The sequence below is a fragment of the Phyllostomus discolor genome, chromosome 7 (assembly GCF_004126475.2).
Source record: "Phyllostomus discolor isolate MPI-MPIP mPhyDis1 chromosome 7, mPhyDis1.pri.v3, whole genome shotgun sequence".
Taxonomy (NCBI): domain Eukaryota; kingdom Metazoa; phylum Chordata; class Mammalia; order Chiroptera; family Phyllostomidae; genus Phyllostomus; species Phyllostomus discolor.
In genome coordinates, this window is record NC_040909.2 from 27,405,790 (window position 1) to 27,694,147 (window position 288,358).

A 288,358-nucleotide genomic window follows, 5' to 3' on the forward strand; every position below is an offset into this window, starting at 1 on the left:
GGATAATCATGCTTATTCCTCCTCACTCCCTTGTGAAATAGGTATTATTTTATATCACAGAATTATGGAATGTGGGGCCCCCTGAGATATCATGGGAATCATATAATACATATCCAAATGTGGAAACTGAGGCCTGATGGGGTTAAGCGATTTACTCAAGCTCACAGCTAATTACTGTCAGGGCTGGAACTAGAACTCAGATCTTCTGACCCTTAGACCAGTGTTCTTTCTGCCTCACCACACTGCAGTGTTTGCCTCATTGTCTGGCTTTTAATGGGTTTACACATTATCTTGGAGTTATTTCATGCAATTCTTGAGGACAGTGATAATACTGTGTCTCTCCCACAGTGCTTAGTTGGTCATCTATAAATATGTTTATTAAATGAAGGAATAGTCTGCCATCAGTCCACAGCACCCACCACGCCTCCCTGTTGTAATCACCTCCAACTTTCCCATTACTTCCCCTCATTCACTGAAAGTTTCAGCACCTAGCTGACTTTCTTCCCATGACTCCAGTTATGCTTAGTGACTTCAACAAGCTCATCTGACACTCTTGCTACTCAGCTCCCTGAACTCACCTCCAGTGGTCTTTTTCTCAGTCTACCTTGGCTACCCATTCCCATGCTCAAATACCATAACTCTAAACTTCAATTTTAAGTATTTCATTATTTGACTACCACTTCCTGTCTTCTGATTCATTTACTCTAATAACCCAATCCAACCATTCTTCCACCACCAGGAACTCTGATCCTTTGGCCTCATCAATTTTTTCACTGCCCTGCCTCACCCACTCTTGTCTTCAACCAGATTCCCTGGTTGACCACCGTGAGCACTCCTTTGTGCACATCCACAACCCTCTTGCTACCTTCTTTCTCCATCACACTTGCCTGGAAAACTCCAATGTTGCTTAAAACCAACTAACTCTCTGCTTAGCTTGTCCTCACACTCAATAGTAGTGGAACAAATGTGGTTAAAACAGTACTAACAATGCTGACTGCCAAAACCTACAATTATAAATTATAGGAGTACTCTCAGCAGTACCCAGGAATTATTCATTTCCTTGGACAACTCCTGTTACTCTTCTAGATTTTGTATCTCTTTAAACTCCACTCTCAATGTCCAGTCCGCACTCTTACCTGATATTCTCACTTACTGATACACTGGGAGTAAATAAAATTAAGCAAAAAGAGCTACCAGCATCTTCTCCAAAAATTTTATCTTCCCTACTCCCCAATATTCATGCCTTAAAATAAATGGAGTGTCCCTTAATTAAGGCTAAACTGTCTGTTGAAAGACAATTCTCATGAGTCTCTCACATTTCCTTTGTTTCAGGCTATCTTATCAAAGATATTTGTAGAGTGAACAGCCTTGGAAGGCTCTATTTGTTGCAGATAAAACAGTGCTTACAGAGAAATGTATAACTTCAGATGCCTATATCATAAAAGAAGGTCTTAAATAAAAAACTTAAGCTTCTAGGCTTCTGGTCATGATGGTGGCATAGGTAAATACAGTACTCACCAAACCACATCAAAATTACAACTAAACTACAGAACAAGTATCACTGAGAGCTGCCAGAAAGTGAGCTAATGGAAGTCTAAAACTACAGAATTAAAGAAGAAACTACATCATGACTGGTAGGAAGGGTAGAGAGAGGGGCTGGTCCCATACTCATGAGTGGTGGATAAAAATCAGGAGGGATATTGCAGCTAAGGGGCAAGGGGTCCCAGTCCCACACCAGGGAGAGATGTCCCCATAACTTCTGGCTGTAAAAAAAACAGCAGGGATTCAGGTTGAGGACAATGGAAACTTCTGGAGTCCCTCTTAAAGGGCCTGTGCATGGACTTAGACTCGCTCCCTCTGAGCTTCAGTGCAGGTGCAGCAGCTTGGAAGACACCAGAGACATACAGGGAAGAACTGAATTGTTCAGCATCAAGGTGAGAGCTTGTGGGAGGTTTTCTCCTAGACAGAAGTGTTGGCAGAGGCCATTGTCCCTTTGATGTGTCCTCCCCCCACAGAGCCCGAAGGAGGGCACTATATCTGAGATTCCATCAACCTGGTTCACACTGTTTGCCCCACCCTGGTTATTCTGTCAGACTGTACCCCAACTTTTGGGTCCTATAAAGCTGTTTCCAGTGGCTTTTCCATAGTACGAATGACTTGTCTTGGCTCATACTTCAGATTTTCCTAAATTCCCTCAAACAAACAGTATTTGACCTCCATGAGCCCCATACCCCTTGCTAAGTGGCCCCAAGCCCGGCACTAGCAGCAGCCAGACTTAGTTCACAGCTTGGCTTTGTCTGGGCACCTCCAAGCCCAGCACAAGTAGCAGCTATCTTCAGAAAGCTTATGCCAGGTGACCCTAAGCGAACATAGGTAGTGGCTGACCTTGGACTGTACCTCCAGGGAGGCCCCAGAGCCAGCATACCCAGTGGATAGCTTCAGACAATATTGAAGCACCACCACCCAAGCACCTCCACAAGCGACACACTCAAGGTGCAGACTCAGTAGGCACCAGTCTTGATGAAGTAAGTCCTGTTCTGTGGAGTGGGCCCCTGCACAGCTGATCCCTGTGGTGGTCAGAGGTCAATGGTCAGTGGTCACTGCCAGTCCTTATAGTTAATTGGCCTGGGTAAATCCCTCCCATATACATGCTAACAGCAATCAAGTCTCAACTACAACAGGAGGGTGTACACAGCCCACACAGTGGATGCATCTCAAATACCCAGCTTGCGTAATAAGGAAGGCTGTACCACTGGACCCTGCAGGACACCTACTACATTAGGCTGCTCTACCAAGCTTGGGAGGCATAGCAGTTCTAGCTGATACATACAAACAAACACAGGGAGGATGCCAAAAAAAGAAGCATGACCCAAATGAAAGAACAGAACAAAACTCCAGAAAAAGAACGAAATGAAATGGAGACAAGCAATCTACTAATGCAGAGTTCAAAACACTGGTTATAAAGATGCTCAATAAACTTAGTGAGGATCTCAACAGCATAGAAAAGATCTAGTCAGGAATGAAGGATACACCGCTTCTTGGCCTTCTGGCTAAGATCAAGTGTAGAAATGAAGGATACACTAATTGAAATAAAGAATAACTTACAGGGAATCAATAGCAGAGTGGATAAAGCTGAGAATCAAATCACTGGTTTGGGATATAAGGAACCAAAACACCCAATAAGAACAGCAAGAAGAAAAAAGAATTAAAAAAAATGAGGATAGTGTAAAAAGCCTCTGGGACAACTTCAAGTGGAACATTTGCATGATGGGGGTGCCAGAAGAGGGAGAGAGAGAGAACAAGAAATTGAAGACCTATTTGAAAATATAAAGACACAAAATGTCCCTAACTTGGTGAAGGAAATAAATGTAAAAGTCCAGGAAGCACAGAGAGTCCCAAAGAAGATGAATCCAAAGAGGGCCACACCAAGACATATCATACTTAAAATGCCAAAGGTTAAAGACAAAGAGAGAATCTTAAAACCTTCAAGAGAAAAGAAGTTAGTTACCTACAAAGGGGCTCCCATAAGACTTCCAGCTGATTTCTCAAAAGAAACTTTGCAGGCCAGAAGGGATTGGCAAGAAATCTTGAAAGTGATGAAAAGCAAGAACCTACAACCAAGATTACTCTACCCAGCAAAGCTAACATTTAGATCCAAAGGACAGATAATGAGCTTCCCATACAAGAAAAAGCTAAAGTTCATCACCGCCAAACCAGTATTATATGGAATGTTAAAGAGACTTATTTAAGAAAAAGATTACAAATATGAATAAAATGGTAATAAGTACATACCTATGAACAATTGAATCTAAAAAACAAAATAAATGAACAAGCAGAATAGAACCAGAATCATAAAAAAAAAACCAAAACTTAAGCCTTTACCTTAAGAAACTAGAAAACAAAGAGCAAGCTAAACCCAAAGCAAGCAAAAGAGTGAAATAATAAATATTATAGCAGGAAAACAATAGATTTTTTTAAAGTTGGTTCTTTGAAAGGAACAAAATTGACAAACCCTTAACTAAATTGATGAAAAAAACAGAGAAATGTACTTATTATCAAAACCAGGAAAGAAAGGATACCATCCCTACAGAAATCAAAGGGATTATAAAGGAATATTATCATACCAACAAATTAAACAATTTAGATGAAATGGACAAATTTCCAGAAGTACACACATGATCAAAACTGACTCAAGAAGAAATATTTAAAGAATAAAGGATACCAATCTTGCATAAATTCTTTCAGAAAACAAAGAATAGCACACTTGCTGTGACAGAATCTAGTCTTGCTATTTTACTCATTTTGACATTTGCTTTTTGAGTAGGGTATTTAATCAAATTTAGCGTACTTATTGATACAGAATTTTTTGGCCATTTTGATGGTTTTCTATATGTCTCATGTGTTTATTCTAATGAAGTAATAGAAGCATAAAGCACAAATGTATCTGTAAACTACTTAACGGTTTCTCAGTAAATAAAATAGGCAAAATATCAAAAAAGGAAAAATGACCTATGCTTCTCTCATTTGAACATAACTTTATTTAATATTGTGGTATGTCTCCTTGCAGTCTTTAAGTTTTTTTTCTATTCAGGTGTTTGCCTTTTTCTTTACAGGTTATATCATATTATGCATACTATTGTTGTAGTCAATTTTTTTACTTTATTGATTTTAGAGAGAGGAAGGGAGAAACAGACATATCAACTTCTCATTCCATTTATTTATGCATTCATTGGTTGATTCTTGTATGTGTCTTGACTGGGGACTGAACCCACAACCCTGGCATATTGGACAATGCTCAAACAACTGAGCTACCCAGCCTGGGCAATTGTTGTATATTTTTATATTATGCAGATTATATGCATTTTTCATGTATTTCCACTACAGAAGAGCCGTCACCAGCAGAAAGATTCTAGAAGCATTAGGCAGATACCCTCTTTGAAAAGCTTCTAACTAAATGAAATGGGTATGAATGGCTGTTGTTGAAATACATGCACTTGTCAAAAAACGGGGTATGTTGGAGGGTTGGGTTGGAAGACAAGGTGTCTGAAAAGCACCTTGTGCATCAGGAACATTGCTCATACACTTTTTTAGCTTCATAGTTTGTGTTAACAATAGGCATGTTTTCTCTTCTATGTTGGGTGAGACTCACCTGTGAAACAGCTGCACTTGGTGTGTTGGAGGAGTCATGTGGACTATTTTATACTGTTGGTTATGTTTGAATGTGTGTGTACATATATATTATCTCACATATCAAGATTATTAATTTTAGGGTATTCTAACCTTCTATCTGCTTGTCTACTAGTTTTTGATGTTGCATTTGCCAATTTCTTTATGGAGTTCCTTCAAATTTTGCTTTACATGGTTAAATGTACACAAGTACATGATTGTATCATGACTGTTTATCTTCTTGGTGAATATTTCTTTTTATAATTACTATATATCACCTATTTATCTCCATCAATCCTTCTTGCCTTAAAATCTTAGCTGTCATATTCAAGATCTTTTTCACTATTTCATTTATTGGGGTGACATTGCTTAATAACATTATATAATTTTCAGGTATACATTATGACACCTGTGTACTCTATTTCACGCTCACCACCCAAAGTCTAGTTTCCTTCCTTTACCATACATTTGACCCCTTTACCCACTTCGCCTCCTCCTCCCCATTCCCCTCTGGTAACTACCATTCTGTTGTACTTACGAGTTTGTTTTCGTTTTGTTCATTTGTTACTCTTTGTTTTATGTTCCACATGAGTGAAATCATAAGGTTTTTGTCCTTTTTTATTTGACTTATTTCACTTAATGTAATGCCCTCAAGATCTATCCATGTTGTCACAAATAGCAATATTTCATCTTTTTTATGTCATAATGTTTTAAATAGCCTTTATATTTGGGATAATTCCCTAGTTACAGATCCCTCATCTCCAATATAAAATTGAATTCAGAACTCAAATTATCTGCCTCCCTTGCAGCTAGGATGCAGGCCTATGACATAGGCTCTGCTAGCAAGAACCACCTGTGGATACATGAGGCTGTAAGCTCTGCACACAATTTCTGCCAATTTCCTGGTACAGGTAGAGGCAAAGGCATTCAGTTTGTGGAGGTGGCAGCGGTTGAAAGGTCAAGTTTCTGACAGAATTGGCATTGATGTTGACAGCAGGAGCAGATGAGGAAAAGTTGAGCTCCTGGCATTTGGTGCTTGATGGGAGCAGCAGCAGTTTATCATGCTAGTTCCACTGCATGGTTTAGGGCATTTTTTCTAGAAGCTTAGCCCAAGCTGGGTTTTTTTTTTTCCAGCTCTCCCAATAAGTCTGGGAGCTATTGAGTATCAATTTAAGAAATTCTTGCTTGAATTCTGTTGTTTGCAACAAACCTTAACCAATAAAATAACTTGTCAGGGTCTAAAGTTAAAGAATATCTCACTTCTGAATAAAAGCAGTCTAGTCATTCAGCTTTTTTCTTAAGAGTATATTCTTCGGTATTTCTTTCTCTGAGCACTTGTAAGTTCTAACTTTTGAAAATGTGTCTATTTTGTCCTTCTTCTGGAAAGATGGTTTAGCTAGGTATAGAATTTTAGTTTCTCAGTTATGGACTCCCAATACTTTGAAGATATTTCCATTGTTTTCTATAAACTATTGTTGCTGATATATTTGCTGACAGGATGACTGTCATTTCTTTTAGGATAATTTGACTTTTCTTAGTGGTCACTTTTAACATTTCCTTATGGTGTTTGGTATTCTGCATGTCACTACTATGTACAGGTCTCAATTTTAAAAAATTATTCTGCTTGAGCCTTAGCATCTTCCTTTCATCTGATAACTCATATTCTTTTTCAAGTTCAAAAAATTCTCACATATCATCTTTATGGATATTGCTTTTGCTTCACACTCAATTTTCTCTCCTCCGGGAACTCTTTTGCATGTACATTGGGTCTTCTAATTCTCTCCTCTAGGTTTCTGAACTTATCTTTGCTGCTTTGGCAGTTTAGTATATGCATATCTATGTATTTCAGGCTCTTCATAAAAATAATTTTTATAATATAGGGATTATCTTACTCGAAAGTCATCAATAGTTGTATATTTCCCACCACACAAGCTACTCTTCAGGCTTTCAAGGCCCTCATGCCTCCAGATTCTGCTATTGTTTAGTTGGGTAACTATAAGCCCACAACTTCTTTGGCCCCGGTTTCCATATACAAAGAGCTTACTGAGATTATTGAATAAACTTAGAGGTAAAGTATATGAGGTGCTGACAAGTACACAGCACAGTAGCACAGTAACCGAGATTTGGAATGCTGCCCTTGTTCACAGCAACTTCCCTGGTGGTCATCTGTGAGACGTCTTTCCTCCCACCATTTAGACATTAATTCTGAATGGCAGCTATCATCAGTTCCTGGGTGACTGTGACTGACTAAGGCATGAGCACATGAGCCTAGTCCAACTGATCAGTCCTTGAGACTTTTAGAATTTGACATTTCCTTTATGACTGCAGAGTACTAACAATGTGAGTAGAGCTGCTGGCTATAGTAAGGGAGAATGAAAGCAACATTTAGAAAAGGGGGAGGGTAAATAAGGATGAAAAAGAGATTACTAACACCATTCAAGTTCCTGGCCTCATTGGCTTTGATGATAGGAGACTTTTCAATACTACAGATTCCTTTAATATTTGAATATTTTATAATAGGCAGAAATACTTATAATAAAGATTTTAAAATATCAGAATTTGAAAATGAATCTTATTTCATTTTATTGCTTAATTATACAGAATCCTTATTCCTATATTTCAAAATGGTTGTTACCCTTTCTCCAGCTATGGAAAAGTAGCTGTTTAAATAATATCATCACATTTGAAAGATCCTGCAGAGTTCACACAGCCTTTCAGATTTGTCTTATTTGCTTTGGTGAGATGAGCCATCCAGGTAATGTTAAGCTTAGTTTTTATACATGGTGAATTTAAGATGCAAGTTAAATGGTATTTAGAGTAGAGAGGTGTGAGAACCAGGCTAAGTATTAAGCATTCTCTATCAGGAGACCTCAGGGACTACTACTGGCAAGGTTTTCAGAGATGGTGCATTATAAAACATTTTCATTGATTATTATTAGCTAGAAAATTTCAGAAGAGCTCTAAAAAGTTTCATTAGCTCATCATAAAACCTGTTAAAATGCATACTCCACAATTTAAAGTCATACTCTCAAATGCACTTGTTTTCCCAAAAGTTAATTTTCACTATGTACCTAATCAAGTTTCTGTTGTGCTTTAACATTCTAGAACATTACTCTAAGAAGAGAGATTACTGGGGGTGGGACAGGAGAGAGAGGGATGTATTAATTCCTGCCTAGGCATCCACAGTGCTTACCAGGCTCACGTATGAATGAGAGTACATTCTTAAACTCCTTGACTAAGAGAACTCTGTATTGGCTCTAGCACATGACAAATTTTTACAAAGGAAACTTGCAAACACAAAGTGCTATAGTATTATCATAACACCTTTGTTTTGGAGAACTGAAATGCTCTCACATTAACTCAGTTACCCTCACTAAATTGTTACACAAAGGCCAAGTGACAAATAGTATCCCTATTTTGTCTGCTGCGATTGATGAAATAAAGAGAAAGTGATGTACCAAAAATGTGAAACGAGAGCAGTTGGACTTCTTTTTAAATACCATCCTGATTGTTACCTCCCAGTTATGATAATCCCTCCATTTTAAGTCAAAAACATAATTTAGGATGAGGAATGTAATTTTTAGATAAGAAATTGTTTCTATATGTTTCATTATGCACTTTAATATTTTCATTTTTTGTAGGGCTAAAAGATAAGCTTTTTGTTGTAAGTACAGCGTTCAATATACTGACAGTCCTGGCACAGGTCCCCCTTTCTCATGACTGCCATTAGACGCAAATCGATCCTCTGAATAGTCTATCCCAAGAGACACAATCGATGTAGGGAACAGGGGACTTTTTAAAACCAAGCCTGACGTCACACATTTGTGTCCTCACCATCTGTACCTTTTATTAACCAGGGCTGGAGCCGCCCAGGCGGACAGACACAGGCGCACAACAGTCTTCTCCCACACGAGCCTGGAATGGTAACAGTGTGCGGCTGCCTAAGAAAGAAAAGCCGTTTCAGAGCTGCGGGGTGGCGTGGGGTGTATGTAGCAGGGTGAGGGAGTCATTCCTCTTCTACATCCAAAAATGCTATTTATTGGAAACCCAGCACATTTTTTTTTAATTGATTTCTCTCCCGTGGGAGGCAAAACCTTTCAGATCCGAAAGGGAAAAAAAAAAATCAAGCCTAGCATGGGTACATTGAAGAGAACCACAGCCTTGCTTCAGACTGGGACAGCGGGTAGAAAAAGGCTCAGGGAGTCCACAGCAACGATGCCGCTTTCCGCCGGAGTTCCAACGTCGGCCACCTACCCCCGGCTGCTGCCCCCGAGAGGGGAACAACCTCCTGGTGTCACCTCTCACCTTCCCGCACATCCTCCAACCTCCCCAGTTCGAGGAGTGTGGCGGTGAAGGAACTCGTTTTTCGACGTGCAAGATCCGGCTACTTCATCCTTCCCTTCCCCCGCTCCTTTTGGCCCTGCCCGCTGCCCCCGGCAGGGCAGCAGCCTCTCGGTGACCACCTCTCAGCCCACTCTTGGGCTCTTTCATCTTCTCCCAACCCAGGGGCGCATTTTCACTCTCTCCCTGGAGAGCCCGGTTTGCCCCACTCTTCTAGCCGGTTCCAGAAAGGCTGCAGTCTCCAGGTGCCCATCGCTCGCACCCCTTCCGGCCTTTCACCCCGTTCCTTCAACCTTCCCAGGCTTTGGTGAGGTTCTGCACTCTACCTCCACGTGCAAACCCGGAGCTACCCCCCCCCCTTCCGGGTAACCCGCACCTTCAGCCCCGGGCTCCGCCCACCGCGCCTGGGGCGCGCGCCTAGGAGCACCTGGCCGCCCCTCCCCCGGCTCCGCTCCCCGCCCCACTCCACCGCCCGCTAGCGCCCCTGCTCCGCGCCCACCCCTCGCGGCTTCCTCCTCCCCGCCTCCTCCCCCTCCCCCTCCAGAGGCAGATGGGGGTGGCACTCAGCGAGCGCGATGGCGTGGCCAATGGGCGCTCCGCTTACTCTGGCCTCTCCCCCGCGCGGCCGCCAATCGCGGCGGGCGGTGGTGGTAATATTGTGGAGTGGAGTTTGGATGCCGCCGCTGCCGCGGGCTGGAACGGCGGGGCGCGGGGGCTGCTAGGGTATTTCGGGAAGGGGGCGTGAAGAGGCGGCGGCTGCGTGGGCAGGCAGCTGAGGGAAAGAGAAAGAAAGGAAGGAAGAGGGCGGGGAGTCCTCAAAGGAGGAGGCGGGACCGTCCGGGCTTCTCACCTCCTGGTGGCGGCGGCGGGTGGCTCGGGAGGCGGTGCCGCCCCCTGCCCGCGGACCCGAGAGTGCAGCCGGCCGCCGACCCGCCGGCCCCGGGTAGCGGCTGAGGCTACTGGGGCGGGAACGGTGGGCCGGGGCGGCGGCGGAGGCGACCGCCATGGCGTTCCTCAAACTCCGTGACCAGGTAGGTGAGGGGCGGCGAGGCGGGATCGCGCCGACCGGGGAGGAAGGAAGGGGGGGTGGCGGGCGGGCCAGCGGTGTGGGCCGCCGGGGCGCCCTCTCGGCGGAGTGGCTGCGAGGGAGGCTGGGTGCCTTCGCGGCGACTGCGTGGAGCAGCTGGGCAGGGGGCCGCAAGCGACCCGCCTGTCAGTGAAACCTAGTCGGGTAGGAGCCCACGTGCCGCTGGGGGGCTCGCCGCCGCGGTGGACGCGAGAGGGGCGGGTCCCACGCTCGCAGCTTAGGCGTCCGCGTCCGGTGCGCTGCCGGTTTTGCGCCTTTCTGTCCGGCCAGGTGAGGCTCGGGCCTAACAGGTGGCTTCCTGCTGGCGGGCGGGAGCGGTGCTGGCGGCTGTGACCTAGGGTCACGACCTTACTCTCCTGTTTGCTTCATCGGGTAGTTCAATGCTCACTCTCTCCGGGTTAAAGGCGGTTGATTTTGCCTAGGGTCTAGCTATTCAACGTGCAAGTTCCCAGACTTATTTTCTTTTGACATCTGTGCACCATCTTGGTTACTTTCTTGATTTGGGAAGAGCTGGTCAAAGAATACCTGAAGTGCGGAAAAGAGTAGTGACTGTCATGGACAAAAAATACTTTGTGTCTAGCAACGAAATCGTGCCTATTTAAGATCGATTTGTACACCTGAAAATATGGAAAGATGGGTAACAGGGCTTTCAGGCGATGCAGAGGTTTCCAAACATTTGTATTTCTCCATTAAGGAAAAGGGAAATTAACATGTGCTTTAAGGAGTCGCGATGGACTTACTAGTGCTGAAGATTTATTCCTACCGCTTGTTTTTCTAAACAGAAGATTTTGAATAAATTCTAGGGGTATGTAACTTGCATACATTGGGAAACTATTCTGAAAGTTTTTATCCCTTTTGCAAAAACAATGGGGAAAAGTTGAGATGTATTTTTAATAGTCTCTGTGAATATTGTACTTTAAATTCTGAATGTAAGTAGTATTGTGAATTCTCATTTAACAAGCGAATGTTATTTTATATTTAGGCTGTCATAAGTGAATTTTTTTATGTTTAGGCTGATGACTGAATTATTTGGTATCAGGAAGGTTTTACTGGTGGTGTTAACATCGTCAGGAAATGATACTTCGGTAAACTCAACTGTTTAGCCAAGTTTATACATTGTATTTCAAATTATGCAACTGTATTGTTCAATATGATAACCACTAACCACATGTGGCAACTTAAATTTAAATGTATTAAAATAAAATAAAATAAAAACGGAGTCCCTTGGTTCTGCTAGTAGCATTTCAAGTGCTCAATTAGCCACATATGAGGAATGGCTATGGTATTGGACTGAATGGATACAGAATTTCTGATTTACATCGTTAGAAAGTTCTATGGGACAGCACTGTTAAAGAATAACAGGTGAAGCACAGTTAAAGCATAAGCCCATTCCTGCTAATTCCTGTACAGTTGACTCACATTATACTCTGAATGGTGTGAAACTCAAGATCTCGGTTCTCCAGTAATCTTTAGCAATCTTAATGGCACTCTGTGCTTCCATAAATTATAGTTGAAATAGTGAAAAAGGTTGCATGAGAAATTTGGTAAACTCTTAGGAGAGCATCCCATTTTATTCACCATCAGTTTTAAACCGAAACAGGATTGTGTTTTCAGTCGGAAATAAAATCAAATTGCACCATTGCATTTGTGTATTTAGAAATTGCAATTATGAAGCAATTTTGATGCTATTTCAGGTTTATGTAATAGTTGTACATGTTTAATACTTGCACATATCTATTAATACTCAGTGGTGATGATGGTGTATAAAATGTCACATATAAACTTGAGAATACTTGGACAAGCTAATGAAGTGGCACACAGCTCAGAGGGGAACAAACATTGAAGTTTACATCCACTAAGTAATTGGCTAGTCTGGTCTCTTTTGGGAGACTTTGAGAAATGAGTTTGTATTTTCCTAGTTTAAAGGGAATAGCCTTTAAAAGTCATCTTATGTATTGATATTTTATTAGCTGTTAGAAGTGATGGTAAAAGTAAAATGGAATACAAATACTTTTTTAAAAAGATTTTATATTTTTAGAGGGAAGGGAAGGAGAAAGAGAGGGAGAGAAACATCAGTGTGTAGTTGCCTCTCTCAGTGCCCCCTGCTGGGGACCTGGCAGGCAACCCAGGCATGTGCCCTGACTGGGAATAGAACTGGAGACCCTTTGGTTCGAAGGCCTGTGCTCAGTCCACTGAGCTATACCAGCCAGGGCACAAATACTATTCTAACATTTCACATCTACATGAATAGCAGTTCAGCTAGATGAATTATTTTATTTGGAGGAAAGGCGATCTGGATTAGTAGTACTCAGGATTGTAAAGCTGGAAAGTACTTGATACAGCATTTGGCTCAATCCTCATTTATACTTGAGTTAGAAAGTAGATCTTTTCTGTGTTGCAGTATTTCCATATTTACCTTGTATATTGTTTTCTTTTAACTTTACACATACAATTTAGTACATAGAAGCTATAAATTGGTAGGGGTAAGTTTTCTTTATGCACATAAGGAGCAGTGTTCTAGATGACTTAAGCATAAAATTTGTGAGTAAATAAAGCAGTTTGTTTTTATAGCCAGTCAAGGATCTGATTGAGATAATATCATTCATTTTGTGCCAATACCTAATATAGGGATAAAAAGTTACTGCTGTACTATATATTCTCTTAGTAAATAAAATAACTTTTAATTGTAAGTGAAATGAAATAATTTGTTTTCTTTTTGTAGTAGGAACATAAAGTTCTTCCCTTGATTTCTTTTTTCTTATTAAAGAGTTTATATAGCATGACTTGGTAACACTTGCAGAGTTTTATTCAGTAGGTGTCACTTCCAAGATTTTTATCTTATGCATCTAATAAAAATGTAATCATGTATGACTACATTTAGAAAATGTTTTAATTTTAATGTTTTCCAGCCACATTGAGATATTATTGGCATGTATGTTTGTGACATAACAAGTTTAAGGTATACAACATGATCGTTTGATACTTGTACATATTGTGAAATGGTTAACACAATAGTAGTTAACACCTGTGTTCCCTCACAAAATTACCACTTTTTTATGTGTGGAGATAACATTTAGGTATTGTTATTTATGGTCACAGTGCTATACATTAGATCTCCAGAACTTACTTATCTTATAGCTGGAAATTTGTACCCTTTGACTAGTTTCATGATTATATTTTATCAGTAGTAATTCATAGTATAACCTATTAAGAAAGGTAGGTGGTCTTTGTTTAGATCAGGGATAACATACAACTGGAAAGCTAAATGCCAACTGACTTGGGACATCAGTATCTGGAAAACAATAAGGAATGATGGAGGTCATGGCAAATAGGAGCAGGTATGTTAGTTGCTGCTCAGCTCTGGGCCATTGTTACTGTATAGGTGTGCCTAGTATTTTAGGAATCCTGTTTTGTTTTGGAAGCCAGAGTTCAAGATCCTTATGAAAAATCTATTTATAAATGTTGACAAGTTGGTAGTTTCCATTGACAAAAATTTAAAGCTGTGGTTTTCAAAAGGGGTAGTAGAACAACAGTTTGTAACAGCTAGTTTAGATCAGCTTGAGGAAAAAACCTACAAAGTAAGATTCCTGTTAAAAAATAGTTTTCTTTGAGCCCTGGCTGGTGTGGCTCAGTGGATTGAGCACCAGCCTTTGAACCAACGGGTTGCCTCTTTGATTCCTAGTGAGGGCACATGCCTGGGTTGTGGGCCAGGCCCTCAGTGAGGGGCATATGAGTAGAACCACACATTGATGTTTCTTTCCCTCTCTTCCTCCCTCCCTTCCTTTCTCTCTAAAAGTAAATGTTTTTTTAAAAAATTTAAAAATAGTTTTCTTTGAGATACAATAGCCCAAATTGTCATAAACTTCTAAAAATTGAGATAATTTACATACCATACAATTTACTCTTTTAAAAAGTGTGCAATTCAGCTTTTAGTATATTCACAAACTTGTGCAACCATTACCACTATCTAATTCCAGAACATTTTAATCACTGTAAAAGGCCATAACAGCCACTCCTTATTTTCTTTTCCCCCTCTCCCCTGGAAGCTACTAATCTACTTTCGGTATCTGTGAATTTGCCTATTTTGGATATTTCATATATATAGAATTACACAATATTTGGTCTTCAGTGGATGAAGACTTATTTCACTTAGCATAGTATTTTTAAGGGTCACCATGTTGTAACAGGAATTACTTGGTCATATAAACTTGTATCATGTTTCTAAAAACCACTTTTATGTTGTGTTACTGCTGCCTATAGTGTGCATATATATAATCTGGGACATTTGTTTTTATTTTCTGAGTTTGTTTTATAACTGGAATTAAACTTTGCAGTAGTGCTAAAGGATAATAGCTTTTATAGTTGGATTGTTTTTGTGCTCCCTTCTGGGTTAATGGTCAGTAGGTAAGGATTCTTGATATTTTTTAAACAGGGTTGGCATATGTCAGTTAGTAGATGCTGGGTGGATAAGAATAACTTAACCACTATCTTCGATAGTTAGCAAGTTCTCACCTGATTAAATATTCACTAAGGGCAGAACATTATTTGACTTTGAGTAGGAAAAAAAGGTGATCCTTGAAAAATCTTGTGACTGGGGATGCAGAATATATGAAATGCCTAAGAAGAACCTGATGCCCAGGTATTCAGATATTCTTTATTGAGTGTCCCCTTGCTCTGTGTTGGAGACTGTAGGAGACGCAAGAGTACAGTAGTTAACTATCTCTGTCTGCCCTTAAGAATCTTACTGTCTAGAAAAGGAGAAAAGACTCACACAAATGCACAGAGACTGAGACACTTCACATGAAAATGTTTATAGAGGTTGAAGAAAAACATTGGGAGCATGTTATTTGGAAATGTAAAATAGTTCAAAAATATGTGTCCTATGTTTCCTGATACATATATTTTTTGAGACCTTGTACAGTACAGTGTAGAATGTGGAGAGCTCCTTGAGCTACAGATAACATGCTTCAGTATTCACAGAGGTTCGCAGATCTGCGAAACCCTTCATAGCAAGGGAGGTAGTTTATGTTCACAGGAAAGATTTGTTGAAAACAACAGTTGTGCAGAAAAGCAGCAAGGGGGAACTCTGAAGGCAGGCCAGAAAAAGAGGATGATGTATCTGTGGTGGGATAGTGGACCTGATTAGTGTGTGTAGTTGGAAAGGACAGAAGATAAATTAACTAAATTAACAGTGACTACATTATGAAGAACTTTAAATGCAGAGCTAAGAACTTTGGCCTTGATTGGTAGGTGATGGGAAGTCATAGCTGGGCTTTCTTAACCTAGGTTCTTTGAAAGGCTTCAGGAAGAATGTACATATATGTATTTTTCTCAAAAGGGTTTATAACTTTTACTAGATTTTTCAGAGGGCTCTGTATCACCCAAAAGTTAAATAACTATATAGGTTTTAGAAGAACAGATTCTAAAACAGGGACAACCAAGATCAGTTAGGTGGCTACTGTTGTAATTCAGAACATATGTAAAACATTTTAGTACAAACTGAGTACATTAAATACAAAGCAAAAGTTTGGATGGAAATTAATAAATACATCTTTAAAGGATCCTTCTAGTTATATTAATGGTTCACTTTTTGTACAATTGAGAGTGTCTTATATTCACATGACAGTTGACAGTTTTTTGTTTTATAGTTCCACTAGGGTAAATTAAACATGAAATTCAGTCAAACATTGGTTATGGTAGTGAAAAAAAAAAGAGCAGGTAATCAAGGTAGTTAGATTTGGGCCACATTAGATTTCCCAGGATTTTATATTATTTCACTTTAATTTTTTTAGTCTAATGTAAAATTTATATTCAGTGAATGCAGTCTACCTGGGCTGGAGTGAGATGTTCCTGGAAAGGTTCTTTGCCTGGTAGTTTAGAATTTAGTCTTTTGTTCTGGGTAGTGCATCTCGTGGACAGTTCATATCAAACCAATCGCTTGGTAATACTTCTGATTTAAAGCAGAATAAATGAAATCTCCAGTTATTTAAACCAATAATGTTTTAATGTGTTATAGTATATTGTATACAATGATTAAAGTTCTTAAGTACTTTAGATTTAATTTCTATTCTTACTCCCCAACTCCAGTTCTTATACTATTAGATGATGATTCATCCACCTGCCTTGTATGATACTGATTTTTTAAAAAAGTTACCAGCATTCTCTGTGTGTATACTGATTGACATACAAACCAAAGTCTAGATAGGATTGTTGCCTCTACAACTTTAGTGAAAAGTTCATTTTTGCCTAGTAAATTTAAGTTCAGATTCTTAGTTAGTGATGGTTTACCATTTAAATTTATTTACTTTAAACCTAAAGATGTATCTTTTCTACTCTTAAGGTTATAAGGCCACAGATAATATGCAGCAAGGGACAATTAATATATTTAAAAAGAAAAATCAGGAAGCAGTTACTTCTGAAATAAATATCTGTTCCAGAAACTTAAATGAGTTATTACCGTTGAGTAGTACTACTTTTATCTTTATTTTCTGTTATCTGAGGTACCCAAACCCCCTCTCCCCCCACAAACTTTCTATCTTATAATAGAAAGTATAAATTAGTCTGGAGAGGCAGCTTTTTCTCTTGCATCAGTTTGGTAGCTTTTTCTTTCTAAAACAGCATTACTGAGATATAATCCTCATGCCAATTTAAATTGTACAGTTCAGTGGTTTTTTAGTATATATACAGAGCTATATAAGTATCACCACAATCAATTTTGGAATATGTTAACATTCCAAAAAAGAAACCTCTTAACCCTAAACCTGTCACTTCCTCTTTAGCCCTAGACAACTACTAATTTGCCTTCTGTCTCTATATATTTGCCTAGTTCACTTAGCATGTTTTGAAGGCTCATTATATTGTAGCATGTATCACTATTTTTATTGCTGATATGATTTCATATTTTATCATTCCACATTTTATTTTTTCACTCAACAGTTGTATATTTGGGATATCTCCACTTTGGGGCTAGTATGAATAATGCTATGAACATTTGTGTCAAAGTTGTGTGGCAATAAGTTCTCATTTTTATTGGATATATACTTAGAAGTGGTCTAGGTGGGTTATATGGTAATTCGGTATTTAGCCTTTCAAGGGACTGCTAGTTTGTTTTTCACAGCAACTGCACCATTTTGCATTTCCACCAGCAGTGTATGAGAGTTCCCACATCCCCATGTTCTCAATAACACTTATTATTACGTGTCTTTGTAAAACATTTTATTATAGTCATCCTAGTGTGTATGAAGTGATATCACCTTGTGGTTTTGATTGCATTTTCCTGATGGCTAATGATGTCGAATATCTTTTTAGCAGATCCTTTGTCCATTTTTTAATTGGGCTACTTGTCCTTTTATTACTGAATTGTAGGAGTTCTTTATATATTTTAGGTGCAAGTCCCTTCTCAAATATATGATATGCAAACATTTTCTGCCATTCTATAGATTGTCTTTCTACTTTCTTAGTGTTTTTTGAAGCACAAAGCTTTTAGTTACCAGTGACTCCTAGGGTTTTAACTAGGGGGCCTTGGTGGATAGGGCATGCAAAAAGAGGAGTTGGTTTAAGGGTAAGATGAGTTCAGTTCTGGCAATATTAAGATCTTAGTGGGACATTTAAGTGGAGAAGTGTTGTTAACAGTGAGCAGTTAAATGTAGGCTGGGCTCAGGGAAAGGTGTTCTTAGTGGTAATTGAAGTGAATGAGGTCACTCAGGGAATGAGAATAGCTCATGGCCAAGGAAAATACAATGAAGAATATGAAATGAGTGGAGGAAAAGAAGCCTAAGAAGCTACCAGAATTAGGAAGAGAACCATGAGAGACTATCACAGGCCAAGGAGGAAGGAGTTTCCTAAATTACACCTGTGTTGTCTTAGGTACAAAGGCTCAATTTTTTCATCACTTTTCAGTTTTCTTTTATCCACCCACATTGTTTTAAACTTTTCCATGGAAATATTTTTTTCTGTCTGCTCCAAGCTCTTTACTTCCTAAGCCAGTAATTCCTAATTTGGGCATGTGTCAGAATCACTGGCTAGCTTAAATATAAATTTTGGGGGTCCTGTTAGAGCTGAATGAGGATCACCTGGGGTAATGCCCCAGAATCTGTATTTTAAAACTTCTGGTAAAAACTGCCTTGCTCTTCACCAAGCTTGTTTCCTTTTCTCTCAGATCCCAACTCACTTAGATATTTATTTACCAGCCCCTGTTGCATTTGGGGATGGCCATAAGATTGAGATTTGACCATAAGAAATTAAGCAGTGAAGTGTTGAGTGTTTCTTTAGCCCTGACCAGTACAAACTTCTCTTGAACAATGTTCTCTTTCCTTCACCTGCTGATTGGGTATTGTCTGCCAGAGCAACTTTGGAAATGGTGGTCCAAGAAAGCTGAATGTCTGTCAGCCTGGGTCATCTCCAGCTTCCTCATTCCCCTAGATGATCATTAACATGGATTTTTAGACTTCATGTAAGCATGAAATAAAAATAAACTATTATGTCATGTCACAATTTGGGGATTTATCTTTTAGAACATCCACTGTCTTTCATCAATATAACTCCTTAGATTGTTATGCAAATTCTATTTTGGGACCCACTGGCTTTGGTTTGTAGGTTAGTCTTCAACTGTTGATTCTAGATCTTATATATAAAGTGTTTTCTTTGTATAATTTTCCTGGAAATGGTTATAATTAACATCATATTTATCTTTTTAAGCAACAAACATCTGTATGTTTACTACCTATTGGTTCTTGATGCTGGTATGCATCTTTATATAAAACAGGGTCTCTGCCTTTTAGTATGGGATAAATGGAATTAGATAAGGGCAATTATCTTACCTGTGCTTTGAGATCCATCAGTGTATAAATGGCTAATTGAACCCAGTGGTAGAGTTGGGGCCCTTGTTTTAATGGGATTTTGTTTACGTTCCTCCTGTAATACTGTTTTCTCTCATCCTTAGTGGGCAAAAGCCATACATAGTCTGTTTAAAATCCTTTAGAGCATTGGCCCCCAGACTTTTTGGCACCAGGGACCAGTTTCACGGAAGGTAATTTTTCCACAGACTGGGGTGAGAGGAATGGTTTCCGGATGATTCAAGCACATTACATTCAAGCTCACCTCCTGCTGTGTGGCCCGGTTCCTAACAGGCCACAGACTGATACTGGTCCATAACCCAGGGGTTGGAGATCCCTGCTTTAGAGGACTAAAAACTACATTTTTGGTAGGTTTGTGTTACATGAGGGTATGTGCTTAAGCCTGTGTTTTTCTTAATCTCTACCACCAAGAAAAAACATCGAATACTATAGGAGAACTGCAGTTTTTAGCCTTGATGGAGATTATAGTATTAAACTTTCCCTGCAGTTAACTAAAGGGGTTTTGTTTTGTTTTGTTTTGTTTTGTTTTAAGGAATATCTTATTGATTGCATTTTTCTCTTCCCCTTTTCCTTTTGAGGGAACTTTTGGATTATAAATGGTGAAAGTAGGAAAGGACTTATTACCTTTAGTGTTATATTCTTTTTTTAATATATTTTATTGATTATGTTATTACAGTTGTCCCATTTTCCCCCTTCACTCCCCTCCACCCTGCACACCCTCTCCCACCCACATTCCTTCCCTTTAGTTCATGTCCATGTGTCATAAGTTCTTTAGCTTCTACATTTCCCATACTATTCTTACCCTCCCCCTGTCTATTTTCTACCTACCATCTATGCTGCTAATTTTCTGTACCTTTCTGCCTCTCTCCTCCTCCCACTCCCCTGTTGCTAACCCTCCATTGTGATCTCCATTTCTATGGTTCTGTTCCTGTTCTAGTTGATTGTTTAGTTTGTTTTTGTTTTTGTTTTAGTTTTAGGTGTGGTTAATAATTGTGAGTTTGCTGTCACTTTACTATACATGTTTTTTATCTTCTTTTTCTTAGATAAGTCCCTTTAACATTTCATAAAATAAGGGCTTGGTGATGATGAACTCCTTTAACTTGACCTTATCTGAGAAGCACTTTATCTGTCCTTCCATTCTAAATGAAAGCTTTGCTGGATGGAGCAGTCTTGGATGTTTAATGGATGTTGCCTTTCATGACTTGGAATACTTCTTTCCAGCCCCTTCTTGCCTACAAGGTCTCTTTTGAGAAATCAGCTGACAGTCTGATGGGAACTCCTTTGTAGGTGATTGTCCCCTTATCTCTTGCTACTTCTAGGATTCTCTCCTTCATTTTTACCTTGGGTAATGTAGTTATGATGTGCCTCGGTGTGTTCCTCCTTGGGTCCAACTTCTTTGGGACTGCCTGAGCTTCCTGGACTTCCTGGAAGTCTATTTCCTTTGCCAGAATGGGGAAGTTCTCCTTTATTATTTGTTCAAATAACTTTTCCACCCGTTGCTTTTACTCTTCTCCTTCTGGTATCCCTATAATTTGGATGTTGGAATGTTTAAAGATGTCCTGGAGGTTCCTAAGCATCCCCTCATTTTTTTGAATTCTTATTTCTCCATTTTTTCTGTTTGGTTGTTTCTTTCTTCCTTCTGGTCCACTCTATTGATTTGAGTCCCAGTTTCCTTCCCATCACTATTGGTTCCCTGTGCATTTTCCTTCATTTCTCTTACCGTAGCCTTCATTTTTTCATCTAATTTGCGATCAAATTCAACCAATTCTGTGAACATCCTCATCACCAGTGCTTTGAACTGTGCATCTGATAGGTTGACTATCTCTTGGTCACTTAAAAGTATTGGCTATGGGACTTTGATTTGTACTTCCATTTGAGCTTTTTTTTTTTTTGGTCCGCTTGTGCCTGTTGCATAGTGAGGGGCGGAGACTTAGGTGTTCTCCAGGGCAGGGCAACCTGGTTGCTGGGTTGTGACTTATATGGGGGCGGGGTCTGAGAGGAAACAATGGCACTTGCTCCTCTTTCGGTTTGATTTCAGTCCCTTCCACCGCTTCCCCCAAGCCAACTGTGCCTTTCTGGTGCTAATTCCTGTGTGGGTGGGCTTGTGTAGTTCTAGGAGACTGGGAATCTCTCCCTGTGCCTCAACCCCCACAGGTGTTTTCAGTCAGTGTCCCGAGGTTCTCTTTCCCGGGGCTGGGACCCTTGCGAGGTCTGTCTCACTGCCCAATTTTGCCTGGTTTATCTGCACACAAATGTGGCCGGGACAGCCAGGTGCCTTGCACTCAGTGCCTCGCTTCACAGTCATTGCCTTGCTGCGTCTGCCAGCCACCTGTGCGCCCAGGGTCTGCCTGCTGCCGTCTTACGCTCAGGGTGCTTTCCACACCCGGGATGCATTAGGCATTGGGTGCCACCGCTTTTTGTGCCGTCACCCCTCTCCGCCCAGCTGCCCAACTCCTCCCCTCCTACCAGTCAGGATGAATGTGCATGTTTTAACTTCTTGGTTGCCTGACTTCTATACAGTTCAATTTTCTGTCAGATCAGGTTGTTACCTTGTTTCTAAATTGTTGCTGGCCTTCTTTTTGTTGTGCGAGGAGGCACAGCGTGTCTACCTACACCTCCATCTTGGCTGAAGTCTGCTAGTGTTACAATCTTATTAGTATATGTTAATTAGGATGAAAATCAGATAATTCAAACAGGAATTTAAAATATTGGATGTAAATGGGCAAAGTTTATATATTGGATAGTTCTCTGCGTGGTGAGAGGTATTCCTCACTTTCTTTATTTTTAAGATTTTATTTATTTTTCAGAGAGAAGGAAAAGGAGGGGGAGGGAAACATTGATGTGTGATTGGTTGCCTCTTGCATACCTCAACTGGGGATCTAGCCTGCAACCCAGGCATGTGCCCTGACCAAGAATCGAACCAGTGACTTTTGCATTCACAGGCTGGTGCTTAATCCACTGAGCCACACCAGCCAGGGCTTCCTCACTTTTTGAAAGCTTATATGCTAGGCAGTGTGAGGTTACTGAGTGTCAGACTGGGTTATGCCAAGAGGGAGAAGAGTGTCCTGGGAGAAATATAAACAGCTAGGCAAACAACAGCCACATGCTAGAGAAGTGGAGTTAGTTGACCTTGAATGTTAACAACACCTGGCTTTTAAGGGATGTAAAAGCAAACTACAGCATCAAGGGTGAGCCCTGGAGTTGAAACCCAGTGAATAGTTTAGAATAGTAAGTGTAGTATATTAGTTGGATAGATCCAATAAGTAGCCAAATCCAACATACAGGCAGGTCGTTAGAAACTAGCATGTCTTCGAGAGCTTGAATCATACAAACAGAGAAGATACATGGACTCAAGAGACTTCAGTAGGTGAAGCTAAGGGGCTGTAACCTTTCAGACATCCTCATTTGTTACCGCAGCAAGGACAATGTGGAAACTGGGAGTTCGAAGTACAGTGGCTTTTCATTGGTTGAGTGTCTAAGGAAAAGCTCCTCCTTCCTGCTGGGGCAGTAGAATAGAAAAGCATCTTTCTGTTGGAGATGAAAAGTATGTCTTTTCCTGTTTGGGTAATTGACTCTGAGTGATATGGCCTTAGAGCTTCCCCTCCACGCCCTCCCAACCACAATTTAATGAGGTTTCAGTTCACCAGTCTTCATATTCTTAGTTTCAATATTACCCTTTCAGGTTATAGCTCCATTTTTACCCATGGCTTTATTAGACAAGAGAAGCAAATGACCTAAAGAAAATGTTAGGTAAATTACAGTGGCTGTCTTACATGGACGTGGGAAACAATTATGATACCCTTAATTGAATGCCTGAAATGGTAGAGCATGTGTTTTAATTCTGGCTCATTAATTTATCACCTTTGTGACTTTGGACAAGTTATTTCACTCGGGTTTTGAGTTTCCTCACCTAGAAAAAGGAAGTGATAGTGTCTGTGACCAAGAGTTGTTGAATTAAATGAGGGCATGCAGAACTTCTGGCATGCAGTTGACACTTGATAAATGGTAGCTGCTAATGCATTGGAAAGGACTTTGGGTTGAGAGATCTGGGCAGCTCTGCTGCTGTCTTATGGTATGATGTTGACCAAAGAAACTAAAATCTGAGCCTGAGTTGTTGTGTTTTTTTACCATCTTTATTGAGTATAATTTACATACCACAAAATCTATCCACTATGCAATTCAGTGTTGTTGTTATTTTTAGTAAATTCAGAGAGGTGTACAACCATCACTGCCATCTAACTTTGGAACATTTTTATCACCTTGAAAAGAAGCCCCCTCCTTCTCATTAGCAGTCACTCTCGTGCCTCTTAACCATCCCATTCCCCTCCAACCTTTCCCTCAGCCTTTGGCAGCTAACTACTAATCTACTTCCTATCTTTAAGTATTTGCTTGTTCTGGACACTTGTAAATTGAATCATATAATATGTGGTCTTTTATGGCTAGCTTATATCCCTGTCTAAAATTTAGATGTGTTATTTTTATTTTTCATCTTTTTGCACTTTTCTCTCCCTACTCCCACACATGGTTATATTTTGGTATCTGGAGGGACACTACCTATTAACCAAGATTGTAATACTCAGATTGGGCAAAACCAGGTAAGCAGCACCCACTACAGACAACCTTAACAAGGCTTATTTCTGTTTGGGTATGCCATATGTTACAATATAACTTTTAAAATATGCTTCAGTGTAAAGCAGTAAATCAAATTGTTTGAGTTAAATTTCTCTGATTGGAATAGTGAAAACATTTTCTTTTCCATTGTCATATGTTAAGGCTATGTAATATTCAAAAAGAAAAGGAAGATTTTTTCATGTATCTTTTTATTATGAATCCCGGAGACAAGTCTGACTTATCCTGTAGGTGGTCTTCTCTCTGAACCACATTGAATCTAAAATGTGCTGAGTTTGTATGGCTTTCATTGGTTCTATATTCCTATGCACCCCTTACTGGGGACCTGGCCTGCAACCCTGGCATGTGCTCTGACTAGGAATTGAACTGGCAACCCTTTGCTTCACAGGCTGGCACTCAGTACACTGAGCTACGCCAGCCAGGGCTATTTCAGTACATTTAAAGAGCTGTGCACCTATCACCCCAATCTGGTTTTGGAACAATTCCATCACCCAGAAAGATACCTATTTTGGAAAACTGCAGTTCTCCTGTTTCTTTTTTATTCTCACACTACTACCACACTTACCACACTTGACACTATCTACCTGGAGATAGCATCAGACCACACATATTAAGAATTTAGTCCTACAAGACTGCCCTACTCCCTTCAGAAGCCAACCACAAGTACAGGTGCTTATGACTGGATATAAATCAGAGGCTACTGATTAATTTACTGGAGTGGCTTACGGACTCAGAGAAACACTTTATTTACCAGATTACTGGATTACACTCAGGAACAGGGGAAGAGGACAAGGTATATGGGGGTAAAGGGTGCACGAAGCTTCCATGCTCTCAGGGCACACCACTCTCCCAAATGTCTGTGTGTTCAACAACATGGAAGCTCTCTAAATCCCATCCGTTTTTAAGTTTTTGTTGAGGCTCCATTACACAGGCATGATGTATTAAATCATTAGCCATTGGTACTTGAACTGATCTCCAGTCCCTCTCCCCTCCCTTGGAGGTAGGGGTGGGGTGGGACTGAAACTTCCAACCCTCTAATCACCTGGTTGGTTCTCTTGGTAACCATTCTCCATCCTTAGGTGTTTTTCAAAAGTAACCTTATTAAATATAACAAGACACATTTATTCTCATCACAGGAAATTCCAAGGGTTTTAGGAACTCTGTGCCAGAAAGAAGAATGAAGACCAAATATGTATTTATAATTAAAAATCACAATGTTATACAATACCTCATACCTATTTTGCACTCACTCCTGGTTCCACCTTCTGTACCAGGTGACCACTGGTTACAGATTTGTCTATAGATTTACTTTTGCTGGATATTTCATATAAATGGACTCATGGTACAGGGGTCCCCAACCCTCCAGCAGTAGATGGTACAGATCCCTGGCCTGTTAGGAACAGGGTTAGGAACGGGGCCACGAGGGAAGCTCACTTGAGCTCCGCCTCTTGCCCCCGCCTACTACCCCACCCCCATCCATCTGTAGAAAAACGGGTCTCTGGCACTAAAAATGTTGGGGACCGCTGAAATAATATGCAGTATATTTTGGTCTGGCATCTTTCTTTAGCATATGTGTTTCTGAGGTTTGTTCATGTTGTAGCATATATTAATTTTTTATTGCCCTACCACATTTGGTTTATCCATTCACCAGTTTATGGAAATTTTAATTATTTCTCCTTTTTGGCCATTATAAACAGTGCTGCCATGAATATTAATATATAAATCTTTCTGTAAACGTGTTTTAATCTTTTTTTGGAAAGATTCATAGGAGTGAAATTGCTGGGTTGTATGGTAAGCTTATGTTTAATGTTTCAAGAACAGCCAAACTGTAATCCCTGTTGTATGTTGCTGGATTTGGCTTGCTGATGTTACCATTGTAAATGGGGTCCTTTCAATGAATTGCAAGGAAAGCCAGGAGACCTACATATGGGAGGATAAGGCGTAATGGTAAGATTTATTGTAGAAGCAAAGTCAAAGATCTGTCCTGGGTTCAGCTCCATCCCTCTGTGAAAGAAGTCAAACTTGTCTTCATCAAGCCCAGAACAAAGGCCAAGGTCCAGAGATTCTCTGCCATTGGTTCAGTCCATGTCAAAGCTTATTCCAAGCTTTGTCCCCATCCCTCTAGCTTAGTCTGTTTCTGGCTGTGCTTCTGCTGGCACTGTGCCCAGGCTTGCACTTCATTCGAGTCCACACAGCCTCTTGTGGGCCCCAGGTGGCTGATAGGCCCCTTGACTGAGAAAATGCACTATTTTGTTGAGGATTTTTATATCTCCATTTTTGTGGTGTCCCTGTCTGGCTTTGGTATGAGGTTAATGTTGACCTCAGAATGAATTGGAAACTGTTCTCTTTTCTGGAAGAGTTTGTGAAGTATCCGTATGATTTCTTTGAATGCTTCATAGAATTCAGCAGTGTAGTTGTGTGGGTCAGGTGTTTTCTTTGTGTTTAGCTTTAATTATTAATTCAGTTTCCTCACTTTTTATAGGTCTGTTGAGATTTCTGTTTCCTCCTGAGTTAGTTTCCATAATGTGAGTTTTTAAATTTAATTTTTCAAAATTATTAATTTAATTTAATTTTAAATTTAATTTTCAAAATCATTTTTTAATTTATTTTTTCAAAATTATTTTTAACATTAATTTTTTTCAGTTACAGTTTACATTTGATATTATTTTATTTTCTGTAAGGCTAGTGGTAATGTACCCCTTTTCATCCCTAATTTTGGTAATTTGTCTTCATTCTTTTTCCCCCTAATCAATCTAGCTAAAGGTTTGCTAATTTTGTTGGCCTTTTTTGTTGTTGTTGTTGAATTTTTCTTTATATTAATCTCTTTTCTGTGTTGATGTCCTCTCTAATATTTATAATTCTTCTGCTTGCTTTGGGTTTAGTTCCCCCCTCCTCGAATTTCTTAAGATGGAAACTTATTTATTTAAGGTCTTTCTTTTCTGGTATTGATGTATACAGCTGTTTCTCTTTTAGTACTGCCTTAATCCATATGCTGTAAGTTTTATTTTTGTTTTCATTTGGCTCAAAATATATTCAGAGTTTCTTTGTGATCCATGGGTTATTTAGAAGTGTCTTGTTTAACATTCAAACATTTGTAGATTTCCCAAATTTCTTTTTGTATTCTAATTTAGTTCCATTGTAGTTGAGGAATATTCTTTGTATCATTTCAGTTCTTTTAAATTTGAGATTTATTTTATGGCCTAGCATATGGTCTCTCCTGGAGAATATTCCATGCATGCTTGAGGAAAATGTGAATCGTGCTGTTGTTGGGTGGCGTCTTCTATACGTGTTTGTTAGGTCAGATTGGATAATAGTGTTGTTTAAATTCAATATTACTGATTTTCTGTTTACTTGTTCTGTACATTATTGATGGTGGGGTATTGAAGTCTCTTGCTGTTTAATTGCCTGTTTCTCCATTTCTTTAATTTTTTGCTTCCTCTATTTTGGGGCTGTTTTGTTAGGTGGACGTGTTTATGTTCATTATGTCTTCTGGTTAAGTGTATACTTTTATAAAATGTCCCTCTTGGCTGCATAACATTAATTTTTTTACTTAAACTCTATTTTGTCAGATATTAGTGTACAGGGTGGGGCCAAAGTATGTTTACAGTTGTGAGCACACAAAACACAGAGTTTATTCTTCTATTACTATTTATTATTGTATTATCTTCTATACGAAGAACTGTAAACCTGCTTTATTCCAGGTCTCTGATGGTTATTGTTTGCATGATGTATCTTTTTCCATACTTTCAAACTTTTTGTATCTTGGAATCTAGAGTGTATCTTACAACATATAGTTGGGTATTCCTTTGTTAATCTAGTCTAACAGTCTGTCTTTTTTAATGGAGTGTTTAATCCTTTCCTACCTAATGTTATTTTGAAATGCTTGGATTTGCATCTCCCACTTGCTCTTTGTTTTCTGTAATACCTGGTGTCTTTTTTTTTTTTTTTTTTTGATCCTCAGTTCTTTTTTCAACTTCTGTATTTTCTTTCTATAGATTTATTTTTTTTAATTATATTTTTCATTGTGCTATTGGGATTACAATATGTATCTGAAAATATCATAAACTACTTCAGATTAATACTAATAATGTTCCAGTATAGCTCCATTTCCTCCTCTCTTCTTTGTACTCTTATTGTCATATATATTATGTTCGCTTATGTAGCAAACCCAGCAATACAATGTTTTAATTATTGTTTTAAATACTGTATGTCTTTTTTTTTAATATATTTCATTGACTATGCTATTACAGTTGTCCCAATTTTCCCCTTTGCCCCCCTCCACCCAGTACTGCCATTCCCTCTAGCATCCCCTCCTTAGTTCATATCCATGGATCATGCATATAAGTTCTTTGGTTTCACATTTTCTATACTGTTCTTAACCTCCCCCTGTCTGTTTTGTACCCCAAATTTGTACTTCTTAATCCCTGTACCTTCTCCCCCATTCTTCACTTTCCCCTCCCAACTGATAACCCTCCAAATGATGTCCATGGCTATGATTCTGTTCCTGTTCTGCTTGTTTACTTAGTTTGTTATTTAGATTCAGTTGTTGATAGTTGTGAATTTATTGCCATTCTAGTGTTCATAATTTTGATCTTCTTTTTCTTATATAATTCCTTTTAGCATTTCATATAACAATGGCTTGGTGATAATGAACTCCTTTGGTTTTACCTTGTCTGGGAAGCACTTTATCTGCCCTTCCATTCTAAATGATAGCTTTGCTAGATGGAGTTATCTAGGTTGTAGGTCCTTGCTTTTTATGACTTTGAATACTACTTCCATTCCCTTCTAACCTGCAAAGTTTCTTTTGAGATATCAGCTGACAGTCATATGGGAACTCCTTTGTAGGTAACTGTCTCCTTTTCTCTTGTTGCTTTTAAGATTCTCTCTTTATCTTTAACCTTTGGCATATTGATTATAATGTGTTTTGGTGTGGTTCTCTTGGGTCCCATTTGTTTGGGACTCTCTGTTCTTCTTGGACTTGTATATCTATTTCCTTCACCAAATTAAAGCAGTTTTCTTTCATTACTTTTTTCAAATAAATTTTCAATTTCTTGCTCTTCCTTTTCTCCTTCTGGGATGCCTGTGATTCAGATGTTGATATGTTTAAAGATGTCCCAGAAGCTCTTTAGCCTATCCTCATTTTTTTGAATTGTTTTTTCTTCTTGCTATTCTGATTAAATGTTCCGAATCATTGGTTTGATTCTCTTCTTCATCCCCTCTACTGTTGGTTCCCTGTAGTTATTTCTTTATTTCATTTGGTGTAACCTTTATTTCTGCTTGGGTCTTTTTTATGCTGTTGAAGTACCCAGTGAGTTCCTAGAGCATCCTGATAACCAGTGTTTTGAACTCTGCATCTGATAGGTTGCTTGTCTTTGTTTCGTTTAGTTCTTTTTCTGGAATTTTGTTCTTTCATTTAGGCCATATTTGTCTCCTCATTTTCACAGCCTCCCCGTGTTTGTTTCTGTGTATTAGGCAGAGCAGCTTTGACTCCCTCTCTTAGAAAAGGCACCTGTAAATTGTGTGGAGCAGAACCTTAGGTAATCGCCATGGTGGGGCAACCCTTGTCATCACTCTGGCTGTGTGTAGGAGAAGGCTCGGAGAGGGGACACTGCCACTGCCTGGCCTCTGGAGTTTTGCCTGGGAGGAAGCTATCTCCCAGCACCAGCCCTCTTGCCATTCACTTCATTTTCTCCCTGTATGCCACTGGTGCCCTTCTAGCTGTTGGTCTGGTGCTGTCCCAGAGGGTATGGGTCTGCATGAGTCCTAAGTTGGTTGAAGGTTCTTTAAGAGGAATCCACAGTTTCTCCCACCACCCCAATCCCCACTGGTTTTTACAGCCAGAAGTTATGGGGACTTATCTTCCTGATGTTGGAACCCTGGGCAGAGTAGTCTTGTCTGGGCTTGGTATCCCTAGTTCCTGAGGTATCCCTCCCAGTTTTTACCCCCACTACATGGATGTGGGCCGCCCATTCCTGCTCCTCTCCATCCTTTTCCACGTGTTTCTGCCCCTCCCACCCATCTGGATGTATGTGGCTTCTTTAAATTCTTGGTTGTCAGACTTCAATACAGCTCGATTTTCTGACAATTCGGGGTGAAATTTGGTTTGTAGTCTAGTCTGTAATTTTTGCTGTAGTTGTACATTGAGAGCAGGTGTGTTTATCTATGCCTCCATCTTGACTGGATGTTTAAACAATGTATGTCTTTTAAAAGGAGAGAAAGAAGAAAAATATAGTCTTTTATATTAATCAACATATTTACCACTTCTGATACTTTATTTCTTCTTGTGGATTTGGGTTATAATAGGCATCATTCCCTTCCTCTAGTGCAGCTTCATTCTCTCCTCCCTTTTTTTGCTATTACTTTTATGTATATTACATCTTTATATATCCCTAACAGCTTATTTTAGGCAGTTACCTTTTAAATCAAGAAAAAACACAAAATATATTTATACTGTCTTATATTGTCATTTTCCCTTTACCTGTAATTACCTTTGCCAGTATTCCTTTTTTCATGTAGACTTCAGTTATCTGGTGTCACTTCTTTTTTTCATCCTGAAGAACTTTCTTTCATCTCTTGCTCCTGAAGAATACATGTTAGAGTTAGTGAGTCCCTTCCCATCTTCTCAGTTAGGGATCATATATACCTTATAATTATATGCATGGTAATAGTTGAGTGAGGATTGAGAAGGAATGATAGGAGATGAGACTGGGGCAAAGTATGTAGAGGCCAGTTCCTAGAGTATCTTGGGTTCTGTGTTGTGGAATTTGAACCTCATAGCTGTGGGGAGCAACCATTGGAAAATTTTATGCAGAGCTCTGGCATCATGTTTGAGCCCTGAGGAGAAGACTTTGAAAGACTAGATTCTAAATGCTGTTTTAGCAATGGCAGGCTCTAAGAAGAAGGTGAATCTGCCTTTTTCTCTGAAATTCCTTCTTTATGCTTTTGGGCAGTTAAAAGATGTTTATATCCAAGTAGCTACTCCCTTGCAGGCATAAAATAGCTACAGGGTTATACAGTTTGTCAAATGGAACCATGGAGCTGGCTGAAGTTTGTGAAGCAGCAGTTTGAGAATCACTGTCATTGGATGAACACATTGTTTACTGTTTGTGTATGTGGGAATTGGTGTGTATTGAAACTTAAAGAAACCTCTTTTTGCATCTGACCTTTAAAAAATGTTTTTCATTCTTAAAGGCTGGTCGTACATAAGCAGTGCCTTTCAGTAGTTTTGATATGACAGAAGTGTTTGATTATTTTATTTGGCACTCACAACTCCTTTTTTTAAACCATAGAAAGAATATATATAAGAAGTTTTGTTTTGCTTCCTAGAAAAAAATTGAAGAGCAGAGACCGTATTTACTCCAGGTTTTTGTCACCTACTAGTTTTTCACAGAAGTATAAAAATCAAAGGAAAAATGTCCCCTCCCCCAGTCTTGCCAGATTTTGTTGTAAACAATCCTTGTGATTGGCAACTTGTCAATGGATGTTTTTTCCTTTGCATAACTTACTGCAGGAGATGACCTTGTTTCTGTACCACTCTCATAATTTATTGGCTACTCTTGCCTTTAGGAGTGCAGGAGCTCTTCTTTTCATTATTCATAAAAAATCATCAAACTCTATCATATTCAAGAGTTTAACACAGTGTTTTCATTGAACTGATGGATGTTAGAATTGAAACTGTAGGGGGACTTACCTGTATAGTCTAGAACTTTAAAGTTTTCAGAGAGTAAGGGCCACATTTTTGCCCAGCACCAAACAGATAACATACAATTATGTCTCATGCTTTCTAAACACTAGAATACAAAATAACATTTTACCTACCACACTTGATACTTTGATAATATCTTTGTGAACCAGCGTTTTCCAAATGACTGAGTATAATGTTATAAAATCATACATAGGTAAAAGATACATTAAAAGTGCTCAAATTTCAGTGTGAAAAATTATGAAAAGTTCATTGATTTAGTTTCACATTGTAACCAATGTTTAAGAAATACCACTTGTGAAGTTTTGATGCAGTGTCAAAGAAGAATATCCACAATTTTTTGGAAAGACTTTTTATAATATGGCACCATTTTCTGTTGTGAGTTACAGATTTTCTTCATAGAGTTGAAGCAGGAAAACTTAACAGACTGAATGCAGAAGTGGCTGTTACTCTCTACTGTCTTCTGTTTAGCCAGACGTTACAGAGATTTATAGAAATTAAAATAGTGCCAGTCTTTTCACTAATTTTTATTTTTTAAAAAGATTTTATTTATTTATTTTTAAGAGATGGGAAGGGAGGGAGGAAAAGAGGGAAGAAGCATCAATGCAAGAGAAACATCAATTGGTTGCTTCTTGTACGCACCTTATCCAGGGACCAAACCTGCAACCCAGGCATGTGCCCTCACTGGGAATAGAACTGGTGACCTTTTGCTTTGTGGGATGACATCCAACCAGGTGAGCCAAACTGGTCCAGGCCTACTAATTTTTTAAAAAATATTTATTTTTATAAAGTCATTTATATTGGTATGTAACATTAAGTAAATTGGAATTATTTAAATAATTATTCAGTTTTAATTTTAAATATAATAAACAGCAAAATAAGTAGCCGCCATAAATAAAACTCTAAATTTAGGGCCCTCAGTAATTTAAAAGTGTGAAGGGGTTTTGAGACCAAAAATTTTTTTGAACAGATAGCTTTCTGAGATTGGTCCCTCAAATATTGTTGAAGCCAAGTTTGTGTCTCTTGAGTTAGGCTACCATAGGCTAGAATATTTAAATTCTTTGGGTTCTTATTGAAATGCTGGCTTTTTATTTCAACCCAAGTGTATTTTTAATGTGTAAGATATATAGCAGAATTTATGATGGTTAATTTTGACTCCATATGGCTAAAACATGAGTGGAGAATTATATCTGGAAAAATGACAAAAAGAATTGCAGGAAATAGTAGAAAAATATTTTCTAGAAGTTACAGTAGGCAAATGATCATGGAAAAAAGGATCTTATGAAAAGGCATTATTTTATGAGAGTCTTAGAGAAATAAGATGGGGTTTAGCAAACATCATAAATGTAAGAGATTGCATACCCATTAAAGGGGTATTTTATTATAGGAGCATGTTAATTATTGACACACATTATAGCTTTATCTAACCATAAAGAAATCATAGGTTTTCTGTTTCTATAAACACTGAAATTAAAGCTGTAGGTTTGAGTGAATTGTTGATTGGTTACTATGGAAGTATTTCAGGCAAAATCTAGGAGAACTTTGCTAAAAGTGATTTAGAGGGAAAGAGACTTTCCACAGATGTTTTCTTATCTATATAAAATTAATCAGGAGTATCTTGATTTAGAGTCCTGGTCTTGATTAACCCTTTGTAAAGGGTAAGTTTGGCTTGTATTTAGGGCTTTGAGAAATACCTGTGAAGTCAAAGAATGAGTGCTGTGTGGTGTAAGAAGTTGTGGAAGATCCAGAAGAAAGCAGTGAGGAAGATTTGTCAGGGGTTGAGTTAAAAACTTAAAGGCAGTGATTTTCTCCTCTAGATATTAATATTTTTGTTTGCTGATTTTGTAAATATAATTTTTATGTGTATTACTTTAATCCATGGGAACTTTGTAGTTACTTTTTCCTATTTTTTGAGATCTTCCTGTCATGCTATGAATTTCCCTCTTAGGATTGCTTTCCCAGTGTCCCACAGGTTTTGGATTGTTGTGTCCTCATTTTCATTTGTTTCAAAGAACCTTTTGATTTCTTAATTGATTTCATTGTTTAATAACATGCTATTTAGCTTCCATGATTTTTTGTGATTTTTCAGTGTTCTTGTGATTGATGTTTACTTTCATAGCATTGTGGTCAGAGAAGATACTTGATATGATTTGAGTCGTCTTAAATTTATTGAGACTTGTTTTATGTCCTAACAGGTGGTTTATCCTAGAAAATGTTCCATATTCACTTAAAAAGTATGTATATTCTGCTGCTTTGGGGCGAAATGCTCTGAGGATAACAATTTAAAACCATTTGATCTATTGTGTCATTTAAGGCTGCTGTTTCCTTGTTGATTTTCTCTTTGGAATATTTATCCATTGAAGTCAGTGGGGTGTTAAAACCCCTGACTACGACTGTATTTCTGCTGATCTCTCACTTTATGCCCGTCAAGACTGGCTTCACATATTTAGGTTCTCCTATGTTGGGTGAGTAAATATTTACTAGGTTTATATCCTCTTGTTGGATAGTTCCCTTTATCATTATGTAGTGTCCTCCTTGGTCTCTTACTATAGCCTTGGTTTTAAGGTCTATTTTGTCAGGACAAAAAATTATGGCCCAAGTGAAAGAACAGATCAAAGCTCCAGAAAAATACAACTAAGCGATGAAGAGATAGCCAACTTATCAGATGCAGAGTTCAGAACACTGGTAGTCAGGATGCTCACAGACACGGTTGAGTATGGTCGCAAAATAAAGGAAGAAGTAAAGGCTGTGAAAAGTGAAATAAAGGAAAATGTACAGGGAACCAACAGTGAAGGGAAGGAGACTAGGACTCACATCAATGGGTTGGAGCAGAAGGAAGAAATAAACATTCAGTCAGAACAGAATGAAGAAACAATAATTCAAAAAAAATGAGGAGAGACTGAAGAACCTCCCGGAGAACTTTAAATGTTCCAACAGCTAATCATAGGAGTGCCAGAAGGTGAAGAGAAAGAGCAAGAAATTGAAAACTTATTTGAACAAATAATGAAGGACAACTTCCCCAACTTGGCAAAGGAAATAGACTTCCAGGAAGTCCAGGAAGCTCAGAGCCCCCCAAAAATGTGGGCCAAGGAAGCACACACCAAGGCACATCATAATTACATTACTCAAGATTGAAGATAAGGAGAGAATCTTAAAAGCAACAAGAGAAAAGGAGACAGTTACCTACAAAGGAATTCCCATAAAACTGGCAGCTGATATCTCAAAAGAAACTTTGCAGGTTAGAGGGGAATGGAAGAAGTATTCAAAGTCTTGAAAAGCAAGGACCTACAACCTAGATAACTCCATCTAGCAAAGCTATCATTTAGAATGGAAGGGCAGATAAAGTGCTTCTCAGATAAGGTCAAGTTAAGGGAGTTATCATCACCAAGCCCTTATTCTATGAAATGTTAAAGGGACTTAATCTAAGAAAAAGAAGATAAAAAATATGAACAGTAAAATGTGTAAAATGACAACGAACTCAACAACTGTCAATAACCAAACCTGAAAAAACAAGAACGAACTAAGCAAACCTCTAGAACAGGAACAGATTCACAGAAATAGAGATCTCATGGAGGGTTATCAGTGGGGAGCTGTGGGGAGTGCAGGAGAAAAGATACAGGGAATAAGAAGCATAAATGGTAGGCTCAAAATGGACAGGGAGGTTAAGAATAGTATGGGAAATAGAGAAGCCAAAGAATTTATATGTATGACCCATGGACATGAACTAAGGTGGGGGAATGATGGTGGGAGGGTGAGTACAGGGTGGAGGGCAATAAAGGGGAAGAAAAAAATGGGACAACTATAATAGAATGAAAAGGTCTATTTTGTCAGATATAAGTATTGCTATCCTAGCTTTTTTTTCCCATTTCATTTGTATGAAATATCTTTTTCCATCCCTTTACTTTTAGTCTGTGTGTATCTTTCAATCTCAGGTGGGTCTTGTTTTCTTACCCATTTAACTGTGCTGTGTCTTTTAGTTGGAGCATTTAGCCATTTAAGGTAATTATTGATAAATACATATGTAGTGCCATTTTATTGTCAGACTGTTTTCCTCTGTTGTTTTTTCTCCTTTCTTCTTTTCCTCCTCCTCCTTTCTTCCTCTTCTTTCTTCTTCCTCCTCTTCCTCCTCCTCCCTTTAATGTTTGTTGCAGTCCAGGTTTGGTGTTAACAAACTCCTTTAGCTTTCTCTTGTCTGGGAAGCTCCTTATTGCTCCTGTACTTTAAATGATAGCTTTGCTGGGTAAAGTAGCCTTGGTTGTAGATCCTTGCTTTCATCACTTTGAATATTTCACAACAGTACTCCCTTCTGGCCTGAAATGTTTCTGTTGAGTAATCAGATGCCTGTCTAATTGGTGCTCCCTTATATGTTACTACCTGCTTTTCTCTTGCGGTTTTTAGTATTCCCTCCTTGTCTTTAAGCCTATTTATTTTAATCATGATGTATCTCGGTGTAGGCCTCTTTGGGTCCAACTTGTTTGGACTCTCTGAGCTTCCTGGACCTGTGTAACTTTTTCCTTCACCAGATTAGGGAAGTTTTCAGTCATTATTTCTTCAAATAGGTTTTCGATCCCTTGCTGGCTCCCTTCGTTTTCTGGTATCCCCGTAATGCAGATGTCGTTATGCTTCATGTTGTCTAAAATGTTTCTCAAGCCATCTTCATATTTTTAAGAAGTTCTTTCTTTTTTTGCTGCTCTGCCAGGGTGTTTTTTCCACCTTATCTTTCAGAGGCACTGATTTGATCCTCTGCTTCATCTAACCTACAGCTTATTCCTTCCAGTGTATTATCTATTTCAGATACTGCATTCTTTATTTCAGACTGGTCATTTTATTGTTTCTATATCTTTTTTCATGCTGTTCAGTATCCTTATAATCATTATTCTAAACTCTCTCTCTGATAAATTGCTTGCCTTCATTGCATTTAGTTCTTCTTTTGAGAACTCTGTTCTTTCATTTGGGGTCTGTTTCTTTCTCTTCTTGTTTTGGCTGCTGCTTTGTTGTTTTTTTGTTTTATTTTTGTTTTGCCTTAGTTCTTAAACTAATCACTTATATAGCCTTAAGCTGCACCTAGCAGCCCAGCTTTAGCTCCACCAGATGGGGAGAGTAAGTCCTGAGAACGGGGCTATTACTTCCCCTCAAGTTGATGTCACTTGGAGAGGAGTGCTCTGCCTGAGAAAGATGCCCTCTACAGTATGGGGAATGACTGACTATAAGGATACTGGCAGCTGTTCCTTCGGTCCTCTTCCCAGAAACACCAGCCCCAGACTTCCCTCAAGTGTATTTAGTCCACTCTGCCCTCTCAGTGTCAGAGCCCAGGGTTAGTTGCTGCAAACGAAGTTTTGTGCATTGCCTTGTAAGAGGCTCTCTGTGTCTCTAGCCAGTTTCTCCCTGGCAGACAGAAACCCCATTGGTTTTCACAGCTGGATGTTATCTGGGTTCCTTTCTTGGTTCTGGTGCTGTAGGCTGGGGAGCCCAGCTTGGGGTTTAGACCCCACACTTCTCAGGGGGATCCCTCCCGGCTGCTAAAATATCCCCTCCAAAACTTAGGCTGCTAGTCCTGGGAACCCAACCAGTCCTCTCATGCCTCCTCTGTACTCCTTACCAGTCTCATTGTGGTGAAGTGGTTTCTTCTTTCTGTCCTTGCTTATAAGACTTCTCCAGCTAGTGTTCAGTTGGTCATTCAGGATGATTTCTCTATGACTTAGTTATAATTCCAGATGGTTTGTTCTTATAATAGCCAACCTATTGAGTATGAAGTGGTTTGTTGTATTTTTTATTTGCATTTTTTTCATGGGCTTAATGTCATTTGCTTATCTCCATAGAAATGTTTAAGTCCTTTGTCCATTTTTAAATCAGGTTTCTTTTGTTTTTGTTTTTGAGTTGTATGAGTTCTTTTTGTATCCTGGATATAAATCTTATCAGATATATGATTTGCAAATATTTTCTCACATTCTATAGGTTGCTTTTTCACTCCATTGGTAGTGTCCTTTCATGCAGAAAAGCCTTTTTTTTTTTTTGGTTGAACCTTTGTATTAGTTCTTTTTTTTAAGTATATTTTATTGATTATGCTATTACAGTTGTCCCATTTTTTTCTCTGCTTTATTCCCCTCCATCCTGTACCTCCCCTCTCACCAGCATTCACCCTCCCCCTTAGTTCATGTCCATGGGTCATACATATATGTTCTTTGGCTTCTCCATTTCCTATACTATTCTTAGCCTCTCCCTGTCTATTTTATACCTACCATTTATACTTATTCCCTGCACCTTTTCCCTCGTTCTCTCCCTTCCCCCTCCCCACTGATAATCTTCCATGTATAATTTTTGTATTCTACACCTTTGTTGGATTTATTCTAGTATTTTTTTGGTATGAGTGGAATCTTTAGTGTTTTCTACATGTAAGATTATTTTCCTTGTGAACAAAGATAATTTTACTTCCCTTCTGGTTCAGATGCCCTTTATTTTTCTCATTTGTTAGTTGTAACTGATGGAGAGATTAAATGGAAAATGGTATTAGATGATTTAGAAATTTGTTTATCCAGAGATTTACTATGGAAAGTATATCCTGGAAGTTGTTCATGTTGTTCTATAGAAAGCTCTGGGTTTATTATTTACAAAATGGTAAAGATAGTATACATTTCAAAGAAAATTTAACTCAGTTTCTACATTTGTAGCAGGGTTTTTTTGTTTTTGTTTTTGTTTTGCTACCTCAAAGAAAGCCTAATCACAGATGCAGTTTTCTTCCAGTCCTTGACATTTTGCATGCCTTTTATGTTTTATGCTTGCATCCAAAAGTAATTGTTAGCATTTAATTACTCCTTGGAGATTTTGTTTCTGTTGTTAAAGGTATTTGTATAAGAGATGCCTACAACAGACATACAGAGATAAAATGTGAAGTAATTAAAAAGAGATGTTGCATTGGAAATTAACTTTAATCATCTAGGTCAACTCTTAGATGACAGAACTGAGGCCTGGAGAGGACATTAACTTGTATAAGATTATACTGTTATTAGTAAGAGCCAGGACTAAACCCTTTGGTGATTTTTTTCTCATTCTTTCTATCTTAATCATTGATTCCTGCAGCAGCCTTTTAACTGTATTTCTGGACTTTAGATTAACCCTTTCTTTATTCCTTTGCTACTGAATCCAAATCATAATACTTGTAAAATATAAGTAATCATTAGCCATATCCGTGTGTCAATTTAAAAAAATTATTAACCATTATATTCAGGATAATATTAGTATTAAGTAGAGCTAAGTCCATTACTTGTGTTGTCTGATTTAATTATTCGAACACTCCTTTGCTGTTAATTATTCCACTTTATAGATGAGGAAGATGACACCAGCATCTCAACCCAGAACCATCTGATTTCAGAGCTTATATTTTTAAGCATCGTATTATGCTGCTTACTACATAGGGCATTCAAGATCCCTTCCGTTGTTGTTTTTACCCACTCCTCTGGTATTCATTTGACATTTTTAACTATAAATTCCTTGAGGACAGAGATCATGTCTCAGACCAAGCAGTTGTCTTATACATAGCATAGGTCCTTGGTAAATGTTGAATAAACCTTAAGCAGCAAATGAATAGCATAGGACACTGAGAATAGCTCTGTGTGGGAAGACAAATATTACATCTGAAGGAAAAGATTCCTGTGATGGTCCATGTTCATCAGAGCTCAGTCTTTGGGTTTAAGCAAAATAATGAGATTTAACAGAATGAAAATAAAGTCCAGAGATGAACAAGAATAGCAATTATTTGTTCTTGGCTTAAATGAATTATATTTTTGGGTTGTAGAAACTTGAAAATGAATTCTCTAAATAACTTTTTATGTTTTCAGGCCTTGTGGAGTTAAGGAGAGAGGTGCCTGAAGACTAGAGACAGGGAAAGGTTACTCCACTTTTCAGAAAGGGGAAGAAGGAAGATTATAGAGCTGGATGTGGCTCTCAGGTGAGATTCTAGAATAAATTACTTAAAGAGTTATTTGTTTCTAGGGGAAGTGAAGCACTAATCATGAAGAGTTAGTTTGTATTGGTGGTACGAGAAAAGGAATCTGATGAATTGCATATCAGGCCTCAAAGGCTTCTGTCACTTCGCTTCAACTCATGTTTAATTGATTAAAGCCAATTATATGACCCACCCCCAACTTAGGTGTTGGGTGAGTAGAGAAGTGTAATCGTGTTGTGAACTTGGAAGGAGGAGAACCACAAATATCACTGAACATCAGTTCAAGACTTTGGATGACAGATTAAGGAACTAAGATGATTGATATTGATAGGCTGATATGATCAGATGAGAGTCAGACAAAGGGAGATTGAATAGGGAGAAATGTAAGATCCTGTTCTTTTAAAAAACTAATTCTAGAGGCATATCATTGATGGAAGAGGGTGTTGTGCATCTTGCTGGCATATCAGCACATGTGACAAAAAGTAGTATAGTGATTGGTGCAAGGGAAATGACAAGGAGGCCTGAATTCTGACTATTCCACATCTGAATTACCACATTTCTGGCAATAAGTGCATGTTATATTGGAAAATTAAGGCAAATAGGAATGTGTAACTTGGAAAATTAACCTGAGTAGGGGAATGGGAGGCATCATGATTGCCTCAAATATTTGGAGGCCTGCCATGGGGAAGCAGGAATAGACTTTTATCATGCCAAATTAAGAACTAATGGGTGAAAACTAGGGGAAGTGATTTCAGCTTGATATCAGGAAGAACTTTTCTAGTTTAGAGGTAACATAAAAGACTTCTTCCTGTAGATAATGAAGTGTCGATTTGAGTCCTCTGAAATTCTGTAATTCTATATGATAGAAGAATGCCTGTTCTATGCCAGGAACTTTCATAAATACTTAATACAAAGAGTGTGTGAACATTGTTATTTTTAACTTTGCTGGTGAAAACAGTGAAATTTAGTGAGTTAATGACCTAATAAAACATTTCTTTATGCCTGTTATGTACTAGAATTATACTAGGAAATTTATGTGATTTTTTTCCTAAATCTTACTTTAGTCTAATTTTTTTAGGTGAGGAAACTAATTCAGATTATAACTTGCCCAAGGTTTATTACCAGCTGATTAAAGTTTTTAATCTAGATGTCTTTGATTCCCAAAACTGCTTTTTTAAAAAAATTGTCCCACAATAGTAGTTATGTTGTTTGGCTTACCTACCATGTTTGTATCTTATGGAACTAGTACTTTCTTACTTTTGGGTTCTTTCCTCCATCTAGTGGTTGCTTACCACGTGGTTTGAATAGGACTGACTAGAGTCCTTCACTACTTGGTCATCGCCCTCCGTCTCCTTTCACAGAGGCCAATCAGAATTCCCTGGGAGTTTTTAACTGAAACCAGAGAATAGAATCATTTCTCTGTGGTGTAGTAAGATAGAGTGCTTGAGACCTGTTCGTGTTCATGTTTGCCAGTTTTGGAGGACGCTGGTCGGCATTGAGAGAGAATGATGCCCGCTGCCTAACAAGAAAGTGTCTTGGCTGTTTGAATGCCTGGTTCCAGTTATTCCTGATGCTCATCTGCATTCCTTCCCTTGCCATGATTTAGTTATTCCACCCTTTTCCTATGTGAGACATCCCCAATAGCTTTCCAAACATTCCTCCTTTTGCAGAAGCACAAAGTATTGGGCCTTGAATAGTACTGGTCACTTTGGACAGATGAGATGTGGCTGTGCGGGCTGTGTCCTGGTCAAACCAACTGACAGGAGAAGTGAACCATTGAAGAAGATGGCTAGCTAGTGACTTTTGAGGGTGCAGTTTTTGTGTTACATGTATTTGTACTGGGGGAAGTTGGGATTGTCAACTCTGGTGATTTTCAGAGTTCATATTTCAAAAGCTGCCATATCCATTCTACCAAATGAAGCCTGTGGTTCATACCAATATCTTATGACAAAGGCAGAGCTCTTCTGGTTAATTAGTGCTTGGAGAACTGGCCTGTTCTTCATATCCCTTTTCTGCCCCCGTGGTTATTTCCTGAGGAATCTTGATGTGATCTAGAAAGATTTTTTCCCTCTAATCTACTAAATTCTGCTCTTCTGTCTTGATCTTTAAAGACAAAGGACCCAGCAGCTACTCTGGGACAGTTGGAGGGAAGGAGGAGAAGGATGGGGAAGGGGTTTATGTTTATTAAGTACTTCAGGAGTACTTAGTGCTTTATATGAATTTTTGAGGTGAGTGGCATTATTGTACAGAGGGATTAAGTGACTTTACCAAGGTAACAGAGCTAACCCTAGATCTTTTCTAACTCTAAAGCATAACCATTTCATGTTACCAGAGAGTGACTGATGACCTGTTTGGTAGTTCATAACTCAAAAATCACAGTTAGTTGTATCTGACTTCATCAAATAAAAGATAAATGTTAGGAGCAGAAACAAAAGACAAAAAATGGGCTAAAGGACTAAAAAGAAACAGAAATTATAATGGGTCAATATGAGGTCTGTCCAGAAAAAGTGTAGCCAATGTTAATTTAATGATAATAGTTTGCGTGGCATCTGTGTAACCTGGTAGCCTAGGAGGATGGACTGTAATAAACAATGACAACTTCACTGTTCTAGTCAGTGGGGGTGGTAGACACCATTGAGTCGTGGCAGTCACATTCATAATGACTAAGTAGAGCAATGAATATGCATCAGATTTTGCATTAAACTTGGAATGTTCCTCCATGGAAACTGTGCAGATAATGCAGAAGGTTTTTGGGGACGATGCAATGAGTGCAGCTCAAATTAAAATATGGCACAGATGCCTCAAAGATAGTCAAGAATCTGTTGAAAATGATTCATGTTCTGGGAGGCCTGCAACAAGCAGAACACTTGAGAATGTTGAATGTGTGCCAGCTACAGTCAACAAAGATCCTGCAAGAACTGGAAGCTGGTACAGGGATTCCAGAAACTACTCTGTCGAAACTAGTATCGTCTCTGCTACCAGAGCAGAAGGAACATCATGCTGCAGTTTTTAATGGCTTGATTCAAACTGCTGTCAATGAGCCACATCCTCAAGAAGATCGTAACCAGAGAGGAATCATGGGTCTGTGGTTACAATCCAGAAAAAAAGTCCCAGTCATATCTTGTATCTTCAATAAATGTCTCTATTTTGCATATTACATGGCTGGATACTTTCTGGACAGGTCTCATATTAATCACCAATTGAACTATATTCAGTGATACCAATACCCAGAGAGTGTTGTATCAACCAGATAGCCCAGATTATAATACCTACATTTTTGCCTCTAAACAATGAATGATTCTGAAAGATAATATTTTTCTTTACCTTGGAGTTACTGAGAAACTATTTTTCCTTTTACCAAATGTAATGAAAAGATGTGTGTGGAGTTTCTGAAGGACAGACTGAAAAGAAACTGCATAAGCACAAGTAGAACAGAGGGTAAAGTGGGTACATTTTTTTCCCCTTCCTTTCTTTTATATTCCTTTTTTTAAAAGTGGAGTCGCTCTTAGGCAGTTTATGTTGATAAGCAGACAACCCTGAAAGAAACTAGTATTCCATTTCAAAAGTTGTGTTACCTCAGTATTTAAACAAAAAAATTACACAGACAAATGACTGCCAGAGCTTAGCATATTTTTGGGAATTGACTAAGGGCAGTGCTTTCCAGATGGTGTTTCTCAGGGTCCTAAGGTCTTACTGCAGTGTTTGTGAAAGGAAGCACAGTGGTCACCTGGTGAACTTCTGGGCCTGCATTCCCTCCTTCATTGAGAGCTGGGTCTGTTTGGGTTGTCATTTGTCTGTAAGTTATCGTGAATATATATGTGTGCACACATAAGATGGAATCATCTGAAATACTAGCTTTGATGAAAGGATACTCTTAGATTTAAATTATACGTATGAGGACATTGTTTTTTGGTAGGGTTGACTCTTTAGTTGTTCATACATCTTCTTTTGGAATGTGCAGTGTTTTTGCCTATAATTCTGTTTGGATCCAGAGTTAATGACTGACTATTGAGGTCAATGTCTGTAGAATATTTTTTCTGGTGATGGTTAGAGATGATAAATTTTAGACTTTGTAAGCTGCCAGTTTATATGATACGCAATAGTGAAAGTGACAAGTTTTGGTTCAAGTTGACAAGCATGTGTCCTTGGTATATTGTGTAAGTAATTCAGACATACAGTACTATGAGTTAGAGTTTCTGGATAGAAGTTCCCAGGCTTTGATTTTTACTAAATAATTTTGTATAAATGTAGCCTACGTTCACTAACTAGAGGTGACGTAATTGAACTTGAATTTTGTAAGACAGGCTCCCAAATCAAACTGACATAGGGGACTTTTTTTTTTACTTTGGTTTAATGTATATGCAACAAGCATTTCAACAATATAGGAGATCTTAAAGAAAAGAAAATGCACCTAAGCATACCAGGCTTGCATAACTGTATGAAGAACTCTCTAGTCCTGATTCTCTGACCTTCCCACTTCCATGATCTTGGTTCATGCTGCTGTCCTTTTTCCCGTGGATTAATGTAGTTCTCTGACCAGTCTTCTTTTATCCGGTCTTTCCCCTATTTCCGTTCATCTTTTATAGTCAAGTCAAGGAGAAAAATCTTTCTAATTAGGTTGAAATTTGTAGACACATGGGATAAAATAAAATTCAGTAGAAACCTAAGTACCTATCACCAGGAATAAATAGATGTTAATACTTAGCCATATTTGCTTTGTGTCTCTTAAAGAATGAAGTAATTACATACAAAGCTAGAGCCTCACTCCCATCCTTTCCAGGTAAACCAATTTGAAAGTTAATATAGTATAAATTTTTTGTACTTATACTGTATTTACATACCCATAAAATATCATGGACTATATACTGCCATTTTTGGTGTTTCTAAACTTTTAGACAATACATGTGTCTTTTGTAGCATTGTTTGAAATTTATCCATGTCGATATATTTGTTACAATTGCTGTGGTTTGTACAAATAAACCATAGTTTATTTCCCTAACATACTGCAATTAAGTGGTTTCCCGTTTTCAGCTGTTATAGATGGTGCTTTAGTAGAAGTTCTTGTGTGTCTCCTTGTGTCCGTTTCAAAGTTCCCTGAAGTTGATGTGTGGAAGTAGACATGCTAGGCCGTAGGGTATGTACACATGTTCACATTTACTGTGTAATTTTTATTTTCTCCATAGTGGTTGTACCAGTTGTATTGCCTCTTTCATACTTGATAATTGTTTCAGTTTGACTTCAGTTTTTACAGTCTGATGGGTATGATGAAGCATCTTGTTTTAATTTGTACATCCAAGGTTCCTGGTGAAATTGACTATATTTTTATATTTTTGACCAATAAAATTTTTTTGTGTGGATTGCTAGTTTCTACCCCCAACCCTTATAACGCAGTGATTGTGTGCATATGCTATGAATTTTTTTGTTGGTTTTGGTGTATATACATGTTAATATGTTGCTAATCTTTTCATTTGGTTTATGGGGCCTTATTCAGAAATTTAAATTGTAATATAATCATATGTATCTTTTACTTTTCTTGTGTGAGAAATCCATCAAGTTCTTAAAAATACCTTGTTTCTTCTAAAAATTTGCGGTATCTTTACCCACTTAGTTTTTTACTCACCTGGAATTTTACTTTTGTATATGGTATGAAGTTCATTTTCTTTCAAGATTGACTCTTTTTATCCTTTGATATTCTATACACTTTTTTAAAAATTTCAAATTGCCATGTGAAACTGTTGACTTTAACTATTACTACTTTGAAAGTGTGGATTTACTTTGGAAAATTGACATTGTATTGTAAGTCCTTGCAGTGTTGTTGATAGGCTCTTGGAAATGGGGTGAAATGTTGTATAATGAAACCATTTTTACCATAGGCTAATTGATATCAACAGTTAAGTTCTTGTGGCATCTCATCAACATTATAACAAAGTGATATTGAATGAAATGACATTATTTGAGGGTCTGCTGTACAATATTGAGTCTGGAAAAAGCAGGCATGGTCACGCAGCAGCCACTTCAAACTTTGTGCCTGTTTGTTGTCTTCCTGTCTGTTTACTCACAGTTTCTATCAGACAATAATAGTTCTCATTTTCTTTACTAAATCTTGCATGAGTGCCCTTCATTGGCATGTGCTATCCTTGAATCATTTGGGAAAAGGGGTTCTGGGAAATGTAGTTCCAGACTTCTGCCCTGTGATGCAGAGGAGAGTATACAATTGGGTATTGGTCACACAGATTTTACAGAAGATAAGACAGGCATATACAAATCTGTTCTCATCCCTCTCATTAACACACATGACAGCATACTTGATTGTTGTATCCCTCCCTCCCCCGTTCATATATTTTGGAGATCTTTCTCAGTGGTATATACAGTCATAATTTTGCTAGCTGTTGTTACTTGCCCTCCACAGAGGCTATATTAATTTGTGTTTCAACCTGTAGTGTCTCTCTTTCTGTTGTTTTGCATCCTGGCCAGCTTTGCATCCTGTCCTCTTTATTACAAATGGCTTTTGCCTTTTTTTTTTGTCTGAATCCTTGTTTAAAGACGATCATCCTGACAGACGTGGCATCTGACAACATGAATGCACACTAACATGAGTTCACCCTGCTACACTAGAGTGGGCTAGTTGTGCTTCTCTGGCTGTATAATGTGTTTCATTAATTACGTATTTATAAACATTTCCTTTGTGCCTGTTTGTTTTAAGGCCTGCACTTTCCTAGTTATCATTGTACTATATCCTTTTATCATAAACTAGTTGTGTGTGTGCTTGTCTCCTTTACTAAAACTAGAACTCCTTTAGAATAATACTATGCTCTCTCTTTATTACTGGCACCTTTATTACTAACACATTGTAGCAACACAGTAACTCTTGGAATGAATGAGTATACATAATTCTAAACAGAGGGTATATGCAGTTTTATAACTTTTGCTTTTTTAGCAAAATACATTTTGCTAGATGCTTTACATGTATTAACATGACTCCTCATAATCACACCGGGTAGCTGTACATAAGGAAATGTACATATTTACATTTCTTAAAAAGATTGAATCTTTATTCACATATTTGAGATCTTGGATGGTTGTGAGGAGTTAATGTGGAAAATACATCTTGTCTGATTCTGGCTAGTGTCATGCTGCTTTACTCAAGTTGTTTTTGGAAGATTTTGAGGAATATACTGTTAAGTTCCTTTTGCTTTTTATAGTAAGCTCGCCATTATAAAAATTTACCAGTTTAGATCAGGAATAGATCAGGTTTGGTAATATCTGGACAGGTTTTTGGTTGTCACCACTTGAAGAGAGGCAATGCCTCAGACATCTAGTCGGTAGTTCCAGGGATGCTGCTAAATGTCCTGTGATGGATAAGACAGGACTCCACAACAAATAATTATTTGGCTTAAAATGTTTGTAGTGCTGGCTTTGAAGAACTCTGATTTAGAGCTATCAGATCTCCTAGATTCCATAAATTGGCTGGGATGTGTTTTGCTATAAAGTTTAGACCTAAGTTGGACCTAACCACTTTAACTTTTTTAAACTTCTGTTTTTAAAATAGTGTTCTGTGTGAGCAGAATCATAAGGGAATGTCAGTCTAAAATTGTACTCATTTTTGAAATATCACTATATAATTGATGTTCTTTAACATTTTTAAATATAATTTAATTCTTAAACTTTGTCACACAGATTATTAATGAAATCCTGTGAATTGGTTATCCAATTTCAGCAATTACCAACATTTTTACCATTCCTCAAATGTTTTTGGAGTATTTTGAAGCAAAGTCAATATTTACTACATTTTCTTTGTGTCAGATGTCTTTTTAAAGCTAACTAGAATAATTTTTAAAGTTTGAACATTACATATGATTGGTTTCTTACGTCTGTAACAGTATCTCCTTCCCTTTAAAAAAATCCATGTATTGTTAAGTTCATTTGTTTTATGGAATTTCCCACATGCTAACTAACTTGGCTAATTGTATCCTCTTGGTGGCCTTTAGCATGTTCCTCTATTTTCTCCTGTAAATTGGTAGATTTAGAAGTGGGATTAGAGTCCTTTTGGTTTTGAAATTTTTTTATCTACTGATTTTAGGGGGGACGGAGAGAGAGAGAGAGAGAGAGAGAGAGAGAGAGAGAGAGATTGATTGATTTGATGTTCCATTTATATATGTATTCATTGGATGTTTCTTATATATTTCCTAACTGGAGATCGGACCTGCAACTTCATCTTATTGGGACAATGCTCCCCACTCCTTTTTAAAGCAAGAATACATCAAGTATAATAAGCAGATGTCTACATACATAAGCCACCCATCAACTTACTCTGTGTCATACATATTATAGGTTGGTGTATTGATACATGCATATACACTTACATTTGAATATACAACACAAATTTATATTTTCTCACAGCAGGTGAGTACATGATGAGGGTTCATTCTTAGTGATGGTATTAATCTGTGCACATGGTGTCACCATGGTCCGTCTTGCTTCATCCTTTCACCTAATGATGATTGTTCTTAAATTATTTTCTCTGCAGTACTATGTGACTAAATTAATGTTCCCATTTGTGAAGTAGTATATCTTGATTATTTGCTTTGTACCTGTTAGGGTGGGGAATATTTTTATTGCATCAACTCATTTTGGCTGGCACAATGCTCTGTAAATTTAGTAACCCTTTCCTATCAGTGGTTCTACATCTTGGCTCTGAATGAGAATTACTATTTAAAAGTACAGATTTCTAGGCTCCTCCTCTGGAAATTTTTAATTTAATTGGTCTGTCAAACTTTGAGTTGGAGGAAAACAGGCTGACAGAGTAGAATTAGTCTGTCTTCATACACTTCAGTTATTTATTTTTTTGAGTGAATCACTGTTGTAATTCTCACCTTTGGTATGCATCTGATTCATCTGTGTAGATTTTTAAATTTAATTTTAACAGGTAATTATGGTTCACAATTTAAAAGAAATATAAAAGGCATAATGTAAAAATTGCCCCTTCCACCTCTAGCCACATCATCCCAAAGTCATCTGGTTTCCCTAACTATAGCTGACCATTATTTTCTTCTCTATCCCTAAAGATTTTATGATTCCGTAGTCAGATATCTCTTACTCCCCACCATTTACATAGTGGGGAGTGTACTAGTCCACTGTTCTACATTTTATTTGCCTTCTCTATCTCCAGTATCTTGAGTTTATTCTACTTTAGTACTTAAAGAGTACGGGTGCTTAGTATTTCATTGTTATGTAACCAGTTTCCTGTTGATATCTAAGTTGTTCTTTTGCTAACACAAACAACTCTGTCATGAGTAACCACCTACTATAGTGCAGTTCTGGAGACTTCACAAGTAGAGGATTGGTCCTCCCAGAGACTCCTCACTTTAGATACCAGCTGCAGCTCCAGTGTTCCTGGGCCACCCACACTTCTGACCAACTGGCTATAAATTTTGGGATTCCCACTGCTCCCTCAGGTTCCATAATTTGCTATAATGACTCCCAGAACTCAGGAAAGTGGTATACTTAGGATTACAGTTTTATTATAGCAAGAGAACAAAATTGAAACATCAAATAGAGACTCATGGTGAGGTCTGAGAGGGTCCCAGACTCGAAATTTTCATGCCCTCTGGACACATCACCCTCCCAGTATATCGATGCTCAACCAATTTCAGTGTCAAGATGATTTATTGGGGATTCAGTTTATAGGTATATTGGATTTAAGGATGTGTTGATTGTGGCCAAGAGATTTAACTCAGTCTTTAGCCCCACTACCCTCCCCAGAGGTCAGACGTTTAGCTGGTCAGGCTAACATCAACATGGCCCACAGCCCCAACCCTTTAATCACATGGTGGTTCTTTCCAGCATGGCCAGCCCCAATCTGGAACAGTCTAGGGACCTACTGTGAGTCACTTCAGTAGCATAAACACAGTTGTGGTTCTAAGGGTTCACTAGGAATGATAAAGACACTTGCCACTTAGGAAATTCCAAGGGTTTAGAAACTCACAGGCACTCAGGACAAAAACTAGTCAAATTCTTTATCATATAACCTTTGTAGGTCATGTACAAATATATTAGGGTAAATTCCTCTTCCTCCCTCTCCCTTGTTTTCTTCCACCTTCACATAATTCAATCAGATAAAGCTATAACCAAGAAGCCTTTCTCCCACTTTGTGCAACCCATTCCAAATAAATAGCTTTGTTTCCCATGTATCCTCAGTGTTTCTATATGCAAATAAAAGCAAATACTAATGTTTTCTTTCCCTTTCTTTGCTAAACAGAAGGTAGTATGTAGTATAGATTGTTAATTTAACTTGCTTTTTCTCTTAAAAATACATCCTGGAAATGTATTTGCATATCAGAAAAATATACATTAACAGTTTTGCTAGACATTAACAAATTGCTGACAGAGATTATATTCGTACTTCATTCACTCTAGGACCAATACAGTTTCAGACTTCTTGTTCTTTGCAGTTTAAGAGATGAATAATAGTATATCCTTATAATTTTAATTTGAATTTCTCACATTAGGTCGAATATCTTTTTATATACTTATACATAATATTATAGAAATGTTATATTAAACTATATTTATATATTGTGTTTCCATTTCTTTGAATTGTTTATGTTCTTTGCCTATTTTTCTAGTGGATTGTGTTTTTCCCTTATAATTGTCATTTGTTTCACTTTGTGGTTATATTTTTTCAATGTAGAAATTTAATATTTTTAAATGGTTAAGTTTATGAATTTTTTATGTCTTCTAAATTTTATGTCTTTTCAGTTTTTGTGTTTTATGAGATTATGTTTTAAAAATTCTCATATGGCTTCTTGTAATATGTTTATTATTTTTCTTTTTTAACTATGGTATAATTTAGATAGAGTAAAATGTACTCTTCGTAGTGCACAGTTTTGTGAGCTTGTACAACTGCATGCAAGTTGTAATGGCCACCACAATCAAGATACAGAACACTTGTATCACCCCTAAATGTTCTTTGTGCCCATTTGTATTTATACCATTTTCAGGTCCCCAGCTCCTAGCAGTTGTGTATTTCTTTGCTGTCCTTAATGTTTTGTCTTTTGCAGAAGGTCTTAGGAAATAGAATCATTCAGTATGTAGCCTTTCACTTAGCATAATGCTTTTAAGATTTGTGTCTGTTGTTGGTGTGTTTAGTCATTGGTTGGTTCCTTTTCTATTAACTGAATAGTATTTGTTACATGGATTTACCACAGTACATTTTTCCATTCTCTAGTTGAGGGATGTTTGGGTTACTTTCAGGTTTTGGAGATTATGAATAAGCCAGTATAAATGTTCATGGACAGATTTTTTGGTGAGTATGAGTTTTTATTTTATTGGGTTAATACCTAGGAGTAGAATTGTTAGGTGTTATACATTAGTTATATGAATAACTGTAAGCACCTGAAAATAATCTTTAAATGGATTTTACCATTTTGCATTCTTACCAGTAATGTATGAAAATTTTAATTGCTTTGCATTCTCTCCAGCATGCAGTATCATCAGTTTTTATAAAAAGTCATTCTAGTAGGTGTGTAATAACATCTCGTTGTACTTTGATTTGCATTTTTCTAATGATTAATGTCTCTATATCTTTATGTCAGTATATCTTTGGTTAAGTGTCAAACTGTTTACATCTTTTTAAAAAATTGGGCTTTCCTATTGAGTTATATGAATTCTTTATCATGCATATAAATGCTTTGTCAGGTATCTGATTGGCAAGTATTTTCTCTCAATCTGTGGCCTGTATTTTCAGATAAGATCGGGCGTGTACAGGGTGGTATGGCCGTAGACTGTGGCCTGTATTTTCATTCTCAATGATGTCTTTCAAAGAGCCGGAAATTCTTTATTTTGATGAATTTCAATAAATCGGTATTTTAATGTGTGGATTGTACTTCAATATTGTCTCTAAGAAATCTTTGTCTATCCAGTAACAGATTTTCTCCTATATGTTCTTTGAGAATTTTTTTAGTTTCAAGTTGTACATCTAATCTAGGTCTATGGCCCATTTTGAGTTCTTTATTGGGTATGATATTAGGTAGATTGTCTCAGTGGTTATTTTTTTTATTGTTGGTTTTGTTTTGTTTACAAACAATTATACAGTTGTTCCAGACTATTTTGTTAGAAAGAATCTTTTTTTCTCTGTTGAATTGTCTTTGCACCTTTGTAAAAAAATCAATTGACCATGTACGTGTGGCTCTATTTCTGGATTCTTTGTTCTATTCTATCAGATCTATCTGCCTTTTCTTCTTTCATCTTGTCATACTCTTGATTACTGTAACTTTCTAGGAGTCGGAAACCTGCAACTTGATTCTTTTTAAAAATTGTTTTAGCTCTTCTACTTCCTTTGTTTTTCCATATAAATTTTTGAATTACCTTATTCATTTCCACAAATACACTGAGACTGATTAGGTTTTCATTGAGTCTATAGATTAAAGGAAGAAAATTTTACATTGTAACAACATTGAGTCTTTCAGCTCATGAGTGTGGTATTTTTCTTCATTTCTTTAGGTTTTTGATTTCCTTTATCAACATCTTACAGTTTTTGGCATAGAGATTCCACACACATTTTGTTAAATTTGTATCAGTATTTCAGTTTTGAGAGTGTTACTACAAATATTACTGCTTTTAACTTTTTGGTTTCCAATTCTTGGTAGTATGTTGAAATATAAGTATCTTTTATGATTTTGCTAAATTTACTTATTAGTTCTGGGAACTTTTTTTGGAGATTCCATGGGATTTTATACATAGACAGTCAGCCGTGTCTGCTAACACTAGGACTTTGAGTAAGATACTGAATAGGAGAGTGGTGGGGGCAGAGCATCCCTGTCTTGTTTTTCATCTTAGGGAGAAATCAGTCATTAGTTTCCTAGAACTTTTATACTTCTTTGAACACATACATCTTGTTATATTGATCACCGAGCTAAGGAATTCTATTTAATTTTATTTTCCAGGTAACTTCCAGTTTTCCTGATATCGTTCATTATTGACTAGTATATCTGGTGATTTCTAATGCATTGTATGTGTGTGTGTCTGTGTCCTTCTCTTATGCATACACTATCAGAGCACTTACTGCACTGCTTGGCAGTTTACTTTGTAGTGACCTTTCTCCCTTACGAGAAGATGGGCGTTTTGAGGAGAATAAGAAAAGGTACCTGTCCTCAAGGAACTTGTCATGAATAATTGGTATTAGGTTAGACCATATGAAATGGCCAGTGTTAATTTTTAACCTGTAAAATCTTGTATCCTGTTGACAAAAACAGAAAAACAAGAAAATGAAAATTCTATTCTGCTGACAAGATCCAGTCATCAGTATGAGAAATGTTCATGCATGACATTGTTCATCACTGTTGTATGCTAATAAGCAAAGCCAGCTGGATATGCTGTAGTGAATAGGACACAAGCCCTTCTTGCTGTGGAAGACTGGGTTTTTTACAGTGTTCATATGTGCTTAACTGTGTGGTTAATCTGTCAGTATATAAACAAATTTAATCTCAGTTTGCATTCAATTATGATCCCAGCCCTTGCTTTTTTATGTCTTGGACTATGAGACACTTTAGCAATGCTTTTTATAAATAAGTAACTAAAAAGATTGACATACTTTGTTGTGTGATACTTCTGTGGGAAAAATACTCTGCATACTTTTTTAGTTTGATGTAATTCAGTTATTTTAGTCACTTAATATTTTGAGTAAGTGACTAAAATAACTGAATTAAAGGCACCATTCTTTCTTTTGAAATAATTTGATATTTCAATAAAAGAGAAAGATATTAAGGCAATTATAATACCAAAAAAATCCTCTTGTATTTCTTTCTCTAATTTTTTTGTGTATTTCTTATTGTAAATCATATGTGGAGGGTAACTATAATATTTTTGTACTATATATGTTTATATAATACTTTGGTTTTCAAGCAGGTCTTTTATTACCCCATATTCCAAGTCTGGAAAAAGGAATATATGGGAGATTTTTTGTGAGCTACAAATTATTTCTCTTGTTCACTGCTGTACTTAGCACATAAGTAGTTATTAACAAATGATTGTTTAGTAAATTACTTGAAGGGTTGGGAAGCTAAGCTAGCTGGATTTGGTTAGAGTAAGAAACTGTAATTTTTTTGTTTTTAATTTCACTGAGCACCCTGTATTTTTTTTTAAAGATTTTATTTATTTATTTATTCTTAGAGGGGGAAGGGAGGGAGGTAGAGAGAGAGAGAGAGAGAGAGAGAGAGAGAGAGAGGGAGAGAAACATCAGTGTGCGGTTGCTGGGGGTTATGGCCTGCAACCCAGGCATGTACCCTGGCTGGGAATCGAACCTGCAACACTTTGGTTCACAGCCTGCACCCAATCCACTGAGCTATGCCAGCCAGGGCAGAAACTGTAATTTTTCCATGAGACACACACAGGTGGGTAAAAGTAGGTTACAGTTGTGAATATGTGAAACTTTTTATTATTTATTTATTAATTGTTGTATTATTAACCTACTTTTTCCACTCATGTACATATATTAGTACAAATGAAAGCTGTCACAGTTACATTTTTTTATAAATATCAAGATCACATAGTTTTTGAGACATTGTAAATTTAATTGTAAATTATGTAGTAACACAGAGCTATTGTTTTCAGTTTATTAGGAATTTGTTCATGATATTGTTTTGAGCTTGACTAATTAACATAAGATTAAGCTATAACTGTTAAACCTATGAAGCATTATTTTTCATTTGAAACTCTTAGAGGAAGACTGACTTTGTATTGGTAATAAAACAATAAATAGAAGTGCTTGGCAAATTTGCTTTCTTTTGTATTTGCTGCCACCAAATGGCATATTAATAATATTACTATTTCTGTTACATCAGTATGGTAGTAATGGCCCTTTAATGTTTTTATGAGGTTAATTTGTTCATAAATAGTTTTGGTAGAGGAGAGTAACAAATTTAGTATGTTTAGAACTGTAGCTAGCCTTAACTACAGCTATCCACTAGAGTGGCCAGGGTGGTATCCATCTTTTAACATACTGGAAAGGTATGTTAGAACATAGCAGTGATTGACAAAGATAATAAAAGATTCTTTCAGACTAATAAGAAATGTGGTTGATAGCATACTTTTATACAGGGAACTTAATTCTGACATTTGTTCTTACTAGGCCATTACACCTGAGAATTAATGGTTCCAGAATATTTTAGGCATAGTTTTACTTATTTGAAGACAAGCCATTTTAGCATAAGATCCTGTAAAAATTATTAATGTAAGAATAAAAAAAAATAACCCTGGCAGGGTGGCTTAGTTGGTGTTGTGTCATCCTGTATACCAGAATGTTGTGGGTGGATTCAAATCCTGGTCAGGACACATACATAGGTTGTGGATGAATACAGGAGACAACCAATTGATGTTTCTCATATCTGATGTTTCTCTCTCTTGCTCACTTTCCTCCCCTCCTTTCTCTCTTTAAAATCATAAACATATCCTCAAGTAAAAACTTAAAAATAGAAGCAACCCAAATGTTTACTCTTAGGAAATTGGTTAAATACAATAACTTTTAAATGTAATGTCATATATGCAGTCATTGGAAGCGTTTTGGAGAAATATTTAAGGACATGGGTAAAAGTCTACATTGTTAAGTGGAGGAAGATGAGGAGAAGCAAGTTACTATACAGTTATTATACTATATATGTTATAAAATATTAAGTGTTTCTCTTTGGGAGATACTGTGATTTCTTAAATTTATATATTTCTAAAATGAATATGTTTTAAATATTCAGAAATTATACAGAGTGGATATTTTATACTTTATAGTTTTTATATTAAGACACCCCCATGAAATTATTTGATCATTAGGTAGTGAATATATTTAAATAATTTCCTTTTAAAAAATGAGAATGTCTTTTTGGTAGCAATTCTAAGACACACACTACTTTTGAAACACTTCTGAGAATACAGTAAGGATTGGTTCATGTGTAAAAACCTTTAATAACCTATCTTATTATACAGATTAATAATTTTTTTCTTGATAGAACAGTAAAACTAGTTCTGAATTAGTAAGATTTTTAATATTATCTAATAATTCAATGTTTTAAGGTGCTAGTTATTTTTATAACATAGCCCTTCATTGCTAGTGTTAGCGTATTCTTGCTTTTGATACCTGTTTTCTGCTACAGGCCTGAGAGTGGAATTGAAACAATACATCTACTGATTCCACCAGAGGAAAATAGTACGGAGATTCCTATTATGGTAGGTTATTTTCTGGTGGTCTCTCTGCAGTAATATAGGCAGCTCTTGTAATTCATTAGTTTGTTGCTATTTGTGCCTCATAACTTAAACTTAGCTTTTATACATGAGAGTATAGGTATGTGAAAAATACTTGGTATTAGCTGAAATCCTTTGTGGTAGACACTTTGTGTGGTAGGTCTTGTCTGTAATCCTGGAAAACTTATGTAGCAACTTACTTAATAATGAAAATAAGTTTTCAGTGGAGGGGGCTTAAAAATCTAATTTAGAAGTCTCTTGTGTTGTAGGTTAGAGAAGAGAATATTAAATAGCTGAAACTAATGGTACTGCAAATAATTTTATTTTATCCTGAGAAACTAATAAATTACTAGATGTTTTCATTTGCCTCTTGTCCAGCTGTATGTGTTACTTTGCTCATAGCTAATTATCTTACATGTTATATGTTTGTGGTACATACATTATGATTAGCCATTCAGTAATCATTGGGGAACCTTAATTATATGAGTGACTCCTGTGTTTTAGTGAAAGTAGTTAGAAAAGTCTCATAAGTTAGCGGTGGTAGACTCAAGGTAGTAGTGAAGATAATGTTCACTAGTTTAATATCATTGGCATCATTAGGCTTTTTTGAAAGTCAGGCGTATTGAAGGATTCTGTAAAAAAGAAGAAACTATAACCCAGTAAGTGGTTTCTTTACCATTACCAGGATGCAATTTTCTGTACTTCTTGTTAAATATTTTATTATCCAAATGATAATACCATTTGGTATTAAAGTAGTCTTGATGCAAAGCAGTTTCAAAGGAAAGAATCACCTTTATTGTTTTTTTGTTATAATTTGTTCTTAGTTACACATTTTTTAAAGAACAGGAGGTGATTAGAAAGTTGTTATTTGGAAAGCTGAAATATTTATGCATCTGTACAAGACTGGTAGGGGAGCAGATTATTGGGAAAACATTAGGCTTTGTTCTTCAAATTGGAATAATTTGATCATCAAAGATTAATATTCTCATTAGAAATTCTGAATTCCGTATGAATTAACCAATTGTGAATTTTTACCTGGCCTTTCAGGATAGTCTACCAAATTTAAAAAAGGGGAAAAAAATATGATGCCTCTAATTTGTTGTTACCTTGAATGGCTTTTACTGACTAGAATTCCATGGGAAATTCACCCCCACCTCACAATTTCTCTTCTTTTTATAAAGCTGTTTTTCTAACCTCTGGTACAGTTAAGGCTCTGGATGAATCCTGAAATACTCTTACCCTAATTCAGTCCAGCATTGGTTAATGAGTGGGCACAGCAGAAAAAGAACAGTTGAACTTGAGATTGAAAGAATAAGATTTAATTGGGAAAATGGTAACAAATAACAGACACTGTCAATATCATATTGCCTATTTATTTTTTTTCTTTCCTGGAAATGTATGTTGGAGACCAGGCAGTCCCCAATTCCACTCTTTTTGCTTCGTAATCACTGTATAAGTTGTAATTTTCATCTTTTACCACTGGATGGTGCTTTTGCACTGGTTTCTGCAAACTTTCTAAATTTACATAAGGAATCATTTAAAAATTCATCAAAAAGAACAGTGAAATAAAGATAGTGGTGTATAGTTGGTCATATTATGGTCAAGTTAAAATTAGTGAAGCATAACTATCATTTGGATATAAAATACAGTAATTAGTTACTTAAAGGTAAATCCTTTGATATGAAGCTGTTAAGAGTTATATACCTGACTGTATATTCTAACATAATCTTTAATCTACCACCTTAGAAATGTTTTAGATGTTTTTATTTTTTTAGGTGGTACTGTGATTTAAATTGCATCTAAATAAAACACATGTTCTTAATTGATAGTGTTAGGAAAAAAATACAGATAACTCAGACTTTTAAGGTTGTTCTTGATGACCATTCTCCTTCCTGTCCAGTAAGAGAAACTTCTTTGGTTGAACACTTTTATTTCACAAATATTCAAATTCTTTTTTGTTAGTTGCCAAGTGACTTTTTGACAGTTATCATGCTTAAATGAATTAAATACTTAGATCTATAGAGTTTATTTGGGATTGTATCAAGGTTGTAGAGATCCCAATTCAAGAAAATAATAATCTGCTGTAATAAATCATACACTTATATTTTAATGGGCAAAGTAAGTATCGACTCTGGAACATCAGTTTCTCTTAACACATTTTTCTGAGGCTTCTTTCTCCAGTCTAGTGTCATTTCCTTTTCTGTTCTTTGAAGGATTATTTATATAAAAACAAAGTTCTGCAAACATTTTAAATTACACCTTCTTAAAGTTTGCTCACTAGCTACTTGATAGTTTGTTTTTTAAAAAAGATTTTATTATTTAGTTTTAGAGAGAGAGGAAGGGAGGGAGAAAGAGAGAGAGAGAAACTTCAATGTGAGAGAAGCATCGATCAGTTGCCTCGTGTATGTGTCCCAGCCCAGGACTGAATTTGCAACCCAGGCCTGCGCTCTGACCAGGAATTGAACTGGCAACCTTTGGCTTTGAGGGACAATATCCAGCCAGCTGAGTGACACCGGTTAGGGCCTATTTGATAGTTTTCGAGGCATGAATTTAGAGGCTGTTGTGACCTAGCGAGTTTAAATTCCCAACAGGCTTGTTCTACATTAACTGCTCACCTACTATAGGTTCTCTTGAGCTGTGGGTTAAATAGCTTTGTCTTCGCAGGTTTGTTGCTTAACTGTGAGTCCTCACCTCTGCAGTGTTCAAGTTTTGGCCCTCTTATTACTTACTGGAATGTGAACTATTGTCACTTAACCTCTCTGGGACTTATTTTTCTTACCTGTAAAGTAGTGACTGAGTTTAGGACATCATGACTAAAGAGTGGTGTTACTCAGAGAAAAACAAATGTGTAGATTTACGAAGGAAAGAAGAAATTACCCATAATCTTGGCACTGATTTGACTAATCTGTTGTTGATGTTAAAAAAAATCTTTCTGATCGTTATTAACATCATTAGAATCATATTGTATATGTATTCTGTTTCACCTTAACATTTTCATGAGTATTGTCCTATGTTTTACCATTTGTTTTTAAATATTCTGTTTCTTTTTATGATATATACTATATTTTAAATCACTTTATTGGTCAACATTTAGTTGACCAATAGTTTTTAATGTTTTGTTATTAATGATGATTCAGTAAAATCTTGATAATGTAAGTTTTTGTAGACTTCACATTATTTCCTTATGTCTACATCCTTGTAAGAACAAATGCTAATGTAAAAGACTTTGAAAGACTTAACCAGTGCTGTTGATAGCGGTTGGCAATATTTTTTCCCCACAGCAGTCCCATTGTATTCCTTTCATTATCTGGCTCAGACTATTGCAGTAGCCTGCTGCTGTTTTCTCTGACTTTTGTATCACCTCATTTTAGGTCATCCCTTATGCTACATTCACAGTGAGGCCTATGAGATAAAAATCGGATTGTCATTTCTTGATTTAAAATTCAGTAGTGGTCTCGCCATCATTCAGCAGGTTAAAATGTACGCACTTCAAGTTGGCATTCAAGGGCCTTCATGATTTGACCCCTGTCTAATTTGTGCTCCGTTATTTTATACAGCCCTACTATATATTTTGTGGTTAAAAGGTAGGAAGGAGCATTTTAGGCATAGGGAACAGCATGTACGAAGACACAGCTGTATAGAATGACCTGGACTATTTCAATTGCAACAAGTGCATTTATATACTGGAAACTTAAAAGGCAAGATAGTGGTGGATGTCTTGAGTATACAGTGTACTTTAACAAAATGTAGTTGATTAAATAAAAGCAGGCACATAACATTTTGTCTATGACTTAGAAAAGTAATGGGTGGTATAGAGGATTGTTAATCAGGCCTCTTGGTTACAGATAACAGACATCACAAGTCAAAGTGGCTTAAACACAAGAGGAAATTTATTGGCTAGGTGATAGGAATGGTCAGGCAGAGCTAGATCCAGAACTTGGTGACAGTAGATTCTCCATCGCATCCTACCCTTTTTAAACTTTGCCCCTTCTTCCCTGCTATAGGCAGTTTAGCTTATATTGGCCTTGCTTAAAATCCCAAAAGAAAAGAGAGTGTCTTTTCTTTGGCAAGAAAGTAAAGTCCTTGGCAAGGAAGTAAAGTCCTGAGGAAGGTTTTGATCATATGTTCTTCCCTGAACTAGACATGTCGCTAGGAGTAGGTAGGTAGTACTCCAGCCAGTCCCAAGTCTCTTATATATGTCTGGATCAGGTGTACTCCATGAAGGAAGAGATTCTTGTAAAAAAACTATATCTGCTACAAGGATGGATGGATGGGTAGAGAAAGGAGAACCAAGAGTTGAGAGACCAGTTAGGAAGTGATTTTGATAACTCATGTGAGGACTGAAGTGGGTCTGAACTAGGTCACTGTGAGGGAAGAGAGTTTTCTGGAAGATTTTTGGTAAAATGCCTGGAACAGGGTGACTAAAAATTAAAAATGGGAGATGAAGTAAGGTAAGGCTTTCAGAAATAATTATTTTTATATTCTGGGTTACTGTGTATTGGTGGTGCCATTACTATTAACCAACCTAAGACTTTCAGAAAAACAACACTTTGAGGGAGGGACCTAAGGGTGATAAATTGAATTTTGATATGCTGAATCTGAGATAATGTGGAATATGCAGGTAAAATGGCCCACTGAGCATTTGGAAATTGAGTTGGGGAGTTAGGAGTAGAAATGAAGACTCATGTAGGTAATGGCTGGTATTACAGAAATAGATGAGATTGTCTAGGAAGAGGTGGTAGGCCAGGAGGAAAAAGCATGAGCTGAAAGAGCCAGCATTAAAGTACAGGTGGTGGAAGGAAAGCTAACTGAAAGGGGCCCCAAAAGGTTGGGAAAAATAGGTGAAATTTTTATGGAGGTAGCAAGAAGAGAGTTTAATAAAGACCATTGGTATCCAGCATTGTAGAGTAGTTGAGAAAAACAAAGATTTTGCAGTAGATAATTATTGGTGACCTTAGAGCAATTTCTTTTTTTTTTTTTTTTTTAAGATTTTATTTATTTATTTTTACAGAGGGAAAGGTGGGGGGAAGGGAGGGATAGAAACATCAATGTGCAGTTGCTGGGGGCTGTGGCCTGCAACCCAGGCATGTGCCCTGGCTGGGAATCGAACCTGCGATGCTTTGGTTCGCAACCTGCGCTCAAGCCACTGAGCTATGCCAGCCAGGGCACCTTAGAGTAATTTCAATTCGAGTGGTGAGTATGGAAGTCAGATTGCATGCAGGAAGGTGAAACATATACCAAATGGATTAGTAGCTTGTTAGGGAGGAAGAGAAGTTTTCTATAGCCAAGAAGAAGGAGCAGAGACAGCAGTGAGGGATAAATGAAAGTGATATGAGAAAGGAATTAGAATGTATAAAGTAAGATCTGTAAGAAGATAGAAATATTTCTAAATAAACTTTTTCCTCTATGACTACAGGCTCTTCTCATCAGACTGTAAGTCATTGAGATTTGGTAGCTGGCATGTTAAAACTTGCTTAATAAAATGAGCGCTGAATGAATGAAAGACCTGGGGAGTTGAAAATAAACAAATATGTTTGGAGATAAACCAGAAGGAAGTTGAAGAAATCCACCTTTGTTGTCCTCTTCCTCTCTGAGGTAGAATGCCAAGAGCTTATTTACCTTAAACCATTTTTGTGAGAATAGATATGAAAGCATTCTTAAAGTAGGAAGTGCTCCTACAAATGAAGGAAGTAGTACTTTTCATTTCTGGCATCTTAATTTTGAAAGGGACTTCAAATCAGATGATACTCAGTTTTCACCAACTCAGAAGTCCCATATGCTACTTTAACAACTGCTAATTTAACTTCTCTTAGGTGTGTGAAGTGTAGGAAGAGCCAGCTTTGGAGACAGATGGACTGGATTAGAATCCAGTTTTCTCCACTTCTTAGCCATGTGATTTTTATCTGTGAAATTGCAATTAAAAACTACATTGCAGGCATGTTGTTACAGCTGACTTCACATAAAGTGCACAGAACCAGCAGGTGTTCAGCTTAGCTGGGATGTTCATCCCTGCCCCATGTGAACAGCCACCTTGTCCATCTTCAGAAAAAATAATGCTAGATAAAAGTACTGCCTTACACTGAACCAGGTTTTATCTTCCTTGTTGTTATTGTTCATTGATCTGAATTCTTACCTCTAGAACTATGCAATTTGGCATCGCATCACAATAACAATACTTCAGATACTTTGAAGCTGTCATACATTACCTGGCTCATTTTCGGACAAAATGCTTTCAGCTTCTTTGACACTAGTGACATGGTTTTTAGATCAACCCTCATCCTGGCTACCCTGTTGGAATGTGTTCTCATCTCAGCACTGTTGATGTGATGTGACCTATGTCTACCAGGGGTGTCCAGCCCTTGGGCTGCATGTGGCCCAGGACGGTTATGAATGTGGATGGAGGTGGAAGAGGGTATGGGGGCGGATAAATGGTAATGGGAAAAAAACAATAAGATATTTAAAGCAAATAAAAATATGTCTCTAGAGTCCTCAGAGTATTGTTTAGTACTACCAAGTTGAGATTAATTCATAATGGTGGGAAAATTAAACTATTGAAATAAAATGCCAAGATTTAATTTTTCTGTATTGTAAATAACATGTTGGGTACCTATACACTGGCCATAACCTGCTTCCTTCCTTGCAGGCCCCCAGTTTTGTTTGGATGCCCACCTCTGTCCCTATATAGGGACTTTGAGAAGTCCCTAATTATATAAGCTAATCGTGGTAATCCTCCTCTGCCTAATAGTGATTTGTTTAGAAAGGGACATGTGTGCCAACTCTGGTCAATGTCAGGGGTGTCCCTCTTCTACTGCACAACAATATGTGCCTGATATCATGCCTTGATGTTTATCAGGTATTTTGTGACTATGAAGGGAATTATCCTAAGGGCCATGCGGAATCTGACAGAGAAAAGCTGGAAAGATCCTAGGTGTCTTGTGTGATAGCATTAAGCATCTTAGATCCACCTTACTTCACTTCTTGTTATTTTTAAGTCTCTCTATTGTTTAAATCAGTTGAATGTGACATACTATTTTATTTTAGTGTAGGATAGCTCTCGTAGTGAAGAACAAACATTTGATATTCTATAATGCAGAAAAGTAGTCACTTTGTGGAAGGCCAATTATGCTGTAATGATGAGCCTAATAATTTTTAAATCTCATTAAAATTATATTGGGGTCAAAAGTTTTGTAGGTATTCTGCCAATATTGAATGTTCTGATTGTGAACAAAACATACAAAAACATGATAATATAATAATGAATAACAGATTTAACTACTCAGTCAATAATGAGCTAGTTTTTATTCTGAGAGGGACCCTTTCTTTTCATTTAAGAACTTAAAAATTGACTACATCTAAAGGAATTGACATTGTTTTACTCTGAAGTAACATTAGGTTATAAGCATGGCTTTTTACAGGTTTATCACGGGCATTAAAATCTTTATGCAAACAAATTCCATAACTGAAATACATTAAAAACACCTTTTCCTTATTTCAAGACTAGAAGCCAATAAAATTTGATAATTTTAGATAGCATTCTTTAATAAAAGGAACAAAAATACGAAAAAATGTTCTGAGTCATCACTTGAATTTTGAAATTGTTACGTTCAGTATTTTTATCTCTGCTCTTCTACAGTTTAGAAAGATGTGCATCATTTTCTTTAGTATTTTCCAAATGAGAACTACTTTGAAATTGACTTGACACATGCAGTCTCAATTTGTGCGTGACATAACTAGCATATACTTCAGCTACTGATCTTACTGCACTTGTTGGAATTCCTGGGACATCTCATATAATTATTGGTTATAAAAGTAAACATTGGGTAACTGTAGCAACATATTTTTAAATAGAAAGTTTTCTCCCTTCAATCTTTAAGTGCTGTAACTTGAGACTGCATTTACTCCATTATGACCACATTGTAGAAACCTAAATGAATTGGAAATAACTTTTCCTCAATCTTTTTAAAAGACAGAAATTTAGCTTGTTTAAAATAAAAATTTTACCCTCTACTAATTTGTAATATTGAGCCTAAGTTGTCTTTGAGCCTAATTTGGGCCTAAGTTACTGAAAGATTGTTAATTATGCAATTAGTAATGTAATTATATCTCAGAAGTGTGTTTATCCTGGGCCTGGTAGCATATAAGTCACTTGGCGGAGGTGCGGGTAGTTAACATAAGTCCCAGCCGAAAATTATACTGGTAAGAGACAGATCAAAAGGGATATTTTGAAAGTAACACAACTTAAGTGTTTTAGTCCGGCCTTCAATCCAGTCTGAATGATGAATCCTTTGCTTAATTTCAGTTTCTTCTTGAAGTAATCAAAAATTTGAAGAAAATAATCTAACTTTCAAAAATTATTTTATTGCATAAATATAGTACTACATACTTGACAACTGAGTTTTTTTCCTCCCTTTCTCTCTGTTCTGGCATAATTGGTATATTTTAGAAAACTACCTGCATTATTACATTTGGCTTAACACTTTGCTTGCATACTTTTGAGAGGACATAATTGTTTCCAGACTCAAATCTGAAAACAGTCATTTGAATATTGATTTAGACCTTAAGTTCTCATATATAACTTGAATCTGCACTCTTCTTATTCCATCTACTGTGTTAACAGAAAGTCATTGTGTTCATAGGTACATCTTTCTCCAAAAGTCTTTTCAAGTGGCAACTGTTCCTTTACTCATAGCCAGGAAGTATTGATACAGCTTACAAATGCCTCTCTCATTCTCATTCGTTCTGTGTATATGTGTGTGCAGTGCACGAGTGTGTTGGGAGGAGGGAGGAGAGTATAATAAGTATTTTTCTAGTCCTCCATTTACTAGTCTACCTACCTGTAAAAACCTTCCTTTTGAGGCACATGACATCTATCTAGGTGAGCCTTCTATTTCTTGTTGCTGTTGTCTGTGAAATCACACTCCTGTTTTCTACATCTGTCTCAGTCATCTAGGTGATTTCATTTCTTTGTAGATGAGATTTTGGACATCATACTTTACAACCTCCACACCAATGTCCTGCCCATTTGTCTCTAACCACATAAGTCTAATAACCACACCCTCTTATCTTGTCTCATGTACTGAAACTACCTTCACTTCCGTAATTTTTGTTATTATCCAGCCTAGGTCCCATAACCCATTATTTTCAACTGCTAAATACTCCTCCTTTTCAACTTTATCTGTTCTCTTCCACCAACTAATTTACCTACATCAACCTCCAACCATTTCTGATGACAAAAGTCCTTTCTTTAACTCCAGATGATTTTTCCATCTTTCTAGATCCCCACATTTTTTCTTTGCATCTGTGTGATCTTCTTCATCCATTATTCCCCCGCCACCCCTATTTATTCTCCAGCCCTATATCTTCCCCCCCTTTTGAACAATATTATCTCTTTCAATCCATGAATACAGGACATCTTTCCATTTACTTATGTCATTTTTAAGTTTCTTTTATCTGTTTTTTAACTTTTAGTTTACACATCTTTTACCTCCTTAGTTTAAAAAGTTTTTTACTATTTTATTGTTTATGATACTATTGTAAATAAACTTTTCTAAATTTTCTTTCCAGATAGTTAATTCTTAGACTATTGAAACACAACTGATTTTTGTTGATTTTTGTATCCTGCACCTTTATTGAATTCATTAATTTATCCTAGTGTGTGTGTGTGTGTGTGTGTGTGTGTGTGGTGTTAAGGGTTTTTTACATAAGATCATGTCATCTGCAAAGAAAAATAGTTTTACTTCTTCCTTTCTGATTTGCGTCCATTTATTTCTTTTTCTTGTCTAAATGATCTGGCCAGAAATTCCAATACCACATTATAAAGAAGTAGTGAGAGTGAGCATACTTGCCATGTTCCTGATCTTAGAGGAAAAGCTTTTAGTCTTTCATTGTCGAATTTGTGGGCATTTTATAAATGACCTCTATTATGTTAAGGTAATGATCTTCTATTCCTAGTTTGCTGCAAGTTTTATCATGAAAGCTTGTTGAATTTTTTAAAAAAATATTTCTGTATCTACTGAGATGACCACGTGGTTTTTAAAATTTTATCCTTCCTTCTGTTAATGTCTTGTGTCACCTCCCTTATTTTTTTTAATCCTCACCCAAGGATATGCTTACTGATTTTAGAGAGAGGGGGACATACAAGGGGAGAAAGGGAGAGAGAGAAATATCAAAACGTCCATCAGTTGCTTCCCATATTCACCCTGACCAGGATAGAAACTGCAACCTATTGGTGCACAGGATGACACTCCAACTAACTGAGCCACCTGGCCAGGGCACATTACTTGATTTTTGTATGATGATTTAAGTCCCACTTGGTCATTGTGCATGATCCTTTTAATGTGCTATTGATTTTGCCAATATTTTGTTAAGGAGTTTTGCATCTATGTTCATTAGAAATATTCAATGTAGTATTCTTTTCTTGTAGTGTCTTTTTCCGGCTTTGGTTATCCGGGTTATGCTGGCTTTATAAATGACTTTGGAAGTGTTCCTTCTCAATTTCTTGGAAGAGTTTGAGAAGGATTGGCATTATCCTTTAAATGTTTGGTAGAATTTACCAAGAAAGCCATCCCTCTGGTCCTGGGCTTTTCTTTATTAGGAGGATTTTTATTACTAATTTAGTCTCCTTGTAAGTTATACATCTGCTTAGATTTCTGTCAGTGATTTAGTAGGTTGTATGTTTCTGGAATTGATTCATTTATTCGAAGTTGCCCGATTTGTTGGCATATGTAACAGTTCATGTAGTCTCTTTATGATCCTTTCCCCCCCTTTGGCCTCAATTATAATGTCTCCTCTTTCATTTTAGATGTTATTTGTGAGGTTTTTTTTCATAGTCTAGCTAAAGATTTGTCAGAAAAACCTTTATATTTTCATAAAACCAACTCTTAGTTTCATTGACTCTTTCCTATTATTTTTCTATTCTCTGTTTCATTCATTTCTGCTCTAATCTGTATTATTTTCTTCCTTTTGCTGACTTTGGGCTTAGTTTGTTCATTATCTAGCTCCTTGAGGTATTAGGTCACTTGAGATCTTTTTTAATGTAGTTGTTTATCATTGTAAAGTTTCCTCGTAGAACTAGTGCTTTTGATATATCCTATAATTTTTGACATGTTATAATTCTGTTATTTGTTCCAAAATACTATTTTCCCTTTTGATTTCTTCCTTGATCCATTGGTTGTTTAAGAGTGTGTTAGTTAACTTCCACGTGTTTACTAATTTTCTATATTTCCTCTGCAGTGGATTACTAATTTCATTCCCTTGTGGTCAAAGAAGATATTTGGTATGATTTAAACTTGAATTTGTTAAAATTTGTCTTGTGACCTAAGATGGTATCTATCCTGCAGAATGTTCTGTGCGTGCTTAAGAAGAATGTATATTCTGCTGCTCTTGAGTAGAATGTCTGGTATATATCTGTTAAGTCCATTTCATCTATAGTGTGCAAGCTTACTGTTCTGTTGATTTTTTGTCTAGGTGTTCTGTTCATTATTGAAAGTGGGATATTGAAGTCAGCTACTGTTACTGTATTATTTCTCCTTTTCTATTTCTCCTTTTAATTCTGTCTATATATATTATTATCTTCCTGATGAATTGACCCATTTGTCATTTTTATGATGTTCTTTTTTGTTTGTTGTGACAGTTTTTTTTAAGATGTTTATTTATTTTTAGAGAGGGGGGAAAGGGGAGAGAGGGAGAGAAACATCAATGTGCGAGAGATACATCGATTGGTTGCTTCTTGCATGCCACCAAATGGGGACCTGGTGTGAAACCTAGGCATGTGCTCCGATTGGGAATTGAACTGAGGACCTTTCAGTTTGCAGGCTGGCGTGGATTTCTTTGAGTTCATGCTTTTGGGGTCTGTTTGGCTTCCTGGACCTGGATGTCCATTCTCTTCCTTAAATTTAGGAAGTTTTTGGCCATTATTCCTTTGAATAAGCTTTCTGGACTTCTCTCAATCTTATACTATGTATAAGATTGTATTGACCCCTATAATGTATACATTGGTTTGCTTGATGGTGTCTCATAAGTCTCTTATACTTTTCTTCATGATTTTAATTCTTTTTTTTAATTCCTGTGACTGTTTAATTGAAATAATCTTATCTTTTATATTGATTTGCTTAATGGTCACTTGTAAGTCTCTTAAACTTTCTTCATAATTTTAATTCTTTTTTTTTTTTATCTGTGACTGGATAATTTGAAATAATCTGCCTTTGAGTTCACTGATTCTTTCTTGTATATGATCTACTCTGATGTTGAAGCCATTATTGAATTTTCTAGTGCCCTTATGTAGGCACTAGATTCTTCAGCTCAAGATTCCTGTTGGATTCTTTAAAAAGTTTTCTGTGTTGAAATTTTTACTCTGTTCATGTATTGTTCTCCTCTTAAGTGAGCACTTTTATTACTATTATTTTGAATTCTCTGCCAGGTAATTTATTTATCTCTCTTTTGCCTGTATCGGTTACTGGAACTGTATTGTCTTCTTTTGGGGGGGTAAAGTTTCTTAATTTCTTTGTTTCCTTCCTTAACTATTTGTGTTGGTATCTGTACATTAGAAAAACAGGCACGCCACCCAGTCATCATGCATTGGACTAATGTAGGGGAAGACTAACCAGTTAGCCTGACCATAGATCCTGAGAGCCATTCAAACCTTTGTACTAGTCCAATCCACTATCTTTGTTCTTAGTGACTTCAAGGCATCTGCACTATGTTGGCTCTCATCAGCACTCTGAGACAAGTGAGACAGAAGCCGGTCTCTCTGACAACCATTAGAAAAGTTGGAACATTGGACACTTAGTCCAACTATTTCCATTCCCAGGTTAAAGCTGGGATCTGGGCTTTGGCTGCTTCTTGTTCTGTGCTGCACTGGGGAGTAGGAGGCTCTGGTGAGTCCTTGTGTGCTAGTTCAAACTGCTGTCTTTGTTCTCAGTGGACCTCAAGGATCTAGGGTGTGTCAGGCCTCATCAGTGCCCTGAGACAGGTGAGATAGAAGCCATTCCTTTGGGCAACCCCCAGAAAAATTGGAATGTTGGATGCATGGTACAACTCTCTCCCTGCCAAGTGAAAAAACTGGGATCTGCTTGCTCTGCACTAAGTTGTGAGAAGGCGCTATGGTGAATACTTGCATGATAGACTGGATGGCCTTCTCTGTTGTCAGCAATCACCAAGCATCTAGAGTGTGTTGAATCCCGTACTCGGAGACAGGCAAGACAGAAGGCAGTTCCTCCACCCCCCCACCCCCCACCCAATTGGAATGTTAGGTGTATGGTCTGTTCCTTTACTTGCCTCCCTAAGGAGAAACTTGTTGCTGGGGATTTCTTACCAGTTGTGTGGCACTGTGCCATAGGTAGAGAATATAGCAAAAGGGCGTGTCATATTTTACCATAGCCTTCATATATGGTTGGTTTTACACTCTGGGTTGGTTCCCAGAGTGTAGAAGTCTCTTGGCTAGTTTCTGAATTTCTCACAAAGGAAATTGGTCTGTGTCCTATTGATGGATCAGTTTGTCTTTGGGCTTTCTATTCTGCTGTATTGCTGACATCACTTTACCTTTCTTAAAAGAAAAAGGATTTAATTTATTTTAGAGAGAGGGGAAGAGAGGGAGAAAAATAGAGGAAAAACATCGATCATTTGCCTTTCAAATGTGCTCCAACTGGAGACTGAACCTTGTGCAGTCCAGGCTTGTGCGGGTGCCCTGACTGCGAGTCAGCGGGAGTCAGCTGGTGACCCTTTGCTTCACGGGATGGCGCCCCACCAACTGAGCCACACTGGGCAGCATTCTTCCTTTTCTTTTTGAAAACCAAATTTCTTTAACTTTCAACATCTTAATCTTAAGCTTTTTTTCTTTAACCATTTTTGGGCTAAACATTGCCCAGTTTATTCTTTCCTCATAGCCAGACTTACTGAAAAACCTAATCTGTGGTCACTGCCATCACTTTTGTTACCTCTTTTCCATCAATTGACCTACTCTAATGAGAAAAGGGACATAAAGTGTTAGAACTGAAAACAACTATCAAAATTACTTAATCAGTTTTATTTTCAGCAATAAAATGAAGGGTCCTAAAGAAATTAAGTAACATGCTGACAGCTAGCCAACTTATGGAATCCTAATGTACGTGGAGAGTCTTCTGAATAGTGAGGAAAATGGCATCTGTGAAGTTCATGTCCTTTGTTTCATAAGAAAATACATTGTTGCCCTCAAGCCAGGGTTAATATTGTGATAAAATTATTAGAGGTCTGTATGTGTTTTGAGGGAAGAGACCAGTGAGCCATTCAGAAGTATAAAGTCAATTAATGCCATTAGCTTCTAATGTTATTTTACTATACAACAATCTAAATAGTGTCTATTGATATTATTGACTCTGGGCTACCATAAAAATCTAAACTGTTCTTTTTCTTAAGACAGTAACATAGATGGCATGTCAGGTTTCTGTCTAGAACAGCTAACCTCTTGAAAAGCTAGTCCTCACAGGTCTAAGCCAGTGTTGTACAGTATGATATTTTCTAAATATATATTTCCCATGCTCTGCTTTTTTTCTTTTTCTAAAGATTTTATTTGTTCATTTATTTAACATTTTTAAAAAGATTTTATTTTTATTTTTAGAGAGAGGGGAAAGAAGGGAGAAAGAGAGAAAGAAATATGGATGTGTGAGAGCAACATAGATCAGTTGTCTTTCACACGCCCCCAACTGGGGACCTGGCCCATAAACCAGGTGTGTGTCCTGACCAGGAATTGAACCAGCAACCATTTGGTTCGAAGACCGGCATTCAATCTACTGAGTGGCACCAGCCAGGGCTATTTATTTCTTTTGGGGGGCGGGGGGAACATCCATGTGCCAGAGAAACATCATTGGTTGGTTACCTCTTGCATGCACCCAACCAAGGACCTGACCTGCAAACCCAGGTGTGTGCCCTGACTGGGAATTGAACTGGTGACCTTATGCTTTGTGGTACAACACCCATCCCATTAAGCCACACTAGTCAGGGCTGCTTTAAAAAAAAACAACAAAAAAAAAACGATTTTATTTATCTATTTATTTATTTATTTTAGAGAGAGGAGAAAGGAAGAAAAAAGGGAGGGAGGGAAACACCAATGTGAGAGAGAAACATTGATTGGTTGCCTCTTGCACAACCCGACCAGGGGCCTGGCCCACAACCTAGGCATGTGCCTTGACTGGGGATCGAACTGGCAACCTTTGGTTTGTGGGATGATGTTCAACCCACTGAGCCACATCAGTCAAGACCAAAAATGGCATTTTCAGTCTGCAGTTGGGAGTTTGCGAATTCAAAGAGCTGACTGTATACTTTGTTCATGCCATTTTATATAGGGCACTTGAGCACCCAAGGATTTTGATATTCGTGGGGGATCCTGGAACCAGTCCCCTGCAGATACCAAGGGAGGACTAAACTTTTTGAGGACTCAAAGTTATACTCAGACTTCTGACTGCCTGGGGGTTTAGCACCCTTAATCCTGTGTTGTTTAAGCATCAACTTTTGATTTTTAAAATGTATTTCACCATTTTAAAATGAGTTTACTAGAAAATTTAAAAGTACATATGTGCCTCACTTTATATTTCTGTTAGATGACACTTTCTTACTCTTTGGGTAGCTAAGTTATTATTCTTGTATTATAAATAGTTATAGTGTTTCAATCATTTTCTCCAAAATATAATCATCAAGAGTAAGTTTTGATATTTTCTGTCTAGTAGACATTCAGTGTCTTTGAGAAAGCATTGTTCCAATACAGTAGAGGAGGAAAGAATGGCAATGATGAAGTTTATGAACAGCTTCATAAAAGCCCCTGGGTATCTTAGAAGATGGGCAATTAGAAGGTATCTTTACATACCAGTACCAATCAATATGTTCATATGTTGCATTCTTACCAGTGACCAAATCTCTGGCGAGTATAGTCAGGTTGATCCTGGAACAACACGGGTTTGAACTGTGTGGGTGTCCTTTTATGTTTGTTTTTTCCCAATAAATATAGTCAGCCCTTAATATCTGTTGGTTTCACATTCAAGGGTTCAGCCACCTGTGGTTCTAAACAGTAATTTTGCATTCCCGGCAACAGCTCGAAATATTGTTTGCCAGGGTTCCCCTGTCTTCATATCCCTATGAACACTTGTTATCTCATGTTTTTGATATTCGCCATCCTCACGTGTAGGAAGTAAAATCTCACTGTCAATTGGCTTTGCATTTCCTGAACGATTAGTGATGTTAAGCACCTTTTCATGTATGTATTGTCTGGCCATTTGTATGTCTTTAGAAAATACCTAGTTAGGTCCTTTGCCCATTTTTTAAATCATGTTGCAGTTGACCCTTGAATAACATGGGGGTTTGCTCCAGCAGTCCAAATTCCATGTATAATGTTTGACTCCACCCAAATTAATTACAGTCGTCCCTCAGTTATCCATAGGGGATTGGTTCCAGGTGCCCCCCACTGGTAGCAAAATCCTCAGATGCTGAAGTCCTTATGTAAAATGGCATGGAAGAAGTCCCCTTTGTGTCAGTGGACTCCCAACCACATATCAAATGTACTGTATAAGATCTGTGGTTGACTGATAAATCCATGGATGTGAACCACTAGGATATGGGAGGCCAGTGTACTTACTGAAAAAGAAAAAAAAAGACTGCATTTATGTGGATCTGCCCAGTTCAAGCCCATGTTGTTCAAGGATCAACTGTACATGTGTTTTTGTTGTTGAGTTGTATGAATTCCTTATATATTTTAGATAATAAACCTTAATCAGGTATATGGATTGTACATTTTGTTCCCATTTCATGGGTTGTCTTGTTATTTTGTTGATGGTTTTCTTTGCTGTGCAGAGCTTTTTAGCTCTATGTAGTCCTACTTGTTTATATTTGCTATTGTTGCCTGTGCTTTTGGATTTACTCAAAATATTAGGTTGCATAAGGTCTTAGAAAGGGACGAAGATATATGACATTGTATAATCTCTTGGAGTAATGTGTATAGGAGTATGTAAACATTAATATTAAATATATGTTGAGTCGGTTGCTATTGTAATTTTGGTGAATGTTTTGAAAATATTCTTGCCAAAAGGTTATAGATTATTTCAATGTACTAGAGTTTGAGGAAGATCAAACCAGATCTCGCTATCCTTTAGGAACTTTTTCACACCCACCTAGAATTAGGCAACTTGGGGATTGTTGACACTTTGTTTTCAAATCACGAGGGTAGATGCAAAGATAGGGATTTCGGATTAAGATTTAAAACCAATTTAGATATTGAAGGGACCTTAGATACTAAATAATAAACCATCTTCCTCGTTTTTTTAATTTGAAAACTGAAGAAGGCCCAAATTGCTTAACCTGTAGTAAGTACTAGTTGTTCAAGTCAAAACCTGGGAGTTGTTTATGAACACCTTCTTCTCCCTCAGTCCTGCATCCAGTCTCCATTGTTAATCATTTTCAGAAACTTAACTAAAAATACAAATTTTATAGCTTTGTGTACAAGGCCCTATATAATCTGAGTTTGCCTATTTTTCCAGCCACATTATTGTCCCTCACAAGTGTTTGTTTGCTCTGGCCATGTGGACCTTGCTTTGGTTCCTTCCCCTTCAATTTTTTTTCTTTTACAGTTTATCAGTTTGCAGTTATATAATATTTATTTGCATATAAGCTCTTATTAGAACAAGGATTGACTATTTAGTCATCATTTTAATTTCCTGAGCCTAGCAGAAATCCTGGCACATAGCTGATAAATAAATACAGGTAAGTGGATGAGTCACTGACTGACTAGATATTCCTGAGCTTCCACTTCCCATGTATAATTTGTATAATTGTACCTACCTATGGTGATAGAGAATTCAGTGAGAATATCTGTGATAAATGTTTGTTTCCTTTTTCCTCTCAATTTTCCTTCTTTTATTCGGAATAATATAGTGGATTGTTCGAGCTGTTTTCTGATCAGTTAATTGTTTCTATTACAGTTTGCATCTGGTGTTTGTAATTCAATTTGTTGAAAACTTAAGTAGCTGTACTGTACTAGAGGATGGAGGGTAGGAGGGCAGGGCTAGAACGATATATACATACTGATTAAATGAAGAGTAAGATAATCACATAGAGTTAGTTTCCTCTCCAAGTAAAAGAGACTCAAAATTGCACTGATTCAACAAGGCAGACTATTTCTCTCTAACGTAAAAGTTGGGAAGGACACAGTCCAGGGCTTTTATGGCAGTTCTGTCTCACAGTCCTCAAAGACCTAGATCCTGTTCAAGGAACTAGGATGGATATGCCATTTGTCCTTTAAGAAGTTTTCTGGAAGCCACGCAATACCTCTACTGAAAATGCTGGTTGGAATTTTGTCATGTGGCTCCAAGCTACAAGGGAGGCTGAGAGATCTAGTGTTTGTCATAAGGCTCTGTATTTACCTAAAAACTGAATATTTTAGTAGAATGGAAAATGGTAAGATTGGATGCTGAATATAGGTAGGTCTTTGCAAAGAACACATCAGACTAATAATATGTAATCCTAACAGTGTGTTAATAATATGCAGTATATAATGTTAATGATGGAAGGGTTAATAATTTATTATTTAACCATTGTAACATACCATTTGGGTCAAACCACTTGAGATCTTCAGGTAATATTGGTTGTCAGTCATTTCAAGTAAGTGGTCTAGCTTATAAATACATTATAGGCAGAGAATTAAATCTGATCTTTGTTTTTTTTAAATTTTTTTTAAAGATTTTATTTATTTACTTTTAGAGAGAGGGAAAGGGAGGGAGAATGAGAGGGAGAGAAACATCAAAGTGTGGTTGGCTCTCATGTGTCCCCAACTGGGGACCTGGCCCACAATCCAGGCATGTGCCCTGACTGGGAATTGAACCAGTGACACATTGGTTCTCAGGTTGGCACTCAATCCACTGATTGAGGAAGATCAAACTTCTTTAAAAGAAGTTTGAATTCATCATTTTTTTAAGCTGGTGTATTTATATACAGCTGACCCTTCAACAATACAGGATTGGGGTGCTGACCTTCCCTCTCCACTGAACAGTTGAAAATCTATGTATAAATTTTGACTTCTGTTAGTAGCTTAATTAATAATAGTTTATTGTTAACCAGGGGCCTTACTGATAACATAAACAGTCAATTAACACATATTTTGTATGTCACATTTATTTATATACTGTATTCTTGTACTAAAGTAAACTAGAGAAATTAGTAAGAAAATCACAAAGAATAGAAAATACACTTACAGTTTTTATTGAAAACCCCACATATAAGTAGACCTGTGCAATTCAAACCCATGTTGTTCAAGGGTCAACTGTATAAGTGACATTTTTTCAGTACTATACTAATCCCAAGAAATTCTGACCAACATCGTAGAAAGCAGCAATTTATTAAATTCCCCTCCTTTCTCTTTACCGTTTTCTTTTAAATCTGTCCATAAGACTTTTTCTAAAGTATGTGGACAGATGAAGTATAGTTCAGGATGATTGTTTAATATTCTTGAACTATGAGAAATATTTCTGAAACATGGTTTGAACTCACTTCCTTACCGTTGTTCAACACAAACTTTTTATTTTTTTAATACTCATAGACTCTCTTGACACAGAGTAGTCACTTATTCCTGAGGAAAATATTTTATTCTGTGGATTCACAGATTTGCAAGAGATAAATTGAGTTTTGGGTTGAATCTCTATACAGAAAGGAAAAATAATTTGTGACAAAAAAATTCCAGTGCATCAAAATTAGGAACCTAAGATAATCTTTCAGGACATTACATTTTATCAGTAAAAGGAAGATTTAAAGGTGCCTCACAACATTTCTTGATCTGTGAAGAGTAGGAGTAAGCTTTTTGATAGGATTAAAGAAGAGGAGGATTATGAAGTTGTTGGAGTTGAAAAATTGTTGGTTTACTAAACATGTCATCTAATTTGGCCTAAAAGAGTAAGCGCCTCAAGAAAAAAACACATTCCCTCAACTATTGTTCTTCTGAAAAACAACAGCAATAAGCAATGTTGAACTTAATTTGCACAATCTTTGACTATAACTTGTTATTTAAGTACTTGCTCCATTCCTAATTTCTTAAATACTTATTAACTCTTAAATACTCTTTTACAAGATGTGAGTTTCTTGAGGTTTGGGGCCTATCTTATTTAGAAGATATAAAACAGTGCTGTTAACTTAAAAAATATGAAAATACTTATCTTTTAGTATTTTTATCTAACTTTGATTATATAGTATATCATGGGCCAGAAGTTTTTACCCTTTCACTTTTTCTGAGACTATAAAATAGTGAATCTGGAATAATAGAAAAAACCCGTAGTCCTACTTCTTGCCTAACTTTACTGCTCGCTCCCCCCAATAACAAATAGTAAAGTCTTGTCTGGTTATTGAAGTGTAAGACTAGCTTCTTGAGTCAGTCTCTTAAGAGGCCTGAGAAGGATGGGGATTTAGTAACTAACAATGGGATCTCCAGCCACTAGTCTAAAACACCTCACCAATAAGGGGAGGTTGTTGATAGCCCACTCACTGATTTCACTGGGGCTATCATTCAAATACTGAACTGTCCATAATAATGATTGTCTTTTTCACTATGAATAACACTATAAAGTATATTCTGTTAATGTTACTTAATAGATGTTGTTGAAATTATTCACAGAGAGGTTAAGTAACCTTCTTGAGGTAACAGGGTTGTGTTTGTTAGTGGGAAACTAGATTACAGTACAAGCAGTTCAGCTATAAACCTGCATTCTCAGTCACTGCTACTACAGTATTTCTTCTAGATAAAAATCTCTGGAGGTTATTATTATTTTTAAGTGTTATTAATAGAAATTTAGGCTCCGGAATTTAAGTAGCCTTGTTCAAAGGCACAATTAAAAAATAATGGAATTAGAATTTGAACTTGAGGTAGGCTGATTCATGAGCCCTTAGTTTTAGCTGTCATCCAATGTCATTGTTTTATATCCGGTCAACTTCTACATTTAAGTTGCTCACCCACTATGAGTACAAAACTCATTTTGCAGGTAATGACTCTTGTGTTTGTTGATTGAACTCTATGTGTGTATGAATCCCCCCCCCCATTGTGTTTTATAATTTTTGCCACTGTCTTCAAAGTCTTGTGAATAAAATAGAATTCATTTCAGTGAAATTATTTACAGGTGGAAGAAAGTGGAAGGAAACATCATGTATATAACAGTCCCTGCCCTCAGGAAGCTCGTTTTCTGCTTGGGAAAGCCCTAAGTGGAAGTTGACATAGAACAAGAAGCAGGATATCACCTTCTTAAGTTTCATTAGGTGCATTTATACATTGTCTACTTTAGAACAAGCTAAAATTACCCGTAAAAAAAAAAAAGAATTATTTTGGGGGAGGGACCCAGAAGATAGAATATAGGATATTGTTACTATAGTGGTTTCATTTTCAGACATTTCAAATATCAGGATGATATTTTTGATTTAGCCACCTGGAGGTGGTTAACATCATTTTTGTATGTCAAAATATTTGCATGTCTTTAATTTGGCCTTAAACCACTTCATGTATTTAAAAATACAACTATGTAAATTGTTAGCATATTTTAGTATCTTGGTACAGTTATAATAGGGTTACAGTTTTTACATAGATTGATATTTAATAGCTTTTCTTAAAATCTTGCATTCCTGTCTATATCATGCTGGAATTTTTTTTCTCTATGTTTTCATAAGTAAACTGGCTTCAACTTATGAGGTAAGACTGGCCCTGAAGTGACCATTTAAAAATAACTTGTTTGTGAATCAATACACTCCCAATAAATTCAATTAAAAAGTTTAAAATAGATCAAATTAACTTGTTTGGGAATATTATTGCAATAAATAAAATATTCCTTCATTACCCAAACTTTTCACAACTGTTAAAGGTTACCTATCTTTTGAGATCGCTTTTACAGTCTGGTATTATAGGTTGCAAAGATCTTGAGTATGTGCATACATGCACTCAGTGAAAGAAGAATAGATGGGAAAGGACATGTGTTCGAAATTAGGCACAACTTTACTGATTTCCACGACTTTGGATAAAATACTTAATTTCTGAGTCTGTTTTTCCCTCTGTAAATAGAATGTAGGAAGGTTATTGTGAGTATTAAATGACAAAATATAGCACCCCAGCACATCACAAGTGTTCAAAATAAGTTTTATGTTTAGTAATAAAAATGCTAGTTGATAGAATCAAAAAAGAAAGATTGAAGGGGAACCATGGCACTTTTTTTTTTTTTTTTGGTAATTTTTCTGTTGGGAAATAACCACATCATTGAGTAAACAAAAAAATGGGGGGAGAAAGCCAACTATAAATTGGTAGGTTTTGCTACATATTTGTAGATTTGAGAATATTAATTTTATAGCTAAGGGAGATTCTTTGCTTTCTTTGTGTTAGCCTTTGCCTTTAACATAAATAATTCAGTAGTAAGGACTTCAAACAATTTATGTTTTAACAGATTTTAAGTCTTTATTCAATTTCCGGGTGGGAAGTATAATTATTTAATTTCTTTGATGAAAATTCAAATGGTCCATATAATTTTAGACTTAAGATTTCTGCATTATGAAATTATTTTTTTCCTTTAAAAATGACTTGATTAAATCCCACAACTTAGAAGTTGTTAGTAAATCTTAAATTTCTTTTGTTTAAACTTCTCTGCACCCTTGAAAATAACATATATCTGGTAGATTTTTAAATGGTCTTGGTAAGAGTAAAACCTTAGGTTCATGGTTTTTATATTCACATAAAATATTTCTTCATTTCTAATTCTCATATATGGATTCACTGCAGATTTTCTTAATGCAGCTGTCTTTATAGGGTTAAACATTTGCTATATTGTAACATACGAAAACAGTTAAGCTGTTTAGAATTGTTTACTTGCTAAAACCAGTGTTAGTCAGCAGAGGCAGTACACCAGATTTCCTTGTGGCTTTTAGTGGAAAATGTTAAAAGCACACTCATTTTTCAGTTAAAGAATTTTTCAGTTTGATCTGGATTAGTCACAGAACTGGCATGAGCCTTCTAATTGTAAAGGCAGTCCAAAAGCACTATTTTTTCTGCTTCTAGAGGAAGTTACATCCCAAGCAGTAGCTCAGACCTCTGGTAAGTGTAACATGTGAGCATTACTAGGCATTTCATCCTGCGGTTCTGCAGTCTTTGCTACTCAGATTGTTGCTCAGTTAGAATGCTTCCGTGGGGCCAGTCCTGAGGTTCTGTACATATTTTTAAGGACCTACTCATTTGGAGGTATCAGTGGCATTTTGCAAGATCATCTGAGTACCAGGAAGGCAATCTGAAATCTACTGAAAAGGATAACTGTAGCGGTTTTCACAGTGGAAGGAAACTGTATTGGCACAGAGGCAGATGATTGAATAAAGTATTTGGCTCAAAGAAGATGCATAGTCTGCTGTTTCTTCCTCTGAATGAAGACTATTTAATGGAAGCTGTATTCATGTGGAGATCAAAGGAAACACTGGAATGATAAACTACTGGAGTTTTCGCTCGCTCACTCTCTCTCTCTCTTTTTTTTTTTTTTTTTTAAATGAAAAGCCTGAAGCGGTAATTTGAGCTCAGATGCCTTCAGGATTCCCCGCTAACACCATTTCTGCCTGGTGCCTGTGCCCTTTTGCTGGAGCAGCCACAGACAACTGCCTGATGAAGAAAGAATGAAAGCTCTGCCTTGCTTATGCTATCGATGGGAATAAGGCTATCTGTGTTTCTTCTATTATATGGAATATCTGGATTAATCAAGCTGTATTCTAGTACCAAGAGTCCCATTGTCTCTTGTGGTCTGACTCATCGAATGTAAATGCACTGCAGCTTTGCTATTAATGCAGAGTGTTTTTTTTTTTTTCCTTTCCCAAACACAGAAAGAATTGTCAGCCTCTGAGCTGCATTTTAAGAATTTGTGCTGAGCTCTAGATGTTTTGTTTTGTTTTTCTGGATAGTACCTGCATGAAGCCAATGAAGCCGAAGAAATGAAGACAAATTAGAAGTGGAAACAGAATAGTGAGATTTTATTTTTTATTTTCAATTGTAAGCAAGCCAGCTACTGGTAACTATATGACCTTGCAGGCAAGAGTGGGTATAGCTGTAATTATCTCTGCCACCGCAGTTGTTTCTCATTTCATTCCGCATCGCGTGGTGTTGTTACCCAACACAATGATCTTTTTATGCAAGTAAATTTCTGTGAGACAGAAATTTTGGTAGGGAAAAGATACTTTTATGTGAGCTTGTACTGGACTCATTTTTAGTTAATTGACATATTGATGTGAAATTTCTTTTAAGTATTGCAATAACCCAACAGAAAATAACAGAATTCTGTTAGTTTTAGGAAGTTGTAAGTTATGTAGTCATAATTTTAAACTTCAGTCTTTCTGGTAGTACTTATTAACTTTAAAAAACCAGCTGAGCTGTACAGAGAATGGTTCTAAGTGTCATCAGAACAGGAGGAAAAACTACTTGGGCTCTTCCAACTGTGACTTTTATCACATAGCTTGGAATTTAGTATTTTAGAAGAGCGAATGAGTCGAGTGTGTATTGTTGTTTTGGAGGAGGTAGAAGATGAATCTCCTGCATTCATTTCTAAATTGCCACAGGAAAGTAAATCCCTACATGCTCCACCTTCTGGAAATGTATTGGTAAGATATGAGAGTTTATATGTTTACTGTATTCTACTGAAGTAGGGTAAATTTTATGTTTAAGAATAAGCATAAGTTTCCACTAGTTTCATTAAAAACCAGAGTCAAAGCAATATAGTTGTATAAATACGATGCAATATTATATATAAAATGTGTACATTTCTAATTTTTAATTTTTCAGATGTTTAGATAACACTTCAGATTTTAAATGCTCTCTCTTAATCTCTTAAAAACTTTAAAAATAATTTGAGAATAGTAGTTATGGCAACTACGTTTCTGTTTTCATTTTGTGGTTTTAAAAACTGATGTAACAAGAATGAGAAACTCTGTTTTAGGAAAGGTTGACTGCTGCCAGCAACACCGAGACACAGACTTTTTCTGTAATGAATTTTGTGTATTTACATGCAAGGCTTTCATAGGAAAAGAATCAGACTTTATTCTTAACCTTATTTTTAATGCTGTTGTTAATTGGCTTCTTGTTTGACTGGTATAATATGATACCTTATCAGAGAGGCCGTGTCGTTGATTAATTGTTATATTTAGACTTGCACGTGTTTGTCTCTTCATGTTATTCAGGTATACAGTATTTTTTGGTCTTTGAATAGTAGTAGTTTTCATAAATTGCCAGCTTTTCTTTCTTTATATTTATATCTTTATACATGTAATGCAGACCCATGCAAGTTACTTGATGCCACAAACAGAACTTTTCAAAGAAGCTTCTCTCCTGGGCCTCAGCGTTGACTGGAAGCTGCTTGTTTGACAAATTGTGTCCCACAAGTAGAGGCTGAGGTGTCACCCTCGTATTGTAATTGGCAGAAACTCTCTTTTTACTGTATATATAAACAAAAGACTTGCACTTGAATTATACCACCTAATTTTGGTCATTTTGAATTGATTTTTTAAAATTAGGCCTACCCCTCCCCACCTAAGGAGGAATCCTGTGTTTTGATGTGATTTGACTTCATGACACTTTTAGTTAATGTCGAAAACCAAATGATCATTGTTGCTATAGGGAAGAAAATTTTAGGCTTAAAAGTTACATGGAAATATCTTTAGAATCATCCATGTGCTGTGATTAATGTTTTTATTACTCTCTTATATTTTAGCCATCACTGGTGCAAGCTATATTTAATGGAGATCCTGATGAAGTTCGAGCACTAATATTTAAGAAAGAAGATGTTAACTTCCAGGTAAACAATTGATTCACTGATACCTGTCTTTAAGCCTCCTTTTAAAAACTCTTAAGAGTTATGATTTTGTTTAAAAGACATAACACAATTCTGTAACAGTTTTAAATGAGGTTAGAAGCTTCTTGAGGCAAAAAGGGAAGGAACTGGCCATGTTTTCAGGGTAATGACTAAAATACAAGAGAATTAGAAGCCGGTGAGGGGCCATTGTTCCCCTAGCTTTTTACTTTAAAAATTTTATCAGAAATGTTCAAAAATTACTCTGAATATATTTTGCCACATTTACTTTCTTATATTTACATAGATTATATATATATTTTTTACACACATACATATATATTCTTCTGAATGCCATTTGAAAGTAAGATGCAGACATTTTGACACTTCATTGTTCATTACTTGTATACATTTCAGGCTAGGGTTCTCTTTTGTGAACTCAAATATAAAAGACATTTTTATTAAGTTTATAATATATTTAACTTGATTATAAGATCAGTTTTTCCTCCTAAATAATCCTGGCAAGCATTATACACAAAGACTCATCTGTTTAAGTTTCTCAGTAAAGAAAGACATATTGTTTGAAAAGTCTGCAAATTTAAAGATATAGTGTTTAACATTCAGAACTGGAATGAGGGCAAGTTTTAGAGAGATTAGGTATACAAATAATTTCCTTTCTGTATATGTTTTCCTGTGGCTATTAGTTTCTTTCATTTACTAAATTGAGGCTGAAGATATATAATGTACTGTAATATCAAATTCGTCAATGTATATATATTTACTTTAAATACTTTTTCAGTACATTTTTCATAATTTAGTCCTCTGAATTATGGAGGGGTGGGGGAAGGTTGTGATTCATAAAGTCACTATAGCAACACTAAAACAGATGACCTAGAAAAGGATTGGTAATTCTAAGAAAACCCACCCTGAAAGGTCATCTTGAACTCTCATCTTTCTTCTATTCTTTCATACAACGTTAATGTGACCACTTAATGTTAAGTAGATATAAAAAGTATTTATCTTATTTTTAAAAGGTGGATTAATTTTCTTAGTTTAAATGAAGTTCTTGGTCACTTTACCTAATGGAGATATTGTGGAGAGTCTACTTTTCTTAGGATAGAAAATACAGACTTAAAGGAGGGAAATAGCTTACTGCTCTGTTTAACTCTGGTTGTGTGTGTGTGTGTGTGTGTGTGTGTGTGTGTGTGTTTTAAATAGTACTAACAGACCTTATCTTGGTGAGAAAGATTGAACTCGAATCCTACTTATGACGAGGATTAATTTGTCCATCATTACAAGTCTTGTTATAGCCAACACTGCTGTTCTCCCACGTTAATTAAATTATGCTAACTTTAAAAAATTTTATTCAGAATCCTTTTTGAGCATCAGTTATTATGCTGTGATGGCCTTGGAAGCTATTATTTATGTTATAGCTAGTGTGTTACTTCTCTGCTCCCTAACTTTTACGATTTTTAGCCTGTACTTACAGATTCCTTTCTTTACTTACTTTTAATCATCATTTCTTAACATCTTGTAGCTTGTTCCCTTGTTCTCAAACTTGGGTCAGAACTAAAAGGTCGGTTATATGGTATTTCAGATCAGTAGCCCTTCTTGAAGGTGACTTTGGTTGCCTTCAGTGATTCATGGGTTTTTGACAAAAATTTTTATGGTTGCTTTTAGGCCTTTACTCTTATGACTCAGTAGTTTAGAATATTGCCATAATTACAAGATTTGTTAACTCTTTGGCCATTCTTCTAATTAATGATGGTACATTTTTTTCTTTTTCTGTTTTTGTCCTCTGTGGTAAGGAATCAGATGGCGTTTTAAGAGATGTGTGTTTTAAATTTATACTGTTTTGTCATGTAATATCCACCGACTCTGACAGGTAATAGAATAATTTTAAGGTTTATGTAAGTGTGACAATGGTGTTTTTCTAAAATTTAAATACATATTTGAGAATAACATTTGACTTTTTGAAATTTAACATTGTTTATGAATTTTTAGAATAGGTTGAAGAGTTCAGATTTGTTTTATTCTGATTAATTTGTTGTTATTATGTTAGATTAGTTTTTTAGTCATATCCTAAAGGTTTGAATACTGTGAAGCATTAAATACCATTTTTTAGTAACATCCCTAATTGATTTTGAACAAAACTCTTAATTTAAAATTTCTGTTATGCCTTCATAATATTTGGTCTGAGAAGGAAGTCTGTTGTAGAAGTGAGGTAAGATGATTTCACTAGAAAATACTGGAGTCTTATATTTGTGGCTTTAAGTCACAAGTAGTTGACTCTTGATTACATCCAGATTTATTGATTATATGATTCTGTAATCCAAAGCAAGGTGATTTGGGGGTTGGTAAAGATGGTAAAGTCAGAGCTCTGGGTGAGCTTCTTGGTGAGACTTTCGGTTTTCTCCTCATGTTAAAGAGATGACTGTTGGACCCTGTACTCATGAGAAACCAAAAAACGTGGAAGGGGACTCTCCCTATACATTTCCTTTTCTTCAGAATCAAGCAAAAACATTTTTTTCAGAATCCCCACAAAACTTCCCCTGAGAGTCCATTAGTTACAAGCCCACTCTAAACTATTTCACTAGCAAAGGTAGAATGGAATTAGCTTTTGCTTAGATTAATCATAGTTCATCTGCTAGGGTGAGAATAGGGGCCTATCATCACTGATTATATTCCATATCTGGAGAAAAACATTTTCATAGAAAGGAATAAGGGAAAAGAGTTGTTTGGATAGGCAAACTAATAGAAGACTTTTGATTACCTCTAAATAGTTAAAATGGCAAACTTTTGGAAAAATAAAAGTCACTTGGATGTAGAAGAAGCATGGTAAACTAGAAAGGTGAAACAGTCAAAAAATGTTTAAAGGCAGAGTGGTGTATATATAGTGAAAACAATTGGGATATAACTTGAAAGACCTAAGTACTTGTATCAGCCTAACCTTATTAGCTATACTACTTGAGCAAATCCATTTAACTTCAGGGTTCACTTTTGTTTTATTTTAAAATTACATTTTGGCCTTGGGGTTACATTAATGGCCTTCGGGGTGTTTTCCCACCCCAAATTTAGGATACTGTAAAAATTCCAATGACCTTGAATGACCTACTTTTGCCCAGTTTTCGTTTGTATTTTTAGATTGATGTGACTAAAATAATAATTAAATGCCTTTTCCTAGGATTTATTAGAACTTAATGCCATGCTTTGGAGCTCAAATAATTTAAACTAATATACTAATAATGTTTCAGAGTAAAAGTCTAAATTCATAAGAAAATTATTTTCTATAAGTAGAGGTTTTTTCTCTATCCAGAGTGATATAAGTTGCTGTTAATTATAGAATTTTATTTCAGAGACAGTAAGATGCCTAAACCTTTTTATGTTACTTGATTTAACTCACAAAAGAATTTTGTAAAGCTAGTAGGTTAACATTTTCATTCTACTAGTAGGTGACAAAACTGAAACTCAGTAAAGTTAAAAGCATCTCCAGGATCAGTAAAGATAGCAGAACAGGTATTTGAACCCATGTCAGACTTGACAGTAACTGGGGAAATAAAAAAGTGAATTGAAGAGAGATATGCCAGATAGTGCCATAAAGCAATAATGATTCAAAAATAGATTTTTATTTCTAAAAGTTATGCTCATATTATGTGGACCTCTACTTTTTAAATTTTAATACACATGTGATTCTAATTTTCATATGCCACCTGGCATTAAATTTTAGCATTGCAAATGAATGAATACACAAGCCTCCCTAGTGCCATATAGTTTGGCTGGATAATAATGTCATTGAAAATAGTATCAAACTGGGGTTAATTATAATTCAGCCAATGCTGTTTTTTGTGTTTAAAACAAAGAAAGACTTAGATTATGAGTGACCCTTTTTAAGCCCAGAGAGAATTGATTTAAGAGCTAGTCAGCAGATCCTGCCTACAATAACTTAGCATTTTTGAAAATGCTTGTATATTTTACTTATTGGCTTCTGAATTTAGATGTACATTGCTGTTCAAAATATTTGGGATTGGTTTTGCCAAAGTAGTTTTCCAAATTGTTAACAGCTTCTGAACTTCCAAAAGTACTTCCCAGGATTGCCCTGGCTAGGTGGCTCCGTTGGTTGGAATATCATCCCATACACCAAAAGGATGTGGGTTCGATTCCCAGGCAGGGCACATAACCTAGATTCCAGGTTCAGTCCCTGGTTGGGATGTGTATGGGGGGCACCTACTCAGTGTTTCTCTGTGACATCAGTGTTTCTATCTCTGTCTGTCTGTCTGTCTGTCTCTTTCTCTTTTTCTCTCTTCCCCTTCCTCTCTTTCTAAAATCAATAAACATATTCTTGGGTGAGGATTAAAAAAAAAAAACTTTCCAAGATTATTGAAATAACATTGATTTTCCTTTTTAGATGAAGTACTCTGCAAATATAAACATACACGTGTTTACGTTTATATGTACATAACACAAGCAGATAATTTTTATGCTGAAGTTATTAAACAACTTCATAGGTAGGTCTCATTTGCTCTTAATTTCTCATCTGCTCTATGTCACTATAGAGTCATTTGTATTTTCTATTGTTTTAAAAAAATGTTAACTATACATTTTAATAATAATACATTATAATAATATTGTTGGCAGTTAACATTAAGTAGTGAGCCATAAGTTTACACACGTTGCCTGGATTCCACCCGCTTACATCCTTCCCAATGTTCTCTAATTTTTTATGGAAATTAGCAAGAAGTGCTCTAATCGATAACAAATCTTTCTTGTGTCTCCCCCCATGTCTCTTCTGTTAGCTGTCAATACACTAAGATTTGATGTTCCTAAGTTCTTAAAACCTCTTCACTCAGCTGAGCTTATGTGCAGTCTGCCCTGAAACTCTATGTGTCTACATGGTCTTCTGAGCTACCCATAAAGATTGGTATTGCAGCCCACAACTCTCCAGCCCCATCTCAAGTGTACCCACCCAGCTTCTGGCTGGCTTCCATGTAACATGGAGTAGAAAGGGCAGTAAAGAAGAGAGAACCAACTCAGCTTCCTCCCAAAAGAGAATTCCCCTATATTTTCTCCATGTCTAGGAATGGCACCTCTCCTTTATTCTTGCCAATGCTTCTAGATTTCAGCCTCACATTTAAAAAATTTTCTTCACCAATGTTCAGGTTTTCCCTAAGATCCATAAATGAAGGTATGTTCTGTCATTGTGACTAAATGGCTCTTGTGGTGGTCATGAAAAAAGAAGGTATTGTTTAATGAAACCAGCTGGGTTTTTTAAAAAATTGAATTTATTGGAGCAACATTGGTTAAGAACAAACACATAAATTTCAGTATACAACTTTATAGTATAGCATCTGTATACTCTATTGTGTGCTCCCCACCTGAAGTCTAGTCTCTTTTGGTCACCTTGTATTTGACCCCCTTTTCCCTCATTCTCCTCCGCCCGCGGCCCCCCTGCCCCCCGTTTCCCCTGTGATAACTACCATTCTGTTTGTACCTATGAGTTTGAAACAGCTGTTTTTGCAGCTAGAAACTGATGGTGACTCATTTTGTATTTCATTCATGTTTAGTTTCTTACTTAGCATATATGTGTTCTGCATCTTCTTTTTTCATCCCCAGGGTATTTTGGGAACTCATCCTCCATATTAATATATAGAGAGCTTCCTCATTCTTTATAGCTACACAATTTTAGATTATGTGTATATAACATAATTTATTCAACCAGGTCTCCTCTTAGCCCTGGTTAAGTAAATTAGTCTTGCTAATTGGTAATAAATGGGTTGTTTTCACCAAACAAAAATTCTGCTCCAGTGCATAAGTAGAAATTTTAGAATGTTTATATTTATTATGATTATTAAATATATTACCAACTTCCCAAATAGATTAAATGTCCTCTACATTTTTTGTTTGAAGCAACATTAGTGGACTTGTATATATAAATTAACATTGGCTATACAATGGAATTTTTCTAGGAATGGAGTATCTTGTATACTCAGAAATAATCCTGGCGACTTTATTGTACTTATGAATAAAAATGATAGTCATAAGAGTATAGCAGAAATTTCATAAATTATGTCCTAAATTTCAGACTGAGCTGAAGCTATTAAACAACCTCATAGGTAGGTCTCATTTGCTCTTAATAGCTCATGTGCTTTATGTCACTGTAGATTCATTTGTATTTTCTATAGTTTTAAAAAATGTAATTATATAATATGTCCTTCTTTTGTGTAGCTTTTTTCAAGTCATACTTATTTTGAGATTCATGTTGTGGCATGTGTTTATAGTTAATTCCTTTCTGTTGCACAGAGTGTACATAACCTCAGCAGTATTCCATTGTACCAGTATACACAATTTGTTTTTTCACTAGCTGACCAATTGATAGATATTTGAGTTGTTTCCTCTTTTCATCTATTACAAATAAAGCTACTGTGAGCATTTTTATACAAGTTTTTGTATGAAATATGTTTTTTTTTCTTGAGTAATTATGTAGTGGTGAAATAGTCTGACCATATGGTAGGTGTATGTTTAACTTTTTAAGACACTGCAACTGTTTCCAAAGTGGTTGTACCATTCATTATACATTCCCATGAAATATGAGAATTCCAGTTTCTCTACATCCTCACCAATATTTGGTATGATCAGTCTTTTCTCATCTTAAACACATTTAAGAGATGTGTATCTCACAGTGTATTTCATTGTAGTTTTCATTTGCATTTCTGTGATAACTAATGATATTGAGCATCTTTTCATGTGCTTCTTAGCAATCTGTATATCTTCTGTGGTGAAATGTCTTCTCAAGTGTTTTTGTTAGTTTCTTTTTCTTATCTTGAGTTTGAGAGTTCTTTGTGTATTCTGGATACAAGTCCTCAGTCTGTGGCTTTATTTTCCTCCTCTTAAGACTTGTTTTGAAAAGCAGAAGTTTTAAATTTTTATGAAGCCCAATGTATCACATTCCCTTATGGATCTCGGTTTGGTGTTGTATGTAAAAAAAAATCTATCTCAATGTCACATAGATTTTTCTTGTATCTGCTAGAAGTTTTATAGTTTTAAATATCACATTTAGATCTATAATCTTTTTTGAGTTAATATTTGTATATGGTGCAAGGTACATGTCAGAGTTCACTTTTATATGTATGATATATCCAGTTACTAAAATACTGATTTAAAAGGCTGTACTACTTTTCTTCATTGAATTGCCTTTGCATCTTTATCAACAGTCAGTTGTCCATATATGTAAGGATCTCTTTATGGACTTGGTTATGTTCCATTGATGCATTTGTCTAGCTTAATGCCAATACCAGACTGTTACGATACTCTAAGTTTTGAAATCACTAACCTTTTTTCTTTTTCAAAATTGTCCTGGCTATTCTCGGTATTTTTTGTTTACATGTGAGTTTGAGACTCAGCTTGTCAATTTCTAGGGAAAAAATGAAATTGGAATTGTGTTGACCTATAGATCATGTTGGCAAAAACTAATATCTAAACAATATCGAGTCTTCAGATCCATGAACAAGTTAATATCTCTCCATGTTTTTTGTAATTTTTAATTTCTCAACAAATTTTGTAATTTCACTGTGCATGGCCTTTTATATCTAAGATTTATTCATATTTTTAAAACTTTTGTTCCTACTGTAAATGTTATGTTATTTAATTTTAAAATAGGCCGATTATTCTCTACTACTGAGTTTTTCCATAGTACTCTACCTAGTGCTTTAGGAATGATGAGCTTTTCCAGCCTAGCTTGTGAGAATACAACCCTCTTCCCTCTAATCCATGCATTCTCATTGGGGGTGATATCACCTCCAATTTAGCAGAAAATTCCTTTTTTAAAGGTGTGTACGTGAAAAAATCTTACACATTACAGTGATCTGTGGTCTGCCAAAAGGCCAAAGTTATACACGTTAGGTTGGTAGTGGTATTAAAATTTCATTGAGGTAATTGGGGGGGAAATTTTTTTTAGAAAGGTCCTGGGTCAGGGTAATAAGGGGAAAAAGGTTCAGAAACAACTACTTTAATTATTTTGGATAGTTCTTTTCACCAGTCTCAGGTGTATGTGCCTTAGATATATCTGTGTTGCTCAATACTTAGCTGAGTGCACAAAGGGATATTCTGCAGTTCTTTGGGATTCTCTCCTTGTACCACCCTCCATCCTCTATTACTCTCTACTGAAAATTCAGTTTCCTATGTTCTCCCCAGACTGTCAGCTCTGTTGGAACTCAGGGAAATATACCTATTAAAAATATATGTACCTCTGTAAAAGCCATTGAGAAGCATTTTATTGATTGAAGCAGCTGAATGACATTCCACTGAATATTTTCAGACTTACACTTCACACCTTTTATGAAATGGCAATTTTCTATTATAGTTCAACAGTGTTTTCGAAATAGAAATTCTGTATATTTTCTAAACAATTGTATTGGGTCGATTATTAAAATTGCCCAATTACAGATGGCATCACCTTTATTTCCTCTTATTTGTAGGACCTGGTATTGGTGTGTAATTTTTGTGTTTTTTTAAATTGTGAAAAGCAAGTAAGCCATAACCCAGGAGCATCTGATTATTGCTAAATTTGTAAAAGAAAGTAAATTCAGTATTTAAAATAGGGTGCTCTGTGAATTTGTCTTTTTAATGTTACTACTGATGGAGCAATATCTAGATTACAACATGAATTAATATATAGATTCTATAAATAGAATTTGCTGCAGGATAAAAACCATGCCTTCCATTTTTTAGGATAGTTAGGATCTTGATCTTAGAGATCAAGAAGTTAAGTCATCTCTTTTATAGTTAAGGAAAAACTAAGGCCCTTAGAGCTTATTTTATTTGGTCACTTCCATTTAGCAGAGATAGCAGGAGAGCCCAGTTTTTAAATGCCCAGTTCAGTTTCCTGTCCATGTTACTTCCCCTGTTTTGTCACCCCTCAATTCTGCCTAATGGCTTAGTATTGTAAGAAACTTCCTACTTTTTCTCTTATTAGGTATAAGTATACAAGCCCTTAGTAAATACATACTAGCTAGCTTAATTTGGCATGATTTGGTGTCTTGGTTCATACTCTTGACAGGTATGTGCCAGTTACTTTGCTGAGTACTGGAGAGACCAGTCACACATACTTTTTTACCCTTGTTCTTCCATGTTCTTTTCCTGACTCAGCATATCAGTTGTGCCCACACTGTCTCCAACTCCCTTCTCCTCATCTTCATTTTCTGTTTATTCTTCAGGTTTCAGCTTATGGTAGGCAGGATTCTCACCCTTATATGTCCTATGTATCTGTACTATAATATAATCAGATGCATGCTTTGATTAGTTTATGACATCTGGCACAGCTGACTTGAGGAAAGTGAGATTAGCTGCATGGATCTGACCTAATTACATGCACTCTTTAAATCTCCATCTAGAGTCAAAAACAAAGAGAGTAAGGGATTCAATCTGAGGCAGATTCTCTGTTGCTGACTTTGAAGATGGGGGTTCTGTAGGAGCAGAGGGCAACTTCTGGTTGACAGTCAAGAAGGAAAACTGGAACCTCAGTCTCACAACGACAAATAACAGAATTTTGCCTGAATGAGCCTAGAAGTCCTCCTGATGAGTACACAGTCCACTGACACCTTGACTTCAGCTTTATGAAAGACCCTAAGCAGGGAACCCAACACCTTGCCTGGACTTCTGCCCTATAAAACTTTAAATTAGTAAATGACTTGTTTTAAGCTGCTAAACTTACAGTAATTTGTTATGCAGCAGTGGAAAACTAATAAAAGACTTAAATATTTCTTTTTGGGAAATACCTTTCCTAGCCCCCAGATAGTGTTAAGTAAGCCTCATAGATGCTCATAGTACCCTGAACTTGTCCTTTTTAACACTCATATTAATTGACTTGTGTCATTTTTAGTAATTTTAACTCTGGAGATAAAATTGAATTATTTTATCTAATAATGTGTTTGAATTATTCTCTGTATTCATACCCACTTTATGGTAAGTAGCAGCCATTTAAAAATATTAGAAGAATGAGCAAAAATAAGACATAGTCCTTGACTTTAGCAACTTTATAATCTACAAGTGTTTGGCTATATTGTGTGTGGATATCTTTGTTTTTGTTAATATGTGGGTATGTTTTTGTTTTTGTTTTGGTGGGTGGGAACTGTCAGTTGCCAAAGTGCAGTTAAGCTGAACTGGCTTCTTCTCAGAGCCATTTGCCTTGCTTCCTCATCAGTACTTGTTTTAGACAATTGAAGTCAGTTTGACATAGGAAGGGTGAATTCTTCCAAAAAAATTAAAAAATCAAGGGTGCTTGAAATGCTTGTGGACAAAGGCAGTGTTCTCTTGTGAAATAGCTTTCTTATTTGCAGCATTCTGTTGATGGTCTGTCAGAGCATTGGCTTTAAAGGGACATAATCTACCCTATTCTCTCCCAAGGGACCTGAATCCCATCTTGCCCTCAATGCTCAGGGACAGAAGTTGGTTCTACGAAAGGCATTTAATAATGTTTTTTTAAATATATTTTATTGATTATGCTATTACAGTTGTCCCATTTTCCCCCTTCACTCCCCTCCACCCTGTACCCCCTCTCCCACCCATATCCCCCCCTTTAGTCATGTCCATGTGTCATACTTATAAGTTCTTTAGCTTCTACATTTCCCATACTATTCTTACCCTCCCCCTGTCTGTTTTCAACCTACAAGCTATGCTACTTATTCTCTGTACCTTTTCCCCCTCTCTCCTCCTCCCACTCCCCTGTTACTAACCCTCCATGTGATCTCCATTTCTGTGGTTCTGTTCCTGTTCTAGTTGTTTGCTTAGTTTCTTTTGATTTTGCTTTAGGTGTGGTTGTTAATAATTGTGAGTTTGCTGTCCTTTTATTATACATGTTTTTCTTTATCTTCTTTTCTTAGATAAGTCCCTTTAACATTTCATAAAATAAGGTCTTGGTGATGATGAACTCCTTTAACTTGATCTTATCTGAGAAGCACTTTATCTGCCCTTCTATTGTAAATGAAAGCTTTGCTGGATAGAGTATTCTGGGATATAGGTACTTGTCTTTCATGACTTGGAATATTTCTTTCCAGCCCCTTCTTGCCTGTAAGGTCTCTTTTGAGAAATCAGCTGACAGTCTGATGGGAAGTCCTTTGTAGGTTACTGTCCCCTTATCTCTTGCTGCTTTTAGGATTCTCTCCTTCATTTTTACCTTGGCTAATGTAATTATGATTGCCTTGGTGTGTTTCTTCTTGGGTCCAACTTCTTTGGGACTGCCTGAGCTTCCTAGACTTCCTGGAAGTCTATTTCCTTTGCCAGAATGAGGAAGTTCTCTTTTATTATTTGTTCAAATACGTGTTCAATCTGTTGCTTTTCCTCTTCCCTTCTGGTACCCCTATAACTCGGATGTTGGAACCTTTAAAGATGTCCTGGAGGTTCCTAAGCTTCTCCTCGTTTTTTTGAATTCTTATTTCTTCATTCTTTCTTGTTTGGTTGTTTTTTTCTTCCTTCTGGTCCACTCTGTTGTTTTGAGTCCCAGTTTCCTTCCCATCCCTATTGGTTCTCCGTGCATCTTCCTTCATCTCTTTTATGGTAACCTGCATTTTTTTCATCTAATTTGCGCCCCAAATCAACCAATTCTGTGAGCTTCCTGATCACCAGTGTTTTGAACTGTGCATCTGATAGATTGGCTATCTCTTGGTCGCTCAAAAGGATGAGCCCTGGGGCATTGATCTGTTCTTCTGTTTGAGACCTCTCTCTCCCTCTCTCTCTCTCTCCCTCTCTCTCTCTCTCTCTTTTTTTTTTTTTTTTTTTTTTTTTTTTTTGGTCTGGTTGCTCCTGTTACGGTGAGGGGCAGAGCCTTAGGTGTTCACCAGGCTGGGCACCCCAGTCACTAGATTGTGATGTTGTATGCGGGGGAGGGAGGGAACAATGGCAGTAGCTCCGTTCTCCTGGGACCTCAGTCCCTTCCCTGGGATCCTGGGCTGCGTGCTCTGTCCCGGTCCACAATCACCACCTCACTGGGTCTGCCAGCTGCCACTCACGTACTCAGGGTCCACCCGCTGCGATCCTGTGCTCCCGGTTGCCTTATGCGCCCACTGCTCTCTGCTCTCCCCACCTTGACCCGTGCTGCGACCCGCACCTGGCTGCTCCTCTCCACCCTTCCTACCGGTCTGGATGAACGGTCTACTTCATCTTCTTGGCTGTCCAACTTCCATTCAGACAAATTCTGTCAGTTCTGGGTGTTATTCTGCCTCTAAATTGTTGTTGTCTTAATCATGGTTGTGCGTGGAGGTACGGTGTGTCCACCTATGCCTCCATCTTGCCGGAAGTCTCCGGCATTTAATAATGTTTTTAGCATTAGAATTTCCCTGACAAACTAGAAAGTGGCTTTAGTAAGTCTGAATCATTAACAGTGAATAAAAGTAAAGTATTCGAGGTTGCTGAACACATAGCATGAAACCAACGCAGGAAACAGTGAAAACCTGGCAAATGAAGAGGGAGTACTGGGAGCTGACAGTCGTTGTCAAGAACTGCCTAGAAAGCTGAGAGAATAGAGCTTGAAGACATGGGGTTCACTTTTCAGATTATGCTGCTTCACCAGTGTTACACACAAGCAAGTTGACCATATTTTGCCATGTATAATACACTTTTTGCCCAAATTTTTAAGGGAGAAATAAAGATGTGCATTATACATGGGTAGTACCTAAAATACCTTGCATCTGTTCTTGTGTTTTGTAATTATTTGTTACGTAAAATTTCTTGTACCATAATATGTTCAGAAATAAATGCTAAAATTCCTTTATGCAAGTATCAAAATATAAATAAATAATTGAATTAAAAAATTAAGACAAAAGATTTTTTTCCTGAAAGTTTGAGCCAAAAACATAGGTGCACATTATACAAAGAAAATATGGTAACTAGCTGGTACATTGGTAATTAATTGTGTTTGCCTGTAATAGCCAGAGTCAGATTTGGGACATTCCTTGTCCTTTCTGACCCCAAATCATATATTCCTAAAGAAAATATTTTCCAGCCCTGGCCAGGTAACTCAGTTAGTTAAAACGTTTTCCTGATACTCCAAGGTTGTGTGTTCAGTCCCCAGTCAAGGCATATATGAAAAGCAACCAATGAATGCATAACAAAGTGGAATGACAAATCAATCTCTCTCTCTCTCAAATCAATAAATAAAAATATAAAATATTTTCTATTTCATTTGAATTACATAATTTTAGATTACTATGAAAGTGAATGATGTAATTAACACATTAATTGCTAAGTAAATATACATTTTTTCATAAAATTACAGGGGCTTAACCTTGAGATATATTTTTTCATATCTTAATGTGATTACTTGTTGCATAAGATATAAATTACATAAGTATTATAAACTAATGTTATAATAATGTACCTTTTTGTTGTTGGTAGATTTTGTAGAGAAACAATGATTTAAATATTACTTACCAAAACATGTTGTCTGGTAGAAGCTCAAAAAACAATCAACTAATCATTTTAGAATACATTTATTTTTGTATATGAGAAAAAATGTCAGTTACAAAATGCTGTGTGTCAACTTTTATCATTGGTTTGGAAGATAAATAGGTACTGTGAGGATTTTGAGTTTTGTTTACATAAAAACTAAATTACATTAATGTTTTTGTTTGGGTTATTTTTTTTTTAAAGATTGCTTTGCATAGATTTCTGGTAGTAAACTTTCTACTTTTATTCTTAATTATTTTGTAGACCCAAATTGGTAGTTGGGGGGAGGGCATGGCTACAATGGTGAATAGCTTTTTTTGTTTCCTACCCAATTTCCAAGTTACATTTTCATTATCACTTTGAATATTAGTTTAGGAGAACAAAATTTGCCACACCAAGACAGGAAGCTACTGTTATTAAGCTGAAGTATTAGCATGTCAGAGCCTGTCTTCTGCCACTTTTTTGATATGCTTTCCAAAACTTTTAGTTCAGATGTATTTTAATTGATATTTTGGAGGATTAGTCTTTTTATGTCTGACTGTTTTTCTCCTTTTAATCTTTTTAAAAGTATGAAATATAGCACACTTAAAAAATGTAAAACAAATGTGGAATATAGCAAACTAGTTCAGTGTGTCCACTACCCAGAACAAGAAACAGAACATTGCTTCCACCTCAGAAATGAATGCCATTTGTGCTCACTTTGTGATTAGAATGATTTCCTCCCAGTCCACAAGATAATCGATAATCTGCTTTCATAAGTTGTTTTTCAGTTTTCTTTTATAGAAATCAAAAGACAGTCTTATCGGAGCTCATTTGTAGATAAACTGTCGGCTTTTCTCTTGTGGCTTTTAGGATTGTCTAGTCTTTAAGCTTTGCCATTTTAATTATGATGTGTCTTGGTGTAGGCCCCTTTGAATCCATCTTATTTGGTACCTTCTGCACTTCCTGGATTTGTGTGTTTTTCCTTCACCAGACTAGGGAAAGTAGCAGACATTATTTCTTTAAATGGGTTCTTGATCCCTTGCTCACTCTCCTCTCCTTAGAGTATTCCTGTGATGCAGATGTAGTTATGCTTCATGTTGTCCCAAAGGTTTCTTAAGTTCTCATTTTTTAATTCTTTTTTTCTTTCTCTGCTTTGCTTGTGTGTTCTTTCCTACCTTGTCTTCTCTTGATTTGATCCTCTGCTTCATCTAACCTACTGTTTATTCCTTCCAGTGTATTATTTATTTCAGATAATTGCATTCTTTATTTCCTTTTTAAAATATATTTTACTGATTATGCTATTACATTTGACCCATTTTTATCTCCCCTTTATTCCCCTCTGCCCTGTACCCCCTCCCCCCCACCTTAGTTCATGTCCATGGGTCATACATGTATGTTCTTTGACTTCTCCATTTCCTATACTATTCTTAACCTCCCCCTATTTTGTACCTACCATTTATGCTTCTCATTCCCTGCACCTTTTCCCCCATTCTCCCCTCTCACCCTCCCCACTGAACCCTCCATGTCATCTCTATTTCTGTTATTCTATTCCTGTTCTAGTTGTTTGCTTAGTTTGTTTTTTATTTTTATTTTTTAGGTCAGTTGTTGGTAGTTTTGAGTTTGTTGTCATTTTACTGTTCATAGTTTTGATCTTCTTTTTCTTAGATAAGAAATGTTTCATATAATAAGGATTTGGTGATGATGAACTCCTTTAACTTGACCTTACTGGGAAGCACTTTTAATTGCGCTTCCATTCTAAATGATAGCTTTGCTAGATAGAGTAATCTTGGATGTAGGTCCTTGCCTTTCATGACTTGGAATGCTTCTTTCCAGCCCCTCCTTGCCTACAAGATTTCTGTTGAGAAATCAACTGACAGCCTTATGGGAACTCCTTTGTAGGTAACTATCTCCTTTTCTCTTGCCGCTTCTAGGATTCTCTCCTTATCTTTCATCTTGAATAATGTAATTATGATGTGCCTTGGTGTGTTGCTCTTTGGGTCCAACTTCTTTGGGGCTCTCTGAGCTTCCTGGACTCCCTGGAAGTCTATTTCTTTCACCAGATTGGAGAAGTTCTCCTACATTATTTTTTCAAATAAATTTTCAATTTCTCGCCTCTTCCTCTTCTCCTTCCGACACCCCTATGATTCGGATGTTGGAACATTTAAAGTCGTCCTGGAGGTTCCTAAGCCTCTCCTCATTTTTGTTTAATCCTTGTTTCTTCATTCTGTTCTGGGTGAATGTTTATTTTTTCCTTCTGATCCAAATTGTTGGCTTGAATCCCATTTTTTTTCCTTTCACTGTTGATTCCCTGTATATTTTCCTTTATATCACTTTGTATATCCTTCACTTCTTCCATTGTTTTGCACCGGTACTCAATAATTTCTATGACCATCCTGATTACCAGTGTTTTGAAATCTGCACCTGATGAGGGCCTATTCCCTCATCTTTTAGTTGTTTTTCTGGGGTTTTGATCTATTCTTTCATTTGGGCCATATTTCTTTATCTTGGCACATCTGTTACATAGTGAGGGGCAGAGCCCTATGTATTCACCAGGGCAGGGCAACAGACTTTGCCATGTTATGGTGCTGTATGTGGAGGGGGGTGGTCAGAGAGGGAACAATGCTGTTTGCTGGGCTCTCACCCAGCTTTTAGTCACTTCCCTTGCTTCCCACAAGTGGATTGTGCCCTTTTGCATGGTGCCCTGGTACTGATTCCTGGGTGGGTGGGCTTATGTATGTTCTAGGATCCTGTGGGCCCCTCCAGCGGACTCTTTTCTGAGACTGAGAGTTTATCTTGCCATCGTAACCCCCACAGGTTTTTACAGCCAGAGGTTTTGAGGCTTTAGTTTCCAGAGCTGGAACCCTGGGTTGCACAGTCTGTCTAACTCCCCAGTTCTTCCTCCCAGCTTATCTACACACAAATGTGGGATCATCTGGTCTATCAGCTGCCACCTTGTCAGCATCCTGTCCTCCCGGGTGCCCGTCTCTGCCCCTCCTACCAGTCTCGGTGAATGTTTCTACTTTAACTCCTTGGTTGTTGCACTTCCATACAGTTCTATTTTCTGACAGTTCTGGTTGTTTTTTGTATTTAAATAGGTTGTTACTTTTTTTGGTTGTGCAAGAAGCCAGAGTATATCTACCTATGCCTCCATGTTAGCCAGAAGTTGTAATCTGACACTTACTTGATTTTTTAGTTCTTTTCTAAATGAAGGTTTAAAGTTACAAATGTGTAATTTGCTAGTGCTACATATACAGATTATCTTTATTAATTGAGAAATATACTTAATTTCAGTTAAATATCATGGCCGTATATGTGTATATATTTGTGACAATCTAGATTTCTTATTCTCAACTTGTTATTGTATATAATGTTATCTTGTGCTGAACATTAACATTTAAAGTTTAGTGAGGTCACTTGAGTAGCTTTGTATATGGTATATTTGTAAATGAAGTCAGTTCTTCTGCCACTCCAAGGTACTGATTTAGTCCCAAAATAAGCTCCATCAACTAGTGTGATTATGAAGTCATTTGTTAGATGTGTCTAGACATAAATGAAACTGTTGATTAATTCAAATGTGCAAATCTTTTGGTTGCATGCATAGCCTAGTAGGCAGTGTGATATTTTTGTTTAAGTGATTTATCATATGGTGGGTTCTTCTGTTTCTACTATTTTATGTGATTCTTTTCTAAGAAATGAAAGCTTCTCACTTTTGTTCCCAGACTTTGTACTATAAATATCACCTAAATACAGGGCAGTAAAACAAATAACCCATTAAAATTGTTACTTTGAGCCCTGGCCAGTATGGTTCAGTTGGTTAAGTGTTGTCCCTCAATGTGAAGGGTCACCATTTCATTTTTAGGTCAGGGTACATGCCTGCGTTGTGGGTTCAGTCCCCAGTCAGGGTGCCTATGAGAGGCAACCATCAATGTTTCTCTCTTTCCTCCCTTCCCCTCTCTCTAAATATAAATAAATAAAATCTTTAAGAAAAAAAAGATTGTTGTATTGTGGAAAAATTTTCTACAGTGGGACCATAGGTCTACAGTTATAGAAGATAATGAGTCCTTTCTTACTGCTATGATGTTTAAAAAATTATTTTCTAAAATGTAATATATAATATACATCCAGATATTTCTGTATAAACACATGTACATGAAGAATGATTGCTGTTAACTTGTTTAAACTGTGAGGAAGTGAAGAGGTCCAAAGTGAAATTGCAAGAGCAAACTAGACTCTAGTCTATGTGTCCTTCAGTGGTTCAGCTTCTCTGAGCCCTGCTTTTCTCATTTGTAAAATGAGATGATTGAACTAGATTATCTCTAAGGTTTTGTTCTTAATATATTACTTCGACAACTCTATTCTATTTGCTTCAACATATGTTCTTTCACAGCAGTTTGGGGAGGGAAGGAGTCCTTACCAATTCCTTAAATTTCAAAATCCTGTTAAATGATTTATCTTTCATTACATTTTTCATTTCATTGGGTAGTAACAAAATTGAGTTTTAATTTCTTCTCTAGGTAGGAGCCTCGCTTGTTCTGATACTTCCCTCATACCACGTTATCCAGATAACTCAAGTATTTAGAAAGAGAGAGAATATCAGAGGCTATGTAAAAGTCACAAAGTGGCAGAAACTTTGACTACTTATTCAGTGTTTGTTCATTTTCCCCTTTCTTCTAATGGACTGAGCACTGATTTTGTTTGGCTGTCTTGTCCCCCAAATCACTCACTGGAACATGACCCCATTCCTACCTGGAGGGGTAATAACCAAGTGGTTGATTTAGGTATAGAAAGTGAAACAAGACTGACAGTGGGAAGTGAAAGGAAGTTATGTGGGTGCTTTCAGGGCTAGGTTTCCTAACTGCTTAAAAGGAGGCAGGAAGGAAACTTTGGATTGTAGTTCCATATGTAAGGACCTTGGAAGTCACCACTTCCACCTCACACAAATAAAAAAGCTGAATAGACTAAAAAATCGCAGATCTATAGACCTTCTTGAGGGTCTGTAATAGGGGAGAGTACAGAGCAAAGTACTACCCCCAAGATCGAAGAGACATAGGTAGATATGGAGAGAACCACCCCTTAACCAGAACAGACTTGTGAGCAGAATCTTCGTCAGGAACCACTTCTGGGGTATGGAACCCTGAACTGTAATTGATGACTTGCTAGAGGTTCTCTCCAGGGAGCCTAGTTATAGGGAGGCCCCCACAATATGGTGAGATTTACCTTCTTCCAGGACCTTGACCAGACTCACAGTAAATATTAGAGGAAACTCACCTCAAGCTTCCAACAGGAATGAATGGAAAAGGAACCATTCTGAAATAAGGCAGAGCACTCTGTCTTAACAAGGCCTGCCTTCAGGGGAAGCTAGTTAACCAGAGTCTAATTTCCTGAGGTAGTATCAGAACCTGACTGTCCTGCGGGAAGGGAAATGCCCAACTCCAGCCCACTCTAGCCATCTTGTCCCACTGTGGAGGGTTAGAGGGCATGGGGAAAGTACTCAGAAACACCTGGGAGATTCACAGACCATAGGCATAGGCTTACAGAAAGGCAATCATTGAATGTGGTCTCTCTCCCTCAGAATATCTTATTGTACTGTACTCACCTTTTCAATTAAAATATCTTTGGCATATCTGAATTGTCAGCATCACTGTTCTTACACTTTCGGGCCATTATTAAGTAGAAAAGAGTTACATGAACACAAGCACCAAGGCAGTTGATCGGATAATGGACATAGCTACCAAGTGGCTAACAGGCTAGGAGCAGAACTACACTGCATAAAAGGATGATTCATTTCCCAGACGGGATAGTGCAAAATTTCATCACTCTACTTAGAATGGCGTGCAATTTAAAACTTGTGAGTTGTTTATTTCTAGAATTTTCTATTTAAGATTTTCAGACCAAGCTTGACCATGGGTAACTGAAACTGTGGAAAGCAAAATTATGGATAAAGGGGAACTGTTGTACAGGTAAAAGACCTGCTATTGGTATCTGAAGAGGGGGGTGGTAGTCTTGTAGGACTGAAACCTTAATCTGTGGGGTCTGATGCTAACTCCTGGAGGATAGTGTCAGAATTGAGTCCTGGGACACTCAGTTCATCTTGGAGCGTTGCTTGGTTGTATGGAGGCTAAACCCCCACACATTGGAATTGGATGCAGAATTCTTAATGGTATTTCATTATATGGTTCTTATCAAAGTCTGAGAGAAGGAATCATACCAAATGATCTTTAAGCATTTTACTGTAACAAGTGTATTAACCAGCCATTTTTTAAAAATTGGACCAACACCAGAGACATACGAAAGGATGCTCAGTATCACTAGCCATCAGAGAGATGCAAATTAAAACCACAATGAGATACCACTTCACACCCATCAGAATGGCCATCGTAAACAAAGCAACAAACAGCAAATGTTGGAGAGGGTGTGGAGAAAAGGGAACCCTAGTGCACTGTTGGTGGGACTGCAGACTTGTGCAACCACTATGGAAAACAGAATGGAATTTCCTCAGAAAACTAAAAATGGAAATGCCTTTTGACCCAGCAATTCCACTGCTAGGATTATATCCTAAGAACCCTGAAACACCAATCCAAAAGAACCTATGCACCTCCAATGTTCATAGCAGCACAATTTACAATAGCCAGGTACTGGAAGCAACCTAAGTGCCCACCAGTAAATGAATGGATCAAAAAACTGTGGTACATTTACACAGTGGAATTCTACACAGCAGAAAGAAAGAAGGAGCTCCTACCCTTTGTGACAGCATGGATGGAACTAGAAAGCATTATGCAAAGTAAAATAAGTCAGGCGATGAAAGACAAATACTATATGATCTCACCATTAACAAGAACCTAATCAACAAAACAAACAAGCAAGCAAAGTATAGCCAAAAACATTGAAATTGAGAACAGACTGACAGTGATCAGAAGGGAGAAGAGTTTACAGGAACAATTATAAAGGAAATATGGATGACAACAACAAGGGGGGTGTGGAAATGGGGGAGGAAAGTGGGGAGGGCTGGGGTGGTTGGGAGGTGTGGAGGGAAAGGCAAAAAACTGTACTTGAACAACAATTTAAAAAATTAAAAAAAAAATTGGACCAAGGCTTTTTTATTGACAGTATGAACTTTACTGACAGGATTTCAGTGTTGTCCTCCTTGCGTAGACCATACCCTTGATGCATTATCTGTAAATCCTATATTGGGTTTAAGCAATGTAAGAATTTAGACACTTAAGAATCAAACTCGAGCCAGAGCCTCTCTATAGGTTTAGTGTTTGTCTTAGTGTTTTAGTTGTCTTGGCCACACCCAGTTCAACCGCACTTTTATTTTTTTTTTTGGTGCTTGTTTGAATCTTTTTAAAGTATACAACGTAGTGATCATAGAAACAATTCACTTTTTAAATTCCTATTTCATTAGTTTAAGTGATAGTAATAAGTTGTGTAGTTATGATTGCTGGTACAATTGGCACAAACAGTTGTGGTGACAAACATCTTATTCTTGATAAACATACACCCAGTGGTGGGAACAAAAGTGCATGGTCTTATTAGTGGTACTCTAATAGTCAAAAATATATGGTGTGCCAAAGTCTCCATTAGTTTTACTCTGGAAGCAGAGAATATTGATTGACCATGTGAGTCCGTTAAATGAAGATTGGTGAAGAACTTGTGTTTTCATAAATTTAGATAACCATTTCCCTATTGGTGGTCATTTAAATTGTTTTCATCACTTTGCTTCCTATAATGATCAGTGAATATACTGTAATCTTTTGTTTGCACACAGATAGGAATACCTTTGCCTAAGAAAAGTTCCATGAAATGGAATTGGTGTATATAAGGGGATGGTCATTTTTTCATTTTAATAAACTTTACTAAAAGGAATCTTAAATATTTTGTTGTTTGAGTTTTAATATTTAACTGTATTAAATTTAAAGATGATAGGTTAAATTTTTAATGGACCAGTTTATTTCCTTTTTTCTTAAATTGCTTTTTAAAATGGGAAAACTATGTACATGAGTCATAAAATACATTAATAGTATTTAAGCCTTTGAGTCATAGAATTCCAGGCATCCCTCACACATAAATGACTCATTTTTGCTGTGTGCAGTGTGTATGATTTATCCTGTGTAATAGATATGTTTCTCAATTTGAGTAATATATTTCTCAATCTGATTATAGTTAAACACTCTGGGGAAGTTTGCTGTTTAATGATTAACACCGAAAACCTTAAACCAAGGATTCTTTTATTTTTTTATTTTTTTAAAAAGATTTTATTTATTTATTTTTTTAGAGAGAGGGGAAGGGAAGGAGAAAGAGAGGGAGAGAACCGTCAGTGTATGGTTGTTCCTTTTGTGTCCCCAACTGGGGGCCTGGCCTGTAACCTAGGCATGTGCCCTGACTGGGAATCAAACCGGCAACCCTTTGGTTTGCAGGCCCGCACTCAGTCCACTGAGCTATACCAGCCAGAGCAAGGATTCTTTTACTAAAACAACTGAATTAGGACTCAAACTTTCAATGAAGTCTTATATTTTAGTGGTTCTGTCTTAGCTTCTTAATGACTAATTGTTCAGTAATTTCTGTGCAGAGAAATCTGTTTGCTGGAGTATTGGAAATTTGTTGCTGGTTAGAGAGACCGAACTCTTAGCTTACTAAACAACATTAATAGCCACTTGACTAATCTCCCTTTACTGGAGCACCTGTTACTGTTACAAGGCCAAAAACAATGTCACAGATATATTAAAATTATATGAAGAAATGAATGAAGAGACAGTGATGATTTTTACATCTTTATAATGCTTTGATAAAGTACAGCTAAGCCTTTCTTGATTGCCTATGAATAACTTTTAACTTCGGTTTTGACTAGTGGTTTTTACTAATGTATTCTTGATAGTCTGACTATCCTTTCTTAGAGCAATCGAGGTATTGCCAAACTAGAAAATTATTACAATGTGAAATAAATTTTTTAGTTATTTTAAATCTTGAAAGCTGTAGTATTCTGATATGATAGGAGACCCCAAAATACAATAACCTAGTCAAAGATGTGTGACTAGTGTACACATGTATACTAGTCAAAGAAGTATAACTTCTAGGCTATTGAGAGAGATCATGGTCCAGTTTTGTGGGGTAACTCTGCTCTACAAGATTATTCAGATTTTGTTGCATGACACACTTCTAAAATACTGGCCTACCTCTGCATGGCCAAAGCTGGCTCAGTTTTGCATCTGTCTTCTAGTTTGTGGGACGTGGCAGAGGATTAGCCCATCTCTAAGGTGGTTCTTTTTTTTAGTTGAAGGTGACCTGAAAGTGTGCCTTTCACTTCCACTATCATACCGCTAGTCCACACTAAGTAACAGGTCTAGGAATACACTCCTAGACTTCAAGGTAGCTAAAACTCCATTTCTGTGGACATAGCGGGAAAGGGACAAGTGAAAACAATTAACGTCACAAAAGCCTTACAAAAAATGTGAATTTTTAAGTAATTATTTCTAAATGAATAGCTTTCTCAGATGCAACCAAATCAGCAACACTCTCATAACTTTAGATGCCTTGTAAATATGAATTAAAAATCCTGGAATGTGATTTTACCCTAAGATCTTGCTTCTCAAACTAGAAAACATTTGAGGGGAGTAGTACATGAAGCCATACATTAGATGCAGCTTCTCTTTCTGGAGGAAGATTTGGAAAACTGTATTTTTGGTATTTAGAAAGGTAGGAATATATATTTGGAACTAAAAATGAAACGGCAGGGACTCTAAGGAAAACCTTAAGAGCGTATTAAGGAATGATTTCAAATCCTCAAAGGAAATTTCTCTTTTTGCCACCACAGGCACTCCTGTAGTAAAATTTTCATAAGCAAAAATTTTGATTTTTTAAGGTTTGTTTTATTTAGTTAGGTCAACAACTCTAAACTATGTAAACTTATGGAAATATATATTGGTGGGGGTACAGTATGAAGTAAAGAAAATTTGCCTGTGTATGTCAGAAGCTTAGGTATCTTCATTCAAAGAAAGTCTAAGAAACTATTTTTTTGTTATCTTAGATTTTTTTCTTTTATTCTTCGATGTACTTTCTACCATTCTTTTAAAGCCTTTTTTTGTTTGTTGGTTGGTTTTTGGTTTTTGGTTTTTCTTCTAGCAAGGAAATGTTCTAGGACTTGCAGACTAGACTTGAGTTGTGGAAATAGTAAGCTGGTAGTTAAGTGGTTTTTCTTCATTTAAGGTACGTTAAAATTAAGTATATATTAAAACTTATGTGTCACTTTTCCTTCGTATCACAGGACAATGAAAAGAGAACTCCACTGCATGCCGCTTCATATCTTGGAGATGCAGAGATCATTGAACTGCTTATTTTATCTGGTATGGTAAGCTCTATAAAATGACAGCACATCGTGCATTTTTTTGTTGTAATTAATATTTATCAAGCCTAATTGACTATTTCTTACTATTTGGTTAATAAGCTGAAACTTTTTTGTTCATTCTGTAAATATTCATCTCATATCATGTGCCAGGTGTTGTTTCAGAGATTAGTGTACATTAAACAACAAAAGAAGATCAGTGACCTTGTCGAACATATATTCTAATAAAGAAAAACAGGCTGTACATGCCAGTAAATTTTACAGGCATTTGTTAGTTGTATGTTAGATGGTGATAAGTGCTATTGGAAAATGAAAAACCAGATGAGAATAATGGGATGGATGAGCATTATATAGGATAGGGTATTATATAGAGTATTCCTTGTGGACCTCATTGATCCCAGGATGTCTTGGAGATCATTACAGTTCTCCAAGGGGGAAGTGATGGTCGCTTAGTCCATTGGTGGTGGTAAGAAATGGTATGGTTGTAGATAAATTTTGAAAGTGATACCAGCATGATTTCCATCTTTAAATAGCTTTCATCTAATTGTACTTGAGGACCTATAAAACACATTTTAGGAAATTATATTTTATTTTAAATTCCTTCTAAACTGTTTAAGGGTTACAGTATGAAGTAATGGTACAACTACCTCTTAACAGAATAGCTACTATTGTGGTTAAACTGCCTATAGTCATAAAACAGAACTTAGGAATATTTTTGTTGCAGCCAGTTCATTATAAATGATATTTATTGAGAAAGGATGTGTGTATTTGAATTGTGCCTGTGTTGCCAGATCACACAGACATGTGTATAATGAATGTAATTAGAGCTATAGTAGTATCATTTCTTTGATATTTGGGAGGAGCACTGAGGGAAATTTTTAATGACAATCTATTAAATAGTAGCCTAAACATAATTTTGCCATTATAAGTTCATAAAATTTTTAAAATTTGGTTTAATAACAAATTTCATGATCATATGGAATTAAAAATCATTAAATATGGACCTAGCTAATATTCTTATATTAATTTCTCCATGAATAACTTCATCGTTGATGTACTTCCTTGAACGTGTCTGTTCTTTATGGTTACTAACTCACTGGTTTTCAGCTGAAATTTACTAGCCATAGAACTGAGGGATTTCAAGAGAAAAATCAGATGTTTTCATAATTGAGACATCTTCAGCTATAACGTGAATGAATGGGATACAGTTTAATATATTGTATTTTCTTTACAAACATTATCCAAGAAACAGTTTTATGTTAAGAAATAGCTAGGTTATAAAAAGTATAATTCCAGTTAGTTTAATGTTTAGGACTTAGGATGAGAACTCTACTGATGCATATTTTTCATTTTAACACAGAATTCTGTCCATTTACTTTCATTTTAACATAAGAACTTCATGACTCAATATAGAGAGATTCTTTCTGCTGCCCCCAAACCTCATTTAAAATTTTTATACCTAGGAGAAACTTTCCAAGTGTTCAAAGTTTGACTTAATTCTTCCCTTTAAAAGTAACTTTGCATCAAGGGTATTTAGTTACTTATAGAAAGTTGACTTACTGGTATTTATGATAGTCAGATGATCCTTATGAGTGTAATAGTATCAGATATCAGCATGAAATAAGCATTTTAGAGAAAGCTTAAAGTCTTTTGAATAATTTGAATAAAAATCATGTATAAATTAACTATTATACATGTATAAAAATTTATGTCAACCCTTCTTTGAAAAATATTTTTTAACATTGTATTTTATCAGTCTTATGAAATAATAACTCATGTAGCTATTTTTAAAAGGAAAAACAAAATTCTAAATTAATGTAGAGTTCTCAGAATAAAAAATTAAGTTTTTAGTTGTTTCCTGTCATTATCTCCCCTAAAAAAGCATAAAATCCCCAGAAGTCAAGGGTTTAAACTGCTTTGTTCCCTAAAATATTTACTCCCAATGCATATATCATGATGAATACATAATAGATTCTGAGTAAATACTTGCTGAATATATGTACGATTTTAGCAATATTCAATTTAGGCTGTCTCCTTTTTTGAAGTTTATTCACATTTTGGTTTCAATTTTCCAAGTCTTTAGTGGAAATCAGACTGGGAGAGGTGGAAGTAGGTTAGTAGCATGGAGTTAAAGGGGATGAGGTAAGGGGCAAGGAGGTAAAAGGGAAGGAAGGTAAATGATCTATTTCCTGTGGATGCAAATCAAGCTTTTCCTTAGGAGTTGATAGCTCTTCAGACTATCACCTAGGTTCTAATATAAGAAAAATAAAATAAATAAAAGCATAATTGGATTTGGAGTAAAATGAGCTGAAATGAAATCCAAGGCTAGATTTCTAAAATAGACCCTCAGTGTTTGCATTCAAATGAAAAAATAAGCCAGGCTGCGTGTTGCCATGAGTGGCACAGCAGATAGTATAAAGAGCTAATTTTTCATCCTTGACCTCCTCAGCAGATAAGTGGGAATAATAGAAATTTTACAGACTTATATGTAAAATAAGGTGATGATATAGTTAAGATAACCTAGAAAAGTACCTGATATATAATAGATAATTAAAATGTGGGTTATTATTTTTTAAGGAACCATTCTCTTTTCTTTAAAAATTCTCCCTTTCCTATTTTGAAATCTAGTGATATTCTATGAGATACTAAAGTGGAAGGATTGACTTAACTCTAGGGAAAAGTGGAAAAGAGCTTATTTCCATGATCTAGAAAAACAAAAAGACAAACTCTACTCTTTATAGTTGGAGCATATAAATTCTTATTCAGCAAATTATTGAATCAAAAAGCAGCTTTTAAAGCTGTACATAAGCATCTGACTGAACAGGGCTTCTAAGTAGCTGAATAAATAATGAGGGTTTGTATAATTTATAATTAACAGAGTTACAACAAGTTAAAAGCTAGGGAGTAATCAGGATATGTTCCTAACCTAAAATTGATGTTACATAGGATGACTGCCATGGCCTGCTATAAAAATCCACCTTTACCTGATTTAGGGAGATCAAAACCTGAATCAGAAGGAATTTTAGTTTGGTGGATTATGGTATTTGCTATAACTTTTGTGTATATGAAATGACTTATGCTAATTTTTATAAAAAATAACAATTCCAAAATGTTTCCTCTGTTTATATTCATGTTATATCAATTTAAAATTCCCATTAACTCTTTGAAAGTTGATTAGAATGGTTTTATAAAATATATAATACATGATTTAGAACACACTAAGTATAAGCCAACTGTTGAATTCTATGAAATAGATTTCAAAAAAACCAGCTAGTAAAAATAACCCATATTCAAATTTTATATTCAAATTCTAGTTAAGAATTTTCAACAATGGCTAGATCATCCAAACAGAAAATCAATAAGAAAACTTTGGACTTAAACTACAGATTAGAACACATGGACTTAATAGACATTTACAGAACATTTCATCTAACCACAGAATTCTCATTCTTCTCACATACACATGGAGTATTCTACAGGATAGATCATATGTTAGGTCACAAAATAAGTCTTCATAAATTTAAGATCAGAGTAGAGATAAATGAAATAAAAAGATCAATAAAACTAAGAGCTTGATTTTTAAAAAATAAAATACACAAACCTTTAGCTAGACTTACCAAGAAAAAGAACTCAAGTAAATAAAATCATAAATGAAAGAGGAGACATGACAGCTGATACAACAGAAATACAAAGGATTGATCATAAGAGAGAACTACGAACAAATTATATGTCAAATTGGACAACCTAGACAAAATGGATAAATTCCTAGAAAGATACAGTTGAATCATGTACAACATACAATCAAGACTGAATCATGTAGAAATAGGAAATCTGAACAGACCATTTACTAGTAAGAAGATTGAATCCATACTACAAAAAAACTTCCTAACAAAATAAAGTAAGTGCAGGACAGATGGCTTCAATGGTGAATCCCACCAACTTGTAAAAAAAACCAACAAAAACCAAAAAATTAATACTAGTTATTCTCAGACTTCCAAAAAATAGAAGAGGAAGGAACACTTCCAAACTTTCTTATAAGGATACCATTGCCCTCTTAACAAAACATTCAAAGACACTATAGAAAAAGAAAATTATAGGCCACTGATGAACATAGTTACAAAGACCCTCAACAAAATATTAGCAAACTGATTTCAACAATACATGAGATCATACAGCATGATCAAGTGGGATTTATTTCAGGGATGCAGGATAGGTTCAACATCTACAAATCAATCAGCGCATCACATTAACAAAGTGAAAACTCATATGATCATCTCAATAGATGCTCATATAGAAAACGTATTTGACATAATTCAATGTCTCTTCACAGTAAAAGTGCTCAACAAAGTGAGAATACAGAAAACATACATAAACATAATGAAGGCCATAAATGAGAGATCCACACCTAACGTCATACTCAAAGGTGAAAAGCTGAAAGCTTTTCTTCTAAAATCAATAACAAGACGAGAATGCCCACTCTCATCACTTTTATTCACTGTAGCCTGGAAGTCCTAGCCAGAAGAGTTAATTAAAAAGAAATTAAAGTTATTTAAATTGGAAAAGAGGAAGCAAAACTGCTTCTATTTGCACATCACATGATATTATGTACAGAAAACTAAAAAGACTCCACCAAAAACTGAACTAATGAATTCAGTAAAGTTGCAGGATACAAAACCATAGAAATTAAGAAAACAATCCCACTTAACAGTTGCATCAAAAAGAGTAAAATAGCTAGGAATAAATTTCACCAAGGAACTGCACACTGAAAACTGTAAGACATTGATGGAAAAAAATGAAGAGGATACAAATAAATGGAAAGACATTTTGTGCTCATGAATTGCAAGAATTAGCGTTGTTAAGAGTCTACCACCCAAAATTCACAGATTGAATTCAGTTCCTATCAAAACTCGAATGTCATCTTTCACAGAAATAGAAAAAAATTCTAAAATTTCTATGCAACTGCAATAACCAAAGCAGTCTTCAGAAAGAGCGAGAGAGTTGGGGGCATCATGCCTTCTGATTTCAGGTTGTATTACAAGGCTATAGTAATCAGAACAATATAATATTGACATAAACACTGAGATATAGGTCAGTGTAGCAGAAAGAGAGCCCAAAATAAACTCACACATATATAGTCAATTAATTTATAATAAAAAGAATATATAATACATTGGGGAAAGGACATCTCTTCAATAAATGTCCAGTTAGGGAAATTGGACTATCACATGCTAAAGATAAAACTGGACTGCTGTTTTATACCATATACAAAACATAAGGGGTAAACTCCTTGATGTCAATCTTGGCAACGATATTTTGGATTTGATACCAAAGGCAACAAAAGTAGAAATAACAAGCAAGGCTGCCTCAAACTAAAAAGCTTCTTCACATCAAAGGAAAGCAATAAAATGAAAAGACAACCAAAAGAATGGGGAAAAATATTTTTAAGCCATATATCTGATAAAGGGTTGATATCCAAAATACATAAAGAACTCATACAACTCAATAGCAAAACTTTTTAAAAATCTGATTAAGAATTAGGTCGAGGAGCTGAATAGACTCCCCCCCCCCCCAAAAAAAAGCCATAAATATGGCCAACAGGTACATGAAAAGTTGCTCAATATCACTAATCATCAGGGCAATGCAAAGCAAAGCCATAGTGAGATACCACTTCACAAAAAAGCTGTCATAAAAAAGGCAATAGATAACAAGTATTGGCATGAATGTGAAGAAAAGAGATCCTGGGGACTGATGTGCACTGTTGTTGGAAACGTAAATTGGTATAGCCATCATGGAAAACAATATGGAAATTCTTCAAAAAATTCAAAATGGAACTGTCATATGATCCAGCAATTTCACTTCTGGGTATCTATCCAAAGGAATGAAATTACCATCTCAAAAATATAAACACTCTCATGTTTATTGCAGTGTTACAATGGTGGAGACATGGAAACAACCTAAGTGTTTGTCAACAGATGAATAAAGAAGATGTGGTACACATATACACACATGGTGGAATAATATTCAGCCATAAAAAAGAAGGAAATTCTGCCATTTGCAACAACATGGATGAAACTTGAGGACATTGCACTAGAGAAATAAGCCAGACACAGAAAGATAATGCATGATCTCACTTGTATGTGGAATCTAAAGAAACTGAACTCACAGAAACAAAATAGATTGGTGGTTGCCAGAGATGGGCAATATGGTATGGGATAAATAGGTAAAGGTGGTCAAGAGGTATAGACTTCCAGTTATAACATAAGTAAGTTCTGAGGGTGTAATGTGCTACATGGTGACTATAGTTAACAATACTGTATTATGCCAGGTGGGGCAAAAGTAGGTTTACAGCTGTGGGTACATGAAACACAGAGTTTATTCTTGTATTATTTCTTCATTATTGTATTATTTTCTATATGAACAACTGTAAACTTACTTTTGCCTCATCCTGTATATTTGACAGTTAGTAAGTGAATAGATTAAAGCTTTCATCACAAGAAAATAAATCTTTAACTATATGAGATGATGGATGTTAAACTTGAATCATTTTGCAATATGTGCATGTCATATTAAGTTGTACACCTAAAACATACAAAGTTACATATCAATCTTATCCCTAGAACTTCAGGCGGGGATAAATATCACTCAGAAGAGTAGCCTTCAAGTATATGTGGACTCTTAAGGTTCTGTATTGGTCTGTATTGGTGCTTCGGGGGTTCTTCTTAGCTTTGATTTGAATGCCATGATTGTTGAAGCCCAGGTTAGACACTGATTTCCATACTCCTGATTTGAAAACTACCTTGTAATTGTATTGTAAGTTTAGTTATAATTTAGAATTGAAATTAGGTATTCATCCTGATTGATTTCTTTGATAAAGAAGATAAGTACATGGAGAAAAAAATAGGCAACAACTTAAACTACTTTTGTCAGAGTGATGAAAACAGTGTAGCAAAAGTTAGGGGGGATTGATTTTGCCCTTAATTACCAATAACATGTCACATTACGTTAACCTTAACTGGTATAGACTTAAGAAAATAAGCAATGTGAAATAATCCCCACATAGTTCTGGCATTATTGAAAAGTGATGACATGCTTCAGTAAGAGCACACAATAAAGTAAATTACTATAATTTTCTATTATAAAAACTACTTTGGTATCCCTGGCACGATTATTTGTTCCTAAAATATTTCTTTAAAATGAAAAACAAAGAATATAAAAAATTTGAAATTATTTTATAAAACCATGTTCTCCTATGGTCATGTTTCTGGTTTTGATTATTTTCTGACTTTTTATGTTGAGAAATTAGGAAATAGCTTTCTTTAATTTGTTTCACTCTTGTGTTTTTATTGTCAAGCATTATGACTTTATGTTATTTTGTCATCATAATTACTACTGTTTATATACACATACATACCTCTGTCTTTATCCATAGTTTCTTTCTCTATTCCTAAATTTAAAAAAAAAATTAGAAACATTCTATTTATTTTTAGAGAGAGGTGAAAGGAGGGAGAAAGAGAGGGAGAGAAACATCAATATGTGGTTGCTCCTCTTGTGCCCCCTACTGAGGATCTGGCCTGCAACTCAGGCATGTGCCCTGACTGGGAATCGAACCAGTGACACTTTGGTTCACAGGCTGGTGTTCAGTCCACTGAGCCACACCAGCCAGGGCCAAGTTTTTTATTTTGATATATCTCTTGGTTGAGTAGATACTATCATCAAGTGATTTTTGTTTTCATATTTTCAGTAAGAACTTGTGGATGTCTTATTTCCTGATATCTTATTTATTTGGGACTGTTGCTTTTTTATTTAATTGAAGGGTAGATTGGCTAGTAATAAAAGTTGGATCTCCATCTGTCTTTATCAGCCTTTCTGATTGTAATTTTTCTTTTCCTTTTAGTTTTAGGTTATTTCCTTATACCTGTCCTTCGTTCATTCAGCAGATATTTAAGGAGCATGTCTGTGTATCTAGGTACTCTGGGCAGAGATGTGAATAGAATAGATGAAGTCCCATTCTTCAATGTGTATATGTTTTAATGGGGAAGACAATAACAAGTTAATGTATATAGTGTGTCTTATAGTGATAATTGCTGTGACAAAATTAGAATAGTATGTTGGGTGAGGCCAGTTGCTATTTTATATTGTGGTATCAGGAAAGGATTCATGATAAAATGGCATTTAAAAAGGTAACTGAAGAAAATAAGGAAGCAACACTTGGATATTTGGAGGAAATTGAGAGACCAGCAAAAACAAATGCCATGAAATGGCAGCCATGTGTGGAGGCAGGTGAAAGGAACCAGTAGGAGATGAAGCAGAGAGGTTGGAAGGGTTCCAGATCATGTGTGACTTTGTAGACTGTGGTAAAGACTTGCTTTGGCCCTTAAAGTGGTAGTAAAAAACAATGGAGAGTTTGTATTGGAGTGACATGGTTTTTAAAGATTTACTCTGACTATGGTTTCAGATTCTTAGCTGTGTTTTAAGTTGTGTTTATTTTTTTCTATTATTTATAGACTTTTATCTGTAACTATTTTATTTTCCTTTTTCTTTCCTGACCTCTGCCAGTTCTCATCTCTTTATCTTATCTTACCCCTTGCTTGGAACTCTTCTTTGAGGTTTCTCTTCAGAGCTTAATATCTCTGAAGTTGTATATAGAGAGTAGTTTACAAGTTCATTCTCTCCTTTCCTGGAATAATTTCTTTTAAATATATCTATTAACTGTATTTGTTCAGTTTACTCTGCTCCCTTATATTTTTGTTCTAGTCCTGTGATAGATAACTCTCAAATTCTTACATGTCTTTGAGGAATATGCTTCTCTCCAAAACAGCTTTTTACTAAATAGAGTACGGAGAGGCAAAAAGTGAGCATCAGTTAGGTTTGCTTTCTTCAAATAGCTCTCAAACCAAATGTGTTTTCTCTCAACCCTAACAGTGGATTCTCTCTCTTTAGTTTTTGATGTACTTAGGGTAATACAGGTGACTTGACAGCTCCTTAGATCACAGGTTCTTAGGTAGTGATCTGGTGATTGACTTTTACCCTCCATCTTCAGCTGGTCAAAAATAATTGAGGTGTCTGACTGGTCCCTCCTCTAGCACTGCCCCACCTTGTTCTTCTGTGTTACAGAGTTGTGTAGGAAGCATCACCTATGGAAAACCCACACAGCTCATTTAAAAGATTGTTAGATTCTAGGACATAGCAGAGAAAAAGGGACAGATGGACATATACACAAATATGTCTTGTAGAAGACTCAGTAGTCTTTCCAGAATCTGAAGAAGCGTCACTTGACTTGAGATCCTTCCTCATTTTGATACAGATGTCACTGTGTTTGGTAGGAATTCTTTATAGTTTAGTTTGTGGTTGTAGCTGTTTTCTTGTATTGAAGATGGTATTTCTTCACATCCTCTTTTCTATTTTGGTTTTTCTTTTTTTTTTTTTTTTTTTTTTTAAGAGAAATACTCTCTTTAACCTAAAGTTCAGGACTAAATTTATTGGAAATCAAATATTCATACAGGATGCAACTCTGAGATTTGTATCTCAGAATTAAGGGGTATCATTTTTGAAAAGTTACATGTAGTCAAACCAGTGAATCCTTCCACAGATTTGAGTAACACTGAAGTCTAGTAGAATTAATTTCATGATTATTATTGAATGGAGTGAAATAAGAGGAAACAGTGATTGCTTTCTATATCTCAAATACTATGCTAAATTTAGCCTTTTCATTTCTCTCATTTTGTCCTCTTAACTGTAAGGAAACTAAAGCATTTAGAGATTTATGGCTGAAAGTTATACTCCTGATTAAAGCTAGGACCAGCATTCAGACTCAGACAATCTGTGCAGAGTCCATATTCTTTTCTTTTTTTTTTTTTTTGAGATATTATTTATTCATTTTTAGAGAGAGGGGAAGAGAAGGAGAAAGAAAGAGAGAAAATTAATTATCAATGTGTGGTTGCCTCTTGCACACCGCATACTGGGGACCTGGTCCACAACCCAGGCATGTGCCCTGATTGGGAATTGAACTGGTGACCCTTTGGTTCACAGTCCATGCTCAATCAACTGAGCTACACCAGCCAGGGCCAGAGTCCATATTCTTAACTCTTTCATAATCTGAACACTTCTTCCTCCCCTCTGCACTTTATACCACCCTCCATACACACTAATCATCCCCCCCACCCCTAGCATTTAGTGAGATTTCTGTAGGTTGTGACTTTTAATTGAAGAGCTCTGTTTTAAGGACTTAATTTTTTGGCTATCTAAATATAGATACTTTTATGGAAGCTGTTTACTTACTGCTTATATAGGTGTACCTCAGAGATAATACGGGTTGGGTTCCAGACCACAGTAAAGCAAGTATTGTAGTAAATCAAGTCATAACCTTTTTGCTGGTGGAAGATCTTTCTTCCTACTTGTAAAAAAAGACGCCTGTGAAGCGCAATAAATCAAGGCACAATAAAATGAGGTATGCCTGTCTTTAAAACCGTAGGTTTAGCAGTGCCTCAGACTGTTTACATTACATATTATTAGGTGTTTAAATAACTGTTGTTTAAGGCATTCATCACAAAGCCATTTGATTGGCCTTTTATAGGAAATACAGTCTTTGATAAGGAAATACAAATATATTTTAGGTATTAGGAATTAGACCTAAAGTATATGACCCTTGAAAGCCTACAAGGCTGGTGCATTAGTTCTCTAGGGCTGCTACAACAAAGTACAAGTTGAGTGCCTTAAACAACAAAAATTTATTTTCTCACAGTTTTGGAGCCTAGAAGTTCGAGATCAAGGTATTAACAGGGTTGCTTCCTTCTTAGGGCTGTGAGGGCAGCATCTGTTCTAGGCTTTTCTCCTTGGATTATAGGTGACCACCTTCTCCTTGTGCCTCCTTTGTGTGCAGATGTACAAGCCTGTTCAAATATCTTCTGCTTATAAGGATACCAGTCATATTGCATTAGGACTCATCTAATGACTTCATTTTAACTTAGTAACCTCTGTGTAGACCCTGTTTCCAAATAAGGTTACATTCTGAGGTGCTGGGGTTAGGACTTAAACATAGGAATTGGACCGTGATGGGTACAATTCAATTCACAATATCTAGTGTCCGTAACTCCCTCTTAAATGATAATGTGCAGCAGCTGTTGTTTTTTCCCCCCAACATTACAGGTTGAAAAACGGAAATGTACTTGTCTTTTGTTCATTCTACTTTCATCCTGAAAACAGAATCTGAAGCTTTTGCCACTGCTTTTGGTAGGCAGCCAAAGGAAAGCATTATTTCCAGTTTGGGAAGAGTAGTGAAAGTACTTGGCTTCTGGCCCCGTTTACTGGCCAGGAGACTGTCTCCTCTGTGGCTTAGAAGCAAAGAGAACTAGTGCCTGCAAATCGAAGCTTTAGAAATTATTAGTGGGACTATTTGTAATTATTACAAGCACATATGAAAAATAGAAATAACTAATAGTATCACTCTTAAGTACTTCGCCTAGATCAGAGGATGACAGACTTTTTATGTAAAGGACCTTACAGACGCATTAGTAACTACTCCGCATTAATGTGAAAGCTATGAATTTAACACTTAAATGAATAGGTGTGGTTCTTAGCAATAAAACCTTATTTACACAATAGGTAGCTAGCAGTCTGTGGACTGTAATTTGAGGACCCTTGGCATAGGTTATAAAGATACTACCTCATCTGTTTAATGTTAAAGTAGGGCGGGTATTTTTAATAAATATGAAATAAATTATTCTGAGTATTTCAAAATAGGATAGAATGTTATCAATGGAAATGAATCTTAGAGATCTGACCAGGGGTGTCCAACCTTTTGGTGTCTCTGGGCCACACTGGAAGAAGATGTCTTAATAATGTCTTGGGCCACACATTAAATACACGAACACTAATGAAAACAAAACAAAACAAAATCTCATAATCTTTTAAGTAAATTTACAATTTTGTGTTGGGCCACATCATAGCCACCCTGGACTCATGCAGCCCACAGGGGTCGGACACCCCTGGTTTTACTGAAAACTGAGGTTCCCAAAATTAAAGAATTGGCAGGTGTTGGTGACTGATTAGATTAGGGGGAAAGGAGGTGGATCAGTTTCTTGCAGAATGAGACCTAGCATCACGTGGGATACTCTGATTTGAGTAACTGACTCAGAACTCACTTTGCAAAAACAGGAGCTGCCTGTGTTGTTTCAGCCTGAGACCCACCCTCCTTCACCCCCTCTCCCTGCCCCATACACCACACACACACACACACACACACACACACACACACAGGAGGCAGAAGTTATGGTTAACCAAAGAAGCTCTAGGCTATAGGTAACAGTCCAGGTCATACAGCCTGTTGGTTACAGAGCCATTATTAGATCACAGGTCTTACTCCTGGGCTCCTTTCACTAACCCCTGGCTGTTTCCTCACATATCCAGACCTCTCTTGAACTGCATTGCTGTCTAAGAGCCCAGAATAGACTAATGTAAGTAAATCAGATTTTTTAGTTTTTAAAATTCTTTTCAAGTTATATCCACATGAGCTAGATGTTTATTTCTAATTCTGGAAATCTTAACTTTAAAAAACATTTTTCTCTAAAAATTGTCATTTCAGAATTTATTTTTAAGTGTATGAATTATTAGATTAAAAGATTGGGTGAGAGGAAGCCATTTGTCTGGATTTTTCTGTATATGCTAACTCAGGGGTCCCCAAGCCCCAGGCCATGGACCAACGTCAGTCTGTTGCCTGTTTTTGTTATGTTTTGTTTTCTTAAAGACACATTTATTCAGCGTCATGATCACACCATTACATTTAACAATCAACAGCATGGGCACAAAAGAATACGGCTATGATACTGGTCCGTGGCCTGTTAGGAACTGGGCCTCACAGGAGATGAGCAGCAGGCAAGCCAGCAAAGCTTCATCTGTATATACAGCCACTCCACATCACTGGCATGCTGCACATCGCTGGCATTACCGCCTGACCTCTGCCTACTGTGAACTGTGCATGCGAGGGATCTGGGTTGCACACTCCTTATGAGAATCTATTGTCTGATCTGGGATGGAGCTCAGTCTGTGATACTGGTGCTGGGGAGAGGGTGCAAATACAGATTATCATTAGCAGAGTGGTTGGACAGCATAGAAACCGTAATAAATCAATTGCTTGCAGACTCATATCAGAACCCTATCAGTGAGTGGCACATGACAGTTAAGCTGCATCTGGTGGCAGGATATAAGGCCATCCCCTCTCCCCCAGCCCCCATGCTCCCTGGACAAATTGTCTTCTACAAGCTAGTCAGTCCCTGGTGCCAAAAACGTTGGGGACCATTGCTCTAACTAGTATCATGGACACAGCTTGTTTGAGTGACCCTGCAGTAAATTTTTGCTTGTTTGTTTTCTTCTGCTTTCAGCATATCAGGAATCTAATCATATCTACTCTAGAAAAAATGAATCTAAATTCAGATGTTTGAGGTGGCATAGATTTTGGCTGCAAATCTTAAGGGAATGCTTAGTTGATATACATGGATTTGTTGGAGAAGGAGAGTCTAGTGTAGAAATTACTTGATTTTATACAATTGGGTATAACCATTTTGGATTAATGTGATGAACTTTTAGCATTTAAGAGACCTTCTGTAAATGTTGCTTTGCAGTAGTCATCAATGATGTCATCTTTAAATTGCTATCTTTATTGTCTCCAGTTTCTCAGCAGTGCTTTCTTCTTTCACAGGGCCTCCCACTAAAGTAACTTCAGTTCAGATGGGACTGCTGTTTTATACTTTTTCTGTTTTAATAACTAGAAATACTAAAGAAATTCATCTTGGTGACTTAAGGTTATCCTTATAAACCACAAATATGCTCTGCCATGTATATAGATCATGTGATGATACCACCAGAGCTGTTACATTTGGTTTTATTTCTCTCTATGAAGACAGTTTTGTGTTTTAAGTAGGTATGATTTCTTCTTCTTTTTTCTGTCTCTATCTTTAGTGTTAGCCTTTGTGGCTAGTTTTCAGTTGTTGGATTAATCTTACTCTGGAAACATCTTTTCCATTACTGGATAACTTTGCAGTTTATTTTTGTGTTGTAGTTTGTCTATTTGTATGTTGCTAACTTTGAAGCTCTCTTGTTACCTTTAAGAGAGTTCACAAGATGAACTCAGAGAGCCTGGACAGCTGAAGCGTGCTGCCATGTTTGTTGCTCTTCACCATTTTTCATTTTATAGCTAGCTGCTGCTCTTGTAGTATATATTTATAGTGTTTTGTTAACATGTAAAGCATACACTGATTACCATTGTGGGCAGGGGAGATAATTTGTTTTATTGGTACCCTTAGAGATAGCCCAACCATTTCTCATATACTTGACCTTTAATGTCCAAGGAATTAAAACATTTGATTAGTGCTATTAGAAGAAACCCATGATTTAAGGAAAGATGTGTCTCTTCTGAGAAAGATTATGATCATATCCCATTATGCTAATCTTCCTGCAGATAAGTATCTTTAGCATCTAAAAAAAACAGCCAATTTTTAAATCTAATTCTCTGTTAGTAGCAAGTAATGGTATCATTAGTGTATTCTTTGTTGTAGTCACTTGTGTTTTTTGATAAGTTAAATATTAAGAGAATGGAAAAACTAACTAATTTATTATTTTAACTTAAAATGTCAGGAGCCAGTGGGGATTTTTGCTTTGGGCTGTCAAATGTGCCATGAAAATAAGATTTTCTAACTTCAATTGTATATCTGATAACTCGTAACCAAAAGAGAGACTACCTTACCTTCACCCTTTTCCTAGTTGTTTTCTAGTTTTTTTCTTTGCACTTGAAGTCAAATTCTTGGAATTTTTATGACCACTCCTTTTATTCCCTCTGGAATAAATTTTATTTTTTGAATAGGTAGTATTTCAATTTTGTTTGAGAATTATATATATATTTATATAAATTACACAGTATAAAGTGAAGTTGCCTTTTTCCCCCAGCCCCCCACCATATCACCCAATTCTCATGACATCCCACCACCAACACAGTCACATAGGCAACCACTGTTGGGAATGTCTTGGCATTCCTGCGGGTTTCTTTATACATATAAAGCAAATATGAATATAGATATGATCTCTGCCTTTCTCTATGTAAAAGTAATGAATATTATTCATACAGTTCTCACTTACTGCTTTTTTTACTTTACTTTCACACATCTTTATCACCATACAGATCCTCCTCATTTTTTGTGACAACCACATTCTGTTTTGTTAATACCTTGAATCAAACTTAATGACCATTCCAATTTGTTGAAACTTCACTATCAGGCCTTATTCTTCCCTACCTTTGTCTATAGAGGGTACTTGTCTCTTCTCGGTGCCTGTGTCACTACCCTTTAGTCTCAATGCCAAGACTTGCCCTTTTACCGTGTACATACATGCAAAATTGTAGAAGGATGTATATCAGAGAACCATTGACTTTCCAAGCAGATAAATGGAGGACGAAGGAGACTGACTACTTTCTATATCACTTCTTCACTGTGTATAGAGCTCCAGCCTTCTAAACCATACACATGTCTAGTATTTGTACTGTCTACATTCTACTTCTTACCCAAAACAAATGCTTACCTTATTGTAGTCAGACAGCCTTATGTTTTAAACATCTTGTTCTCTGTGAAGAAGTAGATGGTTGTTTAAATGTTTATTACGTAAATACGTATACTGCTCTCTCTGGCTGCTTCTTTATTTTGCTGACTCTCTTTATCCCAAAGCCTAATTGAGCAATTTTGAAAGCTTTCATATTGGTTGTCAATTCTTTCAGTGTTCCCACTTTCATTGCCCACGGAATGTTCAGCTACACAGAATTTCAGCTGCTGCATCTGTGGACGATTTCCTACACCTGTATCATTTAATTTTTCTCATTCAAGACTTTTAAATCTACTTTTAGTATATCTGTGTTATGTATACTAGATACATTTATTAGATGGTAATCTTTGTAACAAAATATAGATTTGTTTCACAGACAAAAAAATGTAGGTTCAGAAGGATCAAACACCTAGTTAGGGACACATAGCTAGTAATTACTAGATCTATTACTTGAAATCACTGTGCTTGATTATTTCCTGAAACATCACAGTGAAAATAGAATGTAAACATTAGGAGGTCTCAATTCTAACCTTGGTTTTGCTATGGTTGACTCTGACATTGAGGTATTCAGTATATCCCTGATTCATCATCTAGAAAATACGGAGGTTGGACTGGATGTATAAAGCTAGTTATGATTTTGGATGTAAACCTGGGATTGCTGACAGTGCAGTGCATTTCCCCACCCCCTCAAATTATATAATGAACTAATAAAAATGAGCTAATACCTTATTGGATAATTGCATCAATTAAAAAGGACAGTTTTGTTTTGTAGTTTAAGGGTAATTTATTAGCATGAAGTATAAAAATGAAGTACTACTTTTTCAATTGTTACTTATCCAATTTGGACACTTTTTGTCTTATTAAAAGTATTTCCATTCCATTAAGGATAATTTTTGTCTCTAGATTAATTATTTTTAAATAACTATCCATAGTTGATTTTTTAAAATTATTACTTCTTTAGCCCTGGCTGGTGTAGCTCAGTGGATTGAGGGCGGGCTGGGAACCAAAGTGTCCCAGGTTCGATTCCCAGCCAGGGTACATTCCTGGGTTGCAGGCCGTAACCCCCAGCAACCGCACATTGATGTTTCTCTCCCTCTCTCTCTCTCTCTCTCTCTTTCTCTCTCTCTCTCTCTCTCTCTCTCTCTCTCTCTCTCTCTCTCTCTCTATCTCCCTCCCTTCCCTCTCTAAAAAAATAAATAAATAAAATCTTAAAAAAAATTATTACTTCTTTAAACCTTCAGATATAACCTGGGAAGACATGCGGGTTGGTTCATTGCTTTTTCAATTTTTTTCCCAAGTCTATAGCCATTGTATTTATTTTATACAATAGCTTTATAATACTAATGCATTTTAATTGTCACTAGAAAACTATTTCGATATTATATTGCTCTATAACATATATTCATTAGTAAAGAAATATAATGAAGACTTTCTAATAGTCTGCATTTTATCTCTGAGTATTCTTATTCATTTATTTAAATATTTGAGTTTTTAACACACATTCTAAAGTAGAGTCTGATTTTTTTACTTTGAATATGCTCTGTATAAAGGTGGCTTTTCCAGCCTACATGATCTTTTTAATAAAAATGAGCTAATACCTTATTGGATAATTGTATCAATTAAAAAGGATAGTTTTGTTTTGTAATTTAAGGGTAATTTATTAGTATAAAGTATAAAAATGAAGTAGTACTTTTTCAATTGTTACTTACCCAATTTGGACAATATAGAACTATTTCAGGAGATTTACTTAAAATATTTTATGCAAAATATTTCAATTTATTTTTTTCTTCTTGTTGCAGGAGCTAGAGTTAATGCCAAAGACAGCAAATGGTTGACACCTTTACACAGAGCAGTTGCATCTTGTAGTGAGGTATGAAATTTCTCTTAGTACATATGTTGTATATAAAAAACATTAAGTAGGCTTGCCTGTGAGCCCACATATAAATTTTGTGTTTTCAAAAGAAGGAAAAGCAACTGAAAATGGAGAGTCCAAAGTAGTGGAGAGTAGAAAACGTACTTCCTGTAAGATAAATTATTTTTCTATCTTATAAAATCCTCCTCAGAGCTTTTCTCTACTGGTTCATGATAGTGTAATAGAGGTGTTGCAAATGTTCTACTGACTGTGATCAGGTAGTCTCAGCAGTGAATAACGATGATTGAAATACTGCTCAGGGAAACACTGGGATTGGTTTCAGAGCATTACTTGATCTCCCATTTTAGTGATTCGAAATACATAACCTGAAAGTGTTTTGGTGTCTCATGAGGAAGACCAGTTCCTGCTCATTTACAACCTTGTATATTGTTTGCTCTTCCAGATAACTGACATTTTTGGAGAACATTCCTTTTATAGTTTTCATATCCTATAATGCTCATGAAATCCTTGTAGGATAAATATTTTGAGGAAACTGTAAATAATGATTTACCAGAAACCACTCAAATCTCGAGTAGCAGAAATGGGACAAGACTTCAACCCTCTTCTTTCCTGCCATTTTATTCCTCTCTAGAATGTATTGGGTGCTTTCAAAAAGTCATTGTGCCCAAAGCGCCCCTTTTAGCTATCTTATGATAGTTGATGCTTATTGAAATTAAAAAAAAAATTAAAATGTAAAAGTGTGTGATTATATAAATTAATGTTAACCCAGTGTTAACATTAGTGTTTTCTTTAGTTATTATCATTGTGAGAGATGAGGAAATGTTGCTACTGTTCCTTCTCCCCTTCATGGGACGAGGGAAGGAAACTACTACCTCAGGAGGATGTTTCTTGAAGAGAAACTGGGGGAGCTCCTGCCTCTTTGTTGTTCTTTGTATTCCTCATTGTGAACTACATCATGAACCCAGAACAAGAGGCTGGCAGGTGAAGAGAAGTCAGGGGAAAGTTCCGGGAATGATTACAAGCCCTGCAGCGAGCCTGACAGAGGCAGTCTGTTAGCCGTAGCCTTCTAGTTGGGAGCAAGAGGGAGGGAACAGTGCGTTCACTTGAGAACACACTGACACTGTAACTCAGATCTCGGCCCTCGGTGTGCTTGGGCTAATGAACTATGGAACTTGGGTTTGGAGAAACTGGCTTCAGATATACCTTGTCACTTTCTAGCTGTGTGATCTTGGGCAAATCTGAGGACTATCATGAAAACTAAGGTATATTAACTAAAATATTTCAAATTCTGAAATTTCATGATAATGTTGTTAAGTTTATGGTTAGCTCTCTTGTAAGGAAATTTCTTCAAATGCAGTTAAAGCCCTGGTCAGGTAGCTCATTGGTTGGAGCATTATCCTGTACACCAAAAGGTTGCAGGTTCATTTCTGGTCTGGACACATACCTAGGTTGCAGGTTTAATACCAGGTTGGGGTGTGTATAAGAGTCAACTGATCAATGTCCCCCTCCCCACCCCCTTCCCCCTTCCTCCCTCTCTAAAATCAACAAACGAATTCTTGGGTGAGGATTAAAAAAAATTAAAGGCAGTTAAGGAAAAAATAAACATTACCATCATTGCAGTTCATTAATAAGATAGTCATACCTATGTACTTCTTGGTATGACTCTTGGGAATATGACTGTTAAAAGTGGAGTTTTGCCCTGGCCTGGTGAACCAGTTGGAACATCGTCCCATGCACCAAAAGGTTGTGGATTCGATTCCTGATCTGGGCACATACCTAGGTTGTGGGTTCAGTTACTAGTCAGGGCGCATTCAGGAGGCAACTGGTTCATGTTTCTCTCTCAAATCAGTAAAAAAAAAAATCCTCAGGTGAGAATAAAATAAAATTAGTGGAGTTTTGCCAAATTAAATAATTAGAAAGAACACTTGGTTTCCAGTGATTGTAAAACAGACCTAAAAATTCTTAAAAGATTTTCTTTAATTATTTTAATGTTAGAGGAAGATTCAGATTCCACACAGAGACTTGACTGACTACTGATTTTCAAAAATTATGTATTGTATTCACAAAAAAATCCATTTAGTTTTTTTCTGTAAAATAAAAGACATCATTTTCAACAACTTAATTTTTTAAATATATTTTATTAATTATACCATTACAGTTGTCTGATTTTTTTTCCTTTTTATTCCCCTCCACCCCCCCCACCTCCACCTTAGTTCACGGTCATGGGTTGTACATATAAGATTTTTGGCTTCTCTAATTCCCATACTATTATTAACCTCCCCCTGTCTGTTGTGTACCTACCGTTTATGCTTTTCATTCCCTGCACCTTTCCCCCCATTCCCTCCCCTCACCCTCCCCACTGATAACCCTCCATATGATCTTCATTTCTGTGATTTTATTCCTATTCTAGTTGTTTGCTTAGTTTGTTTTTGTTTTAGATTTAGTTGTTCATAGTTGTGACTTTGTTGTCATTTTACTGTTCATAGTTTTAATCATCTTCTTTTTCTTAGATAATAAGGACTTGGTGATGATGAACTCCTTTAACTTGACCTTATCTAGGAAACACTTTATCTGCCATTCTAAGTTATAGCTTTGCTAGATAGAGTAATCTTGGATGTAGGTCCTTGCCTTTCATGACTTTGAATACTTCTTTCCAGCCCCTTCTTGCCTGCAAGGTTTCTTTTGAGAAATCAGCTGACAGTTTTATGGGAACTCCTTTGTAGGTAACTGTCTCCTTTTCTCTTGCTGAAGATTTTCTCCTTATTTTTAATCTTGAGTAATGTAATTAATGATGTGTCTTGGTGTGTGCTTCCTGGGGTCCAACTTTTGGGGGATTCTTTGAGCTTCCTGGACTTGCATGTCTGTTTCTTTCACCAGATTGGGGGAGTTTTCCTTCATTATTTTTTCAAATAAGTTTCAGTTTCTTGCTCTTCCACCTCTCTGGTACCCCTATGATGAGATGTTGGAACATTTAAAGTTGTCCCAGAGTTTCCTGAGCCTCTCCTCATTTTTTTGAATTCTTTCTTCATTCTCTTCTGATTGAATGCTTATTTTTTCCTTCTCTAAATCATTGATTTGAGTCCTGGTTTCCTTCCTGTCACCGTTGGTTCCCTGTACATTTTCCTTTATTTTACTTTGCGTAGCCTTCATTTATTCATCTGTTTTGTGAACATACTCTACCATTTCTGTGGGCATCCTGATTACCAGTGTTTTGAACTGTGCATTTGATAGGTTGGCTGTCTCTTTATAACTTGGTTCTGTTTTTGGAGCTTTGATCTGTTTTTTCATTTGGGCAATTTTTTTTGTCTCTCTGTACCTGTTACGTAATAAGGGGTGGAGCCTTAGGTGTTTGCCAAGGCAGGGCAGCTCATGTGCTGCATTATGGCGCTGTATATGGGGGGTGGGTCCAAGAGGGAACAGTGCCACTTACTTAGCTCTTGGCTGGCTTTCAGTCACTTCCTCCACTCCCCACAAGCAAATTGGGCCCTTCTAATGCTGATTTCAAGGTGGGTGGGTTTGTGTATGTCACAGGTGGCAAACACAAGGCCTGCAGGCTGAATCTGGCCCTCTATCTTGTTTTACTGGCCCAGCACCTTTTTTTCTACCTGGCGGCAGCTGAGGTCCTTGTCCCTAGTTGAGGAGTAGTTACACTTACACAGTCCTAAAATTACATTTGGCCCTTTGAAGGCAGCTGTGAGGCTGATGTGGCCCCTGGTGAAAATGAGTTTGACACCCCTGGTGTATATTCTAGGACCTTGTTTCTCCAGTGAACTCTTCTGTGAGGCTGGGAGTTTCTCCTGCCGCTGCAACCCCCACAGGTTTTTATAGTCAGAAGTTTTGAGGCTTTATTTCCCAGTGCTGGAACCCGGGGTTGCGCGGTCTGTTCGCTGTCCTCAATTATTCCTCCTGGTTTATCCGCACGCAAATAGGGTACCTCCTGCTCTGCTATCCACTGCCTTGCTGCAAGTTGTCTCCACCTCTTCTACCAGTCCGGATGAATGTTTCTTTAACTCCTTGGTTGGCAGACTTCCATACAGTTGACTTCCATATATTTTCTGGCAGTTCTGGTTATTTTTTTATTTTAAATTTGTTGTTGTCATTTTGGTTGTGCAAGGAGGCAAAGTATGTCTACCTATGCTTCCATCTTGGGCAAAAGTCCCCTCCACCAACAACTTTATTGATATGGATATTTTGAGTATGCTGGCTATCTCCTGTGTGGTATAATGTTGATTATTCTCAGTTAATGTCTCGATTTGATTGCTCAAATACAACTGGTCTATCTGACCATGAAGCATCGTTCAGCTTTTGGGAAAGAGCTATAAAATGTGACCATTTCATAAAAATAAAACTTTAAGAAAATCTCGTCCCAGAGGGGAGAGAAGAGGGAATTTCAGGGGGGAATGGGTAGGGTTTACAGGAGCAAATTTGGAGGACACATGGACAAAAACTAGGGGTGGGGGGTAATGGGGGGGGAGGGGAGGGTTGGGTGGGTGGGCTGGAATGGGAGTAGGGGGGAGAAAACTGTACTTGAACAATGATTAAAATAAAAAAAATTAAAAAAAAAAGAAAATCTCAAAATTAGCAAAACTGCTAGGAAACCTAGTCAAGATTATCAGTTTCACCAGTGTTCTTTCAATTATTCATATTTCATCCTGAGAGCAAAAGAGAGCTCGTACTTGTTTCATTTAATAGAAAATATCACCACAGAGGGATATGTAAAAGGAAAAATTTTAGGTAGCTTTTAGTTTATGCTTTTGAGGTACTATGAGAGAAGTAAGCCCTACAAAAGATGATTGGAGTAACTGTTTCCTTAATCTTCTTAAGGACCTGTATAGCTAACACCACTGTGGATGCATAGTAGAGGAGTTAGTTTATTGCATACCGTGAGTGCCTAGGGCTGAATGCCCTCACAGAACCTGTGTTGAGAAAGACTGCTTCAGGTTAAATATACCAAGCTCCTCCACTCTCCTTTAGTGACATAGTTGCCACACACCTGCTCTTATTGGCTGGTGGCCTCAGCGTGTCTGCACAACTGATTGTGACTGTCATTCTTCAAGTACAGCATACGATTCATCTCTATTTTAGTGTGGAGTATTCTTCTGAATAAATCGATTTCTGAGTACAAGGGCTTTTGTGTGTGTGGTTGGTTGGTTTTTTTGTTTGTTTTTTTATAAGAAGCCACATCACATTACTGGTTCCTCTGGAGGATGGATTTTTTTTTTGTTATCCTAACTTCAGGAATTACATATTAATTCTATCAAGATAACTGAGTTTATTATCATGTGAGACATTAGCAGTCCGTCCGAGCATTGTGTTCATTTGCAAATTTGCTTGCCCTTCTTTTTCGTATACCTGGCTTGATGACCCAGTATAGCAAATCAGTGGTAAAATTGCTTAAAAGGTAGAGCCAGAGACAGCCACTGCTATAGAGACTATTTTAGACTGACCCCCCAAGCCATGTATACATACTCTTTAGATATAATTATTCAACCTGTTGTCATCACCCCATATTTAAATTGATCTCATAGGATACTTACTTAGCTAGGTTTTTCTTTTCCTTTTTGTTTTTTAAAATCAAGGCACACTTTGACAACATCAGTGAAACCATGTATATACCCTTGATTATTCCTACATTACTTTCCAAATGTTTATACTGTGCTGATAATATGGTCCAGATTTTTCCTGGTGTATGACATCAGGCACATTGGCTTGTAATTTTTAGAAATTCAGCTGGTTTGTTTTGTATCTCCAGTCTTCAGAGATTTCTTTAGTTTTTTTTCTGAATTTTCAAAAGTCACTGCTATTGTGATCTGATACATATAATTCCAAGTAGTAAATGGTGGCTATATTAGTCAGCCTGGGCTTCCATAACAAAATACCATAGACTGAGTGGCTTAGACCACAGAAATGTATTTTCTCAGTCTGGAAGACTAGAAGTCCCAGGTCAAGATCCATTGGGGTCAGTTTCTGGTGGGGGCCCTCTTCCTGGCTTGCAGCCTGCCACCTTTTCGCTGTGTCTTCACATGGTGTAGAAAGATGAATCGGTCTCTCCCTCCCTCCCTCCCTCCCAGCTTCCAGTTCTGTCAGGTTCCTCACTTATGATCTCTGCAAGTATAGTCACATTGAACGTTAAGGTTTCAACATATAAACTGTGAGGTGACACAGCTTTGTTCAAAGGGTTCAAACTTTGATCTTTCTTGATTCTAGAGTCTTAGCCACTGTGTTTACAGCCTTCTTTAGGTGCCACCTCACCTACTCTCACCTACCATAAACTGGATTGATTCTTGCTTTTCAGTGAAAAAAAATATATAGTTGTGATTTTTTTGTTCTTGCTAATGGGACATAAATATTCTCTAGACTTTTCAGAAGCTTTAATGTATGCATTATGAATTCCAGAGTGGGAATGAATAAGGCAAGCCTGGCATCTGCAGTATGCTATATGTGCCCAATTTATCCTATTATAAATTCTTCATTTTGTTTTTTAAATTATTTTCTCACACATCTTCCCAGTATAGTGTTAGTTTTATCCCTTAAGGTATTGTACAATATACCCTTAAGGATGAGGGTGGAGAATCCTGATGCTGTTTGTACCTAGTTCTCCATAATTTTGAGAATACATACGGAATATATCTTCCTCTGTGTGTCCTTTTCCCCTTTCCTTTTTAAAATTGAAGTATAATTTACAGTGAAATACACAGATTTTAAGTGTGTTGTCTTGAATTTTGGCAAATGTATACACCCATGGCAAATGTATACACCCATGCGATCTTTCCCCCATTTAAGATAAAGATTTCTACCCTCCAACAAGTTTCCTCATGTCCCTTCCTGTTCAGAGGCAATCCATATTCTGCTTTCTCTCACCATAGAGTAGTTCTGCCTGTTCTAGAACTTTACAGAAATGGAATCATATAGTATGTGCTCTTATGTCTTGACTTATATTCAACATCACATTTTTGAGATTCATATTGTGTATATTAATAGTTCATTCCTTTTATTGCTGGGCAATATTTCATATGAATGTACAGGAATTTATTCATTTTGTTGTTGGACATTTGCATTTCTGGTTTTTGGCTCTTACAAATAAATCTGTAAACATTCTTACATGGATCTTTTGAAGTTTCTCTTGAGTAAATATGTAACTGGAGTGGAATTGTGAGATCAGAGGGTAGGTCTCAATATATATCTTTAAGCTGGCTGATTTCCTTAGCACATTGACTGATTACTGGACATCTATCCAGTCTTTGGCCATACCTATTAAGTATTTGTGCTGTTTCCCATATTTGAAATAGTTTTGATTACTTTTTATTTCAAAGACGTCAAAAACTACATGTGAATCACAGACAATAGTGTTTTGTTTAGCCTTCCTTGCTACTTTGCATATTTATACACTTTTGAACACTTAATGTACTCTTTTTTTTTTTTTTTGCTATATAGCAGACTTAAGACAAGTGGTGGGCAGGTGATATATCCCCTCTTTACAGCTAAGAAAATGGAGCATTAGTTTTACAAGACTTGAGATGATTCTATTCTGATTCTGGTCCATTCATATCTATAGTTTGTCATTCATCTTACAAAGATAGGATTATTACTCTAAGGAGAAAAATTTTTTTTTAGTTCTGATTATATTGTTTAATGTTGGTGACATACCAGATTTCTTATGGTCTTACTGTGAGATGTATTGTGAAATTTTCCTTGTACTTCTAGGAGGCAAATCCCTTTGAACAGTAAACTCTTAAATTGCTGTGTCAGTACCAACTCTACTGTCAGGCAGCATCACAGCAAAGACTGTGTGTGTGTGTGTGTGTGTGTGTGTGTGTGTCCCTTTCCCCCTCTGTCACTCTCTTAGAAACTAGATCCTGATGATCTTTTATTTGGTAGTATATTAGCATTGTATAGTACTTTAGGACATGGTATGTTTTAAAGTTTTAAATATTTAATGGCAAGCAATAAATCTCCTTAGAACTGTTGAAAGTACAAATTAATTTTATCTCACCATCAAGAAAAACAAGATGCAATGATTGTTTTTGAAGAATATTTGTTAATATTTCTTCTTGCACATTTTATTCTAGATTGTTTCTCGTTTAATCAGAGGATAGAAAAGGGAAATTTTTTTATCTTAATGTAGCTTATATGGCTCTAAGTACTGCTTTTAGTTAAAAATATTTGGGGCTTTTGGGGTAAATTTCTAATTTTTTATACCAGATTCTACCAGGACTGTTTTTACTTACTCAATAAAATTTATTTCCTTCATATAAATAAAACTCCTAAAACTGTTCATTCATTTGTCTTTTATAACTCTCTATGTATTTTAGGAAGCAGTTCAGGTACTTCTGAAGCATTCTGCAGATGTTAATGCTCGAGACAAAAATTGGCAAACCCCTTTACACGTAGCTGCTGCTAATAAAGCCGTGAAGTGCGCTGAAGCTTTGGTACCTCTTCTGAGTAATGTAAACGTGTCTGATCGAGCAGGGAGAACTGCATTACATCATGCAGCTTTCAGTGGACATGGGGAGGTAGGTGGTATTCAATTAGACCAGCGATTTCAACCTTTTTCATCTCATGACACAAATGAGCTAATTATATACTAAAGTTCTGTGGCACTCCAAAAAATTATATTTTTTGCCCATCTGACCAAAAATCCATAGGTATAATTTTGACTTATTCACACAGGACAGCTATTGTGTTGACTGTTGTCATTTTTTAATTTGACAAGCTGAGGGAAAAGAGATCAGTGCCTCTGACTAGTCAGTTGTTGCATGTTTTAAAAATTCTTGTCACACACCCATTGAAAATCACTGAGTTAGACAGTGATTCTCCCTGTGTCCTCCCACTCCCTCATCCCAATTATTAAGGAACTTTCCTTTTTTAGCCATTCATTAATTCATGGTAAAAACAAACAAAAATGTATATTTTGCTAATTTAGTCTAATTTTACTGTGCAAGCCCTTAAACTTCTTTCATAATTTATATAACTTTCTCAAATTTAGTAATTAACTTATCAGATACCAACCATGTACTACTTAGTCAACCTAGGAAGACAAAGAAGAACACTGTCAACTGTAACACAATGTGAAGACTGTGTTCTGTGTCATTGTACCAATAATTTAGAAAGACAGAGTAGTTATTGTCCTTTAAGGGAAGGTGGAGTTTAGAAGACATTTTCTTACAGTTTATTCTTTGGTGACAGACCATCAGAAAAAAACAATTTAAGAAAATAAGTATTTAATTATACAACAAGCATTATCTAATGTTAGGTGTTATAGCAAAGAGTAGGGTTTATTTTTACATGGAAGACTTAGAAAAGAATGAAACACAGAATTAGAAGGACCTTTGAAGCCAACTTGTCCAGTCCTTCATTTTTATTGTAGATGCAGAAACTAAAAGAGGTAAAGTGACATCCCCACGATTCTCTGGCTGAGAGCTAATGGCTGCAGTGTTATTTTCACTGTTCCTCTCTGCCTCTGCAACAAAGAATTCTTGCCTCCACTGCAGTTAAGATCAGAAGGTGCATCCCTTTTAGAAATCTGGAATGCCCTTTTTGTTGGGGAAACTATAGAAAATGTCATTAGGCATAATAGAAATACTGTTTTCAGCACATGATAAGGTAAGCAGACGGTGCAGTGATGTTCAGGACTAATCATGTTATGTACAGCACACTTGTGTTTGAATTAAATTTAAGGCATTTCTGGAATGAGAATGTGCTTTGCATATTAATAACACTTTGGACTATAAAAAAAGGAATAAAACCTGTTTTTAACTATTGCATCTTAAACTTTCTAGATTTGTACTTGGTTATTCATAAAACAGCAGAACACAAAGTAGCATCTTTAAAAGATACTTATGTCTAACTTCAGTAATGCCCACAGTGAGCCCTTTTCATATTTTACTCTGGGATTTATTGAAGTAAGTTAAAAGGTCTTCAGCATTTTATAGCTCCTTTATATAAATACAGAAATTTAGTACCGGGGGGATTGAGATGAATATTCATCACAAGTGATATTCATGAACAGTTGTACTTCTAAATTTTGATTGCTGTTTATTATAATTCCAGATGGTCAAACTACTCCTGTCTAGAGGTGCCAATATTAATGCTTTTGACAAGAAAGATAGACGTGCCATCCATTGGGCAGCTTATATGGGTATGTACTTTTTGAATTTTTTGTTGTTGTTTTTTACATTATGTATTCAGGAGAAGTTGTGCGTTTTAGTTCTTGCACTTGGTGTCACATCTGTCTTTTAGGGCAGTGAGAAGTTATACCGTATCTGAGTTTGTTACCCAAGTGGAACCAGCTTGGTAGTGGTGAGGTTTGTCAGAGCAGGAGGGCATGGGATCAGTTCTCCTGAGAGCTGTTTGAAATTAATTCTGTTTACCTTTAATGGGATAAACGTCCTAGATGCAAGCCTGAAATACATAATATAGATCAGTTTCCTAAAAGCCTATTCTCTTACCCATCCTTGTTTTTATGGGAATATTAAGGTAGCAAGTATAAAAATACATGAAGAAGAGTATTGTTTTGGGTCAAATATTGGGTTAAATAGGCACCAACAGTAATGTCACAGAAAGAGACTGAGGCTTACAGGATAGACTTTTCTACTGTAACATGATATATGTGTTTTGGGGGAAATCTCAGGATCTGTAAAATTGCATTCTAAAACTAACGGAGCTCATGGGAAAATAGTCATGGGGCAGACCACCCAAAACCTATGCAACTTTTGGTTCTTGAGGTAACTTGGACAGCCAGGGAGAAAGCAGATCACCTTACCTCAGGGTATTTTAAAATGCACAAAAAGAGCAGAGTAGAAATACTGTCTTATAGGTGAAAAGATCTGTAAGCATGGAGGAAGTACAGTCTGCCACAAAACCTTACAACTGCTGCAAGACGAGGGTTGTACCTCTGGGAGGAAGCCATGGGTACAGGCTTTCATTTTTCAAGTTTCTTAAAATAGAGCTGAGAGCATTCCTGTGTTTGCAGCCATGGAGTTCCAGGCTTTTTCTCTCCCCCCCAAATAGTGTCTCTCATTCTGCTTCTGCTATTCTGACTCCTCTAGCTCCGGAAAAATCATGTATGCACAGACACACCTTCTGTATATCACTGGTATTCCAGAGGTAACCTGATTACAAAGATAGCAAGCTGGCTACCTTTCTTATAGGCATATCTTATCCTCATTATTCCCTGCTCTAGGCTTGGTCTTTTTCAATATCTCATTTAAAAGTAAAAGATTAAAGGAAGAGTCTGTGAAAAATTACTAATTTTAAAAACTGTAAAATTTTAAAATAGAATAATATAATAAAACAAATTAACTTAAACCAGTTATTAAGCTCAAGGTGTAGAAAAATCCTCTGACTGTATTAAAATAACCAAAAGCAGTAGATCCGTCTTAAATTACAAAGCTGACCATTAGTGTGGATGTAAAGGAAGATAAAAAATGAAGGCTAATATTGTTGTCAGCTGGTCCCTATTTTGAAAACCGAAAGCCAAAAATCATGGTCTGTTGGTATTTTTCTCATACCAAAGATTTGTGCCTCTAGTTATGTAATGGGCGAATTTGTTCTGTTAATTGAAGGTATACATCCAGAAGGAGGTCTCCTATGGCATCCTAACGTTCCCTCCTCGTGGCCTGTAGATTTCCCTCAAAAATGGAGCTCCCAAAATAGCTTGGGCTGTGTATCTCATGTGCCTTCAAAGGGCTTTGTTTTCCTTGATCCACTAAGTATCACTTTTCAGGCCAATTGTGGATTGAAAAATAATCTGTGTTTCTTGGACTTCACTGTCCATTTAATTTTTGAGCATAAATATTAAGAAATTCATAATTCCCCTGGCTGGCATAGCTCAGTGGATTGAGCGTGGGCTGGGAACCAAAGTGTCCCAGGTTCGATTCCCAGCCAGGGTACATTCCTGGGTTGCAGGCCATAACCCCCAGCAACCGCACGTTGATGTCTCTCCCCCCCCCCTCTCTCTCTCTCCCTCCCTCTCTCTCCCTCTCTCCCTCTCCCCCCCCCACCCTCTCTCTCTCTCTCTCTCTCCCCCCCTTCCCTCCCTCCCTCCCTTCCCTCTCTAAAAATAAATAAAAATAAATAAAATCTTTAAAAAAGAAAAAGAAATTCATAATTCTCCTTTCCCTGTTTCTTCCTTCCTATAAGTGTGGAAAGAGAGGAATATTGAAGCCTAGCATCTAAAACTATTCAGCTGTTCTAGGCATTCAGGATTAAAGAGAGCTAAACATATATGAAAGTAAGAAGCTCTCCACTGGCCTAGTAGACAGGCCTTAAGTCCAGGTCATTGTCACCTCTAGGTTAACTTTCAGAGAATCTGTCAATATCAGTATGAGAGACATTAGGATTACATGTAGTGATTTTATAATTTATTTCTCACAGACTTCCTATTTGCCCTGGACTTCTTACCCTCTAGTCAACACTTCCCTTACTTTTCTGTTAGGCTCTACTCTCATCTTTATGCTGTTACTGAATTCTCTGTCAGTGTTCCCCAGTTCCCACCTCTGTCCTCAAAACAAATTGATCATTTCCTACTCCATACACCATGTTTGCTCCTACCATGAATCTTCATTTAAAATCCTTTTTACAGCCCTGGCTGGCGTAGCTCAGTGGATTGAGCGCAGACTGTGAACCAAAGTGTTGCAGGTTTGATTCCCAGTCAGGGTACATGCCTGGGTTGCAGGCCATGACCCCCAGCAACCACACATTGATGTTTCTCTCTCTCTCTATCTCTATCTCCCTCTCTTCCCTCTCTAAAAATAAATAAATAAAATCTTTTTAAAAATCCCGTTTACACATTTCATCTATTCTGTTGCTTTCATTACTTTTAGCAATATCCAACCAACTTCTACCTCAGGTCACCAAGATGACTTTGGCATAGAAGGTACTACTGAATAAGTATTAATTACCTTAATTACCAACTCATTACATTATTTCTTCTTGAAGAAATGCATAATTTGAGTGAATTTGAATTGGCATTTTTTTCTCCCTACTTTCCTTTCCATAAAAGCTTATAAATTATAAACATAGCAAATTTTACTTTTCTTATACATTCATGAACAAAAGACAAATGTAGGAAATTTTCAAAATTCCTGAAATATAGTGATTACATTTATCAAATACACATTGCAGAGATACAACTTTTTAAGCTTACCGTTTATTTATTTTTTTGAGAAAGGAAGGGAAGGAGAAAGGGAGAGAAACATGGATGTGTGAGGGAAACATTAATTGGTTGCCTCTCATGTGGCCACAAATGGGGACCTGGCCCAAAACCCAGACGTGTGCCCTGACAGGGAATTGAACAAGCGGCCTTTCAGTTTGCACGGCAGCAGAGATATAATTTTTTTAAAAAGATGTTGTTTAAAAAAAAAAAAGCCCTGGTTGATGTGGCTTAGTGGATTGAGCACCAGTCTGTGAGCCAAAGGGTCACTGGTTCAGTTCCCAGTTAGGACACATACCTAGGTTGCAGGCCAGGTCCCTAGTAAGGGGCATGTGAGAGGCAACCACACATTGGTGTTACTCTCCCTCTCTCCTTCCCTACCTCTCTCAAAAAATAAAATATTTTTTGGAAAAAATAAAAATAAAAGGATGTTGTTTTTGACTACAGAATTATATATACCATGCATGTCAAATGGATGCCATCTTCTAAAAATAAATCTAGCCCTGGCTGGTGTGGCTCAGTGGATCAAGTGCCAGCCTGTGAACCAAAGGTTCGCTGGTTCAATTTCCAGTCAAGGCACTTGCCTGGGTTGCTGGCCAGCTCCCCAGTAGGGGGCATGTGAGAGGCAACCACACATTGATATTTCCCTCTCTCCTTCCCTTCCCCTCTGTCTGAAAATAAATAAAATCTTTAAAAATAAATAAAATAAAAATACATCTAGATGAACTAAATGAATTTGTCTAATTCTATTGGTAGCATTCTATCAAATGACAAGAAAGACACATACCTGAAGGCACAGGGTTCACCAAGCTGGGACAATATCATTGATTTCACCCTAGAACTTTCTTTTTTCCTTTTAAATTAAGTCATCTCCCAACTGGCTATGGAAAGGCCTCTTGTTAATGATTTCGGTGGTCCACAAAAGGAATTCAACCATATTTCTGAAATAGGCTTAAATAAACATTGGGTTGGCCCAAAAGTTCATTTAGATTTTTCTGTACAATGGCTGTAGTAGTGCTTAGTTGTCTTTAACTTCATTTGAAACAATTTTGTTAGATTGTATTGTGACAGCTGTCATATCAGTGTGCATTTTTAAAAAACAAGAATACTGATGAATTTTTGTACAGCCATTTTAATATTGAAGGTGGAAGAAAATAAGCAACATTTTCGGTGTATTTTGCTTTGTTATTGCAGGGAAGGTAAAAATGCAACTGAAATGCAAAAAAAAAAAAAGATTTGTGAAGTGTATGGAGAAGGTGCTGTGACTGATCAAACATGTCAAAAGTGGTTTGAAAAGTTTCCTTGTACTACTGACATTTTGACCAAATAATTTGCTGTGGGTCTGTCTTATGAATGGAAGATGTTTGGCAGCACCCCTGGCCTCTACCCACTAGAAGCCAATAGTGGGAGATAGCTGATGTACTCAAATTATGAAATCAGTGAAGTTGTTCTGAAAATGAAAGATGTGTCATTTTACAGAAAAAAACAAAATGGACTTTTTGGCTAACCTAATACTTGTCAGTTTTAACATTGTAAATTTGCTTGTGCGTAAACCCCTTTTAAAATAGGGCTTAATGGGTGTTAGGACAGTTCATAGTTCCAGTAACCTACCAGTTCATGTGCACCATTAATATGATCTGTGTCATTTACTTAGAATGATGTGTTGATTTTAAACAGTTTTTCCAGTATATTGTATCTTGGGCCTTCTAGTCTTAACACATCAAAAGGACTTAATTTCTTTTTGGCATATTAGTAAATAATATGCATTTGCCCAGTTTTAAAAACTGTGCTGTGTTTGAGCCTACTGGGTGTTACAAGTCTTGGTTTTCAGTGCATTGCAGCAAACCCAAGCAGCTGTCTTTCTAGAGCTGTGGACCAGAAAGTAATGCGTAGTGAGGAATCTTTTCTTACAGTTAATCCTTTTATATGATAGTCATATTTCATTTGGCACGTATTGTTTTGATAGGTATTCTTTCTTTTCTAAAAATATAAATATTTCTTTTGCATATTGAGATGGGAAAAATAGGTGAAAGTATTCACTTTAATTGATAATTTATATATAAACAACTAAATCTACTTTACTTTTTGTGCAACTTGTAGTATCCTGGCCTAATTTTGTTAAGTGAAGAGGCCTGTGTCTGAAAGCTTCATTTTTATAGTTATTAACTTAATATACTCCCCTGTGAAGGGATATAAAACATGAGATTGTGAGCGGTTCGTTTAATGTAACAAATAATTAATGAGTGCCTATTTTGTATATAACCACACTGTTCTCAACCCCATGGAATATAGCAAGAAGTACAACATAAGAGCATGGGATATTTGCTTTTGAAGATATATGTTTGGGGAGCTAATACATAAAAGCAATTAAAGAGTTAGTTAAATAATGTCTCAAGTTTAAGAAACATCCCAGGATATTATATGCTTACTAGATAGTTGTAGATACATGGTGCTTTTGGATTATAAGACTTGTAAGGAAGAGAGATTGTTGGTCAAGGAAGATGGGAACTGACATGGGCCTTCATGGATTACTGATAGCAACGATTGAAAAGAGACATCCAAAAAGGGCTTCTGTCGTGAGTGGTACACCTAGGGCAGCTTGATTGCTCTATGTGTGGAATCGACATCAAGAGATTTCGGAAGCATAATTTTTTGGTACTTGGGCAGCTAGTGATCGTTGGTCCTGGAGCCCTTGATATACTAAAAAAAAAAAAAAGAAAAGAAACATCCAAGCAGAACATCCCACACAACAAAGGAATCCTGTGAACAAAGGCACAGAGGTGGGGAAAATAAAGGACAGAGAAGAAGGCACTATATAATCTAATCTGATAAAATTTGAAAAGTTACAAAGGAGAAGAGTGATTCTCTCACCTTCCAGATACATGTTCCCCTGCCTGGCCTCCATGTGTGGTTGTGTGGGGCTGAAACTAGTTCTGACTAATTAATTAAAAGCAGCATCACCTCTGAGACTCTGCGATCTATTGGCACCTTCTGACATAGTTACCATCCACATTCAAGATGTCATTTGAATAAACTTGGGCCCTTGAATGACTGAATGGAGCCCTCTTGCCAAGCCATTACAATGTTAATGAGAAATAAAATGCTAATTATTTACTAGAAATACTCAAAAAGCACACTAAGATCTGTTTTACTCACTGAGATGTAGGAGTTGATCATTAACCCACAGTACATATAACCTAGCCTATCCTGGTTGATATAAGAGTGATGAACAAACTAAGTTGGTTAAGGAAATTTGGTAGAAACACTGGAGGAAAAGAGATTTTTAGCTACCTGTTCAAAAGACCTAACATTCTTGCCCTGACTGGTGTGTGCCTCAGAGGATGGAGCACCAGCCTGGGAGCCTAAGGATTGCTGGTTCAATTCCTGATCAGGGCACATACCTGCATTAGGGGCCAGGTCCTCAGTTGAGGATGTGTGAGAGGCAGCCTATTGATGTTTCTCTTTCTCCCCCTTCCACTCTCTCTAAAAATAAATAAATAGATTGTTGTTTTTGTTGTTGTTGTTTAAAACCTAACATTGTTAAGATACAACTTCAGGTCACTCCCAGATTTCCAAATATAAGATTCCACTAAGGCAAAGAAAGATAAACTAATGTTTTACAGTTAGACATAGAAAGCTAACTTCAGAACTTGAAAAGGTATTAAAGTAACCTTGAAAAATAACAAGGTTTAGGCAAAAGGAGGATTATAGAGTGCAGGTTTATCACTAGATAAAATAATATATATATTTTTGCAGTTATACCTCTATCAACATTTATCAAAATTATCCTGAATTCTTATGTTTTTTCTTCCATCCTCTCTGGATATAATGCAATTTATTGGTCACCTGTCATGCATTATCTAATTAATTTGCATTTTGCCTTTCTTTAAAGATACTTAGGATTATATATGATACTTTTCCTATGCTTATCTGTGTTTTCCTTCATAAACACATTTTCAGGTCACATTGAAGTAGTGAAGTTACTTGTGGCACACGGAGCTGAAGTGACATGCAAGGATAAGAAGTCTTACACACCTCTTCATGCTGCATCCTCTAGTGGAATGATCAGTGTAGTCAAGTACCTTCTAGATCTGGGAGTTGATGTATGTATATAGACTGAGCGGTATAAAAGAGTGGAGCACTTCATGTTCTTGATTTCATTGTTGATGAAAGTTATTTCAGATTTAAAAGATAATTTCATATCATAATGTTTTTGTCTTTTAACCAGATATTTACAGTCTTTACATAATATAATGCACTGATACCTGATTAAGATGTAATTACTCAAAGTATATTAAGAGGTAAAATACATTTCAAAGGTGAATGATTGAGTGACAGAAGTTTTATTTCTCCATATTCCAGACCCTATACCTCCATTTCAGCTATGAAAACCAGCATATCAGACACACTTGGATTATTTTTCCTAGATGGCTAGGTTATGGTTAGTCTTACTTGCCCACTTAGTCTAATATTCCCTTAAATGACTGTAGCATTACAGGATATTGGCAAAAGCTAGGCAGGAAAACTAGAGGCACTTGCCTACCAACTGTAAGTGTTTGGTTACGTTAGGAAGGGTTGCTGCTTTATCTCAATATATGTGATTCCTGAATTGAGATAACTAAGTTATATCTGTAGGTTTCACAGGCCATTCTTTAAGCAAATGTACTTTTCACCCAAGAGTGTCTTTACTCTTATATTAAGTACAGTCCTGACAAACTCATCTGGTTCTTCAAAGCAGATTAAAAGCAGCAAATCAGAAGGAGAGAGGGTAAGGCTCTGCTAGAGAGAAGAGAGGTGCGGTGTAGATCAGACAGACAAGGGGTGGATGGTAGTCTGGTTGGACAAAGAATTCATGGCAGGACTGTAGAATAGTCTCTTAATTTAAGGACTATGTAAAGCACTTTGCCTAAAGCAAGCAGATAATTACTAAAAGTGTGGGGATCTTGAGAAGTTGCAAAAATCTAAACACACTGTTAGGCATCTTTTAGAATGCAAATAGATAAAAGTTTTATTTCAACTGAACAGTTCTTACAGCTCTGTATCTACAGTAACATATTACTTTAAAAGACCCCTGATCTAGATAGCTGAGGCCATCTTGATTCTAATCACTGTTTTAAATTCCTTTCTGGTACAATTTTAAAAAATTATTTTATTGCAGTAAAATAACATTTGTACACACTTTGGAATAAGTGGGCAGACTTAGAGCCACTTAGTGATGTGTGGCCTCCAGTTGCATGATTTGTTCGTTTCCTAGGTCTGCCATCATGAGTTACCATAGAATGAGTGACTTTAAGCAAATTTAATCTCTAAATTCTGGAGGTTCTGAGGGAGACTCTGTTCTTTTGGTGATGAAATCTAGGTACTTTGATTAAAGTTACGTGTTACTTTTTCACTTCCTCCAATTTCTGTTACCTACTATCTGAGAAAAGAAAATGGTAAATAAAGTGATAAGTTGGGGCCAACTACAAGGTTTGAGGGCACAGTCTCCATACAAGGCTACCTTTATTTCTGACCAAAAGTTTGGGGGATTTCCAAGAACCACCTTTGGGTTCCATAATTCAGTAGAATCACTCAACAAGCTTACTAAAAGCTGTTATACACATAGTTATGGTTCATTAGACAGCTAAGATACAAATTAAGATCAGCTGAAAGAAGAGACACATAGGGCAGGGTCTAGGAGTATTCTAAACACAAACCTTTTGTTGGCCTCTCCCCATGGAGACAGAGGAGTCTTACTGTGCCAGCATCAGTGTGTGACAATGTGCCAACCAGGAAGACTCACCTGAACTTCATTTCCAGTGTTTTTACTGGTGCCCCATTACACAGGCAGGATTGATTCATCAGTTGCCCACATGATTGATTTTAACCTCTATGTCCATTGATACCAAGGGAACCCAAGCCCGCACTCTAAATAAATCACAGAGTTGGTTTATATGGCGTGGCCATCCCTACTGTAAGATTTACCAGCTGTCGCCAGTCCTACTCTAAGATCCAGTATAGCCAGCTCCCTCCCTAAAAAATGACACTTCTATTAGGTATGCTGTATATTATTACCTCCCAGAAGACAAGGTCAAAGTCCAGACATTTCTTTGGACAAAAATCAAATTCTTTACTACACAAAAGTTAGGTAGACTTTTGCTCATTTTATGTATTAGAAAAGGAAGAAAACTTGAGTTACATGAATTTTTCATTATTAAGCATATTTTTTGAGCCCATTCATTTTGGTAAAATGTCAACAAGACTGGAAAATACCTAGAGCTCAACTTTGTTGCAAAAATGTATTAAAGAGAAAAAAACACCACTCATTTTTAAAATGCCTGATATCTACTACATTACCAACTTTAATCTTTTGTCACTACAAGCAAAAAGGCTAAGAATGTACGTTTTTCAATATACCTCAGATTTTCAGTTTGTGTTCATTTTTTCATGATTCTTTAGAGTTAATTCTCTAAATATGCCTAGGAGGCCTTTAGAAATACATTATTTTAGTTTACATTTTCCTAAAATATCGCTCTTGGAATTATTCAGTTTTGTCATTAAGTAGACATTGTACATGTAAATTATATTGTCTGAAAGTACAAAATCTACTTATTACCAAAATGCAATTGTTAATGTTCATTATTCTTAAATAACTTTAGAACTATAAGCCTGTGTGCTTATCCCTGTCTGTTTCTCACTTTAATAATTCAGTTGCAATTATAGTGTTGCTAAAATAACTCACAAAACTGATAATTAGCAAGACTACTTTAACACTGACATTTTTTTCTCCCAATAGATGAATGAACCAAATGCCTATGGAAATACACCTCTTCATGTAGCCTGCTATAATGGACAAGATGTTGTAGTAAATGAACTTATAGACAGTGGTGCTAATGTAAATCAAAAGAATGAAAAAGGATTTACTCCTTTGCACTTTGCTGCTGCATCAACACATGGAGCACTGTGTTTAGAGCTTCTAGTAGGCAATGGGGCCGATGTCAACGTGAAGGTATGAAATAAAAGAATCCATATTGTAGTAATTAGGTGTTCATTATTTAAACCAATATCAATAACAGTCCTGACCGGTGTGGCTCAATTGGTTGGGCATTGTTCTGCAAAGCCAAAAATTGCTGGTTCAATTCTGGTCAGGACACATACCTGAGTGGCAGATCTGGTCCCTGGTTGAAGTGTATGCGAGAGGCAACCAATTGACGTTTCTCTCTCACATTGATGTTTCTCTCCCCTCTTTCTCCCTCCCTTCCCCTTTCTCTAAAAATAAATTAATAAAATCTTTAAAAATTTTGTAATATATCAGTAATAAATATCATTTGGCAACAAAAAGTAACAGATTACTGACACAAGAACATACATGAATTTTTTAATATTATGCTGAATGAAGCCTTTCACAAGAATATATACACTATTTCCATTTCTAAGGTCTAGAACAGACAGAATTCCATTTATATGAGGTTCCAGATTCTGTAGCTGGAAAAAAAAAAAAACAAAACAAAACAGAACAGCTGTTGCCCCTGAGAGGAAGGATTGGTAAAAGGGGGCATAAGGAAGCATTCCATGGTAATGGATAACGGTGTATATTTTGACAGGCTACTGTTGCATAAACATTTGTGAAAATTCATGAAGTGGTCCATTTAAGATGGATGCTTCATGGCATGTAAGTTTTCCCTTAGAAGGTAGCAAACCAAACAATTGATGAGTCATAGTTAATGTTACATACACCAAAGTGCTTAGAGGTAATGTGTACTGATATCTGCAACTAACTTTGGGACTACATTTGTTTTTGGTTTTGTTTTTTAATTTTTCATACTTTTGTTTACATTGTCTTTATTTCCCTTTTAATTTTTTACATTGTATTTTTTCCCATTACCATTTAGTTCCCTTACCCCCCACAATCACCACCCTGTTGTCCATGTCCATGGGTCCTTTTTCCTTTTTGCTCAATCCTTCCACCACCTAAACTTCCCCCTCCTTATCTGTCATCCTGCTCTCCATCTATGAGTCTGTCTCTATTTTGCCTGTTAGTTCAGTTCGTTCATTAGATTCCACATATAAGTGAAATCATATGGTATTTGTCTTTCTCTGATTGGCTTATTTCACCTACCATAATATTCTCCAGGTCCGTCCATACCGTCAAAGGGTAAACTTTTCTTCTTTTTTATAGCCAAGTAGTATTCCATTGTGTAAATGTGCCATAGTTGTTTTTTCCATTCATCCGCCCATGGACACTCAAGCTGCTTCCATATCTAGTGATTGTAAATAATGCTGCAATGAGCATAGGGGTGCTTATGTTCTTTCAAATTGTCTCAGATTCCTTCAGGTATATTCCCAGAAGTGGGTTCGCCAGTCAAAAGGTAGATCCCTTTTTAATTTTTTGAGGTATCTCCACACTGCTTTCCACAGTGGCTGTACCTGTCTGCATTACCAACAGTGCAAAAGGGTTCTCCTTTCTCCACACCCTCACCAGCACTTGTTGTTTATTGATTTATTAATGATAGCCATTCTGACCGGTGTGAGATAATATCTCGTTTTAATTTGCATTTCTCTGATGATTAGTTACACTGAACATCTCTTCATAAGTCTGTTGGCCATCTATATGTCCTCTTTGGAGAAGTGTCTGTTCAGGTCTTTTGCCTATTTTTTAATTGTATTGTTTGATTTTTTGCTAATAAATTGCTTGCCTCCATTTCATTTAGTTCTTCTTTTGAGAACTCTGTTGTTCTTTCATTTGGGGTTGGTTTCTTTATCTTCTCAATTTGGCTGCTTCTTTATACTAGGTAGATCTTCAAAGACTCTGGTGTAGGCAGTTGTCAGACAATGCTCCTGATGAGCCTTTGTCAACCTCTTTGGAGCTATCAGCAACCCACAGCATGTGTCTCCCTCCGCTGGGCCTGGGTGTGTGCAGAACAGACCAGCCTGCAAACTAAGGCTGGATTTTACCTGATCCTGTCCCAGCAGAGGGTCAGCTTAGTTTCAGAGCTCCCACTAGTTGTTAAACTAATCACTGACATACTCTCACACTGCAGTCAGCAGCCTGATCCTGTTGCCTGTCCGTTCAGTTCTCTCTGCAGAGCCACCAACCCAAAAATTCTCCTTGCATGTCTTTAGTCCACTCTGCCTTCCCTTGCTAGAGCCCAGAGTAAGTGGCCGCCAATGAAATTTTGTGTGTGGGCCCTTTAAGAGGCTCTCTGAGTCTCCAGCCGTTTCTCCCTGGCAGATGGAATCCCTGCTGCTTTTCATAGCTGGAAGTTATCTGGTTTCCTTTCCTGGTTCTGGTGTTGTAGGCTGGGGAGCCCAGTGTCGTCGTGGTGTTTAGACCCCACACTTCTCAGGGGGATCCCCGCAGCCACTGAACTGTCCCTCCAGGACTGCAGCTGCTGCCGATGGGAGCCCAGCCAGCCCTGTAATGCCTCACTCCCTACCAGTCTCGCTGTGGTGATGTGGCTTCTTCTGTCTGTCCTTAGTTGTAAGACTTCTCTCCAGCTAGTGCTCAGGTGGTGATTCAGCATGATTTCTCTACAATTTAGTTGTAATTTCAGGTTGTTCTGGGTTGGAGAGTAGTGTAGCTTCCACTTACTCCTCCACCATCTTGGGTCCTCTGCAACTAACTTTAAAAAGCACCAAATAATTAGATAATGGATGGATAAATGGAGAGATTTCTGTGTGATAATGCACACACAGTGAAATGTTAGAGTAGAATTTCAGTGGTATGTATAATGGGTGTTCACTGTAATATTTTTTCAACTTTTCTGTTTTGAAATTTTTCACAATGTCATAAAAATTAGACCAATATCAATGAGTTACATGTAAGGGACGGTTGCTTTTTGGTTTTTTGGTTATAGTTACTCTCAGTGGTAAACATTAGAATTTGAAAAATTTGTGAAAATTCTGGAGCCAAGATAAATGTACTTTTACTGTATAAGCCTATGAAAAAGCATATATAACCATGGTTTTGAACATCACTGTTTTATAATGTATAATCATTACTTTAGATATGCTGAGATGCTTTCACTGGTGGCTTCTATATTTGAGCCCTTGCTAGACCATGTCTTGTGGCATGGGGGAAAAAACCCACAGACAAAATTGAACCATTTATGATAACTAAAAACATTTAAGCTTAAAATGTGATTTTTAGACCTTTAGTTTCATAAGATTTTTAGCTCCTTTTGTGTATATGATGAGCCAGTGTCTTTCAGACTGGTAGAGAAACAAGTCCATTTTTTTTTAACCTCTCTAACTTCAGAGAAGCCTTTAATGAAGCCACTGACCCAGTCTGACAGCTATAGTAGCAGTAAGTTTATCTCTAATTAGGTCATTGCTCTAAATTGCCCACTCCCAGCTAAGGGACAAAATTTATACGTATCACACTCAATGAAGGAAAAGGCATAGTTAAAATATCTTTTTTAAGAATACATATTTAAAGCTTTCAGCTGTCAATCAAATCACCTGCTGAAGTTTTGTTAATAGTTTAAATAATTACTAAAAGTGTATTCATAATATGTCCGTACACTGCTTGTTTTGATTTGTAGAATTCCTGCTGTTTGGATAATTAAAACTCAGAGAAATATCTTGGGGTGGAATGTGAATTTCTTACTTGTTTCTTCAAAGGTCTAATAATATTAATGAAAATTAGGCTATTACAAAAACAAAAATTGTGAGGTGATCTTAACATTTCTCAGAAGAAAAGAACACAATGAAATCATTTTAGTCTCTATGAGACCCATTTTTATAGTGCCTGTAGATAAAATCATCTTTGTGTATTAAATATTACATATCATAGAATAAGGGAGACTGATCTATATCATTAGCTACTGCACATTTTTTTTTGTTTATATGGTACTGTCCTACAAGGGTAAAAAATAGATTTCCTATTTATATAGTGCCATTTACATATGAATATCTATTATAATTTAATTACAACGAATCACTTGATTCATATGTCCATGCTTACCAGCTGACTGCTGTACTTGTTAATTGTTTTTAAGTCTATATTTTGAAATGCAGAAGTGAGAATCAGTCCTGCTACAAGAGCTCACTTAATAAAGCAATTCAGATATGATGGTTAAGTATATTTGAAGGCAACAGCCTATGATGTTGGTTTAAAAACAGATTTCATAAGTTTCTTTAATCTCACCTAAGGATGTATGACATTCATTTATATGCAGTTGTCCAATTTATCTTATTGCCAAATTCACTGGAACACATTTTCCATGTTTTAATGACTTCGAAAGTACCTCCCTACTCTGAAAGTATATAAAAATTGTTGATAACTGTAAGTTTTCAACCGATAAGATTGGACGGTACTAAACATCATTGATAGTTTCTGCAGCTAGGCAGAACAACAGGTAATGAAACTGGTTTTACCATAGGCCATTTGGTACAAACAAAGGTTCCTACAGCATCTCATCATTATAACAAAGCATTACTTGAGGACCTGCTGTTTAATATTCATTCAAGAATGTATCTTCATTCAATACTTGTGTTTCCTGTATTTGTCAAATCATTGCTTATCAAGTTGTTGATATCCCATTCTCCATTTTGATGTTTCTGTCCTTAAGTTGTGGATGACTAGAAATCAGAATGTGAATTTAGGTTTGTAATTATTGAGTTTATAAAAATTGATTGTCCTACAAAGTACTATTTAGAGGGAAAGTGAATGGAGTTTAAAGCAGTATAGGTCTGATTTTTATAACCTTGCTTAATATGAGCCCTACTGCATTCATTTATCATTTCTATACACACCTTTTCTACCCCACAGTTGTTCTTAGAGAAGAACTACTCAAATTTTGGTCAGATAACATCCCCAAATACTTGTTAAAATTTAAAACTAAAACATCCTGTGATATATGTGACTTTTGTTGTTGTTGCTGTTTATGGTCACCTGTGAAACCAAATCTTAGCATTTTGGTGAATCTTTTCTATGATTCTAAAATAAGTTAAGATGACTTAAGAAAAAAAGTCTACCAATTGTCTCTTCAATTCAGAGAGAAATAAATGTGTTTCCCGCCCTCCTAACATGTCTTAGGTGAACTTTTTACTTGGTAATATAAATCTTTTTCCTTTGCTGTATTTTTTATGATCAGTATGCAGAAAGCAAAAATGTTAATCCAATGCCACCAATATGCTTATAGTAAAGGACTTCACCGCTTATTACCTATGAGACCTGGTTACATTACTTAATCCCAGGGGCTATAAAACAAGATTAATGGTAGCTATTTTATACAGTTATGAAGAGTAAATGACTAATATATATATTTTTTAAAACTGTGGCTGGAACATAGTGCTTTATTATAGCTATAGATGTTAGCTGTAATTTTTCAAATTTCATCATTTTATGAACTCAAATTTTTATTACAGTTTAGGTTTGTTTTTGTCTTTTTTTTTTTTGAAAAAATGTTTGCAGGAACATTTTGAAGAGACACTACAAATGAGGTCCCTTTATTAAAATGCTGAGGTGCTACTTGTTTTTTTTTTTTTCTTGGTTGAGAGAATAACAACTGGTACATAAATAAAGATACCAAACAGAAATAAAAATTTATATTATAACAGACACTGGTATGTTATATGAGTGTTGTACAAAGATTAATATATTTATTCTATACAACAGACCTATAAGATATAGGTGGTATTATAGCTATTTTAATTGAGGAAGTGAAGGCTCAGGAATTTAGGCAACTTTTTCAAAAATCTTGCTGTGGAAAGTAACAGATGGGATTCGTGCTCAAATTTTTCTGATTCCAGAGCCTGAGCTTACTTGCTCGTTTGTTTGTTTTTCTCCCTCTTGTTGCACACACTGCCTTCAAAGGTGGAAAATTCTAAAAGAATTTGTTTGTTTGCTTGAAGAAATAAAAAATTATGGAGTCAAATACCTGTAGGTATTTATGAAATAGGCCTAATTACTCCATCATTATATGAATTGCATGAGGGTTTCTTAAGGAGATTTGCATTATACATTTTTGGTGTAAACTTAAGACACCACATTTCAATTATGAACATACACACAGAACATATGTTGAATATTGTTGAGGGATTAGGAATTGCAAAACAGTTTTCTTTTTGTTGGTCATGTGTATGTTTGTTTGTTTGTTTGTTTAAAAATAAAGTTCAAGAGAAATACCAGCAGGAAAGACAGAAGTGGATTTATAGATACAAGTGGAACAGGGAGGAGGGTAATCTTTTAAAAGGGAATAGTTTAACAACAGTATGTAGGAAATGGGCTTAAGATTTTAGTTGACTGAACACTCTATGTTTTAATTAACAAACAATTTTAGGGAAGAAAAAACTTTACCTAACTCAGCATAAAACAGGTCACCTAACTCAGGCATTGTTTTTGTTTTGTTTTGTTTTTTCATATTTGGAACTCCATTAGAATTGCATAACTTCCACATTAAATACACACATGCACAGCTAGTCTGATTTATTATTTTAAGTAATTTGAGAAAACTGCTAACAATAGTTATTATGTAAATAATTTTAAACAAAATAATATGTCAAGTCTTTTAAGTGAATTATAAGGTGAGGTTAATTATAATAATCAGTTTTCCTTGTTTGAGGAAGATTAAGCATTTCTTACAATGAACTATAGCAATGTGAAATTTTTGAAATGTAGGAAACATATCCTGGCTGTGTACCACTCCCCATTATGTGACTTGGTTGAATCATTTAATAGCTTTGTGCTTTAGTTTCCCCACCTGTGAAATAGGAGTAATTATATTATACTGTACCAGCCTGGGCCAGGTAGTGGGTTAGAACATCATTCCAATACACCACAATTGAGGGTTTAGTCTCGCCAGTCAGGGCACATACAGGAATCAGCCAGTGAATGCACAAATAAGTGGAACAACAAATTGATGTTTTTGTGTGTGTGTGTGTGTGTGTGTGTGTGTGTCTCTCTCTCTCTCTCTCTCTCCCTCCCCCCTTTCTTCTCTCTCCCTAAAAGAAAAATCAATTAAAAAATGATTACACTGTACCTACCATGCAGAACTTTTTATAAAGTGTAGGCATTGATTTTTTTATATTTGTGCTTTTATATTTGTGCATGCTAAGAAAATTAGTTCAAAATTTGGAACAACTGTTTTATCTCCACAGTCTTCAATTAAGCTTAATGCTTAAGTAATAATTTTACAAAATAAAAATATAAGAGGATATTCAAAATAAAACTAAGGATTCCATAATGTGGATGGAACAATCATTTTAAATTTCTTCTGTCTGATTATTTCAGAGCAAAGATGGGAAAACACCACTGCACATGACTGCCCTCCACGGTAGATTCTCCAGATCACAAACCATTATCCAGAGTGGTAAAAAGTATTTCTGTTTGTTTTTTTTCTTAAATGTAGTAAAAACATCTACAAAGTGAATGGTATTGAGGAATTGTCATAGTGTATATTTTTAACATTTGATATCAGATCTCAAGAAAATCAAACAATAAAGAATATAAAATGCCACATATATCTTTCATAATTTTTTTCATTTATTTTTGTTTTTTCCCCTGGATTATAAATATCATTTCTTTAGCAGTTAGTGTTGGCTTTCTTAAAACATTGCTGAAGAGAAAACTCTGCCTTTCCGCTGCAGTGTGTATTATATATAAGCAAAATTCTGTTACAAATACCTTTTTTCACCTTTTGAATATTTTGAACTATTTCTAGGATTTTCATTTATTTTCTGACCTTGTATAACTTTGCACTTGAATTAATACTAGGCAAGCTAACCTTAGGTGCATTATTTTAAAGCAGTGTTTCCCAAGCCATGTTCCAAGAAACTATTTGTTAGTGGTCCTCAAGATAATAGCTGTTAATGGTTTTGCAGGGGAAAAGTGGGAACAGGTTCATGCTCAAATACTTGGTGAGCAGACAAAGAGTGTGCACATTAAAGTTCTGAAAAGTCTTGTCATGAAGAAGTGTGTTTAATTTTGTTTTAATACAGTGGTTTCCAAACATTGGATCCCAGATCTCTTAAGTATAAAATCTATAACTCAAGTGCCTGGGCCAATGTGTACTTTGAATGAAATCTATGTATGAAATTACTATATCCATTAGTTGTGCTTGAATATAGCACTTTATCTTGCTTTCCCTGTAATAGATTTGTTTTGATCTTTATGTAGCCTAGTGTCTGATAGTATGTCCTTTATTGCAGGAGCTGTAATTGACTGTGAGGATAAGAATGGAAACACTCCTTTGCACATAGCAGCAAGGTACGGCCATGAGCTGCTAATCAACACTCTTATTACAAGTGGTGCTGACACTGCAAAGTAAGTACTCACCAAGGTGTCGATAGCTGTGACAGGAAAACACACAAGGAAGCGAACTGCAGTTGCCTAGATATTTCGAGTAGAATTGTGAATTTTTGTCCTCAACATTGTACTAATTGCTGGAGCTTTTTTTCTCCTTTTTGTGTATAGGATATGGTAGAATAGAATACTTGATACGATTTCATTTGGTAAGCCAGCATACAGTATTTGTATATATTTTTAACCCCAGTTCTTTCTAGATTATACAGTTTTGATCAGAGCTTCTAATTTTTGTGGTTTATTTATTTTTAATCTAAATAAAAGACAAAAAAAGTGCATGCATATACTGAATACTTGTTTCATCAAAGTAATACTGTCTCTGGATAGTAGTTTTCAGACTTGGTGCTACAGAGTTCAGGGATTCCTTGGTAGCTGCTACAAAGGATTTTGTGACCCCAGCTTTAGTCGGGACAGCCCACTTTTATCAACTTTACATGTTAAAATGTCCATGTAAGATTTTGTTCGAAAGATGGGTTTTCTTGCATGCTCTGCAGAAGGAAGCACCTACTTAACTTGAATTTCTGTGTATGTTTTTATAATTCTATTACACTTATGTATTAAGATATTTTAAACCTTCTTTTAAACTTTCTATAAGTGATAATGTTTCTGTACATTTTTTTGTACATGAAGTTGTTGACTTAGCCATGGAGATATAAATTTGGACCCTTTTTTTACATCTCTACAAGTGACTAGTTAATTCATTTTATAAGATTTAATTTCTGTATAAAGATATCACAGTTTGCTCACTTTGTTTACAAACATAAGTTGCTCCCAGCTTTTTACTATTACAAAAATTATTGTAGTGAACTGCCTTATAATGATCATCAATGGTGAGGAAGGGAGAATGGGTTTTGTACTCTAGGCAAATTTCCAGAAACATTTTTGATTGTCATAATTTAGGGAGGAGGATGTTACTGGCATATACTGTAGGTAGAGCCCAGGGGCACTGGTGAACACTCTACAAGCCCATGATCGTCCCCACCCCCACTCCCATACACAACAAATTTATGATGACAGCAGTGCAAACTACTATCTAGAGACAGTGGATTATAAATTATGCCTACCTTTAACCTTTTGCCAAATTGCTCTCCAAAAGTTAAGATTTTGACTCGTCTATCTTTTCCCTTTTAGTTTCTTTGTGATTTATTTAAATGATTGTGTTTTTCTTGTATTAATTAAGGATACTATCCTTTTTACTTCAGGCGTGGCATACATGGAATGTTCCCCCTCCACTTGGCAGCCTTAAGTGGGTTTTCAGATTGCTGCAGGAAGCTTCTCTCTTCTGGTAAGTGGGACCTTTGCAGACTGACTCTGTTGTCTTCCCGTCCCCTACCCCCTACTTTAATACAGTTTCTTTATTCTGTTCTTCCAAAATTACATATAGATATCTCCAAGTGTGAATCCTTTGTTAACTCCTCTTAGAAAATGTTGAGTCATTTAATTTTAAGATTCAATTTTCTCTCAGGGAAGGGTTTTATTTTTCCAGTGATTTCCTTCTGTCTGTTAGTTGAGGAATGGGATGTGGAATATTTCTAGAGCAGCTTCTGTTCACTGAATGGTAATCTTTTTGGGTGGTAGAAGCAAAATATCTTCATTTGCATGCTTCCCTTTTAAAGAGCTGATAGCCATCTTTCAGTATCTTCTAGGTTTGTGAAATTATTTATGTTATCTAATTACTATTTCAAAATAACATAATTATAGTCAGTTTGAAATAAAACTGAATCAGTAGCGGTCTATAAATATTACTATAAAACTATGGTCCTTATTCAACGCATAGGACTACTAAATATATAAGAATTAATTGATTTTAAATGATACTCTTTCTCAGAGTTTTAAGAAAGTTGGACAGATTTTATACATATTAATACTCATAACTGCTGAAAGAATTATGAGAAAGTTTCAGTGAAAATTGACATAATGTGAGACAGACACTTCTGAGTTTTTCTTAAATGATAATCCTTAGGTGAGTTAATTCCATTTTGAGTTTTAAAAGTGGGGGGGGGGGGCATAAGTATTCACACACACCCATTTATCTATGAAAGAGAACTCTGAACTCTCGTCTCAGTTTTTGTAATAAATATGACTTGTAAAAAATTTCATTAATATATAATTCACATATCACCCAATTCATCCAATTTAAAGTTTATTCGTGCTTTTTTAGTCTGTTCTCTAAGGTATGTAACCATCACTACAATCAGTTTTAGAATGTATTTATTTCCTCCTAAAAGAAAACCCCATTAGCAGCTGGTCCCCATTTCCTCCCTCCTCTAGCCCTAAGCAACTACTAATCTACTTTCTGTCTCTCTAAATGTGCCTATTCTGGACAGTTCATAGGCCTGGAATCACTCAGGATGTGGTCTTTTCTGATGGATTTCTTTCACGTAGCAAAATGTTCTCAACAGTTCTCCATGTTGTAACATTAACAGTGTTTTTCTTTATTGATCAATAATATTTCATTGTGTCCTATGGTTTTTATTCATTTTTATTTTAAAAACTTTTTCCACTTGCAGTTGGTATACAATAATATGTTAGTTTCAAGTGTCCGTAGTTTTTAAACAAGGTCACTAGCGCTTATCTAAAACCCTCAAGATTTTTAGTGGTAATTTTCTGTAATATTGTACATTATTAGTCTATTTTCAATAATTTTTAAACTATTTGTAATTCACAGTTTGAGAGTGGGGTGTGTATGACTCTTGACATTTCTTGACATAATACTGTAATATAAAATAACATCTATAATAATGATATTACATATAAAATGTATTCTTCTTGTAGGATTTGATATAGATACCCCAGATGATTTCGGTAGGACCTGTCTACATGCAGCTGCAGCTGGAGGGTATGTTAAAATATTTACTATTTTAAGAAACAGGTAATTGATCATGGCAGTTTTTCTCTTATCTTTGTTTCTCTTTATTGGTTCTGGGCTACCTCAAAATAGAAAACATGACAAGGGTGGTTTGGAAGAAGAAAGCCCAGAATAGTAGAAATTGCTTTTTTAATCTTTATCCACCTAAGTCATAAATTTTGAGGGGGAGAGATAGCACAAACCTACAAAAGGGAGTATTTCTTTTTACAAGAGAAAATGATTTAATGAAAAGTCTGGTTCCTCCAGTGAGAGCATTAAAACATCGGGAACATTCTAAGTAATACTAATATTCTTTGAGAAGGTGTTTGGGGTTTTTTAATCATAATTTGGGGGGGGGGGGCAGGAAGTGTTGATAGCCTGTTTCTGTCTTGCCTCTTCTACTCAGGGCTAATATATATGATATGGAAAATTTGACATTGAAAGATTTGGACTAAGTTTTAAATATTACTACTAGGGGAAACTAGGCAGTTGGTTTGAATGAACAAGAAAATTTCAACTAAAACTAAAGTCTCTGAAGCATGCTGCTAATCTAATGCTTCTGATAATTTAGATCCTAACTCTGTGATAAGCCATTTAACTCATATGATGACTTATCAAAATGGTATTTGCAAGAATTTTATTCCCAGTAATAATTCCTTAAAAATCAGTAGTGATTTCAGAGGACAAGTGTGCTGAACCAAGGCTACCACTAGCCCAGTCTCAGTTGTAGAGATGCATTGTGAACGTGAGACTCGGTCTGCTTGGTCTTCCAGTGACTCCAGAGAACCTGGCATCCACATTAGCTGCCTACAGAGAGAGGGACAACAGATAACATGAATTTCTGGTTGTTTGACAGTTACAGTTTTCATAGTGATATAGTAAGGTGATATTCAAGTTTATGAAAATTAGGTTGTAGAAATATTCATGCATGCAGTGTTTGCTCAAAATTTTAATGAAGGATACATTGAAGCAAGTAAGCATATATAGGAGAAGATAGAGGAAAGCTAATTTGGGACATTACCCTTATTTTCAGGGGTTTTTTAACCCATTTTAATTCAATTTAGTATTAAAAAACACTTAAATTTAAACCATTTAATTATCATTTAAAGGTTCCTAAAAACTCTTTAGGCACTCCTTTACAAATGTGAACTTCCTTTTAAATAGTGACAAAATGATTCATTTGTTATTTCCTATCAGTGTACAACATGTATGTATATAATTGTTTAAATTTTAGATAAAGTGAATTTTCATGTTTTTATTCTTCGTGAACTGAAAATTATGTCATTTTACTTACCGTCATTTGGAAACATTCTTTTATACATATTTAAACCTACCAATTACATTATAAAATTACTGACAATGAAGTCTTCTATTTTTCCCTGGGTAGGAATTTGGAATGCCTAAACCTTCTGCTGAATACTGGTGCGGACTTCAACAAAAAGGACAAATTTGGGAGGTAAGGTGGGATACATTTCTTCTGTAGAGCCGAATTAATATTACTTAATGACTTACTTGACCTTCTAACTGGCTTCTGAGAATTAACTGAACGATCCAGCAGCTTTTGCTTTGTGATCATGATTCACCGAGAAGCCCAGTTAAGTCAATAACTTTTAAATATTCATTCCTACCCACGGTCTTCCATCTGAGCACCTGCCACAGCTCGAGGCCATCAGCCACAGCTTTACCTTCTACGCACTTCTGTACTGATCGATACCATTCCTCCTCCTCCCGTAATTATAGCCATGGAAATATAAAACCAGGGAAATACGGTGCCTTCAAGAAACAAACTCAGGAGACCCAGAACTGAACGGTATAGTTCTCCTTTCCCTCAAGTCATTCCTTTGTCAGAGAAAGTATTGCCCATGATTGGACACAGAGTGCTGCAAAGAGGGAGGAAATGACAAATTATACGTGTAATTTTCCTTTTTCCTCTCCTGTAATTCCCCACATACCCATATACACATATCAGCATATCCACATACACTCCCTGAGTGTGATTTGCAGAAAAGCACCTGTGAAATGACAGAGTCCCTTTGTAGTCACTCAGCCAGTCCTTATTTTCAGTGTTCAAACCCAGGCCTCGTTGTTACTAGCATTTGTGGTAGCAGTACTTAAAGCCACCATTATCTACTAAGTTACTTAGAATAGAAATTGACCCAGACTGTGTTAGAACCATATTAGTAAGGATTGAAGGCAGTTTGAATGGGTTTGAAAAACAGAGGTAGCAATATGAGCAAAAGTGCATGTGTCAAGAGTTTGAGAATTGTATCAAAGTGTATATGACAAAAAGGGTGGGTGTAAAAAGGAAATGTGATTAGGCCAGTGCAGAGGTAAACAGAATTATGTATGGTAGGGAATCAAAAAAGCATATAAGAAAAGAAACTACTAACAGACTTCGCTCATAAGCATGCAGATGGAAGGAACTAATGACCTGCAAAATCAAAAATCACTTTATTTGGCCTTGGAATGCAATATTTTTCTAGTGAATTTGCTTTAATCCACCTTATATTAGTTAATTCATGGGACTTGAAGCATTCTATACTACAAATAGAACTTCTGAAGCACATTCTGAGTATGAAAGCTTGAAAGTAGTTCAGTTAATTGCATTTTTTAAAATACTGTTACTATACCATATTATTAACCAATAAAGTAAATAATGATTTGCTATCATTTCACTTGGTAAGTGTTTCGGGAAAATGCCATAAATAGTGGGCTAAATTTGACCTTCACTTTTCTGTTTTCTCTCTTCCCCCTCCTCTTCTTTCCCCTCCTTTTCTTTTCTTTTTCCTTCCCTCCCTCCTTTCCTCCTTTTCCCCTCCTCCTCCTCCTCCCCCCGCCCCCAGGGACAGAATCATAGCTTTGTAATCCAAAGACAGGGACTTCTAAATTTAGTAACACTCTGTTTCATTTCAGTAACTGGAAAAGAAATAGGCTATGAATATTCAGTCTTTAGAAATTAAAACAGTGCTCTAACTCTTCTGGAACAGTTTTCAAAATTATGCAGTTTTTACTTCAAAAATCTATGTTACTTTACAGTTCTATCAGATAGTGGATATAACTGAGCATTCTTTTTAATGTTCCTATATTTCCTCTTACCTTTTATTCCTCTACTGAAACATGAACAGAAGCTGCTACCTCTGTACTGTGAAACATTGTTTTCATCAATTTATATAATGTTTTACTGAATTATGTAACAACAATGGGAATAAACAATTTAAGATCAAATAGAGCTCTTAGTAAACAATGCCTAATTACTATTTGTTAGTATAGAGGAAGCTTTGTTAAAATAAAAGTTCCCAAGTTTCTGAACAGAATAGGGAGGGTGTCTGTATTTCACTCAAAAGATTGGAATTGTTACTATCTAGAGACTGTGTTTCTAATTTCCAGTTCTTAGAGGTCTTCTGCCACCTAACTTTTCTCCTTCAGCTTTCTGTTCAGCCCTCCAAAAAACTTGTTTCTGGCAGAAGTCAATCTCAGGCTCACTTATAAATACAGTATTTGTAACTGAGTGGAGTAAGAAAGAGTCCACTGTGCTCGTGTTTACTCCTCTGTATCCCTTTTATTTTTCTTATATTTACAAAAGATCTCCACTGCACTATGCTGCTGCCAACTGCAATTACCAGTGCCTGTTTGCTCTTGTGGGATCAGGAGCCAGTGTGAATGACCTTGATGAAAGAGGATGTACACCCCTGCATTATGCCGCAACGTCAGACACAGATGGCAAGTAAGTATCATGTGGTGAGAATGAAGGATTGTTGTTCCTATGAACCAGCGTCTTCCATATGGATGGACATTTTTATTGCAGATTTTTATTTCCTTTTTGTATTTTTGTTGTTGATTATCTTCCCTTAAGTCTCTAGTGTGAGAAATAAATTAGTTTCATAATTATTCATTAACCATAGTTATTTTTAGCTATTTCTATTCAATACCTTCTTGTTGACTAATCTGGTAGAAGAAAGATAAAGGTCTCTTCTCCTTGCCAAAAGCACATCTTAATCACACCTCCATGTTTTTTTCCATCCGACTTCTCAAAGGCAACAGTCTTGAGTATATAATAGGGAAAGGGAAAGGGAAAGAGAAGAGGTACATGGACCATGCTCTCAGAGGATGGGGCAGAGATTGGAATAGCACTACCCTGCAGATGTAGAGGGTTCATATGTGCAAGGGATCCTTGTAAAGTACCCATAAAAGGGAGTCGTTGAAGTGGCAAAGCCTGGCACATAGCTAGTATTAAATATTGCTTAAATAAGTAAGTGGGATAATGCAGTAAGTAAAAAATGGCCAAGAATGACTGAATGAAGCCTTGGTCTGGCAGCTCATTTGGTAAGAGCATTGTCCCAATGTGCCAAAGTTGCAGGTTCAATTCCCAGTCAGGGCACGTACAAGAATCAACCCATGAATACATAAATAAGTGGAACAACAGATCAATGTTTTTCTTTCTCCCTCTCTCTCTAAAATCAGTAAATTAAATAAATAGAATGAATAAGAACAAAAGAATGAGAGACACAAATTTTTTCATAATTAATATTCACTTAAAGTTGATTAGGCCCATTTTATAGTACTTTAATAATGAACTCTGTTTTGTATACTTATAACTGTAAACCTACTTTTGCCTACTACTGTTTATTGCCACCTTGAAAAAATAAACTCATTGGAGACAGAAAAGAGATCTTCAGTGTCTGTGGCATTCTCCAGGTGTCTGTGTCAGTGAAGAGTGAAAATATCCTTAGGAAAAACCTACCTTATAAAGTCTTCTGGAGAAAGACTTCATAAAATATACTTCAAGGAAATTGCCTTTAACATAGAACTGTTTCTCATTTTTAAAAAGCAGAACTTGATGGTATTACTCACAAATGTTAATTTATTATAAATTCTGTAATTAATTTTAAAGCTGTTTCTGTAACACTTTGTTATGTTGGGTTATAAAATTTTAATTTTGAAGGCACTAGGAAAATGTATTTTCTGTTTGTAGGAATATATCACTATATAATTTCATATGTACCAAAATAGTTACATACAGATAGATTTAGGCTAGTGATATTTATTATTTAAACCCTTAATTCTCAGTATCAACCCCAGGCAGCCTGATATGCTAGAAAGAACATGAGCTTTGGAATCCAAAAGACCCAATTTAAGTCTTGGGATCTCCATGTTACACATCTTTGAGCCGGTGCAAGTAACTGCTAAGCAAAACTTGCTGGAAAATTAGAGTGAAACCTACTTCTTAGAACTGTGAGGAAAATGAAATGAGATTGTATATATAAAGGAATCTAGCACTGTTTTCTTGGAGCCTCTTGTCTTACCTTTGAAGTCCTGGTATCCCAGAGGGCCCGTCTAATGCCATCATTCATTGACTCAGTGATTTGTTCCCAGGGAACCTTCGGGAAGCTATAAACCCCAGTAATTATTTTAGGATACCAGAACCATCCTTTCAATAAGTGATTGTTTTGGAAGCGTAAATGTTAGCATTAAAGTGTTGATTTATTTTTCTAAATTCCAAGGATTTAATTCCCAGGAATAGGTTGGATAATAAGATAATCTGACATAATTGATACTTTGCCAAAGAGTGAAGTATTTTCTAAAGGAAGAAACATGTTCTCCGTGGCTTCAAGTCGCTATTATTTAATAATGTGTGTCTGTTGGTTGGTTTTCTTCAGGATCGTTTGCTAATCCCCTGTCAGCATCCTGAGGAAAAGTTGTTTATATTTTGGAACATGTCTCTCACAGTCTAATCAAAGTTGAAGACCGCTATATATGTCTTTCTGTAGCTTCTCCTGTAGTTACATAATGGTATATAAATGTTTCTGATATTTCACTGAGATTACTTTTATGGTAATAGTTGGCATTTTTCACAAAAGTGAGATATTTTGACTTATAGCATTGTTTATTGTCCATTTTGAACCTTATATAAATGAAATCACATAGTTTTCTGATTAGAAGTTTTACAGTCCTTTCATTTGTTTCTAAATATTTGATATATTTATTGCCAAAATAAATTATCTTAAAATTAACATGTGTTGTAATACGGAGAGAGACGTTTGACTCTCGTATAGGACTTTATATTCAGCAGCCTTGTTAAACTGATTTCCTGTATGTGTGTAAGACAGCATTGGGTTTGAGCCTGCCTCTGCCACTTGTGGGACCTTGGGCAAGATGCTTAACCTCTCTCGGTTCATTTTTTCTGTGAAGTGGGGATAATAATCTGATCTAACTCATGGCCGAATGAGGTATAGAATATCTGAATTGCTTCAAATAGTACCTGTCCCATTATAATCTTCCGATAAGGGTTAACTTTGACTTTTTTTGGTTTTGTTTATTTTTTGATGGGAGCAGACACTATTGTGTTTCGTAATGGGGGCAGGCTGAATGAAGGAGGTCCTCTGGTGACAGTGCTACATCCCTGCCTTTGGCCGAGTAGTCCTTACGCATGGGACACACGGGTTTGAATCAGACTGAAGTTGTACCAGATCTCAGTGGTAGAAGTTCATGGGTGATAAGGGAAGAGTAAGAGAAATTTCAGTGTTTGAAATGTGCTGTAACCTAAATTATGTGCTTAATTGGAATGAGAATACTCACTTGTCTAACATTAAATGAAGGTGAATTTTAACAATAAATATAGTTTATCACTTAGCTATTTGGTCATAAATATTCCTCCATATTTTCATACATAATTTATTTTAGGAGGAGAGAGATTATAGAAAGTCTTCATTCCGTATTCTGAATTTTATAAAATAAGCATGCGTTAACTAACAGTCAGGAAAAATAAATTAGACTCTCTCTCTGCCTTATTATTGAATTAAAAGTAAGGTGCAGATTTTCAAGATCAAGTAATTTTGCAAGCACCCAGGTTAAAGTATCTATCACTCTAACTCATTAATCCTTGTGCCGAAACATTCGGTAGCATGGAGAGAACTCTAGATGAAGAGAATTGCTGAGGGTCTAGTCCTTGCTTCATCATATTCTAGCCAACAGATTTGGAACAAGTTTTTAATTTTTCTGTCAGCAGTTTTTCATTTGATACAAATAATGCTTATCTCACAAAATAGTTACAAAATTACTTAGCAGAGTCTGAAAGCCCTATCAATACAAGGGATTTTATCACTGTCAGTCAACCCTCAGTCTTTGTTTCATTACAGACCAGTCCTCTGAGTAGTTTGAATGTAAAAATTTAAAGAAATAATGTGATTTGATAGAAACTACTGTATGTATAACAGTTAAATTATTTCAAACCATTTAATGCTGTAACTTGAACTAGTTACTGTAAATAATGCTTTGAGACATGCCCCCTACTTTAGAAAGTGAACACGAACTTACCTACTTGTTTTGCTTTCCTTAAATAAATCTTTTTTTTTTAGCACTTGTGTATCAGCAAGTTATCTTAAAATAGTTCTTTTCTCTGATAGATAAGCCCGGAGTGACATGTTTGTGCCTGTAGAGCAGTGAGACTGCCCTCTAGCCCTGCAGGTCTTTCCCTCACCCCAGTGAGCTTGACTGTTGAGCTGGGCACCGGGAAGACTGTGCACAGGGTTACACTCTGCCAGAAGTGCTTCCTGGAGCGCCCTCAGAGCTCGTTTATGAACACCAAATAAACACTAGTCTTGTTACTTTACATTCTGTTTAAGTCCTCACCCGACGATACGATTTTACTGATTTTAGAGAGAGAAACGGGAGCGGGAGGGGATTCAAAATCATTTTTTTTTCCCCTAACCAGCAAAAAGATTACACCTCCCTTCATTACGGCTCACTTTTTTTTTAATTGTTGTTCAATTATAATTGTCTGAAGATTATTGAATTCTGACTGGTTTTGTGAAATTTTGTTTGCGTCCTCCTGTGAGTCTCCTAATGAGATAATATACTCTCTGTGTGTTCCAGATAGGTGAGCAAAATGTTTGCCAACTTCAGTTTAATCAAAGCAGACATTGTTTGGAGTAGGTAGTCCCATAGATGGTGACTGTGAAAAACAGCCCTTCGGTGCCCTACCCTTGCCGACAGACCTTGGAAGATTCCCTTGTGAACATTTTGTTTGTATTTTTATGATGCAGTCAATATTTTTTCAATGACCATTTATTATAATATAGGTATATTTATGATTTTACATTACTCAGATATAAGAAAAACGTCAGTTTTTGTCACTGGTGAAAATTCAGGATTTATAATTTTGGATATGTCGTTTCTACCAATAGGTGCCTGGAATACTTACTAAGAAATGATGCAAACCCAGGGATTCGGGATAAGCAAGGATACAATGCAGTGCATTATTCAGCTGCTTACGGTCACCGTCTATGTCTTCAACTGGTAAGGTTTCTGAATTCTGGTAGAAGGCCGAATGTGAGTTTATATTCTAATAATTTAATGAAAATGAGAGTAAATGGATCAATAAACAAGTTTCATTGCTTTTTTAACATTTGTAGAATCCATATACCTATTGAATTCATACTTGCCTCAGTAAGATATCTGTCATTCTCTTTTCCCTTTACAAAAGAAAGGATAAAATAAGGTTTCTGGACAGGACAACTTATGTCCCTCCCTTATATTACCCATATCTGTGTAGCATTTACACCTTCCACCCCTTTAAATAAATCTTTTCCAGGTGTTTCTGAAGAAATACAACCATGTCTTAAATAAATAAACATCCCTATGAGGGCAAGCTTCCCCCAATATATAGGAATTGTGAAAGGCCTGGTTTTTTGTTTGTTTGTTTGTTTTTTTAGCAATCCCTCCTAATAAGGAAGACTCTACTTCTTTAAAGAAACCTTTTATTTCAACTGTGCTCTCATTCTTGAATATACACACCATACAAACCACTTGGTTGGACAAGTTAAATGATTTCTTAGGTGTGTAACAGATGTTTCAAGTTAAAGGTGTCTTTATTTATACTTACCTTATAAATTGTATTAAACATTGCTTCCCTTCAAGTGGAAATAAAATTCAAGGAGAGTGGGTATAAAAAATGGAAAAAGGAAATTGACATTTAATATAGCATTTAAAATCATGCTACAGAAATAACAAACATTTTCTTAGGTTACTATGGTATCTTTAGACTAAAATTCTAGACTAATATATCTAAATTTGTGGGCTAATAGCTTATACTATTGCTTATTTAAAAAACTTAATTTTGGAGACAAGGGAAGTTCAGAATTGAATTTAACAAAGTCCTGTGTAAATAGAGAGCTGTAGTGAACATTTATCTCTCATACATACATGAATACTTTCTAAGCTAAATATTTTTTTTAAATTTCATTACAGATTGCAAGTGAAACTCCTTTAGATGTTGTAAGTATTAATCCTTTTTACCTACTGCTGTGTAGACTATTATAATTATTTATTTGTCTGCTCTCACTAAAGCTGTAACCTCTTTTACACATTCCTAGGAACAAAGATAGTGACAGAAATCGTGTAAGGGGGCAGGTGTTACTTGGTGGTAATTAAACAGCATTTCCCTCAAGCTCTTAGTATATAACCCTCCCTCAAAACTCTTAGGTTGTGATCCTCACCACACTTTCAGGATGATCTGTTCAATAAACTTGCTTAGTCGAGTTTTTATGATATAAGGGTCTGAGATTTTTTAATTCATATTCAAGTATCAGGGTCAACTCCAAAGTGGATTTTAACCTGGGGAGAAGGGAGTGGGAATAACTGCTATAGTATATCTGAAAGTATCATTTTTGACATTTACAATGCTTTTATTTCTCAGTTAATGGAAACCTCTGGAACAGACATGCTGAGTGATTCAGACAACAGAGCAACAATAAGCCCTTTGCACTTGGCTGTAAGTACTACTTTCACAGCCAACTCGATGGCTGGTTTACTGAAAATATGTGTCTGAGTTGACTCAAACTAGCACCCAGAACTTTTGGTCCATGTAATGATGATCATGGAATTAAAACTTTAAGAACTTCCTTAATCAGATAATTCTTGAATGCACTTTTTTGTTTTATTTTGTTTTAAATATTCTTTTGGCTTCCCCCAAAGCCTAACTAAGCCAAGGGAAAGAATATACTTGTAATGAGAATTTTAAAATGCACTCTCATTGTGGAGAGTGGAATGGCTTCTAACTTGCTAAGCAAGTGGTATAAGAACTATGATGTCTGTGGTATTTCTACAACTTTGTGTTTGGTTTGTGATCTTGGGATGCTAACTAGGTGTGTGTTCACTGGCCCTTCGATGGCGTCTGCTGTAAGATTTGGCCATGTGTTGTGCGGGGTTCCTTTTAGCTGAGGATGCCTCTGAATTTTTCCTCTCAATGTCAGTCACTAAGAGGAGGAAGCTGGGGGAGTGCGTGACAGTTCTTTAATTCAAATACGGGAAGAATTACCTTGGGAAATATCAGGCAGACCCCACTCTACTTCTTTCTGTCCTAAAGGAAGAATTTGGTTGTGAAACAAAGCATGTTACAGTTGAGGGAAGGGTGGGAACTTTGAGAATCAGGAGTCTTGGGTGCTGTCACTAGCTATTTGTGAAACCTCTGATTTTTAAGTATAGTAAAATGCTTTTAGAGCAGGGGTCCCCAGTCCCCCCACTGGCTGCAGACCAGTACCAATCTGTGGCCTGTTCGGAACCAGGCCACACAGCAGGAGCTGAGTTTCGGTGACGGAGCAAAGCTTTGCTCAATTACTGCCTGAATCCCAGCTCCTGCCCCCGACCATGGAAAAATGTCTTCCACAAAACCGGTCCCTGGTGCCGCAACAAAGGTGGGGGACCACTGTTACGGGGTGTTACTGAAGTTAGTGTGGATTACTCCCAAGTTCAATGATCCATTTAATTTTTTCTTCTCACATAGACTATTACTATCTTTATCTTAATATTCTCCTTGCATATTTTCTAGCGCTGACACATGCACATTGACTCTTCTGCTTTGTTTTTCTCACCACTTCCATGTCCTGAATAAGAAGGCATGCTGAAGTTTTCTGCTTTCTTGCTGTTTGAGTCTTTGGAAATACTGTCTACTCTCCAGAGTTGTGTAGTAAATAAGTCATGCAGAGGACAAAGCCAGCATGGAGAAAATAACCATTTTACTGTTGGTGGCAAGAAGTGACGTCTGAGCAGATGACTAGGCAGTTCTTCTTGTGAGCAACAAGATTAAATGTGATCCTAAGACCGCAGAGCTCAGTGATCTCCAGTCACATAAATCTTTGAGATAGCCAGAAACATCAGAGAGCTCAGTAAGGCCTAGAGCAACTTTACTTCTTGCTGGTACTTTCTGACATTTCCACTAGAAATGGCTTTACAGCCCTGGGATGCAGTGCAGAGCCATCTTCCAACTAGTATCTTTTAGCATCTTTTTTCATATCTAGTATTTTTTTTTCCCAGATTAGGAGCAAGTGAGATTTAGCTCAAGTATGGTAGAATTTTATGTTGTTGTTTTGTTTTGTTTTTAATTCCCAGTGAAAAAGTCACATTCACCTACCTGCTAATCTTTAGGTGCGAATAGTATCAAAAAATAACTTATGAAAATCCTTTAGCTACAAAGTGGCAGTATGAGTGAACTAGGGAGAACATTCCTTTCATGCCAGAACTGCCTTGTTACTGCTTTACGTCCTGCTCGGCGGCTAGTCCAATGAGAATAAATGTTCAGTTGCATGTTGGTTTTTTAAATGAATTATCTGTAAAGTCCTTTTATCAAACTGTGTAAAAAGCAGGACTTCGATCTGACAGATCTTTAAATATTCTTACTCTGTTGTACAGCTAGGACAATGCCTGGCATGTTGTAATTATTTAAGCAGGGTCTAAGTATTTTGCTAAAAGAAATGTTTACTTGGAGATTTGTCATATTATGCAGTAGAGGTAGTCATTTTAATTTGAGAAATCAGAAGACTCAAGTACTAGCTTAACTTCACTTGCTGACTGTTTCTACTTTGAGCATGGTGAGGTTTTATCAGGGAGTTAAGAGGAGCATTGAACTGTGATTGAAAACAGACTTTGGAATCATAGATTTAGGATGAAAGTTTTAATTGAATCCCTGTCACACATCCATTGAACGTCTGCCATGAACCAGACATCGTAGACTCATGAAAAGATCATATCATTTGAATTGTTATTTGCAGAATATTCCCTAACACTGTAGTCTATTACTTGATTGTTTAAAAATGTATAGTTAACATTTTGAATTCTCAGTACAGAAATTTTGGGTTATTTCAAATATAATGTGAAGACAAATTTGCTTACTTCTTTATGTTTTCCAGAATATCTGGGAAGTCAGTCTAAATATGTGTAGTTTTTTTATTAACTTATATTTTTATTTATCCTAGGCCTATCATGGTCACCATCAAGCATTGGAAGTATTGGTACAGTCTTTGTTAGATCTTGATGTGAGAAATAATAGTGGAAGAACACCCTTAGATCTTGCAGCATTTAAGGGCCATGTTGAATGTGTGGACGTACTCATCAATCAGGGAGCCTCAATCTTAGTAAAAGATTACATTTTGAAGAGAACGCCTATACATGCTGCAGGTATGCAAAACACCATGCATGATTTTATTTACCGCTTCCTGTCTAATACTCTTTTCTTTTTCAGTTGACTTTTTGCTTTGTCTTTCTGTTCCTTCCTCCCCACTAGACTTCCTATTTTTACTATATTACAAACGGTAAAATCATTGTCTACCTTAGAAATTGGATTTATGTAAGGCTAACTCTGAAGTACTTTATTAGCAAAACAATACAATAGTTTTTACTTTTTAATGGAAGTTATTTTAGGTTTGTTTGTGCTTTTGCTTTAATGGTTGATAAACATTTTGACTTACTATACCAGGATGCTGAATTAAACATTTATTTAGTTATAAAACACCTACCTTATGCAAGACCTACTCTGGTGTAATTTTGTGATGTTGCAGATGTTTGAAAACACAAAAGCATGTAACCATTATCATTGTGATGACTCGGTACCATCTGAGTATCATTACCAGATGCGGATTCTCTACAGAAATTACTACAAGGTGGTATTCATTTTAAATAACCAAGACTGGTACACTTAAACCTATTTCCAAGCATTCTTCTGTTCTTTTTAAAAAATATATTTTATTGATTATGTTATTACAGTTGTCCCATTTCTTTTCTCTCCGTTATTCCCCTCCACCTTGCACCTGCCCTCCCACCATCATTCCCCCACCTACTTTGTGTCCATGGGTCATACATATAAGTTCTTCGGCTTCTCCATTTCCCATACTATTCTTAACCTCCCCCTGTCTATTTCGTACCTATCATTTATGCTTCTTATTCCCTGTACCTTTCCCCTACTCTCCCCCCTCCACCTCCCTGCTGATAACCTTCCATGTGATCTCCATTTCTGTGATTCTGTTCCTGTTCTAGTTGTTTGCTTAGTTTGCTTTTGTTTTCTTGTTTTTTGTTTTTTTAGGTTCAGTTCATAGTTGTGAGTTTGTTGTCATTTTACTGTTCATATATTTGATCATCTTTTTCTTAGATAAGTCCCTTTAACATTTCATATAATAAGGGCTTGGTAATGATGAACTCCTTTAACTTCACCTTATCTGGGAAGCACTTTATCTGCCCTTTCATTGTAAATGATAGCTTTGCTGGTTAAAGTAATCTTGGATGTAGGTCCTTATCTTTCATGACTTTGAATACTTCTTTCCAGCCCCTTCTTGCCTTCAAGGTTTCTGTTGAGAAATCAGCTGACAGTCTTATGGGAACTCCTTTGTAGGTAACTGTGTCCTTTTCTCTTGCTGCTTCTAGGATTCTCTCCTTACCTTTAATCTTGAGTAATGTAATTATGATGTGTCTTGGTGTGTGCTTCCTTGGGTCCAACTTCACTGGAACTCGTTGAGCTTCCGGGATTTCTTGGAAGTCTTATTTTTTTCACCAGATTGGGGAAGGTCTCCTTCATTATTTGTTCAGATAAGTTTTCAATTTGTTGCTCTTCCTCTTCTTCTGGCACCCCTATGGTTCAAATTTTGGAACATTTAAAGTTGTCCTATAGGTTCCTAAGCCTCCTCATTTTTTTGAATTCGTGTTTCTTCATTCTGTTCTGGTTGAATGTTTATTTCTTCCTTCTGCTCCAAATCATTGATTTGAGTCCCTGTTTCCTTCCAGTCACTGTTGGTTCTCTGTAGGTTTTCCTTTATTTCATTTTTCATAGCTTTACTTCTACTTCTATTTCATGACCATACTCAACCATTTCTGTGAGCATCCTGATTACCAGTGTTTTGAACTCTGCATCTGATAGGTTGGCTATTTCTTCATTGCTTAGTCCTGTTTTTAGAGCTTTGATCTGTTCTTTCATTTGGGCCATATATTTTTGTCTTCACACCTAATACATAGTAAGCGGTAGAGACTCAGACATTCACCAGCCCAGAGCAACTCACGTCTCTGCGTTATGGCACAGTATGTGGGGGAGGAGTCCAAGAGGGAACAGTACTGCTTGCTTGGCTGTCAGCTGGCTTTCAGTCACTTCCCCTGCTTCCCATAAGCGAATTGGGCCCTCTGATGCTGATTCCTGGGTGGGTGGGTTTGTGTTTTTTCTAGGACCCTGTGGGTCTTCCCAGTGGACTGTCCTATGAGGCTGGGAGTTTCTCCTGCCACCTCACCCCCTACAGGTTTTTACAGTCAGAGGTTTTGAGGCTTTATTTCCCTGCACTGGAACCCTGGATTGCACAGTCTGTCTCACTCCCCAGTTGTTCCTACCAGTTTATCCACATGCGAATGTGGGACCACCTAGTCCGCCAGCTGTAGACTCACCCAGTCCATCAACCACTGCCTCGCCTGACCCAGTTCCACTGGCTACCTGTCTCTGCCCATCCTGCTGATCTGGATGAATGTTTCTTCATTAACTCCTCGGTTGTCGGACTTCCATACAGTTCCATTTTCTGGCAGTCCTGGTTATTTTTTGTTTTAAAATTTGTTGTTGTCCTCCTCCTGGTTGTGTGAGGAGGCAGAGTGTATCTACCTATTACTCCATCTTAGCTGGAAGTCCCAAGCATTTTTCTCATCCCCAGTTTAATTAGATTCATTTCACTTAGTTGATTTTTAAGGTGATCCTTAAGGACACATTTGAATGTTGGACTTTGCTTCTAGTTTTTTGGGAAACTTGAATTTTTAGAAGACTATCGGTAAAGCTACCTGTTATTCCAGAGCAACCTTTCAGAAATTTTCAGATATGCACACAGGGTTTAAAAACAGAAATTTTAATAATGGGTTAAAACTCTTAATTAATATATGAATATAAACTGCTGTACTATAAGAATAAAGGGTTAAAATGCTATCATTTTCTATTATTCCAAAAAATAAGGAGATTATATATCATCTGCAACTTGAAAAAGTACACCTTACTTGCAGAGTTAATTTAACGCTTTCAGTGGCATATTTTCACTCTTTAATATTTAAACACTGAACAAAGACATTAGCCAACCCCTCAGAAGTAACCAGTGTCTTATACTCTGTATGTCCTAGCCACCAAAAGAAAGAACTACAGGTTACTAGTAAATGCCTGTTTTTTCAGTAAATGCAAGCCTTAGTCCTGTAGATGCCTTTCAGATTTGGAGATCTGCTTGTGAGGGAGCATCTTACTAGTAAGTCATGAAAAGGATGCTGAGACTTTTTTTTTCTGGAAGTGAACTATAGTTCTTTTATAATGACCAACTAAAAGGTGGGTTAAGTGACAGAGTTTAGTCTCACCTAAAGTGTCCAGAGATAGAGTCAGTTCCAGGGTTAGTGTCTGCAGTGGTGTCAGAACCCTTGAGGATTCTCTGTTGTCCCCTTGCCTTTGCACTCCTGTCACAGAGTGGCTGCTGCTTCTCTGCAGGATCACATCTAAAATCAGGGATGAAGGAGGACTGTTCATTATCCAGAATAAAAATATTTCCCAGAAGCCCTCTAGACTTCTTCACATCTCCATGGTCAAAACTGGACCAGTACTCACCTTGAAACCAGTCACTGGCAAAAGAGGAGTTACTGTGATTAAGTTGGTCTCATCATGATTTCATCCCTTGGCTGGAGGCAGTCCACCTTCCCTGACCACATTGCCACCATAAGAAAGCTAAATAAAATGATCATACTCCTAGCAGGGCACATAATGGGGCGTGGGTATGGCCGTGATTTACTATAAGGAATTTATATCTATTCAGTTTAATCAGTGCAAGCAATGGAGACTTTCTTATATCCTATAGACATTTTTTCTTTCTTGTTTATTAAATTCAGTGAAACCATCCCAAAATTATATCTAGAAAGTATGCTCTAAGATGGACATTTTCTAGTTTATTATTACATATAATAAATGAAATTTTTAAATATTACTTTACAGCAACAAATGGTCACTCAGAATGCTTACGACTACTAATAGGAAATGCAGAACCACAGAATGCTGTAGATATTCAAGATGGAAATGGACAGTAAGTTTTAATAACATTTAAATTATTTTTAATATGTTTGTTAATACTTTTTGCCCCTGTTTTAGTAAGCCTGTCACAGTATGTAACTGAGTAACATCAAATACAGTTTTTTAATGAAGCATACTTTAAAATTGCATTACAGAAGGAATATTTAGGAAACAGGTGAATACACTTTGGTTTTCATAGAGTGGAGTCTTAAGTGGTTAACACTGAAGCTCTTCCTGTTGTTGCTCAGGACCCCTCTGATGCTGTCTGTTCTCAACGGGCACACAGACTGTGTTTACTCACTGCTGAACAAAGGAGCCAACGTAGATGCCAAAGATAAATGGGGGAGGACAGCATTGCACCGAGGGGTAAGCAGAAATAATCCCATTTCCTTTCAAAATGTTTCTGTGGCCTCATTTTGCCTAAAACTGAACTAGGCTGTGTTTGTTTGTTTTTAAATTAAATTTGTAGCAGTCTTTACTGTTTCTTTCAGTACCGTAGTTTTAGAATGCTAATTTTAAACAACTACAAAGCATAATTTAATCGAGAGAACAATAATGTTGGGGGAGATTTTACTTTATTTTTTATTAATTTTTAAAAAGATTTTATTTACCTATTTTTAGAGAGAGGGGAAGGGAGGGAGAAAGTGAGGGAGAGAAAAATCTATATGAGAGACATCAATCAGCCACCTCTTGTTTGCGCCCTTTCTGGGGACCAAATCCACACCTGCGACCCAGGCTTGTGCCCCAACCGGAATCAGACTGGTGACCCTTTGCCTAGCAGGCGATGCCTAATCAACCAGGCTACACCAGTCAGGGTATTGGGGTGGCGGGGACTTTGAATGCTAAAACCTTGAATAGATTTAATGTCAATTTTACATTTTTACATTATCACAACTATTTTCTTAAAGATTTTTTCTTGACTTTTTCACTTTAGAAATGTCTTTTTTATTGAATTATAAGTTTCTTCCTTTTTTCATACTACTAGTATTTTGATAAAATTACTGTTTTGTTTTGTTTTTTTTTCAAGTTACTGTTTTAACTTAATCTTTAAACCACATCCAATAAAAACACTGAATTATTAAAAAATGATAAATTCCTCGATTGGTAAAAAGATAGAGGCAATATGGATTTTAAAAATATTGAATTTAAAATATTTTAATTAGCTGTAATTGGCATGTATTACCCAACATAATATATTCAACTACATACAAACAATTTTTCTTTCAGGCAGTTACAGGCCATGAAGAATGTGTAGATGCATTACTTCAACATGGTGCTAAGTGCTTATTTCGGGATAGCAGGGGCCGGACACCTATACACTTGTCTGCTGCCTGTGGACACATTGGTGTTCTTGGAGCCCTTTTGCAGTCAGCAGCATCTGTGGATGCAAATCCAGCCATAGCAGACAATCATGGATATACAGCACTTCACTGGGCTTGCTACAATGGTTAAGTATACAGATACAAACTTACATTAAATGCCTATTTTGTACCAAGCAGGGACAACTATCTATAACATATTCTGAAATTCATAAGAGTGACATATTTATAAGGCAGACTTGAAGTTTAAGGTTCATAGGAAGCCTAGGAATAATGTACTGTGTAGTCGTAGCTTACTCCTTGTTGCTTGTCATGCTAAACCAAGACACTAGTTGTCAGAGATGTTTTGACATAAGCTGTCACTCAGTTTGAAATTTTTCTTAGACCTTTGGTTCAAGTATTTTGCATTTTAAGATACTTTTATGATATTTCCAATTCTTTCATATAGTATGCTTATATTTTGATTATGTTGTTTTACTTTCCTTAGTGGTAGTTTCTTTTTTTAAGATTTTATTTATTTTTAGAGAGAGGGGAAGGGAGGGAGAAAGAGAGGGAGACAAATACCAATGTGTGAGAAATACATCGATCGGTTGCCTTTTGCACACTCCCTACTGGGGACCTGGCCCACATCCCAGGCGTGTGCCCTGACTGGGAATCCAACCAGTGACCTTTCAGGTTGTAGGCCAGCACTCAGTCCAGTGAGCCACACCAGCCAGGGCTTCTTTAACTTTCTAAATGGACTTATTTTAGGAAAAAAAAACTGATGAAGGTAGGAGAAACAATGAAAATGCATCGCATTCTAAACTGAAATCTCTGTATGTTTTCTGTGCACATTACAAGATAAGATTCTATATCAACAGTAACACGTGTGCTCAAAATTTTAAGGAAATAAAATCCTAGGAGATCATAGAAATAGAAACTTAGAAATTTTCCTGGTTAACTTTGCTGCATAGTTAGAGGCTAATAGTCATAGTTAGTCTTTTTACAGGTAGGCTCATTAAAGGTGCTCAGAAAAGTAAAAAGCTTTTTTTTTAAGTTATAGATGTTTAAAATGGAGTTTGGCTTTTACAACTAATTAAAATAATTTAAGTAATGAAGCATGTTGAGAAGTCTTTTTTCCTTTGTAGGGACCATAGATTTCTCAAGCACATTGTGTACAGTGTAAACACCAGTCCCATGAAGTTCGGGCTCAGGGCTGTCGCAGAGAGGTGGCCGGGTGGGGGGTGCGCTGAGTGTCAGCCAGCATTTCGGCGAGGGTTCCTCGTGAGCGCACATCTACAAAACCAGGTCACGGCTCTAGCAGTTTTCCCTCAACAGGCAGAGAAAATACAAATTTTGTCTTTAAATAAATATCCACTTGCTTTAAAAAAATAAGTATAGTATCTGTTCTAAAATTCAGATGACTGCCTTACCAGATGTTGCGGTTTCCGTCTTTCTGTAATGGGTATTTTATTGTTCTTTCACTGGGAGCCATTTTGACAAGTAATTAAATTTGTGATGAAAAGGAGAATTATGGATCTTGCACAGTTCTAGTTTAATTGTTTCCCTAAGTATTTTCTAGGTATAATATTTTAATATTCATATTAATAGTTCTTGTGTGAGAGTTCTCTTTTGCTGTGAGAAAATTTTGCTCTCTTCTGAGGCTTATGCTGCGGTGTCCATTGGCCACCCTCCAGTCTGAGTGTTGGAGGCACCATGAAGAACACCGTTGAACAGTTGAATGGATCGGCAATTCAGAAGTTCAGTTCAGTCCATTTCATTTACCGCTACCTCAGATCCTTGCCTAGAATGGTCTTGAAAACTTTAAAACCTTTGGATTTCAGCTTCTCTTTTTTTTCCCCTTTTCAACTCACTAGGTTGGTATTAAGTGAGTGCAGTGGAGTGGCTAAAGAGAAGTCCTAAGTCAAAGAAGACACTGTATTTTACCATTGAAATTTGATTTGTTTTTATAATGTGTCTTGAAGACATTTTATAACTAAAGAAAACCAAAAACATGTAATGTAGTAGAAGAAAATCCGCAGATGTGAATTTTCTTTATTTAAGGACTCAGTGAGATAAAACTATTTTGAAGCAAACTTTTATTGCTTGAGTATTTTTTTAATGTGTCAGAATTAACCATTGGAAGAACCACACAATAAGGCATTTTCCTCAGAGAGAGAGCATTTAGTTGTAAGTAGACTGCTGCAACTGTCCTTCAGGGAATTGCTATCTAACATTTCTTATCAGGCCTTGATGCAGAACACTGTTTCCTAAAGTGAGTTTGTACTCTAGCACTACTGAATTTAGACTCCCTAATAAGCACATCATGTACAAGAGAGAAGCTTTTGCATGAATGTTTGCCATTTAAATATCAGAACAGATGTGTCTAATTTCCAGACTGTAGCAAAATTACGATGGTTCGGAATTGAGCTGGAAGAAATTAGATGTGTGTTGGCTATATGCAGTAAGAGACTGTACAGACAGTCTAAAATTAATACCATATTTATAGCCAAAAGCCTATTTTATAGTTTGGCATTCTGAGAATAAAATATGTAAGATGGTTTTGCTTTGACTGGTAATTACTGTACAGCTGAAAAGAAAATTGGGAGCACTCCGACAGAACAGAAAACAGTATTTCCCTCAAAGTTGAAATGGAATGATGGCCAAGGTTTAGGAAAGAACTAGTTATACATACTAAACTTTAAAGTTCAGATTTTCGTTTTATGTAATTTCAATCACAGAACTTAAGAGTACTTATATTACCTTGTTTCTTTTAAAAACTTACTAGTTTTTATGAAACTCTTAAGCATCCTCAATATCCCTCTGAAACATGAAGAGACCAATTCTATCACTTTTTCATAAATTAGGACATAAGCGATGAGTTTTTCAGCTTGATATGACCCAATACTCATGTATTTTAAAATAATTATCTACCAAAACAAAAAAGAAATTTAGTGAGAAGAGTGGAAAATTTCTTTAGTGTCTGATTTTAAAAAGTTTGCAATATCACCCCAGTCTTCCCCAGACTACACCTTGGAAGTTGGTATACTAGGAGAATAAGAAACTCTTAAATCAACACTGGACATGGTTAATTTTTAGTAATGAGTTAACATTTGGAGAGAGAGAATTAAATCAGGGTTTCTCAGCATCATTCCTGTTGACATTTTGGGTCAGGAATTCTTTGTCGTGAGAGATTATCATGTGCATTGCAAGATATTTAGCAGTATCCCTGGCTTCTGCCCACCTGGAAGCCAGTGGCATCCCCTACCCCATCCCTGATTGTGATGACAAAAAATACCTCCGGGCGTGGAGGCGCAGAATTGTTCCCGTTGAGAATCGCTGGATTAGAGAAAAGAACTGACAAGATGGAGTGCAATTAAAGGTTTCCTAAAACTTTCTTTTCCTGGTAAAAACGATTTTAGGATAAAGATAAATTGAGCTATTGTTCGAAAATGTTAGAGTAATTTAAAAAGAAAAGAAATCTAGACTTACTGTGTTAGCCAGATATTAAGCCATGGAAATAAAGAGGCTATGTAAGAATCTAATTTATTCCTAAATCACATACCAGATGACTAATGAAATAAAAGAAGCAACATTTCATTTGCAGTAATTAGTACAGCAGTTAGAATATTTTTATTAAAACCCTGGCTTTGAAAATGAGGTTAAGAAAATCTAAGGTTTGGGTTTTTCCCTGTTTTCAAAGTTGCTATTAACATCTGGGCCTAATATCTGTCAGGAAGCCATATATCTGTCCTTTAACTCAACATCATTTCTAGGAAACTGTTGCACAATAAAACTTGGGTGGTTTTTTTTTTAAAAGGTACTGGAATGTTTTGATAACGTCACACAGAGAACTGTGACATTATCACTGTAGTAAAGGAGCCAGCACCTCAAAAACCATAATTAGAGATTAAATCATTTTATGATACACTTAGATACTGTGAAGTTCTTCTAAACATTTAAGAATAGGGTTTTTATATATGCTACTATAAAAGGATATTTACAGCTAATAAAAATACTAAGTAAAAACAAGTTGCAGAACTGAACATCCCATTTGTGTAAAAATAAAAAATGAAATATGTGTTTGTGTGCATGCGGTTATATATATGCCTAGAAATTTTCCAGAACTGTTAAGGTACTAGTAGTTACAGTCTAGGGAGGAACTGGAAAAATGGGGGTGGGGACAGGGACATTTACTTCTGAACACTTCTGTAGTATTTGGTATTTTACCATTAGATCATTACTATAATCAGAAAATATTTAAATTTTGAAGTTAATCATGCTGTATAAATATATATTGTGAAAGTTATACTATACAAATTTGACTTTTAAAAATAATGATCAAATAACTAACTGGCTACCATGTAAAAGAATAATGAGACTAATTTTTTCCTCCCACAAAATAAATACTTACTGTGTCACTAATAAACTCCAGTAAAATTATCACAAGAGGTTATTGTACTCAAGGTTTTGAGGTTGTACTTTGGATTCCAAAGCCCCTAAAAGTGTGATGTTTAACAGGTTCAGTGGATTGGTTATTTTTAATTCAGTAAAGTGTCTTACTTGTATAAGGATATGTAGCTATGTGCGGACAATTCAGCATTTTGGGGAGATTTTAATACCTGATTCTTGTTGACTTATTTAGGTCACGAGACATGTGTAGAACTTCTTTTAGAGCAGGAAGTTTTTCAGAAAATGGAAGGAAATGCTTTCAGTCCATTGCATTGTGCTGTGTAAGTAAAGGCAGAGTGAATCAAATTTGATCTGACTCTTTAAGAAATGCACCATTGCTGTGAGAGTGATCGATCACCTTACTACCTCACACAGGATAAATGACAACGAAGGTGCCGCTGAGATGTTAATTGATACATTAGGTGCCAGCATTGTGAACTCCACAGACTCGAAAGGAAGGTAGGGGTTCGGCTGGGTAGAAAATTATTTTACTCTCCATAGGGAAAAAATTTTAGCTACTAGACAATGTGGAAGAATTTATAGATTACCCATTATTAATTAAAAGTTGATTTTTATATTTGTGAGTATAAAGCACTATGAAATCTTAATTATGTTCTCATTATAAAATAAGACATTTCTGTTATTTTTAGCCAGTTTTTCCTCTTTAAAACTTGTAAAATAGAAAGATTTCCCTTTTTTTAAAGAGGTATGTTTGTTACCAAACAACTCTTGTTAATAAAGTATTGTTGATAAGGTATTGTTAACATTTTTCTGTAAAGAAATAAAAGCTGGAAGAAAGTCCAACAGTTTTAATAGATGGCAGTATTTGGGTCCGGGTTTATTTATTTCAAAAGTTCCTTTAATGATATAACATTGTTTAGTAGTTTTATAAGTTATCCTTAATTATATTAGTTTAATTAAGGGTATTTTAAATTATCAGAAAAACAAATTTTAGTAAATTCCATTCTGTGTATATCTGGGCAGTGCTTTTATAGCCTGATCTGTAAACCCCTGAAAATTACTTGTCATAAGTTAAGGAATAATTTTGTTTAGAGTATATACAACATAGAGCTTCAGTCAAGTCTTTTCCTTTCTCTGCATTGCAGAACACCTCTCCATGCAGCCGCCTTCACAGATCACGTAGAGTGTTTACAGTTGCTGCTCAGCCATAATGCTCAAGTCAACTCTGTGGACTCTTCTGGGAAAACACCTCTCATGATGGCTGCGGAAAATGGACAAACGAACACAGTTGGTAAAGAAACTGGTTAAGGCTTTTATTATTCCAAGTCTGTATATTGCTTATGTAGAACTTAGATCTCAAGCCCGCTGACTCTAGTTCACCAACTTTTCCACTGCTGTTCCCACCACTCCTGAAATTTAACACCTTTTACGTGCTTAACACCCACATTTTTATTTAGGGCCACAATGTTTTCGTTTGCCCTTACTGATGGAGTAGTCTGCTTCAGCGAGGCAGTGTAAGGTAGCAGCTCAGAACGCTGGCGCTGGGCTCAGATGACTGAATTCGAGTCCTACATCTGCCAGCTGAGTAGCCTTATGCCTTGGCGTTTTATAAAGTGAGAAAAATAACAGTACCCACTTGGTAGTGTTGTTGTGAGAATTAAAAAAGTATTATTATTCCAGAGCACTTAAAACAGTTTTTGAAATTTAGCATTCACAATAGAAATGTTAGTTTCTGTTGTTTGTGTCTTTCTTTGACTTACACAGCAATAAGACTGAACATATATATGTATGTTTTATATTACAGTATTTTTCTTGCACTTAAGTGTTTGGTAGAGGTATATTTTTGCTTTGTATCTTTATTTTCTCTACACTGAATTAGTAGTAAATAACCATAAAAACTGATGCAATTTTTCCACCCAGAGATGCTGGTTAGCAGTGCTAGTGCAGATCTGACTTTACAAGACAACAGTAAAAACACCGCCCTCCATTTGGCTTGCAGCAAGGTATGTACGCATTGTAAGGATATGTTTTCATTGTTAATGTCAGCAGTGGCACTTAAAGTTTTTCCACCTCACTAAGCTGGACAGAGATAGGAACAAACCTCTCTAATGATCCCTCACAACAGATTTCTTTTAAAAAAGTACTGACAGCTTAGGCACCATGGTGTATAAAAGTCTCCAATAAGCCAAGTAAGTTTTAGAGCATCAGCCTAAACATGATTATGGTCTTTTGCGTAATTATTCTTTCTTCATTTCTCTGATTTTAAATATTCTTGTCCTCTCTCCCCAATCCCATTCCATACTTAGACAAGTATGTAAGGCCAAGAATATTCATGGTGTGTGTGTGGGTGTGGGTGTGTGTGTGTGTGGTGATAGACATATTATGTGCACTAGGGTTGGAGTATATTGAGTGTATAAATTTATCTTTAATGGTGCCCAGATTTTTTAAGAGTTATTTTCCATAACTTTAGGGTCATGAAACTAGTGCCTTGTTAATACTGGAAAAGATAACAGATAGAAACCTCATCAATGCAACCAATGCAGCCTTGCAAACGTAAGTACTCTGTCCAGTATAAACCTGGTGACCTGTGGTTATTAAAATGATCAGAGGGTGTTTCCCTATCATGGGACCATTGGAATCAGTCTCAATCACATTGTTCATAATCGACAAAACTCATTTCTATAATCATAACAAAAGGCATATTACTGAAAAAGCTTTTGAACTTGAAACTTTAATACTGAAAATAATGTGGTTTTCTCATTCAGTTTTATGGAGGAAAGTAATATTGTTCAGTGTGTTTTATGGAAGCACAAGAATAATGCATTCTTTTGACACTAGCAGTAAATGAGGTAAAAAGTTTTTTGTGTGTCTGTAAGCTAAAGAGATTTCAGAAAGAATCAAGCTCTTAATGTGAGCAGCCAGGCTGTAGGTGACCATTAGATCTTAAATTGACATCTCCCGTTGTCCTCTCCCAGTTTCCACTTGCTGTGACGCTCTTCCCGTTCATGTATTGACCAGATCCCTTGAGGATCGAAAAATTAGTCATGGAATCTATAAACTGTTTTCAAGGCCTGTTGGAATTGTGCTGTTGCAATTTGCAGTTTTTATTGTATGTTCCCTTCTACCTCTTTGCCAACCTCATTTCTTCAAACAATAATTTAGAATGCTGTTTAGTTGGTAAAATCGTTTTAAATCTTAGTCTTAGAAGGAAACTAACAAAAAGGTTTAATAAAGACAACATCTTGGTGATGTGGCCTGATGCTAAGCTTACGCACAGTGACAAGTGACAGTGCCCTGCATGTGGGTTCTGCTGTCCCTTGTGCCCATCATTATTGCTGTTGGGACTAGGCACGCACGCACGGGCACACACATATGTACATGTACTATTTCCCCCCCCCAGACCTCTGCATGTTGCTGCCCGGAATGGGCTCACAATGGTGGTTCAAGAACTTCTGGGAAAAGGAGCAAGTGTGCTTGCAGTTGATGAAAACGGTAAGTAGGTTCTGTATCTTCTTTACTTAACTGTGTCTCACTAGGAGCTTTTATCTTTTGATGGTCCATATTTGAAGCAAAGTAAACTTGGGTATTGTTTATTGGTCAAAGAGGAGAGCTGAAATTAACATTGAATGGCAAGGGAAACAAGGGCAAGAGAAACAAGAGAGGTTCATTTAAGAGATTAACTGAATTTCACATTATCTGTTAAACCAGAATTAGTGCTCATTGACTTTGGTTTGTTATAACTGCCAGGTTCTTACCTAAAGCTGATATTCCCACTCGTGCGCTAGATTGTGTCCCCTTCTGCCTACCTGAGATGATCACTGTAGCAGTTCTTCCCTTTTGTGTCCTATAATAAACACTTTTTGTGGGAATCTTCCTAGGTTATTCTCATCAGTATACAAACATTATTTTTCTGACCCTAAAAAAGTCTCATTAATCCCACTACTCCTACCAGCTACTGCCATATTTGTCTGTTCCTCTTTGCAGCAAAATTACTTAAGAGTTGACTCTCCTTCCCTTCCCAGTTCTTCTCTCATGTCATAACCCCCTAAGTCCCCTGCAGTCAGACTTCGCCGCAGCACGCAGCAGAACTGTTATCTCCGTGCTCACCGCTGACCTCTGCAGTGCTGGGGGTCGGTTCTTAGTTCTCGTTTTACTGGATGTGTCAGAACTTAGCACAAATGATTTCTTTTTTTTTTTTTTTTTTGAAAATAGGAATGAGGGTTTTAACATGAAATTTAAGTATATACATGAATGAGGGAGTAATTGGGGATGTGAAGGTTGCAATCTTCCATAGCAGTCTAATATTTCCCCCAAATAATCTTCATATTTTCTTATATGTTACTCACTGCTGCTTGGATAAATTGGTGCAGATCACTGTGGGGCAGGAAAAGAGGGAGAGTCATAGTAAGTATCTGTGACTGAGGTGAACCCAGTCTGCATTCACAGGTACCTGGTTCCTTGAGTTGATAACCAGGTGAGGGTGTGCAACTTGCTATTTGGACGGTCACATTAATTAACCAGGATTTCCTGGAACTGAAAACTTTTTTTATCCATTTTCTTTTATTAAGATATAACTCACATGTAACATGATATTAGTTTCAGGTATATTCTTTCTCTTTGGTAAACTTTCTTCACTTGGCTTTCAGGCCTCAAGACTTCCTTGGTTTTCCTCCTGTGTTGCTAATTATTCTCAATCTATTTCCTTCTGCTTTCCTATCTACATTCACTCCTTAGGGTCTCTCATCTAGGCCCTTGGTTCTAAATACTACCTGCACTGAGAAGTCCTAACTTTGTATCTCCAGCCGTTCTCATGATCTCCATATTCACAGATCAGCAGTATAACTGACAGTACCATGTGGCTCTCTGCTAAATAACTCAAACCTCATATGACCAGAACTGAACTGCTAATCCTTTCTAACCACCCCCTGCCACGCCTGTTGTCCCCACAGCCATCCCAATCCCAGGTGATGACAATTCCCACCCTTGTAGTTGCTCAGGGCTCAAACCCACAGTCACCATTAACTTCTGTGTCTTACACCCAGTGTATAATAATCATCCATCAACGTACACCATTGATCCACCTCCAAAATTTGTCCAAAATACGCTCACTCTTTTCTCCTCCATTCCTACTACCCTGGCCTGGATCCTTTTTTAAAAGCTGTGAAAAGATATCCGTCCTTTGAATCTCAGTTCCTTTTTAATCCTTATAATGGTCTACAAAGTCCTGCACAGTTGGTTTGCCACCCTGTACCTCTTTGATCTCACCTCCTACTCTGCTCTCTGCTCTGCCACACCGGCCCCTTCACACCATGGGTGGACATGCATCGTGATCTTTGTTCTGGCTGCTCCCTCTGCCCGGAACACTCTGTCCCTAAGAGTCTGTGACTAAATCCCTCACCTGTTTCCAGTCTTAGCTCAAATGTCATCTTCTCAATGAAGCTTATCCTAACTACCCTATTTATACTACAGCCTGCTGCATGCGCCTACCACCCCATTCTTGGTCCTTGTTAACCTGCTCTACTCTTTCCTTTTTCTTTTTCCATAGAGCTTATCTTCTAACACAGTGATTTTTCACCCAGTGTGCTGCAAGAATTTTTAAAACATAGTGCAGACCCTGACTACTTAGTCAGGGCCATTGACCACTTTTCCCTTAGATTGTCATATTAAAAAATAGCAACAGTCAACACAGCAATAGCCATCTGGTGTGAATGAATCAAAATTATACCTTTTTTTTTGTCAGATCAAAAAATATAACACTGTCTTTTTTGGTGTGCCATAGAATTTAGTAATTCGTGTATGTGTGCCATGGAAGAAAAAGGAAAAAGGCTGAAAATCACTACTGTAACCTGTTTGTGTACAGTTTACTTTTTCTGTGTCAATAGTGCATCTCCCCCGTCAGAGTGACTATAAACTCCACGAGAGCTGGGAATCTTTGTCAGAGGTGTTCACTGATGTGTTCTGAGCACTCAGAGGACCCACCCCAGGGGACACAGCGGGGACTCGGGATACTTGTGGGATGTGTGTGTGTGCCCAGCACAGTGCCAAGCTCTAGAAACGCAATGTCAAATGAGGCAGGCTGCTTCCTGGGACGGAGACAAGTGTCAGCAGCATCACAGTGCACTCTGAGTCTCGCAGGTGGCGTCCGTGTGGGACGCTGTCTGAGCACGGAGGGAGCGCTCAGACCCTTCTTTGTAGGATTAGGGAAGGCATCCCAAGATAGTGACACCTAAGCCAAAATCCAAAGGACAAGGGAAAAGTGGGGAGAGAATTTTCTAAGGAGAGAGAGTAGCATACTTAGAGATAAGGCACAGACCATTGTAAATACCAAGTTATACCAAGTTTCTTTAATCAGGTGGCATTAGAAAGATAGCAGTAACACTGAGGAGAGCAAGATGAGACTAAAAAAACAGGTTACCAGTTCTAGGGGAAGGAAGCCTGTAGCCAGAATTAAGGTAGAGGTTAGAGATGAAAACAGGTCAATGTTTCTAAAGGTCTTACGATGGGGCTCACTGGGATTGGTGAGAAAAGAAGTCTCACGCAGCCCAGCTTGGAGAGCTGTGTGGACGCAGATGCCATTGTCTAGGAAGGCAATGTAGGAGGAAGAGCTAGGTTCGTTTACGGACTTGAGAAAAATTTCAGTGGAAACCCCCAAGTCACTAATTAGATATCTGGAGCTCAAAAGTAAGAGCTAGGTTGGACATAGATATTTGGGACTCATTAGTATATGTAGTCAGGAGATCTGTAGACGTGGTTAATATCATCCACTAAGATAAGTTCAGACTCGCTTCTCTTTAAAAGAAACTCATTATCGCCCTGGCTGGCGTGGCTCAGTGGATTGAGCGTGGGCTGGGAACCAGGCATCACGGGTTCAATTCCTAGTCAGGGCACATGCATGGGTTGCAGGCTGTGGCCCCCAGCAACCGCACATTGATGTCTCTGTCTCTCTCTCTCTCTCTCTCTCTCTCCCCCCCCCCCTTCCCTCTCTAAAAATAAATAAATAAAATCTTAAAAAAAAAAAGACAGAAACTCATTACCAGCAAACTACATTTCTGGAAATACAGCAACTGTGTAGATTAAAATGAGCCTAAAATTAAAATGCTAGTCACCTATATAGGATATTTGACCACATTGTGAGGCTCTGAATCAACAACTGATAATGAAAGTTTTTATTGATCACTTTTAAGATTTTGTATACTAAATAATAGGGAAAACCGTGTCTAGGTGTGTGACAACAAATGAAGCCATAGACTCAAACTTGAAGACATTTGCTGCGGAAGTTCCATATGGGGTCACACAGTGTGCTCACCAGCTTCACCCCCGCTCCATCCTCAGAACTGGGTCTCGTACCAACCTTAGTACCAAATGTCTCCTTACTCAGTTACATTGATAACTTTGTGGTGCCTTAGGGCTAACTTTCTTCTACCAAAGAAAGGAATAATTACAAAGGAAACATTTGTTTTGACTTAGGAGTTTTAAAAATTCACCTGTTTAGTTGACCTGTTTTTTCTGCAGTGGACTGTGACCCTCAAAGAAAACTTGAAAACGACAGTGTCAGTTCATTCAGCACATCTCTTTTGAGCACCTGCTCGGAGCCTCATTCATGAATCTGCCTCATTTAGATTTCCCAGCATATCAGTACTTAACTCTTACAAAAGTAGATTTTGACTTTTCTCTTTTTCTACTTATTAGGATTTTCTGAATCATTTTAATTAACCAATTTATTATAAGGCAAGTAATTGAAAATATATGTAAAGATGAAAGTCTTTAGGCTTATTTCCTTACCTGAGTGAAATGAGTCTCAGGATGTTTAATTTTTTAACTTTATCTTTTAATTCCAGGTTATACCCCAGCTTTGGCCTGTGCTCCCAATAAGGATGTGGCTGACTGCCTAGCTCTCATTTTGGCCACCATGATGCCTGTCTCATCAAGTAGCCCTTTATCATCCCTGACATTCAATGCCATTAATCGTTACACTAACACCTCAAAAACGGTCAGCTTTGAAGCCTTGCCCATCATGCGGAATGAACCTAGCTCCTATTGCAGTTTCAACAACATTGGCGGGGAACAGGAGTACTTGTACACCGATGTGGATGACCTCAATGACTCCGATTCAGAGACCTACTGAGAGCCGAGCTGGAGGTCTTGAGGGAAGAGTTCTGACACTGATGCTTCAGACTGTGCTTTTTCAGGGAAAAGGCGCTTTTTTATTCACGTACAAATTCAACCTAAGAGGAAAGATCGCAGAGTGAGCGGATATAAGAAATGTGGTGACATTAGGAAGAAGAATTTTAAAGGCAAGTTTTGCAAAAGGAACTTCTAAAGTCTTAAAATAGACTTGACCAGAGGAAAACACTTTGCTGTTAGATTGCTTTGTGGAATTGTTTAATTTGGTTTTGCAGTGCCAGGAGTAATTCGGGACACTGTGCACCATGATCTGCTTACACGAGCAACACTATTATAAAAGAAGAGATGAGGACACTAGACTTAAATGTTATCAATAGAACTACAACTAAACGTAAGGGCAATACAGTGTGTGGTACAGTAGGCATTGTGTGCACAGCAAGCTGCCAAAGGACCAAATAATCTGAAGGTGTTTCAATGGGATGCCGTTTTGTGGGAACTGGAGTAGGTGAAATGAGACCTTATTATCTAAACCAAACTTTAATATTTCTGAAAATGAAGCTGAGATTTGGTTTTAAATGTTGATTTTTTTTAAAGAACACATCTGAAAGCCTTCAAATCCTGTATAAACATGAGAGAAAGCAGATGTATTTTTACATTTTTTCTTTTACATAAAAATTTTAAAATCCAAGTTTTATAATGTTAGAATTGAAAGCCAGCTGACTGAGTATAATCAGGGTGGAAATACTTAAGATGCAGACATGAGATAGGTTGGGGTCAGGCTGTTGCTCAGTTTTGAAAGTTTAGGTTTTAAATCGAACTATTTTTGTTTGAAAATGTAAAGAATTTCCTAGAAGAACATTGCAGAAAATAAAAAATCAGATTATTTTCGCCCCGTTGCAGTTAAGTGGTCCTGGGGAAGTTCTCGGTCAACCTCACTGCGGTGGGTGGTGCCCCTTCACCACCCAGCACTTCTGTGCCCCCGCCACGGATCGGGGGCTTCCTGTTGTTAGTGTTTTGTGAAGACTCAAACCCCGTTGCTGACAAATTAACGTGACCAGATCTCTTGGAGATTATTTGCATATTGGGCAAGATCTAAAATACTAAAATCTTTAGGTCCTATTCAGAGTTGGGGGAAAGAAGCAATTGCCTGCCAAACTGGAAAAGACTACCTTTTAAGATAACAGAGAGAGAGAGGGAGAAGGCTGACATTTAGGCTTTTAAATAACAATGTACATGGTTCTGCTTTTCCTGTAACTGTCACTTTCCCAGTGAGAATGATTTCACACACGTAGGGGGTCTTACAGGTCTGGGTAAAGTTCCATAGATTTTCACAAAATGAAACCCAATTTTATTTTATCCTTTTTGTATTGTAAAACTGGAAACTTTATGACATTGTAAATTATCAGCTGGTTTTTCTGAATATAAAGTGTGAAAACACAGAACAGTATTTTGATCTATTTGATAATTTTGTGGGTTTTTTGAAGAATTAATGAGCATGTACATAGAAATAGTGACTGCTTGAATACTGTATTTACTTGCACTCTTTCAGTACATCAAGATTCCTGTATATTTTAGAGTATAATAAAATACAGATGTGAGTTGTATTTAACGAATAATGTATTTGTATCTGTGCATATTCCCTAAAAATCTATAAAGTTTCTAGGGCATTGACTACTAGATTTTAAGCATTTTTTCTAAAATATTTACAGAAATTATAAATGTAATCCTCCATCTTTCCTTTATAATGTAAAAAAGTCATGAAAGATCCTTCCTAATTATTAGTGGTAGGAAGGCGAATATGCATTTTAAAGACAGCAGATTACATTTTCTACTGTACCTTTTGAAAAAAGAAAAAACTCAAGAGGATTCTAAAAGTATACATATGTGTGCTTTCTCTTTCCTTTTAGGAATTCTCTTCTGAATTCCCTGAGGGAATTTTCTAGAATCTCAGAATTGAAAGAGACCTGAGGTTCATCCAGTCTAACCTCTTAACAAATGCAGGAGTCCCTTCTACAAGGGTGATCTTTCCACCTTGAACACTTCCAGTGACTCTACCTCACCAAGCAGTCCATGCAGTTGTTGAGCAGCTCTAACTGTTAGAAAGGTCTTCCTTAGATGGAGTGAAGCCTCCCTCCTGGCGACTTCTGTCCTCGGGCCGGGTCTGTCCTCCAAGAGAACACTGAGAACGTTGAAAGGCCGAATCTCGTGCTCTCTGCCGTGTCTTCTCTTTTACAGGCTGTTTGACTCATCTGCGCTGATTTCCAGAAGGACTCATTAGACGCTCTGTTAGATTTTCCGCATCTATTGAAATCCAAGGTGTAGCTATAAAGTAACAAGCTGTTTTTAATTTATCCTCACACATATCAGAGCTGAGGTCTTGCATCACTTTGTGTAAGTGATGCAATTACTGAAAATATTTGTGAGGTGGTTCTTCGGATTGTTTGCCCACTCAGAAAATTACCTATGCCGTTGCTCTGGGATTGCATTTTGCAATAGTCTGTGTCCTGGCTTGACCAGCCACTTCCTTTGGTCTGTGCCTGCTGAGGGGAACCCGAACCCCAGTAGGGATTGGACAGCGTTGGTATTGTTGGGGTCAGTCCTTAGACTGCTTGGATGAATGAACACAGCACCACAGTAAGTTCCTTTATAGTTACACCTTCTATGTCAAAAAGCATTTGTGTCCTGCTCTGTAGTGGTTTTTAATCCTCAACAGACCAGAAAAGCCTATTTGCTTTTTTAACTTCTGCATGAAAGATGACATCTGAAATATCTGATGTGTATTTTCGTAAAACCAGCTTCTGCTCTAGAACTACTTTGGGGGAAGTGGTGGTTAAATAGCAAATGGCCTCCTTTAACAAGACATTCAGATCAAACAGTGCCATTTAGTTCAGGAGATCTCTAAGTGTAGCTGTCAATTTGGGGTTTAATTTGGCTTATATTGGAAACTTTTAAATAAAAGTTTTTTAATTCAATAAATCAAGTGTCTTTTTTACATGCAAACTTCTTTATCTTTTAATGTCTAATTAGTGTTCTAACTAATTCTTTAAAAACTTGAAGTTTCAATAAAGCTGTTTTGGAATTTAGATGAACCTATCTAAATGGGTTTTTCATATGTGTATATGTGTGTATATATATATATCTCCATTGAACATATATTTATTGCTTGCCTGCCATATGCTTGAGAGTGGGAATGGGCAGAAAGCGAGCCTAGAAATTGTGGTCCTGCCTTTTAGGAGCTCACACACTATGGAAAGTATAATGAAGTAATTTCTCCTTCCATATACCTGGAAGGAGAAAGTATGACTGAAGTAAAGATGAACTGCTAGGGAATTTCAGAGAACAACCAGATCCCTTTGGGAAGGAAGATCCGAACAGGCTTCATAGGAGAGGTGACATTTAGGCTTTGGCAAACATTGAAGCCTTTGGCAAACATTCCTTGAGTACATACTCTGCAGTAAGCACTTTTTTAAAAATACTGGAGCTATACCATGAATATGATAAAGCTTATAAAATCCCTGCCTTCAGGAACCTCATATTTTAGGGAGACAAGAAAAATTAGCTACCTGAGATTTAATGTAGCAGGGATGGGGACGTGGTTCAGGGTAAAAGAACACCTTGCCCATTTATGCACTAGGTGATTGCAGAAAATATTCGATAACAAGACACCATATAATTTTGCTGAAAAAGTGGGAGAATGTTGAAGTAACCATTAAAAGCAAGAAAGGATAGAGAGAGGTGTTGTGCTAATCCACAAAAACAAATCTGAGAGTTCTGTCGAGGTTAAGCCAAAAAAAAGCATTTATGCTTTTGTTTGTTATTTGTTGTTTTGTTGGATAAGTGAACCCAAGATAATCATTTGTCGTGAAGACAGAGGACCTGGGTTGATTGAATGTGTCTCTTGGACTCCTGCTGGCTCAGCCGTCCCCAGTCCATAGCATGTAACTTGCTTTACCTTCAGCCAAAATGGAAGATGGCACAATGCCTGGGGGTGGACAGGTGAGCACTAAGCTCTGAAGCTTGGTCTTTATGCTCATGTAATAGTCGGCCACCTCCCAGAGTGGGAAGTTGGTTCGTTGCCGGTGCCCAAAGTAACAGCAGGTGCTGCTGAGGAATGTTGCCTCAGACCTCGTAGAAACTGCATTTTTTTACATTGACCATAAATCTGTCACTTGATGTCCTACCCATGTAACCTGGTTTGGGCCCCCATGTCTGCCACTAAGGTGGCAGGACCCAGCAAGCCTGAGAGAAAAATTAATTGTAATATTTATGGTAAGAAATGCCAAAATCTAAGAGAATATGAATGAAGAGGATTCGAGGAAAAGGGGTTTCTGGAGAAGACCTTTGCCCCTCACGTGTACATTCCAGTGAATGTGTTGGGGGCCTGGGAAGAAAAGCCATCAGTTGCCTGCAGTAAGGTGACCACCGATAAGAATAGGACCCAAGACACTGCAAATGGTCAAATAGCTTTTGCCAAGTGATGTCAGTGAAAGTGGCAGAGCACGGACCTCTAAATCTTGGTAAGAACGGTGACCTTTGCGACATTTTAACTTGTTCTACTTGTGTTCTGCCAGCTCTGCAGTAGCCTTGACAACAAATAGCCAACATTCCTGGCGAGGCCTAGCAGCCAGCAGAGGGAATGAAGCAAAGCTAGAGATCTTTCAAAGCCTCGTTCTCAAAGAATTAGCATTATTATATCACCATCTGGAAACTATTATACACCATGAGTACCCCTTATGAATACAGATGCAGAAATCATGAAAAATACTATCAAACAATCTATCAACACACAATTATTTATACCAGGACTAAGTGGGATTTATCCCAGGAATACAAGATAAGTTTCAACAAACTGAATTGATGTAATACTCTGTCAACACAGTAGAAGGAAGGAAATGCTTGATTATTGATGGAGAAAAAGCATCAGATGAAACATCCTTTCACAGTGAAAACAGCACTAGGAATAGAAGAAAACTTGCAACCTGATAAAGAGCATCTGTGGAAAGCTCACAGCTAATGACATACTTAATGATGAACAACTGAAAGTTTTCCCTGTAAGATCAGGAACAAGGCTGCCCACTCTCACCACATCTACCCAACATTGTGCTGGATGAAGGGCCTACCCTGAATACTTATGGTAAAGAAGAAGTATATTGAAAAGAAGTTCAACACATTTGTAGATGACATACTCTTGTATATTGAAAATCCTGATGCAGGGGCATCAAACTCATTTTCACCGGGGGCCACATCAGCCTTGCATTTGCCTTCAAAGGGCCGAATGTAATTTTAGGAAAGTATAAACGTGACTACTCCTTAACAGTGAAGCAAGAGTTCAGCACTCCTGCTGGGTTGAAACAAGGTGGAGACCCAGATCAGGTCTGCGGGCCTTGTGTTTGCCACCTGTGTCCTAAAGGATCCACCAAAACGTGCTGGTAGGTTCAGCATGGTTGCTGGATGCAAGATCAATATATAAAATGAATTGTATTTTTATACACTTGTAGTGGACAATCTAAAAAATGAAATTAACAGAATCATTTATCATAGAATCCTCCAAAAAACCTTGGGAATAAATTTAACAAATCAAGTATAAAACTTGTACATGAAAACTACAAAATATGATTGAAAGAATGCCGAAATGAATTAGACTTTACCAAAATTAAAAACTTGTCTACCAAAAGATACTATCAAGAAAGTGAAAAGACAACAGAATGGAGAAAATGTTTACAAATCAAATGCCTATTAAGAGTCTATCTAATAGCCAGAGTATACAAAGAACTACAATAATGAAGAGACTAACAATTCTGTTTTTAAAATTAGTATAGGATTTCAATAATTTATTTAAAGAAGATACACAGATGGCCAGTAAGCGTTTGAAAAGATGTTCAATATAATTAGCCATCAAGGAAATGCAAATCCAAAGGATGATGAGAAGCCACAGCCACCAGGATGGCTATAATTAAAAAAATAAAATAGACCAATCAGCATTAGCAAGGGTGTGGAGAAGTGTAAACCCTCACACATTGCCAATAGTGACGTAAAAGGACACAGCTCCCGTGGAAAATAGTTGGCAGCTCCTCAAATAACTAAATAACTAAACCTAGATTTACCATGCGACCCAGCAATTGCAGTCCTGCATACATACCCATGGATTTACAAACACACACCTGTCAGCACACAGACTTTGCCTGAATATCCACAGAAGCATTCTTCATAATAGCAAAAAAGTGGAAACAACCCAACCTCCATCAACTGATGAATGGGTAACCAAAACCTGCTATATCCATAAAGGAGATGATATTCAACCATAAAAAGGAATGAAGTACATGCTACACGCAGATGAGCCTTGAAAATATTATGCTAAGTGAAAGGCAGCCGGAACAAAAGGCCACCTCTTGTACGATTCCGTTTATACAAAATGTTCAGCCCTGGCTGGTGCGGCTCAGCAGACTGAGCTCTGGCCTGTGAGCCAGAAGGTCACCGGGTTGACTCCCACCCAGTCGGGGCACACGCCTGTGTTGCAGGCCAGGTGCCCAGTTGGGGGCTGTGAGATGTTTCTCTTCCAGAAGCATGTTTCTCCACCTCTCTTCCTCCCTTCCCCTCTCTCTGAAAATAAATAAAGTCTTCTTTTAAAATAAAATGTTTAGTAGAGGTAAATCCATAGAGATAGAAAGTATATTAGCGGCTGGCTGCCAGAGGATGAGAGGAGGGGCAGGGAAGGTGGCTGCTCTTGGTTATGGGGTTTCTTCTGGGGACGATGACGTGCTCCCAAAGTAGATGGGGATGGTGGCTGCATGACTGTGAGTATACTCAAAACCATGGATTTGTACACTGCAAAGCGGTGAATTTTATGGTATTTAAATAGCAGTTATGACACTTGAGGGTACTGGAAACCCGAATACTGAGTAATTGGCCATGTTAAGGAAGTATTGTTCATTTCTTCTGGGTGTGATACTGATTATGTCATTAAGCTTTTTAAAGTAGTCCTTTTAGAGGTACTGAAATATTTACAAATGGAATGAGGATGATGTCTGAAATTCGCTTCAAATAACATGAGCCTTCACATCCCAAACTATCTGGTAAACTTCCACCTCGTGCTCAGGGCCGTGAAAGGTAACCTAGCTGCCCCTGAAATCAGACTTGTCTTGCACCTTGTTAATAGAACGGGCCCAACGTCGTACCTGGTTTGTGACATTTCATTCACCTACTACCCATCTCACAAACCCGATTTGGGGAATAAGAGGGTCCGAGCTAAAGAAATTACGGTGAAATTAAAGTATTTCATAAATATCTTGAATATAAATGAAACAGGTAAAATAAAATGTTTCCTAACATTGCTCCGTTGAGTCAAGCCCTGCCAGAACTATGGCACTTACCAATCAGTAGCTATGCAACACTGGTCCAGGAACTAACCTGAGTTCTTTGCAGTTTGTTTTTCAGACCTAAAGCCACACTGCAGACCAGAGACAAACTCAATACCTGGTTGGAAAAGCCCCTTCCTGCATCCCACACACTGGCGAGTGCTGCACAATCCCAGAACGCTACACTTCCTGACATGTACCCGGACATCAGTGTTCCAAAAAAAGGAGAAGACTGCTAACCTACACCCTGATTGGTTAACCCTAGCAACTTCTATGTTCTCAAGTAGGAAAAACTCATCAGCCCCACATCTGGGACCGCATCCCAGTGTTCTCACCCTCTGGGGAGCCTCAATAAATCTGCTTTTGCTTTGATCAGTTTCCTGGTCTAAATTCTTCTATGTCAGGAGATAACCCAAACTCGTTAGTGACATTTATGCTGTGCTGGGTGCTGGTCCTCTAGATGAGAGTGGATGTTTCTGTCAATTGTGGCTCTTAAAAAGTCAACAGCTGAAATAGTTTTCTAAAAACTGAAGTCCTTATATAGAACATTTTATACACATGCATTTTTAATTAGAAAAATAATGTCTCAGTCCTGGCTACGTAGCTCAATTGGTTAGAGCATCATCCTGATACACTGAGGCTGAGGGTGTGATCCCCAGCCAGGGCATGAATGCATAAATTGGAACAACAGATCAGTCTCTGTCTCTCTCTCTCTCTTTCTGTCTTAATCAATAAATAAAAATGTTTCAAAATGATGTTTCAATGTTCCAAAATGGTGTGGTTCAGTGGGTTGAGCACTGGCCTGAGAATCAGAAAATTGCTGGTTCAATTCCCAGTCAGGTCACATGCCTGGGTTGCAGGCCAGGTCCCTAGTTGGGAGTGTGTGAGGGGCAACTGATCAATGTATCTCTCACACATTGCTGTTTCTCTCCCTCGCTTTCTCCTTCCCTTCCCCTCTAAAAGTAAATTTAAAAAAAATCTTTAAAAATGGCAAATATTAATTGAATCTAACATTTTCAGCAATTCTTCCCATATGCCCATTCAACAGCCTTCCCTATCTGTACTACCTCTTTTGTGTTTCCTTCTCACACATGTTAAACAATCATTACTTTAGACTGCCTCCAAATTTCGATGGTCACAAAGAACAAGGAAATATAAAAGTAGATGTAAACCTATTACATACTTACCATTTCAGTGAAGGCCTATGGAAAAATTCAGTTTTGTTTAAGCGGCAATGTTTTGCTTATAAAACTGAATTTAGTAAGAGTTAACTATTGAGTAAGGAAAGCATGTGTCAGTTTCACATCAACTATATCTAGGGACACCTTTCTTACCACAAAGTAATACATTATAGTAAAAGAGTGATGCCCTGGCTGGCGTAGCTCAGTGGATTGAGTGCAGGCTGTGAACCAGGCATTGCAGGTTCGATTCCCAGTCAGGGCACATGCCTGGGTTGCAGGCCATGAACCCCAGCAACCACAACCACACATTGATGTTTCTCTCTCTCCCTTCCCTCTCTAAAAATAAATAAATAAGATGTTTCTTAAAAATGAGAAAGATGAGCACAAAGGACAAAACAAAACCATCCATCATCTCACCACTAAGAAATCATAAGAAACACTGAAAGTGATTTTATTTTTCTACCTATGAATATGAGCCATGTTGTCTAGATGGGGTTATATTATATATTATGTTTATAACTTGTTTTTTTACTTGCTATATTATAAATTTTTTCCATGTCAACATATTGTATATAAATACAAAATAATAAATATGTGTGGTGTTTAATAGCTTCCTAGTGTTGAAGCTATTCCTAGTATTGAAGGTGCCCTTTACCTTTATAACCTTGATTCAAGCATCTACTTACAAGAATAGATGCTGAGAAGCTTGCTCAGTCTCAGCCCCAGTGGAATTCACCACTGGGCGGCGAACTGCAGAAAGGGGCAAACACACAGAACCCCACTAGGCTCGTGGAAGGCAGCAGAGCTGTGTGGTCAAATTGATGGACTTCGGAGGCAGACAGGCCTGTCTCTGTGACTTTTGGCAAGTTACACAGCGTCTCTGAGGTCTCCTCAAGTCTGTCGAATGCAGGTGAAGCATTCCGTGGTCTCCGTGAAGATCAGATGAGTTGACGGCCTCCACGCGTTTCAAGGAAGGGGAGTGACACACAGTAGGCACTCTGAAAGCCATCCGCATGCACACTGCCTGGGTTCCACACCGCACTCACACACAGAGGACAGCCTCCGGCCCTCTGTTTAGCCTCTGTGCGTAAAATGGGAGCAATAAAGCTATCTCAGAACCATTGAAAAGGTCACATGTCACTATGCCCAGCAATGGGAAGCACTCAGTAAATAAAAACTGGCATCAATATAGCTGCCTTCTTTGAGCTAGAATTAAAATTAGATCACAGATTATTTTTTTTGCTTGTTTAGTCTTTTATTTTTTTTACCGTTGTTCAGTTACAGTTGTCCTTTTTCTCCATTTCTCTCCTACCCCATCCCCCTTCCTACATTCAATCCTCCCCATTGTCCATGCCTGTGAGTCTTCTGTTTGTTTGCTCTTCCCCTTCTTTCTTTAGCCTTTTGTTTCTTATTACTCAAAAAAGCATTTTTTACATTTAGATTCCCAACTGTGCGCATGCCTTCAACACTTTGCCGACAATTTTCTGCTCCTCACTCAGGGAAGCGCTGTAGCTTCTTGCTCCTGTCCGGGACGTGCTCAGCACACTTGGACCCCACGGCCCTGCGGACATGGGCGTTCGCTTTAGCCAACCTCACTCACTAGAACGTTAGGTCTCAGAGCACCAACTCCCTTAAGTCGGCCTGGGGACATGCGCAGATTTCCGTGCCTTCCCCACCTTCTTGGTAAAAAGGTAAACAGTTCTATTCCCAGGGGCTCAGGGCAACCTAGTTTCGTTAGAGGCTGTGCTGTAGCCTGTGGTGGGGTGGCACATGCTGGACCTCTGTGAACACCGCCTCCAGAAGAGCTGCCCACAGATTCTTTCACACCCCTCCCACCGGTGGGTGGGGCCTGTGTTTCCTCCCCTGGGCTGTAGGTGGGCTCTGTAGCAACTTTACCAATAGTAGTCACAGAAGTGCCACGTGCCGGCCCCAGCCAACCGGGGCTGGTAGCTTCCCCTTCCAGTCTCATTCTCTCAGGAAAGCCTGACGTACCCTGTTTGCAGTCTGACTCTTCTGAGACCATCGAGCTGCAGGAGCACGTGGAGAGGCCCAGCGGAGCCCGCCAGCTAACGCTGCCCGGTGCCGGCCTGATGCCTAACCCACAAACCCGGGAGCAGACTAAAACGGTTATTTCAAGTCATTGAGTTTCAGAGTAGTTCCCCCGTTACTTAGCAATAGATCATCACAACACTGATTCTGAAAATCGGAACGTTAAACAAAGAAGCTGAGAAGGGGTGGGGAGCCCCCAGCTGGGGGGAGAGATGATTCATGGCACACATTCTCTGTTTTACAGTGTTCTATAAAAAGAGCTTCCCTGTCTGTGTGGACACTGTTTACTTCCTTATTTACTGTTAGAAACAACCAAGGGGAAAGAATGAGCGTCTCCGAAGGCGTTTGAGCTAAAACCATCTTACGGAGACGGGACCACAGGCCTATGAACAGCAGGCGGGAGAGCTCAAGGTCTCACAGCGAGCGAGGAGGAGGCGAGGCCCTGGCCCACGGACTCTCAAGCTTGTGCTTTAAAATTGCTTCTTAACTTTTTGTTTTGTTTTGTTTGTTTGCTGTGCTGCTGCTTTGCAGGAACAAATCTGGTGGCATTTGTCCACGTTACACATTCAACATACATCGCCCCTCTTAGGAAAGGTTTGAAACAGAATTTGACAGGGGCCCAGAGATGGGGGTGGGGGAGCAAATTGTGGCACATTAATTACAACACAGTGAAATTCTTCATCCTTTTCAAATGCATTCATAATGCCAAAATAATGGCTCTTCTATCTTTGTCTCTGTACTCCTTCAACCCGTAAGTATCCTTCCGTGCATCACACCCAGCGTGTTAACACTCAGCAGTTTAAATGAAATGCACATTATGATCCCAAGATGTATTCTCTGCTCTTTGTTTTTGTTTTTTTGATGACCAGGAAACAATTTGGACTGCAACTGTTCTTTGAAGACATATTTTTATAAAAAACAAAAGGCTTTTCTGTAAGAGTTTCCCCCCTTTTTGTGATGTGTCTAATAGTCTTTTAAAAATGGATGTAAGGGGGTTGGGCAGGTGGAGGTAAGAGAGGTATGGGGGGATAAATGCTAATGGGAAAAGTAAATAAAGGTATTTAAAACATAAAATTTTTAAAAAGAATGCAAAACTACATTAGAAAATGTTAAGTTTAAAATGAATAGTCCCAAGGAATGACTTTTCACCCTTAAGCTGCTATTTACTTATTTTTGGATAAATTTTATAAATTATTTTTTCTTGAATTGCTGTTTATTGTGGTCCCTCCGTGAGTCCTCACGACTGGTCCTGAGGAAGGGGATACCGGAAGCCGGCCAGCAGCAGTGAGAGGAATCACTTTAATCCACAATGCCAACCCCCATTCCCCTGCTTAACACCCTCCCACCTCTTCCCCTGCAAACGCAACCTCCCACCGCAGCCCTCGAGGCGGGCACACCGAGGCCCCGCCTCCCATTCTGACGTCAGAGCTCCCTCACTTGTCAGTGTGGCTACGCTGGCCTTTTTCAGTTTTTAACAGTTTATTTCTTCAAATGACAAACTTCTGTGGTTGATAAAAATCAGTTCTGGCTATCATTTGCTGCATAAGAAATTACCTCAACACTTACTTAAAACAACAGTTATTTTGCTCACAAATCTGCAATTTGGGCCGTGCAAGGGAGGGGAGGGAGGCTCGTCCCTGCCCTGCAGGCCTCAGCTGGGGCAGTGAGTTCACCAGGGCTGTGGGACCTGCGTTAGCTGGGAGCCCCACTGGGGCTGAGGGTCAGGAGCCTCGATTTTTCTCCACGTGGGTTCCAAAGGTGAAAGCCTCAAGAGAGAGCCAACAGGAGCAGTATTGTCAACCATGACCTAGCTCTGGAAGTCACACCGTGTCACCTCTCTGCATTCTGGTCATTGAGGCAGCCACAAAGTCCTGTGCAAGGTCGAAGGAAGATGCACAGACCCCACCTCTTGATGGGGACTAGCAAAATTTTGGAACAGCAAGTGGAACTGGAAATGTCGTTGCAGCCATTTTTGGAAATACAGTCTGCCACAAACATCATCACTGGTGTGTGTGTGTGTGTGTGTATGGTGTCAGTCCTGTCTACATGCGCACGAGGGAATAAACTCTCTCTAAAGGTTACAATCTTTTCTTATGTGACTCTGCCTACTCCACGATTTCCCACAGAGGGCTTTACACAAAGCTAATGCTTAATTATAGCCTGGTTGTGTGTGAGTTGGAAGACATGCACGGTTGAATCAAAAATTTTTAAAAAAACTAGAACCCCTAGAAAATATCTTAAAACCACCTGCACATAATTTTCTCTGTCTTTGCTCATTCAGGTGTCCCTTGGAACCCTACGGTTTTCCAGACAGCGGTGTGAATTCCAACCGCCACGGCGCAGCACTCGGCGATCGCGCAGAGTGCGGATCACTTACACTTCCGGTAGGTATATTTAGAGTGTGAAAGTGGGAAAGGCGGCGTCTGTGCTTCAGCGAAGCGGTGTCTCCGGTTAACACGTCAGGGCCCTACGGCAATAGGCTCGGGAGTCAGAAGATACACTGCAAACCAAGTCCTGCCGCTGAAGGGCACGGCGACCCGGGTTTCATTCTGCCCCAGTCAGATGACAGTCTTTCAGAAGATGCGAACACTTCAAGTATTGAAAGGTGAGTCATCAGGCTTGCACCGAAGGTTCAGTGCAGTGGAAGCTTCAGGCAGACACCCAGTAAGCATGGAAACAAGCAGCAACCACTACATACGTTCGTCATTTAGGATGTCAAAGCACCAGATTAAAAGAGCATTCCTCTGCCAGCTTTCTCACACTGGAACTGAATAGAGGGATTATTCTCGAAATAATTGTAAATAAATTAATTCATCTAATAAGCCTTCTGCATTCACAGGAAGCCTCCCATGAACCTTCAAAATTATACAGAACCTGATAAAAGGCAGGTTAATTTAACTATAAATTATATTTTCTTACTAGTTTGGCCTTGGTTAAACAAAAGTAGAGCAATATATTTGGATGACAAAGAGTCACTCAGAAAGGGTAAAATGGGTTAACAACTAGTAGGACAGGAGGAGAGCTGAGAGTTCTGGACGGGTAATCTGGAAACTCTGACTGTGCATTGGTCTTGGGGTGGGGATTCCACATTCCAGCTTTGTTGCTGAGGTCCGCTTAGCTTTGGGCAGGGGGCACTTCCCTCCCAGGCCGCAGTGTCCTCTTCTATAAAATGGGCGGGCACCCTTGCCCATCTCACGACCTGGTGTGTGGGGCTGATGACTAGGGCCTGCACACCTGCTTTGGGAAACACACAGCACTAGAGCCAGGGCCTCACACTTGACCAGGATCAGGATCCCCTGGAGGATTTGTTAGACCATGGATTGCTGAGGCCCCCGCCGCTCCGAGTCTCTGATTCAGCAAGTCGGTGGGTGGAACCCAGGAAGTTGTATTCTAACCAGTTCCCACATGCTGCTGGCAGGGGGCCCTCCTTTGAGAACCACTGGTCTGCATCACTCCACACTGGCGGGTGACTCTCTGCTGGGGTGTGTCTGTGACTTCTTATAAGGACACTAGTCACACTGAATTAAGGGGCCACCCTACTCTAGTATGACCTCAACTTAACTTACATCTGAATCACATCTACAAAGACCCCATTTCCAAGTAAGGTCACATTCTGAGGTCCTGGGGGTTAAGACTTCACAATTTCTTGGGGGGAACACAATTACTAAAACACCCTCCAACTCCAGCAAAACCTTCAGCTCAGCACAGCCCCGGCTGGTGTCTTGGCTGCAGCCTCTTGAGAGGCCCTGGGCCAGAACCACCCAGCTAGTCCACACCCAGCTCCCTGACCACAGACACTGTGTGGATAAGTCACACCCAGGACCGTTTGAAGACGCTGAGGCTGCTGCCACGAGGAAGGGGACCAGGAAACGAAGACTCAGGCCCCCCCCCCCCCCCCCATCCTGCTCCCAGACCTTCCTGTCGCAGCAGCATCTGTTTTCAATCTGGGCTTTTTGCTCAGCACTTCACACGACTAAAACTTTGTTAAAAGTTTTGCAATACATAAATCCACTTTGTTGAGAAAACATTTGTTCGTGTATGTTGGAGGGTTGGAGTGTGGGTGTTGGAGCATTTCCGAATTTCAGGGCAAAGCAAAGTGGCTGACTCACCGCTGCCCTTCTCGGAGCCCTGCTTCTGGGCCTGGCCCCCAGCCTGGGCCCACAGCCGGCGCCCCGACTGGCTGCTCTTGGGTCAGGGGCCTACTCCCAGTCCAATGTGCGATGGACACAAGGCACTGAGCAGGGCCACCTGTGGGTGAGGGGTGGCCCAGGGGCTTTCCCGCAGGAGCAGCAGCAGGCAGGCTGTCCCCCTCCGCACTGCCTGGGCGCCAGAACTGGACCAGCCTCGAGCAAGTGGAGCATAGTTCACCTTCTCCAGGAACGGGCCCTTTTAAGTGCTGCAGAGCCCAGCTCATTTGGGTCTCACTTCCCCTGAGAGGAGAACCGCAGACTGGCCCAGCTGCGGCTGCACGAGAGACTGCGTGGGCCAAGCCGCTTCCCCCAAGGCTGATGGGGCCAAAAATACATTTGATTTCCTGCCTCGATGTTATTGTCAAGATTGCCACTTGCTTCCTGAATTTCAGGATCACAGTTGACAAAAGCATATCACAGTCATTAGTCATAGGTGTATTTTTTTTCCAGAAAATTATTTATTTTACCCATTTTTCCCCTCCTCTACTTTGTTCTGCCATCTGGCAGCTACTACTTTTTATTGTAAAAACCATTTTGTTAAAAAAAATCATTTTGTTTTACCGCCTTGGTTTCGTTCCTCCTCGTTTCTGTGTCATGACTTATTAGCTCTAAATTGTCAGTAGGAAGTCACTAAGGAAAGTTGTAGGTGTTCCGCTTGGAAGGGCAGAATGTGCATCCAGCAGGTGCTCTGTAAATGTTGACTGGGCCAAGTAGTAGTTCCACCACGTCTGTATTTAGGACTAGCCTCTTGGTCTCTTTCTCAGGCCGATTTGAATCATCTTCACATGAAGCAACAATATGCATTTTTAAGATGATTTCTGTTCCCTGGGGTTTGGGCAAGGAAGCTACATGGGTGGCAGCCGGCCACATCCGGAGCCACGTGGTCCTGCCAGCTCAGCCTGCCGCTGTGGTCTGCACCAGGGAGGGCAGGCCAGCCCCGTCAGCGGGTGGGAGAGGCCCCACTCCCACTCCAGGGCATTTCCCAGGGCTTCCTCAGGAATCCGAGGCGTTCCTGCTTACTCCCTGGAGATGTGACTCATCCCAGGCCTTTGTGGGTGAGCAGTGAGTCAGTGGGGACTTCGCCTCTTTCCCACGTGGATTATTCAGGGCACAGTCCACGGATGAGAAAACCGGGGCACAGTGAGGTGTCAACAAGTTGTCCCAGGCCTGTGTGGTGAAGGGTCAGCAGTGAGGCCAAGACAGTACACCTGGCCAGGCTGACTCTAGGACCTGCGTTCTTTCATAACCTGCCTAAAACTTCATTTTTTACTTCATATAATTACGTTCATGCATACATTGTTTCTGAAAACCCAATTTAAAAAGGAGACTATAACTAGCCCTGGCCGGGCGGCTCAGCTGGTTGGAGCATCGTCCTGTGCACCAGAAAGGTCAAAGGTTCCATCCCAGGTCAGGGCACGTAGCTAGGCTGCGGGTTCAGTCCCCGGTCTGGGCATGTATGGGAGCAACCAGTCGATGTTTCTCTTTCTTATCGATGTTTCTCCTTCTCTCAAATCAATGAACATATCCTCGGTTGAAGACTAAAAAGGGGCGGGGCTACAACTAAACAGTCACAACATTGAGGCAAACCACAGGTGGCTAATTATCCAACCTCTTGAAAAATTATCCATTTTCTACTTAAAAATGATTGGAAACAGTTACTAGGCATAGACTCAAAATGACTTTGAAATGTCGGCTATAAATAATGTAGAAATGAGTGGCCTACCAAAATCTTCACACACTGAATGTGATGATTCTGCATCTGAAACTAGTGTGTGGGAGGGCCTGGCTCTGTACCTGGTGGGCTCTCCAAAACACCTGTGGAGTGATTAAATAAATGAAGGATTAAAGTGGGCCACCCTCCACAGCAGTTGTGGCAACTTCTCTGCCAGAGGTACAGTGCCTCTCTGCAAACGGAAGGCCCTTCTTGGCTGGGGGTGGGGGGTGGGGTGGGATTGACTTCTACCAGCACCATTCCGTCCTGCCCAGGTGGGCAGCAGTGAGGCTCTTGCCGAAAGCCAGCATGATCATGATCGATGAAGGTCCCTGGAATCCTTGGGTGAGACTCGCTGGGTGAAGAGACTATTACTCACACCTTCCGGCCGCTGCCTGCCTCCAGCACCTTTTCCCAGCGGCCCTCTCCCTGGGGCACCGAGCTCTTTCCCCCGGGGCACGTGGGCCCCGCCACACACATTCCGTTCACTGGCAGAAAGGCAGAGGTGAGAAAAACTTCCCTTCTGTCTCCACAAGCTGCTTCCAAATCCACAATCCTGGTGTGGCTGGTGGCTCTGGTGCTACCATTTCCTCTGGATAGAATGCCAGTCGACCAGAGTGGGCAGAGGGCCCCACGGTAGCCATTTCCATGGCGGCGTTTGCTTTGCGAGTTTGTTATTGCCTTAGAAAAGGTTCGAGGTCCTGGGCGTTGCTGATCAACAAGAACCAGGAAAACACACACGCCGCTGCTCTGTGGGGCTGTGCAATAAAAACTGTCACTTATTTCATCCTAGTTGTTTTTTTTAAACCCTCACCTGAGGATACATTTATTGATCTGAGAGAGGAACACCGATATGAGAGAGAAACATCAGTTGGCTGCCTCCCACACATGCTCCAACCAGGGACCAAACCCTCAACCTAGGCATGTGCCCTGATTGGGAATTGAACCCACAACCTTTTGGTGTACAGGACAATGCTCCAACCAACAGACCCTCCCAGCCAAGGCTGTGTTAGCTCTGCAAGCAAACTGCGTAGTGAGAGATTTGCTAGAGAAAGATGTGGCTTGGCAAAGATAACTGTGGATAGAAAATACCAGAAAATGTCTCAATGATTTGCATGTAAGAGGAAGAGACACTGGGTGGAACCTGCCTCCCCTATTTCTTCCCAAAGCTCCCAGGATGGGCAGAGGTGGTCCCAGTGCTGTGAGCTGTGGCCTGTGTAAGTTTAGGGCTATCCACACGGTGGCCAGCACCCGGCCCCCACTCCCCCGAGTCCCTCTCATACAACCGCCCATATAGGGCTGCTGTCACCAGACCAGAGGACAGTCTGCTCTTTCTCAGGAAATAGTGGTCGTTCTCCCAGCCGAGCCGGTCAGGGGTCTCCAGGGTCATGCCTGAGGTCAGTAACAGAGGGAAGATATAGGGAGTGCTGAAGTTCCCCCACAGGTGGAAGTCAAACATCCCCGTGGCCTCTGTGATCTCCTGCCCGCAGGTGTCAAAGCCGAGACCCCCACACTTGACCAGGGCGCAGACTTGCACATAGTAAGTGCCGTGCACGGTGTGAAGGCCATCAAAGACCCCCAGGGCATACAGCTCTTCGGACAAAGTGGGCCTCTGGTACAGTAAGTAACAGCAGAGGCCGTTGGCACAGACTCGGAGAGAGCCTTCCTTTTCCCAGACGGGGACCAGGGTGAAATTGTCATACATCATCTCGGAGTGAAACGTGGGAGGAGCGTTCATGTTCCATCTGGTGGCTCCGTCACAGAGGACTTCCTGAGAATCCCTCTCGCAATATGGGTCGCCTGCCAAGATTTTTAAAAATTTACTATGGGATGGGTCCACTGTATCTGTGGCGTTCTCTGTCCCAACGAGACGCTGTGGGTTTCTGGCTACCTGGGCAATTATAAGGTGGCCCGTGACATGTTCCATGTCGTGGTGCCAAACGGACTTCAGGGGCGAGTGTATGCCACTTCCGGTCATGCCCAAGGACGGCTGGTGGATGTTGGCAGCCAGGAAGTTGACGCCAAAGGCCATGGCGAAAGCACTCTGAATCTGAATAGCCGCCAGCAGCGGGAGCTGGTTCATCCAGGCGGCCGGGAACACGATGTGCTTCACCTCGGGGTCTCTGAGCAGCGAGACGGCGGGCTGGAAGAACAGCACGTCAAAGCAGGTGAAGACGCCGAACTTGCCAGCAAAAGGGGTATCGAAGGTAACGTGATCCGCCTGGAAAGGGGTGTCAAAGGCCGCCTCGAAGTAGAGGTTGTACTTGCGGTAGCGGTCTACGAGGGTTCCATTGCTGCTGAACACGACGTCTGTGTTAAACTGGTATCTTCCATCCACGGGGCAGCGGGGGTCACTGCTCTGACATGGCTGCTTCGTCCCGAGATTGGCGACCAGGAACATGCGCCCCCTCGCGGCCATGCAGCTCAGGCGCTGGAGGACCTAGAGGGGAATAAGGAATAAATAAATGTGTTTAAGTAAATGGCTTTTTAAGATCCTGCGTTTTGCCTTATAATTTTAAGGTAGAAAAGGAGCTATACTGTGCCCATAATACATAAATAGCTATCGTAAATCCAGTAAAAAGCAACCACTGCTGAAAATGTTATAGGATATGAAGATCTCACAGAATAAATAAATACAAATGGCCAAGAAACATCTGAGAAGATGGTCAACCGTATTAGTTCTAAGGAAATGCAAATCAAAATAGTGATGAGCTATATTTTTCACCGTCATAATATTGGCAAAACTTCAAAAGATTATTCAACTTTTACACTGACCAAACGCAGGGAGTATATATATATACGCTGGGAGTATAAAGTGAACTCAAAATCTTTTAAAGGGAAAACTTGGTACTCTTTAAAATAATTTAGGAAGAGGCTGGGGGTGTGGAGGGTTTGAGCAGAAATGAAAGAGGCGCTCATGGATGCGGACAGAGGTCTTGAGCGCTGGGCTCATGAACAGATGATGTAGTATCTCTAGTCCCTTGGTTTTTAACCTTCACTGTGCATTTAAATCAGATGAGGGACTTCTGGGGGTCGGGGTGGGGGAGGTGGTGGTGGGTGAAGGGGGGATAAGTGGTGAAGGAAGGAGACTTGACTTGGGTGAACACACCACACAGGGTACAGGTAGTGTGTTGTGGAACTGTGCACCTGAAATCTGTATAATTTTGTTAACCAATGTCACCCCGCTAAATTCAATTAAAAAATTTTTAAATGTGCTTATCCTTCTGCTAAGAAATTCCATTTCTAGGAATCTCACCTGATAGAAAAACTTAGACATTTCACAAAACTATGTGCACAAGGATATTCATTGAGACACTGTTTATAACAGCGAGAGTCAAACAAAGAACAAGCGTCTAGCATGCTGACAGAGAGGGTGTCGACTATAACATGCACAGAAAAGGGGAGATGTACTTGGGGCACGTCAAATCGCTGACGGCAGTTTCTCTAGCAGGGAAGCAGTACGAGGGCTGGGGGTGGTGGCAGTGGCTTTCATTTCCTTTTTGTCTGTTCCACAAGCACGTATCCATGCACTTCTTGTGCAGCTAATGAACGGAACCACCCACAGGCGAGAACACGCCTCGTACATCAGACGTTCTTTAACGGGTGCACGTGGCACGCACAGCGCGGGTTTCATTTTTAGGACCTCAGGCCACCCTTTCAGTTTCACTTAACATGTCTTGGCTCTTGGGCCCTGGCTCGGTTCATCTCTGGTGCCTTCGGCCCACCGAGGAGGAAGTCTGGGGCGCTCACACACCTCCGTGTCGTCGAATCGACGGGGCTCCAGGCACGGGTTCCACCTGACCACCCGGGGAGACGGCATGAAGTCCAAAAAGGGGTAAATGGATGTTCTCGTAAAGTTGAATCCATGGATGCCGTCTTCCGGAAACACTATAATCTGTACACCCTGCAAGTGGAAAACATCAAAGTATGTTGTCAGAGAGTGGGAAGTACCACTTCATTCATGCATTCATTCATTCATTCATTCATCTGGGAGCCATCAAGCAACTCCTGTGTACCAGGACCAGAGGCTAAAAAACGGCAGCAGAACTCTCATCGGGGATCTTAACTGGGGGAGGCCGTCTCCCATGGCCTAATTCTGAGGGAACAAAGACAGGGATGACCATGTGCCTGGGGGCATGTCCAGGGAAGGAGGCTGAAGGGGGCAGGAGTTTGCCAAGCAAACGGTCAGGGGTATGGAGTTCTTGGTGGTGCAGTGGGAGACAGGGCCACTTGGAAGAGGTCTTGAGTGCCGGGCTCATGAACAGATGATGTAGTATCTCTAGTCCCTTGGTTTTTAACCTTCACTGTGCATTTAAATCAGATGAGGGACTTCTGAAAAAACAAACAAACAAACAAACAAACAAAAAAAACCACGCCTTGCGCAGGACCAATGCTGGGGCCACCCCTGGAAAGCTGCTTCAATGGACTGTGGGCGGAGCCCTGGCAGCAGCGTTTGTTTAAACATCCCCAGTGATTCTAATGTGCAGCTAAGGTTGGTGCCCACTGGGCTGATGCTGACAGCAGCACAGAAACAAGGGCCTGCTCTAACGTGCAATTCTCCACCTGGGAATTAGGAGGCTCCCTTCAGAATCCTGACCACACCACAGGCCTTACTCCGCACCTGGAGACACCTGGGCTCCCTGTGCTGTCCGCAGCAACCCAAGAAAACCCAAACAGGGCAGCCCTCGGCTTTCAGCGCCCGAGCCTCAAGCGCCTGCCATTCTCCACTTGCATGGCTTCAAGCGCGAGCCTGAGACATTGGCCCAAAGTGCAAGGGGAGGAGGAGGGCAGAGACGGCATGAGTAATCTAAAATAACGGGCAATGTGAGTCACTTATTTCTGGAATGCACGGAAAACTTTCTGTATAACTTTTTTTTCCGGTTATAAAAGCTTCAAAAATTTAACTGTAGAAAACCTGGAGACCAGAAAATATAAAGGAAGAATTCATAATCCTGAGACATAAGATACTTATTGCTAATATCCTATTTTCGCTCTCTTTCTCTATTATCTAAATATACATTTTTCCATCTTGACTTTCTTACTACATAAAACATCAAGATTACAAAGATACCTTCAAAAATGTACTCTGTGACGGCCATATTTAAGGGGACACCACACTTTCTTCCCTGTCACCAAACAGGTGAACAGTTACCCACTTGTTATAAAAAGAAAACCGCGGCGACCATCTGCATCAGGGTGTTCGGAGCACTCACTTCGTGATGAGTGCTGCGCACAGACCTTTGTTTGGCTCTCTGATTACGTCCTTGGAATAAAGTCTTAAGAGTGCAAGCACTGGGCCAAGGGTATAAGCTGCATGCTCTTAACATACACTGCCGAACGGCTTTCCAGAAAGACCACCCGCGGACGGCCCCTGCGGCAGAGGGGGAGAGTGCCGTCTGCAGCACCCTGTAAAGGAAACTTTTCGCAAACTTGGAAGTACAGCAAGACGAAGAGCGGACGCCTTTCCCAGGCAGACTCGGGTGCTAATGAACCTCGCTCAAAGACCACTCGTCTAGGGAACCTACCCCGGTGCGACTCTGCTGTTGAACAGAATGTTACCCTAGTGATTACAATCGTACTGCCCTGTAGCACACCTATTGACAGATTCATTTCAATGCTCATCTCCCTGATGGACACTCTCTATTTTCTATTGAACCTTTCTGGTTCCTTCATAAATCAACGGGTTAAAGAAAAGCTTGGACACATGTTCATTCCATCTTTGTATTTGGCAATTACACTTGGATAATTTCCTTTTGTAAAAACAAAACTCTGAGAGTGCTGAATGGTTTTTTTTTAATAGAAAATGACATTTAAGTTATATATAAACATTAGGTTAATATCACCATTGAACTGGATTTCCTGAACACATATCTGCCAGGAGTGAGCAGAGGAACCCAACCTGAGCTGGGGCAGAACTTCGGGTCTGAGGCGACTGCCAGTCCTTTCCAGGAAATTCCGGGAAGGACCCCTCCTGATAGAAGACGTGAGCAGTTTTCTGATAAACCCAGGGAGGGCGAGAGCTCCCGAGGAATCACGGCTGCCAGCCCAGGGGACTGAGCAGGGCAGTGTCTGTGAGTGGGACTCCTTTCTTCCCTGCAAAGCCGCTACCAAGAGAGAACTATTTCAATTGGCTTGTTCAGGGACCGCAACACTTATCACAAGTTTGATATAAAACTCTGACACATGCTTTACCTCAATTTGTCTTACAAGTTGCTTTAACATATATAACGACATAGGGCAGTGAGGTATCTATAAACAATAAATGCACTCAGATTTGCCCCGGCTAGTGTGGCTTATTTGGTTGGCTGTTGCCCCATAAATTGAAACATCACAGGTTCGACTCCTGGTCAGGGCACAAGGCTAGGTTGTGGGTTTGGTCCCTGGTCATGGTGCATATGAGAGGCAACCAATCAATGTTTCTCTCTCTCTCCCTCCCCTCCCCCTCTCTAAAGTCAATAAGCATGTCCTTCAGTGAGAATTTAAAAAAAATGGTCAAGAAGAAACTAGATGTCAGTTTGGGAACAGAAGAGAGGAGTGTTATCCATCCGGAGGAGCTGGAGCAGGTCTTTGCACCCTTATGCACCTTCCCACACCAGTTGTGTGTGCGTGTGCGTGTGTGTGTGCGCGCCTTCTAGGCTAGAATGTTTGAACGTAGCCACAGATAGCGGCTGTCCAGGCAATCCTGTCCACCCTGACCAGAGACATGGGCAGTTTGGGGCAGGACCTGTTAGCAGGACTGGTTCTGCCCTCGAAGCTCCTGGACACGGGGAGGTTCTGCTCATAAGGAGGCAGAGCAGAGCAGGGCTTCCTCCAACGGCTGGGCTCGCTCACCCGACCACCGGGGTTAGAGCCCAAACTTCCCTTTGGTTACAGGTTTCCCCAAAGGGCACTTTCTTACAGTAACATCTGGCAGCGACACTTCCTCCTCTGCCCCGCCCTTCCTGGCAGGAGCTGGAAACACGGCTGAGCAGGAAGCCTACACAAAGGCCTGCACCGACCTCCCTTTGTTCCTTCGGGCCCAGTCCTCTCTGAACTGAGTTCTCAAGACTGTTCGCCGTCTGGCACTGAGACCGGAAGCGAGCCCCAAATCATCTCAAGGCAGCAAACAGCAGTTCTGTGGGTGCCGCTGCTTCAGTCTGACGCAGGATGCCTCAGAGAGAATGACAGGCCGTCATGCCTGGTGGGTTTCAGACGTTCTGCACGTCAGAAGCCACTGGGAGGCCAGCGGTTGGAGTGCGGCCGCCAGAGGGTGATGTGGGCGGAGCAGGGACGGAGGACTGGGTGGGGTAGGCGCTCTGTACTGAGGGCCAGTGATGATGTTGTGATATTTATTTCCAGCTACTGAAATCTGAATCTGAGTGAATTGTCCCTATTTCTGATGATGTCAGTTTTGCAAAGAGACATACTCACAGTGACCAAAGCTTCCTTTCTTTCCATGTGTATCTCTAAGAGACAGACTCGACTGATTTTGTATATAAATACCAAGAACAATTTACCTGGTACCAAATGCATACCCCAGCGTGGCCCCTGTGACCCTCACCCCGCACCATTCCCAAATGTTCCGGAACTTGTCCCTGGTGTGTGATCCCTCCCTGGTCCTGGCTGTGCTCAGCAGACCCCAGTGAAGGGTTCTGTGTGTTTGGGCCTCATTCCTTTGTCTTTTTCCTACTCTGTTCCCGGCCTTCGCTGATTTCTAGCGTTTCCTCTGTAGTCTCAGTCTGAGTTTGATTCAATTCCCTGGAAATAAAAAGTATGTTGTATATACCAAAAAAATAAAATAAAATAAAACCCCAATGCCCAGCCCATAGCCCATCCCACTGTGCAGGAATGGAGCGTGGGGTGCAGGCACCCACATGTGTTTACAACTGGCCACGCGATTCCTCCACGCAGCCACATCGGAGAACCAGGGATCCAGCCCTGGCTCCTCAGACTCAAACTGAAAGGCATCACCGGGGATCTTACGAAAATGTAAGTCTGATTCGGCAGGCCTGGGGCTGGGCCCTCGTTCTGCATTTCTCCCCAGCTCGGACGGGCTGCTGAGGCTGCTGGGCCACGGACCCCTCCCTGAGCAGCGACACTCCGGCCAACTCGCTACTTCAGCTCGGCCTTGCCAACCGCACTGATGTTCCACTGGGGCTGCAGGAACCCCTGACCCGGGGCTAACGGGCGATCTCCCCCTTCTGCATGCAGGACAAGCCCGGGCTTTAACCCAGGAGCCCCAGGAGCGCGTCTTGCCTTTCGGGCGGCAGTCATCACTTGCTCTTCATAGATGTCGAGGTTCTGGTTCATCAGCTCCAAGGCCTGCCTGCGGCTGACGAGAGCTAGAGGGTCCGGACTCTGGATCAGCTGGTGCTCGTACACTGCGGCCACGTAATAGCCAGTGTTGCGGCTTTCAGCCACGCTGCGCTCCCCCGTGTGGACTCCCAGGGCCGCCGCATAACAGCCGCAGAGGAGAAGGGCGAGGGGCTGGCTGGCTCCAGACATCGCGCGGACCGTAAATCTGGAATGTAACAAGGCAGGGGAAACAGCTGAATAAAGACTCCTGCCAAGAATTTAACTTTTGCAACTGTGATTTATTAATTCCCAGCAATTAAACTCGGCCGCCGTGGTGCTGCTGCTCAAAGAGCTTGTTTCATGTTCCTAATAAAAGGGTATGTGTTTCTCTCCAAACACGTAGCTGTGTTTAAAACGGCTCACTGTGTTAATAGCCCAGTTTGAGAACATTTCCAAAACAGACCCAGTGTTTGCGTCACCAGTCTCTTCTCTAGCTGCACACTCACGTTCCGGGCAACACTGATTATTCCGATGGTTTTACATAATTCTGTGACCTATTCCGCCTCCCACGACCGGCCCTCTGTGCACGCACACACACTGCAGGTCACTCACACGCCCGAGCTGCCACTCCTGTGCCCCTAATGACACGGCCTGGCTTTCCTGGTCGTAGAAACTGGGTGGATTAAAGCTCTCCCTGCATTTCTTGGGTCAGTCACGAGCATACGGGGTAAGGCTCCCTTTACTCAAAGCAACATTCTTTATTTGGTGCCGAGAAACTGTCGGCTTCCACTTGAACGCCAGGATCGACTCTGTTATAAACAGATAAAAAGACGACTCCCAACCAAAGCACCCCTTGTTTTCCTCTTTGAACTTGACCATCACCACTGCCCATCACCACTTCTCAAACTCCGTCTCTGCGACTCCAAAACTCGTGCTAGAAAGCATACTCATTTGGAAAGAAAGTCCTTTAGCAGTGATAACATGGAATTTCCTAGAAATTAAACTAAAATTTTCTACCAAGTAAACCCAGCTTTGGAGCTCCCACCATGAGATTAGAAGTAAATTATGTCACTTACAAGGGCACTTCTGACTGCCTTCCCCCCTCCTGTGAACAGGAATTTTTATTTCTAATCGTGTGTGTTACTGAGTATTTCAGAGCGAAGAGTCCGATTCTGCCCCAGCACCAGCCTGGCCTCCCAGCTGAAGCCCCTCCTGGGGCCCAGATCAGCCTGGCGTGCGCCTTGTGCAGAGGCGCTGGGGCTGACCCACTGCCTGGGAACCGGGACTAAACACCCAGAGAACAAAGACAAGTCGAGGAATCACACTGCTGCTCCTTAAAAAGGAAAATGACACCCTGCCCAAGTCTGACTCATAACTCCTGGGTTTGCACTTCAAAACTAAATTTTCCTGGCTACGCATTTCTTTTTCTTGTTTCTTCTCAGAAGTTCCAGAAACGAAAGTAACCATCATTATTTTCAGCAACTTTCCCCAGGGGATAAATGTACTGTCCACACAGCAAACCCCAGGGTTGTTGCCATTCATCGGAGGAACTGTCAACAATGTTTCCAGATTAGAACAAGGGGCCTTTGACTGAGCAGTCATGAGTTTTTGAGTAGAAACAAAAGTATACTTGATAAGCTTTCTTATCTGAATTTTGCCTCCGAAGACCAACCAGCAAGGAATAATTTTAAAAGTCTCAAAGTCTATTTTCCGTTCCATCTCTGCTTTCCTAAAGATGACAATGGGGAGTGGCTTGGGGGGGGGCGGATCTTTCATTCTCAAAGTCACAGTCACAGTATTTCTACAGTATCAGGCATTGGCCTTACTAGGCAGTGGGGAAACTGAGGCTGGGGTTGGGGTGGTGCCGGGAAGGGCCAGGAGGTGTTCCAACCAACACCCAGTGGCAGCAGGTTAGGAGTCCCCAGGGCCCAGGCTGGCGATCACAGCAGCCCGCTTGTTCAACTGAGAGCCGCACAGCCCCGATCCGGGAGCACAGGCCATTTGTTTAACTCTCACAGACTTGCAAGCCAGCAAAACAAGGGAACGGTGGCAACAGCAAGATATCACATTGCTTTCTATCTTGAGAAAATAAAATTTAGCCTATTTACAAAAGGAGCTGGGGAGGAGAGCTGTGAGTGGCAATCATTTGTGCGTGAACAGGGGTGGGTTGATAATAAGAGGTTATGCAGCTTCCACCAGGTATTCATGCTTGAAAGAAGCGGGCTTAATGAGGAAGGTGAGAATGAGTAATCACATTAAAAATAGGAGTAACAGTTTGTCCTTCTGAAGAGTGGGGAAATGGCACCTATTTTAACCAAATTTGCAAATGCTTGCTTTCCCTCTGCATCTGGCGCTACACAACTGCCTGGGGGGTGGGGGGGACTAGGTCGAGACAAGGACTCTGAAGGGCACGGTAGGCAGAAGAGTAGGGGACAGTGTCCGGTGGTTACCAGGTGCTGGCCCCTGATGCCATGCACAGCCGGGTGTGGGGGTTTCCTGGGAACAAGGGGGTTCTGCAAAGTCATGAAGTTCTTGGAGATTTAGCAACTGACCCACCTTCAGAGCTGGCCAAGACCTGGACCATAAACAAAACGGTCACCAGAAGCGTGTGCTGGTGTCTAAAGGTAGCGAGGCCCCCTCTTGCACTGGAGGGCACTTGATGGGTGAGACGAAACCTCAGGACGGGCCCAGCACGAATGCAGCAGGGAGGTGACATGTGCTTCCACACCCTGCTTGACATGCTCTGCTCACTGCAGCCCTCGGGGAAGGGGGCACCAGCTGTGGGGCGCTCTGAATCCCACTGGCAGGAAACGGCAGGGCCAGGACGGCTCACTTCAGACATCCACGGATACCCAAGTGTGTGCTGGACACGGGTGTAGGCGTCAGGGAGACAGCGTGGGTACGCCCAGCCCTTGCTCAAGGAGCGCCCACTCCAGATGTAAGGAAAGGCGGATGACCACAGTCTAATAAATACGTAGTATGTCAAACAGTGATGAACGCAGAGGACAAATGAAGACGGGGGAGTGGGAGGGAGGGCCTGGCCTGAATGAGGGACAATTTTAAACAGTAGGGTTGGGGAAGGCCTCAAGGAGAAGGCGATGTCTGGGGAAGGCGAGAGAGGAAGCCGTCTGGGTGCCTGGGGAAGAGTGTCCCATGCAGAGGAAATGGCTCAGTCCACCTGCATGGACGCTTCCCAGGTGGGTTCAAGACACAGCAAGGAAAGTAGCTGACTGGAGCCCGGGGGCCAGGGGAAGGTGGCAGACAATGAAGTCAGACGGAGAAATCACAGGGGACCCCGCCCTGGCCTCCGCACACCTCCCTGCAGTTGCCACTATCCTCTTCCTTCTCATCTCGTTAGAGCCACCGGTGAAATCCAGTTAAAGCCTGCATCAATCACGACAACCTCGACACTCCTGTGCTCAGAATCTCCCAATGACTCCCGCTGCATATGGAGTAAAACCTGAGAAAAAGCCTGAGACCTTGTTGTGGGCCAAGAGGAAGAGCCAGTAGACAGGAACTCACAGCCGGGTGGGAAGAGAACGCCCGGAGCGGCATCCTTAGCAAGCATCCTGATCTTTTATGGCGCTACAGAAGCCTCTGTTTCTCATTTCAGAAGAAAAACATGTTCCCCCGACACTAATCCTATCAGGAAGCCTCTTGCGTTCTATGAGGAAAAGACATCAAAGTCTAAACTACATGGGAATCTGTTTTGCGGAAACTTGGTTAACATGTCAATCACCAGGTTATTTTTACGCCCAGGGAACTTTTTTCCCCACCTTGTTAAATGATTCATCTTGGCAATTAGCTGTGTTTCCTTCCTAGCCACGCTGGTACAATAGTGTCTTCTGCAGTGAAATGAAAGGATTATTATTAAGGTTTTCTTAAGAAGGTAATTTCAGGGGCAGGTATATACATTTAAAAATTTATATATAGACCTACTGATCTTGTGAACAAAAGAGCTTGTCACTCCCCCGTCAGGAGGATAGCGGCCCCGGGAGGGGGAGAGGCGGCCACGGACGTCACAGCCGTCGGAACGAAGCCTGAGTCAGCCATCGGGAGGCAGCTGAGTGTGTGTGTCTGCGTGTATCTGACGGGATGCCAAGAAGAACGCTGTGAATTAAAGTTCTGAATGGTTTTAAACTTCTTCTCATGGATTCTGTGATTTCCATGTGTAAATCCTTCCCTGTACGGGAGGAGGAATAACGTCCACCTTCATCGAATTTATAGAACCTGAATTTAAAGAAATCCCGAAAGAGACCTTTCTAGAGGCCTAGAAAGCCTCTCGTTTTCTGCTTCTCCCTCCGGCGATACTAGGAGTGAGCGCATCCATGACTGGCCTCCGGAACAAGGAGCCCCACGATGTTTTTTAAAGATTTCATTTATTTACTTTTAGACAGAGGGGAAGGAGGAAGAGAGGGAGAGAAACATCAATGTGTGCTTGCCTCTCACACACCCCCAACTGGGGACCTGGCCCGCAACCCAGGCCTGTGCCCTGACTGGGAATTGAACCGGCGACCCTTTGGTTCACAGGCCAGCACTCAATCCATTGCGCCACACCAGCCAGGGCCACCAACGCTTTTGATGTCTCAATGGGAGATATGTCAAGTGCAATCATTTGTGTGTGGCACCTGATGCTGAGGTCAGAATTCAAGGCTGGGCTCACAGGGAACAGTGAACAAGTTACCAAGTCCTCCGAGTTGAACTGGTAAGTTGTGCTTTCACCTTTTAAACAATTCCAGCTATTTCTATTTATCTTCCAAAGAGAGTGATATACAGACGTGTACCTTTGCACCAGGTCTCTGCTTAGGGCATATTTCTGCTCCATTGGCCAGAGTAATTTATCTTGGATCACTAAATGAGCAATTAAGGGATCGTGGCTCTTGAACCTAAATATGCCATCCTTCTTTCCTCAAATGGGAAATTACCTTCATAATTTAAGTCAAATAAAACTTCTCCCTGAAATGCCAGGTGTTTAATGAAAGAAGGTTCTTTTGTCATTTTGTGCAGAGAAAAAAAGCCCCAGCCGAGGCTGATTCTACAGGTTTGCTACTGCCATCCTGTGGACAAACTGAGTATCATTCACCCAAGTAACATGGAGAGATTCTTAAGCAAGTAAATGGATGGTTGCTTTTCCCCTCCTTTCCTTAATTTCGAATACTTCAGCTATCTCTTTTACAGTGGAAAAAAAACAAACAAAACAAAATGAAACAGGAAACGTTGGATTTTCTAAGATTCAGGTCTTACGAAAGCTGTTTATGTGCAATGCTCCTAGGACATATTGCATCTTCTGTATTCACAAGTCCTTACATTTGTTGTGATTTCTCATCTTACAGTCGTGCACTCCACAGATGTGACTGTAGTGCAGATGATGCAACCCCTCCACACCTCGACAGACCGCACAGTGCATGGGGAGACCTGGCTGAGACAAGGGATCTACAGGGACACATGTTTATACTGATGCCACACTGCATTTTACACGTTACACGTTATTGTTTTCAAGCCATTTGACATCTGTTATTTCATTGTATCTTGCTGTCACGTAAAGTAGTGAAAGCAGATGGTAAAACTCCACCTTCATGGTGAGAGAATACCCCAGGACTGATGAGTTAGTGGTGAGAATAGACTAAAAAAGGCTTCTGTCCCAGCCCTCCTGGCACATGTTGAAGAACAAGGGTAATTTATCAGTCAAACCTTCAAAAACCACTGTGGAGTCTTCAAGGCAGCTGCGGCAAAATTCACAGTGGCATTCCCACCCTCACCGGTATGGCTCTGCTGGTTGGGCATCATTCTGCAAAGTGAAGGGTTGCCAGTTCGATTCCTGGTCAGGGCACATGCCTGGGTTGTGGGTTCCTGGGTTCAGTGCCCAGTCAAGACACGTACGAGAGGCAACCAACCGATCAATGTCTCTCACATTGAGTTTTCTCTCCCTTTCTCCCTCCTTTACCTCTTCTCTAAAAATAAATAAATCTTTCACAGAGTGTCACTCCCAAGGAAAATTCTAGGTGGTCAGACCAGAGCAGGGGTTCTCAAATGTGGGTGTGACATTGAGTCCCCTCAGATCCCTGGATCCGCGTGCCCAGAAATTCTGACTCAGCAGGTCCGGGGTAGAGCCCGAGACTGCATTTTTGGATGAGTTCCCAGGTGAGGGTGATGCTGATGTTCCTGGGCTGGGCCACACTTGGAGGACTGCTGGGCTGGAGGAGAAAGGCATGTGGAACCTACGTTCTGACTCCGATCTTTCCCTCACAACAAGGAAAGACACGAGCCAAAACCATCACCTTTATTTCCCAGGTGCCTCTCCCATAGGGTTGATAGAATGTGGGCAGATTTCAAAGTGTTTCCACCATCTTCAGAGAAAATGAGCAGCGAAGTATTTAAACGCTAAAACTAAGGGGAAAAAACTGCCCCCACCCCAAGTGTGACCCAGGTCAATTAGAGAATTCAGTGCTTATCTTGGTCTAAACCGGAACATCACTATAGAACAAGGTTGTTACTGGTTTTCATTTGTTTAAATCAAGTGTCTGGTTTTTAAAAGAATAAAACAGGAGTAGTTCATAGATATTCTACTAGACACTTTCCCTCCTGCTGTCCTTGAAGAATCAAGCCACCAGGAGTTCTACAGCCGCAAGGAGATTCTTCCTCCTAGAAGCAGCTGGGCTCAGGAAGTGCTGGGCCTCGGGCGAGACTGTGGGCCCAGCTGACCTCTTCACTGAGGACGCGTGAGGTCCTGGGCGAAGGACCCAGTTAAGCCATGCTCAGACTCCTGACCCACAGACACTGTGAGATGATAAATGGGTCTTATTTTAAACCACTAAATGTGTGCTAATTTGTTATATAACAATAGATAATACATGGAACAGGGAGAGTATTTAAAGATGTAACTGAAGAAAACTCTCCTGAAATAAAAGCGGATTTGTGTGTATAGATTGAAAAGACACACCAAAATTCAGGAAAGAAACGAACCAAATGTCAATACCAGGACATAGCCTAGTATAATTCCTGACTTTCTAGTATAAAGGGAGAATCATTTGGGAAGCCAAATAAAAAGATCAAGAGCGTTTATCAGGGAAAAAATGCAGGCTGTCCTCAGACTATAACACCAGTGCTAGTATAAGTCTGTAGAGTCTCTCTGAAAATGAAAATATGAATCAGGAATTGCATACTGTGCCAGACTGTGGTTGAAGTGTAAAAATAAGAGAGGAGAGGTTTAATATGCAAGAACTCAGGAAATATTACTCTCATCAGCCTTTCCCGAGAAAACGCATAGGGGATAAAATTCTGCCCACCAAGAGGGGAACAGAAAACTATGGCAAAGGAATGGACAATGAGCCTTAAATACAAAATAAACATGAGGGTTATGTCTCTAGAACACAATGCAATGTCATAAACTCTGACAACACAGAAGTTATCAAACTAACCAAAGGTAGGTGGTGGGGACCGGGGAAAGAGTAGTGTAATAAACAGAAAAGCAAGAAGAACAAAATAAAAGTGGAAATTAATAAGTTAGAAAATAGAAAAAAGAGAGAACTAATTAATAAGTCCAAGGGGTTGTTCTTTGAAAAAAATTATATATAGACAAATCATCAGCTAATTAAGAAAAATGAAGAACACACGCACAAACACATCCACATTTGAGAACCCCTGCTCTGGGCTGCCCACCTAGAAAAGGCAATAATGATATCTACAAGTGAAGAAATTAAAAGAATAATGAACAATTCCCTTATTCAATTCTATGCTACCAAACTTGAAAATTCAGAAAAAATGGATAATTTCCTAGGAAAATGCATTTTATCTTTAGAGAAAAGAGAAAACCAAATGAAGCCAACAGTAACAGAAGAAACTCAAATACTCCCTCCCACCCTCCACCCTCAAACCGGCCTGGAGAGTTTCCAGAGGAATTCTTACTCACTTTAAAGGAGTAGACTGTCCAGTGCTATTTAGTGCTCCAGAACACAGCAGAACAAGAAGGGCTTTTCTTAGGAAGTGGTGAAATTCTGATGACAGAACCGTACAAAGGTAGGAGCCCCACCATCTTATTTACGACCCAGGATCCGTCTCTCTTTGTGCCTCTCTGGCCTTGGCATGTAGCTTCCATTCTCAAGGTCACTCGGTGGTTGCAATCGAAAGTGATGACTCCAGTGCCATGCTGGGCAGAAGAAGAGTTACGTGGGTATCTGCCAGCTCAGTCGCCCAGTTCAATTCCCCCAAACCCTGTCCACTGACTTTTCTTAAAGTGCTTTGGCCCACAAAAGGGCCCATGACCACTGCCAGCCACAGGGAAGGCTGGAAAGGCATCACCATCCTGAATAGAATCAAGATTTTGTCAGATCAAGTGCAGGGCCCAGTTAAGTTTGAATTTTGGGTGAACAAATATGTCAGCACACACTTATACTAAATAATTATTATTTATCTGAAATTTGAATTTAACTGGGAGTCTTGGGTGTCCTGTTTCGTTTTTCTAAATCTGGCAACCCTACCCATAAGTGGCCAAGTAACTATTACCCTTATATAGTTATCACTTCCAAAAAAACTTTGTTGCCCTATGTGTATCCCTAAGCACTATAGTTTAGTCTTCCCAATGTAAAAAGATTGATATATTCTTAAATCTCTTTTAATCTACAGGTTCCTTTTCCATCCTTTAATTTCCGTAAAATCAATCTGTTGAAGAAGCCTGGCCTTTTGACCTGTAGATTTCCAACAGAATGGATACTGCTTATTGCACATGCATGGTGAGACTCACACTTTTACTCTGTAGTTGGTATTTCTTGAAAATTGGCAGCTGGATCCAGAGACTGAACCAGGCTCTGGTTCCATCTCCGGCAAGACTGTGGGTGGTAGTGTGTTCTTTCATCAAAAGTCACAAGTCTGACTTTCTTTTCTGGATTTTAGTGCAAACCATTGATACATGATGCCTTTATCTATTCATTTGGGCTTGTGAAATGCTGGTGTTCTATCACTTCATTTTCACTTATTAACTGGAATGCTTTTTATAAAGAAACATTATTTTATCTACTATTTGGTTCTCTAGTGGTACAACTCATATAGGAAAGTCGGGATAAATGCTAGATTCTTTCCCATTCTTTTTAAAGTCAGGTTTCGAGCAAATGAAAATATCATGATGAATTCGTGGAATTAAAAATATTTGATGGGTTTCTCTCCATTGCACTTATCATTACAGAAACTCAAACTATCTCGTCCTTGGTCAGTGGTAGCCTCCTCAAGCTCGCTCTTGATTCCTTTTGGCACTACCCTATAGCTTCTCTGTAGGCTGATGTTAAAGATGTCCCAAGCTTATCTTGTACATTTCCTGGCTCAGATCTGGAACTGGTCATCACTCCATAAAGCCTTGGGTCCAAAACTGATTCTTTGAAAAGACCAATGAAATAAACAAAGCTCCATCAAGATTGAGTGAGGACAAAAGCAACAAACACACATGAATATAAAGAAAAAATAAAAGTGGAACATAACTATGATTATGACAAAGATTTTAGAACTGATTGATGGATGCTCTGGAATGGATGTATATTGAATGGATATGTGGATGAAGTACATAACTTTATAGGACAATAAAATTTACCAGAACTAAGCTCAAAAAAGATAGAAAAATGGAGATCAATTACTTAATAAGAGTTAAATTATCAGAGTCTCTCTCTAAAAGCACCAATCCCAATTAATTTTTCAGGGAACTTCTCCCAAACGTTCAAGGAAAAGATACACACTGTGTCTTTTTATACAGACATATTTATACATACATATTTTATACATACTGTTCCAAAATTTTTAAAAGACAGTACAACATTGATAGATAAGGACAATTCAAGAAAAGAATATAGTGGTTGCCTCTCTTAAAAAAATGCAGAAAACCTTAATAAAAACAATAGCAAAATAAATAAGTAATGTATGAGAAGAAAATTATCATAACAAAATTGGGTTTATTGTAAGAAATATGAATCACTTAATGAGAAACTATATCAACTTAATTTACCACATTAACTGTTTAAATGAAACTATAATGCTACTTATTAGTTAGTGATCTTAACTATATTGTACTGGAGGTCTTAGCCAGAGTAATAAGACAAGAAAAAATATACAAAAAATATAAGAACAGGAAAGGAAAAAACAAAACTTTAACTTTTGATATGATTATCTACTAAGAAACCCAAAGAGACTCTATAACCAAATTACTATAATTAATAAGAAACTAGTAGTTAGAATTAAGACCAACATACAAAAATTTTGTGGTTTTTTTTTTTAAATGAAGTTTTGTTTTTCAAAATGTACAGCTAGTGGGACTGTTGTTCATGCATCTTTACCAACAGCTGGGGCATCCCAGCTGTTGTTTCTAGAAAACACCTTTGGTATTTCTAGTGTAAATTATTTGAGCTCTGTGCTTTGAAGCTAATTTAACAAGTCCTTTACTAAGGAGCCCCTGAAGGTCTACCCTGGCCAAGGAACCACAGACCTTCAGTCTCTCAGAGACAACAGCTGGGATTGGAAGTTTGTAGTTGAGAACTTCCTTACAGAGTTTGTCATATGTTGCTTTATCAAACAAGAGTAAGTTTTTGAGCTTGTCCTGAACTTTGCATTTGGACCACTTTTTCTTTTTGGCCTTGCCCCCAGATTTGTTCGCTGGATCTTTGTCTTTCTTGGCCGACTTTCCAGCATCTTTCTTCTTCTTGTCCTTGGGCAGCACAGTGAAACTCAAAGAGCAGTTGCTACCATGGCTGCCTCGATAAGATATCAGACAAAAAGGCCAACATATGAAAATTAATTGCACTGTAATATGTTGCCTTCCCCAAACTACAAAATGGAAATAAATTAAAAAGATATTTAGAAACAAGCATAATAAAGTATTTTTATCAAAAGACATCAAGGAGCGATAAAATAAATGGAGAGATATATTATGCTTATGGCAAGATATACTTGATAATATAAAGATGTTGCTCTTTCCAAATTATTCTATAAATGCGGTGTAGTTCCAATCAAAATCCCAATGAATACTTCATGGAACTTGGTAAACTGATTCTATAGTAGGTATGAAAGAGAAAAAGACCAAGAGTAGATCTAAAAGACAGGATAATGGCCCCTCAAAGATGTTGACCTTCTAGTCCCCAGAACCTGTGAGTGTGTTAGGTTGTAGTGCAAAGGCAAGTTAAGGTTGCTAGTCAGCTGACTATGATGGGGAGACTGCCCTGGATTGTCTGGGTGGGCTCACTGTCATGCCCAGTGTCCTTATGACTGGGGGGAGGGAAGCGGAAGACGGAGAATCGGAGGGATAGCAGTGTGAGAAGGACTTGGCCCAACGCTGCTCACTTTGAGGTGGAGTCAAGAACATGGGAAGCCTGGAGAAGCGGGAAGGAGCAAGGACCAGTTCTTTCCGAAACCTCCAGGAAACAACGCAGTCCTGTCATCACCCTGACATCATCCCAGTGAGACCTATTGAGACTTCTGAGCTCTAGAACTAATAGTAAGATAATAAATGTATATTGTTTTTAAGCATTGTCTGTGGTAGTTTGTTACAGTAGCAGTAGGAAACTAATTAGAATAGACAAGATGGTTTCAAAAAACAAAGAGGAAGGACTTGTCCTACCAACATACAAACTGATTTTAAAAATATAGAAATTAAACCCTGGCTGGTGTGGCTCAGTGGATTGAGCACCAGCCTGCGAACCAAGGGGTCACTGGTTTAATTCCCAGTCAGGGCACATGCCTGGGTTGCCAGCCAGGTCCCTGGTAGGGGGTGCACTAAAGGCAACCACATATCAATGTTTCTCTCCTCTCCTTCTCCCTCCCGTTCCCTCTCTTGAAAAATAGACAAATAAAAAAACCTTTTTTTTTAAAATATAGAAATTAAGGTAGTGTAGGATTGGTATCGGGATGGGAAAGAAACAGAGAGTCCAAAGCCAGACCACACGTGCACAGAAATTTGGTATGTGACATGACAGATCACTAGGGTAAGAACAAACTGTACGGTGGCTCTCCCAGCTCACGTCTGACCTACAGCCACCTGGGAGAAGACAACCTCCCCAGCAGTTCCCAGACTCTCCTGGCAGGGGTGACGCCTCAGCACATCTGCGGCCAGGTTGTTTGGCAAGCTTGTGCGGCCACCTGTTCAGGTATAGGGTATCAAAGGTCACTATGCCACTGCTCATTATTCTGCTGCATCTAAACAGAATAAACCAGAACAAGTAGAAAAGGATGTGTTCAGAGTAGCATGAATGTTAAAGGAACCCAAAATGACTGCTTCGATTATGAATCCCTATGTAAAGCGTTCCATTAAAGTGAAAAGCCTGAATGATACGACCACAAAAAGAGAGGTTTTCCCCCCTCACATCCAAACTGATCAATTCGCTTGCTGAAACTGGTCACTTGCACAACACCCCAGGCATCAATTCTGCTTTTCCCACCAAGGGGAGAGTCCACTGTGGAGAAGTCCCATGCACAGTGACCTCTGCACCTCCTTTAGTGGAGGCCACTCTTTCTGAACTACAAATGGTCCCGAACAGCTTCCTAAGTAAAAGGCAAATATTGAAATCAGAAGTTAAGTGTGATCTATCAGACATGGGTGGAATGATTGTCCCTATTGGAGAGAAATATGTTGATATGTCTGCGAAAACCAAGATTCAGAAGCTGAGCAAGTTTACGTGGGAGGTTTTCTGAAAGTGTTGATTTTTCTGTCAGTGAAAATCCTTTATTATTTTATTTATTCTCAACCAAGGATGCGTTTTTTTCATTGCTGTTAGAGAGGAAGGGAGAGAGAGAAGCACTGATTGGCTGCCTTCTGAATGCACTTGGACTGGGCGCTGGCGCCTGGAGCCTGGGCCGGGCGTTGAGCCCACAGCCCAGGTGTGTGCCCTGACCAGGAATCAAACCTGAAGCCTTTTAGTTATGAGATGACGCTCCAATCAACTGAGCTACACAAACCAGGGCTGTCAACGAAATTCTTAAACTTGGAGCAACAATAAAATGATTCCTGAATGGAACATTTAAAAACAAAAGAATGAACTATAATATAAATGGTGCTCAGACAATGGACATTTTGGTAAATTGACTTAAAAAAATGCCAGCAATCAGTCCTGTCTCTGTCACCTGCAGAGTGGATAATGGGGGAATCATAAACACAAAAGTCATGGTAGTGGTTACTTCTTTGGCATAAGGAAGTGGATAGAAGGAGGGAAGGGTACACAGGGAAATCCACTGTTTGGTAATGGATTTCTTAAGCTAGGGGCTGGGTACATGGGTGTTTATTAATCTATGCTCCTATTCATGTGTCTGAAAAATGTCATAAATGTTAAGTATATATAGAAAGAGTGAATAAAACAATAAATCACAGCTAAACTCCAAAGAGGAACTTAAAGACTATGATGCAGAAAGCAGTTTAAGGGCTTGAACCATGAAGCTGTCCCTCCCTTGGGGTGACACCCCAGTTCAACTCCTTACCCCGGAAATCACTCAGAGATTCTGCCCTGGAGCTGACACAGAGAACAGATTAAAAGCAAAACAAAACAATAAGGTACAATTTAAAAAGCTAAAGAAAGGGTCTGTAATGAAGATTAATGTCAAAACAGGAGAAACAAATGAAAACACAAACATTTAAATACTGATACCACATTTCATTGATGGTAGCCTCTGCACCTTACCCCAGCCTGCGGGCCACCCTCAAGTGTGGGATTCCGTCAGGTTAAGATAAATCTCTCATGCCCTCCTCACAGCAGGACGCTGGTGAGGGAGCTGTCACCAATTCCTTGTGCAGTTTACAAACAGTCAACACCCTTAACAGTGATTTCATGATTGCTGATATCAAACAAAAAAACAAAACAAAAAAACCCACTTTCCATGAAGACAGAGCTAGAACAGGGAAGCAATGGTTCCTTCAGTGTCTGTCCCCAGAGTGCTGCCAGTGCTGGGTGTCACTGGCACCAATGCAGAGCAAAGGTGAAGGGTTTGCCGGCCCAGGGCAAGGGCAGGATCCAGCTTTTCTTTAGGTTAAACACGAACTGGGAAAAACTCCCAGCTCCTGTCCATTGGTAAGAAGAATTAAATCTGTCTCCAATGGTTTGATGATCCAGCTGCTTTCCACTGGCTTTGCAAGCCTATCTCTGAGCTTTGGTGCGCTGTAGTCCATAAATTTAATAGGAAGCAAACAAAATCAATTTAACCTGTTTCAGTCAAAGAACCACTTTATTATAATTATTTTATTTCCTGCTCTGTGTATGTTGACATATTTCATACAGCACATTTCTTCATGTACCATTTTCAATGTTGGTTTTAAAAATAGTGTTCTACACAGATTTCCTATATTCTTATTGTTGCTTCCTTTTTGTTTGTATTTATTTCCTTTGTTTTCTCTTCTTTTATTTTAGCCATTCTATAATGCATCACAAAATCTCTAATTCATTTCTTTATTTGATAATTAAGCACTTTAGAATTTTAAAAAGATTTTATCTATCTATCTATCGGGAGGGAGAAAGAGAGGGAGAGAAACACTGATGTGCGATCAATAGGTGCCCCCTCAGGGGGCCTGGCCTGCAACCCACGCATGTGCCCTGACCGGGAACTGAATTGGTGACCTTTTGGTTTGCAGGACGACGCCCAACCCACTGAGCCACACCAGGCAGGGCCCAGACACTTCGCATTTGGATAAAATGTCTGTGAGACTATTTTTGACAGGTTTAGCTAGTATTACAGTTTTAAATAATCGCGAGGACTTTTAGTGTCCTTCTTTTGTTTTACTTTTAAAAATTTTCAGTGTATTGATTTTAGAGAGGAAAGGAAGACAGGGTGGGGGGAGTGAGAGAGAGAGAAGGACAGAGAGAAACATCAATTTGTTGGTCCACCTAGCCATACATTCATTGGTTGATTCCCGTATGTGCCCCGACCGAGGACTGAACCCACAATGTCTGCGTATCAGGGCGATGCTCTAACCAACTGAGTTACCTGGCCAGGGCTTGCCCTTCTTTGTTTACTGAAATTAAGACATACCATCATAATTTGGGGCCTAAGGAATTACCACCTGTGGAAGCTCTCTCTTTCAAATCTTTAGAGAGTATATTTTCTCCAGCCGGTAGAGCAGGCAGTTAGACAGGCATGAACACAGCAGACAGGCACGAACACAGCAAGAGCCGCAGACCAGGTATGGAATGTCACCAGGGCCGCCTAGCAATGCGCAAAACTAGGAAAACAGCCCTGACTGGTGTGGCTCAGTTGGTTGGGCATCATCCAGCAAAGCAAAAGATCACTGGTTCAATTCCCAGTCAGGGTAGGTGTCTGGGTTGTGAGTTTGGCCCCTGGTCGGGGCGCATACGAGAAACAGCTGATCAATGTTTCTCTCTCACATCAATGTTTCTCCGCCTCTCTTTCCCTCTCCCTTCCCCTCTCTCTAAAGATAAATAAAATCTTTAAAAAAAAAACTGGGAAAACAAGTATTACAGGCTAGTACCTTGCCCCCAGGGTGACCTTTCCTCCCCTGGCACATTGCTAGTCATGCAGTTCAGACCTCCTCGGAGGAGGCGCAAGGGGCTGGAGAAGAGCCTCATATGATGATCATACAAACCCTTGCACAACCAGTCCCCCTATGCAGTAAGCCCTTAGGACAATGGGGTTCTGTTCAGCATCAAATGACCTTAGGAACAAAGCCTGGGGTCTGTTGATCACAGGGGCAAACTTTTGGTCAAACTAGACATAAGAACTAGGCCTCAGCTATGTTTCAGCTCAAGGCTCAGAAAACTACCAAAACCAGACAAAGTGACACCATGGCTGACATTAGGACCAGACGCAATGATTAACGACCCTCTACCCTAGTGCCAACCAATCAGTAGAGACCACTGCCCTGCAAGTACACGCCTGGAAAGCTGATGAATATTCTATTAAGATCCTCCCCTGAGATCCTCCCTAAAATCCTTGCCTTTAGAAAACAGCTAAAAACCCGTAAGGCAAGGGACCCAGTGTGTACTCTTCTTTCTTTGAGCAAGCCCACGACTGTCCCCGCTTTCTTCCCTTAGGTACGTACCTTTGCTTCCTTTCTCCTAAGCTCCAAGGACCCTCTTTCTGCCTCTGTAACTTGCTTCCTGAGTCCAGGCAGCCCAGCTGGCTCACTCCTTCTGCCTCTGTGATTTCTAAATGAATTTCTTGCCTTAGAGTTTTTGGCTCTGAACTCCAGGGCCAAGCTCTAACTCCACCGTTAACACAGGCACAACACTGTCAACTCTTACTAAATTACCCAGTTGCTTGGATATTCCCTTCACCCAATGGGAAAATGTCACCAAATAGCTGTTTCACAAATGCAGTTCCAGAACCCACAAAAAGAATAATCAGTACAAAAACTCTTTGATGACTGGCTCTGATCTTTGGAGAGTATGTTTGCATTTTGTGAGCCTTTTCTTTAAAAAAAGAAAAAGTAAACCTATTTCTCCCTTGACCTTTTTCCATCGATAAAGAAATTAACAAAGCCAAACAAATAAATCCCAATTAGACACCCATCAAAATAAATAAAACCAGCAAAAGTAATAAGAAATGTGGTTAATTCTTACAAAGTCTGCACAAAGGGCGTTGGACAAATTTCAAAAGAATGGAATGTTGTAATTACACTTGGATTGAATGGAGTTGCTACTGGTGCTGCTGATCCTGTATGTGAGGACTCTCCTCGCTTCTGCTGAATCATTGGACCCAGGTGAACAAACGAACTTTGTGACCTGAACTGAAAAGTGTAAAGGGGAAAGCAAATTTAAACTGTCCCACTGACTTTTTCCCTTTGCAAAAGGGCAGATCCTTTCACAAAACCAGTTAATCTTAAATTAGGGGATTTATTCCAAGTCATAGTTCAGATTTTACCACATTTCATACTGAGTGTTTCTGTAATTCTTTTTAAAATTAATTTTAGAGAGAGTGAGAGACAGAAACAAGAATTTGTTGTTCTACTTATTTATGCATTCATTGGTTACTTTTTGCATGTGCCCTGGCTGGGGATTGAACCCACAACCTTGGCGTACTGGGATGACACTCTAACCAACCCGAGCTACCCAGGCAGGGGATATCAGTAATTCTCTTGACGCAGAAGTGGACACAAGGCCTCATGAACTGACTGTCATATGCACAGTCTGTGCTGCCAATGTCAAACCAGTCTTGAATTAGTCAACAGTCCAAGTTCATAAGTAGTATTACTTTGGGAACAGGTGATGATACATTTAATTGTTATCTCATGCCTCCAACATGAGCACAAAGCTAGTGTTCTCAAGTTGGGCTGAGAACCAAAATAAGGTAGCAGTTTTAAAAAAGGAAAGTGCAGGTGCCTAACTTTTCCTAAGTCGCTTATTCAAACGACGTGGGCTAGGGCCCAAGGAACTGTATTTTTACAAAGCTTTCCAGGGATTCTGATGCAGTGGGGACAGAGCCGTCAGGCCGGCACCGATATGTACCGTGCTACACAGTGGAGGGGGTGGGGTCCACACCTCTGTGAAAAAAATCGGAATAAGAGAAGTTAAACCAATGACTCACTAACGTAGTAATTAGGAAATGTTTATTGCAAAAACACCAGAAAGAGTTTATAAACTGGGAACACTCAAACCAAAGAGCTGGGCTAGACTATAAAGAAGACCACGGAGTGAGAAAGTGGTGGCTCTTCTTCACAGCGACGTGCTGCACCATTGCGATGTGCAGTGGTTACCTCATGGCAACTTCGGCAAACTTCAAATTCCACTTAGGATTTCCAGAGGCATAAGCAGGAAACAACCAGGGTCGAGTTAGTCTCACAAAATAAGCTTAATTAAGCTTTGTTTGAATGATGAAACTTGTTTCGTCTGCTTCAGGAATTTCCAAGACCGGTCCCCATTTGTTTTTCATTTCAACGCTCCGCACCTCAAACAGGGACAGGAGACGCTGTGCCGAGGTGCGTTCAAACCAATGACTCAAAACCACAGACCGTTGTGCATCTTTATGAAATGGCAGTTTCACTTGATACATAAATAGGTTAGAATGCCATTTTTATTTTGAGTGGTCGTTACATGGGTGTATCCAATTGTCAAAACCCATCTCGTATTTAAGGTCTGTACATTTAATTAATTATATGCTTATTTTACCTCAAAAAGAGATCACTTTACATTAAAATATGAATACATTTCAGTGTAGAATGCAAAATTTACATTTATTTATTATTTTTTAAGAATTTATTTATGTATTTATTTATTTATTAGTTAGAGGGAGGGAGGGAGGGACGGAGAGGGTGAGAAACATCGATGTGAGAGAGAAACATCACTTGGGTATGGCTGGTATGCACACTGACCGAGGATAAAACCTGCAACCCAGGCATGTGCCCTGACTAGGAACCAGAGCAGCGACCTTTCAATCTGCTGGATGATGCCCAACCAGTTGAGCCACACTGGTCAGGGCCCATTTATTTTTCAGATGAACTCTGGGACTTCAAAGAAATCTCCTCTAAGAAGGACTACCTTTAGATTAGGTCTCCATTTCTAGAGAGGCAACCATTTCACTCTCTTTGGCTTGGGGATGGGGTTAGGGCTTGAAATGAAGACAGGAAGACATTTAGGAAGGGCCCAGGGCTACCATCTGAAGATCTCCGGGTTTAGAAATCCTGTGCTCCCAATGCTTTTCATTTATTTCACTACCCATGACCCACTCTTCTCTCTTCTTGTCCCTTTACCATCCTCATATTACTGGTCTTTTTACTTTAAAACACTCCAAATTCTCAGATATTTCAAGTTCCACTCCTGGTGATTGGAGACTGTGACCAAGCAGACGGTTTAACAACCCCGAGGCCATAGCCTAAGAAAGCACAAAAGTCCTGGACCAGATGGCTTCACAGGCGAATTTTACCACTCATTCAAAGAACTAACACCTATGTTTCTCAAACTGCTCCAAAAAATTCAAGAAGAGGGAAGACTTCCAAATTCTTTTTATGAGGCCAGTATTATCCTAATTCCAAAACCAAGTAAAGACACAACAAAGAAAGAAAATTATAGGCTAATAACTCTGATGAACATAGATGCTAAAATCTTCAACAAAATATTAGCAAACTGGACCCAGCAATACATTAAAAAGATCATATACCATGATCAAGTGGGATTTATTCCAGGGATGCAAAAAATGGTACAATACTCACAAATCAATGGACATAACACAATCAATGGACATAATACATCACAAAAACAAAAGGAAAGACAAAAATTACACAATTGTATCAATAGATGCGGGGGGAAAGCATTTGATAAGGTACGGCACCCATTTATAATAAAAACACTAAGCAAAGTGGGAATAGAGGGAACATTCCTCAACATAATAAAGCCATATATGAAAAACCTACTGCCACCATCATACTCAATGGGCAAAAACTAAAAGTGCTTCCAGAACAAGAGAAGGGTGTCTGCTTTCACCACTCTTATTCAACACAGTACTGCAAGTCCTAGTCTCAGTGATCAGACAAGAGGAAAAAATAAAAAGCATCCAAACTGGAAAGGAGGAAGCAAAACTGTCATTATTTGCAGACAACATGATATCGTACATAGAAAACCCTATAGGTTCCACCAAAACACTAAACCTAATAAATGAATTCAGCAAATTAGTGGGATGCAAAGGTACTTTATACACCAAGAATGAGCTATAAGAAAGAGGAACTAAGAGAACAATCCCATTTACCATTGCAACAACAAAAAAAATAAAGTACCTAGGAAAAAATTTAACCAAGGAGATAAAAGACCTGTACTCAGAAAACTATAGAACACCAAAGAAAGAAAATGAGGAAGATACAAATAAGTGGAAGCACATACCATGTTCATGAATAAGAATGAACACTATATACCCAAGCAATCTATTGATTCAGTAAAATCCCTATTAAAATACCAATGGCCTATTTCACAGATCTAGAAAAATATTCCAAAAATGTATATGGAACCAAAAAAAAAGCCCCACAGTCTCAGCAAGGTTGAGAAAGAAGAACAAATTTAGAGGGATCACAATACCTGATGTCAAACTATGTTACAAGGCCACTGTAATCAAAACAGTCTGGTACTGGCATAAGAACAGACACATAGATTAACACAACAGAATACAGAGCCCAGAAATAAACCCATGTCTTGATGGTCAATTAAGATTTGACAAAGGAGGCAAGAGCATACAATGGAGCTAAGAGAGTCTCTTTAATAAATAACGTTGGGAGAACTGGACTGGTTCCTACAAAAAAATGAAACTAGACCACCACCTTACACCATACACCAGAATAAACTCAAACTGGATAACAGCCTTAAAGAAAAGTTGTGATACCATAAAAATCCTAGAGGAAAACACAGGCAGCAAAATTTCAGACATCTTGCATAGCAATATTTTGCTGATATATCTCCAAGGGCAAGGAAAATAAAGAAAAAAACAAATGGGAACTACATCAAATTAAAAAGCTTCAGCACAGCTAAAGAAACCATTATTAAAATGAAAAGGGAACCAACTATATGGGAGAATATATTTGCAAACGATATATTGGACAAGGGTTTAGTCTCCAAAATACATGAAGAACTTACACAACTCAACACCAGAAGACAATCCAATTGAAACATGGGCGAAGGACCTGAACAGACACTTCTCCAAAGAGGACATATGGATGACCCATAGACATATAAAAAAATGAATGCTCAATATCACTAGCTATCAGAGACATGCAAATTAAAATCATGAGATACCACCTCAGACCTGATAAAATGGCTATCATTAAAATCAACAAACAAGTGTTGACAAGTGTAAAGGGAACCCTAGTGCACTTTTGGTGGGAATGCAGTCTGGTTCAGCCACTATGGAAAACAGTATGGAATTTCTTCAAAAAGCTAAAAATGGAACTGCCTTTTGACCCAGCAATTCCACTGCTGGGAATATGCCCTAAGAATCTCAAAACACCAATTCAAAGGAATTTATGCACCTCAATGTTCACAGCAGCACTATTTACAATAGCCAAGATTTGGAAACAGCCTAAATGCCATTCAGTAGATGAGTCAATCAAAAAACTTTGCTCCATTTATACAATAGAATACTAAGTAGCAGTAAAAATGAAGGAATTCTTACCTTTTGCAACAGCATGGACTGAACGGAAGAGCATTATGCTAAGTGAATAAGTCAGGTGGTGAAAGACAAATATCATATGATTTCACCTATAGGTGGAAACTAATGAACAAAATAAACTCATGAGCAAGACAGAACTAGAAGCATAGAAACATGGAACAGAATGACAGCTGTAAGAGGGAATAAGGGAGGTAGGGACTGATTGAAAAAAGGAGAAGGCATTAGCCAAAGAACATATACCCATGACCCATGGACATGGACAATGGTATGGGGACTATGGGAGTGGGGGACAGGCTGGGTTGAGGGGGGCAAATGGGAAAAATTGGGACAACTGCAATAGCATAAACAATAAAATATTTTTGAAAAAAGCAAGCACACATTGGAAGCACCTTTTTCACTCAAAAATGTGTTTTAAAAGGTTATCAGCTGCAGAGGCTGGTTGTAGATTGAGAATGAATCTGAGAACTATGAAAATCCACATTTATTAACTTTGTAACAAGAGTGGAGAGTAATGTGGGTTATAGGCAAGGGTCAGAGAAAACAATAGTCACAAGTAACTAGATTCAAGACGCCCTTCTCAGCACTTGCAGCAAGACTGGGTATCTGAAGCAGTCTCGGTCCAAGGGCTCTGGGCAAGCTACTTCATCTCCTGCTTGGGAACTAGGGTGTCCTCATCTCACATAAACTTACGGATTTAACTAACACGTATTACTATGCTTCACGGATGGCAAAGCCACAAAGTTATTAGAGAATATATTGAAATGCGTGTAAGCAACAGCCTTGAACACATGCCACGTGAAAGCAGCACAACACAAACCAAAGACTGCCCAATACTGGAAGCCATCCAGCCCGCACTGACCCCAATCCCAACAGCCCTTGCAGAGTCTGCCTGAAGGGACCACCCCGCCCCCCGCCCCCCCGGGCCCCACTGCCCCACTGCCCCACTGCCCCGAGGCGAGGCGGGGCCAGGAGCACCAGCCAGCGCCACGCCCCCTTCAGACCCTCCTCCCAGTCTTCCATGGCTTCTAGAGGGCCGGAATGGCTGGGGACAGAAGTTTTTGGTAAGTTTTGGTTTCCTACCTGCTCGGCAGAAGCCGAAGCCTCCAGCTAGCCCCGCCTCCTGACACTCCGACCCCGAAAACGGAGGAGCGCGCTAAAGGGCGAAAAGGTTCTGATTGGAGAGAGCGTGTATTTACACTCCCACTCGCTCAAGCGAGTGGACTAAGTTTACCCCGCCTCTTCCTTGGTTGTAGTCCTCAGGGTCGGAGGAGGAGTCTCCCTGGCCCTTTTATTTTGGCGGCTCCGTGTTAGCTTGCTGTGTATTGGGAGGTGTGTTGAAGTTTTGTGTAGGAGATGTCAGAAAATAAGTTAGCAGACCGCAGCGACTACAGCGAGGAGCAGGTGTCCGGTGCTACAGTCATCGCTCAGGCCCTGAAAATACAAGTATGACTGACCTGCGCGGAGGGAAAGGCTCCTACGGAAGCCGGCGGGGACCAAGATTTGTTGAAGACGAGGAGTGCGGTCGGAGTGGGAGGGTGGGAGGTTCGCATGTGGTTTTCCTTTTAGCGCCCCGGGGGTGGGGGGAACTTTGTAGCTGTGACTGGAGCATAGACGCCCCCCCCCCCGCAACCCCGTTCTTCGCCTCCCAGGATGTGAAGTACATGTTTGGCGTCGTAGGCATCCCAGTGACCGAAATCGCTATCGCTGCCCAGCAACTGGGCATCAGATACGTCGGGATGCGAAATGAGCAAGCGGTAAGTATGGTCTCTGGGAGCCCCGTGCATGTTAACGATTAATAATAACGGCAGATATTCATTGCAGACACTCAGTGCTTACAACTATTCAGATACTTTACACGAATCAATCACATCAATTTTATGAGACAGGACCTATTAATCCTAGTTGACAGGTAAGAGAAGTGAGACACAGAGGGGTGGAGTTGCCTGAGGTGACAACTGTTACGGTGGAGTCAGAATTTAAACTCGGATATTCTGGGTCCTAAGTCCATGCTGTTAACACCGTGCACTGTTGTGCTCTGCCAAGTGGAGAGTGTCAGAATTGGGACAGTTTCCAGGGCTGAACCTGGATCCTCTGAACTTCATTCTCATAATTACCTGTTACATGTTTATTTCTGTTTATTATTTGTTTACTTGGACTCCCCTATTAGTCTGTTAGCTCCCAGAGGGAGATGATATTTTCTCCTTGACACATCTGTGTCCCCTAGGGGGTTCGTGCACACGGTAGGTACTCTGGGAGTACCTGTGCTATGAGGGGGTGAAGGCCAGATCTCATATAGTAGGTGGCTCTGCAAGGTGGCCCATCACAGACAGTACAGCCATGATTGGAACTTGGGTGTCCTAAATCCCAGTTCTGTGCTTGTTCCACCACACTACACTGCCACCTTTCTTAAGGGCTTACGTGAAACCATGAGAAAGGAAGATGGGACATTTTGTCAACTCAGCCTCCCCTCTCTCAGAAATGCTGGTTTCAAGATCAAGAGTCCACTTCTGCAATGCCATATTTCACTAGTCCATTAAACTAACTGCTCCTGCTTTCCACTCCCACTGTTGCCCTCGAATTCGGGTTCTTGCCTCCTCCTGTCCAGACAGCTACCATGATCTCCCTAAGTGGTGCCTTTCCTCTGCCTTCAGATGTGATTTCCTGAAGAGTAGGAATTGTGATTCATTTGTTATATCCCCTTAGTGCCTGGCTTTTGCATGATGTGGGTGCTTAGTATATTTTTATTAATTGAATGACATTCCTTACCTATAAAATTTGAGAATCATAGGGTTTTTTTTTAGATCTTAAAACTAATAGGTCTTGAGTTTGTGTTGCTTCTATCTTCTACTTTTCTTAGTCAGAACAACATTCTGTTCTTTCATCTGTGTGAGAAGATGAAGCTAATAACCTATCAATGGGACTTACATTTTACTGCTTTTCCTAGTGGTGATATGTCTAGTTTCTTCATACAGCATATGTTTATTGAGTACGCGTTACATGCCAAGCACTATCTTACATAACCTGTGGGAGATGTAATGAAGCAATGAGGCCTTGATCCTAATGTTGATCACAGTCTGGGAAAGTGAGGGCAAGACACACAGAAAAAAATGTATCTAGTATAGTAACTCAGAATAGGTATATGTATAATAGACAGAACATTTAAAGGGTGACCAGTTCTCGATGAGTAGGACAAAGAACAGTACCTGTAAAGGCAATGTGTCTTCATACTGTTCCATCAAGGGACCCTAAGGACATGGTGGCCTGTCAGGCTGCCTCTGTAGGCTGAGGCAAGGCTGTAGAGAGTCAGTGGCTGGGAAAGGAGTGTGGCATTTGTTCAGTAGGCACTGGATGAGACTGTAAAGGTTTCTGTAAATAGGTGGATAACAAAATTACATTAGAGAGATGATTTTGGTGGTAGTTCAGACTATGAATCCCAAGGCAGCTTGAAGTTTTATTTCAGCCCCCATAAGCTTAGCTGTGGGCCTCCTTAGGTCCGAGGTGCTTTGTTAGACACTGGGTATGGAGATGGAGGGTGCTTCCTGTCCTTGAGGGGCTTATAACCCAGCTGTGGAGACAGAGGCACACAAACAGTTTTATCATAATGTGGTAAATACTGTGTTTGAGATACAGCCAAGGTGCTGTGGAAGTCCAGAAAAAGGTACCCTGCTCAGCCTAAGACTTCAGAGGTTTCCTGGAGGAGGTGATGCCCAAGCTATTTTGAAGGATGAGTAGACATTAACCAGCTGGGAAGGAGAGGACAAACTCTTCTGGAGATGATTTCTAGGTTTGGGCTTGCTTAACCAAGGAGTTATATCATGGTGCCACAGACTCAGGTAGGGAATACAGAGAGAAGAGCCAGTGTGGTGGGAAAAGGTGATGAGTTCAGATTTGGACATAATAAGTCTTGAGATGCCTGTAGGACATTCCGAGTGCACTTGCCCCGCAGTCAGTCTGACTCTTTCCATCAGTCAAAGGAAGGCTTAACCAGAGAGTGTGAAAAACAGGGCCAAAAGCCATTCGAGAGGCAGAAAAGGTCTTGGCATCCAATTGCTTAGTTGTACTTGAGGGAAAAGTATAGTTGGTTGTAGCTTGTCTTTCATTAGATCCTTAGAGAAATCAACACATGTATTGACCAGTTTTCCAGAAGGTAGTTGAGTGTTAGGAATTTCATTGTTACCGAGAGCTTATTGTTTGTAGCCACCATTCTGATTATTTTACATGTATTAGCTGATTTTATTCTCACAGCAATGCTGTGAATTATGTTCATTTTATTGATGAGGAAGCCAAGGAACAGAGCAACTTGCTAAAATTCCACAGTAGAAGTCAGGGGAACTGGCATCTGAATTAAACAGCTTGGTTCCAGAGTCTGTTCTCTTAAGTACTACAAACATTATTCCACCTGTGAATGAGGGTAACTTGTTACAGAAATAGATATTTTATCATCATAAAGCCAGTTCTTTTTCAACTTTAACACCTATTACCAGAAGAATATAATTTTTGTTACGTGTTGTTTTGTATTTTGCATTCTGCAGCAAGATTTTGCACCCTGCTTTAATTAGTGGGCAGTGCTGCTCAGTGTCCAAATAGTGGTCTTGTTGCAGCAGATATTTTGTTTTATGCATTGCATTTCATAGCAGCTGCCTGATTACTGTCCTATTTGAATTTGGCCTGATGTGCAGAAGGGAGAGGTGATGAGGACCCATGGAGAACAGCAGCACAGAAAAAGGACAGAGCCTGTGTGCAATTTCAGCTTCTTAGTTGGGCGTGTGGTAGTGGTACCAGTTAGATTATGGCTCATTGTAATTTATTTTTGAATTTTTATGCTTATGTCCTTAATGTGGATTTATTTAAGTTCAGTATATCATATATAACACTGAATGGAGGTTAGAAAATACCCAATTTAATACCATTTCAAAAAAAAGAGAGGAAATAATAACTGGAAAAAATTATGTCCCAAACTAAGGAGAAGGATTTTTCCAGGTTATCTTGTATTTAATTAAGCATCTTCCCTTTCTTCCTATTATGAGCTGCAGTACAGTTTAACAGGAGCCCTGGCTGGTGTGGCTCCGTGGATTGAGGGCCCGCCTGCGAACCGAAGGTCACCAGTTCACTTCCCAGTTGGGGCAGTGCCTGGGTTGTGGGCCAGGGAAGGAGGTGTGAGAGGCAACGGATTGATGTATCTCTCGCACATGATGTTTCTCTCCCTCTCTTTCTCCCTGTCTCCCTCCCTTCTCCTCTCCCTAAAAATAAATAAAATAATTTTTAAAAAAAATTTTAAGTAAAAACTAACCATGAAGGAAATCTCAACAAGTCTCCAAGTACTGAAAATATACAGTATATATAACTTGAGCATTTAGAAATTAACTAGAATTCAATAACAGAAACATAACTTGAATATTCCCAGACCTCTGAAAATTAAATAACACATTTGGTACTTTGTAAATATTTGAAAAGTTTAATAAAATCAATAAACTTCAAGGTAGACTGATCAAGAATAAAAGAGAAATGATACAAATTACTAATATCAGGAATTAAAAAGGAGACTATGGACAAATATTTTGAAAAAGAAATCACAATGAAAATAGAAAATATTTTGAGTTGAATGATTATAACAAATGAGATACCAAACTCTTGATAGCTAAACCAGTTCTCAGGGGAAATAGTTTCAAATGAGTCTGTTAGTGAAGAAGTTTAAAAACCAATGCTCTAAGTTTACATTTTTAAGAAGCTGGAAAAAGAAAACCAAATTAAACCCCAAAGTAAAGGAGTAAAATAATAAATATATGAGCAGAAATAAATGAAATAGAGAACAAATGAATAGAGAAAAATCAATGAAACCAAAAATTGGCTCTTTGAAAAGATTGATAAATTTGATAAATCCCTAGCAAGACTGATGAATAAAAGAGAAAAGACACAAATTACCAATATTAGGAATAAAAAAGATCACATTCCTATTGATCTTGAAGATATTGAAGCAGATCGGTAAAAGGATATGAATGAACTAGATCATATGGAGAAATTTCTTAAAAATGAAAAATTAGATTTAACATCTAAACTATTATTTGAAATTAACAAGTAGAACATTACTTGATAAAATGGAAGGTGTTCCCATTCCTCCTTTACAGTTAAGTTCTAATCTCTTTATAGTGAATGGTTGTATGTGTACTTACTATAAGGATCTCACATACTTAAGTCTCAGTGTTTTTCTTTGTAGGCTTGCTACGCTGCCTCTGCGGTCGGATACCTGACAGGCAGGTAAAGGAAAGTTTATGTTTTGCTTCCACTTCTTTGAAAGGCTATCCTAAATTGTTTAAGAAAATACTTTATAAATGTAAAATGACAGACTAAATGATAGGAAGGTACCTTTTCCATGGTGTTTTAAGCTTAGAAAGTCATCTAGGGTAAAAAACATTCAAGTTCAATTTAAAAATTGGGTGGAACACTACATTTCAGATTTTCTTTCTGTCCAATATTAGTTGATATTACATTTGTTAAAAATATGTGTAAACACTTCTCTTTTTCATACAAAAATGTACTCAGCAGTCAAAACTTTGCTTCTGTATACAGTCAACTTGATTTAGCCAAATATAATAGGAACAAAATATGAAGAGTTTAATGAAATACAATGTGAAGATGACAGGTACCTTGTTTCTTACAGGAGTAACTGCAAGAAATACCTGCAAGAAAAGAGTACCTTTCTCTCCTTTTTTGTAATGCAAAAATATTTTAATAATTGTTTTACCAATTGTAGAAAAGATCTATCTGTCCTTCCTTTGAAGTCCAAGAAAGTTATCATGTTTCACCCTAAGTGTTATGAATCAAGTATTGCATCCGACCTATTTTTAATAAAATAAATTGTTTTTGCTTTTAGGCCAGGAGTATGCCTTGTTGTTTCTGGCCCAGGTCTCGTGCATGCCTTGGGTGGTATGGCAAATGCAAACATGAACTGTTGGTAAGTAGATTGTTATTACTAGAAACATTTTCTTAAAAATGTTAGCGTGTGATTTTTATCTAGCAGAGCAATTGCTGATCAAGGGTGGGAGGACTTGGAATCAAGTATTTAAGAGAATGGCTTAGTAAAAAATTAAATTAAGAAGAGTATCAGGAAGAAAAACTAAAATCTATCAGTAATTCCTTTACCTAGAGGTAAACACTGTTAACATTTTGGAATACATACACATATACAGGGGTGGACAAAAGTAGATTTACAGTTGTTCGTATGGAAAAGACATGCAGGTTATGATTATTACAATAGCTTTATTAACTCAAAAGAATGTCACAGTGGCAAAAAAATACCTACTTTTGCCCACCCCTGTATATCTATATCTATGTACGTATGTCAGTAGTTCTCTTTAAGTGAAGAATTATTTTTTAAAGATCTCAGATCAGTATGCAAGAATGTATTCAGTTCTTCATCTTTTCTTGCATAATTAGCAAGACAATTGAAATTTTTATATTTATTGAATTTGTTTTATAAGTTACTTACTTTTTGACCTTGTCTCTGGTACTTTACCAATTAGATCATGTTAAAGGGGATTATCTTGTCATCAATTCATAAAGTGTTTACATTTTCTAGTGGGAAGGACATTCTTTTCTTTCTTGCCCTGTGTTCCCTATAGTTCTTTTTATTCTTCCTTCCTAGTCTTTCTCTTTCTTATTTACTTATGGGTCTGATATTTTTTGAGTAAACTTAGTTTTGCCATATCTTTTTTTTCTCTTGAAAGATAAGAATGTTTTTGCTAAGGAATTTCTCTCATTCTGTCATTTTCAAAGACTTACTTAGGAAAGTGTGGAAAACATTTTTTTCTCCTCTTAATCCCCAGAATAGTAGGAAGGGCATAAAAATTCAGTTTACATTGCTACAACTAGAGGTTTAGCATCAGCACCCAAAAGGGGTGGAGGGGAGAGAGGCAGGGAGGAAAAACATTTACTATAAATTTCAGATTTTTCTGATATTGAGGAAGGGTTTTCTCACATTAGGTTATTTCCTAAATTTTAAATCTGTAGTTTTTAAGAGAAAATGTTATTCTCATTCTGTCTCTCTTTTTCAACATCTATCGAGTGTTTATTATTTATTGGCCACTCTGCTGAGTGTTGTACAAGTTGAGCTCATTTGTAATTCTCAAAAAAAATGGACATTTCAGGCCCTTGGTTGTGATTGGTGGGTCCTCGGAAAGAAGCCAGGAGACAATGGGAGCCTTCCAGGAGTTCCCCCAGGTACCGACTTTACCCTTCTCCTCCAGAGATTCAGATTTATGGAGGAGAATATTGAATGTCAGCTGTAATTTTTCAATAAATAAATGTAACAAGATGTATGGATAAGAAATAAAAGGTCCTGTCTGCAAAATAAAATAAACAATAAATAGAGTGAAAGAAAATTACATGAGGTCTTTAAAGGTATATCCCTGAACTAGCAGATAGTTTCTGCATGGATGTTAAGAAAGCTTAGACTCTGCTTAGGGGCCGTCTTCCAAGAAATATACCTTTTTGTCAGGGTTTTAAACTTTGAAAATAGGTTCTTCAAAGAGCCAAGATAATACAGGAATAAAAGTGATTTTAGACTGTGCTTCTGAGACTTTGGGAAAGTAAAAGTTGAGAGGAAAAAATCCTATTCAAAATGACTATCAGTAGACTCTGGACAAGTTCATTTTTATTTTGGAAGGCTAAAGAAAAGAATTTGAAAATTTTTAAAAACTTGAAAGAATTTATCAATGAATGCTACAGTTTAAAAAATAGTTTTAGAAAGCAAATAGGTGAGAGAGAATGATTAACACTTAAGACATGAATAAATTTGAGCATTTATAGTACAAAGTTAAAACCGTTAGGCAAAGTATGTTGGTATATCAGAAATCATTGTGAGAACTTCAAAATATGAACATAATTTTGTATATGATTTACACTAGATCTTGATATAGGTTACTGAAAATGTTACATTTTTATACTCTTGAAACGGAATTGACGTTTTACCTAGTTAACAGTAGAGAATAACAGCAGTTATTTAAAAGATACTGATATACGTATTTGAAAAATAAATAGAGCAGATAAGTTATTTAAAAGGAAATTTAAAGTTACTACAAAAACTTTATAAATGAAGAAAAGCAGCCCTGGCTGGTGTGGCTCAGTGGATTGAATGCCAGCCTACAAATCAAAGGGTCTCCAGTTCGATTCCCAGTGAGGGCACATGCCTGGGTTGCAGGCCAGATCCTCAGTGGGGGGCTCACTAGAGGCAACCACACATTAATGTTTTTCTCCCTCTCTTTTTCCTTCCCTTCTTCTCTCTCTAAAAATAAATAAATAAAATCTTTTGAAAAAAATGAAGGAATCAGAGGATAATGTCTATTGTAAATATTTTTTCCCAAAAAGGGAAATAATGGAAGTTTATTAGATGAAATTAAAAGCTTGAAAAGAAAGATCCAAATATCTGTTTCTTATGGAAATACATAAAACTAAATGACGTGACTATGAACAGACTGAAAGTTAGGGAGTCAGCTTAATTCTTTCATGTTTGTGGGGCTAAGATTGCCCATTGTTCCAAAGATTTTGTACCAAAAAGTATTGAGAGAAACACTTGTTATATAATGTTTCAAAGTACATTAAACAATGAAAAATTAACCCAACTGAATTTACATGACCCAAATAGCACACCAGCAAAAAACGTAACAGGAAAACCTGCAGTAATATTAGAATAGATTATTATTGTAACTAGACGTAACATGAAGTTGTGTATTCCTGGCTGTGGAATTTCTGAGTCCAAGGATATACTTATTTTAATTTTTATAAGACATTGTCAACTTTCCCTCCCATTTCTACTCTTACCAGCAGTTTAAGAGGGTGCCTGTTTTCCTGTGTTGTGATACTGGCTGTGTATTATCTGAGTTGTTCATTGTTGCCAGTCTGAGAAATGAAAATGATACTTGTTTGGATTTGCTTTGTGAATCCTACTGAGGCAGAAATTTGATTGTGCTTTGCATAGGCTTCTAAGAAACAGTCCACTTTGGAGGAAGTGGGGAGGTGAAGGTGGAAGAGGGTATAGAGGGATAAATGGCAATGGAAAAAATACAACAAAATAAAAATAAATTAAAAAAAAACAGTCCAGGTGATACATTATTTCCATTTTGCCTCTGACCATCATAGAAAGTAATGACTTAACATTTTGTCTTCCTTTTGAAGAGTAATATGATCTGTGAACTGAATTTGAAGTGATTTTCTTTTTGTATATAGGTTGAAGCTTGTAGATTATATAGCAAGTTTTCTGCCCAGCCGAGCAGCATAGAAGCTATTCCATCTATTATTGAAAAGGTACAGTATTTACAGATCCTCCTGATCAGCTGGTTCTTCTCAGTTGCTTATATCTGTGTCATTTTTATTCTCAGTGAATGAGTAACAATTTAGAACATAATCAGATAATTAAAAAGGACATCGTTAAAGAGCTACATACATTTTAATGCCCACTGCTATTATATCTAATTATAGAAAAAGGTAAAATAAGTCATTTTTGAAAAAGATGTTTCTCCTGTACTTTAATAACTATGGAAAAAATGAAAAGAAAGATATGATGGAACCCTGGGTGTCCTTTCTCTTATGCTTTTGCAAAAGGTTATCTTTGAAAATTAGTACTAATGCATATAAGACCATCTCTTAGTGGGTTATGTTACATTTGAGTTTTGTCAAAACCATGTGTTACAGAAATCATTTGACACATGTTACAACATCACAGTTGCTGAAAACTGCCAGGTCATTTAGGATTAGGAAGCAGGTTATGCATGTTATGAAGACTTGGCAAGCAGAGCTTAGTGGGGAGTTTCTAAGACTAAAGTATAATTGGATGTGAATTTTAAAGCTGTGAGTATTTACTTTCTTATCTGTCTCCTTTTAAACAAAAATCCCTTTTAAAATACAGTTGACCCTTGAACAAAAAGGGTTTGAACTGCTCAGGTCCACTCGTGTGTGTGTGTGTGTGTGTGTGTGTGTGTGTTTAATAAATATGTACAGCCCTGGTTGGTGTGGCTCAGTGGATTGAGCACCAGCCTGCGAACCAAAGGGTTGCTGGTTTGATTCCCCGTCAGGGCACATGCCTGGGTTGTCAGCCAGGTTCCCAGTAGAGGGAGTGAGAGAGGCAACCAGACATTGATATTTCTCTCTCTTTCTTTCTCCCTCCCTTCCCCTCTGTCTAAAATAAATAAATATTTTTAAAAACATACATACAGTACTCTTCCTTATGATTTTTCTAATAACATTTTCTTGCTTAATTTATTGAAGACTACAATATATAATACATATACCACACAAAATATGTGTCAGTTTGACTGTTTATGTTACTGATAAGGTTAACAGTAGGCTATTAGTAGTGAAGTTTTGAGAGAGTCCAAAGTTATACTTTTTGGTTGCATGGGGGATCCGTGCCCCAACCGTCACATTGTTTGTTTGAAGGGTCAACTCTATATAGAATTAATACAGCATACCTAAAATCTAATCAAAATTGTGTACTTCTCTAACTAATGATGTTCAGAAAAATTAGAACTATTCATTTAACAATTTTAAGTTATTTTTGAGTGGATATTATAATAAGGATTGAGATTTTTACAATATTTTCTTCTATTTGTAATAAATTTAGGCAGTAAGAAGCAGTATTTATGGCCGTCCAGGTGCTTGCTATGTTGATATACCTGCAGAGTTTGTGAACCTCGAGGCAAATGTGAATTCTATAAAGTGAGTAATAGTTATGCTAGATTTTTTCTTAATTGTGTTATTATAATACCTTTAAATTCTGCTTAGCAGCTTAGAAGTTAATCATTTGTCTTAACTTTTGATGATTTAAAATTAAACTTAATCCTAGCCAAAGGGTTTCTCTTAATTAATGTGGTATTATTTAGTAATTATTTTGGGGCTTAATTACTAAATTGAATACTTGGAGCTTCCTGAACTCCTCATTTGATATTATTCTTTCAGTACCCACAGATATTACATCCTCATTAATGCAGTGTGGTTATTTAGAGTCTTTATAGTATAAACCAAAACATGAGGAGACTGTTGAAAAACTGTTAGAACACAATATAAACAATTTTAGTCTGTCAGTGATTTAAAAATATTCCAATACCAGATGTCTATTCCTTAAATAAACACTAGGTGAACAGTAAGTGTAAGAAACATTAAAAAAAAAACAACAAAAAACCATTTTCCACTGGCATCTAAGTCACCCCTGGTAAGGATGTGTACTTGGGTTATTGCATCTCCCTGGGTACCACTTAGTACATTCCTGCTCTCATGGGCCATGTACCCTTCTAGTGACTACAGAGGGAAAGTGGGCATTTCTGTGCATTCAGTATACCAAGGAGTGGTTTCTTTTGGGAGAGTCAGACCAAAAGGACAGCTATTCTACATAATAACTGAATATGAGACTCAAAATATTATTGGGCGGGGGAGAGAGAAATGAGCCTGAGGTAAGTTAACTCTGTAAGTCTTCTTTAAAAATTCTATAAACGTTCAAATGTCCTTTTTTTGGTATTATAGTGCCCAAGTTTTGAACAGTATGGTGTTTATTAATTAGAGTAAACAAAATAAAACATTGAGGACTTGGTGTCCAGAAATGTTTAACTATACAGTTTCAATATATCCTTTACTAATGCATATTGTGGTACTAAAATATTGACTCACTCAGTAAGTGGAACCACAGCAAGGTAGTTGAAAGCATGGACTTTGGAGACAGAATGAATTAGTTCAGCCCAGTCACTGCCCCATGCCCTGGTCACTGGGTAAATGACTTACTTTCTGGGCTTTTTTCCCCCAACGGTGAAATGGAGATAATGGTAATACCTAACCTCATTGTTCTGAAATTTAAATGAGAATAAGTGGCACATAGTAAGTATTAAATATTAGCTTTAAGTATGTTTTCACTATTACTACAACAACTACTGCTATTACAATGTTAAGCCATTAACTCAAATTTCCTATCAGTGAATTACTCATTTGACTGACTATTAGATGATACTAGTGCATAACTTAATTTACTAGATGTGATAAAGATATGGTTATATAGATGAAAGTCTTATCTTTTTGAGCTGCATATGGAAGTTTTTAAGTCTTGATGCCTATAATTTAAAATGATTCAGGAAAAATATTTTCATGTATGTTGTGTGTGTATGTGTGAAGCAAATGGGAAAAAACGATATTATTTGTTGAATCTACATGGTGAGTATATGGAGTTTATTGTACTGCCTTTTTCCTACCTCTTATAGATTTGGTGTTTTCACAATAAAAAGTTTGAAAGTGGGTCTCTCTTAATCAGCAGAATTCTGTTATTTCCAGGTACGTGGAGTGCTGCTTGCCCCCTCCTGTTAGCATGGCGGAAATGTCTGCAGTATTCACGGCAGCATCTCTCATCAGGAATGCCAAGCAGCCCCTTCTCATCATCGGGAAAGGTAGCATTGAGTGGAACTGCGAATCTTGCCGGGCTTTTGAAAGAATGCAGGTTCTGTTTAGAAGTTGTGTCCATTGTGATAATCTGCTCTAATGTTTGAAAGTGGAATAAGAATTCTCTTCATCCAGCCCTGGCTGGCGTAGCTCAGTGGATTGAGCGCGGGCTGGGAACCAAAGTGTCCCAGGTTCGATTCCCAGCCAGGGTACATTCATGGGTTGCAGGCCATAACCCCCAGCAACCGCACATTGATGTTTCTCTCTCTCTCTCTCTCTCTCTCCCCCCCTCTCTTCCCTCCCTAAAAATAAATAAATAAAATTATTAAAAAAAAAAAAAAAAAAGAATTCTCTTCATCCAAATAGCATTATTTATTTGTTTTGAAATCCTAGAATTGTTCTAGAATGCTCATTCTTTTCCTTCTAAGGAAATACTGCCTATTGCATTTCTTTGGTCTTATGAGTAAAATTTTTTTCCATTATAAAAAAATATTTATAAAAAGTTTTGGAAAATCCAGAAAATTAAAAAGAAATCCCTTCATCCAAAACAGCTATTTTTAACAAGTAGTACTTTTCTGTTGCTTTTTGCATGTATATTTTATATATTGTGATCGTACTAAATAAACCATTTCATATTCTACTTAATTCATTTAACATTATAACAACATTTTTTCATGGTCTTAATTTTTTTCCCTAAATTTAATTTTTAATGCTTCCTCAGGTATATACTAAAACTTTATTGGCAAATATTTAAATTTGCCAAACTGTGAAAAACACATTTGTGCTTATAGCTTTTTCCATATTTAATATATAAAGCAGATTCCCAGAAAAAAAAATTAACTAAGTTAAAAAATAATCATATTTTAAGGCTTTAGGTGAATATTATCAAATTGCTTTCTCCCAAGGTATTGTATCAGTTTATACTGCTTTCAGCAATTTATTATAGTATCCATTCTGTATTCTGGAACTGAGGAAGCTATGTATCACTTATGACCATGTTAGTCAGTTGTCAACTGCTAAGAAACTATTGGGTTGGCCAAAAAGCTCATTCAGTTTTTTCCATACAATGACTGTAAGTAGTGCTTAGTTGTCTTTAACTTCATTTGAAACAATTTTGTTAGGTTGTGTTATGACAGCTGTGATATCAGTATGCATTTAAACAAAACTTATCAAATTTGGTAAATATTTGTGTAGATATTTTAATATTGAAGATGAAAGAAATACACATTTTCAGTATATTATGCTTCATTAGTTCAAGAAAGGTAAAAACACAAATGAAATGTGAAAAAAAAGATTTGTGCAATGTATGGAAAAGGCACTGTGACTGAGCAAATGGGTCACAAGTGGTTTGTGAAGTTTCTTGGTACTATGGACATTTTGGCCAAATAATTCTTTGTGGTGGGACTGTGTTATGCATTGGAAGATGTTTAGCAGCACTCCTGGCCTCTATCTGCTAGAAGCCAATAGTGGGAGATAGCTGATATACTCAAAATATCCAAATCAATCAAGTTATTTGTGAAAATGAAAAATATGTCTTTTATTTTATGGAAAAAATTGCTTTGATGGAAATGGTGCACAACAGAAAAAAGTTGAAGTCAGAACTGAGTTGAATGTAGCTATATGATGTACTAGCTCTCTGATCTTGGCCAACAACTGCTTTTGAGTCTCAAATGCCAGACTTGTAAGAAAGAGATATTAACTGCCTCAAGATACTGTCATAATTAAATAGCACAATAAGTAGAAAGAGTTCAGTGGATGCGAGTTTTCCTTCTTCCTCTAACCAGTGTTTAAGGAGTGATTACAAGGCAGGGAGTATAGAAAACGTGTTTGAGGTACACAGAGAAATAATTGTCCCCGAACCTGTAGGAAGACAGACCGGGTGACAAATCAGGGCAGCATACTGTTCAGCAGTGTGCACAGGGAGGCGAGGCAGACTCTCAGGGGAGGCAGTGGTTTACGCATGTAGTTGTTGGTGCAGACAGACTCCCCAGAAGAGATGGACACTGAGGCTGCTCCTTGAAAATGTCCGATAGATCACTGGGTGGACCAAGAGAACAAAAGCAGTTAGGGAAGAGAGAACTGGGTGGGCAAAGATACTGAGGGAAGAAGGAGAACACAAGGAAGCTGTCTGGGTGAGAAAAAGGAACCATTTACTTTTCACCCTACGTGTGTGAGAAGAGATTTTTCTAAGGTAGTTTTATGAGCGGGAGCATTACATTAAATCTGAACATACGCTGTGTTATTTACTGGGATTTAGCAGAGGATTATAAATTCTGAATATGGAGTAATACTCTACTAGCCCTGAAAAAGAGTATAAAACTAAATAGCTAAAAAGAAATATAGTGGCCTTGACATTAGAAATGAAATCATCCCTCAAACAGTGAGTTGTTTATTGTCATTGAAATGGGCATTCGGTTATTCTGCAGACACACATGGTGAAAACAAGCATGTGACGTGTGGGTGAGCCCTATTGCAGTCACAAAATGGTAGAGCCTATGAAGAGATCTACAGAGCTTTAGAAATGTATGCCCTTGTTAGAGTTTCCATGACTAGGATAGATTAGAGAGATCCTTCCCCTGGGAGGGCCGAGTCCTTCCTTGCCCACCTGGGCCTACCAGTACAGATGGTGTGTTCGGGGAATTGTGAGCAGCAACTCAGCAGAACTGTAACAGAGAACGGGTAATTGAGAGCAGCAGGCGACGTGAGATGCAACTTTTCTTTTGAGGTAGTCATCCTTTAGAATAATTGAGAATACTGTTGGAGGGGAAATTAGAGTTGTTGCTTCCTTAAACATTTTTAGAGACCAAAGATAAAAACCACAGTCATTTGTTTTAAGTCTTGGAAAAGCAGGAGAATATTTGAGAAGTTTTAAAAGTAATTTCGCATGAACTGTTTCAAGGATCACAGTGTCTGGAGTTAACTGACTAGTCCCATGTATTTGCATTTCTCGTAGGTGCTGCTTATGCCCAGGCAGAGGAGGAAATCCGGAAATTGGTGGAGCGATGTAAATTGCCGTTTTTGCCCACTCCCATGGGGAAGGGTGTTGTCCCTGACAGTCATCCAAATTGTGTAGCTGCTGCCAGATCCAAGTGCGTAGCATTCAGATTTTTTAAATACAAGGACGTGGCGCATTTTAGGCTAATTAATTTTATATGACTTTAGCAACTCTAGGAGACATTCTGAAAGAATCATGTAATTTTAAGCACACATGTTTCTTTTCACTTTTCAGCACTTTAAAGATGCCCACTATCTGCTGACTCTCATTGTTTCAGAAGAGATTTGCAGTCATTTGAATTTCTGTTCCCCTGTTATGTGTATCATGTTTTTCTGTGGCTGCTGTCAAGATTTTTCTTTATCTTTGGTTTTATCTTTATCTTTGGTGCAGTTTGATTATGATGTATCTGGACGTGGTTTTCTTTTTATCCTTTTGGTGTTTTCTCATTTTCTTGACTCTGTAAATTGGTGTCTTTTACCAAATTTGGAAAGATTTTGGTCATTATTTCTTCAAATATTTTTTCTACACCAATATCTTTTCCTTCTCCTAGGATAACACATATGTTAGATTGATAATGTCTCATAGGTTTCTGGATATCTGTTCAATTCTTTTCACTCTTTTTGTCTCTTTTACAGTTTCTGTTTCTCTGCTGAAAACTTTTTCTTCCCTTGTATTTCAAGAGTATTTTTGTTCAGCTTATGAAAGTTACAGTAGCGTGAAAGTCTTTGTTTACTAATTCCAACATCTGGGTCATCAAAGAACTAGCAAACAACTCTTTTGAGAATTGGTCACATTTTCCTGTTTTTTTGTGTGTATTAATTTTGGAGTGAATCCTGGAATTTTGAATATTATGTTGTGAGATGCCAGGTCATACTGAATTTTCTGTAGAAGTTGATTTTTGTTATTTTCCCTTTAGCAAGCAGCTTGCATGGTTATGTCAGACTGCAAGTTCAGTCTTCCTGTGGGCTCCAGGGTACACTCAGGTACAAAGTCTTAGCTGTGCAATTTTGGGTCTGTCTGTACATGCACAGCTCAGGGGTGAACCCCAGACATGTGCTGGTTCATGTCCAGAATCAGGGATCTCTTTTCTCTCTAGCAAGTAGCCCCTCCCCTCCTGATTTCCAGGAGTTCCTTTTCCTGTGGCCAAGTGACAGAAAGAAGGAACAGTAAAAAAATAAAGAGGATTTCCCCAATACTCTCCAAGTGATGTGGGATTCTGTTAGTTATTCTAGCCTGAAAAATGTTTTTCTGGGAATTTTAGCTGCTGGGGAGCTACCACAGTGCTGCTGCTGTGCAGCAGGGCTGCCCTCAGAGCACAGCTGGTAGAGAGAAAAAGAAAGTTCTGACCCTTCCCCACTGTGCTCTTGGCTTGCAGAGGTCCCTTTTCTGCATCCTCTGGCCAGGTTTGTGCTGCCTTTCAGTTCTGGAACTGGGGCTGCCCTGGGACACATTCAGGAGACAGGAGCTGGGGAATCCCTGAAACCCACTCCTTGTGTGCGTTTGACTCCGCCCCCAGCCTGCCTACTGTTTACTTTTCAGGGGCCTCAGGTGGTTGCTTTTCCTGGTTTGTTCTAGAGTTTTCCGTTGTATTCAGTGGGAGGGTAAGGCTGTAGTAGGCCTACCCAGTCTTGGCAGGCACTGCACATCCCCTGTTTTTAGATTTTTAAAACACACTTCTTGTTAAACTACACACACACACACACACACACACACACACACACGTGTATATACATTTAATTTTTTGAAATTTATTTTGAAATATTCTCAATATACAAAAAAGAGAGGATAATTTAATGTAACTACCACTCAGTTTTATCAACTGTAACATAACATTAAGTAACATGTCATTGCTTTAGGATTTTATTTTTAAGAAACAAAAAATCACGATTTACCTAGTCCCCTCTGCCTGTTTTTCCTGATCCCATTCCTCGCTTCCCTCTCCACAGTTTACCCCCATTGGGCATTTGGTGTTTTTCATGTTGTCATGCGCGCACCAAGATTAATTTTGAGGGTTTTTAAACTGTAGTGTTGGCTATGCAGCCTTTAATTGTTGCTCATTTAATGCTATCTTAATAGAGTATATCTTTTTTATATTAGTATATATAGTATAGAAACCAAATTAATTCTTACACTAAGTTTTTATAAAAATATGCTTTAACTTGAGTTGAACTGAAAATTATCTTTGTTCCAGCCAAATTTTAAGGAGATAATATTAATGACATTAATAGTGTAAAAAAGATGACAAGAGACTATATTTAATTGAATCAATGATTTCAAGGGTTTTGGAGTACCTGTAAGTAAATCTGTCCTCCTACCTGTAGTTTTTATCTGCTAAATCAGGTGCACAGGACCAATACCCTACATGAAGATAATTTTCTTGAGTTTATACTTGAAATGATAACTGAATTTTTGTGAAAAATAGGCCATATCACTGAAGAAGACAAAAGCAAAAAAAAAAAAAAAAGACAAAACCCAATCCTCTGTGGCAAAAAAATAGGAAAAAGGGAAACAGCCAAGAAGCAGAAAAGTAAGGAGTTAAAAAAGAAAAAAACAACCCACAGAAATTATGGTAATGAATTCTCCTGAGAAAAGGCAGAGACATTGAGATTGGATCACTAATAATAACAGCTACATGCATTGTAAGAACCACATCTAAAGCAAAATAAAAACAAGCAAAGACATATGAGGTAAACAAAAGAAAGCAAGGGTGGCTATGTTAATATTAGTGTGGATATCAAAATAAAAAATTTTTAAATTAGAAATTATGTTGACAAACATATTAAGATTTATAAAATAAAACTATTAGAAATACAATACTGATAATATTTTTTAAAGTAACTCGGATTCTCAGTCATCTTAAAAATATATGCTTCTAGGAATCAATGTGAAGTGTGTATTAAGATTCTAGCATAAAGGTGCTCAACCCAGTATTACTAATAACAAAGAGAATATCCAGCAATCGAGAAAAGGTTTAACAAATTTAATATATATGTTCGGCAAAACAGGCAGCCTTGAATTGTATTTAAGAAGAACTTAATGACAAAAGACATTTATATATAAGCAAAAGTACATGAGACAGTATTAAATAAGCTCAACAATGTCTAACATACTTGCATAGAAAAATAGACTGAATGAAAATAACATCAGGATATTGATAATAGTTTATAAGTTTTAAGTATAATTGGAGGCTTTTGGTTTTTTCTTTATACTTTTCCTGCTTATTCCAGATTATCCACAGTGGACTTGTATTAATTTTTTTAATAATAAAAAGGTAATCAATGAAATAGAGTATAGATGTAGTCCTATGGTAATATTTTTCTACTACTTTGTTTTTAGTTCTTTATGTATTTATTTTTAGAGAGAGGGGAAGGGAGGGAGAAATAGAGGGAGAGAAGCATCCAGCTTGACAGCCTCTCGCATACCCCCTGCTGGGGATCTGGCCTGCAACCCAGGCATGTGCCCTGATTGGGAATCGAACTTATGACCCTTTGGTTCATAGGCCGGCACTCACCACTGAGCCACACCAGCCAGAGCATACTTATTTCATCTTTTATATTACTATTTAAATAGAATAGCATCATAAATTATTTTAGATTGACAGTTCAAATTTACCATAGAAGCTGATTCTGAAGACTAATGTAAGTTCCAAATTATTTGGACTTATCCAAATATATACTTTAGAAATTAATTTTAGAATAATTCAAATAATAAATATATACTTTTTGTGTTACATTAGTCTTTTCCTTTTAAATAGGGCTTTGCAATTTGCAGATGTAATCGTCTTATTTGGTGCCAGATTAAATTGGATATTGCATTTTGGACTGCCTCCAAGATACCGACCAGATGTGAAGTTTATCCAGGTACTCAGAGTAGACAGATATAAAGTCAGAGCTATCTGTAATGTATTGCTCTCCTTCTCAGCCATTAACAGCTCAGCTTTCTGCTTGGCTTTTATAAAGGGCCTTTTCTCCTTTTACAAAAGTAGAATTTTATAAGTTGTCTAACATAATTACAGGTACCAAAGCTAGCTGCTTTTTTGAGCCTATGAAACAATGTATCACTTCTAAGCAGAAAACGTTTCAAAATCAAGGTTTAAATAGTTTGGAAAGTGCAATTTTCCTTTTCTTCATAGTTCAAGTATATTTAAAGGTAGACAAAAGAGGTTTAAGTAGGATGGTGGATTAGAACAAACATTCAGCATTAAGGATTTAGCTGTTCTTTTAGGTAGCCAAACTCTCAAACATCCTTTGGTTAGCAATCTGTAAACAATGCTGCTTTTACCTAATTAGTAAACAGAGTGTTTAGAATATACTCTGACCTCCTTTTGATGACTTTTCTATCATTATGACCCTACACACAAGCCAGTTTCCTTACTGGTGTGTGAAGTGCTGCCCGCACAGTGGCGTGCAGACCTGTTCATCCTGCACAGGTTGTGCATGGCATTCGATGCTCTAGCTATAATTACAGTCTTCTCCTTATTCACCTTCTACTTAAAAGAGTCAACTTCTAATAGTCCATTGGGCTATTGAGAAATAAAACCACAAACAGGCAAGACCTGGGTTGTACCGGGAAAATGCTCCTACCTCTTCGATTGCCCCTCTTGGCTACAGAATCAAGGGCATCCCCTTTGGGGTGGCTCGATTACTTCTCCTGGGAAAAGCTGTTTTTACTTGCCCACGGCCGTCTAGAAATGGAGCTGCTGAGTAAACAGGAAGTATGCCATCCCCTAGGAGTGCTTCTTAAAATATGGTTCCTGGAACCAGCACCATCTGGGAATCCTTTTAGAAATACCCATTTGGGAGCCCCACCCCAGACCTACTGAGATCAGAAACTGAAGGGGACTCCTGCAATCTACAGTTGAACGAGCCTACCAGGTGATTCTGATATGTGCTAAAATTTGATAATTGCTCTAAATAGGGCAATGTAATTAAGTGGAAACTAATTATTCATTAGATTAAAAACTATAATTGATCAAGTCAAATGTATTCCTGTGGGTATGATGGAACAATACCAAAATTCTACAGAGTAGAATTGAGGGAAGATGATGATGTTTCTGTACTAGCTATGATACTTATATACTCTCATGGATTTTTACTTTTATTAAGGAACTTCTTGAACATCAAATCTTCTTTATCATGTTACATGCAGGGGTTGGCAAAAGTGGGTCTACACTTGTTGGCACAGAAAAAGACACAGGTTGTGATTATTACAATAACTTTATTAACTCAAAAGAATGTTACAGTGGCACAGTATACTTGAGCACAATCTCGTAAGTGCTCAGATTGCTGGCCTTCATTATTCACATTCTTGTCATCTGCTTGCTATACTCAAGCACACTTGGCACAGAGTTCGTACCTACTTTTGCCCATCCCTGTATGCATGATGCTTTTATTCAGCCTTAATTGACTTTGTAAAGAATTTAAGAATAAACATGGCTTGATCTTCACTCTTGTCTCTTTTTTAGGTCGATATCTGTGCAGAAGAATTGGGGAATAATGTAAAACCTGCTGTGACTTTGCTAGGAGACATCAAAGCTGTCATTAGACAAGTAAGAGCTTTTGCCTGGGTTTTAATTTATGTGGACTGGTCTTCAGAGAAGTCAGTTCTTTAAAATGTTTCAATCTTGATTCACTTCATGACAGGTCTGATAATATCTGTTTCAAACAACTTTTAGGGTGGAAAGATTTTTTTTCTTTTTTCAGCTACTGTTGACATTCAGGATTATTTTGTATCAGTTTCAGGTGTGCAGCGTAGTGCTTATAGTGCTTATACAGTCGTGTACTTTACAAAGTGTTCACTTGGTATTTTCAGTGCCCACCTGGCCCCATCCGTAGTTACTATAATATTATTGACTGTTTTTCTTATGCCGTATTTCACATCCCCACGACTATTCCCATGTGGGCTTCTCGGTCCCCTTACATTTTCCACCCAGTCCCCGAGGTTCCACCCTCCCCACTCTGGCAACTGTCAGTGTGTTCTAAGTGTTTATGAGTCGGTTTCTGTTTTGTTTGTTTATACTGTTCTTTAGATTCCACATGTAAGTGAAATCACATGGTATTTGTCTTTCTCTGACTGCCTTACTTCGTGTAGCATAATGCCCTCTAGGTCCATCCTTGCTATTGCAAAGGGTAAGATTTTGTTCTTTTTTGTAGCCCAGTAGTAACCCATTGTGTGTATGTGCCGCAGCTTCGCTATCCACTTGTCTACTGATAGGCACTTGGGTTGCTTCCATATCTTGGCTGTTGTATTAAGATAAATAATGCCGCAATGAACAGAGGGGTGCATATATTCTTTCAAATTAATGTTTTGGACTTCTTTGGATATGTACCCAGGAATGGAATCCCTGGGTCATAGGCAGTTCTATTTTTAACCTTTGAGGAACCCAGTGGAAAGCTATTCTTAAATATAACTTTGGAACTCAGTAAATCCAGCTTCTTTTATATAGATCATAATATGTGAGCAGGTTAAGCATTTTTGGAAGGAGATTAAAAATGTTAAGGCATTGAGTAGGCAAACAGTCATTTATTAAGTAGGATTCAGCTATGTGAAAATTTGTAATACAGCTTCCAGAGGCACTAAAAATCTAACTTACTGTTTCTTTAGGCAAAAAAGAGATTTTTACTCTTCAAAACTGTCTGTCAGTGACTTGTTCTGATTCTTATTATTTTCACACAATTTATACGTTTCACTGTGACAGAAGATAAAATATAGTCACATTTACCACTTGATTTTGGATACAAGTTGGTAGTGTTATCATGATTATTCTCATGATTATACAATATCGGGATGCAGTCCCCAAACAGATAGTAAACTCCCTGGAGCATTTGGCCTGTATTATGGGAGTCCCTAGGTATCAGGCTGTCAGCCTCCTGGAAGGGCTCTGGAGGGGGTGACTTTCCTTCTAGTGCCCAAGACCCGAGCAAGGCCTAATAATCCCAGCCAGTGAGGTGGGGGGCGGGGCAGGGCACGTGGCGCTTCACTGTGCCTGTGGGAATCCCAGCATCTGAAAGGAGTCTACACGACCCAAACACAAGCTTCCCACATTGCCTGTTTACCTTCTGTTGGCTGTTTGCTGCCCAGAGGGAGAACAAGGAGGAGTGAAGTGAAGAACAGGGTAACGGCAGTATTGCCTTTAAGAAGAGATTTTTATGTGAGCATGATTTAAGTTTATTTTCAAGAAGGAAAGAAAAAAGTTTGTGTTTTTTTTGTTGTTATTGTTTTTAGCTTTTAGAACAATTTATTAAAGCACCGTGGCAGTATCCTCCAGAGAGCAACTGGTGGAAAACTCTGAGAGAAAAAATGAAGAGCAATAAAGCTTCGTCCCAGGTAACTGACACTGGATCCACTGGAGCTCAAGAGCGGTTCAGGCCTCTCATTTCGTGGCACGGGAGCTCCTGAAGACCACTGTGCCATGCAACACCATGCACTAAAACCCCTGGGCTTGCTGGGGGGAAGGGCTGTGGGCACAGCTCTCAAAACTTGGTGGAACACGAAGATAGGAAGGAACCTAATAAAAATGATGGAAAAATCTTCCAGTTATATATATAAATATATACATTTATTTACTTACCATAATACATATGGCACTTCCCCTTGAAAAAGACCTGAAGTTTCTTGTGGACGTGGACATCGGGAGCGTTCCAGCTGTGAGCTGCTGTGGTGGGAGGAGTCTGGTCTAACACTGGACGGACAGCTGGACAGCTGCGAGAGCCAGTGGGGATCAGTGTAGCTACTGAGCTCGGTTTGACCTTAAAGCCAAAGTACAGTGAAGGTCTTCTGGAGCCCTGAATCCTGGGGCGTTTGGGGGTCTGTTTTTGTATGTTTAAGATGTAAGTCCTTCAAGCCATGCATTTGTAATAGAAAGGTGTTTCATCAAAATTGAAATTTTTACCTAATATACAGCCTCCTTTTTCTTTTTTTTAAATTTCAGCTTTATTGAGTTTGATTGACATATAAAATTGTGAAATGTTTAAAGGTACACCATGGTAATTTAATACGCATATACGTTATGAAGGCATTCCGCCAACCAGTTAATTAACACATCCACACCTCTTATTTATTTATTTATTTATTTATTTATTTATTTATATATGAGAACATTTATAGCCTTCTTAATTCAGTTTCAGTTTTTCCTAGAAATTCTAGGAAATTCTTTTGTGACTTCCTCATCTGCACTTGTGGCTTCTCCTGATAGTGGAAGGCTTTGGAGATCGTTGTGTGTGAAACCACCCAAGCTGCCTGCTACTGGCACTAAAATGAGCCACTCCGCAGGATTTGTGTTTTCTGTTTAGAGTCTTTGTGTACAGGTCGTGTTTTCTCTTTGTGAGAAGGGTTGTTGCTGATTTTTTTTCACCGTTTTATGCATTTCTATGCATCTCGGTTCAGCTGGGTGCAGTTTTCTATGAAATTTGAGTTCTGCTCATATTGTTTCCTAACATATCAGTCATCTCATTTTTAAAACAAGCAGAATTGATCACACGTGATTCTATTTTTCATTTGAATTTTAATCAGTGGCTATTTCTCCTGTCAAGAGCCAATCTTCTATTTCCTTAGCGGCATCATGACTAATTCCTTCTGTTCCCTAGGAATCCCCTTAGTTTAAGATGGAAGGAAGTTGCCTCTCTTCTCCGGTGCAGGAGTGTAGCAGAGTCCCTCGTCCTTCTTGGGTGTAATCTCCACTGGGCCCCAGCAGCACAAGTGAAGGGGCAGTGCTGGTCCCCCCGACCCACCCCGTGGCTTTCTCTCAGCTCCGAGACTCTTCAGAGTAGTGGGGGAAGCAGATCCCCTTTACCCTCCAGTGCAAGTGAGGAGGAACCAGAGGTTCTCAAACCCTGACTTTAGCCCAGTGTTTCCAGTTATCTTTCCTATAGGATTTCTCAGTCTTTAATATGTTAGTGTGCCTTGTGGCTCTCCAGAAAGGGGGGCATTCCCTGGTTTATTTGATTGTGTCCCAAACTGGGACTGTGGGACCCATTTTTCTTAGCATGTCCGGGAGGACTGTTCATAGATCAGTTAGCTTCTCAGAGTGGCCATCGGTGGCCCTTTGGGAACCTCTTAGCTTGCAGCTGTTAACCTGTTTCCACGTAAGTTTGATAGTAGCTTATTGGGAGTATGTATTTTCCTGTCTTGATCTATTATGATTATATTTCCCTCTAATATTTTAGGAATTAGCTTCCAAAAAATCACTGCCTATGAATTATTACACAGTATTCTACCATGTTCAAGAACAACTACCCAGAGATTGTATTGTCGTAAGTGAAGGTGCAAATACTATGGATATTGGGCGCACTGTGCTTCAAAACTACCTTCCTCGTCACAGGTGAAGCTTCCAAAGAAGAAATTATAATGACTTATAATGTGTTAAATTTGAAACTACAATAATGGAGATTGAGAAAACATTTGAGAATTATATATATATCCAGTGTATAAGGACATAGTTCATAAAAGTATTCTTAAGTGAGGTCCTATGGAGATTTTGTGCTTGTATGCCCTCAAGATCATGTGATAATTTAAATGATCAGTGTTCTAAATATATATTCAGTCTTACAAGCAATCGTGAGTTAATTTTTTCTCTCATTCTGCTTATCTTTGACAAATAGTTCCTTACAGTCTAAAACTGTATATGGAAGAGAATGTTTTTGCTGTTCTCTATTTTTCCATGAACCATGTGACTCTGTCTAGATTTATGCCAACCCCGCCATCTGTGACTCACCCCAGAGGGTTTCATTTTAGCTTTATTCTCCCATAGGCTTGATGCTGGTACTTTCGGAACAATGGGAGTCGGTTTGGGGTTTGCCATTGCAGCTGCCATGGTGGCTAAAGATAGAAACCCAGGACAGCGGGTCATCTGCGTGGAAGGAGACAGTGCGTTCGGGTTTTCTGGCATGGAAGTGGAAACCATCTGCAGGTAAAAAAGCACCCTGAATCAGAGCATTTCTTTCTCCAAAATAGGAAAAATTATACACAAGACCCACTTGCCTAATGAATGCTTATCCAGCATTTGTCACACTCCAGGTGCCCAGTGCGCAGCACTGCATAGATACCAGTATGAACAAGCTCAGGGTCTTTCTCAACCAGGACAGCAGGCTGTGACCTCTTTCCTGCATGGCAGAGTCCTGCAGAACTATGGGTGTGCTTTTGAGGTTGCTGAAAACAAGTTTTGTCTGAGAAAAGCTTGTTTTCTGCAGGGAGACAGCAGAGCTTGGTGCTTAAAAGCGTGGCTTCTGGGTCACATGGCCTGAATTAAAATACTGGCTTGACCACTGCAGAGCTAAGTGACCTGGGTTAAGTCATTTCACCAAGCTCCAGTCTCCTCTCAAATAGGGACAGGAGTAGTAATAAGTCCTGCCTGAGAGGACAGTTGTGAGGAACAACTGAGACGTTACAATGTCTACAGGTAAAGCTCAAGATGACTGATCAGCGAAGTGAGCTATTCAGATTGTTTTTTATCATTGTGAGGATTCGTGGAGAAACTCATTAGTTGTACATCCTAGTAGAGAAGTATGTTTTTTTTTCTCCCCACTTTTTCATACTAGGAAAACAGTTCTTTCCTTAGCCAGGGCTCCTATTACGGGTTTTGTAAACCATGTTTTCAGCCTTTGAAAGTGTTGGTATATAAAACTTTTCAAATCAGAGGGAAAGTACATGCCTGTTAGCTGATGACCATGTAATGTACACCTAAGAGATGATTTCTGGGGAAGTCAGCCTTCCAGAGAGCGAAGGAGAGCCCTTCCGTTTCAGCACGGGGAGTGAGTAGTCACCACAGTCCTGTGACCTAACAGTGTACACTTTGGTTTGGTTTCTGCACCTCATCTCAGAAATTACTTTTTTATTAAAAATTTTTTTTATTGAGAAATAATTGACATGTAATGTTACATTAGTTTCAAGTGTGCAACATAATAATTCAATATGTGTACATAATGATCTCAGAAATTACATTTGCAGAAAATAAAGTCCATCTTCTTTTGTCAGTCATTAGTAAAGTTTAATCAGCCTTTTTTTTTTTGGTCTTTATCATCCTGTTTAGCACATTCTTAAATCCTCTATTTTTTTCTAATTATTACCTCATGTAATGTTTTTCTAATTATGGGTAAAGTGATCTGAGAGGAGAGAGTGTACGCTAGTCACCTGTGTACCTCCCAAGGCATCTAGCAAGTGTGGGCTGTCTATGAGGAATTCAGTAAATAAAAAGACACCGTTCAGACAGCACTCCTGGGCACCACCTAGAAGTGCTGGTGCTTCAGAGGGTATCAGGTATGGAAGATGGCATTCTTATTAACACCTGGATCTATAAAAACTAAGGTTCAGAAAAGCTCAGTGATTTGCCCAAGGGTCATAGTTGCATAGTAGTAGAACCAGGTCTATCTACCCCTACTCTTGCTGCCTTTGTACTACTCCATAATGTTTCTGTTAATGATTTGACATTCATTTATTATTTTGATATTCTTTTATTAGGATAGAATTATAAAAGTGTTTATGGAAAACTATCCATTTTTAAGTTAAAATTTCAGCTTGAGGAAAATAAATTGCTTTAGGATGAAGAATTATTTCCTTTATATTTTGCTGTCAATTTTAGGTACAACTTGCCAATTATACTTTTGGTGGTGAATAATAATGGAATTTACCAAGGTGTTGATAGAGACAGTTGGAAGGAAATGTTAAAATTTGGAGATGCTACTACTATGTAAGTAACCTAGAACAATGCATATTTACTTTCATCTGTTTTAATTTTGTAACTTATTAATTTGAGAGAAAAACATTGATTTTTGTTGTTCCACTTATTTATGCATTCATTTGGTTGCTTCTTGTATGTGCCCTGACCAGGGATTGAACCTACAACCTTAGCTTATAGGGACATTGCTCAGACCAGCTGAGCTACCTGGCCAGGGCTCTCTCATCTCTTTTACTCTCTCTTAAAAGTCTGCTGTGTTGGAATGTGCTTCCATGCTGTGAGTATTGCTTGTTTATGTTGTCAGCCCCTCTGGGGCAGGGACCCAGCCTGCATGGTTTCCCTCTGCACAGCCGCCCATGATTAGGCACTTCAGTAAGTGGTTTATGATTAGAGGCCACTGAAGACTCAAGACAAAGGCTTGATACCTAAGCCTTATTAATTAAATATAGAGCTTATTGCACAGTGCCCTGAATACACCATGTAGAAATATGTATGGTTACATCCAGAAGTCTTCCTTCCTTTTATCACTTGGCTAAATCTTGATCATCTGGTGGCACAGCCAAACTGAGACAGTGCTGTAGCTGGCGGCGCGGTGTGGATCTGTGAGGCAGCCTAGGGAGGCAGTGCAGGGTGGGGGTGTGCTCGCCGTGCCTTACTGACTTCATCTGTTGTTTTCTTATCTGCTATTTTGCAGTAACCGTTCCTTTTTTCCTTTTTTCTTTTGGCTTCATAATAGTTGATGGTTAGCCTGTGCCAGTTAGTAGAGTAGCCACTAGCCCCATGTGGCTATTTCAATTAAATTAAAAATTTAGTTCCAGAGAGCCCAGAAATGAAGCCTCACTAATGTGGCCAATTAATCTACAACAAAGGAGGCAAGAATACACAGGGAGAAAATGACAGTCTCTTCAATAAGTGGCGTTGGGAAAACTGGACCACTTTCTTACACCATGTGCAAACCTAAACTCAAAATGGGTTCATGACTTAAATGTAAGACCTAAAACCATAAACTTGTAGAAGAAACTATGGATAGTAAACTCTTTGACACTGATGTTACCTATATCTTTATGGATAGGTCACCTTGGACAAAGGCCACAAAAGCAAAAATAAGCAAATGGGACTATGTCAAACTAAAAATCTTCTGCACAGAAAAGGAAACCATCAACAAAAAAGAAAAGATAAGGGGTTAATATTCAAAATATATAAGGAAATCATACAACTCAACATAAGTCAAATAAACAGTCTGATTAAAAAATGGGCCTAGGACCTGGATGGATATTTCTCCAAAGAAGACATATAAGTGGTCAACAGATTTATGAAAATATGTTCAACATCACTAATCATTAGGGAAATGAAAATTAAAACCTCAATGAGATACTACCTCAAACTTGTCAGAAAGACTTATCAAAAAGTCAACAAAAAATTTCATCAGGGATGTAGAGAAAAGGGAACCCTTATGCACTGTTGGTAGCATTTTAAATTGGTATAGTTACTATGGAGTACAATATGGAGGTTCCTCAAAAAAAATGAAATAATAGACCTACCAAATGACCAGCAACTCCATTTCTGGGTATTTATCAGAAGAAAACTTAAACAATTTAAAAAGATATATGCACCTCTATGTTCATTACAGCATTATTTACAATAGCCAAGATATGGAAGCGACTTAGGTGTTCATTAATAGATGAATGGATAAAGATGTAAGGTATATATACACAATGGAATGTTACTCAGTAATAAAAAGGAATGAAATCTTGCCATTTTCAATGACATGGACATAGAGAGACATATTACGCTAAGTGAAATAAATCAGAGAGAGACAGATACCATATGATTTTACTTATATGTAGAGTCTAAAAAAACAAATGAACACAAAAAACATAAATTGACTCAGACACAGAGAACAAACTGATGGTTTCCTGTGGGAAGGGAGAGAGGGGGATGGGTATAAAGGTGAATTAAGAGGTACAAACTTCCAGTTATAAAATATTACTTATTTTATAATAAATATTATATTCATTGTATGTATTTATAGCCACTGGGATGCAGAGTATAGCACAGGGACTACGGTCAGTAATATTGTAATAACTTTGCACAGTAATAGGTGGTTACTAGAAGTACTATGGCAATCACATCATACTGTATATTAAATGACAGATCACTATCTTGTATACCTGAACCTAATATAATATAGTATGCCAGCTAAATTTTGATTTAAAAACCCCCACAAAAACAACAGCAAAACAAACAAAAACTTCAGTTTCTTTTATCTAGTCACATTTCAAGTGCTCACAGCAAAGGTTCTAGTGGCTATTATATTGGACAGCACAAATATAAAACTTTTCTATCATCTCAAAAAAGTTATATTTGACTTTGCTGGATAGACAGTGTAAAATTACGGACAGTTTTAGCCTACTGGCATCTCAGTGTAAGTGTTGGATATAAAAGTATGCCTTTCATTTTAGCTTACATTTTTGCACAAACTATGTCAGAACGATATGATTTTTTCCCCTATTTACTGTGATCTGCTTTTTCAGGGTCCCTCCAATGTGTCTTCTGCCAAACGCACATTACGAGCAGGTTATGACTGCATTTGGAGGCAAAGGGTATTTAGTACAAACACCAGAAGAACTCCAAGAATCCTTGAAGCAAAGCCTGATGGAAACAGCTAAACCCTCTCTTATCAACATCATAATTGAGCCACAAGGCGCTCGGAAATCCCAGGTAAATGCAATTAGTAGAACTCCCTGTTATTAGAGAGTTTGGCAGTTTTATTTATTTGTTCAATGAGTATTTGTTGAGAAATGTGTTAGAATAGCATGGTGAGCAAAACCAGGTTCAGCTTCACCTCATGGAGCTAACGGGGCAGCAGAGGAGAGGGACAGACCAGTCACCTCACAGCTGAGTGCGTTACGACAGAGTGAGGCAGAGGAAAGAAAGGAAAGGAACCCAGTTCTGAATGAGTGTACAGCAAGGAATCCGACTTATGGTGACCACAGAGAAGGCTCCTCAGAGGAAGTGGTGCTGAAACTGAGATCCAAAGGATAAGGAGGGGCAAACTCAGCAAAGAGGTGGGGGCAGAGATGTGTAAAGGCTGTGGCAGGAGGGAGCATGGCGAGTCTGAGGAACTGGGACAAGGCCAGCCCGCTGACAAAGTGAAGGAGGTACAAGGGCAGGTGAGAGTAATAGGACGATTTGTGCAACCACATTCAAAATTGGTTACTTTGGCCTCTAAAGCAAAGTGTGTGGCATGATCCTCTTCCATCCCAGAGTAAGCTGTGTTTCATGCTTCGTTTTGTCCTCTGATCCTGGTCCTGCCACTCACCCTTTCTTATTATATACCTGTCCTGCATTCTTCCACATTGTGCATTAGCCATTGTTTTCAGAGCAGATAATTTTTTCATCTAGTTTTTGTCTTGGTTCTTTATACATATATCTACTGTGAGATCTTTCTGAACAAGACAGTGGACAAATGGGCAAATGGATACTTGGACCACAAATGAAATGAAAATAAATTAATTTAGAACCTATTATATACATATATATATATATATATATATATATATACACATACATATATAATTCTACTGAAATTCTGAGACTTGGGCAAAAGGAAGAGATTGGGAACATAAAATAGCTAGAAAACAGTTAACAAAGCAGCAAAAATACATACCTATTGGTAATTACTTTAAAGGTAAATGGACTAAATTCTCCAACCTAAAGACAGTGACTAGATGGATGAAAAAGCCAGGCACGTCCAGATGCTGCCTACCTCATGTGTGAGGACACACACAGACTGGAAGGGGAGAGAGAGAAAAAGGTACTCCATGCAAATGGAATCCAACAGAAAGCTGGAGTAGCTATGCTTACATTACACAAAATAGACTTTAAAACAAAAGCTGTCATAAAAACAAAGGCATTACATAATGCTAAAGGGTTCAGTCCAACAGTAGGCTATATCATTTGTAAATATTTATGCATCCAACATTGGAGAACCTAAGTATATAAAGCTAATATTAACAAACGTAAAGGGGGGAATAGAAGGCAATACAATAATAGTAGGGAACTTTTATACCCCACCTAGATCAATGGATAGATCATCCAGACGGACAGTCAGTAAGGAAACATGGCCTTCAGTGACGTGTTAGACCAGATGGACCTCACAGATACGTATAGAATATTTAATCCAAAAGCAACACAACACACATTCTTCCTAAATGTACATGGAACATTCTTCAGGATAGGTCATATCTTAGGTCACAAAAGAAGTCTTCGTAAATTTAAGAAGATTGAAATCATGCCAAGCATCTTTTCTAACCACACTGGTCTGAAACTACAAATCAATTACAAGAAGAAAACTAGAAAATTCACAAATATGTGGAGACAAGACAGTATGCAACTGAACCACTAATGGGTCAAAGAAGAAATAAAAAAAAAAATTTAAATACCTTAAGACAAATGGAAACACAATGTAACAAAACTTATAGGATGCAGGAAAAGTAGTTCTAAGAGGGAACTTCATAGCAACAGATGCCCACCCCCGGGGGGGGGGGGCGGGGAAGCGTTGAACTGGAAAAAGAGGATCAAAGCCCAAAGTTAGTGCAGTAGGCTATCCTTAGCTAAAGTTTTCCTTTCCATGGTTTCGCTTACCCATGACCAACTGTGATCTGAAAATATTAAATGGGAAATTTCAGAAATAAACAGTTCGTAAGTTTTAAATCGTGCAGCGTTTGAGTAGTGTGGTGAAATCTCGCCCTGCCTCGCTCCGAGCTACATGCACCGTGAATCGTGTCTCTGTCCCCCGTACCCACTCTGTGTGCGCTAGCCACCTGTTAGCTGCTCAGTAGCTACCAAGCTGCCAGCCGCTTAGTTGGCTAACTTAACCACCAAGTTAGCCAGCTTGGTTATCAGGTCAGATTGTCAAGGTATCCCAGTGCTTGTGCGCAAGTAACCTTTATTTTACTTAAATATGGCCCCAAAGCCATTCACATACCTTTTATTACACTATATGGTTTTCATTATGGTATTTTGTTAGTGGTTCTCAATGAATTTTGGGGGGTACTCCTGGAGAAATACAGCTTTTATTTATTCTTTTATAATTCCATAAGGATTATTCTTCTATTTCTTGCATCTACCTCTTTGATATTACTTATCTTCATTCCAGTAAAACTTCATACGTGATAGTGCCCAGACTGTTGATTTTCATTGATTGTGTCTGTGTCCATTCACTATTAGTCATTGATTCACAGTGTGGGCTCTCATACCAGGAGGACCTAATCTGTAGTCATCCATGTCCAAGCCACATGTGTGGAACGGTATTAGTCCTGGGAAAGGCTTTTTGCTCTTCCTACCCAGGTTTTTCTTAGACCCGGGACTTGATCCTTTTTGGGTCTCCTCCATCTCCTCTCTTCTTTTGAGTGTACTTCTGTTTCTTTCAGACTCTCTTAATGGGAGAGGAAAGAAAGGCTCACTGTGGATTTTATTAGCTCCTTTTTCGGTGAAGCACTGGGCCAAAAAAAACCTTATTTACCACCAATGTGGTAGATGTGGTTGTAATGGGACTTTGACATTCTAGAGCAAGCAAAACACTGAGGATGTAGTTTGAGACAATTATTTCTTTTAACTGAATGCTTGTTGTCTTTTCTTTTTCTAGGATTTTCACTGGCTGACCCGCTCTAATATGTAAATAAAAATGCCAATAAGTGCTCTTGAGTTTTCTCTCCTATAGGATGGATTTTTTTCATAGCAAAATAACGATAATGTTAAAATTGTACAAATAAAAATAAATAACATTTCTAAATGATATTATATAATAATTGATTAAAAACAGAAAAGTTACCAGCATTCAACCACAGAAATAATCATTTACAGAAGAAAAAAGAGAAAGATGTTTATTAAATAATACCACTGTAACTCCTTAAGCACTGAGTTAACATCAGCATCTTTTAATAAATATATTCTTAAAGTCACATCTTTTATTTTTTTAATTATATTTTATTGATTATGCTATTACAGTTGTCGTAGTTTTTTTCCCCTTTGCCCCACTTTACCCAGCACCCCACACTCCCTCAGGCAATCCCCCCACAATTGTTCATGTTGATGGGTCATGGGTATAAATTCTTTGGCTACTCCATTTCGTGTACTGTACTTTACATCCCCATGGCTATTCTGTAACTACTTATTTGTACTTCTTAATCCCCTCACCTCTTCATCCATTCTCCTGCACCCATGTCCCATCTGGCAACTATCTGGTAACTTCTTTTCTCTTGCTGCTTGTAGGATTCTCTCTTTATCTTTAGCCTTTGGCATTTTAATACGATGTGTCTTGGCGTGGACCTCCTTTCCTCCATCTTGTTTGGGACTGTGCTTCCTGGACTTGCGTGTCTATTTCCTTCACCAAATTAGGAAAGTTTTCTCTCACTATTTTTTCATAGCTCCAATTTCTTGCTCTTTCTCTTCTCCTTCTGGCACCTTTGTGATGCGAATTTGGACATCTTGAAGTTGTCCCAAAGGCTGCTTACACTATCCTCATTTTTTTGGATTATTTTTTTCTTCCTGTTCTTCTGATTGGTGGTTTTTGCTTCCTTATGTTCCACATCATTGATTTGATTCTCAGCTTCATCCACTCTGCTCTTTTTCCATGTAGAATGTTCTCTGTGTCAATTAGTGAATGGTTTGTTTCTAACTGGATCTTTTTTATGCTGCTATGGTCCTCACTAAGTTCCTTGAGCACTTTTTAAAAAATATTTATTTATTTTTAGAGAGGAAGAGGGAGGAAGAAAGAGGAGAGAAACATCAATGTGTGGTTGCCTTTCATGCACCCCCTACTGGGGAGCTGGCCCACAACCCAGGCATGTGCCCTGACTGGGAATCAAACCAGCGGTCCTTTGGTTTGCAGGCTGGTACTCAATCCACTGAGCCACACTGGCCAAGGCTCCTTGAGCATCCATATAACCAGTGTTTTGAACTCCATCTGTTAGATTGCTTATCTTCATTTTGTTTAGCTCTTTTTCTGGAGTTTCAATCTGTTCTTTCATTTGGGCCATGTTTCTTTGTCTCCCCGTTTCGGTAGCTTCCCTATGTCTATGTATTAGGTAGAACTGCTTTGGCTCTGTATCTTGATAGTGTGTCCTAATGTAGTAGGTGTCCTGTAGGATCCAGTGGCACAGCTTCCTTTATCACCCAAGCTGAGTACTCCAGGTGCATCCTTTGTGTGTGCTGAATAAACTCTCCTATTGCATTTGAGGCTTGTTTGCTGTTGGCAGGTCAATTGGAAGGATTTACCCAGGCCAGTCAGCTGCAAAGACTGGCTGTACCCACTGCCTACCAACCTCCTCCCACAGTGGGGGATCAGCTGTTCAGGGACCCGCTCCACAGAGCCCTTGGGGTTCTCCAAGGTGAGTCAAACTGTGTTAGCCAGGCTGATGGACTATCAGATATGGCATCAGTCTACTGTCTCTGTTGGGGGAGGGCTTCGCAAAGGAGCAATGGCTTTTGCTCACCCTGATACCAGACACTTCAGTTTCTCCCTGAATGCCCTTGGTGCCTTTTTAGCTGCTACCCTGGTGCTGGAGCTCAGAGGAAGTGAGTCTGAGTAGGTGAGTCTGTGTGTGGGTTCTTTAAGGGAACTGCTTGGGGCTCCAGAAGTTTCTTCCACCAACTCAATCCCCACTGGTTTTTGCAGTCAGAAGTTGTGGGGATTTACTTTCCTGGCACTGGAACCCTGGGCTAGGGGGTGTGATGTGGGTGTGGGTCTGGGACTCCTTGCTCCCAAGATATCCCTCCCGAATTTTTATCCACCACGTGGGTGTGGGACCAGCTGGTTCTGCGTCTGCCTCCCTCCTACCAGTCTGGATGGATGTGGTTTCTTTAATTCTGTAGTTGTCAGATTCCCACTCAACTTGATTTCTGACAGTTCTGAGTGATGGGTGTCCTATTTTTAGTTGTAATTTTGATGTGGTTGTGCGAAGAGGTGAGCTGTGTCTGCCTACGTCACCATCTTGACCAGAAGTCCAGCGTCACATACCTTTTAAGAACATTTTTGAAGAAAAAATCTTGGAGTACATAGGCTATTTCTTCCTCATAGTTTATTTCTTGACCTCTTCATACCTTAGTCTCCCCAGTATTTAATGGGGCTTATTCTACACTTAGTGAGTTGAAGTTTTATTTTGTTTTATTTTTTTTTCTGGAGAGAATTTACTGAGCCCAAGGAGAAGTCACAGCACACCAAAACTAATAATTTCAGGGTATATTTGGATTAGCAACCTTCATGTGTACAGCATTGAGACCAATAGAGTCAACAGCCTTAATATATCAAGAACTCTGGTAAATAAGAAAATACCAGTGTACTAGTAGAAAAATGGACCTGGCTGGCATAGCTCAGTGGATTGAGCTCGGGCTGGGAACCAAAGTGTCCCAGATTCGATTCCCAGCCAGGGTACATTCCTGGGTTGCAGGCCATAACCCCCAGCAACCGCACATTGATGTTTCTCTCTCTGTCTCTCTCTCTCTCTCTCCCTCCCCTCCCTCTCTTAAAATAAATAAATAAAATCTTTAAAAAAAAAAGAAAAATGGGTAAAGGGCATGAATATATAATCAGAAAAATAGAGTATTATTTGTATTTTTAAAAAAGATTTTGTTTATTTTTAGAGAGATGGGAAGGGAGAGAGAAAAACAGGGAGAAAAACATCAATGTGCAAGAGGTAACATCAATTGGTTGCCTCTTGCACACCCCCAACTGGGTACCTGGCCCGCAGTCCAGGCACATGCCTTGACCAGAGATTGAACCAGCGACCTTTTGCTTTGCAGGCTGGCGCTCAGTCCACTGAGCCACACCAGCAGGGCATGTATTTTTTTTTTAATTGACCAAAAACAAGGTCAGTAAAAGTGTGATTATTATGAATAAATATGAATATGTTAGGCTGCAAAACCTTACTTTTCAAATTATAATTCTCAGCGTGGGTGAGGGTGAGGCAAAGCGGGCACAGCCAGGCTGTGGTGGAAGCTGAAGTGGGTGCACCGCTTCTACAGAGCAGGCCCGGCAGCGCACGCTCTGGAACCTTAAGAAGGTTTATACTCCATAGTTTTGACCCAGCAAGCTTATCTAGAGAATGTGTCCTGAAGAAATATTGAAACATTGGGTTGAATATTTTATATAAGGCCATTCAGCATAGTTCTATTTAGGGATAACTCCAATATTTAATAGTAAGATATTGGTTACATGCATTATAATCTGTTGATATAAAGTTTTGTTAAAAAATGTTTATTAATGGGGAAACAATCACAATATCATACTACATGAAAAAGGCAAGCTGTGAAATGGACAGCTCCAGTCCGGACGCACCCCTGCGCCCCTGCACGCGTGCACGCGGAGAAAAGGACGGGCACAGGATAAACCAAAGTTTCACAGCAGCTCCGTGATGGGATCGTCGGGCATTTTTATTTCGTCCTCATTTTCCCCCTTTGACAGAATTTTGAAATAAAAATAATTTAGTAAGTTTTATATTTTTATTATCAAAAACAGACATTGCAGGCACACACCTTGCTTTACTGTGCTCTGCAGATACTGTCTTTTAAGACCTTCCACCAGCAAAAAGATTAGGACTTGCTGAAGCCTTAGTTCATGGTTTGGGTTTTTAACAATAAAAGTATTTTTAAATAAAGGTTTGTACGTTTAAAAAAAAGTAATGCTGTTGCACACTTAATAGACTGCGGTGTAGTGCACACACAACCTTTATATGCATTGGGAAGCCAGAGAACTGTGCGACTGGCTTTTTATTGTGATATTTGCTTTATCATGGTGGTCTAAAACCTAACCTAGACTGTCTCCAAGATACGTCCGTATTTTAAAAGAATATTAGAAGTGGAAAAATATCTTACTTTTAGGGGAATTCTTGTTTATTTTCCGCAATTTTATATGAATTGGATACGATTTTATATTAAAGTTCAGCTTGTTTGCATCATATACACCAGAGTTGTCTCCGTTGGCAAGTTAGGGGCATAAGTGACCTCCACAAAGTGGTGGACAATAGCTTTGTGACATGCACCTAGGAAATACTTCAAGGGATCTATAGTTTTAACTGACAAGCCCCTGGAATCAGGCTGAGTCAGCAGGGGCTCTTAATGTACTTCTAATACATACACCAGTGAGCCTGAGCTGCATACTAGCACAGAGAATGTCAAAAGGTGCATTGAGATTGGGTAGCTCCTGTAATCTCATCAGCATCCTGCTCTGCCAACGGTCCTTTGCCTCTGGCAGCCCAATGCTATACAAGGTTTTGCTGTAAAGTATGTGCAGGGCTTGATGAGTATTTGTAAATTGAACCATGTAAATCTAAATAATAGATACAATTCGGGAAGATGCTCTTTTCCTTGCCATATTATCTCGAGAAAAAATATATTGTCAGGTTAATAGACTGCCCAGCAGAGGTCAGTCTGGGCACATCCAGTGGCACCTTGATGACATTGTATTGAATGCTTATTTTGTCAAAGTGATCTTGAAATTAGTCTCTTTATAGGAATTTTTCTTTCGAAGGATAAAGTACTGACTAGCCCCTGCAAAATGAATCTATTGGTTGATAGTCAAAACTCACTTTGATAAAGCATCTTGCACCCCCTGTTTTAATAATAAACACTCTGTGACCCTAGTATACTGGACACTCAAGTGCCTCATCAACTCTGAGCTTTGAAAGCTCAGTTTTCAAAGATTATGATTGTTTTCTTGATTTAGGAAAACTAAGAATGTAGGGTGGGACATGACTTCTTAGGGTTAGTTTCTCGACTAGTATTTTTTTACAAGAGCTCTGCTTTTTTTTTAAAGAGCTCTATTTTTATTTTTTATTTTTTTAATCCTCACCTGAGGACATGTTTATTGGTTTTAGAGAGAGGAAGGAGGGAAAGAGAGAGAAAGAGAAAGAGAGGAATGGAGGAAGGAGGGAGTGAAGAAAAGAAAGAAAGAGAAACATTGGTCAGTTGTCTCCTATAAGTACCCCGACTGACCCGGGATTGAACTCACAACCCTTTTGAAGCATGGGTTGACGCTCCAACCATCCAAACCCTAACCCGGCCAGGGACCTACTTCATGGGTTTGTTTGGGGATTCATAAAGCAATCCATCCATGGGTGGTGTAGCTCAGTGGGTTGAGTGCTGGCCTGTGAACTGAAAGGTCACCAGTTTGATTCCTGGTCATCAGGCCACATGCCTGGATTGTGGGCCAGGATCCTGGTTGGGGGCGTGCAAGAGGCAACTGATTGATGCTTTTCTCACACATGGCTGTTTCTCTCCCTCTCTTTTCCCCTTGCTCCCCCGTCTCTAAAAATAAATAAAATCTTTAAAAAAAAAAGGCTATCCAAAAGCTTCTAGCCTAATGCCATGCATATAGGAGGCACTCAATAAGTACCACAGTGTTTTAGGAGGATGTGACCTTAGAGAAGGAGAAAACACTGGCTGGAATTACATCCTGTTGAGCAGTGTGGTTTCAGTTTTCAAGTAAGTGGGTCTTACTTCTCCAAGTAGATTAGTCATTTCCTGGAAAACAGGCTGTTTGTTTTTACTTCCTAAGAGTGCCACCTGTTCTGCAGGGGTCCACTAAATAATAGCTGGATAAGAACTCATGGTGGTTGGAAATAGCTCAGTGGATCTTTTCTATGGTTATTTCACATATGTACCTTTGTGGTAGTTCAGCTTATGCGAAATGAGTATGTTTTTTAGGAAGTTTCAAATCTGTTACAAAGAAATGGGAGTACTGAACACTGAAAGAAAATGAAAATAATATTAAATCCAAAAATATTTCTGTTACTTTATTGTTTTTTAGACACTTAACTAGGCAGTGAGGAAGCAGTAAATAAATGTAAATTTAGAATGACTGGGATAGGATTTCATATGACTGTATTAAGAAAGTGGGAAACCAGTTAAATTCCAGATGAGAATTATGATTGAGGAACCCTGATGAAACTGACTATGCTGGCTGCTGCGGAGAGTGAAATGTGCACGGATAAAGCTGGAATCATCTTGTGTTTTCTGGTTGCATTTGCTCCTTGCTACTAATGTGAATAATGGAGTAATATGGATAACGGAAATTGAAGATCCTATGAATTCCTCCTGTAGATAAGATACAGATTGAAATGCACCTTGGATTCAATCTGGCAGGCAGGACTGCCTACACTTCTGGTTTTCACTGGATTATCTTAGACATTCCCTCCCCTCCGAGGCCTTTTCTTCCAGGAAAGGGGCTTCCGACCTGCTCAGTAAACCCAGGTTGTATGGTTACCCCTCCAGTTAGGGAGCGGAAAGACACATGTAGAAACCCTGGCTGTCCAGTTTCAAAATTTGATAGGAACACATTAAGTTTTGACTCAGGCTTATAAATATTGGGTTGGTCCAAAAGTTGGTTCAGTTTTTTTCCCCATAAGATGGCTCTAGTAGCGCTTGGTTGTCTTTAATGTCATCTGAAACGTTTGTTAGGTTATATTGTGACAGCTGTCATATCAGCATGCATTTTTAAAAAGACATCAGAATTGGTGGATTTTTGTGTACCATTTTCATATTGAAGATGGAAGAAAAGCAACATTTTTGGCATATTATGCTTTATTATTTCAAGAAAGGTAAAAATGCAACTGAAATGTAAAAAAAAAAAGATGTGTGCAGTGTGTGGCGAAGGTGCTGTGACTGATCGAACGGGTCAAAAGTGGTTTGTGACGTTTCCACAGACCAGTTGAAGTGGATAGTGATCAAATCAAGACATTAATTGGGAACAATCAACATTATACCATGCAGGAGATAGCTGACATACTCAAAATACCCAAATCAAGCATTGAAAATCGTTTGCACCAGCTTGGTTATGTTATTGCTTTGATGTTTGGGGTCCGAATAAGTGGGAAAAAACCTACTTGACTGCATCTCCACCTGTAATTCTCTACTTAAACATAACAAAAACGTTCTGTTTTTAAAACAAATTGTAATGGGCGATGAAAACTGGATACTTTACAATAATGTGGAACCAGAAAAGATCGTGGGGCAAGTGAAATGAACCACCATCAACCACACCAAAGGCCGGTCTTCATTCAAAGAAGACATGGTGAGAATGGAAGGGCGTCCTCTATTATGAGCTCTTTCGGGAAATCTAAGCGATTGATTCCAACAACTACTGCTCCCAATTAGACCAGCTGAAGGCAGCACTTGACAAAAAGTGTCTGGAATTAGTCAGCAGAAAATGCATAGTGTTCCATCAGGATAATGCAAGGCCGCATGGTTCTCTGATGGCCAGGCAAAAGCGGTTACAGCTTGGCTGGGAAGTTCTGATTCATCCGCCATGTTCACAAGACATGACCCCTTTGGATTTCCATTGTTTTTTGGTCTTTATAAAATTCTCTTAATGGAAAAATTTTAATTCCCTGGAAGACAGAGAAAGGCATCTGGAACAGTTCTTTGCTTAAGAAGACAAAAAGTTTTGGGAAGATGGAATGATGAAGTTGCCTGAAAGATGGCAGAAGGTAGTGGGATAAAAACGGAGAATATGTTGTTCAATAAAATTACAGTGAACATGAAAAACGTGTCTTTTAGTTTTACTTTAAAACAGAACAAACTTTCTGGCCAAAACACAGTGTCAGCATCATCCATGATTTCTCCCCTTCCCTCCAGTGTCAACCGCTGCCAGCTCTGTGGGTAGATCTACAGCCCAGCCACATGGTTCTTTCCAAGGCTCACGCCCTGCGCCCAGCACGTTCCTGGGAACTGCCCCGTCACTCCCATGTCTGAGGTAGGCTCAGGATGTCAGACCTGGTTTCACCATTGCGGGACTCTGCACTCCCACCCAGTTCTCACCCAAGGAATCAGCTGTATCCCTCAAGGTGCAGCTCAAGAGTCACCTCCTCTATTAAGCTTCCTCCCACCTGTGTGTGCCTCTCTCACGACTCACAACATCCGATGTTCCTGGTGAATCGAATTCCCATCTCCCTCCCCAGCTTGACTCAGGGCATGTTACCACATGACACCCACCCTTCATCTTCTAGATCCTGCATCCTCTCTCTCCTGTTTGGCAGTCTCCTCCGAGTCTGCCCCTGAAGAATCCACTTTCACGTGGCATAATGGTATAAACATCACAGACATTTTCTTGTGGGGCAGGTGACTCGGGAGGGGTTTATACAGCCATACATTCTGAGAAACACATTGTTAGGTGATTTCATTGTGTGAACATCACAGAGTACACCTACACAAACCACAGTGTAGCCACTGTAATTGTAGGTGCTGTACTGTGACAGACCTATGGCACAGCAGCCTCATTTACAACCAGCATCTACAAACACCTGTGTAATTGTAGCACAAGCCCGGTGGGCTTTTCTTTTTGTAACGTAAGTGCCTGACTTAACGCTTTGATTGCTGAGACATCCATTCCAAAGAGGCATCTGCCTCAGAGAAGGACATAGAAACACAGTAGGTGAAGAGCCAGCCGCCTCCCCCACGGAGGATCCTTTGGTTTAGAGATCTTGGCTGATTTTGATAACTAACCATGTGGCTACTTGGTTTTTTCTCTTCCCAATTTTAAATTCTCGCTGTTACATTTTAAATTCACCAACAAAAAGTAAGCCCGTGAAACCCTGTGCTCCCACTCTCAACCCCAGTAAAAACAGTACCCCAGACCCCTGCAGGTGGTCTTGCTCTCTGCCCTGTACTTCGCTGTGTGCCTCCTGGCATGCCTTGTAGCTCCAGGGCCTATAGGTAATGAACTTTTTTCCTTCAAAGTTTCCTAATGGTTATTGCTGAAGGGCGTCTTGCAATCATACTAAGAACCTCAAGGGTTGGGTCCAGTTGTAAGACTGGTCTGTGGGAAGCTCATCAGGGCCCAGGTTAGTGTCCCTTTGGGCCACCAGGCATTTCTAGCACATTGAATTTCTACCCATAAGACTAAGACCAGCACAGAACAGTAATTCATTGCACTATGGCCTTACAATGGCTACAGCATCACTAGGCAATAGGGATTATCAGCTGCATTATAATCTTATGGGACTACTGTAGTGTACTGAAAGGCCTTTAGACAGTGCCTGACTGCCTCAAAAGCTGCTGTGAACAACTTCAAAGGAGGATGTAGGGTGGATAGATGAGTAGCTGAGCCAGCAAGCATCAGAAGCCCACCCCGTGCCTGCGTATTAGGGAAGCCCAAGAGTTCTTAGAGCAGTGTGTGTGTGTATGTGTGTGTGCGTGTGTGCGCGTGTGGTGGCAAGGGTGGGGTGGGGGTAGTCACAAGGCCCTGACAGGACTGAATTCAGTTTCCACCCTGGTGAGATGTAGGCCAAAATTAAAATTAAGTTCAATTACTAAAAATAAACATTTCTTTCATATTTATTGAATATGGACTGAAATGTATACCCACTACATCCATAAAACTTTTTCGTAGCTCAGTGCCATCCCTGCCACCCTGCCCTCCAGCAGTCGCCCCATCTATCTCCTTTCCCCACCACCCTGGCTACATGATCTTTTCCGAAATGTTAACGGTTGTCTTCCCTTGGTCGTTTTCTACATTACCTTTAGTCTGGTATTTTTATTGGAATGTGTTTTAAAACACAGTGTACTAATAGAAAAACATGAGGTTCAGTAAAGCCAACAAACAGATCTGGAGACAATTGCCATTGAAAAGATGGTTCTTACAGTTCCTGAGAGGAGAGTACACCCACGGAGGGCCAGGGGAGCGAACACCGTTGGCGTCAGGCAGAGAGAAAGTGGGCTGAGGCCCTGTTGTGGTTAGCGTGGGAAGAGACAGGAGAGGAAAGGTAAACAAGTTTAGGATTGGCTAGTTTGAATAATTCCCCTGGGCTCGGTTGTAGGGGCTGCCCCTGGTTGTATGGTGCGTGGCCTCGGAGTGATTAGGGCTTAGGGTGGGGTGACAGTGGCCTGGAATGTCCGGAGTGGGCGGTTGGGATTCTGGGCTGGTTAGTTTGCATATAAAAGGAGAGTTGTTTGCTGTCTCTAAGATTAGCTAACACGAGAGGGGCGGGGCTTCCAGAGTCTGCACTGTGTCCTATCAGAGCATTGGCATTACGGAAAACAAAAAGACACCCTTATACACAATGGCTTTAAATGGATAGTTATTAAATATTAAATGAATATTTGGAAAGTTGGATCTTAAAATACTGATTGCTTTTATTCAAGTACAAGGTATCTGAATTTTTTAAAGTGATTTTTCTGTGCCTCGGTGGAGTTTCTGTAATATTGGCTCAATGAAATTTTTGTTAAATATGTTTTAAATGCTAATCTGTTCTGTTGCTAATGGAAGTAAATTATTCTACTATTTTACATGTAGGTATTATTTGCATATTTTATATATTAATTCCATACCTTAATGAATTATTCAAACCAATTCTTTCTCCTACCTAGAGGCATTGGCCAGGACTTCCAGAACAATGCTAAATGGGACTTGTGAGTACAGGGTGCGTGCCATTTGCTTCTAGATGCTTTACCATCGGCATCTCATTTATCTGTGTCCTTCCTTCTGGGGAGCAAGAGATGAGGAGAAAATCTGACAAGAAGTTTCGGAGGCTGCAGGGTGTGACCGTCTTCCCAAAGGGCACAATAAGATGGTAGAAGGCTGCCTACCATTTCCGAGTGGCACTTGTGCCAAGAAAAGGTGACTTCTTGGTGAATGAATTATGGCTAGTTGCTGTGCTAGTTAATTATTTGTTGCCTAGACTGTCTTTCTTCTTGGTACTGAGGCCAATGATGAAGGCAAACATATTGAGAAATCTGTTCCTCTGCGGACCCTGAAAATAGAGATTCACTTGATATGAGTCCCAAGAAGCAATTTATCCTCTGAGACAGACTCCCCATTGTCAACCCAGGGCCAAATTTTATAAACAATAAGGATCCAGCAGCTATTTGCTGACAGGGGTTCCTTGGGTATTGTGTATACCAGGAAGAACCTCAGTCTCAAGTCTTGGCTTCCCACAAATGCCCATCTGAGTCAACCACTGCAGGGAAGCCCTAGTTTTGTCTTTTGACCAATGTACTGGGACCTGCCGTGTCCAATCAGAACGATACAATTATATTCTCATTTGCATCTTTACCAACCAATCAGAACTGCTCTATAACGACCACTCAAAACTGCATGATTCAGACCAATCAGAACTGTTAGAATTTGGAACCGTCATTTGCATAGAGGTGGGCCAATCAGGAATGTGTTGGGGGGTGGCATCGGGAACTTTCCCTATGAATGGCAATCTCCCCTTTGTCTCAGTGCAATGCATTTTCGGTTTCCACAGGAGGCTGGCTGCCTTTGGGACTGTTTCACCTGAATGAAGTCTCTCCTTTTCTGTACCTCTTTGGAAATGTTGGTTTACACACCGTAGTCTTCATCTTCAAAATCGCAGACCAAGCTCCCCTAGGTGAGTCCCCAGAAGGTGACCTCCTTTCCTGCCTCTTTAATTCCAAAGTGACCTGTGTATGGTGAGGGCAGCCAGTTGGGGAGGGGCATCGATTTAGTCCAGATCCTCTGCCCAGCCCTGGCTTTAGGAAATGCAATATCAACAACCCCTGAAAAATAGTCTTCGGAGGGAAAGATCCTGACATACTCTGTACCCTCAGTCACACACCACAATTCTCCACAGGCTGTCTGGAAAATGTGTTCACCCCGAGTGTTCATTTGCTGGGGCGGCCCTAAGGAAATACTGCAGGTTGGGTGGCTGGCACACCAACTTTATTTTCTCACAGTTCTGGGAGCTAGAACACAAAAATCAAGGAGACCATAAGTTTGGCTTCCTCTGAGGCCTCTCAACAGCTTGCAGGTGGTCACCTTCTCGTTGTGTCCCCCTATGGTCCTTCCTCTGTGTACACACACTCCTGTTGTCTGTCTTTTTGCAAATGAACACAGGCAAGCCAGTACTGACAAATGACTTGTGAAATACCCACTAATCGACTGCAGCCAATTTTCTCTGATGTGCCCTAATAGGAGGGAGCTGTGGCATGGATAATACCAAACAGTAAATAATCTAAAAATAATTTCTACTTGGTCTGGGAAAGCAGCACATGACTTCCCGGCTGCCAAGTGGTCTGGCTAATTCAGTTTGGTTCAGATCAATGTGTCTTTTCCTGAGCGCACGCTGACAGCCCAGCCTGTGCTGAGGTGTGGAGGAAAGGTGGCCAAACTAAATGCTGTCGGCTTTGGCCAGTTCTCCACGGGGCGACACGCAGGCTGTGAAGGGCACACAGTAATTATATGGACAGCGGGACAAAGCTAGCTTTTTCCTGATCCTTCAGTCCGTGAGGGTTGGGGGCCAGCCCAGCTGGCATGCCGGGTGTGGAAGGTGCTGAGCAGACAGTGAAGAGAGCCTGGGGGAGACAGATGGGTGCCCAGGCACGCCCCAGCCACCAGCTCACACAGGGCACTCTGCCCCTGACATTCACAGGCAGGACTTCACGCAGGGTGCCTTACGTGTATTGTTTAAGGCCTCTGCAGCCACAAACTTATGGTTAGCTTGGCAAGAGGCAAATCTGCTCTGAGACCTTGCAAAGTGAATCTTGACCCAAGCTGAGTTACTCTTAAGGTTTTGGATGCATTGCAGTATAATCTATCTGTTTTGCATGTACCATATAGATCGATTCATTAATTAATTCGTCCAACACTTATTAAAGGCCCCTGCTGTGTACCAGATCTGGCGTCTGGGGGAATAAAGGCATGAAGAAATCATGGGTCTTGTGCTCAAGGACTCAATAATCTACTCAAAGTAATAAGACTGTATCTGAAAAATTATATTGCAAGATTAAAAGCACAGGCTAGAGTTACAGTTAATTAGTACATATACACATACACAAATGTAAGTATTATTTTTGAATAGTTTAGATCACTCCTACCACATGGCCAGGGATTATAGAAAGCCTTTAGAAGGGATATGTTACATCCATCCTGTTGAAGAGGAGACCCCCTCTCCCTGTACTTCTACCCTGGGCCACCCCCTGCTCAGTCCACGTCCCCATGCCTCCCAAAAGGAAAGGAGTTGTTGGTCTGATTGGTCAGAACCCAGGACATTCACAGGGTCACTTTGCTTGTGGGCAGGGGCACTCTACCTTAAAGATACGCTCCGTGGCCAGGGCCACCTGTCTTTCTCCCCTGCACATGTCAGGAGGCTTTCTAGGGGCCACTCACCCAGGTCTGGCCTCAGTCCCACCCTCCTCAAGATGATGAGAAGCATATGGAATAGTCCACCTTAGCTCAGCTCATCCTGTTACCCTCTGAGGACTCTCCAGCCGAGACACCCTGCCACTGGTGCCCAAAGGACCACAGTCAGGCTCACTCTGGGCCTTGGGCTGGGGCAGCTTCCCTCGCCTGCCTCTTCATCCCCTGCAGTGCCCGGATCTGGACCTGGGGCTGGGCGGTGTGGTGTGAAAGACACAGGCTTTGGTGTATGCGGTCAGCTTTGCATACCAGCTCTGGCCGAGGGAAGATGACCTCAACTGCCTTTGTCAGCCTCTGTTTCTTCATCGATAATATGGGTGTTGTAACACCCCACTCACAGAGTTGCTATGAGGCTTTCAAGAAATGACACCTGTACGAGCATAATACGTGTTTAATGAACAGTGGTTGGTGTCAGTATTTCCACCCCTTACGGTCAGCCTTGCCTTAGCCTCTTCCATGAATCTCCTTCGAGAACTTCACTAGAAAGTCACCCCTCCCCTCCTTCAGCACTGACCTCTTCCCTCCCTTCAGGGAGGCTCTCTGATTAACTATGTCTCTCCATTGTTCTGCATTACACTGACTGCCACTGGACTGGTATATGTGAGGCAGGGTAGTAAAAAGCTAGAAAAATTCCTTGGCAAGTACAGTAGAGTAGGGAAACTGAGATAGGTACTGAACCAACTGACTGAGCCCTGTACAGCCTGATACAGAGGGTCACCTCCATAGAGATAACATCTAAGTCTCAGTTGTATTTTAGCTCCAGGCCCAGAAAAGCAGCAAAACCAGGTGGGCAACCCAGGGCCAACTGCAGTGACTGATGACCCCCTGCCCTGGCACTGACCCATCAGTAGGGAGCATGACCCTGAAAGGGCATACCTGGGGAACTGATGGACATTCTACTGAAACTCTCCCCTGTGACCACCTCTAAGATTCCTGCCAGCAAGAAAGAGATGAAAGCCTCAAAACAAAGGACCCAGCCCACACCTTTCCTGGTCTTCTCTTCTTCCCCCATAGGTCCTCATTCCTGAACTCTAAGGGATCCCACGAGTCTTGCAACCAGGGGAACAGTGGGCAGCGACAGCTTGCCCTGGGCTAACCCCCTGAACCTGTCCCCGGGGCCCCTTTTTCTCTGACTTCCCGGGAGAGCTAAGGCAGCCCAGCCCGGGCTCTCCTGTTGCTGCTTCTATGCTGAGCCCTTCCTTGCTCCACTGTCCCCAGCTTTAATAAATGTCCTCTCAAAATCACCTGGACTCGTGCTGTGAAATCTTTCCTGCACGAAGTCAAGATCCCACACACTACTGGCAGGCCCTGGGCAGACCCTCTCGGGGCCAGGCCACCTGTCTAGTCACAAACATTCTTCTCATCTGTCTTGAGACTCCCACTAGAATGTAAATTTCTGAGGACAAAGAAATTTGTAGATTCATTTCACACTGAATTCTCAACTCTAGATTTTGCCTGGAGTCCAGAAGGAACTCAGTAAATATTTGTTGAATGAATGAATAATGAATGAATGAATCCCCTAACCTGTCTCTCCCCTTCCTGAATCATTCTTTCTCTGTTTCCATCTTCTCCAGGTTAGCCTCACCCATCTACTTCCTGAGGACACATCCAGTTACCTTCGGTAACTGTATATAAGGAAACAGGTAATCACATAATCCATGATAACTGAATGGAAAAATGTTCTCGCTCTAGCTCGTAAAAAAAAATCACCTGTTCCCCTTCTCTCAGATTGTGTGGGTATGCATTTTAGCCTTGCAGACAGCCCTCTCCCGGTGGCTGAGCGTGTTCAGAAGACTTTAAGACTTTAAGGAGTGGATTACACACAGGACGCACTGAGGCCCCAGGTTTGTGCAGTTCACCCCACCACAGCCCGCAGGAGGGGGAACCTCCTGGTGACAGGAATCACAGGGTCTCGTTGGGATGTGGACTCCGGACAGCACGGGGCTGTAGTGCCTGTGTATATTCTCCATCTCTTAGGTCATTGTTTCCTAAAAGTCTGTGATTGGCAGTGCTCCCCATCAGCTCCCGTCTATTGCTCACATTGGCCAAGGTCTCCCTTCCCACAGTGGGACGGGAACCTGCATGGTTACACGTGGCAAGGGCAGGGACCCTTCCCCACTCTTAACTTCGGGGTCTTGGTCGCCATTGGCCTATCAGCGTGTGAGGAATGGGCCTGTTCTAGGGCCAAGCCAGACCACACAGTCACACTCCCTTGAGCTCCCCCTTCAGCTGTGCAGAGACTAGATTTAAGCTTTGAATACAATGCTTTGTCTTTGCCTTGGGCCAGCTCACACAGTGAAGCAGGCCTTCCTCTGCACGCCATCCAACCTCTTGGAACACAAGAGGGGCCGTTGTCTCCAGGTGGATGCAGGTGGGGCGATGGAATGGGGGACTTGGGTTGAGGTGGGAGGGAATTGATGGGGTGGCGGTAGTAATGTTTTGCCAATAAATACACACAACTAAAATGTTGCAGCGAACACATGGGAAGTACAGCACAGTAAGTAGTAAACTAGGAACGTGCATTTGGACTGGTTAGAAGAAAATGAAGTGAATGTCAATTAAATTTTCTGGGGTTCACCCCAGTGGGGAATCTGGAGCAAACCTACCACCACCCCACCTACGAGAATGAGGCTGAGATTTGTTATTTCTGTGATTCTTGAAACAAGTAATGTTAGGAAACTGGCTTCCCTCAGGATGTTTTCCCTTTCTACGGGTTTCAGTGCAAGAACCATCAGTCCTCGGTTGTCATGAACCGTTTCGGGATCTGCTCTGAGGTCTCCAGTCCTCCCTGACTTCCTGTCATAAAAGCTGTGACTTTCGGCCCTGTCTGGCATAGCTCAGTGGATTGAGCGCGGGCTGCGAACCAAAGCATCGCAGGTTCGATTCCCAGGCAGGGCACATGCCTGGGTTGCAGGCCACGGCCCCCAGTGGGGGCCACATGAGAGGCAACCACACATTGATGTTTCTCTCTTTCTCTCTTTCTCCCTCCCCTCCCCTCTCTAAAAATAAATAAATAAAATATTTTAAAAAAAGAAAGAAAACCTTTAAAAAGCAACATGAATTAAAAAAAAAAAAAAGCTGTGACTTTCCTGTCTCCCTCCCAAGAATGTGGTTTGCATTTCAGAGCTGAACGATTCTGGGTCTCACAGCATTTCTGAGTCCATGTTAGAGTAAAGGTCAATGGATGTCTCTCCTTGGGGAGCCAGTCTAGCCCTGCGGCCTGGGAGCCGACATCGGCTGCATGTGCCCCTGGGCAGCGCACAGGGTGCAGGTTCAGTCTCGCCAGCCATTGCCCTGCCTGCCAGACAAATTCACAAATCTCTGCCTCTGCCCCCCAGAAGCTCACATAAACCTCAGTTTCCCCATCTATAAAGTGGGAATTGTAAGTTCAGTCCCACCGCCTCCCTTGTGAGCACCAAATGAAAGAAAAAAGGATTTTATAAAAAATAAAGCCTCTACTTCATGCACCACTAACATGTTTATTGTATAAAACAGATAAGAAAAAAAGGAGTAAGACATAATAGGAATTAAAAGTGATTTTAGGGGTCAACTATTTCTCAGGATAAACGCAAAGTAGATGAGTTTCTTTACTGCAGGATTTCCCAGTGGTTTTGGTATGCTGATGTACATTGTAAATTTCCAATATAATTTGCATAAAACGGGCAGTTCTCAGTTTAGGTGAACGCCTTGGCTTTTTAAAAAATGGGGTATCTCTTAGAGTGGGTGGGCATCCAGCAGTCTGGGTAAGTCATTGCCATTGCGTTGTTTGCATCCAGGCGGCTCAAGGTCAGCCCAGTGCCAAAGTCTTCCCTGAAAGAGTGAGAATGGCCAAGCTCCCTTCCCTGGAGATGGAACTGCAGGCTTAATGTTTGGGTGAGTCTGATTAGTCTCATCAGACTTATTAGTTCTCCGGGTTCTCTGGCCATCTCTGCTTTGCATCTGGGGCTCCGTCAGTTCCAGCTCTGATTTAACTTGAGCTGCCAGGGCACAGGGAGCTGTGAGGAGGGGCTTTCCCAGGGCTTCTCAGCTGCCCAGTCTTGTCTCCTTCCTGCTGCCGCAGCTGCCAGCAGAGGGTGGCCAGGACTTCAGAGTAACAGAATCATGGCTAATTCTGGACCAGAAAGACCAGGCTCAGAGTGCCGCTCTCTGCCAAGACCAGCCCAGCACCGTCTGCCCACTCCTCTCAATGTGTCGGCAGGGGCTGTTTGGACCTCAGACATGCAGGAAAGACGTCTGTCTTCTTCTTTTCCTTCTTCTTAATTCCTAAGGTTGCCAAGAATTTGATTTTATTTTTAAAAAGACTTTTATTTTTAAATGACAAATTAAGTAATGCTCATTGTAGGAATTTCCAATAATGCAAATGTGTATAGGGTTGCAAAGAAAAGCTTCCGCCTCTCATTGCTTGTATTTCCCTTCCCAGAGGTGTGCTCTCTGTCATTCTAGATCCTCCTCTGTGCACGCATGAATCATGGAGAAACAGATCTGCCTGTTTGTTTATGTGTTTGATTAGATGACTGCAAATTTGCAATTTCACTCAACAGTATTTCATGGATGACCTTCCATGTCAGTGCAAGAATGTGAAGGATCTTTTCCTTATTTTTTTTAAAGTCAAGTTTATTTAGGAAAAACTTACATAAAATAAAACTCACCCTTGTTAAGAGCATAGTTTGGTGAGTTTTGACTTAGTAGACAACCACTCCAATCAAGATAAAGAATAGCCCTGACCAGCATGGCTCAGTGGGTTGGGCGTTGTTCTGCAAAGGGGAAGGTTGCTGGTTTGATTCCCAGTCAGGGCACATGCTGGGTTTCAGGGTTGGTTTCTGTTCCAGGGCCATGTACAGGAGGCACCTGATTGATGTTTCTCTCTCACACTGATATTTCTGTCCCTTTCTTTCTCTCCCCCTTCCCTTCTCTCTAAAAATAAATAAATAAAATATTAAAAATGTACGTATAAAGGATACTTGTCATCAAAAAAAGTTCCTTTTGCAGCCCACTCTCTTCTTATAACCCTAACCCCGGGTAACCACCAATCTGTTGTTCCCCATTCCCATAGTTTGCCTTTCCCAGAATGTCATATAAATGGAATTATTTAGTATGTAGCCTTTTGTGTTGGTCTCAGTATAATGCATTGAGATTCATCTATGTTACTTGTTTCTGCAGGTTATTACATTTTACTGCTCCTTAGTACTGCACTGCACACAATGTATTTATTCACTCACCAGTTGGTGGCCATGTGGGTTGTTTCTAGTTTTAGTACTTGGAATTGTCAGTATTTTACATTTTAGCCATTCTAGTGGTATGTAGTTATATTTCATCATGGTTTTAATTTTCCATTTTCCTAATGACTAATGATGTTTATTATCTTTTCATGTGCTTTTTTGCCATTCCTATATTTGCTCTGGTAAAGTATTTACTCACATCTTTTGCCCATTTCTTTTAATTGGGTGTTTGTTTTATTATATTGATTTATAGAAGTTCTTTATATATCCTGAATATAAGTCTTTTATGATGCATGATATATATTTTTTTTCTCCCAGTCTTTGGCTTGTTTATTCATTTTAACATTGTCTTTTGAAGAGCAGAAGTTTTAAAATTTTGATGAAGGTTAGTTTAACACTTTTTTTCTTTTATGATTTGTGATTTTTGTGTCCTATTTAAGAAATTTTTTTCATGGAAGTAGAGAGTAAGATGATGGTTACCAGGGGTGGAGGGTGGGGGGAGTGGGGAGATGTGGATCAGAGGGCACGGAGTTGAAGTTTTGCAGGATGAGTAAGTTCCAGACGTCTAACACACAGCCTGATGACTGTAGTTAATAATATTGTACTGCGCACTTGACATTTCTAGGAGATTAGATCTTAGGTGTTCTCACTACAAAAAAAGGTAACTATGTGAAGTGATGAATATGTTAATTAGTTTGTAGTAATCATTTCACAATGTATATTTATATCAAAATATCATGTGGTACAACTTGAATATATACAATTTGTATTTAAAAATTTTTAAAGATTTTATGTCTTTATTTATAGAGGGGGGAAGGGAGGGAGAAAGAGAGGGAGAGAAACATTGATGAGAGATATGTTGATCAGTTGCGTCTTGCACACACCCCAACTGGGGACCTGGCCCACAACCCAGGCATGTGCCCTGACTGGGAATCAAACCGGGGACCTTTCAGTTTGCAAGTCAGCACTCAGTCCACTGAGCCACACCAGGCAGGGCTAACACTTTTTTAATTTAGAAAGAGAAGTCTTTGCATAATCCAAGGATCACTAAGATTTTTCCCTGTTTTCTTCTAGAAGCTTAAAATAGTTTTACCTCTTACACTTAGGTCTATGATCTACTTAGAGCTAATTTTTATGTACAGAGCAAAGTAAGGCTTAAGGTTCATTTTTGCTTGTTTTGCATATGGAAGACCAACTCTTCAAGTATTGTTGGTTACAGAGATGACCTTACTCTTGGCCATGGCTGTGTAGCATTTGACTGATTGGAGGTTCTGTGAGTTACTCAACAATGCCACATTTGTGGAGAGTCAGGCTGTTTCACATTTAAGGCTGTCGTGAACATCCTTGCACCTAACCACCGCAGTGGAATGAGTATTTCTGCAGAATTTCTGAGTGAAATGGCACGTGCATGGTAAGTGCTGGTGCGTAGCCCAGGCTGTTTTTAGTATACAGCCCCACCTACAAGGCCTGAGGAAGAAGGCTCTAACATTGATTGGACTTATTGGTATAAGCCTTTTACAAATATACAATAATTTCCTTCTGGAAAAATGTAATAGCCTGTGTTATTAGATTATGAAAGATTCAGAGCTCTTCCAAGAGGGTTTGAAGAAAAGATAATAATTTCTGCCTCAGTCAATTAGGGAAACCTCCTAAGAAATAGGCTCTTAAAACATGTGGTACATGGGAAATGGAAATTTACAAGAAAACTATTTAATAGGTATTGGGGACTTATAAATACCTCTGTGCTGCGGCCTCCCCAAGGATAGAGGTTCCTGAAATAACTTTATTCAGCAGTGACTTACCCCCTAGTGGTCTGAATGTGTACATGCAGCCTCCAGTGTCCGGGTCCACAGACCCTCACTGTCTCACTAGACTCACCAGCATGCTCCCTTGTACCAGGCCTGGGCCCCCAGCGGCATGTGCAAAGGCACAAGGGGGTGCTGAGAAATGCAAGGTGTTCAGTGTGGCTGGAGCATAGAATTATGCCACTTTTCCTACTTTCTTCTCACCCTACAAGGGGCATGATTTGATCAACTCAAACTGATATTGTCCAGGACCTACTATTAGGTGGCAGGGACTGACCGTCCCGGGGCCGTGTGGGTACACAGAGCTCCAGAACAGTCCCCCATCTCCAGGGACGCTAACACAGGTTAAATAGCAACACGAGGTGGTTTAGAAGAAGTTCAAAAACAGTACGAGCAGGTGTCCCAAGCAGGGCAATATTGATACCATCCGCAGGGACTTCGTGTTCACTGGTGAAGTCTGTGCGCTAAGGGAAGAAATAAACCACTCTGGCTGTGGGGGGCAGGGTCTGAGCTGGATGCTGAAAGTCCAGATTCTGGCACCAAGTCACTCAAGTGTCACCTTCCTCCTAAGTAGACTCCATCTTTCTTCAAGTCCCCAAAGCCTGCTGGCGCTGAGGTTCCAACGGTCAACAAGACCGAGCTCAGAATTTCCTGGCCGAGTTTAGCCAACAATCACAGATCCTTCCATTAAACATTTGGGAGCAGCGAAGTGGGGGTGCCCCCTCTTTATTTTGAATGTAAGCCTGTTTATTTTGAATGGGAGCCAAGTATATTCTTTATGTTTCCCACAGCTTTTCTGATAAATCCTGTATCAGTTAGCCATTGCTGCATAACACATCATCCCACAGCCTAGTGGCTTCAGGATCCTGAAGGCAGAAACAGCAGCCATTCTGTTTGCTCAGCAATCTGTAGTCTGGGCTGGGTTCATCCGGGAGTCTCTTCAGCTGGTCCCACCCGGGGTCATTTCTGCGACTGCCACCCTCTGGAGGCCTGAATGAGGCTGGATGACCCAAACTGGCCTTACTCTCATCTCTAGTGCCTCATCCGAGACAGCCTGAGGCCTGGGGGCTGGCTGCTTCCCCTCTCTGTGGCCTACTTAACAGTCCATACTTCTTTATGTAGTAGTTGGCTTCCAAGGAAAGGCAAAAGCAGAGGTTGTCATGCCTATGAAGTGTCCCTTTGGCCACATTCTCTTAGTCAAAACCAGTCACAAGGCCAGTCCAGGTTCAACGGGAAGGGAGATAGACTCCACCTCTTGCTGGGAAAAGTATATGCATCCACGGATGGAAGGAAGAGGCTTTCGCTGGCCACCTTTGCACTCTGTCGGTTATGGCTTCCTGGGTTCTATATGTTGCCATCTCTTGATACGAATTTGAATTCACATATGATTCATTTCATGTTACCTTATTTAACCTTTCCAACAGCCTTTAAAGGGAACATGCCTCTGTTTTATCATGGGAAGACAGAGGCTTAGAGAGAGCAATTTGTTCGCTGCCACAACAGAGCTGGAGTCGAGCCCATCTGGTGCTAAAAACTGTGGAGACTCACCTTGTGTCATGCCTCTGCCCAGCGCCACCTCCCCCCAGAGTGAGGATCAGTCGCTGGACCCCAGAGTCCAGTAAACACCAAACCATTTTTTGAATTAAGTCTCACAAGGCACTGGGACATATGTAAATTACACCAAAATGGACAACTCTGCAGATTGTTATTTAATTATTTTAGTAATCTAAGGACCTCTATAACAGGCTTTGTAACAGAAGAGGTATTCATTTAAGGATGCAATGCTTTATATGTGAAGAGTTTTGTCGAGCCAGACATCAAGTCAATGATGCTATTTCTCCAAACATAATTTTTAAAAAATTAAACTTAATGGGGGTCAACATTGGTTAATAACATTATATAAGTTTCAGGTGTACAAGTCTATAATACATCACCTGTATATTGCATTATGTGCTCACCACCCAAGTTTTAGTCTGTGTCTATATGAGTTTATTTGTTTTGTTTGCCCATTTGTTGCTTTCTGTTTTATGTCTCATATGTTAGTGAAATCATATGGTTCTTGTCCTTTTTTATCTGATGTATTCTGTTTCACAGGATACTCTCAAAATCCATCCATGTTGTTGCAACTGGCAGTACGCCATCCTTTTTATGGCTAAGTAGTATTCCATTGTATATATGTACCATCTCTTCTTTATCCACTCGTCCATTGAAGGACAGTTAGGTTGTTTCCATGTTTTGGCTACCATGAACAATGCTGCAATGGACATATATCTTTATAAATAAATATTTTCAAATTTTGGGTTAGATACCCAGAGGAGGGATTGCTGGGCCATATGGTAGCTCTATTCTTAATTGTTTAGGAACTGCTCACTAGGTGTTTCATAGTGGTTGTAATTCCCACCAGCAGTGCACAAGGGTTCCTTTTTCTCCAAAGCCTCTCCAACACTTGTTTCTTGTCTTATTGATAACAGCCATCCTGATGGGTGGGAGGTGGTATGGTATCTTCTTATGGTTTTGATTTGCATTTCCCTTATAGCTGCTAAGTTGAGCATCTTTTGAAATATCTGTTGGCCATTTGTTTGTATTCTTGGGAAAAGTGTTCAGGTTTGCTGCCCATTTTTAATTAGACTGATTTTGTTGTTGTTGAGTTGTATGGGTTCTTTGTACATTTTGCATTTTGGCCTCTTATTGAGGTATTGGTTGCAAATACCAATTTAGAACGTAAGCAACCAACTCCCATTTGGTTGCTTACGTTCTAATGTAGTGTAATAAATAATCATTCGCTTTCCAATCCATTGACTTTTTAAATTTATTTTGCTTTACATGGGATAAAGTTTGCAACTTCTGAAGAGAGAATAAACACTTTTCATGGAAAAAAGCTGTTTTGGAAAATATAACACCTCTGCCCCCAGTTTTTATTGGATAGTTCAAGCGAAAAAAATCCAAGGTCAACTTCGTATTTGTCTCCCAGTGGGTAAAAGTGCCACAGGCTGACAGCAGAAGGACTTGTGTCCACGGAAACTCATCTTGAATCAGCAAAGTCGGTTCTGCAGTGCTGCAGGGCACCTAGGGAGTTGCTGGTGGGTGATCAATGGGAAAGTCCACCTGCCCTGGAGGACCGCTTCCACCGAGCACTGAGGCTTAGCTGACTTTTCACCACCTCTTCCGTGGCCACTTATCTCAGTCTCCAAAAAAGAAAATTCTGACATCTTAACTTTAATGTGGACATTTTATCCAGTGCTTGAGATAAATATAACCCTGAGTAGTACGGAGAAGGTTTAATGGGAAATGGTTGGCATTCCTTCTTGGTAGAGGCGCAGCGAAAGGAGAAAGGGAGAGAGAGAGGGAGGGAGAGACAGAGAGAGAGAGAGAGAGGGAGGGAGAGAGAGAGAGGAGAGAGGCGAACAGCAGTGGGGAAGACAAAAGCAGAGATAAGAAGGCTCCAAGGCAGCCTGGACGCCAGGCTGCTGAGAACCTGACACTTTCCAGACCCCAGCCAGCATGGTGATCCTGAATCCAATGACTCTGGGAATTTACCTTCAGCTTTTCTTCCGCTTTGTGGTGTCTCAGCCTACCTTCATCAACAGTGTCCTCCCCATTTCAGCAGGTAAATGATGACTATGGCTTTCCTCTCTTCCGTCTGTTCGGGGCCGGGGAAGGAAGGAAGATCATTTTGCAGCATGCCCTGATATTTTTCCCACTGTGCTCTTGGTGGGGGAGTCTGGAAGGGAATGAGCCACCATAGCAGCTCTCTGTCACTTCCAGCTAGTCTTGGAAGCCCCTGCTGTCCGGGTTCTCAACAGCCCCCACCCACTGCTCAAAGCCAGAGACTTTTAAAAATTGTTTCTGCCTGCCCATCACATCTGCTCATTTGCTGCATGATTTCATTGTGG

The 288,358-nt window shown here is 38.7% G+C and overlaps 4 protein-coding genes, 3 long non-coding RNA genes, 1 other non-coding gene and 1 pseudogene across 19 annotated transcripts in view; 7 read left to right on the forward strand and 2 right to left on the reverse strand.

Moving 5' to 3' along the window:
• The first annotated feature begins 10,157 nt into the window (after positions 1-10,157).
• ANKRD28 (ankyrin repeat domain 28) lies at positions 10,158-186,004 on the forward strand. 8 transcript variants are annotated; one of them, XM_036030611.1, is made up of 30 exons: positions 10,158-10,538; positions 39,616-39,725; positions 55,862-55,934; positions 81,659-81,742; positions 105,414-105,492; positions 122,873-122,943; positions 131,259-131,459; positions 132,997-133,084; positions 140,060-140,202; positions 142,875-143,087; positions 150,315-150,393; positions 151,232-151,346; positions 152,588-152,670; positions 154,161-154,224; positions 155,621-155,689; positions 157,817-157,957; positions 162,417-162,528; positions 163,480-163,506; positions 163,928-164,002; positions 166,482-166,683; positions 170,486-170,573; positions 170,809-170,926; positions 171,788-172,007; positions 176,504-176,591; positions 176,686-176,769; positions 177,417-177,562; positions 178,192-178,274; positions 178,742-178,824; positions 179,672-179,763; positions 184,110-186,004. In XM_036030611.1, the coding sequence occupies exons 3-30, from the start codon at positions 55,932-55,934 to the stop codon at positions 184,394-184,396; spliced, it is 3,138 nt and encodes a 1,045-aa protein (XP_035886504.1). In that variant the 5' UTR covers positions 10,158-10,538; positions 39,616-39,725; positions 55,862-55,931; the 3' UTR covers positions 184,397-186,004. The 8 variants fall into 8 exon arrangements, with proteins under 8 accessions (XP_035886504.1, XP_035886505.1, XP_035886509.1 ...); XM_036030612.1 differs by lacking the exon at positions 39,616-39,725; XM_036030616.1 differs by lacking the exons at positions 55,862-55,934; positions 122,873-122,943.
• On the reverse strand, positions 59,839-62,336 carry LOC118501590. Its single transcript, XR_004904213.1, has 2 exons — positions 61,119-62,336; positions 59,839-60,902 (listed from the first exon to the last, which is right to left on the reverse strand). It is a non-coding gene; the product is annotated as an uncharacterized LOC118501590 (long non-coding RNA).
• On the forward strand, positions 71,074-74,395 carry LOC118501591. The gene is made up of 2 exons (XR_004904214.1): positions 71,074-72,443; positions 72,485-74,395. It is a non-coding gene; the product is annotated as an uncharacterized LOC118501591 (long non-coding RNA).
• On the forward strand, positions 138,660-138,793 carry LOC114502195. Its single transcript, XR_003685045.1, has one exon. It is a non-coding gene; the product is annotated as a U11 spliceosomal RNA (small nuclear RNA).
• A 13,604-nt stretch (positions 186,005-199,608) lies between the features above and the next one.
• On the reverse strand, positions 199,609-231,411 carry BTD (biotinidase). Of its 3 annotated transcripts, none has more exons than XM_028518912.2 (4): positions 231,290-231,411; positions 209,117-209,381; positions 204,636-204,785; positions 199,609-203,321 (listed from the first exon to the last, which is right to left on the reverse strand). In XM_028518912.2, the coding sequence occupies exons 2-4, from the start codon at positions 209,363-209,365 to the stop codon at positions 202,035-202,037; spliced, it is 1,686 nt and encodes a 561-aa protein (XP_028374713.1). In that variant the 5' UTR covers positions 209,366-209,381; positions 231,290-231,411; the 3' UTR covers positions 199,609-202,034. The 3 variants fall into 3 exon arrangements, with proteins under 3 accessions (XP_028374713.1, XP_035886513.1, XP_028374714.1); XM_036030620.1 differs by lacking the exon at positions 231,290-231,411 and adding an exon at positions 225,165-225,233; XM_028518913.2 differs by lacking the exon at positions 231,290-231,411 and adding an exon at positions 217,065-217,296.
• LOC114501308 lies at positions 213,754-221,912 on the forward strand (annotated as a pseudogene).
• Positions 231,412-231,427: 16 nt separating the features above from the next.
• On the forward strand, positions 231,428-263,970 carry HACL1 (2-hydroxyacyl-CoA lyase 1). Of its 3 annotated transcripts, XM_028518212.2 has the most exons (17): positions 231,428-231,652; positions 231,859-231,963; positions 236,424-236,464; positions 237,081-237,161; positions 238,354-238,426; positions 240,431-240,508; positions 241,824-241,918; positions 243,515-243,627; positions 246,573-246,708; positions 250,369-250,474; positions 252,079-252,162; positions 253,839-253,940; positions 255,779-255,933; positions 256,363-256,521; positions 258,190-258,297; positions 260,820-261,006; positions 263,936-263,970. In XM_028518212.2, exons 1-17 carry the CDS (start codon positions 231,563-231,565, stop codon positions 263,966-263,968), a joined length of 1,746 nt encoding a protein of 581 aa, XP_028374013.1. In that variant the 5' UTR covers positions 231,428-231,562; the 3' UTR covers positions 263,969-263,970. The 3 variants fall into 3 exon arrangements, with proteins under 3 accessions (XP_028374013.1, XP_028374014.1, XP_035886511.1); XM_028518213.2 differs by lacking the exon at positions 237,081-237,161 and having other exon boundaries at positions 231,515-231,652; XM_036030618.1 differs by lacking the exons at positions 231,428-231,652; positions 236,424-236,464; positions 237,081-237,161.
• A 9,728-nt stretch (positions 263,971-273,698) lies between these two features.
• Positions 273,699-282,225, forward strand: LOC118501592. Its single transcript, XR_004904215.1, has 3 exons — positions 273,699-275,654; positions 279,016-279,084; positions 281,218-282,225. It is a non-coding gene; the product is annotated as an uncharacterized LOC118501592 (long non-coding RNA).
• A 5,074-nt stretch (positions 282,226-287,299) lies between these two features.
• Positions 287,300-288,358, forward strand: part of COLQ (collagen like tail subunit of asymmetric acetylcholinesterase) — a 52,493-nt gene continuing 51,434 nt past the window's right edge. The window contains exon 1 of the mRNA XM_036030622.1: positions 287,300-288,072. Coding sequence (XP_035886515.1) covers positions 287,967-288,072 — 106 coding nt within the window. The 5' untranslated portion in view covers positions 287,300-287,966. The remainder of the gene's footprint in view (positions 288,073-288,358) is intronic.

Excerpts from the sequence above, each read along its gene's own strand:
- ANKRD28 (XM_028518971.2), top strand. The coding sequence starts at position 80,436 with ATGAGTCGAGTGTGTATTGTTGTTTTGGAGGAGGTAGAAGATGAATCT. Across the intron at positions 105,493-122,872 it reads TGAACTGCTTATTTTATCTG|GAGCTAGAGTTAATGCCAAA; the intron begins GTATGGTAAGCT and ends TTCTTGTTGCAG. Across the intron at positions 177,563-178,191 it reads TGGACAAACGAACACAGTTG|AGATGCTGGTTAGCAGTGCT; the intron begins GTAAAGAAACTG and ends TTTTCCACCCAG.
- BTD (XM_028518912.2), bottom strand. The coding sequence starts at position 209,365 with ATGTCTGGAGCCAGCCAGCCCCTCGCCCTTCTCCTCTGCGGCTGTTAT. Across the intron at positions 204,786-209,116 it reads TGATGACTGCCGCCCGAAAG|GGTGTACAGATTATAGTGTT; the intron begins GCAAGACGCGCT and ends TTCCACTTGCAG. Across the intron at positions 203,322-204,635 it reads GTCGATTCGACGACACGGAG|GTCCTCCAGCGCCTGAGCTG; the intron begins GTGTGTGAGCGC and ends ATTCCCCTCTAG.
- HACL1 (XM_028518212.2), top strand. The coding sequence starts at position 231,563 with ATGTCAGAAAATAAGTTAGCAGACCGCAGCGACTACAGCGAGGAGCAG. Across the intron at positions 240,509-241,823 it reads TTCCATCTATTATTGAAAAG|GCAGTAAGAAGCAGTATTTA; the intron begins GTACAGTATTTA and ends TAATAAATTTAG. Across the intron at positions 256,522-258,189 it reads GAAGTGGAAACCATCTGCAG|GTACAACTTGCCAATTATAC; the intron begins GTAAAAAAGCAC and ends TGTCAATTTTAG.